The sequence below is a fragment of the Ambystoma mexicanum genome, chromosome 1p, assembly GCF_040938575.1.
Source record: "Ambystoma mexicanum isolate Mex_15411 chromosome 1p, UKY_AmexF1_1, whole genome shotgun sequence".
Classification (NCBI taxonomy): Eukaryota; Metazoa; Chordata; class Amphibia; order Caudata; family Ambystomatidae; genus Ambystoma; species Ambystoma mexicanum.
The window spans coordinates 1,178,373,646-1,178,662,003 of record NC_090921.1 but is presented as its reverse complement, the minus strand read 5'-3'; the positions used below and the strand labels follow the sequence as shown (position 1 = coordinate 1,178,662,003).

The 288,358-nt window shown below is 45.5% G+C and overlaps 1 protein-coding gene across 1 annotated transcript; it reads right to left on the bottom strand.

The window, feature by feature from the left end:
* Positions 1-60,951: 60,951 nt before the first annotated feature.
* Positions 60,952-250,995, bottom strand: LOC138451173 (uncharacterized). The gene is made up of 23 exons (XM_069604890.1): positions 250,939-250,995; positions 227,905-227,943; positions 222,147-223,370; positions 221,209-221,244; positions 206,912-208,138; positions 203,514-203,552; positions 201,139-202,362; positions 198,043-199,269; positions 194,087-194,137; positions 192,064-193,284; positions 183,371-184,591; positions 180,891-180,929; positions 162,454-163,677; positions 153,348-154,571; positions 146,339-147,562; positions 139,331-140,554; positions 132,324-133,547; positions 125,365-126,588; positions 111,071-112,297; positions 99,252-100,478; positions 85,036-86,262; positions 73,378-74,604; positions 60,952-63,122 (listed from the first exon to the last, which is right to left on the bottom strand). Exons 1-23 carry the CDS (start codon positions 250,988-250,990, stop codon positions 61,921-61,923), a joined length of 21,054 nt encoding a protein of 7,017 aa, XP_069460991.1. The 5' UTR covers positions 250,991-250,995; the 3' UTR covers positions 60,952-61,920.
* Between the last annotated feature and the right edge of the window lie 37,363 nt (positions 250,996-288,358).

Genomic DNA, 288,358 nt, shown 5'->3' with positions numbered 1-288,358 from the left:
TGTATACCACTAACAGACTGCTTCTGTGTTACCCAATCAGGTCACTTATTGTACATTGTTTGTTTCTGTAGGTTATCTACACCAGGATGTGTTGCATGATTTTTTGCTTGCATTACTTGTTCATCTCATTCGGCACTGTGAGGCACAGTGTGTGTGCACATTGTGGGCCCATGCATGTGTTACATTGTCCACTCCCCACAGCTTGTCTTCATCTGTTCTCCCTGTGTGACTTGCGAGTGCACCCTGGTGTCCATGCATACTTACTGGGATGCGTGGCCTGTTGGGGGGTGAGTGAACAGCTGCATGTTGTCTTGAGGTGTTAGGAAGAATTATCTGTTTAGGCTGAATTTCTTAACCTAGTGAGTCCCCCAGCAGCTTTGCTGGATTTCTGGAGGTTGTTTTTTCCATCGTGCCAAGAGTGAGACTCTTTTTCTCCCACTCTTGGACATGAATGTGGTTAATTCCTTTGAATGTCAATGTGTTCTATGGGCTATGGGGTCTTTTACTCCATAGGGTCTCATATGTTTTGCTATGTGTGTTACACCGCACCCTCCATGCCGTAACACTGGGGCGTCCTAGAGGAACCCCACCATAGACTCCATACCCAGGGACTGACTACTGTCTCCCCGGGCATGTAAAGTCACCATTGGCTTTACTAGACCCAAATTTACTAACAGAGCTGGTACAAACCATCCTATTGTGGACGTACTAGTAGGGGTAATTCGATTACTCCTGGGTCTGTTATTCGAGGGGGCACTGTCCCGTCCCCCCTCGTTGAGTTTTGGCTGGTAGCAGTGGAAACTACTTGTTATATTCGACCCCGAATATAACCCTATGGGATTCTTCCCATTGTTGGAGGTTAATACTTTTTTTCTCGTTAGTCTCTAACATACCACCGGTTTATTTGTCTTAAACAAATCTATCGGTTGGTATTTTCTGCCAGAACTCAGTTTTTAAAATGGCGTCTGTGTTCGTCTCTGTGACTCCTAAACCAAAGGTTGAGCCCTTTGTTCCACTTTTGGCGGGCTTCTACACAGAAGTCCTCCAAAGTGGTGCCATTCTGTCTGGGTACCACAGGAGGTGTGGGAGGGGTTTTAGACACTCTGGACTGAGTTGCCTTGCCAACTCAAGTCGCACTCTGGTGTGATTGGCCCAAGTGGTGAGCCACCCCGCTCACCACTTAGCGTGTTTTGATTGACAGCTAGGCTGAATGAATGGGGGTTTTCTGCATAAAAGCAGGGCTTTTGGGACTGGATCTTCAGAAGTCGCCACAGGACCTAAGAATCCGACGAGGGTAAAGCTGAGCCGACCTGCAACAACAACACCTCTGGTGGAGCCCTGCTGAACCGACTCACCACTTCCCGACGACAGAGGAGATCTCCCCACCGGAGAGTCTCTTCCCCTGACTGGTGGGAACAACCATTCCCCTTTGCTTTTTCTTTGTTCCAGGACGCAGTGGTCGAATTCCCGTGCAGAGCACCCCGGCAACCGGATAGCCACTACCCCTGTACCACGACCAAAAGGTGGTGCTTTGTAACGGAGCACTCCGCGGCTGGTCTCTTCCCTGGTGGTGCAACAATCTTCAACTTTCCTTCGACGACGAGATCATCTCTTCTCTTGGCAAAGCCCCAACGTGCATCCACCACCAGGAACAACTGCCCCCGCCAGAGCTGTCTCTCCACAAACAAGGTACCGTGTCCACCTGGCTTCCCTTGTGTCGGTTAGTGTCAGGTGTCTGAAGCCTCGCCTCGCCATTGGGTCGTCTCCAAGCCTTCTTAACTTTCTGTTCTGAACTGTTCCAATCTTTTATAACAATTTGCGACAAAGACTTGAAGTGCATTTCCACTGTGATACTTTTTGGGACACATCGCCTTGCCTCTCTCCGAGTGGGCCTGGCCTCTGAACTTTGCGATCTACAGTAGACCCTGCCTTACTTGCCTTGCATTTGTTTGTAAAAGTGTTGGTACCAAGTTGATTTCATACCCTGCTTTTTCTCTCCAGTCCTAACGAATACTAGAGTGCCATCTAGGTTAAAGCATTCACCTCTGTCTGCAAATAAGTGGTGCTGTTGAACCTAGACTTGTCGAACTATTGTTAGGGGGATTGATTTACTTATAGTAATTGTGATTGAAGTTGTTTGCCGTATTAGTGCTAGAGTGTTTTCCATAGATGTGTTTTTATAAATAAATAACTATATATCTTTACACCAAAGCCTTGTTCCGTGTTTGCTTGTTCTACTGTGTAAATTGCCCTATTTTGTATACTCCACATACTGCCTAACTCTTCTTGAGGGAAGTCTGACTGCTCAGCCACAGCTACCAAGTGAATCTGTGTGGTACAGACTGCTACCAAGTGGGTTTACTGCCAAACACCTGTAGTCCTAAATCTTTTGCAGTGGTCCCAGAGGGAACTGCACAGGTTTCCGCCTAACAGAGGTTCATTGGTTGGTGTAGGGCATGGGTATGTGATTGTAGGCACTTCTTTGCAGTGATGTAGTGTACATGGGTCTTTTTCTGCTTTGCATGCCATGGTGGGTGCTGACTGTAGTTTGATGGAGAGCTACTGATTGGCCTTTCACAGGTGCCAATTCTTTGCCACTCTGCCCTTCTCAGTCACCCACTTTTGACCTTCATTGCCCACTGCATGTAGTACTTTTCCATCTATGTTCCTTCCATGCTCTCTGATCAAGCTGCTTCTTGCAAAAGTGTTCATGTCTCTGTCTACCTCTTTTGGACAACTTCTCTCTGCCCTCGCCCACTGTAATGTCAGGCATATCCATCCTCATCTCCCCTCCAGCTAGTCGCATCCTTGCAAAACTTTTCACCTATCCCTCTATCTCTCTCCACTTCACTGCTAGGCAATCTTCACTCTGTGTCCTGTCTCTCTCTTGCACTCTGTCATCCTTCGACACTGGGTGGTCCATGCCTATTTCCGTGTTTCATACAGGCTTTGTCATGGATGTCCAGTATCTTTATGTTGATGCAATGCATGTCTTTGCGATTTCAAAATGTTTTTTCAGGTGGGATGTAGTGGATGCAAGCCAGGTAGATACCCACTGCAGGTAAGTGAAGGGCACTCAAGGTGGCACTTGTGTTGTGGTTGGTGGCAGGGAGTCTGGCACTGTGTGTGGTTGTTTTTCTTTTACTTGTATTGAGGTGAGCGCGTCCACCTTCATGGGTGGCTGGTGTGTCTATCCATACTGTTTTCTCAAGACAATCAGGATGGCACTCGCTGCGGGCTAATAGTTGTGAGGGAGGTTGTCACTGTAGGGCCTTTGTTGGTGAGTTGTCATGAGTGTGGTAGGCTTGGCTGTTTGTGTGGTGTGACACATGGTGATGGTAGTGATGGGGAGTGTTTTCTGGCACTTTTCAAATGTATCTTACCTGCCACGTGGCATCCCATTGAATTATATTTTAATAGTCATGTCTACCCACGCAGGTAGTCCAATCCTGGTCCTTCTTCCCTGTCTGGGGTGCTGTCTCAAAACAATTCCACACACAGAACAGCATTGCTGGCCATTTGTGAGATTCCATGTTCACCACATACACCAGGCACACACCATTGAGCAGGGGATGTTGTTTGCCATTGTGAACATGTACCGTACACTGGCAGATTAATTGGGGTCTGTTGACAGCTGCTGAGTGAATCTCGGTGCTCCCTTCAGTTCAAAGCACATTGGACCCAATTCAATCCAGTCCCGGTGAAGTCTGTCTTCCCTTCCTTTTTCCTGTTGCCTGCTCCTTTTTGTGTGGCAGTGTCCTTGGCCTCTCTCATTCCTTTCTCATGTCTGCTAGTCTCTTTCATGCCAGTTGCCTCGGTGCCCTGCCTTCCAGTATGACAGCTGCCTCTGTAAAGAGCTGCTTCTACGAGATCCTGTCTTCTGAGCAATTGGTGATATTATTCCATCACATCATCTTGGACTTTACATGACTGGCTCCCCTGCTATTGTTTACTGCTCCCCTGCCATTGTTTACTGTACTGTCCCACTGCCATGTTAATCAGGGGATGCCATGTCATGGCATTGGGAGTACTTCCAAGGCAATCCTGTGTTTCTAACCTCTCAGTGGTCTCTTTTTGGGAGTCCTCTCTGTGTAATACTATCAATCGCCAGATCACAGTGTTCACAATGTCCCATCACCATGATTATAGGTAAGTGTTATATGGTCCCGCACTGCATGGCACTTGGGGGAGGAGGACAGTGTAGGTGTTGTGGGTGGGTAAGTTGTCACTTTGTGGGGTGTTCATATTGCATTGGGGTGAGGTGGGTGGATATGGGTGAATGGGTGCAGTGACACATGGTGATGGGTGGCTGGTGGGTTCTTTTTTGCATATGTTGCATGTGACTCAGGGGTGCACATGTTGCAGTGTAATTGGGTGCATGGATGTGTTGCCTGCTCTCACATTGTGTTGTATTTCTCTACAGGCCCATTCTGCAGGGGAAGTTGGCTGCTGTGTTTGAAGAGGAAGTTGCTGCTGTATGCGTGTACTGGACAAAGCATCAGGGTTTGGTGGTTTCCAGGCCTACAAAGGGGGACATCCATGGATTCCAGGGTCTAGCTGGTGTAGGCTCACAAGGGATAAGGTGTGAGGTGAGATGTGCATATTTCTTGCAGTGCACTTACATTTTTCGGAATCTGCTTGACTGCTTTGATGTGACTGTGTATTGTGAGCATAGATGGTGTCAGGGAATGGGTTGGCCACTCGACTTGTTTATTGTGGTGGAACACGCATTCCGGATTGGTGTCATCATGAATGTTGACAGTGGGTAGGTACTGTCCCCTGTAAATGTGTACATGTTTGTCATTGTCATTTATTGTCAGGGTCTGTTTTTCAGTGTGTCACATGCATGCATGTGCATGACCATTCATACTCCCCTATGAGCCATGCATTGCCATGTTTTCCAGATGCCAGAACCTGGATCCGTGGTGACTGGCAGAAGATTTAGCTATCATGTCTGCTGGCCTGAAAATTGGCATACACTTCCATGATGATTCCATTGGCATCACACACTACCTGCCCTGCACATTAACAGACTGCCAGTGCTTTCGAATCCGGTAGATGTGCTACACCAGTTGGGGGTGCCGTAGCGCAACATGTGTGCAGTTAATTGCACCTACTACACAGGGATTGTGTGCTACTGCATTGAATTCCTGGATAACTGTCTGTCTTTAGGCCAGTTTTCAGGGCTTATATGTGTGCCTGCTGTAAGGAACCCATGGTGGCAACAGTAAAGACAGACACAAGTGATCACAGTTCAAGGGTGTTTATTAAACTGTATAAATGGGTGAGAAAAACGCCTAATCTAAACCTGAATCTACGATGGGAGCAAGCTACGACCATCTAATAATAATAAGGCATTCCTAATGGCATCTTGTCAAATAAAAAGGGCCTATACTAAAAAACCTATTGCCAATCCTTACCACTAAGTTACAAAATAGTGTGGGATAATGTTCACCAGAAAAGAAATAATTGTTCACAAAATGATAAGTCAGGATGGTATAACTGGGGTCTCCCTTCCCCACGTTTTTAGCATGGGACAAAGCAGGACTCTCAAGCACAGAACAAGCTTAAAATGTGTTTCCAAATGATCAGGGCCTTCTATGGCCAAGTCTCTTTTACACCAGGCCTCTGGTCTCAGAGGGCCTGATGCACTATAAACAACAAGCAAAATGTTCCTTTCAGTTATCTTCCCGTCGGGTGATTTCCCATCACCCGTGGATCCCCCTCAACCGAGCTCTGATCCTTTTGCAACGTTGTCTTCCCTTACTCGGGTTCACATTTCCCAGTTTCACACAGTTCACTTTTTCTTAACACCCTGCGGAATTCACTTCCCTTAGCTTTTTCTAACCTCCAGTCAGGTTTTCTCTCAAGCCTCCAGTCAGGTTTTCCACATGTATCATTCATACAACGTTTTCACTCAGCGGGGGGGCGGGGGGGAGACCTGTTTCACAATGTCACAACTTTGGTATTAGGCTAAGGACTTTCGTTTCTTGCCTCTGGAGTCAAGGACAGTACCACGGTAGCAAGTGCCGCCTTTCCGCCTCGGTTATCAGTGCGGGAGGGTCCTCTGCACCATTGACATCAGTTGCACCATAAGTCAGCGGTAGTTCCCGGTCTTATGATTCCTTTCATGCAGGCTTTGCAGGCTTGGGTCGAAAAGAGCAATGGCCCTTCCCTCCTTGTTGTCCTTTCCGGTCTCGCCACTTTTCTTCTCTATTTGAACTGCCATCCTGGAATAGCTGCCTCCTTGTGCGTTTGTCCTTGCTCAAAGTGTGCTCTTGTGCTCCGCCTTTTATTGTGTGGGGAAGGGAAAGGGCCATCAGGTGTGTGTAGTTATTGTCAATTGCCTGACTCTGCCTGACCCTTGTGTTGGTACAAGTCAGGTAAACGGCTCTTGTGTTAGACCGTTGTGTTTCACAGTGTAAGAAAGTGTTCATGTTGCAAAGGGGGGAGTGTAGAGCTTCTAAGTATCCTACGTGCTAGGATGGGGAAAGGTATTATGAGGAAGGGGTACCGCGTCTCACCTTTCGGTGTCCCATTTCCACTCCCGAAGACCCCCCATCCAGGTGATCCTTCCCCACTGGTCCACCCCCAAGAACCGGATCCAATGGCCATGACCATGTCCTGGCCACCTAGATGACAGATCTCAGGGGACTAGCGGGTGAGACACTTGTTTCTCACATACCCTTCCTCCATGCGATGTAGCCACAGCTGTTTCACAGAGGAACCGGGAAAAGAAGGCTACATTCCCCCGGTCTTTTCCTTTTCGGTGTTCCACAGTGAAGCAGTAAGGTTGCAGGTCTAGAAACCATTGCATTACCCGAGGGTTGGAATCTTTGCGTTGGCTAATCCAAACTAGGGGCGAGTGGTCTGTAACGAGTGTGAACTTTCTTCCTAATAGGTCGTATAAAAGATGGATAATGGCCCACTTGATGGCCAGGGCCTCTAGTTCCAACACAGAATATTTTTTTTTCATGTGAAAAAAGCTTGCGACTGACAAATAAGATGGGGTGTTCTAATATGTCACAAACTTTGGACAATACTGCTCCTAACCCTGTAAGAGAAGCATCCGTCTATATTATAAACTCTTTAGAGACATCTACTACCTTTAGGACTTGGCTCTGGCACATAGTTTGTTTTAGGGTGTTATAACATATATCATCCTCGTCATTCCAATGAGGGTTCTGGGGTTCGGCATGCTTGAGTGTGTCTGTCCACCTAGCTGTTTTGTCAAAAAAGTTAAGGATAAACCTACGGTAATAGCCTATTAACCCGAAAGGCTCTAAGATCTATTTTGGTCTTGGGCGTTGGTGTATCTAGGACTGCTTTCACCTTCTCATGTTGAGGGTGTACATTCCCTACAAAGAAGCTGTGGCATTTTACGTCTGACTCGGCCAGTCTGCATTTAGCTGGATTAGCAGTTAGGCTGGCCTCTCTGAGGACTTTCATGATGGTATAAAGATGAAAGAGATGGTTCTCCCAGATCTTACTATAAATGATAATATTGTTAATATAAGCCCCTCTCAAGCCCCCAGTTAGGCTTCCATCCCTCAACCAGGCGCACACGCCTGTTTCACAATGTCACAACTTTGGTATTGGTTAAGGACTTTCGATTGTACAAGGGATTTTGGTTCTACCCTTGTATGACCACCTTAACTCTGTATGCCCGCCTTTCCCACGGCTTCTTGTTACTATATTATTCACAAGAAAAGGGGGCCAGCCAGAGTCTCTCAAATGGATGCCCACGTGGCGCCAGACAACTCTGCAGCTGGTCTTTCCTTGGGTTTTAAAAGTTCACTAGCACACAAGTTCTTTGTTCATAATAAGTTGCCATTTGCAACCTTCGCTTAACACTGTCCGGTTTTACTATTGGTTCTCCCTCCGATTCACCGGCTGTGCTGACGTCCTCGTTGTTTCTTGTCTCTGGAGTCAAGGACGGTACCATGGTATCAAGCGTGCCTCCCCGCCTCGGTTATCAGTGCGGGAGAGTCCTGTGCACCATTGACTGTTACACCACAAGTCAGCTGTAGCTCCCTGTTTTATGATTCCTTTCACTAAGGCTTTGCAGGCTTGGGTCGAAAAGGGCCAAGGACAAAGGCACATCCCTCCTTTTTTCTCCATTTGAACTGCTGTCCTGGAATAGCTGCCTCCTCGTGCGTTTGTCCTTGCTCAAAGTGTGCTCTCACGCTCTGTGTTTTATCCCTGTGTGGAAGGGAAAGGGCCGTCAGGAGTGTGTAGTTATTATCAATTGCCTGACTCTGCCAGACCCTTGTGTTGAAACAAGTCAGGTAAACAGCTCGGTGTTAGTCTGTTGTCTTTCACGATGTAACAAAGTGTTCATGCCGAAAAAGGGGGATAGACCTTCAAAGTATCCTACTGTGCAGGATGTGGAAAATGTAGTAGGAGGAAGGGGGTACCGTGTCTTCCAACGTTGGTGCCCCACTTCCACTTCCCTAAGACCCCACATCCAGGTGATCCTCCTCCATTGGTCCACCCCCAGGAACTGGATCCAATGTCGATGGCTGTGTCTTGGCCACCTGGATGACAGATCTCCAGGTTGTGGGGTGCATTTAAAGGCTCCACACAGAAATCCCTTTCACCTGAAAAGTCGCATTTGAACAATGCGAGCAAAAACGACCCTGCTTTGCTTTTATTTCACATAAGTGCCAATTTTTGAACACTGCAATAAAAAACGGCCCTGCTTTGCTTTTATTCACATGAGTGGCAAGCATTGGAACACTATAAGCAAAACGGCCCTGCTTTGCTTTTATTTCACCTGAATGACAAAAAGGTATATACTGCATCCAAAAACGGCCTTGATTTACTTATCATTCACATGAGGGGCAAGAATTTCTATACTACAATCAGAAACGGCTTTTGCTTTCCCTTTCAATTGAACAGCAGCCCTTTAAACACGGCAAACATAAAAACAGCTGTGCTTATTTTTTTGTTCACGTCAAATTAAAGAACCATGTGGAAGGAGCCCTCCCCCATATTATCAATGGACCAACAGCAAATTCAAACTTGCTCAAAAAGCAGAAATCAACGAATCCTGTGACCTGCAAGACAGGATTTTAAACATTAGACTCAAAAAACGCATGCACACGTGTGAAAAGAAATCCCGACTTTAAAAAGCCACAGTGAAAAGATAGCACTGCTCACACAGAAAATGTCAGGGAAATATGCTGTGAGGGGTTGGCCAATGCAATGTACATTATGTTTCCACCCAAACTACTCCAGTCACCTTTGTAGAGACACTTACTACAGGAAAAAAACAGTTTGGGCAAAGGCAGGAAACTTCACAATGAAAGGCCCTTCTTCCCGCTGAAAGTCTTACCTACCAGTGAACCATCCCGCAATAAAATGTGATGCTGCTGAGGGAGTCATAATTCCCTGCTCTGCCAGACATGAAGACAGGAGCTCAGAGATTTCAAAGAAAGCAAAGTGTGGCTGGACCATGACTGGGGGCGGGGGGTGGGGGGTGAGCCCTTCCGGCACCCACTCCAAACAGCAAACTGCCAACTTCAAAGGGAGTCATAAAAATCTCTGGTCACCGGCTGACCCAGGGGGACAGAATGAGAATTCATTTTGTTTTATGCTATTTTTTCATCTAATTTCCAGGCAGTTTTAATGGTATTAATTGCATTTTCCTAGGACTTTGGGGACTGAAAGGGCCAGTTAGAGTAGTTTTCTGGCTGATCTAAAAAATAGGACAAATGTGACAATTGGTGAAAAGATGGAAGATGAAATTAGGAATATGCGTGATCATTTGCAGAGTCATAACTATTGTACATTTTATGAAAATGTCAAAAAGGGGCATGCTACCTCATACAGAGTTGGTGATCGGTTTACCTAATTCCCTATGTCCAACTAAAATGGCATACCTAGTTCATATGGCAGGGGCTAGTAGAATTATGAAGTTAGGAGACATAACTTGTTTTTGCCAAAAAGTGGTAATGAGAACAAAGTATTGTAATACCTGCAAACAGACAGATGGTGCTCACTTCCCTTGAACCAATCATGCCAGGGGGCAGAATGGTAACCTGTCCTATCCGAGCAGTAAGGATAATTACAGGGTACTCCCCCTTGATTGCCATATAAGGGGGACTGTACTAAGTCAGAGACACAAATATCAGTGGAGACAGGAGAAGGAGGACAGAGAGAAGGCGGCTGAACCTTACCATCTTGGAGAGTGCAGTGACCAGACGCCTTGCCTTAGCTGTCCAAAGTGTACTGAGATCCAGCTGGCTTTCCAGAAATCCAAAACCAAGGCTTACTTTGTAAGTAGCAAATAACCCTAGCCCTAAATTGCATAAGCCCTTCCTTTTTTTTAGCATTGCATCCAATATTTCCCCCATTGAAAATTCCATTGAAACCCCAGTTGAAACCCCCATATTGTCAGTCTAATTCAGTCACGTTCCCATAGAAGCATCTGTTATTAGTCTGTGTTTGTTAGCATATCTCCCTTTGGTAAACCTCTCAGTTGTCTGTATAAATCCTTAGTATTTTTTTTTTAACTAAATCAATTAATTCCCCTTTTTGAAATTCACGGTTCAAGATTGTTGAAATTCAAAATCAACCCTCTTGTTCCTGGTGTTTTTATTTAATCGTCGTAGTCATTAAAGTGTTGCCTCAAATGAATTAGTCTCATTGTAACTGAAAACTGAATTTTTCCATGTTTTGTGTGCATTACTAAACAAATTCCCATTTTCATCTGTCCTGGTAAACCCCGAACCATTGTTTGATTATGAGCAATCCCTTTTGCCTAGAAGTCGACCTGTTATGTGTCTCTGTCCTTGTCATTGAAAACTGATTTTCCTATTGTAAGCTAAACCCCTTTGCTGAGCTGGCTGTCATAGTAAACCCAGTGTAAACAAATTTTGAATGGATTGTGTCCTCCCACGTACTCCTCATCTTATATATATCCGTATCATCAGCATTGCTGCTTAGGAAAAAATTATTCCACACTAGAGGGCGCTATGTTCCATGGTCATCGCATCGATATCCCTCGAGGGTTGCCGTAGAGTCTCAACGTCATTCGTAGTAGAAGTAGCTTGAGCCGCGCCTATTGGCTTCAGTTCTGTTTTTCCAAAAGCTTTCGCTTCGTGTGTACGAAAACGGTGCTTCAGTCTTTCGAGATGTCTCCTTCATCTAACCCTTCTTACCCTAAAACTGGCTTAAGAAAATGCCAGAATTGTGGGTATAAAATATCCATAACTGCCCCCCATCGAGTCTGCCTCTGGTCCCTGGGTCCCGACCATCGAGTTGACGACTGCAGTTCCTGTCAAGCTGTGACGGGTAAAGCTCTCAAGGAACGACAAGGTAAATTGGCTGTGGGGGAGGAATCTTCGAAGACCTTGTCGAAGAAAAATAAAGGCTCTGCAGAGTCTAGGGAAAAATCCTGACGTAAGTTGAAGAAATCCAGATCGAGGAGTCAGTCAAGAAAATCTTTGTCTAAGCCGAAGAAGAGACATCATCGATCTCCTTCTTCTTGTTATTGTTCTTGTTCTTGTTCTTGTTCTTCTTGTTCTTGTTCTTCTTCTTCTTCTCCTTCTTCTTCTTCTTCTTCTTCTTCTTCTTAATCTGATACAATACAGGGGTTATCACTTGTCCATCTAAGCATGATTCCCCTAGAAAATGAGAGGCTTTTAGAGCCTCCATGATGCGAATCTTCGAGAATGCAGCCTGACCCCTCGAAGAAATCATGTGAAGACCATGCCCCAGCTCATTCTAAGTATGACAGGGGAAGGTCAGAAACTTGACAATCTAGATCCGGCTAGAAATCGTCAAGGGTGTCGTTTTGAGAAACTTCTCTGATCCCTCATAAAAAGAGCACGACAGGCCTATCGGTGCATAAACTGAAGGTGACACCAGACAAAATAGCATCAGGTTCCAAACCGTCTTCGATACCTGTGTCGAAGGTCTCCTCGACGCCTCTGTCGAAGACTTTCTCGACACCAGCGTCGAGGGCTCCGTCGACACCCTCCTCAACGGCGCCACTATCGAAGACTCCTTTGCCCGTATCGAAGCTGGCATTGACATCATCGACGCCATCAACGTCTTTGTCGAGGAAAACATTTATTCCGGCACCTGTGTCGATGCCATTTGCAAAACACAGGTTAATGTCTTCACAAGGCAAGGGTAATATTTATACCCATATTCCAAAGAAAGACTTTTTCAAGTCTATGACCTCTATTTATGTGGAAGAACAATCCTCAGAGGAGGAGAATTCCCCTTTTGGGGTTAGATATGGTAAAAAAATGTTCCTGAAGAATTAATTGTCCCTCAGTCAAAAATGTCTGACCTACATGACTGTCTCCAAACAGCAAGTGGTATAGACACTTCACCTGAATTGGAATTAATCAAACCTGACCCAGCTGATCATGCTGACTCAGCTTGCAGAAATATTATGAATAGAGTGGTGGAGTTCATGGGGTGGAACAGGAGTTCACCCAGTTACGAACAGGACGACATGACGGACATTCTCAATCAAGGTCCTAAAAAGTATCCTGTTCTTCCATTTCATGTAGCACTTTGGAGGAAGGTTATGGCTGCATGGGAAACCACAGAATCTGGACCGGCGGTCAACAAAAATTTTGCAAGGAAATATAGACCCTCATCCTCTGATCCTGATTATTTTACTAAGCATCCTTCACCTGAAAGCTTAGTGGTCCAGGCAGCTACATCCACCAGACAATCTGCATATCCCTCTATTTCCCCAGATAGGGACGGTAAGAAAATTGATGCCTGGGCTTGCAAGATTTTTTTCTATGAACAGTATGGCTTTTAATTCTACAAATGTGTCTTGCACCCTTGCAAGAGTTACATACACCCCGTGGGATTGTATTACTGGGGCGGCTGAACAAATTCCTGAAGGAGAGGAACAAGACGGCTTCCTGGCGATTGTTAAAGATGGAATGGAGGCTATGGGGGAATACCTCCAGTCAGGACTGGACAATGCTGACATCAACAGCAGGTCCATGGCTTCTAGCATAGTGCTACACAGGGTTGCATGGCTGAGAAAGTCGGGTTTTGCACCAGATGTGCAGGCCAGACTTGTCAATATGCCATTTGACGGTTTGAGGTTGTTCAGCAGCAAGGCGGAAGAAAGTTCGGAGAAGCTGCAGACCTCTAAGGCGGCAGCTAAATCTCTTAGCGCCTCCATATGTCAACCTCAGAAACACTCCTACTCCGGGTCATCTTCCTGGGGGGGTCGTCCATTTTGCTTTTATTCCTCAATTGGAGGAGGAAGAGGAAGAGGACAGGCTAGTCAAAGAGGATAAAAAAAACTTCCTTGGGGTTGTGGGATGTTCTTACCCACTAGGCTCTGCCCTGCAACATCACTGTGTGCTGCTTTCATCAAAAATAACAGAATGGCCGCCGAAAAGCCTTATGTGTGCTAAAAATCTCTGAGAAGTGTGCAGGAAAACCTGAAAAATAGACCGCCAATACATTTTGCCTATGTCAGTGGTAACACAGAAGACCACACTGCCAAACTTGTCATTGGGCTGTCCACAGAGTGAAATGGAACTATTTGACAAGGCAGTGTTGCATTGCCAGAAAAACCCAGAAGTGCTTTAAAATCTGTTTTTCCTTGGCTGTTGAAAGTGCAAAATCATGGTTCCCAAACATCAGAAAAGATCCAACATCCTTGTTGGGTGTTAAACATCACTTTATTTAAAGAATCCATAAGCACAATTTCAGGAGAAGCACATTTCATCATAATAAAATCCACATTCAAAAAGATGCTTGCCTGGAAAAATCTGTCAGATATGGGCGCACTTCCACCGCTCGCCTGTGTCAAAGCTGTCATTTACTTATACTGGCAGTTTAAAACTTGTGTCTTAAAATCAAATTGTGGAAAGGAAGAGACTTGCCATCAAAAGCAATATTGGTTGCTACAATTCAATGTCTATGTTTGAAATAGACTGGAATTATGAGATCTGTGCATATATTTGTTGAAAATATAAGTTTATTTAGAAAAAGACAATTTTAAAAAAGGGGTTTTAAAAGTGAACTAATGCTAGCCACAGTACTTCAAAGGCACATTCCACAGTTTGTTCCAACAAAGGGTGCCTTCCTTTTTCTCTCTGCCCAGGAACTATCATTTAAATGCTAATGAAAGGAGGAGGGGGTGTTGCTCTGCTTCTCTGGAGGAGAGACAAAAGACTCCCTTGATTGAAAAGATATGCAGATTCAACTGTCAACAGAAAACAACTGCCAGCAGGAAGGGAGCCTGGGAGTGCTCTGCCCAAGCCAAACCTTGAGGGCGGGACCAGACAGATATGTGTATCTTGACCCACAAGAAAATAACTTTTTGAAAAAGACTCACAGAGAACTGAATAAAATTGGTAAAAATCTGTAAATATAGTGTTGTTAAAATGAAAGTTCTGCTCACAGTTTGAAACTACTCTTAAATGTGTGTGATGTTCAGAGACAGGACTACCAAAATGTTGATGTTGTAGCAATTGTGATAATGCTATAAATATGAAACTTCACGGGATTATGCCCAGATGTCATGCGCATGTATGGAGAAAAATGTGGACCTATCTGACACTGGGTACCCAACCAAAAGCATGAAAAACTGTAAAATTGGAACTAAAGCTCTCACCGAGATGGAACTCGGACGGATACGTGGAGTACTAAATCTGTGATGTGAATATGTATTATTAGCAAGTTGGTGATATTGTAAATATGATTTATGTGAAAAATAGATTTACTTTACTGAAACAAAGGGTAGGTACTCCCTGGATTGTGAAATGCAGCATCACTATGACACTAGATTTCCTTCTCAAATCAGGAGAGGGGAAATACTTTAACCAATAGGAATCCTAGAGAGATCCAAACCAGTAGAGCAGAGCTGTAACCAGATAGCTGTAACCCAGAACCAACCCGTCAGATCCAGTTCAGAGGCCGTGCAGAGACCAGAGTGCCGTGCTGAGTGCAGAAACGGGTGCCTGAATCCTGTCCGGTGGGCTAGCAGAATTCCAGTCCAAAACCTTTGACCAGATCTTTGACGGGCCCATTCCAAACCATAGTTGTGAGTATCTAGCATAGAATTGTCCATAGCCAGTATTTTATCCTTACGTAATCCAATCCAGAACCATTCTATCATATCCAGAACTGCATTGTAGAATCTCTTTTGTCTTTTCTGAATCTTTCCCTTACCCATTTAGTCCTTTGTTAATCGTAGTGATAAGTTCATCTGTGCGCTAATATATTTGCTGAAGAAAGACAAGTGTCTTGGCGGGCAAAAGTCAGAGCAGAGTCGCCCTGATCTGGTGGCTGTCCCATTCGGTATCTTGCATCTTCATAGCCTCCCTTAGTGTAATGAAAATCCTTGTTTATAATTCAAAAGCGCATCTTTTCATTTGAAAATCTTTACTCTTTCTGAAAAAAATCGACCTCTACTAAAACCTTCATAACTTCTGAACCATACATGCTGGAAATGGAATTCAAGTGTCAAATTTAAGCTAACATCATCAGCTTTCAAACAAATCTATAACTGCATTACATTCTTATAGTTCTGCCGCAATCGCGTTTCTCGCACGCTGAAAAGTTTGCCGCGAATCTGCATTTGGCGCAATTTCATCACGTGTAAAACAGCTATTCTTTGCATCTGACTTTAGAATTTCCTATCTGCTAGTTGTTCAATCATTATTGCTAGTGTTCACCTGAAACTATATAAAGCGCCTCCCACTAGTTTTACAATTAAGTGAATTAAATCCATTTTCAGTGTTTTTCCCATTCATTCAAAACCACATTCAAAAGCATTTGACCTGTTTTGAAATCATTCCTGTTTCTCTCTGCTTGCTGGGGGGAATTGGGATTGAAACTGTATTGGTTGAGATTGTATATTCCTGAAACCTGTTTTCTCTCCTTCCATCTCTATATTGCATATTAGGAGGGATTGAGTAGTATCAGGGGTAAAGAGTGACGTTGCATTGTTTTCCTCTCCATATCAAGTATTATTCTGTGCGGCATTGTTTTTCTATCCATATCAGGTATTATTCTATGTTGCATTATTTTCCTAGCCATACTCCTACTGATTAAAGAGATTGTTGATTGTTGTGACATCACCCAATGGTGATCAGTGTATAATTATTAATAGTTTGATATCTAGATATTGTTCAGAATTCTTAAAGTGTGATATATATATATTGTTCAAATTCATAAAATAAATCTTTTAACTTTGCAAAACAGCCTGCTTCCTGGTTCATTGAGACCGGGGGGGATTCAAAGAGAGGGGCGTGATATAAGGGCACATCATTCAGAAATAAAAGAACTCATAGACAAAAATATATAATTAAGGGTTCCAACTGTGCATAACACGCTGGGTATTGACTTAGGTGGAGGCCGGGTTGAAATCACTTACAAGATGTGGGGCTCATAGCAGGAGTTCTGAATTAGATATACCAATTGTGACAGTCTAATACAGTGTGCTAACTGACAGGGTACATAAATCATGTTGGGCTGCCACGCTGTGTTACACTATGAAAAGCACCACTCAAAAGGGAACGCTCTAAGGAATTGGTCTGTTTTGCAAAAATAAAAGAAAACGTCTGTAAGTCAGGAAGGAAATTAATATTTCCAGAATGGCGACTTTGGTAGAGATGAATATGGCTAAAGAGCACCTATTGCATAAATTATTTGTAAGGGGTGAATGGACAGAGCAGGATCAGAATGTGTGGTTGCAGGCAATCACAGAACAGATCACTGCAACAGGGTTAGATAAATGGCAAGACCAGGGTCCATTACATATGGCCCTGAGTGAACTATATATATGGCCCCTAAGGCAAAGGAAGAGCAAAACAAAATTTCCAAAATAGCGGCATATCTATACCTATATATTGGAGCCATACAGGATAAATATGCCGAGGGCCAAGATCTGGCAAACTGGCAACTACAGGCATTAGAAAAGGCCCAAACTGATCTGGACTCTTCTGAAGAGAGGCTGCAGAGGAGCCAGGAGTCAGAAAATGAAAGTAGACAGTACCTAACCAAAATAAAAGAGGACATGGGTATCCTGCAGCAGGAAAAGGCAGACCAGGATACCAGAATTCTGGCCCTGCAGAAGGAGTACCAAGAAAGTTTGGACTCTCTGTTGTTCCAGCTTTTTCTGGTTCTGCAGCAAATACATTTCAACAGGGCATGCGCAGAGCACGTAGTCACCCTGCAAAGCCACTTAGACAGAGAGAAAGAATAGAGCAATAAATTAATCCTGAAAGACCTGGAAACCCAGGCAGAATTTGATGAAGAGCGCCAGAAAGCTGGTGCATGTAAAAGACAGAGGGACGACCTGGCAGCACAGAGGCAGGCTCTTGCTCAGGAAAGGGACACCTTAGGCCAGGAAGTCTGCTATTTAAAAGAGAAGCTGGAAGAAAATCACCTGGCCCTTCAGGGACTGGGTGACCTCCAAAAAGACCAAACATTGTTAGAGCACACCAGGAGGGTGGAAGGTGCTCTAGCAAGGAAGGACCAGGCCAGTATGGACAGGACTCAGGAGGTAACCCTCCTGCAGCAAAGACTGACCCAGTACTCTAAAACAACACAGGAAGCACAGAGAGAATATGAGGCTCTCTGTGAGAACAATGACAGGATCCACAGGCAGGTAGCCATGCAAGAAAGATTGATAGAAACTAGCAAGGCCTTGATTGAGGAACAGAGATTGAGGGGCGGACAGAGATGAGGTTCGCTCTGAAAGGGAAACCCCTGAGCTGAGGAACCCTAGTACCAGAGGCCTTCATCTCTTCCAATCCCTGGACTCTGCCATCCCCATGTCCACTGGCGCACATGAGCCAAGGGCCACGGGATGGCAGATTTTAATCCAATCAGAAATATGGGGCTCATAGACCAGCACCTCCCAGGAATGGATGGGCGAGCATCTGGGTATGGATACGCAAGTACTGTGAACAGTAGTGGGGAACTCCATGAGAATAGGCCCACTAAGGGCATCCTGAAAACCTCTGCCCAGCTAGGACAGTGTGGGGGGTACTCACCAAAACCTGGGAGCGAGGAGGAATCAGAAGACTCCTCTGAGCGCCCCAGGACACAGGCGACTAGGTCCCCACATTCTGCCAGCCATTCCCAGGCTTGCAGAATCCGGGAGAGCTTAGAAGACCAGACCGGCACCTCTGGGAGCAGTGCCTCTGAGTCAGAGGAGGAGTGGACCAGGGTTACCCGAAACAAGAAGGCCAATAAGGCAAAAAGGGCCTTGCTTAAGGACCCCTTAAAGCAAATCAAAGCGATAAGGAGCGTTATCACGCCCTATCATAAGAACGCGAAGTATTCTGTTTGGGAGCACTTAGAGCTCGTTGAGCAGATGATGGAAACTTTTCATTTGAAGGACAGCCAAAGCTGTATTCAGTATGTGAAATGGACTGTCTCATCAGAATACTCCAGCTTCTTTGCGGGGCTGGAGGACCAAAATCGTTCTAGATGGTCCACCTATAGGGCGGCCATCTTGAAGCATTTTTCTGTGCATAGAAATCCTCAGGAGGCTCGCAAGGCAGCCTACAACTTGCAATGTGGGGAGGATCAGGCCCCACAAGAATTTGTGCAGGAATTAAAGCGTGCCTTTGCGCAGACCACCAGAACGGTGCGCACGGACAGCAAAGGATTTGTGAATACCTTTTTCCACGCTCTCCCCAAGTAAATCATGACCCAGCTAGTGAGAGATTTTTATGAGAAAATATCACTAGACTTGGTCATTGAACAGGCCACCCGAATTTATGAGGTGCAAAAGCCCATAGAAAACAAGAATAATCCTAAAAGTCCCAGCCAACCAATACCCCTGCTGCTACTAAGGTGGCAGAGGTGAAAGTTGCCCCCATTTTAGATTTGGAGATGGGGGGGGCCTAAAAACCTACCTGCACAAAATCAGAATAATCTCAAACCCAGAAGGCCCTCGGGCCAGTCACGGGCAGGGAGCCAAGGAGGTAGTCCCACAAATGGGATCCCTAACTCCCCTGACTACGTAAGTCCCTGCTACAAGGGGAACAGACCCATCCTGGGTTATGTGTGGACTCCTCAGCCCAAGGGGGAGGATCCAACCAAACAGCAGCTAACCCAGGGAATCTCTCTCCTCACTTCCCCCAGGAGGGTAGAAATTCCCCAAATCCTGGACAGAACTTTTTCCCCAGGTACCCCCAAAACATTCAACCCCAGAACAATCCATCCTTCTTTCCCCACTTTCCTAAGCCCAGACAACCCAATCCGGGAGAGGGGAGGCCAAGGGTGGAGAGGTACTCAAATTTTCCAAACCCGGGGTATTTTCAGAGAAGGGATAGCTACCCTTCCCGGGATCAGCCCATGGGAGAAAACAGGACCCCATATCAGCCTGAACGGGTGTCACAGCTAGAGCCCCAGGTCCAACACATGGCACAGGATCTGGGTCGCATTCTGAGGGCTCAACAGATTCCTCAGATGAGCATGCCAGCACAGAATGCCTCAAACTCCGGACCTGGTGCTCCAGAACAATGATGGGGGAAGAACCCCGACAACCCACCGGTTCCCAGGGAGGAGGCACAAGGGGAAGAGGGGTGTAAAGCCTTGGAGGAAGCTTCTTTCCCCACTTGTAAAAAAAAGCCCCTGGAAACCCAGGAACTGGAACCAAAACCTCCTGCACTTGAAAGTCTGCCACCCAATGAGCAGAGGGGGGGTAGGAGAAACAAAGTACCCAAACAGACCCATTTTGAGGAGGAGGTACAAATCTTCCAATTTGAAGGAGAGAGGTCCTCAGAGGATCCTGGGAAAAGGATCTTCTCCTTCAGAGATGGGGAATCTCCTCCCAAAGAAAAATGGGTCCCAAAGGATCCAAATCCAGACTGGGTAGATGTGGGGACTGAGCTAGCGCCGCCCATCATCCAATCCCAGAACCAACAACATGAAAATCCCCTGGTTCAAACCCATCCTGGTGACTGCCTCCAAAAAGGGGGGGGCATCCCAGAACCGGAACCAGGGGAACCCAAAATGTCTCCCATATCTAGTTGCCACCTTTTCTTTTCAGATTCCCTAGACACCACACAAAATTCTGCCCAAATCACCTCCCTATCAGTGTCCAAAACTAGAAAACTAACCCACCAGTTGTCCAAAAATGTACATTATCTGTGCCCCCTTGAGGAGAAGGAGGGAAGATTCTCTGCCCCGGTCCAAATACAGGGGCAGGATACAATTTTGGCACTGGTGGACATTGGATCCCAAGCTACCCTCCTGTCAAAAAGGGCCTTTGATAAACTGAATTCAGGAAGGGGGGAGAATTACCAAATTCCTCACACCCTTCTTCCTGGACAACTTCAGAACTTTGACGGGAAGGAAATTCCTGTCGAGGGGACTGCGGATTTGGACATTAAAGTTGGGTGACACAAGGTGAAGCACCCGGTCATAGTTGTAACGCCAGAGGGCACCCCTTGTTTACTAGGGAATGACCTCCTGCGAAGGTTGTCACCCCTAATAGATTGCGTTAACAAGGTCCTCTGGACCCAGACTAGCCAACAATAAAATTAAATCAGTGCATCAACCATGTTAGTTTAAACAGCACCTGCCACATGTTTGAACAAAAATCTGACCAAGTAGAATTTCACTTCCAGAACAACCAAATCCCATACGTGACAGTAATATCAGTAGGACAACAAACTGGTGATGGGGGGGGTCCTCTCTATTTCTGAAAATCAACCTTCCTTCCAGTTTAAGGTGGCATTCCACACTGGAAGGAAACACTCTGACATTCTTTACCAATTCACAATCAGACATTCAAACCCCTATAGTCCAGAAAGATGAGAAATCAGCTCAGAGCCTGGTTGATATTCAGCAAATTGGAGAGCAGTTCATCCCAATTCAGTTAAATGAAGGGAAGGACTCTGTTCTCGTCCAAGTGTGTGTGAACAACGGTAATAGCTTCATCATTGAAGCCATGTTGCACCAACTCCCAAAAGATCCAGCCATTCCCACATTTAAACTGATATATAAATGGGAAATGGATCTGGAAACAACCAATTCCAAACATCTCCTTCCAAGCAGGTGTATGCTCAAAATCTCAATAGGCAACAAGAGCATAGTCCATAATTGTTGGGTTGTGCGAGACGTCACTGCCGCCTTTTACTTAGGCAGTGACATTCTCAATCGCTTTGCCATTAGTTTGGACCTAATAAACTTCAAAGCTTGGTCCCGATTAGCGGATAATCCCATGGGCTTTGATGACCCAGAGAAAGCATTTAGGTCAGCTCAATTGCTGCCTTATGAAGTTGAAATTCAGATTGGAGAGGAAGTCACCATCCCAGAAAGGACCCGACAATTCTCACTGGAAGTGAAAGTTAAAAGAGGACAGAAACTGAAAAACACTGACGCCTATGTTCATCTAAATGCTTCTCTCCAACAGCAAGGGTTGGGGGTAAAACCAACACCACTAGTCAATATAGAACATGACACCATTCCAATATAGGTGGATAACAGCGACTTAAAGAGTATTACTCTAGCCGCAGGCACCATTATTGGAATGGCGGTTGATGACCGACATTTTTCCATAGATTTATGCAATGAACTGTTAGGACCAATCCCCAAGGACCGTTTTGACAGTGATAGTGATCACAACACAACACCAGACAGGATCTTTACCCGGCATGGGGGGAACTTCTTGGTGTACACTTCCTGCCCTTATGGTAAGGAAGATGTGACCTGTGACTTCTGGTGGGATGAGGTGATTTTCCAGGTCCATGAGGGTTGCCTTTCCCACCTGAAGACACCAGCCCAAATCAGCACTTTGACCAGGGACTTCTCCACCCAGCTGGAGGAAGCCACTTAGAGAGAGTCAACCTAGCTGATGCCTGTGAGACTCTGTAGCAAAAGCAAAAGTTGAAACAAGTTTTCTTGGATTTTCAAGATCTCTGTCAAGACTAACAACTTCCCCTTTCTTTGTGCCCAACTCCTCCTCACCTGAGTCTCCAGTGGATCCCGTAGAAGTCGACCAATCCTGTCTTCTTCGATACCTTTTCGATTCCGTCTTCTCCTTGGTCTTCTTTTGACGTAAATAAGGACGTGGCTTCTCGGAGGCCACCCTGACGGGAACCAAGTCCGGTGATCCCCCAGGAGCCAGTCCCAAAACTTCAGGGAAAAAGCCATTTGGCAAAAAACCCTGTGTAGCAGGTCTTCTCTCCTGTCAGAAGGAGTATCCAATCTTATTATTTGTGAATTCCGCTGTGGCAAAAAAGGTCTTTAAAGGTGGATATATTCTGAAGACTTTGAGGCAATCATAGGACAAGACCAGATATGTAGTATGGAGAAACTACAAGTTCCAGCAGGCACCACAGGAGACAGGCAACCTTTTGAAGAGTACTGATACCCAGAAGACGCCGTAGAAGGCAGACGTTGTCTGGGAAAACCGCAAAATCCTAATGGCACCGCAGAAGGTAGAAGATGCGTAGGACCAGCAGCTCCGTGGAGGCTGCGGTAACCGGGGCTTCGGCACAGAACTATAATTATAACGGTGAAAGAGAGCAGCGGAAAAAAAAAGGAACTGGAAGCAGACAGAGTATCGGACAGGCGAGAAGGGAGCAGAAAATGAGAAGGTAGGAACAGACAACCGAAGAAAAATAGAAAAGAAACTCCTGTGAACTTACCAGAGTAAACCGCTGTTGAGTATACACCTGAGAGGGGTAACACCACGAGTGAAAGCAGAAGGGTAGAAAAAGGCTAAGGCAAGGATATGGAGGTAAGATCCTTCTGTAAAACAGAGTAGTACGAGCAAGGGGCAATGAACAAAGTTTAGAATACAACGATGATACAACGCACCGTTGTTACTGTGCGTGATACGTATATACGCTCCGGCCGCCATCTTGGTGGAAGGCTAGACCGTTAAGTAGACATAGAAGGCAACCATGCTAGGTGTATCTCCACCTATACCATAACTTCCATGGCTGGTGCATAACAATCTCTTTGCGGTGGACTCATGTGGACAGTCACATAACAAAAATTCCCACGGACCCTGGCATGACTCTAGTTTTTGTGAAGCAATATCGCTTGCCTCTCGCATCAATGGAGTCCTTTACTGAAATAATTAAGAACCTTGAGTCCCGTGGGATAATCCGTCCATTCCACAGCACCTTCAATAATCCGGTGCGGGGGATTTTGAAGCCAAACGGCCACTGGAGACTCTGTGCCGACCCTAGGGAGCTCAAAAAATGGGTCCATACTTCCCGATGGCCTCTTCCCTACATTGACCAAGGGCTGGCCCAGATCCAGGGGTCACAGATATTCACTGCAATAGACCTGACCAATGGGTACTGGACTGTACCTGTCAGTAGGGAGGACCAATACAAGCTGGCCTTTAACTTCGGGGGGCAGCAGTACTGATGGACCCGGACTCCCTTCGGATACATCAACTCCGGCAATGAATTCAACATTTTTCTACATAAGGCCATGCTCGACCTGGGTGAAAGGGGTAACCAGGCCTATGTAGATGATATTCTCATCAAAAGCTCGACTGTGGAGGGACACATAGCGGAGATCCGTTATGTTCTGACACAGATGAGGGCTGCCGGAGCAAAACTCTCCTTCCAAAAGGCACAGTGGTGTAGAACCCGTGTCAATTTCTTGGGGCATGAGATTACTCCTCAGGGTCTCTGTCCCCAGGAAAAGAAAGTGGAAGCACTCCAGAAATTGAAAGACCCCACAACTCTGCGGGAACTAAGGAGCCTCCTTGGACAAACTAATTACAGCAGAAAGTTCATTGAGGACTACGCAGAGATCACAAGACCCCTGATCCATCTTTTGAAGGGGGGTCAAGTGGGAGTGGGGTCCAGAACAAGCCGAGGCAGTAAAACAACTCAAAAGAAGCCTCTCACAAGTGCCTTGTCTAGGTACCCTGTCAAAAACAAGGAGTTGTTCTTGGAGACAGAGTTCTCAAATACATGCTTGACTGCAGTATTATACGAACAGCATGACAAGGTATATAAAGTAATCTCCTATGCGAGTAAAACTTTATCCTCTGGAGGAAAAATTCAATGATTGTGAGAAGGCACTCCTGGCAACGGTGTGGGCATTGAAGAATTACCACCCATTTATCCAGGGGGAACACATCATAGTGGAGACTCCACACCAGCCTCTGCAATATTGCAATAACTCCAAAGTGACAGAATCCGGGCCGGAAATGTGAGTAATTCCCGAATTACTTCCTAGATTCTGTCAATGCAAGGCTTTCCTGTTGAGGTCAGATATGGCCAAAACAAGAAGAGTCCCCTCGCGCAAGGACTGGTTGACTTGCATGATTGTGCCGGAGAAAACTGTCTCGAGGACGCAGGTCTTAAAACCAAGGACAACATGGAAGCATACTTCAATTCCCCACACAAAGTCTTTGAAGGAGACAAGTGTGAGGGAATGCCCACTGTCTACGTGGATGGATGCTCCTACCATGTTGACAACAACGGGGAAAAAGAACTTGTGGCCAGCGTAAGGAACGCATGGGTGAATGAGACCCCAGAACCCTCCGCTGGGTACAAGATTGGTCCCCGAAGTAGTCAAGTGGCAGAGTTGATGGCTATGCATCAAGCCATCCTCACTGCTGTCCAACATCAACTCCACAAACTGGTCATAATCACAGATTCGGATTATGTACGGAACGGTTTTGTTGAGCACCTGGTTAACTGGAAAACCAGAGGCATTCTATGTGCTAATAATAAACCCTTGAAACATGGGAAATTAATTAAAAACATTGATGATCTGGTCACCTCGAATGGGATGACCATCTACTGGAAGAAGATCAAGGGTCATTCTAAAGTAGAGGGACCAGACAAAACTGGAAATGACCTAGCTGATAAGCTGGCCAAAACCGGAGCCATCCAAGGGGATCTACTAGAGATCAAGACTCTGTCGGGGGAAATCCAGGTCACGGCTATCACTAGGTCCCAGACAAATGCTCACAATAAACTCTCAACTGCACAATGGAGTAAGGAGACCCCAGATGCTAATTTGATTATGGCTCAAAAAGGGGATCCAATAATTGGTAAGTTTTATGAACACATTGAGGATCTGAGAACTTTCCCCTGACAGGCATCGATTACATAGGGAAAGAGGACCTCAGAGTGTTGATGAAATGTCCAAAAATGTTCCGAATCCAAGATGGTTTGTTGGTAAGGAGATCCCTAGCTGACCATGATCAGTGGGTTGTCCCTACCTCATTCCAAAGACTGATGCTAAGTCACGCCCATGATGCAGCCATAGCTGGTCATCGGGGGTTTCATACAACACATGAAATCTTACGAGAGGTTGCATACTGGCCACACATGGGGCAGGACCTCGACCAATACCTGAAGGGGTGTCTTGTGTGTGCACAATTTCAGCCAACATCCCTCACACACTGTGCGCCTGTCCAGAAGAGAGGGATGACACTGCCATGTTCAGATTTGCAAGTCGATTTTATCGGGCCCGTGATTCGCTCCTCTAGGGGAAACAAGAACATGTAGACCGTGACATGCTTGTTTACTAAGTGGGTGGAATGTCTTCCGGGCCAAAAATGGAGGGCAGAAACAGCAGCTGCCCTGATGATCAACCACATCTTCTCGTGTTTTGGACTACCCCAAAGGATCGAGTCAGACCGAGGTAGCCACTTTACTAGTGAACTAATGACAAAGATGTGGGAGATACTTGGGGTCAAAAGGAAATTACACATTGCCTACCGACGAGCCACCAGTGGTGCAGTAGAGAGATACAACAAGACAATTGTGAGCATATTAAAAAAGTTTGTGGCAGATTCGGGGCCAAGTTGGGCTATTTGATTGCCTCTTGTCCTAATGGCCATCAGATCTAACCCTTTATCTGCAATTAAAATGTCACCGTTGGAGCTGATGACTGGACGGAGGATGGTGCTTCCCCACCATCTGCGCTACAGAACCCAAGAGCAGACGTTGATCAATGCCTCCACAACTCATGAGTATGTTGAAATTCTGAGAAAACACCTTCAACATGCTTTTGCCTATGCTCAGCGAAATCTAGAAAGATCTGCAAACAGCATGAAGACCCACTATGACTTAAAGACTACCAGAAAAAAATACAATGTAGGAGACCGGGTCTACTTATACAATTTCCAAAGGAACCAGGCCAAACAGCGCAAATTTTTGCCTAGCTGGAGGGGACCTTTTGAAATTGTAGACAAAATCTCACCAGTCGCCTAATAAATCCGCATCTTCAAAGGCAGTTTGGCAGAGGGGGAATATAAGTGGGTCCATATTAACTAACTGAAGTGTTGCCACCCTAGGCACACTCTGCTGCAACTGGAGGAGTCTCCTGGAACCCCAGAGGGAGGCACTTCAGCTCCCTAGAATCCCCACCATAAAATATTCCATATATAGTCAATAAATTACAAATAGAAAAATGTGTCCTGATTTGTCAAAATGTATGTGTCCGCCCCCCTACATCAATAGTGGTGGGGAAATGTCTACAAATATGTTTTTTCTTTGTCATCCTAGAATAGGAAACAATGGAGATTAAAACCAAGGAGGACCACCCGGGGACCGGAAGGAAAGATCCAAGGGGCCCGGGGTATCGCTTCATACCCACATCAGGACTGGGCGAGGAACTGTTCGATCCACCCCTGATGGAAGAAAAGATGATGAACTTTGCCATTTTTGGAACCAAAAGAAAAGAGACTGATCATCCCAGTGTTGCGACTTCCCATTGATGGTAGATCAACACCAAATCGCAAGGGGGGGCTTGTGGGATGTTCTGACCCACTAGTCTCTGCTCTGCAACATCACTGTGTGCTGCTTTCATCAAAAACAACAGAATGTCCGCCTAAAAGCTTTATGTGCGCTAAAAATCTCTGAGAAGTGCGCAGGAAAACCTGAAAAATAGGCCACCAATCCATTTTGCCTATGTCAGTGGTAACACAGGAGACCACACTGCCAAACCTGTCATTGGGCTGTCCACAGAGTGAAATGGAACTATTTGAAAAGGCAGTGTTGCATTGCCAGAAAAACCCGAAAGTGCTTTAAAATCCATTTTTCCTTGGCTGTTGAAAGTGCAAAATCATGGTTCACAAACATCAGAAAAGATCCAACATCCTTGTTGGGTGTTAAACATCACTTCTAAGCACAATGTCAGGAGAAGCACATTTCATCATAAGAAAATCCACATTCAAAAAGATGCTTGCCTGGAAAAATCTGTCAGATATGGGCGCAGTACCGCCGCTCGCCTGTGTCAAAGCTGTCATTTACTTATACTGCCAGTTTAAAACTTGTGTCTTAAAATCAAATTGTGGAAAGGAAGAGACTTGCCATCAAAAGCAATATTGGTTGCTACAATTCAATCTCTATGTTTGAAAAAGGCTTGAATTATGAGATCTGTGCATATATTTGTTGAATATGTAAGTTTATTTAGAAAAGACAATTTTAAAAAAGGGGTTTTAAAAGTGAACTAATGTTAGCCACAGTACTTCAAAGGCACATTCCACAGTTTGTTCCAAAAAGGGTGCCTTCCTTTTGCTCTCTGCCCAGGAACTATCATTTAAATGCTAATGAAAGGAGGAGGGGGTGTTGCTCTGCTTCTCTGGAGGAGAGACAAAAGACTCCCTTGATTGAAAAGATATGCAGATTCAACTGTCAACAGAAAACAACTGCCAGCAGGAAGGGAGCGTAAGAGTGTTCTGGACCAGCCAAACCTTGGGGGCGGGACCAGACAGATATGTGTATCTTGACCCACAAGAAAATATCTTTTTGAAAAAGACTCACAGAGAACTGAACAAAATTGGTAAAAATCTGTAAATATAGTGTTGTTAAAATGAAATTTCTGCTCACAGTTTGAAACTACTCTGAAATCTGTGCGATGTTCAGAGACAGGACTACCAAAATGTTGATGTTGTAGCAATTGTGATAATGCTAGAAATATGAAACTTCACAGGATTATGCCCAGATGTCATGCGCATGTATGGAGAAAAATGTGGACAGATCTGACACTGGTTACCCAACTAAAAGCGCAAAAAACTGTAAAATTGTAACTAAAGCTCTCACCGAGATGGACGGATACATGCTGTACTAAATCTGTGATGTGAATATGTATTATTAGCAAGTTGGTTATATTGTAAATATGATTTATGTGAAAAATATATTTACTTTACTGAAACAAAGGGGAGGTACTCCTTGGATTGTGAAATGCAGCATCACTATGACACTAGATTTCCTTCTCAAATCAGGAGAGGGGAAATACGTTAACCAATAAGAATCCTAGAGGGTGTGCTTAGATGATTCAGCCTACCCACTCCTTTGGGAAATACATAAATAGGGACAGTTTAGGACCTAGAAACACACACATTCACCCATCAACTGATTGTCGGCGAAGCACTCTACAGTAGAACCCAGATCCAAGACTCCAGGACTCTGAAAGCAGAAGGCCCAATTCCAAAGCTGCACCCTTCTCAGCTTGCCCTTTAAAATCTTGAATCACTTCCAAGGGGCACACCAAAAATTGAAAAGCCTGGCTGTGCTGTTTATGCTCTTGCCAAGAACTCTTGCCAGAACCCAGAGATCCAAACCAGTAGAGCAGAGCTGTAACCAGATAGCAGTAACCCAGAACCAACCCGTCAGATCCAGTTCAGAGGCCGTGCAGAGACCAGAGTGCCGTGCTGAGTGCAGAACCGGGTGCGTGAATCCTGTCCGGTGGGCTAGCATAATTCCAGTTCAAAACTTTTGACCAGATTTTTGACGGGCCTATTCCAAACCATAGTTGTGAGTATCTAGCATAGAATTGTCCATAGCCAGTATTTTATCCTTAGGTAATCCAATCCAGAACCATTCTATCATATATAGAACTGCATTGTAGAATCTCTTTTGTCTTTTCTGAATCTTTCCCTTACCCGTATAGTCCTTTGTTAATCGTAGTGATAAATTCATCTGTACGCTAATATATTTACTGAAGAAAGACAAGTTTCTTGGTGGGCAAAAGTCAGAGCAGAGGCGCCCTGATCTGGTGGCTGCCCCGTTGGGTATCTCGCACGCTGAAAAGTTTGCTGCAAATCTGCATTTGGCTCAATTTCATCACGTGTAAAACAGCTATTCTTTGCATCTGACTTTAGAATTCCGTTTCCTATCTGCTAGTTGTTCAATCATTATTGCTAGTATTAACCTGAAACTATATAAAGTGGCTCCCACTAGTTTTGAATACAATTAAGTGAATTAAATCCATTTTCACTGTTTTTCCCATTCATTCAAAACCACATTCAAAAGCATTTGACCTGTTTTGAAATCATTCCTGTTTCTCTCTGCTTGCTGGGGAATTGGGATTGAAACTGTATTGGTTGAGATTGTATATTCCTGAAACCTGTTTTCTCTCCTTCCATCTCTATATTGCATATTAGGGGGGATTGAGTAGTATCAGGGGGAAAGAGTGACGTTGCATTGTTTTCCTCTCCATACCAACTATTATTCTGTGCGGCATTGTTTTTCTATCCATATCAAGTATTATTCTATGCTGCATTATTTTCCTATCCATACTCCTACTGATTAAAGAGATTGTTGATTCTTGTGACATCACCCAATGGTGATCATTGTATAATTATTAATAGTTTGATATCTAGATATTGTTCAGAATTCATAAAGTGTGATATATATATTGTTCAAATTCATAAAATAAATCTTTTAACTTTGCAAAACAGCCTGCTTCCTGGTTCAGTGAGACCGGGGGGGATTCAAAGAGAGGGGCATGATATAAGAGTACATCATTCAGAAATAAAAGAACTCATAGACAAAAATATATAATTAAGGGTTCCAACTGTGCGTCACACGCTAGGCATTGACTTAGGTGGAGGCCGGGTTGAAATCACTTACAGGGTGGACAAGGAAAAAGTGCTAAATCAGCCTAAGCAGCGGCAACTGTCCCCTTAGCCACTGCTGCAGCCTCCTCTAAGCCACTCTGAGGCCTTGACCCACAAGACCCCGGTGGGAGGCAGGATTTCTCATCATCTGAAAGAATGGCGGGGCATTTCTTCAAATACTTGGGCACTGGAAACAGTGGCTCAAGGTTACTGCCTCCGTTTTCTAAAAAGGCCTCAAGATCATTCACCGGCAACCAACTCTGCCAAATTCCAGATCTGTTCCTGTTGCAGGTGATTTTAACCATGCTAGAGAAAGGCGCAATAGAACATGTACTTGTATCAGAGAGGAACAAGGGTTGGTATTCCCCATACTTTCTAATTCCAAGGAAGGACGGATGATTGAGATCCATCTTTGACTTAAGAGACTTGAACAAGTTCCTCAGGAAGGACAAGTTCAAGATGGTAACCCTTTCTCAGATCCTTCAGGCTCTCCAACTCCAAGACTGGTTGGTATCATTGGACCTTCAGGATTCTTACTTTCATGTGCCAATCCATCTCAAGTACAGGAAGTACCTGAGGTTCGCGGTTGGAAGTTCTCACTACCAGTTTTGAATTCTGTCATTCGGGCTGACCTCTGCCTCGAGGGTCTTCACCAAGCTGATGGCGGTAGTGGCAGCGAGTCTCAGGAGAGGGAGGATTCACGTCTACCCCTACCTGGACGATTGGTTAATCAGGGCATGTTCACCCCAACAGGCCCAGAAACAACTGAGCATGACCTTCCACTTATTACACAGACTCGGTTTCTCCCTCAATTACCAGAAGTCACATACAATACCTTTCCAAAGAATCCAATTCATCGGAGCAGTCCTGGATACTGCCTCAGGGAAAGCCTTGTCTCCCGAGGTGAGAGCTATCCACATTCTGCAGATGGTAACACAATTCCAGAATGCCCAGTATCTGCCAGCCTTCGATTTTCTGAGGTTGCTTGGCCTCATGACATACATTTTTCTGGTGCCAGAGGCCATACTGAGAATGAGATCCCTTCAATGGGCCCTCAGGACTCAATGGTCCCAATCTTTGGGGGATAAGTCAGATCTTTTGCAAGTCCTTGCCAGAATGGCTCAAGATCTTCTATGGTGGTCTTGCAAGGACAATATTCTCAGAGGAGAATCTTTTTGGCAACCATGGCTGGAGATAACAGTAGGGATGGATGCCTCACTCACTATGTGAGGAGCTCAAACCAATGATCTGACAATCAGCGGTCGATGGTCTCCATCGGAGTCCAAACCACATATCAACCTTTTGGATCTGAGGGCAATCAGACTAGCGCTGTAGGCCTTCCTGTCCTCTGTACAGGGAAAGAATGTCATGATAATGACGGACAACACAGTGGCTACGTACAAGGAATATCTTTATCGGCAGTGTACCTAGCCGGAGAGCAGAACATGGCGGCAGACGCTCTGAGCAGGCAGAGCACAGTCTCCCAGGGAATGGGAGCTCGCTTAGTCCTTCTAGAGTGGATCTGTGTGCGACCATTGTCAACAGGAAGTGTGAACCGTATTCCTCCAAGTGGAGCTCTAGGAGACACGTTCGTAGTGGACTGGGAATTTCCACTCCTATATGCATTTCCTTCAGTCCCAGTGATTCCTCACATAATCAGGAGGTTGAGAAAGTGCAGGAAAACCATGATCCTAATTATCCCGGATTGGGCCAGGAGAACGTGGTACCCGGACCTTCTGGACATGTCCATCTGCCCTCCAACACGTCTTTCACTAAAAGAGGAACTTCCCTCGCAACGGGAAGGTCGAGTTCTCCATCCAGAGGTCAAGACACTCAGTCTTCAAGCATGGTTTCTGAGAGGCTGAGATATAAGGATTGGGACCTCCTGGATGACGTAATGGAGATTTTGTTTTCTGCCAGAAGGCCAGCAACAAAATCCTTGTGCCGGTGTCGTTGGAACAAGTTCAGTAACTGGTGCAAGTATAAGAATGTGGACCCATTCCTATGTGGTACACCTACAGTACTTTCTTTCCTATGACATCTGGCCAATATGGGGCTCCAGATTGGTACAATAAAAGGATAACTAGCTGAGCTTTCTATTTTTAAGCGCTCCTCCGAAGAGGTGTCTTACTTCAAAATTCTATTGATTGTACAGTTTTTGAAGGGTCTCACTAATGTGTACCCTCCAGTCCCATTTCAAGTCCCCGTTTGGGATCTAAATCTATTGTTAAATTCCTTACATGCATTCCTTTCGAGCCTTTGCATTCTTGTCTGCTAAGGCTTCTCGCTTTCAAAGACAATCCTTCTAGTGGCTATTACATCAGCCCGCAGGGTGAGTGAGTTACAGGCTCTCTTGTAAACCTCCTCACACCATCTTCCATAAACAAAAAGTTATACTTAAAGTCAAACCTTCATTTATACCAAAAATAGTCTCAGACTTTCACTTGTCTCAGAAGATCACATTGCCATCTTTTTATCCTCCCCCTGATGCAAGTAAGGGGGAAGAAAGGCTACACAGGCTGGACACTAAAAGGGCTCTCAGCTTTTATATTTCTAGACTGGCTACATTTCAACAAAGTGACCAGCTTTTCATTGGATACACCGGCCACAAATTGGGCCTACCAGTAACAAAACAGACCTTATCCAGATGGATAATATTAGCAATTGGTGAATGTTACAGGCTGGCAGGTAAAGAACATCCTGGTGGGCTAAGAGCTCATTCAACTAGGGGCATGGTGACTTCCACGGCTCTACAGAGGGGTGTCCCGGTGCAGGATATTTGTGCAGGGGCCACCTGGTCGTCAATGCACACTTTTATAAAACACTATTGTTTAGATTCGACCTCATCCCAAGGAGGTCTTTTTGCTAAAGCTGTTCTACATACGGTCCATAAGTAAAAAGTAATCGATAGACTCCCAAAGCAGTGAAAATTTGGAGGAGGGAGTACCAAAGATGAGGAATATGTGGGAGGACACAATCAATTCGAAGTACAAGTTAATTACCAACGGTAAAGTTCTTTCGATTGGATGTTCCTCCCACGTATTCCTCATTGACCCTCCCAACCTACCCTGCAGGACAGTTTACATGTTTCACACTCAATGTTCCTTGAGAGCAAACAGTCTGAGGGTACGCCTTATCAACTCCTCAGTTTGAGGATATCGAAAAAAACAGAACTTAAACCAACAGGCTCGGCTTGAGCAACTTATACTACAAATGATATCAAGGCTCTACGGCAACCCTCGAGGGACATCGACGCCACAACCATTGAGCACAGCGCCCTCAAGTGTGGAATTATTTTTTCTCAAGCAGCAAAGCTGATGATACAAATATATCTAAGATGAGGAATACGTGGGAGGAACATCCAATTAAAAGAACATTAACATGTTCTTCCATTTACCACTGTATTTTTCCCTTTGCATTTGCTTTCTTCCAAAACCGATTTTCCTGCTTAATGTCTATTTTTGCCCTGGTGGGCTGATTAGTATTCTATAAAGTTTCCCAATCTCGAAAGTGTAAGCAACTTTAATTTACTTTCACTCTGTCCCCTAGCAGTTTTCACTTTCTTTGCTAGCTTCCCATTTTGTGGTGGTGTGCTTTACCCCAAATCCAATGCTCTCTCTTTATTCCTACTCCTTACCACTGCTTTCCATTCAAAGGAATCAAGTTTAGCTCATGTTTGGGGGAGTGCTAAACCATTGGTGCTATCAATTGGTAAAACATTTTCTTTTTGTCTGTTTTGCCATTAAAGAACTGAGTGAATTGTAATAGGATATCTTAACCTAATTGTTCTGTATAGATCATTGCATTAGTGTTGCCACAACATTGGTGTCTGTGAAATTGTTTAATTTTCCTTTTTCATTAAATAATACATTAATAAATATCTTATTGATACACACCGGCCTGGTTCCTAGTCCATTGTGACACAGGGTATTTGTGGAGGTTGGGTGCGAGGCAGGTTGGAGGCCTACTCAAAAAGAATCTGTAGTATATTAAAACAAAAAGCGTTTTATTGTATGCCACATTCATTGTTGGGGAACGAGCTCCTGGCTGGAGTGTGCCGTGTTATAAACTGTGACAGGGGACTAGTGGGTGAGACACCTTCAGGTTTCTCACTCTGTGCACACATGTATGTGCTGTTATGCATGACAATACGTGGTGTAAACAGCAGGATTGGGTGGCCAGCGATATCCCACCAACTATTGCAGTGGTTCGCTGGAAGGACCCAATTGCTATGAAATGGAGTCTAGTCAGCACTTTTTCTAGGTGGGTAAGGGCCTGGGAGCAGATTGTGGGTGATGTTAAGCCATCTTCCCACTCCCTGACAAGGTCTAGGATTACATGGGTGGCATTTACCTAGTATATACCTTGTCTTCTGGCATCCCAAACAACATGGTGCGTGTTGTGAAGATTCGGGCCCTGGGCATTCTCCTCCTCCTCCTGCAGTGTCCTTGCACGATAGCAATTACTATTGCTAGGTTCACTGTGGTTGTAGACATTAGTTTGGTGTTTATTGAATGCTTCATACGCATTGGTTCCTATTTGCGTTGAAGTTTACGCCTGCTATCATATGGTGGATGGGTCAAGGGTTTGCGCATACCTTTTCCCAACATGAGGTTGCGCATTGAGATCCATTAATTTGTTTGGGTTTGAATAGGAATGTGCGTACTCTTGCTTAGTTGTGGACTGTCCCTGAACACGCCCACATTTTGCTATGTTCTTCCTCATTCTGTATGTCCCCCTCCTTTTTCAGCCTCTGTGTAGGCAGGGCCCACACTCTGCGAGGAGCCTCGCGCATGGTGATGGTCCGCAGAGACGTGCCGGGCATGTGCGAGTTCCACGCAAGTCCCTAGAAAGTCCAGCACAGTCGAGTCCATGAATCGACGAAAGGGGTTTTGTGCGCTCTTTGGCATGCAAAGCCCCTATTTGTCACGCAATAAATTCCATGAATCAGGGCCTTGGTGTCCCTTTATTTTATTGTGCTCCCCGTTTATGCTTAGTAAAGTTTAAATTGTAAAAAAAGAAATGGGAGCCTCTAGGTTCTTCAGTGTAATGTTTTTTAAGTTGTTCCTCTCATTTTTAGAGATTAAATTGGATTGAATTGGAAGGGAGGACTATTTGATTACCATTTCTGTAGGTAAGAGAGAATTCAGGACCTGATTCATGGAAAAGTGCACATAGATCCCGCAGAGCCTGTATGTCGAGAACGACCCTGTGCAAGCCTGCACACAAAAGATTTTCTGCGCGCATCCATGGAATTGCTCCTGCAAAGTATGTCTATATGCAAGTCATGCCCGGAACACGATTCATCGAATTTACTGCATGCTAAATAGGGACTATGCAGCCGCCTGCAGCCTCCGGTGAGTAATCCCCCCTGTTCTATCTAAATTAGAAAGAATTTGTGCCCCGACCCCTCTTCCTAGCCCCTGAATCCCCCGGCAGCTCCGGCCCGCTCTCCCCCAGTCGCTTCCTGGTTTCCTTATTTCCCGCCCACCAACCCGCCCTCCGCGCCCCCATTGGCCCTGAGGTCTGTGATCCCAACCCATTATCGCTCCTTCTAGGGCAGCCCTGCGACGAAGGGCCCAACACAAAGGGCGGCTCCCCAGAGGTGGGTCCAGGTCGTAGCTGTAGGTATCCACAGGAGAAGCAAGAAGCCAACATTAAGTAAGTGTGGCAAGGGTGGGGACTGAAGCAATTACTTCACGCCATACTACCCCACCACTCAACCCTAGAAGCAAAACTGTTTTAAACTATTCCTTCTGTGGTCTAATTGCATTTAGAAAGTCTGCCTAATAGCATATCTGTGGTCTAGTTGCATTTAGAAAGTGTGCCTAATAGCATATCTGTGGTCTGGTTGCATTTAGAAAGTCTGCCTAATAGCATATCTGTGGTCTAGTTGCATTTAGAAAGTCTGCCTAATACCGTGTCTGTCGTCTGCCTAATAGGATATCTGTGGTCTGGTTGCATTTAGAAAGTGTGCCTAATAACATCTGTGGTCTAGTTGCATTTAGAAAGTGTGCCTTATAGCATATCTGTGGTCTAATTGCAATTAGAAAGTCTGCCTAATACCGTATGTGTGGTCTAATTGCATTTAGAAAGTCTGCCTAATAACATATCTGTGGTCTAATTGCATTTAGAAAGTTTGCCTTATGCCATATCGGTGGTCTAGTTGCAATTAGAAAGTCTGCTTAATTCCGTATGTGTGGTCTAATTGCATTTAGAAAGTCCGCCTAATAGCATATATGTGGTCTAGTTGTATTTAGAAAGTCTGCCTAATAGCATATTTGTGGTCTAATTGCATTTAGAAAATCTGCCTAATAGCATATCTGTGGTCTAATTGCATTTGGAAAGTGTGCCTAATAGCATATCTGTGGTCTAGTTGAATGTAGAAAGTCCGCCTAATAGCATTTCGGTGATCTAGTTGCATTTAGAATATCCGCCTAATACCGTATCTGTGGTCTAATTGCATTTAGAAAGTCCGCCTAATAGCATATCTGTGGTCTAGTCGCATTAAGAAATTCTGCATAATAGCATATCTGTGGTCTAGTTGCATTTAGAAAGTGTGCCCAATAGCATATCTGTGGTGTAGTTGCATTTAGAAAGTCCGCCTAATAGCATATCTGTGGTCTAGTTGCATTTAGAAAGTCCGCCTAATACCAGATATGTGGTCTAGTTGCATGTAGAAAGTCTACCTAATAGCATTTCTGTAGTGTAGTTGCATTTAGAAAGTGTGCCTAATAGCATATCTGTGGTCTAGTTGCATTTAGAAAGTGTGCCTAATAGCATATCTCTGGTCTAATTGCATTTAGAAAGTCTGCCTAATAGCATATCTGTGGCCTAGTTGTATTTAGAAAGTCCGTCTAATACCATATCTGTGGTCTAGCTGCATGTAGAAAGTCTACCTAATAGCATATCTGTGGTCTAGTTGCCTTTAAAAACTGTGCCTAATAGCATAGCTGTGGTCTAGTCACATTTAGAAAGTCTGCCTAATAGCATATCTGTGGTGTAGATGCATTTAGAAAGTCCGCCTAATACCATATCTGTGGTGCAGATGCACTTAGAAAGTCTACCTAATACATAACTGTCGCCGAGTAGCACTCAGAAAGTCCACCTTAGTGGTTTAGTTGCATTAAGAAAGTGTGCCTAATAACATATCTGTGGTCTAGTTGCATTTAGAAAGTCTGCCTAATAGCATATCTGTGGTCTGGTTGCATTTAGAAAGTGTGCCTAATACCATATCTGTGGTCTAGTTGCATTTAGAAAGTGTGCCTAATAGCATATCTCTGGTCTAATTGAATTTAGAAAGTCTGCCTAATAGCATATCTGTGGTCTAATTGCATTTAGAAAGTGTGCCTAATAACATATCTGTGGTCCAGTTGCATTTAGACAGTCTGCCTAATAGCATATTTGTGGTCTAATTGCATTTAGAAAGTCCGGTTGATAGCATATTTGTGGTCTAGTTGCATTTAGAAAGTCTGCCTAATAGCATATCTGTGGTCGAGTTGCATTTAGAAAGTCTGTCTAATAGCATGTCTGTGGTCTAGTTGCATTTAGAAAGTGTGCCTAATAGCATATCTGTGGTCTAGTTGCATTTAGAAAGTGTGCCTAATAACATATCTGTGATCTAGTTGCATTTAGAAAGTGTGCCTTATAGCATACCTGTGGTCTAATTGTGTTTAGAAAGTCTGTCTAATAACATATCTGTGGTCTAATTGCATTTACAAAGTCAGCCTAATAGCATATCTGTGGTCTAGTTGCATTTAGAAAGTCTGCCTAATAACATATCTGTGGTCTAGTTGCATTTAGAAAGTCCGCCTAATAGCATATCTGTGGTCTAGTTGCATTTAGAAAGTCCGTCTAATAGCATATCTGTGGTCTAGTTGCATTTAGAAAGTCCGTCTAATAGCATATCTGTGGCCTAGTTGCATTTAGAAAGTCTGTCTTATACCATATCTGTTATCTAGCTGCATGTAGAAAGTCTACCTAATAGCATATCTGTGGTGTAGTTGCATTTAAAAACTGTGCCTAATAGCATATCTGTGGTCTAGTCGCATTTAGAAAGTCTGCCTAATAGCATATCTGTGGTGTAGATGCATTTAGAAAGTCCGCCTAATACCATATATGTGGTGCAGATGCACTTAGAAATTCTGCCTAATACATAACTGTCGCCTAGTAGCACTCAGAAAGTCCACCTAATAGCATATCAGTGGGTTAGTTGCATTTAGAAAGTATGCCTAATAACATATCTGTGGTCTAGTTGCATTTAGAAAGTCTGCCTAATAACATATATTTGGTCTAGTTTAATTTAGAAAGTCTGCCTAAATAGCATATCTGCGGACTAGTTGCATCTAGAAAGTCTAAATAGAAACTGTGATATAGTTGAATTTAGAAACTGTGAATAATCTGACCCTGTGGTATAGTTGAACTTGAAAACTGAATAATCTAACCCTTTGATATAGTCTGAATTTAGAAACTGTGAATAATCTCACCCTACGGTATCGTTGAATTTAGAAACTGTGAATAATCTAACCCTGTGATATAGTTTGAATTTAGAAACTGTGAATAATCTCACCCTGTGGTATAGTTGAATTTAGAAACTGTGATTAATCTCACCCTGTGGTATAGTTGAATTTAGAAACTGTGAATAATCTCACCCTGTGGTATAGTTGAATTCAGAAACGGTGACTAATCTCACACTGTGGTATAGTTGAATTTAGAAACTTTGATTAATCTCACCATGTGGTATAGTGGAATTTAGAAAGTGTGAATAATCTCACCCGGTGGTATAGTTGAACTTAGAAAGTGTGAATCACATCACCCTGTGGTTTAGTTGAATTTAGAAACTGTGAATGATCTCACCTGGTGGTATAGTTCAATTTAGAAAGTGTGAATGATCTCACCCTGTGGTATAGTTGAATTTAGAAAGTGTAAACAATATCAACTTGTGGTGTAATTCAATTTAGAAAGTGTGAGCAATTGCTGTGGTACAGCTGTAGTACAGGTAATCATAGAAAGTGTGAACAATTAACATCCGGTGGTATAGTTGAATTGGGAAGGTGTGAACGAAATCATCCAACGCCAATTACAACACAGCTCAATCCTATCCAAACCATGAGTCCACCCATCCCACCAAAGTCCACCGAAAATGACCCCCGCCAACCTTACCACCTGCCCTACCTCCCATCACCCTCTTCCCCAAACCATCCCGCCCTCCACCACATCCTCTACCCATCCCCTTTCCAAACAGCAAGCCAGAGGGGCACAATGGTGAGCCAACCATCCTAAGACCACTTCTCCTCCCATCCCCTCCACCCACCCACCTACTATCATCATACCCGCCCCCTCGCTCCCTCGACTAACGCCCCGCCTAGCCTCCCAAGCACACCCAACCCCGCAACCATCCACCCCCCATTCCCCTCACCAACTCCCACCATCATCCCCCTCTGACCCCACTCCTTCCCCTCCCTAAAAATTGCATGCCTTGCCCTGGCAAGAACAGCAGCAACTTCCCTTTCCCCCTCCGACCCTTCTACCCTCTCTCACACACCAACCGCAACAAAAACACTGAAGAGAAAAAGTACCTGGTCCCCCTCAATCTCTCAGTACTCATCGCTACTCCTGCCTCGAACCACCACCTCATTCTCCCAATCCCGATCATCACCACCCTCCTCCCTGCCTCTCCATGTCTGAAATCCCTCTCCCTCGAATTCTCACCGACCACAACTGAAACTCCTATCCCCCCTCACCCCACCTTCAAAACCCCCCGACCCAAATCCAAACAACCCGTCACACCAGTCCAACCCCTTCCCCCAAACTGACCAACTCTACTGCCCGCCTACTCTTCCCATCGACCACCAACCTCCCCACTCTCTCTCTCCCCAGATTCCACTCCCTCCCCTCCCACCCCCACCTCCGCCACTCCCTCTTCATCCTCCTGTACTGAAATAAATTGCATCCTTTTTAATGCCCGCTCTGTAGCAAAAAACAGACACAGCATCCTTGACTGCCTCGCCTCTGACAAACCGGACCTGGTCTTTATCACGGAAACCTGGTTCTCTGACGACTTTTCCCCTATCGCCAATGAAGCCTTCCCCCCAGACTATTCCCTCATCCCACTGAACCGTTCCTCTAGAGGAGGAGGAATAGCAATCGCCTTCAAGCCACACTTCTCCGCCTCAATCATCGACATCCAGCCAACCATTCCTTCCTGCGAATCACTCCTCATAAAACTATCCCTCCCCCCTTCGTTCTGCCACAGTTTCCTACTAATCTACAGACCCCCAGGCTACAATAGACAATTTTAAAACAACCTCTGTGACTCTATTGCCAACCTCCTACTAAACCATACCACCCTCACCCTTCTAGGAGATTTCAACACATGGCTTGACATCCCCACCAACCCTATGACCCACTCTCTGATTGACTGCCTAGACGCGATTAACCTCCATACCCACATAAACAGGCCGACTCACTATAAAGGACACACCCTTGATGCTGTCTTCAGCTCCCATAACCTGATACATCTAAACCCCCCCCACCCCTATCATCTGGTCCGATCACTTCATTGTTTCTTTTACCATTCGGTCACCCAACCCGCTCCCCTTACCTGAACCAGAACCTCCAAATCTACGCAAATGCTGGAAGAAACTAAAAATCCTTCCCGACCTAGCCGATGCACTCCTTCAGTCTCCTCCCCCTACCCGCCCACCCAATGAACACCTAAACTCCAAAGCCTTTGACTCATAGCTCAACACCTCATTAATCCCGCTCAACCCCTCCTGCAAACCATCGGATCGCCACAGTCTTTTTCCTAGATGGTTCACACCAGAACTGAAGACCACTAAACAACTATATAAATCCCTAGAACGCAAATGGCGGAACGACAAAACCGCCCTGACCAGATCCACCTTGGCCCGGCACCATCGCCACTACAAGGCCGAAACCCAGAAAGCTAAAAAAGCCCATTACAACTCCCGAATCCTAAACTGCAAAAACCCCAGCAAAGAACTCCACAAAATCATCGCCAAATTCACCAAACCATCATGTAATCCCCCAGCATCTGTATGTCCCCCTTTTTTCGGCCTCTGTGTAGGCACGGCCCACACTCTGCGAGGAGCCTCGCGCATGGTGATGGTCCGCAGAGACGTTACGGGCCTGTGTGAATTCCACACAAGTCCCTAGAAAGTCCAGCACAGTCGAGTCGAAGAATCGACGAAAGGGGTTTTGTGCGCTGTTTGGCACGCAAAGCCCCTATTTGTCACGCAATAAATTCCATGAATCAGGTCCTTGGTGTCCCTTTATTTTATTGTGCTCCCCGTTTATGCTTAGCAAAGTTTAAATTGTAAAAAAAGAAATGGGAGCCTCTAGGTTTTTCAGTGTAATGTTTTTTAAGTTGTTCCTCTCATTTATAGAGATTGAATTGGATTGAATTGGATGGGAGGACTATTTGGTGAACATTTCTGTAGATAAGAGACAATTAAGGGCCTGATTCTTGGAAAAGTGCACATAGATGCCACAGAGCATGTATGCCGAGAACAACCCTGTGCAAGCCTGCACACAAAAGATTTTCTGCGTGCATCCATGGAATTGCTCCTGCAAAGTAAGCCTATATGCAAGTCGTGCCCGGAACACGATTCATGGAATTTACTGCGTGGTAAATAGGGACTATGCAGCCTCCTGCAGCCTCCAGTGAGTAATCCCCCCTGTTCTACCTAAATTAGAAAGAATTTGTGCCCCGACCCCACTTCCTAGCCCCTGAATCCCCCGGCAGCTCCGGCCTGCTCTCCCCCAGCCGCTTCCTGGTTTCCTCATTTCCCACCCACCAACCCGCCATCAGTGCCCGATTGGCCAATCCTCCATACTGCTGTAGGTCTAGCGACCGACACGACCACTGAGGCCCCCATTTGTGCTCCTGCAGCCTCCGCTAAGTAATCCCCCTGTTCTACTTAAATTAGAAAGAATGTGTGCTCGACCCCTCTTCCTAGCCCCTGAATACCCCGGCAGCTCCGGCCTGCTCTCCTCCAGCCGCTTCCTGGTTTCCTCATTTCCCGCCCACCAACCCGCCCTCCACGCCCCCATTGGGCAATCATCCATACTCCTGTAGGTCTAGCAACCCATGCAAACACTGAGGCCCCCATTTGTGCTCCTGCAGCCTCCAGTGAGTAATCCCCCTGTTCTACCTAAATTAGAAAGAATGTGTGCCCTGACCACTCTTCCTAGCCCCTGAATCCACCGGCAGCTCTGGCCTGCTCTCCCCCAGCCGCTTCCTGGTTTCCTCATTTCCCGCCCACCAACCTGCCCTCCGTGCCCCCATTGGCCAATCCTCCACACTGCTGTAGGTCTAGCGACCCACGCGGCCACTGAGGCCCCCATTTATGCTCCTGCAGCCTCCGGTGAGTAATCCCCCCTGTTCAACCTAAATTAGAATGAATTTGTGCCCTGACCCCTCTTCCTAGCCCCTGAATCCCCCAGCAGCTCCGGACCACTCTCCCCCAGCTGCTTCCTGGTTTCCTAATTTCTCTACCACCAACCCACCCTCCGCGCCCCCATTGGCCAATCCTCCATACTTCTGTAGGTCTAGCAACCTACGTGACCACTGAGGCCCCCATTTGTGCTCCTGCAGCCTCCGGTGAGTAATCCCCCCTGTTCTACCTAAATTAAGAAGAATTTGTGCCCCGACCCCTCTTCATAGCCCCTGAATCCCCCGGCAGCTCCAGCCTGCTCTCCCCCAGTCACTTCCTGGTTTCCTAATTTGCCGCCCACCAACCCGCCCTCCGCGCCCACATTGGCCCTGAGGTCTGTGATCCTAACCCATTATCGCTCCTTCCAGGGCAGCCCTGCGACGAAGGGCCCAACACAAAGGGCGGCTCCCCAGAGGTGGCTCCAGATCGTAGCTGCAGGTATCCGCAGGAGAAGCAAGAAGCCAACATTAAGTAATTGTGGCAAGGGCGGGGACTGAAGCAATTACTTCACGAGATACTACCCGACCACTCAACCCTAGAAGCAAAATTGTTTTAAAATCTTCCTTCTGTGGTCTAATTGCATTTAGAAAGTCTGCCTAATAGCATATCTGTGGTCTAGTTGCATTTAGAAAGTGTGCCTAATAGCATATCTGTGGTCTGGTTGCATTTAGAAAGTCAGCCTAATAGCATATCTGTGGTCTAGTGAGCCTTTATGCAAGTCGCTCCCAGAACACGATTCATGGAATTTACTGCACGGTAAATAGGGACTACGCAGCCTCCTGCAGCCTCCGGTGAGTAATCCCCCCTGTTCTACCTAAATTAGAAAGAATTTGTGCCCCAACCCCTCTTCCTAGCCCCTGAATCCTCCGGCAGCTCCGGCCCGCTCCCCCCCAGCCGCTTCCCGGTTTCCTCATTTCCCGCTCACCAACCGACCCTCCGGGCCCTCATTGGCCCTGAGGTCTGTGATCCCAACCCATTATTGCTCCTTCGAGGGCAGCCCTGTGACGAAGGGCCCAACACAAAGGGCGGCTCTCCAGAGGTGGCTCCAGATCGTATCTGCAGGTTTCCGCAGGAGAAGCAAGAAGTCAACATTAAGTAAGAGTGGTAAGGGCACAGACTGAAGCAATTACTTCACGCCAAACTACCCGACCACTCAACCCTAGAAGCAAAACTGTTTAAAACTCTTCCTTCTGTGGTCTAATTGCATTTAGAAAGTCCGGCTAATAGCATATCTGTGGTCTAGTTGCATTTAGAAAGTGTGCTTAATAGCATATCTGTGGTGTTTTTGGTTTTAGTAAGTGTGCCTAATAGCATATCTGTGGTCTAATTGCATTTAGAAAGTCCACCTAACAGCATATCTGTGGTCTAGTTGCATTTAGAAAGTCTGCCTAGTAGCACATCTGTGCTCTAATTGCATTTAGAAAGTCCGCCTGATAGCATATATTCGGTCTAGTTTCATTTAGAAAGTCCGCCTAATAGCATATCTGTGGTCTAGTTGCATTTAGAAAGTCCGCCTAATAGCATATCTGTGGTCTAGGTGCATTTAGAAAGTGTGCCTAATAGCATATCTGTAGTCTAGGTGCATTTAGAAAGTGTGCCTAATAGCATATCTGTGGTCTAGTTGCATTTAAAAAGTGTGCCTAATAGCATATCTGTGGTCTAGGTACATTTAGTAAGTGTGCCTTATAGCATATCTGTGGCCTAATTGCGTTTAGAAAGTCTGCCTAATAACATATCTGTGGTCTAATTGCATTTTGAAAGTGTACCTAATAGCATATCTGTGGTCTAGTTGCATTTAGAAAGTCTGTCTTATAGCATATCTGTCGTCTGGTTGCGTTTAGAACATGTGCCTAATAACATATCTGTGGTCTAGTTGCATTTAGAAAGTGTGCCTAATAGCATATCTGTGGTCTAGTTGCATTTAGAAAGTCTGCCTAGTAGCACATCTGTGCTCTAATTGCATTTAGAAAGTCCGCCTGATAGCATACATGTGGGCTAGTTTCATTTAAAAAGTCTGCCTAATAGCATATCTGTGGTCTAGTTGCATTTAGAAAGTCCACCTAATACCGTATCTGTGGTCTAATTCCATTTAGAAAGTCCGCCTAATAGCATATCTGTGGTGTAATCGCATTAAGAAAGTCCGCCTAGTAGCATATCTGTGGTCTAGTTGCATTTAGAAAGTGTGCCTTATAGCATATCTGTGGTCTAATTGCATTTAGAAAGTCTGCCTAATAGTATATCTGTGGTCTAATTGCATTTAGAAAGTCTGCCTAATAGAATATCTGTGGTCTAGTTGCATTTAGAAAGTGTGCCTAATACCATATCTGTGGTCTAGTAGCATTTAGAAAGTGTGCCTAATAGCATATCTGTGGTCTAATTGCATTTAGAAAGTGCCTAATATTATATCTGTGGTCTAATTGCATTTAGAAAGTCCGCCTAATAGAATATCTGTTGTCTAGTTGCATTTAGAAAGTGTGCCTAATAGAATATCTGTGGTCTAGTTGCATTTAGAAAGCCCACCTAATAGCATATCTGTGGTCTAGTTGCATTTAGAAAGTGTGCCTAATAGCATATCTGTGGTCTAGTTGCATTTAGAAAGTCCGCCTAATAGCATATCTGTCACCTAGTTGCATTTACAAAGTCCGCCTAATACCATATCTTTGGTCTAGCTGCATGTAGAAAGTCTACCTAATAGCATATATGTGGTCTAGTTGCATTTAAAAACTGTGCCTAATAGCATATCTGTGGTGTAGATGCATTTAAAAAGTCCACCTAATACCATATCTGTGGTGCAGATGCACTTAGAAATTCTGCCTAATACATAACTGTCACCTTGTAGCACTCAGAAAGTCCACCTAATAGCATATCAGTGGGTTAATTGCATTTAGAAAGTGTGCCTAATAGCATATCTGTGGTCTAGTTGCATTTAGAAAGTGTGCCTAATAACATATCTGTGGTCTAGTTGTATTTGTATTTGTTTATTTACCATCAGCCCAGAGGCATCAGGGCGCAAATTAAGCAAGGTTACATACAAAGCATAAAGACATACATGAAGATTTACGAATTTGTGCAGGGTTGCATACAGAGCATATATACATATAACAGAATAGTACATAGGATTATAAACAAGCAATTCAATGTACATAAATAACAATGCGGGTAAGACATGAGACAAGTGTCTATGTATGTAAAGTGGAGTGTGGAGGCAGGTGTGCAGGATGTGTCTTAGTGCTGATTGAAGAGCCAAGATTTGGTTTTGGCCTTGAAAGTGTTGAAGGAGTCTTCAGATCTGATTGTAACAGGGAGGGCGTTCCAAAGCTTGGAAGCTAAGACAGGAAAGCTTGAGCCCCCCGCTCTTTGGACTTTGAACCTCGGGATCGAAAGACAGTGGGTCTGGGCGGTTCTTAGAGGTTGGGATGTCGAGTGGCGGGACAGCCGACTTCAGAGGTAGGGGGGGCCTTATTAGCCAAGCATTTGTGTGTGAGGGCAAGTGTTTTCAGTGAGATTCTCTGTTTCATAGGTAACCACATTAGATTGGTTCTGGATTCAGAGATGTGATGGTTGCGAGGGATGTTTAGGGCGCCTCTAATAGCGTTGTTTTGGGTTGTTTGAAGTTTATTCAGGTTCTCTTGGCTGGTTCCTAAGTAGAGGGCGCTGCAATAGTCCATTTTTGCCATGATGAGTGTTCTAGCTAGTGTGACAGTGTTAGGAGTGGTAAGAAACAGTCTGCAGGCTGCAATGAGTTTACATGTGTATGCGGAGGCTGATATGACTGCATTTATTTGTTAAGATAAGGATAGGGTGGCGTCAAGGTAGAAACCTAAAGTTTTGGTGTCCTTCGAGACTTGGATGTTGTTGCCGTCAATGGCAAAGGACTTGTAGGCAGGCTCTAGTTTGCTGAGGCGTTGCGACGTGACCAGGATGAGGAGCTCAGTCTTGTCGTCATTTAGGCATAGCTGGTGTTGGGCCATCCAGACTTGGATGACCAAGTAGACGTCATTAAGGGCCTTGAAGTCAGCTAGATAGTCACCTGTGATGGGAATGAGTATCTGGGTGTCGTCTGCATAGTTTGTGTTCGAGACACCCAGATAGTCAAGCACATCGAAGAGTGGTTTCGTGAAAATGTCATAGAGTGTAGGTGACACGCAAGATCTCTGAGGAACGCCGCAGTGAAAAGGAGATGGATCTGCGGATGGGGACGGAGCAAAGACCCTCATGGATCTGTTACTCAGAAAGGATTTGATCCAGGCCGTGGCTGAGGTGGAGATGTGGGCAGCAGAGTGGAGGTGACTGCATAGGATCTGGTGGTTGACCAAATCGAATGCCGCAGAGAGGTCGAGAAGAAGTAGCAATGCTAGTTTATCCTTGTACTTCAGTACCTCAATATGGGTTTTTAATCTATCAAAGCCGTTTCGGTCCCATGTCTGGGCCGAAATCCAGATTGCCGTAGACCTAGTAGGTTGTTAGATTCCAGGTAGTCTTGGATCTGAAGGTATGCTGCGCGGTCTAGGATCTTGAGCAAGAATGGGACAGTAGTAATGGGTCGGAAATTGGTGGGTATGTTGGAGTCTAGGGATGTTTTTTTAAGCAATGGGATCACCCATGCGTCCTTAAGGTTGTCAGGGACAATACCTGATGTAAAGGAAGAGTTTATGAAGGCCGTTATGAATGGGGCTAGGTCGTGTGCAGAGTCCTTAATGATAGGGGCTGGGTAAGGGTCACCTTGGCAGTTAGATGGTTTCATTCTCAGGATGATGTTTTCTACCTCAGTAGTAGTTAAGGGTTATTAAGGGACTCTTTTTTTCGCAGTGATAATGGCTTCTTGTAGGTGAGTGAGGCAAGGAAGAATCCATCTTTATGCTCATCAGAGGGGTGGCTTTTCCAGCGATTTTCAGCCACACGTTTAGCTTTGCAGAGCACTCTTAACTGTGGGGTGAACCGTGAGAGACTTCCTGAGTTTGATTGGTGCGATGGAATCTATAGCTGTAAGCATAGTACGGTTGTAGGTGTCTGCTAAGGAGGTGGGATCGGAGCAGGTGTCAGTGGCAGCGTTGAGAGATGGGAGTAGCAAAGGGAGGAGTTTCTCCTTGGTTATGTCCTATTTTCTTCTGGTAGGGATAGCTGGGGCTATCAGGGTCGGGGCCTGCGGGTTGCTTCAATATTAAAAGTTATGATATGATGGTCAGACCATAAGCAGGGGGTATTGGCGAGGACCTTGATATTGCAGTTAACAGCGGCTAACCAGTCAAGGGTCCTACCTTTGTTATGAGTAGGTTCATGAATGTACATGGAAAAGCCGAGGCCAGTTAGAACATTCTCCAAGTCTAGTGCGGCGGGATCTTTCGGGTCAGCAAGACCTAGATTGAGGTCGCCTAGTATGATAGTTTGGGAATTAGTTTTAGTTTTGTCAAGGAGGAGGGTCGATATTTCACCGACAAAGGATGGTGCTGTGCCTGGAGGCCTGTAAATAAGGTGAATGGTGGCCGTTTGATTGGGCGTTAGTGATAGTTTGACAGATAACGATTCAGCTGATTCTAGTTTGGAATCAGAAGCCACTCCTAGGCAAAGGGAGTTTTTGTGGATGAAGGCCACACCACCGCCTCTGGATTGGGCAGTGGTACGGTCACATCATGTGATACCGTAGTCCGGTGGTAAGGCCAAGGATAGTGAAGGGCCAGAGGCGGCGTGTAGCCAAGTTTCAGAAATAGCAATGAAATCAAGGTCAGAGGAGGTGATGAGGTGAACAATGTCTAGTGCGTGTGCTGGGAGGGATCTGGCGTTGATAAGAGCGCCCTTGATTAGAGGTGGATTATCCCTTGTGATAGTAGGCCTGCAGGTAGTTGTGGGCGAGGGTGCGAAGGGTGAGGTGTGAGGAGTTTGCTTGGTGGAGTTGCTGCGGGTGTGTCGAAGGCGGAATCTAGTACCTAATCTCTTGTTTCTGAGAGAAAGTGAGCAGGGTTGGTTGGGTGTAGGTTTCTTGGCAAAGTGCTCTAACCACAATGCAGGGTCATTGAGGTAATGGTTGATGTATTCGCTGGAGTAGTGTAAACCTGTAGAGGAGGCTGCAGGGCTCATTGTGGGAATTGCACTGGATAGTACCTGGTGGTGTGCGTACGGACAAACCAGACTTTCGAATGACTGGATGGGTTTAGCTCCTAGGGGGAGAGTTGTTGCAGTAGGTAGCTGGGTGATTGAGGCAACCTGTAAGGTCAAGGTGTAATACGGTATATGAAATGCACTAGCGGGCATGATGATATCACTGGGTGCCTAGGTGGGAAGTACCTGCGAAATAGGTCGTCCGACCAAGTACAGGGGTGGCACCTAGGTATAGAGCAGCACAATTGGCTGAGATGCACTGGGGTAACACCTAGATTTGACACAGCACAGTTAGGCTAAAATGCACAGAGCAGGGCAACATCTGGATTTGGAACAGTGCAATAGGCTAAAGTGCACAGGGCAGGGCAGCACCTAGATTTGACACAACACAGTTAGGCTAAAATGCACAGAGCAGGGCAACATCTAGATTGCAATATCACAGTAGGCTAAAATGCACAAGGCACGGCAGCATCTAGATTTGGAACAGTGCAGTAGGCTAAAGTGCACAAGGCAGGCCAGCACCTAGATTTGACACAGCACAGTTGGAATAAAATGCAGAGCAGGGCAACATCTAGATTGCAATATCACAGTAGGCTAAAGTGCACAAGGCAGGGCAGCACCTAGATTTGGAACAGTGCAGTAGGCTAAAGTGCACAAGGCAGGGCAGCACCTAGATTTGACACAGCACAGTTGGGCTAAAATGCACAGAGCAGGGCAACATCTAGATTGCAATATCACAGTAGACTAAAATGCACATGGCAGGGCAGCACCTAGATTTGAGGCAACACAGTTAGGCTAAAATGCACAGAGCAGGGCAACATCTAAATTGCAATATCACAGTAGGCTAACATGCACAAGGAAGGGCAGCACCTAGATTTGGAACAGTGCAGTTGGCTAAAGTGCACAAGGCAGGGCAGCACCTAGATTTGACAAAGCACAGTTGGGCTAAAATGCACAGAGCAGGGCAACATCTAGATTGCAATATCACAGTGGGCTAAAATGCACAAGGCAGGGCAGCACCTAGATTTGGAACAGTGCAGTAGGCTAAAGTGCACAAGGCAGGGCAGCACCTAGATTTGACACAGCACAGTTGGGCTAAAATGCACAGAGCAGGGCAAGATCTAGATTGCAATGTCACCTATGCAAGTATATCTAAAGATTAAATGCTCTGGGTTGCAAATTATGCAGGGCCTGGAATCAGCTAACAAAGTATGACTGAGGTATGGCACGACTAGGATCAGGGTATTTCAAGGATGCGAGGTATTGACATTTGTAATTATGAGGAAAAATGCACGAGGCAGTCAGGGTTAGGCAGGTTGAGGATATGCTGGGCAGAAGGCATATGCAGCAGAGTTCAGGTATGGGTATGGGGGATGCTCATAGGTTGTGGGCTCTGCTGCACATTGTTACTGAAGGCGCAAAAGTTAGCTTGGTGGGCGTGTTTTGGAGGACCAGGGTGTCTGGCACACGGCAGAGTCGGCAGTAAACAGGCTGGTAACAGGCATCGGCCTTATTATCGAGGGCCTTGATGGAGGAGGGCCGGCTGTGCCTGCCAGCTGCCAATCCGGCTGATGTAGGGCAGGGAAGCCAATGGGCGGTGGGTAAGAGCTGTTGTGGGCCTGGCTAGGCTCTGGAGGCTTCCTGATTCGAGCGGGCGGCCATCTTTAAGTAGATAGGTACCTCGTGTACCTTGATGGAGCCCACACTGAACCGGGAATAAAATTCAAATGTGAAGGGCATCGGCGTGGGTGATCATCCGCAGCATCAGGGATGAAATATAGCGGCTGTGCGGCGCTTCAGGGCTCAGATTCAGGGGGGGGGCAACGCTTACCGCGCTTCACAAAGATTCAGCAGGGTCAGCTGGGCTTCGTGGCTGGGCTTCGTGCCGGCCACCAACTGCTCCTGCAACACATTTAGAAAGTGTCCCTAATAGCATATCTGTGGTCTAGTTGCATTTAGAAAGTGTGCCTAATAACAGATCTTTGGTCTAGTTTAATTTAGAAAGTATGCCTAAATAGCATATCTGTGGAGTAGTTGCATATAGATAGTCTAAATAGAAACTGTGATGTAGTTGAACTTAGAAACTGTGAATAATCTCCTCCTGTGGTATAGTTGAACTTGAAAACTGTGAATAATCTAACCCTCTGAAATAGTCTGAATTTAGAAACTGTGAATAATCTCACCCTGTGGTATAGTTGAATTTAGAAACTGTGATTAATCTCACCGTGTGGTATAGTGGAATTTAGAAAATGTGAATAATCTCACCCGGTTGTATAGTTGAATTTAGAAAGTGTGAATCACATCACCCTGTGGTTTAGTTGAATTTAGAAACTGTGAATGATCTCACCCGGTGGTATAGTTGAATTTAGAAAGTGTGAATGATCCAACCCTGTGGTATAGTTGAATTTAGAAAGTGTAAACAATATCATCCTGTGGTGTAATTCAATTTAGAAAGTGTGAGCAATTGCTGTGGAACAGCTGTTGTACAGGTAATCATAGAAAGTGTGAACAATTAACATCCAGTGGTATACTTGAAGTGGGAAGGTGTGAACGAAATCATCCAACGCCAACTACAACACAGCTCAATCCTATCCAAACCATGAGTCCACCCATCCCGCCAAAGTCCGCCGTAAATGACCCCTACCACCCTTACCGCCCGCCCTACCTCCCATCACCCCCTTCTCCAAACCATCCCGCCCTCCACCACATCCTCTGCCCATCCCCTTTTCAAACACCAAGCCAGAGGTGCACGATGGTGAGCCAACCATCCTAAAACCACTGCTCCTCCCATCCCCTCCACCCACCCGCCTACCATCATCATACCCGCCCCCTCGCTCCCCCGACTAACGCCCCGCCTAGCCTCCCAAGCACACCCAACCCCGCAACCATCCACCCCCATTCTCCTCACCAACTCCCACCATCATCCCCCTCCGACCCCACTCCTTCCCGTCCCTAAAAATTGCACGCCTCGCCCTGGCAAGAACAGTAGCCACTTCTCTTTCCCCCTCCGACCCACCTACCCTCTCTCACACACCAACCGCAACAAAAACACTGAAGAGAAAAAGTACCTGGTCCCCCTCAATCTGTCAGTACTCATTGCTACTCCTGTCTCGACCCACCACCTCATTCTCCCAATCCCGATCATCACCACCCTCCTCTCTGCCTCACCCTGCCTGAAACCCCTCTCCCTCGAATTCTCACTGACCACAACTGAAACTCCTAACCCCCTCACCTCACCTTCAAATCCCCCGACCCAAATCCAACCAACCCGTCACACCAGTCCAATCCCTCCCCCCAAACCGACCAACTCTACTGCCCGCCTACTCTTCCCATCGACCACCAACCTCCCCCCTCTCTCTCTCCCCAGTTTCCACTCCCTCCCCTCCCAACCCCCACCTCTGCTACTCCCTCTTCATCCTCCTGTACTGAAATAAATTGCATCCTTTTTAATGCCCGCTCGATAGCAAAAAACAGACACAGCATCCTTGACCTCCTCGCCTCTGACAAACCGGACCTGGTCTTTATCACGGAAACCTGGTTCTCTGACGACTTTGCCCCTATCGCTAATGAAGCCTTCCCCCCAGACTATTCCCTCATCCCACTGAACCGTCCCTCTAGAGGATGAGGAATTGCAATCGCCTCAAGTCACACTTCTCCGCCTCAATCATTGACATCCAGCCAACCATTCCTTCCTGCGAATCACTCCTCATAAAACTATCCCTCCCCCCTTCGTTCTCCCACAGTTTCCTACTCATCTGCAGACCCCCAGGCTACAATAGACAATTCTCAAACAACCTCTGTGACTCTATTGCCACCCTCCAACTAAACCCTCCCACCCTCACCCTTCTAGGAGATTTCAACATATGGCTTGACATCCCCACCAACCCTATGACCCATTCTCTGATTGACTGCCTAGATGCGTTTAACCTCCATACCCACATAAACAGGCCGACTCACTATAAAGGACACACCCTTGATGCTGTCTTCAGCTCCCATGACCTGATACATCTAAACCCCCCCCCTATCATCTGGTCCGATCACTTCATTGTTTCTTTTACCATTCTCTCACCCAACCCGCTCCCCTTACCCGAACCAGACCCTCCAAATCTATGCAAATGCTGGAAGAAACTAAAAATCCTTCCCGACCTAGCCGATGCATTCCTTCAGTCTCCTCCCCTTACCCGCCCACCCAATGAACACCTAACCTCCGAAGCCTTTGACTCATGGCTCAACACCTCATTAATCCCGCTCACCCCCTCTTGCAAACCATTGGATCGCCACAGTCATTTTCCTAGATGGTTCACACCAGAACTGAAGACCACTAAACAACTATATAAATCCCTAGAACGCAAATGGCAGAAAGACAAAACCGCCCTGACCAGATCCACCTTGGCCCGGCACCATCGCCACTACAAGGCCGAAACCCGGAAAGCTAAAAAAGCCCATTACAACTCCCGAATTCTAAACTGTAAAAACCCCAGCAAAGAACTCCACAAAATCTTCTCCGAATTCACCAAACCATCATGTACCACCACCCTTCCCACCCCCTCACAATCACTCTGTGACTCACTCTCTCTCCACTTTTACACCACAACTCTCGAAAGAACAAACTCGCTAACCAACAAACTAGCTCTCTTACACCCACCTCGCAATCCACCCACCCTACCTTCCATCCCACCGCCTGCGACCACTACCCAACCGACTTTCGACTCCTTCATTCCAATATCAACTGACCAATTTCTCAAACTTCTCTCTCCCCGCAAACCATCTGGCTCCCCACTGGACACCTGCCCAGCGACAACCCTTAAAGACATTTTTGCATCTACCTGCGCAGAAGAACACGCAAGAGCCATCATAAACAACTCCCTCTCCTCCGGGATTTTTCCCGACGCGTTCAAATCTGCTCATGTCAAGCATCTTCTAAAGAAACCTTCTCTCGAATCTCTCTCGAGCCCAAAAAATACAGCCCCATCTCAAACACCAGGTTCCTTGCCAAACTCTTTGACCGAACTGCCTACTCCCAACTAAATGCCTTTGTTGAAACCAACAATCTCCTAGACCCCGCTCAATCAGGTTTCAGAGCCCGACACATAACTGAAACCACACTGACCTCAATCTGGGATGACCTTAAAAACACTGCAGATTCTGCCGGATGCGCTGCACTAATCCTTCTTGACCTATCCGCTGCCTTCGACACAATCAACCACTCAATCCTCCTCGACCGCCTCCACTCCCTGGGAATCTGTGGAAACGCTCTCAAATGGATAGCATCCTTCCTTAACAATAGGAACCAAATAAACCTACTCTCTGCCTATACTTCCCAGGCACGACCAGTCAACACCGGAGTTCCACAAAGAGCATGCCTATCAGCCCTCCTGTTTAACCTCTATATGTCCACCCTCCCACGAATACTCCGCTCGCACAATATCCTGTGCTACAACTATGCCTATGACACATCCTAAAACTCCTGAATTCAAAACCCAACTCCCAACCTGACCTTGCTTCCTGTCTCCCCAACATAGATCACTGGATGACCACAAACCACCTCTTGCTAAACCCCTCCATAACTGAAACCATGGTATGTGGCAACACCGAACTCCTTTCGCACCCACTACCCTGGCTATCTTCCATGGGCAATGCCCCGACACCATCAAATTCAGTAAAAAGCCTTGGATGCACCCTAGATTCAGACCTAACTCTCTCGCTCCAAGTCAACAAGGTTTCTAAGTCCTGCCACTACCACCTTAAAACTCTTAGGCGCATTTTTCCATACCTCTCCTTTCCCAACAGACTCTCCGCGGTCGAATCAATTGTTATGTCAAGACTGGACTATGCTAACCCCCTCTACCTCGGAGTCCACGCGTACCACCTCACTAAACTACAAAGAGCACAAAACACTGAAGCCAAACTACTACTATTGCTTGGCCCAAGAGATCACATCGCCACAGCCCTCAAAACTCTGCACTGGCTTCCAGTTGCCCAAAGGGTGACTTTCAAAACCTTATGCATCTCTCACCGAGCAATGCATAAAACCGGTCCCCAATATCTTCAATACAAACTAAAACCCTACCATCCTCCACGCACTCTAAGATCAAGCTCTACCGGCCTCCTGGTCATACCAAACACCAACTCAGTCAGGTTAGGTGGATCATCATTCTCAGCTCTGGCCCCCACTCTGTAGATCGCTCTTCCACCCCACATCCGACTCACCGAGGACCTCTTGTCTTTCCACAAATTACTGAAAACATGGCTGTTCCCCTAAAATCGACTCTTAACTCAAACTGGATAACAGCAATCAATGCCCTTAGCCCAAGGCTGCTATATCATAAATAACAATCCAGCATCGTGATCCGAGCGAGAAATCGAAAACTAAAAACCGCTAATGTAAATTACAACGGACAAACTGAATGGAACGAGTGAAGTGGATAAAAGGAGTGAAGTGGACGAAAGGAGTGAAGTGGATGAAAGGAAATAATTGGACGAATGCAGTGAAGTGGATGAAATTAAGGAAATGGATGAAATAAATAAGATGGACGAGAGGAACGAAGTGGGCGAGAGGAAGTGGATGCGAGGATGGAAAGGATGGAGACATGTTACGGATGGAGTGCATGGAATAGATAGAGTGCATGGAACGGATAGATGCCATGGAATGATAGAGTGCAGGGAATGAACGGAAAGAATGGAGTTGATAAATCAAGTGCACGGGATGGATGGAGTGCACAGGACCGATGGAGTGCACAGGACGGATGGAGTGCGTGCGACGGATGACGTGGGTAGAACGGATGAAGTGAGTGGAATGGATGAAGTGGGTGGAACGGATGAAGTATGTGGAGCGGATGAAGTGTGTGGAGCGGATGAAGTGTGTGGAGCGGATGAAGTGTGTGGAAAGAATGAAGTATGTGAAACGGATGAAGCGGGTGGAAGGATGAAGCCGGTGGAACAGATGAAGTGGGCAGAACGGTTGAAGTGGGCGGAACCGTTGAAGTGAGTGGAATGGATGAAGTGAGTGGAACGGATGAAGTAGGTAGAATGGATGAGGTAGGTGGAACAGATGAAATAGGTGGATCGGATGAAGAGGGTGGAACGGATGATATGGATGGAACGGATGATGTGGATGGAACGGATGAAGTGGGTAGAACGGATGATGTGGATGGAATGGATGAAGTGGATGGAACGGATGAAATGGATGGAATGGATGAAATGGGTGGAGCGGATGAAGTGGGTGGAACAGACGAAGTAGGTGGAACGGATGGAATACATGGATCGGACGAGGTACATCGATCCCAAGGAATGCATGGAACTGATTGAACGGATGGAGTGCATAGAACTGAGGGAGTACATGCAACGGATGGAATGCATGGAACAGATAGATGGCATGGAATGGATATTGTGCAAGAATGGTTAGAGTGCATGGCACGGTTTGAGTGGTTGGAATGGTTGGAGGGCATGGAATGGTTGGAGTGCTTGGAATGGTTCGAGTAGTTGGAATGGTTCGAGTAGTTGGAATGGTTGGAGTGCATGGACTGGCTGGAAGTGGGTGGAACGGATGAAGTGGGTGGAATGGATGAAGTGGGTGGAACTGACGAAGAAGCTGCAATGGATGGAATGCTTGGATCGGACGAAGTGTATGGATCAGAAGGAATGCATGGAACTGATTGAACGGGTGGAGTGCTTGGAACGGTTTGAGTAGTTGGAATGGCTGGAGTGTGCGGAATGGCTGGAGTGCGTGGAATAGTTGGAGTGCATGGAATGGTTGGAGTGCATGGAATGGTTGGAGTGCATAGAATGCATGGAGTAGACACAAAGGATGGCTGGGACTCAACGGATGGACTAGACGCAACGGATTGAGTGGCGAAACAAATCGAGTGATGGAACGGATAGAGGAATCGAACGGACTGAGTAGTGGGAATGAATGGAATTGACGGACCGATTACAACGGATGGAAAAGTTGAAGCGGATGGAACAGATGGAATGTATGGAACAGATGGAGTGTATGGAACAGATGGAGCATCTGGAACAGAAGGAGTGCATGAAACAGATGGAGTGCTTGAATCAGATGGAGTTCATGAAGCAGATGGAATACATGAAACAAATTGAGTGCATGGAAGAGATGAGTCCACAGAACGGATGGAGTCCATAGAACAGACCGAGTGCATGAAAGAGATTGAGTGCATGGACCAGATGGAATGCATGGAACTGATAAAATGCATGGTACCAATAAAGTGCATGGAACGGATAGCGTGCATGGAACGGATAGAGGGCATGGAACGAATAGAGTGCATGGAACGAATAGAGTGCATGGAACGAATAGAGTGCATGGAATAACATGAAGAAATGGAGAGGATAGAACAGATGGAGCAGATAGAACGGATGGAGTAGATGTTAAGGATAGAACTGATGGAGTAGATAAAATGGAGGGAGATCATGAATGGATGGAATGCATGAAACGGATAAAGTGCATGGAAATGACGAGTACATAGAACTGACGGAGTGCGTGGGACGGATGGAATGCGTGTGACGAACGGAGTGCATAGAACCGATGGATTATATGGAACGGATGGAGTTGACGGAACTGATGGAGTAGATGGAACGGATGGAGTGGATGGACGGATGGAGTGGATGGAGTGGATGGAATCGATGGAACAGATGGAGTGGACGGAACGGATGGAATGGAATGATCGAATCGAGATGGCGGAACGGATGGAGTGGATAGAACACATGGAGTGGGCAGAACGGATAGAGTGGGCCGAACCGGATGGAGATGGCTGAACAGTTTATTTAGATGAACGAACAAATGATAGAATGAATGGAATGACTAGTAAACCAAATCAATAACCAGGCGAAATGTGCGAACGGACGAAGCCGATTGAACAGACAGAGTGAATGAAACGGATAGAATAAATGGTTCAGATGTGCGCTCGATCTCAAGCACCTACTGAAAACCACCATATCACATCACCACGCTTACTCTCTCCTACACACCACCACTCAACGAGAACACAGCGATACTATGACACATTCGGTGTAGCTGTTCTCATACCAACACCTACCACATACTCCCCATCATCTTAACTAAACAATGCTGGCTTCACACCCGCCAGCCTAGGCGTCTTCTCAGGCCTAACGCAGCCAGAAATCAGTCTGGCTATCACCCTGCCAGAATGAACACATACTCCTGATCTCCCAACCACCACACCTACTGCTAACAAGCAGCTATCATACGAGTGCCACACCGGCTGCACACATATCTGGTGCTCCCACGCACCTTATGACTGCCTCTCTCTCTCTACTGACTTGAACGACGGTTCCCGAGGGCGTTCAACCTACCAGCGCCTTGAGATCATACCAATGGTACATAAGGCGCTATATAAATGCAAAGTAACATAACATAACATAACTTTGCGTGCTACACCACTACTGCAATTCAGCTTGCACTCCATGAGCGGGGCAACCTCTCTGCACTTAACCCAGTGCCCTGCTGCACTGGACTCGTTTGTTCCCCCCTTCCTCACACCTCCATCTGTACACATGATGTATCAGGGCTAGTTAGTTCATCTGTCCTGTCCCGCCCTTTTGTTTTTTATCCCCCAGCCCTAGCTTGTTAGCAACTGTAACACATCATGCATTTGCACTAGGAGAAATGCCGTCACGCCTACTATGCTAGTTTTTCTATCACAACATTCGGAAACTTCAAGACCTAAGAATGATTACTGTATTTGCTTGTTCCCTTCCCGCCTTGAAGCGTTTTGAAGCACTCCACCTGTGTATAAGCTCTGTATAAATAAGTCATTACAATTACAATTACATGTTACGCATGTTGATGGGGTGCTGGGAATAGTTATAAGGGACCCTACACAGTGTCACCGAGGTGCTGGCTTGGTTGCGGGGACTGCACGCAGGATTACAAGGATGCATGAGTTTGTGCCGAGGACTGCGCATAGGTGGGCCTTAGTGGTTCTTTGTGCTTTGCTGGGGGGCGTGTCAGTGGCGTTCTGGCCACGACTTGCATATGGGCTTACTTTGCGGGAACAATCCATGAATACACGATGCGTGCAGAATGAAGTATGCGCGCAGACTCGCGCAGAGTCGTTCTCGCCACGCAGGCTTTTCAGGATCTATGTGCACTTTTCCATGAATCAGGCTCTTGGTTTTTATCACTTATCAAATCGATGTTGCATGGAAGAGGAGCATCAAATAGTTCAACTTAAAACAAGTCTTAAACCAAGCCTACTGATGCCATAATGTAACACCTTTGGAAATGGGGACACCAGCTAATAAAAAACATTGTGCAAGAGGGAATCACATAGATCACTTGTACTAAACACATAATGAAACCAATTAACTACTCTGCGCAGATATGCACCTCAACCAAATTGTGCTGAGGTAAGTGTTCTACTCAGGAAATACCAGACTTCTTTTAGAAAACCTTCTGTCTGACAAAGATCCTCCACACTCAGAGATGTTTTGTTCCACGTTTGTATTGATGGTTCTTCTTTCTTAGTTTTTGCAGAAACATTGGCAGCCCATTGTTTAGGGTTGTCTAGGTGAGCACAGCCCTGAATGTATACACGAGTCTGGCCCCTTACATTATGACTGGCAATAGTGGTTTCTGGCGGCAAATAGCTGATTGTGGTCACCGGCCCATGGCAGACACGTGGGCTCCATATTGAAAACTCCTTTGCTTGATGAAAAGGTCCAAAGGCCTTTTATTGAAGCCAGATAAAAGATGGGACTCATATCACGGCCTATCAGTGCTGGTTAGGTGTGCTCCAATGGTGTAAGAGCCAATGCCTGGGTCTGCAGAGCAAACATATATCCTGCAGAACGCCTGCCAACTGTGAGCCCTGCCCCAGCTCAAGCTTCATGTAGCCCAGTGCTCCAAAGCCCAAAAGAAGGACAAAGCAAAAAGCCTTCTCTACTTGTTGGGCATTTGATCATCCCATGTAGTCACGTGAACCATGGACGGGCAAATGATAGGTGAATTGACCAGCCATGCTAGCTTCTTGGGAAATTCTTAGTTCTGCAGATCAAGTGGATGTCTTGTGTCTAGCCCGCAGAAGGGGAAGCTGGATCCTTCTACAGATGAAAGGAGCCCAGTAATCGAATGTGCAACAACAAAAACGTGCATAATGGAACCTGGCATCAATGAGCTAACTGGACCTATGAAACGTGACCTATGTGCTACCATGACACAGTGCAAACTGTCCTTGTTGTGCTTAGTAGGCATACTGTAATCTAGCCTTACTGTGGTAACTGTGTGCATTTGAATATGGGCTTACTGTGCAAGATGGCATCCGAAATCTGCTTATGCAGCCTTTACTGGCCATAGTGTAATTTTGTTCAAATCTGCTAACTGGGCATACTTCAATGTGGCCGTACTGTGCTTACTGGGCGTAATCAAATGCGGCCTTAGTGTTGTAAGTGGGCAGACTACATCTGACCTTATTCTACTAACAGGACACACTGGTGGCTGGCTGTGCTAATTGTACATAATGGACCCCAGCATGGCTGTGCTAAATGGATATTGTGGAGCTACCTCGACATATCAGAGGCTCGGTAACTGGGGATAATGGTAGTGGAATCCAGCACTGCTCTGTTAACTGGGTGAACTGGAATCGTTCACTAACTGGAATGCTGTGCTAACCTAACAAACATTGCATCTGAACCCACTGTGATTAAAGGGCATAACATTATGTGGTAGGTCCTTGCAAACTGGCCATACAGAACCTGTTACTTAGTTGCATTTGTGGCAATATGCACTTTGACACTCCTGTCCTACTTAAGCATATTGAAACCTGCAATGTTATGCTTGCTTGCCATGATGAAATCTGGTACTGCTGTGCTAGGTCAGCATAATGAAATTGAACTATGCTCTGCAAATTGGTGCATAGCGGAATGTAACACTGCCGTGCTAACATAATTTGTTCTTGTCTGTGTTAACTGGTTTTAATGTAACTCAAAACTGCTCTAATTACTGGGAATGACGTAATCAGGCACTGTTGTGCTAACAAAGTATAGCAATACCTGTCACGTCTTTGCTAAATGGGCATAATGGAATTTAGCATTGCTTGTTACCTGTGCCTACTGGAATCTTACATGATGTGCTAACAGGGCATTATTCAACCTGGCATTGTTATACGAATTGTGCGGACAATGGTTCAAGTACCTGTGCTTTTGGTGCCATTATCTGGTATACTGTAGCCACAGTTGCTATGCCATGTGTGTATCCGAGCATCTCATGGCAATATCTAACAAATGACCAACCTGTTAGGAATATGATGGCAATAGCTATCAAATGCGTTGAGTAGATGGACATATAATACAAATGATTCACAAACGTCCATACAATGCATTAGCAATGACAATTAGATTGCCCTTAGCACTGCTCATTTGTTTTTATTTTGTTCAACAGTTGTTCCATCCTTCCCAAGCTGGTGCTTTATCCGTGGGTTGCAGGTACATTTGCAGATGTGTCTGTGTGGGTGTTTTGCGGACCAGCTCGCTTTCACCCATTTGTGGCCCCCATGGACCTTACTAGGAAATACACAGAAAAGCTAAACATTCAGGGCACAGAACTTTGAAATAAAGATTAGCACAAATGTGTCTTCTGGATGTATTTATTTTTCAAACGGCAACACATCCAAGTCTCTGAATGACAGCCAAGAGGACACACTTGTTAGCAAAGCAAGCTGCAGTTTTTAATTAATTCAAAACGTTGATTTGCCCTTCCAACAAAAGTTTGCATTTAATTACATTTTTTCACGTGTATGTTTTCATTATTTACCATTTACACATTCTTCTAAAAGGTTAAGAGCAACTTCTGTCGATCACTTCCAAAACAGAACCACCCCTTAATTTCAGCAGAAATTCCACATTTGTGACATGCACAGTTTAGGTTTCTTGCATTCTCGGTGTGACTCCTTTATTTTTGTGAATATCCTTGCATCCAACTGTTTACTACTTCCTTCTATCCCAAATGAAATCGTTACATGTTTACTGGATTTCCCACAATTCTTTAAATTAGAGACACCATTCTCCCTTACCCCCTCCCAAGGATAGCAGAACGCGAGGTTTTTCTCTATTTTTTTCTTTCAAATACATTATTTTGGTTTGTAAAGAGTGCATCCGGTAGAGGGTGCATTGCGTTGGTTAACCACAAACTATGCAGAGCAACAAGGCAAGAAGAACAAAAACAAACAAATGCAGTCACAATCCTGAAAGCCAAAGCCGAGATAATGTCAAGTAGGACAAATGAATGTTAACGAAAGAGCTAGGGCGAGCAATCACACTCTACACTCAACAGAAAACTAGCCACATTATTTTTGAACTTCCTATTGTAAATCATGGGCACTCGATGTGTATTCAAATTTTTTTCGAAAATGTACTTTTAATATTTTATTTTGGGCGTTTGCAGAGATGTTATCATTGAAGATCAGCAGGTCACTGTACATAGCGAGTAAGTGTTTAGCATTTCAGGATTGTGTGCTTCAATTCTTATCGCATAGCAGCTATCGACAGATATAAAGTGGGCAGTGGTTACAAGAAAATAAAGATGGCCCTTCTAGGAGGAAGCTAGCCAGTGGCAGTTGTTTTACTGTAGCCAATGACCACAAGCCCAAAGGAACTGTTGTCTAGCTGCACAGTGTGGCTGGTAGATGCAGTTCCAAAATCGTATTTTGCCCATGAGTAATCAGTCCCATCGATAACATTCCACTCAAGATTTAAAAGAGACTTCCCATCAAAGGTTATTTGAGACACATCAGAAGTCTTGACTGTGAGGACTGCAATATTCTTCTCCAAACTGGGATTTCCAATAACTTTAAAACTGTTGCCATATTGTGAGGTGCTAGGGATGTTGAGTAGGTAGGGCTTAAATGATCGGCCCACCATTTCACCTCCTGTGCTGTAGTACAAAGCCATTACGGCAGCGCTGGCCTTGATAGAGACGGATGCTGACTGCGGGAGTGCGATCTGGAGAACCTGGCCAGCCTTCAAGGTTTGGCTTTGTTTGCTGGTTCCCACCTGATATTGTACTACAGTGTCCTGGGAAGCGACAACTATCACAATGTCTGAATGTCCTGGGAATGCCATTGAAGGGACAAGATAATCTGTGCCCCAGCGAGAAGTCGGAATGAGCTGCATGGTGATTGGGTCACATGGGGTATCCTTGCAGCTGTATCCACTGGATACCGCAACAGGTTGTGTTGAATTAACTCTAGTGCCAGACAAGTTGTCATTGCTTTGTAACTGGATCGACTGGAAATCTTTGAGGGTAGTAGTGATGGTGCTTCCTGCTGCATACATCTTACCTTGGAATTCCACATTTCCAGTAACTAAGATGGTCACAGGATTCTCCCCTTCGTAATTAGAAATGGAAATGACCTTGCTTGCACTTACTGGACTTCCTGGTGGTGACACCACATAGTATATGGATCCCAGTTGTTGCAGAGGAATTATTTCAGATGATTCTGCCCGGTTGCCGCTGACAGTCCCAGTTACTAATGATATTGATTTATCTGCCTTCACGATAAAAGGGGAGCGGGTCTTGTCCATCTGTATCAACTGTGCAGGGATGGTGATTGTTATGGCAGCTGTTTGGCCTTTGTTCAGTTTGAGTTCTCTCCGGAATGATGCGGGGTTATAAAGCAGGATGACTGTGGTATCATCTTCATAAGCCGTAGCGCGGAATTCCAGCTTTACTGAGCTTTCGCTGCTTTGTATTTCTGGCCTGGGCATGACAAATTCCTTTCCCACAGGAGCTGCGGGCTGTTCCTCTAAAATGTTCAGACAGAGAAAAGTAATGTTATTGTAGGGCTTGGTTATGTTTCATAATGTACAATACAACTGTCAATATTGATTTATGTAGAACCCACATGCGACCAGAATTGCTCCTTGAGAACTCTGATCCCCTTCTATTTACTGCAAAGTGATTTCCCTTACAGTTTAGATCTTTAATATTTGAGAGACAGAATGAACAGTCAGGATAGGGTATTGTTTTTCAGGGGTGTAGTCATCCATGCTGGGTTAAGACATATCAAAGCCAGCCCCTGGAATCCCATGACAATCAACATTGCTGATTTCCATTATTTCCCAATGGGGATGGCAACATGTTTACTGGTTTATTGCGAAGTTTTCTTAATCCTTGTATCCTCCAAAGTCGCTCACTTCACCCCCCCACCTCCATCCACCTCTCACACTACATTTCTATCCCCGCCGAAGGCACATCCAATACTGCAAGTGCCACCTGCCCCTCGTCTGCAGCGATGCTTCTAGGATGCTATTGAATGCTCAAAATAACCTGTATCTATGAACACCCCACCACATGCTTCCTACAAAGCTCCCTGCATTATCCATCTACAAGGTTAGAGTCAGATCACTCTTTTCTGCACAAACTCCTTTCACAACTACCCAGACACACCGTTGGAAGCATCAAGAATGCAGTACCACAAGCAGGACATTTATAGGACAAACTCCAGCCACACACAACGACGCAGACGGTTTCTGTCCTCCAATGCTTCTGGGCAAGCACAGAGGGCTACAAAGCCATGCCAGTGACAGATATGCAGTAGGCAAATGCCAAATAGCACAGCAATTAAATCTGCACATGCCACTGTATTGCGCTCAGGGAGAAAAAAGAATATACACTTTACAAAGCACAGAACGTACCAAAAGGGCATGGGCAGCTGTGTTCCAGTGACACACGCCTCCCCACCTCACTGCAATGTACAATGACCCCGACATTATCTGTGTGGGGTAGACAGCTGCTGTCCCTGGCAGTGAAATCTGGGTTACCAGGCAGCCTTTCACGCTCCCCACAGACTCTGAAGTTCCAACACACGTCTGACTAGGAAAGCAAAACTGGTGCGTTCCACCCTTAAAACAATACTATCATTTCCTGGCTTAACCCCGCCCCGCTGTTTGTTGGTATACACTTGGTGGGATTACGTCATGTTGGTGCATCCTACGCTGCTTTTGCATCCTTGGGAGCTAGCAGTGTTCATCAATATGCTGCAAAAAATCTTTCAGCACTGTACAAAAATTTGCTTTTTTCATGAGATGTAGAAGGAGTTGGTTGTGTGCATGTGGAAGACTTGTCTATTGTGCTGCATTTGCTTAAATGCATGTTGCATTTTACACCTTGGCTTTGAAATGCCCCTATCCCGAATCTCTGAACATTTTGGATCAGCAGATGGCTATCAATGCTACAACTCGACTTGAGACCACCTGTCCTGAGGAGCAAAAACGGCATTGAAGCGAAACATGTCCCTGCAGAGCTATCTATAGCATTACCTTAAACCAGGGCTACTAGACTTTTCCGCCAGCAGCAATGCGGCCTGACCCCTTCCCCGCCATCACATTTCCATACTGACATGATCGTTTGCAAGCAGACCCAAGGCAACGACAATAATTGCATGGACACTCTTTTTTCTAAGCCAGCAGGGATTAAAATGCCACATAAAGAACGGAAACTGTGGTTGCTACCAACCTGCGCCAGTGCTTCGGAATGTGTGTCATTATTTATCTGTGTTTCTGTGCGACAGGCATTAGACACAAATTATTGTTCCGATACCTTTCACTGAAATTGTGCTCGGAATGATTTTAAATGAAACTACCGTGTTTGAAAAGTTACACAAACTCTCGTCTGAACCCCGCCTCTTACTACGCTCTTATTCCCCAGCAATGTATCCCTTTCGTTGGCCACACCCTGGCATCTGTGGGCAAGCACTGAGGCCTTCCATTTTAGTGTAAAAAGAAGGAAGGAGTACGTGATTTTCAAGGAGGAACAGTGTGATCAGTGATCGGATCTATTTCAGGCTCCACCTGCAGAGGAACATCCAGAAGGTGATGATCAGAACCAAGACGAAGAGGGTGGCGAAAGCAAATTATATGTAGGTTACATTTTTAAGAGGTGGATAATTTAAGAAAAAAGGTCTAGGCTGTCTAAAAGAACTTTGCAGGTAACATAAACAGAGTCTAATCTTAATTATGCATAATAGCAATTGCACTACATGTGAACAGACTTCAAGGTAACAGAAAACGTACGGGCCTGATGCACAAAAGCGTTTTAAAATGTGCAATGAATGCCAAAGGAAAACGTTCTGTGAATCAGGCCCTTAGCCTTGTGCATAAGAATTACAAAAAAATAACAATTATCTAAAAAAAAAACGACATCAAAGGTAAATAAGGTTGACAAATCAAGTGCAGAGAAGGATGGGCCTTTCGTAAAGGAAAAAATCAGTCAGTGTAAAAATATTTCTGGAAATAGACAAGAGAAAGAGTTTTCAGCAACATTTAGTTTAAATGCTGATATTCAGAGCAGAGACTAATTCATGGAAGTGTTTTAGAATGGCGCAATCCCATAGGAAAACGTTCCATGAACCAGGCCAACGTGTGAGTCACCACCTTTCGCTTCTAGCTTACTCACACGCCCTAATGTTACTAACATCGTCCTCCTATGAGTATAGTCAGCCTCTGAGCTTTCCAGTTTCAAAACACATTCAGTAAGGATGGGGGCCTGTGAAACAGACACTCCTATGATTGTTGAGGAAAATTGACACGCCATCTGCTTGTTATCATGTTTTGAGGGGTCGTCCTTTCTTGAACTCTACTACGGGCCCTGACGTGCTAGTGAAAAGCAACATCATTATTAGTAACTGCGCACTATGACAACAGCTGCCCCATGTTCACAAAGTTGGCGCTGGCACCAGCAAAACCAGTGCTTCCATGGCCACAACCACTGCAACCAAGATTCCATAATCATTGGCAGTCAAATGGCACATGGAAGCATTAGTGATTGTGTTGTCAGGTTATTGGAATTCGTGACAGAGATGGATATTAGGGATTTCACGAGCTGCATATTCTCCTTCTAGTGCATTGGTCACTCATGGGCATCATGATTAGGGAAGATAGCAGCACTGTGCAATACTCCCCATGCTATCCTTCATGCCACTCTTCCGGTTTGCAAGTAGAAGGGATTAGGCAGAGGCAGGAACATGTAGAACTTCTGTTTCCCATGGCAAACTTTCAGCCTCCTGTTTAGGCGAAAAGAGGCATCAGACTGCTCTGACCCAAATCAGCAGGCAGACAACAGTGCTGAGAGGTAAGGACCATGCTGTGTCTTTTGAGCCGACCCTCGTCATTTGCTACCATGAGATGAGGGAACATGATGAAATAAGCAGTCTGGGGGGGGGACTAGATTATTCTTAGATGTAGTGTGCCCCCATCCCCCACTTCTAATTGCAGCATTCTTTATTTTAATTATACATTTTGTTTTGGTTTCATTATAACCTCACATCCAACCAAACTGTAGTAATATAAATCTTAGAATTGCAAATACAAATACTACATTCATAATCTAAACTCTTTCCCTCCAACTATCCCCTTAGAGATCAACAGGCTACACAATAGAGCTTGAAACATCCATAACATTGCCAAATCCTGACAATCATATCCTAGTCCATTTTAGAAATAGTCTAAATCGTTGAAAAGTGAGTTTGTGCCTCCGTTATATGAGAATCATCTGTCCCAGGTCTTCTGGTGATTTTCTGGACATCCTCTTGTTGCATGTACCCTTGCTTCCATTGAAGAACGCCAGACCAGACCATCTTTCCAGATCAAACCTTTAGGGGTTTCCCCTCGCACCCATCTAATATGCACTGATCTCTCTTAGACACCGCTAAAGAGTAGTAGATCTACATTTCTTTTCATATATTGTTATGTTATTTTATACCCAAATAGCCATTTTGGGGTGTTTATGAAGCTGGACACCTTGTATCGCAAATAATGTTACAAACTCTCTTCCCCAAAAGGATTGAATTTTTGAACATCTCCTCACCCTGTTCATCTGCGCATCGGAGACGTTTCAAATTCTGGGCCCATCCCATATTATATAAACAGATCCTGAAATAGTAGGACCTGTGTAACGTTGCACATTGTACTAGCCATAGTTAGCTGTGCATTGCCACCCCTCTTGCCAAATTCAGGGCATCTGCCCAGTCCTCCTATTTTAGTGCCCTCAGGTCAAATACCTATCTTTCTCTCAGTGTCGTTAATGGTAATAAGGTAATGCAAGAAATACTTTGGTACACTATGGCTATGGACGTTTCCACAGTGCTTCCGAGGACAACTTTATTTTGAGGGCTGGATGCATAGGAATGTGGTCATTTGGCAGACCATGGAAAGTCAGTGGTATGGTCCAGTTTCTTTGGTTTTCCTTTGTAATTTCTCCAGGGGGTCTTGTGCTTCGTATATAGGACTTTTGATCGAACTACATGTGGGTGGATTCTTTTTAGCGCCCTGTTTCATGCTAAGTCCCATTCTGACAGCGTTTTTATGGTTTTCCTGTGGTTTTTGGTATTAAACGTGTTAGAGTAACTCAGTCCTGCCATTATTAGTGATCTGATAAATTCAACTTGGCGATTAGTTTGTGGGAACGATTATGGTGCAAGTTGGCAGTCGTAAGACTTGACAATTGCATTTTAGGGTAGCTCAAGCATGGCCGAAATCTTGGTTGCCTTTACAGGGTTGGTTCCAGAATTGTGCCAACAAAGGACTTGTACCAACTTTTGCATAAGCCACAAAGTTTGCCAGTATGCTTAAGGAACTTTGGAGCCACAGTGAATGTGCCGTAGCAATAAGTTATTGAATTAGTTTCTTGAAACTAGGATCAACCTAAGCTGGAGAACCAACATCACCATTGAATCTTCAAGGATATGACAACATGTCAAAAATGTATGCTAATATTGTTATATTTGTTATGTGAACTGGGCAAGAACCCACATTTGTAACTTATTAGTTTGGAGAAGGCCTGGGCTATGACCAGGACTGTGTATAAATACTGCATGCTTTGTGATCACCAGTACTCACTCCCCTCACAGTGTCTGCTGGTACACACTGTGAGGTGCTTGGGCACCAGATAGCTATCTGCTTTGATATTTGAATCTGTACAGAATAAAGTTATGACTTTGTGACTGGCGGATTCAATTTTTGGTGGTACTAAGCCTCGATATTCCTTGCTGATCTATCAGTCTGTAGCTTGATTTTCTCACTTGAGACTTGCAGTAGCTGCTTTTCCTAGAGTTTGTTTGTTTGTTTTTTTGTTTATTTTATTCCTCTAGCACACCTGACCCTGAGGTATCTGGGTGCGTTAGAATAAGTAGCAAGGTAACAGGCATAGGCAGGTGATCAAAATTGCAGTAGTAGAAATGGAACATAATGGCGATTTATTTTTTTACAGATATGATGATGATACATTTTTTACATGATGTTGATACATTTGTTACAGACAATGGCATTGACGAAGGATGCGGGTTGAGTAGGTCTATTGTTATTTGCTGAGTAGCCAAGAGATGGGGTTTCTCCTAAAATTGGTGAAGTGCTGAGTTGTCTTAATAGTTGGTGGGAGAGTATTCCATAGTTGAGCTGCTAGTACAGGGAAGCTGCTCCCTCCTGTTCTTTTCAGCTTGTATCTCGGGACTACAAGACAGGACGTGTTGGCTGACCTGGTGACTTGTGTGGTGGATCTGATAGTGAATTTTTCTGTTAGGTAGGGGGAGCCGTGTGGTGTAATGATTTGAATGTGAGACATAGGGCCTCATAACGAGTATGCAGGTAGCCATGCCTCTTTTAGGTGCATGGCTACCCCCATACTGGGTACTGGGTCCTAGTTCCTGGAATGGGGAAATTCCGGGCCATTCCGACCTTGGAGGGCCATGTAATTCCCATTCCCGGGACCCGGACCCGGTACATCCCCATTACCATCTGAGTCCCCACAGGGCTCAATGGGAATGGGGAGGATACTAACAACGGCCCGTTAATGATGGGCCTGGTGTTAGCATCCTGGTCTACTAGCGGGTCCCGCTAAGGATGCCTGGTTTTACCAGACGTCCTTAGCAGGTCCCGAGAGCAGACCTCATAATGAGGAGGTAGAGGGTTAACGGCGCCGGCAGCTCTACCAGCGCCATTAACCCTCTACAGCCTGGCTCGTAATGAGGCCCATAGTGTTTTCAACTCAATCTTTTCTTTGACAGAGAGCCATTTGTGTTGTTATTTTATTGCAGAGATATGCTCATTCCTATGGATGTTTGTGTTGTTATTTTATTGCAGAGATATGCTCATTCCTATGGATGTTTAAGGCAATTCTAAGTTGATTTCAGCTCTACCTTTCACAAGCCTAACAGCTTGTGGCCCAGCAGTGATTTTCTACAACAAACTCTCTAACTTTGTGGAAGTCTTTTTGCTATCTAAGAAGTGCCTCAGCTTCATAGACTTTGCTCCAATTGACTTTGGCTGTCCTGGCTCCCTGCAGAATCATCTAGTCCATTGACTTTGATTCCTACTGTCCCTTATAGGTGATACATTGGTTCTTAGCTAATATTGCTGGGAAAGGTTTTTATCTAGACTTCATTGGGAGATTGAAAAGTGCTCACATGCTTTGAGAAACCTGTTTAACCTTTTCCTGTCCTTTAACCTTTCCTTTCCACAACCTCAGATTTTTGCAAAGTACAAAAGTTATATATGAATGCCAATACTGTCCTAGTAATTGAAGTCTCCTCAGAGTGTAGGAAGTGTGTATGAAGCATCTCCAAAGAGTATCTACGTGCTTTACCTCGATTCTGAGAACGTGTTTTTGTAGTATATTGTTATTGTTGCACATTGCCCTTTTTAAAGAAGGCTTATTTAAAACAGATGTTAAATAAATAAATAATTATTTTACTAGTGAACCCTGAGTGTGTTAATTGGATACTTGTAAATGTGGATTTCGATGCTACAGGTCTGCAGCTCACATTTACCCCTCGTGAGATAAGTCTGGATGCTCAGTCACACTACCAACTTGTAAGGACAAGACTTTGGCAAGAATTGATTCAGTAACCCTGTGGGAGACTGCCAAACACTCCACATGCGACCATGCGTAAGCTGACTGGAGGCAGCCTCTCTGATAGGGATATGGTTTGCCCATAGTGGTGCTGCCAGCTCTTACGGAGGGAGATTCAAAGGTTGGAATGTTGCTTTACAGCCACAGGCACTGTGCTATTTGTCCTGCCTCTCTTTCCAAGGCACTGTCATATTACCATCTCCTTACCTGACCACTGCATATGCCCCCAGGTGAGCCATGTCCCCTCACATTCTTTGTGAATGACCCCCAACTTTCCTGTAATACTAATGTTTTAATATTTCTCTTCATGACATTGGTTGGAATACAATGTTATTCAGACAATCAGTGCAGCTTGTTATTTGTTTTAAATAACCACAAGAAATATAACACTACATCTGCTAGAGATGATACCTCACCAGGTCAACTCAAATGTTCTTGTGTTGAAAGCTAGCAGAGTAGCAGACACAAATATTAGTAAATCTAATGTCTAAGTGCAACCTCTGCCTATTCTTTTCTGCTTTTGGCTATAGAAGATGCACATATCATTATTGTAAAAATAAATCATCCTATCTTATAAATAACATCTCTTTTGCTCAAGCCACACCAGAAATGACCATATGACACAGAATTATAAACAATGAACATCTGGCACAGGCGGCCATCCACACCGCACATTTGGTACAGTATGGACAGCAGCACTGAAAGGTGCCCCCTTAGAGCATAGCTAGCAAAGAATGTTCAGGGTTATCTCAGGCCCAGACAGATACTGCACAGAACCAGCACTGCAGCAAAACCAAAAGTTGATGGCCACATCCAACTCGGGGTGACTAAAGAAAAATCAAAAAGGTGATGACTGGTAGGTTTTGAATAAATCATATCCACGGGCATAGCTCTGGGCAACCCTCCACACCATCGTTGTGCAGCCTGCCAACATGGACAACAGCAGTGTTAGTTTTATTCTCACTCTGCCGGAATAGCTTGGGCAGCAGCTTTGCAAGCTTCCCCCATACAGAAAATGAACAGCATTGGCAGTAGCACTGTAAAATGCACACGAGGACCACAGGGAGGAATCCCAGACTAACGCAGGACATTTGGGGGATTACCACCTAGAAGCATTTAAAATAATAGGTTAAATTGATGTACTGCACTATACAGATTTGAGAATAAAATGCTAAAATTACATAGAATTTAGTCAATTCTGTACAATAAATAATTCTTTAAAGTGGATGCAATTTGCCGACAGAACACAAAAGCTTTTTGTAACACATGTGCTTGCTATATGCTCCCTTAGAAAACCATGAGACACTGCTGCGATAAAACAGCATTGGCTGTGTAAAACATTCTTAGTCTGTGCTATTATGTGTCACTTGCGACACGTATAAGCGTAAACTATTGCATTAGAGTACAGATAGGGAGAAATGGCATGTGAGGATTGACACACAGATTGTAGGTGTTTGGCCCACCGATTGGCTGCCAATGGCCATGCTAGTACCTATAGCCATTCCCATCCTGCCCAAAACCCCTCCAGATGGAAACTCTTTGAGCTCGCTTTAATCAAGCCTTGCCATCAAACTGCACTTAAAGTGCCTGCTAGTGTTTTTTCAAAGCAGTGTTCTGAGAGTGAATTACTTGATTGGAGCTGTAAACTATCTATTGGCGTAATAAAAATGTCTTAACGAGGTTGCCTTCTGCCATTCGATTTATAAGCAGTCTGCACGTCCTTCACTGAATTCCTGTTAATTACAAGCATTGGCAAAGCCAACAGTTTAGGCTTCTGTATAAGTTTTAGACATTGACAAGCACTTCTATTAAATGCCCTTGTGGTTGCACTAATTGCACCTGCTTCCATCAAAGGCCAGTTAATAACGCTAAGGCTGGGCCAGTCAAGTTCCCTTCTCATGCCTATATAAAAGCCCAAACTGTTGGCATTGCCAATGCTTGTTTCTTATTCCTTGTGCCTAAAAAAATACATTTCCTGGCACTAGGCCCATGTCATGCTACTAATTAATGAAGAATATCAAAAGGACTGTAACAACAATATATGCCTGTGCTCGTCCACCAGTCATGCTTCTAGGACCCAAGGAATGTCATGACGTCCGTCGCAACACTATATGTCAGTGCCGGTCTCCTTTTTTCATGCTGGCTGTGCCTAAAGTATGTCATGAGGCCTATCACAATAACATATGATATGATTGATACGATTGGTTATTTATAACGAGCTTAATACCCAGAGGTTTGCAATCACATACTTGGGGATGGGGCCTATGCTGCTCATGTCATCTTGCTTCCAAGGCGTGCACGTTGCCCCTGAGCTATCCTTCCAGGACGATATGCAAGCCATGCTTACTCCTGTCATGCAGCTAGTGCCGGAAGGATATCATGAAGTCTGTTGAAGCAAAATGAAGCTTGCCAGAATTCTCCCCTTTCCTGCTCATTTCACGCAAACACTATCATGAGGTTTATGTTTAGCTAGGTCAGAAATGGTACAGTAACACATATTTTCATGAGGCTTTTTTGCTCCAGCTCCGCCCCATTTAACATAACATTTTGGGCCCAGGTTTTCCCCATGTCGCTCTCATCACAGCGTTCCCTTCAAAATGCTGGATTAGCCCACGAAACATCTGCACTACCCGGTGACTGCCTTTTTTGTGTACAGGCGCGTTATAAATGACTTATCATATCATACGTTCAATCACCCCACTCCCAATGCAAACATATTTGGGCTCAGTGAGTTGGGCTGTGGTATCGCGACCACAATATCTTCACCCTTTCCTAATTCATCATATTACATTTCCTTTCTCTGAACAAACATGTGGTCCTTGTATGACCCTGAGCTGCCACTGCTCTTGAAGTAGCAGTGAGACTATCTATGTATCAGTTTAGAGGCAAAAAAAGACTGTGGTAAAAATAGAAGGAAAAAAGAGTGCATTTGAACAGTTACGAAGAGTGGACAATTCCTCCTTATTCTTAATGTTATTAAATCAGAATAATATATTATTACATGAAAGCTTTTAAGAATATTAATTCAGATTTCGGGCCTAAGTGACAGTCTGAAATGCTAATCGGTAGGTGCAGGTGTCAACACCAAGTGGTGGCTACTGGAAAGTGTAAGCCAGCTGACAAAAACAAGACATTGCATACACAAAGTAACTTACCGGCAGTGGGTGCTTGTGGATTCTCAATGGTGCTCTGTTTGGCGTAGCCGACGAGCATTAATCCAAATGGACTGCCGACTAGTTTGAAACTGTGGCTCCCTGGTTTAGTGCCCATATCATATTGGGCATAAGAATATTCAGTTCCAGGTATAGGTTTCCAATCAATATCTGAAATATGTTGTCCATCCAGGGTAATTTGAGTCACCGCTGTGGTCTTTGCTGTGAGAATTGCAAGATTCTTATAGTAGTTGGGATTAGCAATCACTTTATAGTTTGTGGCAAATTGTGAGATGTCGGGGACATAGGTCATGAAAGGCTGACATGGCTGGTCAGCTATCTTTCCCCCTGTGCTGTAGTACATCACTAGGACAGGAACATTAGTTTTGATGCTGACCGCAGTGGATGCAGGGAGTCCAATTTGCACGACTTGACCGGGTTTTAGGGTTTGGCTTTGCTTCCGGTCTCCCACTTGGTAATCAACTTGAGTGCTTTGGGAAGGAACAATATACACAAGGTCGGTATTTCCTGGTGTGGCTAAAGATGAAACAAAATAATGTGTTCCCCAGCGAGAGCTTGGAGGAAGCTGTGTAGAGATATGGTAGTAGGATGTGCTTTTCCCAGAACTGCTGTATCCACTTGATACTCCAAGAGGCGTTGTTGATGCAACTGTGGTACCAGACAAGTCTTCCTTGCTCTGCAAAGTGACACACTGATAAGGATCAAGGTTGATGGTCATTGTGCTGCCTGCTGGGTAGTCCTGCCCCTGGAATTTCACAGGAGCCTTCAGATTAATGATAGCTTTGTTTGTATGTTGGTAATTAGTAAGGGATATTTCTTTGAGATCATCATCTGATTTGCCAGGTGGTGTAACCACGCTATATTCCAGTCCCAGTGATTCGAAGGGTGAAGCTGTGGACGTTTCTGCAACATCCCCGAAGAAGATTCCACTTGTAACTGTGATTGGTTTATCAGCGCTAATAATGACAGCAGAGGATTTTGTACTCTCCTTTAACATCTCTGCTGGAATAGTGAGTGTAATGGTCGCTGTCTGCCACTTACTCATCGGCACTTTTCTGTTAAAATGGGTTAGCCCATTCACTATAGTGACCTGGGTGAAGTCTTCACTTGCAGTAATTTGCAATTCCCACCTCATTGACCCCTTCTTGTTTTGGAATATTGGGCTTGGGATAAAAAACTCCTTTCCTGTGGGGGCTGATGGCTTTTCACCTAAAAACATAAGAACAAAGAAATGGGTCATTTATCTAGTTTCAACAGATACCCAGAGCAGCTTCATGAGGACTGTATCAGTGGCAGAGGAAGAGGCAATACCAGGTGGGGGTACACGCCCACCATTGCACCTACTCCATGCACGTGTGCCCCACCTACCTCCCGCTGGGCTTGTATGGGTTGAGGACAGACATGAAAAATAAAATTGTGCATGACTGAGTGGTAACTAGCTGGGATTCTGACTGCGCACCACATGCGTCCCTTATAGAGCGCTGCTTGTTCTCACATGGACAGTAGAAGAAGAAGCAGCAGCGTGAAATCATAAGTTTAACAAAAAGCAAAACAACGTGTTTGGCTGCATGTGTGGGCTTAAAAGTTTGAATGAGTGCAAACCCACCCATGTCTATATGTATGTGTATTTACGCTTGTGTGAATGTGAGTGGGACTGTTTGTATGTGTGCGTGGAAGTGTGATGCAAATGCATGAATATTTGCATGAGTTGATGTCCTGAAATATGAATGTTATTTACATTGGTGATACCACCAATTATAAGAAGTGTGATATCAAATAACTACCAGTGGAAAGGCTGGCATACATTGTGGGCACAGCATCATGAAAGAGATATTCTATGGCATTGCTGGCAGATATTTAGGGCACGTCTTCATGAATTTTACTTAGACTTTCAATTCTGGAAAACATTAGGGGAACAACCACAACATGATTTACAGAATAAATTCTGGTATTTATTGTGGAAGCAGTATTAGGAAAGTGCTTTACAGTGGTATTGCTGGCATATAATTTGGGCACCGCTTAATGAAATGGATTTAGACTGAAAATGTTGGCATATATTGTGTGTGCAATATCATCAACGTGACTAATAGTGGGAATTATTGCATATAATGGGTGTACAGCATCAAAAAGGGAAGCACACATTGCAATGCTGGCCTATATCTTGGGTGCAACATCCAAGTGATGATTTAAAGCATAGCTGCTGGCATATATTGTGGGAGCAGCATCATGAACATGACGTACAGTGACAGGGCTGGCATATATTGTGGATACAGCTTCATGAAAATAATTAACATTGGCAAACCTGGCATAAATATTGGGCCATCATCAAAGTGATTTACACATTGTATTATGACAAACATTGTGGGCACAGCTTCATGAAAGTGGTTTACAATCACAATGCTGCCATGTATTGTGGAAACTTGCATCAGGAAGTGTTGTAAAATGCTCCTGTGTGCTTTTGGTGACCCGGTATCTGTTGGATTTTCTGTATGTGGTACTTTAGAAACAGGAACAAATTGCAAATATTTATGGCGTTTTCTTCCATTTATCTCCAACATTGTGCTGGAAAATGCATCATTTCAACCCATTTTTTCAGATTTCATTTAGGTGATTCTCTCCAACCCCCATACTTTATAAAGGGCTCCCTTGCTACACTCAATTCAGATTGATTAATACTCCCCTCCACAAAGAATATTCAGTAGCTGTCAATGAGCTTGAATTTTTTTTACATTATCAGGGCTCTTCGGTAGCCACCAAGTCGCCTGGCACTAATAATTGTCTCTGCAATTGGAAGGAGTACTAAGGACGTTTTACGACTATTTCTTCACTTACATTTGATTTTATATTTTCAAAACAGAATGAGTTTCAAATAAACAGTCCTTGCTGCTCCTCAGTGGTGTATGCATATTTTCATGTCACATGTATAGTACAGGAAGCTATTTGCAGTGGATAGCAGTTTACTGCTGGTTTCATTTTCCCAGGGAAGGCAAATTATACACCTTCTCTATGATCCACTTAAATCCACTCTTTTTCCAATTCTGGTCATTTAGAACTGCTGCTTCCTATTTGCGGGGGGCTGAATTCCCATTGTATCTGGCATAGGGTAAGCCTTGGATCGGGGCTTCATTTATAGCTTATTTCATACATTTGTTTGTTCGCTTTTTGGGGTGATTAGGGCCATTTGCTATTGTGAAGTTGCTTAACTGCACATTTGTTTTTAAGCATCTTAGTTTCTAAGAGAAACATTCAGTTGTGCAACTATAGAATAGCCCACACAATGAAATGCACGTGTATATATATATATATGCGTGGCTTCTCCAGAAGCATCTCGTTTTAAAGGTAGGTTCTATTGTCACCAAAAGAGTTAAAGGCCCATTTGTGACCTGGTTAGAGCAAGCAGACTTAGAATCAGACTGCTGACTTTGCTTCCCAGGCAAGGCTAGACAGCTTCATGTGCTTGACTGAATGTTTCCATTGTTCTCAAATGCTTCTCCTGCACCTGAACTTTCTGCAAAGAAGCAGGTGGCTGGTGTCAACATTCATGTATTTTACGCGTATTTGAATTTCAGGGACACTGGGTGGAAATGTTTTTATTTGATTCAACATTCAATCTTGTGTTGCACACTATGCTGAGAGGAGTCTGATTGTCCGGAGGTCTTTCAAGCACAACATATCTTTGTGTGTCTTTGCTGAATGGCGCGCACATGGCACCATGCATCGCCATCTGACTGGAGGCAGCCTCTCTGACAGGGGTATGGCTTGCTCAACCTGCCAGTGCTGCTGCCAGCTCTTGCAGAGGCAGGCCCTAAGGTCGGAATGTTGCTTGATAGCCAGAGTTGCAGTGCTATTTTCCTGCCCCACCTTTCCGGGCACAGTCATGTTACCAGCACGTATCTGTGCACGCGACACAGCAAGTCAGCCATTCCCACCACAAGCATGCAGTAGCCCTCACATGCTGCCTCAATGACCTCCACCGTTCTCGTTACCGCTAATGCTTTAAACTCTCGTGTTATGACATTTCTTGTTTTTTTTTTAAATAAACAGAAAACACTAGCCATAGCAAAGCTGATACGTTCATTAGGCTACCTCACCTTTCCTTCTACTAGCTTTGATCTAGCAAGCTATCAGACATGAACATGAGTCAGTTACTCTAGCAAATGCACAACCTCTCCAAAATCCTGTTTTTTGATGTTTACAAAAACAAACCAACAAGCTGCACTTTCCATAACTATAAAGTTAAATCCCACTCTCTTATATCTTGTTAAGTACCCATTCCAGGGATTATACCACAGGTAACGGCCGGAGTCCCAAATTAAAGGCACTGTGGTGTTACCCCCCCTTGTGTAGCCAATAGAGCGGGTTCTTAACAGTATTAGCCCCCATTCCACTGGTTGGTACGGGGCTAATTTGAAGTATTTTCTTTCCGTGGACAGGGCGCATTGTGGCGTACCGTTCATGGAAAGAAAATACTGTTACAAGATGGCCACACTGAATTGGGAAGGCGGGGCTCCGTACAAAGCCCCTCTTCCATTTCCATGGCGCCTGCACAGAGCAGAGCGGAAGCAACAGCTGTAGTGGTGGCATTCAACGGTACCGCAGCAATGAGGTAAGTGGGAAGAGGATTTTGTTAAAGATTGGGAAGACAGTGGGGGGGAGATTGGGAGCGGGGTAACCAGCCAACCGATGGCTTAAAATGCAGGCTAGATTGGCAGTTTAGCCTGCATTCCTAGCCTCGTGCTCGGTTCGCCCACCCACACGGTGCTAATGTAAGACCAAAAAGGACACACAGATTGTAGGTGTTTGGCTATTTGCCAACCGATTGGCTGCAAAGCAATTTTCTGAGAGTGAATTACTTAATTGGAGCTGTAAAATATCTATTGGTGTAATATAAATGTCTTAACCAGGTTGCCTTCTGCCATTCGATTTATAAGCTCTCTGCACATCCTTCACTGAATTCCTGTTAAGTACAAGTATTGGCAAAGCCAACAGTTTAGGCCTCTGTGTAAGTATTAGACATTGACCAAGCACTGCTATTAAATGCCCTTGTGCTTGCACTAATTGCACCTGCTTCCATTAAAGGCCAGTTAATAACGCGAAGGCTGGGTCTGTCAAGTGCTGTTCCCATGCCTACATAAAAGCCCAAACTGTTGGCATTGCCAATGCTTGTTTCTTATTCCTTGTGCCTAAAAAAATACATTTCCTGGCACTAGGCCCATGTCACGCTACTAATTCATGAAGAATATCAAAAGGACTGTAACAACAAAATATGCCTGTGCTCGTCCACTAGTCATGCTTCTAGGACCCAAAGAATATTGCGAGGCCTGTCTCAACAATATATGCCAGCACTCGTCCATCAGTCATGCTTCTAGGACCAAAAGAATATTGCAGGGCCTGTCTCAACAATATATGTCAGCGCTCGTCCACCAGTCATGATTCTAGGACCCAAAGAATATCATGACGTCTGTCGCAACACTATAGGGCCTCATTACAACCCGGGCGCAAAGCAAAAAACGATGGCGGTAAAGGATTACCGCCATCGTTTTCCGCTAGGTCCGATTAAGACCCGTGACCGTTAACTACGATGCCATTAGCGGCATCGTAGTTAACGCTGCCGCTAACTGCACCAAGGACGCGCGCACGCGACTCCCCACACCGTAATTACCGGCATGGCGTTAAGGTACGCGAATGCCGACCCAAGCGGACATGCACCTAACGCCATCACCCAGCCCGTTAAGTACCTTACCGCCATGCCGGTAATTACGCCATCGCGAACCAACCGTAAAGGGCCTTGTACAGTGAATCCAGCTGCCACAGGTGCACAGAATCAGCACAGGCGGAGGCAATACAGACTCAGGAAGTACAAAAAGAGCACACCCAACCCCTTCCCAGACCCAGTCACACTCCACAATGATACCAATAGGACTAGCAATGTTGGGGCTGGAGGACCTGATAGCAATGCAAGTGCTACAACAACAACAACAACAACAACAACAACAGGCTGCACAGAGAAGACGCAGGAGGAGAAGGAGGGCAAGGCAGGCCCAACAAGGCCAACCAGCACAGCCAGTACCACCACGCAGGCAGCCCACAATCCCATGCATCAGAGCCAGTCCATTCAACCTCACTGCTGAGCAGATCCACACCCTGTACCGTTTGGACCGGGACACCATCACTGCCATCGTGGACATGACGCACAACGACATTGTCAGCAAGATAGAAACACCAACTGCCATCCCACCCCTACTGAACGTAGGGGTGGGATGGCAGTTGGTGTCTGTACTCCACTTCCTGGCCACAGGCACCCACCAGCACACAGTGGGCCACTTGCATGGTATTTCACAACCATTATTCTCACGTACACTGATCCAAGTGCTCGATGCCCTCCTCAAGCACACAGATGACCACATCTCATTACCACGGTCTGCCCAGGAGATTGCAAACACCAAAGTGGGTTTCCATGCACTAGCCGGCATACCTGGTTGCATTGGTGCCATCAACTGCACCCATGTGGAATTGGTGGTCCCATATGCCATGGAGGTACCGTACCGCAACTGTAAACAATTTCAATCAATCAACGTGCAGATAGTCTGTGACTCCAACAGGATCCTCAAACATTGTTGTGCCCGATTACCCAGATCAACCCATGATTCAATGGTCCTGAGGAACTCCACAACACCACGCTACATGGAACGACATGCAGGCCCAAGATCCTGGCTACTCGGTGAGTCTCACGTCATGACCTTGGTATGGCAGAAAGGGGGGAGGGGGGGAATGATGCATATTCCACCTGGCAGAAAGGGGGGGGATGTTGCATACTCCACCTGGCAGAAAGGGGGGGAATGATGCATACTCCACCTGGCAGAGAGGGGGGGGGATGATGCATACTCCACCTGGCAGAAAGGGGGGGGGGAATGATGCATACTCCACCTGGCAGAAAGGGGGGGGGGAATGATGCATACTCCACCTGGCAGAGAGGGGAATGATGATGCATACTCCACCTGGCAGAAAGGGGGGGGGATGATGCATACTCCACCTGGCAGAAAGGGGGGATGATGCATACTCCACCTGGCAGAGAGGGGGGGGGGATGATGCATCCTCCACCTGGCAGAAAGGGGGGGGGTGATGCATACTCCACCTGGCAGAAAGGGGAGGGGGGATGATGCATACTCCACCTGGCTGTGACTAGCAGAGACGATCATACCCTAAAGCAGCACTAACGTAATCTCACACCTGTAGACATTATGCCTGACCGAAGCAGCCCCACCATGTCAAAGAAGGTGTGTTCCAACCATGACACAACCATCTGCAAGTGCATTGTACCAATTTGGACCATTGACTCCAACAAAATGCACCTACATGCACGTCACTATACACCATCTACTGAAAGGCATGTCCCACATGACAGCGCACAAAGGAGGCACATGACGGACAGAAACACCACAACGCCACAGCACAGACAGCAAGGCCCACTAAATGTCCCTATCAACATCCGGATAGTTCACTGGGGTCATAATGATGCAGACAGCAATGTAGCAATCATGTGAGCATTGACATCACAGGACACGTGCCAGGTCACCTGAACATATGGCATGGACAGACACAGTGGATGGGCACTCACAAATCACTCGACCACCCTGCATACATGGTTTGTTGGCATGCAAAACTGTCCATGAGAGCCATGGACATATACCGTTTGCATAGCGTGAATCCATCAGCGCAACTGAACATGGTCCAAAGTAACAGTTCAATGTGCATGTTGGCAGGTCATGTTGGGAATTAGATGTAATGACTGACACATACATTGTTTCCTACATACAGGTGATGCTGGCTATCCCCTGAAGAGGTGGCTCCTTACACCAGTCTGGAACCCACAGAACCACCATGAGGCGGACTTCAACCGTGCCCATGCACGTACCCGTGTGGTGATTGAGCAGGCATTTGGCCTACTGAAGGCACGGTTTCGCTGCCTCAGCAGGTCTGGCGGGGCACTCCTGTACTGCCATGAGAAGGTTGCAAAGATTGTCATGGCATGTGTGATGCTACACAATATGTGTGTCAGACGGAATGTTCCACTGCCCCCTGACGCAGAACTGCAACCACCTGACGATGAGGATGATGAGGGTGGGGATGGGGCAGCACCTCAAGGAGGCAGCGATGCACAGGAGGGCCGTGAAATGCATCAGAATATCATTGACCAATGCTTCTAGCACACACGGCTGGTGTGTGTAACATGGAGACGGCACTTGGGGCACTGTGTGTGTCTGGGACATGCACCCTGTGGACTGTACACCAATAAAGCACACATACGCAATGAGCAATGTCCACACATTTGATTTGTGCAAATCAAAAAAGTGTATTATCAATGTGCATAGGTCAGAAACACCCTATCCCCCTTTCCCCTCCCCCCTGAACTCCCCAACACACCCTATCCCTCCTCCCACTCCCCCTGAACTCCCCAATACACCCTATCCTCCCTCCCCCTCCCCCCTGAAGTACCCAACACACCCAATCCCCATTCTGCCTCCCCCCTGAATTCCCTGCAAAGGTGTGACGGTGACCGTGGTGAAGGGCTGGGTAATGTTCCATTGGTGCACTGGACGGCCACTATTGGCAGCCCCCTCTCCCGGCACCTGGGGCCCCCCTGCCTGTGCTCCTCAGGTTCCTGGATGACCTGCAGACTGGGCTGGCTGGGGCAGAACTTGCTGCGGAGGAGGTACTGGCCTGCTCGCTATGCCGTGTGTCCATGATTGTCTATATGTGTTCACTTATCATGTTCCGCACCACGGCTAGTTCTGCACAAATGTCCTTGCTTGCTGATTGGATGGCTGCCTTGATGTTCTCAGCACATCTCTCCATGCCTGCACTTGCGCCTCCACAATCAGCAACATGCTGTTTCAGCAGTGAGGACAATTGTTGTTGCCTCGTTGATATTTCGTCCAGCGATTGCTGGAAATCAGGGGCAATGGAGGTTGCAATTGGCGGCCCAATTGGACTACTCCCCTCCTCCCCGACTCCCACTGTGCTGGGATTGGCTGGCCATGTCTCTCCAAGGGCTAGCCCCTGTGTGTCGTCTCCGTGCAGGCTACATGGGGACAGGTGTGGGGAGTGAAGGTGGGCGTTGGGGGAACCTTCAGTGTCATCCTCCATATTCCCCACGTCGCTTTCGGAGCATGCAGCGACGGCAGCAGTCTCCCCAATGGTACTGCTCCCCGCAGACACATTCCCCTCAGTGGGCAACAGTTGTTGTGTGTCTCCCGTGGGTGCTATCATGGCACTTTCGTCAGGGGTCATTGCTGCCCTGGGCTGTCTTTCGACAGGGATTTTGGCCTGGTGTGGTTTGGGCATGGGTCCAGCAGAGGTGGTGGGTTGTTGTGCTCTTCCCTCTGTCCTGGGCTTCTTGGCTGGGGTGGTGCCACTCTCGTCCCTGCCGGTGTCCGATTGTGAGCCTGTGGTGGAGCAGAGGAGGGAATGTGTTATTGATGGGTCAGCGAACATTGAGCAGGCATGAAGATTGCCATGGTTTTGAAGGATAGATGGTGGACTTTGTAGGCTGTGACATACAGGTTGTCTCCCTTTTGGGTGGGTTGAGCATGCAGAAATGTGTGTGTCTGCTGTGGAGTGTGCATGCTGCATGTGTGCAGGGTGTGGGTCTCCTGCTGATGTGTTGTGTTTCCCATATGGGGCGACATTGTGATTCCCATGTAAGTGTAATTCAGGGTGTTTTGCATGGCTGAATTGGAGGCACCTACCTGTGTCTCCTCATGTCGGGGCTCCTCTCTCCATTCCACCAACGCCCTCAATGCACTCTATGCCAATCGTCGAGGCACAAATCTCCTCCCATGGCTGCATCTTGATTGGGGAGTCTGCTCCCCCGCCAGTTGCCAGGGCCAGGTTTCAATTGGCTGACAGTATGCTCCTTTCTCGGAGCCGGAGGTCATCCCACCTTTTGCGGCACTGTTTGGAGGTGCGTGGGGTGGTACCTACGGCACTGACCCATTATGCCATAAGTTCCCATATTTCCTTTTTGCGGGCTATGGCTGCTCTTGTCATTTCTGGTGAGAAGACGATGTCTGCCTTTTCCTGCAGCGTTTCTGCCAACATTGTTAGTTCTTCCTGACTGAAGCGGTCCTGCCGCTGCCGATCGCAGGCTTTCTTCAGAACTTTGGGCATGTTTAGGTGGGGAAATGGGTGCGTGATGGGTTTTACAAGGTCTGTGGGTCAAATGTGGTGTGGTTGGGTAGGATGGCAATGGATTGTGTTTTCAAAGATGGCCGCCGTGCTCTTTCCCGTTCCGCCGCGATGACGCTACTTTCGGTTCCGCTTATTTACGTTGACCGCTAATTACGGTGACCGCTAATTACGGTCACCGCAATGATGGGTGGCGGTAGTGCACCTTGCGCGGCGTACGATGCCGGTAAGGGCCGTTTTGGGGTCATTTACGCCATGGCGTAGTTTACATTACCGGCATGTCGTAATGCTCGTGCACGATGGGTCGTAATGTGCCGCACTTTTCGGCATCGGACCAAGGCATTAACGCTAATTACACCATGCCAGTAATGTTGGATACTTACCGCCTGGGTTGTAATGAGGGCCTATATGTCAGTGCCGGTCTCCTTTTTTCATGCTGGCTGTGCCTAAAGTATGTCATGAGGCCTATCACAATAACATATGATATGATTGATACGATTGGTTATTTATAACGAGCTTAATACCCAGAGGTTTGCAATCACATACTTGGGGATGGGGCCTATGCTGCTCATGTCATCTTGCTTCCAAGGCGTGCACGTTGCCCCTGAGCTATCCTTCCAGGACGATATGCAAGCCATGCTTACTCCTGTCATGCAGCTAGTGCCGGAAGGATATCATGAAGTCTGTTGAAGCAAAATGAAGCTTGCCAGAATTCTCCCCTTTCCTGCTCATTTCACGCAAACACTATCATGAGGTTTATGTTTAGCTAGGTCAGAAATGGTACAGTAACACATATTTTCATGAGGCTTTTTTGCTCCAGCTCCGCCCCATTTAACATAACATTTTGGGCCCAGGTTTTCCCCATGTCGCTCTCATCACAGCGTTCCCTTCAAAATGCTGGATTAGCCCACGAAACATCTGCACTACCCGGTGACTGCCTTTTTTGTGTACAGGCGCGTTATAAATGACTTATCATATCATACGTTCAATCACCCCACTCCCAATGCAAACATATTTGGGCTCAGTGAGTTGGGCTGTGGTATCGCGACCACAATATCTTCACCCTTTCCTAATTCATCATATTACATTTCCTTTCTCTGAACAAACATGTGGTCCTTGTATGACCCTGAGCTGCCACTGCTCTTGAAGTAGCAGTGAGACTATCTATGTATCAGTTTAGAGGCAAAAAAAGACTGTGGTAAAAATAGAAGGAAAAAAGAGTGCATTTGAACAGTTACGAAGAGTGGACAATTCCTCCTTATTCTTAATGTTATTAAATCAGAATAATATATTATTACATGAAAGCTTTTAAGAATATTAATTCAGATTTCGGGCCTAAGTGACAGTCTGAAATGCTAATCGGTAGGTGCAGGTGTCAACACCAAGTGGTGGCTACTGGAAAGTGTAAGCCAGCTGACAAAAACAAGACATTGCATACACAAAGTAACTTACCGGCAGTGGGTGCTTGTGGATTCTCAATGGTGCTCTGTTTGGCGTAGCCGACGAGCATTAATCCAAATGGACTGCCGACTAGTTTGAAACTGTGGCTCCCTGGTTTAGTGCCCATATCATATTGGGCATAAGAATATTCAGTTCCAGGTATAGGTTTCCAATCAATATCTGAAATATGTTGTCCATCCAGGGTAATTTGAGTCACCGCTGTGGTCTTTGCTGTGAGAATTGCAAGATTCTTATAGTAGTTGGGATTAGCAATAACTTTATAGTTTGTGGCAAATTGTGAGATGTCGGGGACATAGGTCATGAAAGGCTGACATGGCTGGTCAGCTATCTTTCCCCCTGTGCTGTAGTACATCACTAGGACAGGAACATTAGTTTTGATGCTGACCGCAGTGGATGCAGGGAGTCCAATTTGCACGACTTGTCCGGGTTTTAGGGTTTGGCTTTGCTTCCGGTCTCCCACTTGATAATCAACTTGAGTGCTTTGGGAAGGAACAATATACACAAGGTCGGTATTTCCTGGTGTGGCTAAAGATGAAACAAAATAATGTGTTCCCCAGCGAGAGCTGGGAGGAAGCTGTGTAGAGATATGGTAGTAGGATGTGCTTTTCCCAGAACTGCTGTATCCACTTGATACTCCAAGAGGCGTTGTTGATGCAACTGTGGTACCAGACAAGTCTTCCTTGCTCTGCAAAGTGACACACTGATAAGGATCAAGGTTGATGGTCATTGTGCTGCCTGCTGGGTAGTCCTGCCCCTGGAATTTCACAGGAGCCTTCAGATTAATGATAGCTTTGTTTGGATGTTGGTAATTAGTAAGGGATATTTCTTTGAGATCATCATCTGATTTGCCAGGTGGTGTAACCACGCTATATTCCAGTCCCAGTGATTCGAAGGGTGAAGCTGTGGACGTTTCTGCAACATCCCCGAAGAAGATTCCACTTGTAACTGTGATTGGTTTATCAGCGCTAATAATGACAGCAGAGGATTTTGTACTCTCCTTTAACATCTCTGCTGGAATAGTGAGTGTAATGGTCGCTGTCTGCCACTTACTCATCGGCACTTTTCTGTTAAAATGGGTTAGCCCATTCACTATAGTGACCTGGGTGAAGTCTTCACTTGCAGTGATTTGCAATTCCCACCTCACTGACCCCTTCTTGTTTTGGAATATTGGGCTTGGGATAAAAAACTCCTTTCCTGTGGGGGCTGATGGCTTTTCACCTAAAAACATAAGAACAAAGAAATGGGTCATTTATCTAGTTTCAACAGATACCCAGAGCAGCTTCATGAGGACTGTATCAGTGGCAGAGGAAGAGGCAATACCACGTGGGTATTACACGCCCACCTTTGCACCTACTCCATGCACAGTGTGCCCCACCTACCTCCCGCTGGGCTTGTATGGGTTGAGGACAGACATGAAAAATAAAATTGTGCATGACTGAGTGGCAACTAACTGGGATTCTGACTGCGCACCACATGCGTCCCTCATAGAGCGCTGCTTGTTCTCACATGGACAGTAGAAGAAGAAGCAGCAGCGTGAAATCATAAGTTTAACAAAAAGTAAAACAACGTGTTTGGCTGCATGTGTGGGCTTAAAAGTTTGAATGAGTGCAAACCCACCCATGTCTATATGTATGTGTATTTACGCTTGTGTGAATGTGAATGGGACTGTTTGTATGTGTGCGTGGAAGTGTGATGCAAATGCATGAATATTTGCATGAGTTGGTGTCCTGAAATATGAATGTTATTTACATTGGTGACACCACCAATTATAAGAAGTGTGATATCAAATAACTACCAGTGGAAAGGCTGGCATACATTGTGGGCACAGCATCATGAAAGAGATATTCTATGGCATTGCTGGCAGATATTTAGGGCACGTCTTCATGAATTTTACTTAGACTGGCAATTCTGGAAAACATTAGGGGAACAACCACAACATGATTTACAGAATAAATTCTGGTATTTATTGTGGAAGCAGTATTAGGAAAGTGCTTTACAGTGGTATTGCTGGCATATAATTTGGGCACCGCTTAATGAAATGGATTTAGACTGAAAATGTTGGCATATATTGTGTGTGCAATATCATCAACGTGACTAATAGTGGGAATTATTGCATATAATGGGTGTACAGCATCAAAAAGGGAAGCACACATTGCAATGCTGGCCTATATCTTGGGTGCAACATCCAAGTGATTTAAAGCATAGCTGCTGATATATATTGTGGGAGCAGCATCATGAACATGACGTACAGTGACAGTGCTGGCATATATTGTGGATACAGCTTCATGAAAATAATTAACATTGGCAAACCTGGCATAAATATTGGGCCATCATCAAAGTGATTTACACATTGCATTATGACAAACATTGTGGCCACAGCTTCATGAAAGTGGTTTACAATCACAATGCTGCCATGTATTGTGGAAACTTGCATCAGGAAGTGTTGTAAAATGCTCCTGTGTGCTTTTGGTAACCCGGTATCTGTTGGATTTTCTGTATGTGGTACTTTAGAACACAGGAACAAATTGCAAATATACATGGCGTTTTCTTCCATTTATCTCCAACATTGTGCTGGAAAATGCATCATGTCAACCCATTATTTTAGATTTCATTTAGGTGATTCTCTCCAACCCCCATACTTTATAAAGGGCTCCCTTGCTACACTCAATTCAGATTGATTAATACTCCCCTCCACAAAGAATATTCAGTAGCTGTCAATGACCTTGCATTTTTTTTTTACATTATCAGGGCTCTTCGGTAGCCACCAAGTCGCCTGGCACTAATAATTGTCTCTGCAATTGGAAGGAGTACTAAGGACGTTTTACGACTATTTTTTCACTTACATTTGATTTTATATTTTCAAAACAGAATGAGTTTCAAATAAACAGTCCTTGCTGCTCCTCAGTGGTGTATGCATATTTTCATGTCACATGTATAGTACAGGAAGCTATTTGCAATGGATAGCAGTTCACTGCTGGTTTCATTTTCCCAGGGAAGGCAAATTATACACCTTCTCTATGATCCACTTAAATCCACTCTTTTTCCAATTCTGGTAATTTAGAACTGCTGCTTCCTATTTGCGTGGGGCTGAATTCCCATTGTATCTGGCATAGGGTATGCCTTGGATCAGGGCTTCATTTATAGCTTATTTCATACATTTGTTTGTTTGCTTTTTGGGGTGATTAGGGCCATTTGCTATTGTGAAATTGCTTAACTGCACATTTGTTTTTAAGCATCTTAGTTTCTAAGAGAAACATTCAGTTGTGCAACTATAGAATAGCCCACACAATGAAATGCACGTGTATATATATATATATATATATATATGCGTGGCTTCTCCAGAAGCATCTCGTTTTAAAGGTAGGTTCTATTGTCACCAAAAGAGTTAAAGGCCCATTTGTGACCTGGTTAGAGCAAGCAGACTTAGAATCAGACTGCTGACTTTGCTTCCCGGGTAAGGCTAGACAGCTTCATGTGCTTGACTGAATGTTTCCATTGTTCTCAAATGCTTCTCCTGCACCTGAACTTTCTCCAAGGAAGCAGGTGGCGGGTGTCGACATTCATGTATTTTACGCGTATTTGAATTTCAGGGACACTGGGTGGAAATGTTTTTATTTAATTCAACATTCAATCTTGTGTTGCACATTATGCTGAGAGGGGTCTGTTTGTCCGGAGGCTCTTTCAAGCACAAAATATCTTTGTGTGTCTTTGCTGAATGGCGCGCACATAGCACCATGCATCGCCATCTGACTGGAGGCAGCCTCTCTGACAGGGGTATGGCTTGCTCAACCTGCCAGTGCTGCTGCCAGCTCTTGCAGAGGCAGGCCCTAAGGTCGGAATGTTGCTTGATAGCCAGAGTTGCAGTGCTATTTTCCTGCCCCACCTTTCCGGGCACAGTCATGTTACCAACACGTATCTGTGCATGCGACACAGCAAGTCAGCCATTCCTACCACAAGCATGCAGTAGCCCTCACATGCTGCCTCAATGACCTCCATCGTTCTCGTTACCGCTAATGCTTTAAACTCTCGTGTTATGACATTTCTTGTTTTTTTTTTTTAAATAAACAGAAAACACTAGCCATAGCAAAGCTGATACGTTCATTAGGCTACCTCACCTTTCCTTCTACTAGCTTTGATCTAGCAAGCTATCAGACATGAACATGAGTCAGTTACTCTAGCAAAAGCACAACCTCTCCAAAATCCTGTTTTTGATGTTTTCAAAAACAAACCAACAAGGTGCACTTTCCATAACTATAAAGTTAAATCCCACTCTCTTATATCGTGTTAAGTACCCGTTCCAGGGATTAAACCACAGGTAACGGCCGGAGTCCCAAATTAAAGGCACTGTGGTGTTACCCCCCCACCTGTGTAGCCAATAGAACGGGTACTTAACAGTATTAGCCCCCATTCCACTGGTTGGTACGGGGCTAATTTGAAGTATTTTCTTTCCGTGGACAGGGTGCATTGTGGCGTACCGTTCATGGAAAGAAAATACTGTTACAAGATGGCCACACTGAATTGGGAAGGCGGGGCTCCGTACAAAGCCCCTCTTCCATTTCCATGGCGCCCGCACAGAGCAGAGCGGAAGCAACAGCTGTAGTGGTGGCATTCAACGGTACCGCAGCAATGAGGTAAGTGGGAAGAGGATTTTGTTAAAGGTTGGGAAGACAGTGGGGGGAAGATGGGGAGCGGGGTAACCGGCCAACCGATGGCTTAAAATGCAGGCTAGATTGGCAGTTTAGCCTGCATTCCTAGCCTCATGCTGGGTTCGCCCACCCACAGGGTGCTAATGTAAGACCAAAAAGGACACACAGATTGTAGGTGTTTGGCTATTTGCCCACCGATTGGCTGCCAATGGCCATGCTAGTCCCTATGGCCATTCCCACCCTGTCCAAAACCCCTCCGCATGGAAACTCTTTTAGCTCGCTTTAATCAAGCCTTGCCATCAAACTTTGCACTCAAAGTGCCTGCCAGTGTTTTTTTCAAAGCAGTTTTCTGAGAGTGAATTACTTAATTGGAGCTGTAAACCATCTATTGGTGTAATAAAAATGTCTTAACCAGGTTGCCTTCTGCCATTTGATTTATAAGCTCTCTGCACATCCTTCACTGAATTCCTCTTAAGTATAAGCATTGGCAAAGCCAACAGTTTAGGCTTCTGTGTAAGTATTAGACATTGACCAAGCACTGCTATTAAATGCCCTTGTGCTTGCACTAATTGCACCTGCTTCCATCAAAGGCCAGTTAATAACGCGAAGGCTGGGTCTGTCAAGTGCTGTTCCCATGCCTACATAAAAGCCCAAACTGTTGGCATTGCCAATGCTTGTTTCTTATTCCTTATGCCTAAAAAATACATTTCCTGGCACTAGGCCCATGTCATGCTACTAATTCATGAAGAATATCAAAAGGACTGTAACAACAATATATGCCTGTGCTCGTCTACCAGTCATGCTTCTAGGACCCAAAGAATATTGCGATGCCTGTCTCAACAATGTATGCCAGCGCTCGTCCATCAGTCATGCTTTCATGACCCAAAGAACATTGCAAGGCCTATCTCAACAATATATGCCAGCACTCGTCCATCAGTCATGCTTCTAGGACCAAAAGAATATTGCAGGGCCTGTCTCAACAATATATGTCAGCGCTCGTCCACCAGTCATGCTTCTAGGACCCAAAGAATATCATGACATCCGTCGCAACACTATAGGGCCTCATTACAACCCAGGCGCAAAGCGAAAAACGATGGCGGTAAAGGATTACCGCCACCGTTTTCCGCTAGGTCCGATTAAGACCCGTGACCGTTAACTACGATGCCATTAGCGGCATCGTAGTTAACGCTGCCGCTAACTGCACCAAGGACGCGCGCACGCGACCCCCCACACCGTAATTACCGGCATGGCGGAAAGGTACGCGAATGCCGACCCAAGCGGACATGCACCTAACCCCATCACCCAGCCCGTTAAGTACCTTACCGCCATGCCGGTAATTACGCCATCGCGAACCAACCGTAAAGGGCCTTGTGCAGTGAATCCAGCTGCCACAGATGCACAGATTCAGCACAGGTGGAGGCAATACAGACCCAGGAAGTACAAAAATAGCACACCCAACCTCTTCGCAGACCCAGTCACACTCCACAATGATACCAATAGGACTAGCAATGTTGGGGCTGGAGGACCTGATAGCAATGCAAGTGCTACAACAACAACAACAACAACAGGCTGCACAGAGAAAACGCAGGAGGAGAAGGAGGGCAAGGCAGGCCCAGCAAGGCCAACCAGCACAGCCAGTACCACCACGCAGGCAGCCCACAATCCCACGCATCAGAGCCAGTCCATTCAACCTCACTGCTGAGCAGATCCACACCCTGTACCGTTTGGACCGGGACACCATCTCCGCCATCGTGGACATGACGCACAACGACATTGTCAGCAAGATAGAAACACCAACTGCCATCCCACCCCTACTGAAGGTAGTGTCTGTACTCCATTTCCTGGCCTGGCCCCAGGCACCTACCAGCACACAGTGGGGCACTTGCATGGTATTTCACAACCATTATTCTCACGTACACTGATCCAAGTGCTCGATGCCCTCCTCAAGCACACAGACGACCACATCTCATTACCACGGTCTGCCCAGGAGATTGCAAACACCAAAGTGGGTTTCCATGCACTAGCTGGCATACCTGGTTTCATTGGTGCCATCGACTGCACCCATGTGGAATTGGTGGTCCCACATGCCATGGAGGTACCGTACCGCAACCGTAAACAATTTCACTCAATCAACGTGCAGATGGTCTGTGACTCCAACAGGATCCTCACACATTGTTGTGCCCGATTCCCCGGATCAACCCATGATTGAATGGTCCTGAGGAACTCCACAACACCACGCTACACGGAGTGACATGCAGGCCCAAGATCCTGGCTACTCGGTGAGTCTCACGTCATGACCTTGGTATGGCAGAAAGGGGGGGGGATGATGCATACTCCACCTGGCAGAAAGGGGGGGGATGATGCATACTCCACCTGGCAGAGAGGGGGGGGGGAATGATGCATACTCCACCTGGCAGAAAGGGGGGAATGATGCATACTCCACCTGGCAGAAAGGGGGTGGGGGGAATGATACATACTCCACCTGGCAGAGAGGGGGGGGTGATGCATACTCCACCTGGCAGAAAGGGGGGGGAATGATGCATACTCCACCTGGCAGAAAGGGGGGGAATGATGCATACTCCACCTGGCAGAGAGGGGGGGATGATGATTACTCCACCTGGCAGAAAGGGGGGGGGTGATGCATACTCCACCTGGCAGAAAGGGGAGGGGGGATGATGCATACTCCACCTGGCTGTGACTAGCAGAGACGATCATACCCTAAAGCAGCACTAACGTAATCTCACACCTGTAGACATTATGCCTGACCGAAGCAGCCCCACCATGTCAAAGAAGGTGTGTTCCAACCATGGCACAACCATCTGCAAGTGCATTGTACCAATTTGGACCATTGACTCCAACGAAATGCACCTACATGCACGTCACTATACACCATCTACTGAAAGGCGTGTCCCACATGACAGCGCACAAAGGAGGAACATGATGGACAGAAACACCACAACGCCACAGCACAGACAGCAAGGCCCACTAAATGTCCCTATCAATATCCGGATAGTTCACTGGGGTCATAATGATGCAGACAGCAATGTAGCAATCATGTGAGCATTGACATCACAGGACACGTGCCAGGTCACCTGAACATACGGCATGGACGGACACAGTGGATGGGCACTCACAAGTCACTCGACCACCCTGCATACATGGTTTGTTGGCATGCAAAACTGTCCATGAGAGCCATGGACATATACCGTTTGCATAGCGTGAATCCATCAGCGCAACTGAAAGTGGTCCAAAGTAACAGTTCAATGTGCATGTTGGCACGTCATGTTGGGAATTAGATGTAATGACTGACACATACATTGTTTCCTACATACAGGTGATGCTGGCTATCCTCTAAAGAGGTGGCTCCTTACACCAGTCCGGAACCCACAGAACCAGCATGAGGCGGACTTCAACCGTGCCCATGCACGTACCCGTGTGGTGATTGAGCAGGCATTTGGCCTACTGAAGGCACGGTTTCGCTGCCTCAGCAGGTCTGGCGGGGCACTCCTGTACTGCCATGAGAAAGTTGCAAAGATTGTCATGTCATGTGTGATGCTACACAGTATGTGTGTCAGACGGAATGTTCCACTGCCCCCTGATGCAGAACTGCAACCACCTGACGATGAGGATGATGAGGGTGGGGATGGGGCAGCACCTCAAGGAGGCAGCGATGCACAGGAGGGCTGTGAAATGTGTCAGAATATCATTGACCAATGCTTCTAGCACACACGGCTGGTGTGTGTAACATGGAGACGGCACTTGGGGCACTGTGTGTGTCTGGGACATGCACACTGTGGACTGTACACCACATAAGCCCGGGAAACCCCCGGAGGAATGTGCCTCCTATCGCCCGATATCCTTGATCAACGGCGAAGCCAAGGTCCTCGCAAAAATACTAGCCAACAGACTGCTGCAAGTTATAGAGACCCTGGTCCACCCCGACCAATGCGGATTCATGCCCAACAAATCCACCCGCATGAACCTGCGCAGAGTCCAGCTGGCGCTGAGCAGAGCTAAGGAAATACCAGCCCCATTGGCCCTCCTGGCAGTGGACTTCGAAAAAGCATTTGACTCTGTAGAATGGGAGGCCTTGTGGGCAATCATGGCTCGGATGAACTTGGGGCAGACGTTTATAGCGTGGGTTAAACTCCTGTATGCACAACCGGAGACCACGGTAAGGGTGAACGGCAGATATTCCCGATCATTTCCCCTGGGTCGTGGTACGAGACAGGGGTGCCCCCTCTCCCCGCTGCTTTTTCTCTTGGCCATAGAACCCCTCGCAATTGAGCTTAGGAATAACACTAATTGGTCAGGGTTTGCCTGGCCGGGAGGGGGGGAGGACCGACTTTCCCTATACGCGGACGACCTCCTCATATACCTCAGCAACCCACGCACATCCTGCCCGATTGTCTCCCGCATCCTTAGTGAATACCAGCGCTTTGCAGGCCTTAAGGTTAACGAAACCAAAACCATTTACTTCCCGGTCAAGGGAAACGAGTCTGCGATCCCTGAATCCTGCCCATATCACGTCTCCATTAGAGAACTCAAATACCTGGGCATAAGACTCGACCCGACACTGGGTGGGTTCCTGCAACTCAACTTACAACCAATAATTGACCGGTTCAATAGGGACACCTCCCACTGGCAATCACTCCCACTATCACTAATGGGCAGAGCGGCGCTATTCAAAATGTTGACCCTCCCCAGACTGCTGTATGTACTTCAAAACGCCCCCCTTCCCATCCCCCGAGACACCTTCGCACTCATAGACAGACGCCTTCGCACCCTGCTGTGGGGAGGGAAACAACCCAGGATCGCCCTTGAAACGCTACAGCGATCAGTGTGGGAGGGAGGCATCGGTCTGCCATGCATACGCACGTATTACCTTGCAGCCCAGATTGGGGTGGTAAACGACTGGATACACGCAGAGCCCACACTCCCCCACATCCGTCTTGAAATAGAAAGCACATACCCCACTAACCCCACTACAGATTCTGTACGCCACCCACGACCAACCTCCGTTGTTACCCAAAATGACACGCCACATTAGCCGGGCCTGGCGGGAAGCGCATAAATTAATAGGCTGGAAAGGTAAACCGACACTATCCCAACCCCTATGGCACAACGCACTCCTCCCGGAAATTGTTAAGATGGGCCCCTTCGGCCACTGGTGCGTGAAAGGGATACATACACTAGCGCATGTGATACAGGACGGCCACCTCCTTGACTTTGAGACCATGCAAGAGCGATTCGACCTTGCTCCCATGGACCGGTTTCGACATGCGCAACTGGCCCACGCCATCCGCACACAATTCCCGGATACGACCACTATACCCCCCTATACTCCCATTGAGACCAACATCCTTTCGCAACACATTGTCACCAAGGTCACTTCCACGCTCTATCAAGCTCTCAACTCCTTTGGGGCGACGCAGCTAGATGGGCTCAAAGAAAAGTGGGAAAAGGACATAGGTCTAATGGAACCAGAAGACTGGGTAGAGGCATTGATGTCCCCTAGAGAAATAGGCATAGACTCCAAGCTCAGGCTTATACAACTGAGGATCCTCCACCGCACATACTATTCACGCACTGACATGGCCAAATGGGGGGGACTGGAAGACGGGACATGCCTCAGGTGCAAAACAGAACCCGCCACATTTTACCATATGTTATGGGACTGCCGAGTCTTACAGATCTTCTGGGAGAGCTGTATCAACAAGATCGCAGACACCCTGGCGACAACAATCCCCAGGGACCCCAAAATGATACTGCTGGGAACCCGAGGTGAAGTGGACCTATCGAAATATGAGAAAATATTTCTGACACTGGCATTGGGGGCAAGCAAAAGATTGATCGCGGCTAGCTGGGGCTCTGCCGACCCTCTATCCGTGAACCGCTGGAGCAATGAGCTGGACAGATGCGCGGCCGTGGAGCGCCGGATTTATAATGCACAGGGTTGCCCCCGTAAATTCGGGAAAATATGGGGTAATTGGTTGGACGCTAACTGAAATCTGTCGCTGAAAACAGACATGTACAGTTGTTAACATTGGTTACCTGACCTATCCCACACATGCCTGATGGTTCCTGACCCGACTGGGTTTCTTTTGCCTTTTGAAAACTGCCTTGCTACCATGATCTGATGTATACCTTTGATTCATGTTTGTCTTGTTGTTTATGTTCCTAAAACGTAATAAACAGAATTATTAAAAAAAAAATAAAGCACACATACGCAATGAGCAATGTCCACACATTTGATTTGTGCAAATCAAAAAAGTGTATTATCAATGTGCATAGGTCAGAAACACCCTATCCCCCTTCCCCCTCCCCCCTGAACTCCCCAACACACCCTATCCCCACTCCCCCTCCCCCCTGAATTCCCCAACACACCCTATCCTCCCTCCCCCTCCTCCCTGAACTCCCCAACACACCCAATTCCCCCTCCCCCTCCCCCCTGAACTCCCTGCAAAGGTGTGACGTTGACCGTGTTGAAGGGCTGGGTAATGTTCCATTGGTGCACTGGAGGGCCACTATTGGCAGCCCCCTCTCCCGGCACCTGGGGCCCCCCTGCCTGTGCTCCTCAGGTTCCTGGATGACCTGTGGACTGGGCTGGCTGGTGCAGAACTTGCTGCGGAGGAGGTACAGGCCTGCTCGCTACGCCGTGTGTCCATGATTGTCTGTATGAGTTCACTTATCATGTTCCGCACCGCGGCTAGTTCTGCACAAATGTCCTTGCTTGCTGATTGGATGGCTGCCTTGATGTTCTCAGTACATCTCTCCATGCCTGCACTTGCGCCTCCACAATCAGCAACATGCTGTGTCAGTAGTGAGGACAATTGGTGTTGCCTCGTTGATATTTTGTCCAGCGATTGCTGGAAATCAGGGGCAATGGAGGTTGCAATTGGCGGCCCAATTGGACTACTCCTCTCCTCCCCGACTCCCACTGTGCTGGGATTGGCTGGCCATGTCTCTCCAAGGGCTAGCCCCTGTGTGTCGTCTCCGTGCGGGCTACATGGGGACAGGTGTGGGGAGTGAAGGTGGGCGTTGGGGAACCTTCAGTGTCATCCTCCATATTCCCCACGTCGCTGTCGGAGCATGCAACGACGGCAGCAGTCTCCCCAATGGTACTGCTCCCCGCAGACACATTGCCCTCAGTGGGCAGCAGTTGTTGTGTGTCTCCCGTGGGTGCTATCATGGCACTTTCGTCAGGGGTCATTGCTGCCCTGGGCTGTCTTTCGACAGGGATTGTGGCCTGCTATGGTTTGGGCATGGGTCCAGCAGAGGTGGTGGGTTGTTGTGCTCTTCCCTCTGTCCTGGGCTTCTTGGCTGGGGCGATGCCACTCTCGTCCCTGCCGGTGTCCGATTGTGAGCCTGTGGTGGAGCAGAGGAGGGAATGTTTATTGATGGGTCAGCGAACATTGAGCAGGCATGAAGATTGCCATGGTTTTGAAGGATAGATGGCGGACTTTGTAGGCTGTGACATACAGGTTGTCTCCCTTTTGGGTGGGTTGAGCATGCAGAAATGTGTGTGTCTGCTGTGGAGTGTGCGTGCTGCATGTGTGCAGGGTGTGGGTCTCCTGCTGATGTGTTGTGTTTCCCATATGGGGCGACATTGTGATTCCCATGTAAGTGTAATTCAGGGTGTTTTGCATGGCTGAATTGGAGGCACCTACCTGTGTCTCCTGATGTCAGGGCTCCTCTCTCCATTCCACCAACGCCCTCAATGCACTCTACGCCAATCGGCGAGGCACAAATCTCCTCCCATGGCTGCATCTTGATTGGGGAATCTGCTCCCCCGCCAGTTGCCAGGGCCATGTTTCAATTGGCTGACAGTATGCTCCTTACTCGGAGCCGGAGGTCATCCCACCTTTTGCGGCACTGTTTGGAGGTGCGTGGGGAGGTACCTACGGCACTGACCCGTTATGCCACAAGTTCCCATATTTCCTTTTTGCGGGCTATGGCTGCTCTTGTCATTTCTGGGGAGAAGACGATGTCTGCCTTTTCCTGCAGCGTTTCTGCCAACATCGTTAGTTCTTCCTGACTGAAGCGGTCCTGCCGCTGCCGATCGCAGGCTTTCTTCAGAACTTTGGGCATGTTTAGGTGGGGAAATGGGTGCGTGATGGGTTTTACAAGGTCTGTGGGTCAAATGTGGTGTGGTTGGGTAGGATGGCAATGGATTGTGTTTTCAAAGATGGCCGCCGTGCTCTTTCCCGTTCCGCCGCGATGACGCTACTTTCGGTTCCGCTTATTTACGTTGACCGCTAATTACGGTGACCGCTAATTACGGTCACCGCAATGATGGGTGGCGGTAGTGCACCTTGCGCGGCGTACGATGCCGGTAAGGGCCGTTTTGGGGTCATTTACGCCATGGCGTAGTTTACATTACCGGCATGTCGTAATGCTCGTGCACGATGGGTCGTAATGTGCCGCACTTTTCGGCATCGGACCAAGGCATTAACGCTAATTACACCATGCCAGTAATGTTGGATACTTACCGCCTGGGTTGTAATGAGGGCCTATATGTCAGTGCCGGTCTCCTTTTTTCATGCTGGCTGTGCCTAAAGTATGTCATGAGGCCTATCACAATAACATATGATATGATTGATACGATTGGTTATTTATAACGAGCTTAATACCCAGAGGTTTGCAATCACATACTTGGGGATGGGGCCTATGCTGCTCATGTCATCTTGCTTCCAAGGCGTGCACGTTGCCCCTGAGCTATCCTTCCAGGACGATATGCAAGCCATGCTTACTCCTGTCATGCAGCTAGTGCCGGAAGGATATCATGAAGTCTGTTGAAGCAAAATGAAGCTTGCCAGAATTCTCCCCTTTCCTGCTCATTTCACGCAAACACTATCATGAGGTTTATGTTTAGCTAGGTCAGAAATGGTACAGTAACACATATTTTCATGAGGCTTTTTTGCTCCAGCTCCGCCCCATTTAACATAACATTTTGGGCCCAGGTTTTCCCCATGTCGCTCTCATCACAGCGTTCCCTTCAAAATGCTGGATTAGCCCACGAAACATCTGCACTACCCGGTGACTGCCTTTTTTGTGTACAGGCGCGTTATAAATGACTTATCATATCATACATTCAATCACCCCACTCCCAATGCAAACATATTTGGGCTCAGTGAGTTGGGCTGTGGTATCGCGACCACAATATCTTCACCCTTTCCTAATTCATCATATTACATTTCCTTTCTCTGAACAAACATGTGGGCCTTGTATGACCCTGAGCTGCCACTGCTCTTGAAGTAGCAGTGAGACTATCTATGTATCAGTTTAGAGGCAAAAAAAGACTGTGGTAAAAATAGAAGGAAAAAAGAGTGCATTTGAACAGTTACGAAGAGTGGACAATTCCTCCTTATTCTTAATGTTATTAAATCAGAATAATATATTATTACATGAAAGCTTTTAAGAATATTAATTCAGATTTCGGGCCTAAGTGACAGTCTGAAATGCTAATCGGTAGGTGCAGGTGTCAACACCAAGTGGTGGCTACTGGAAAGTGTAAGCCAGCTGACAAAAACAAGACATTGCATACACAAAGTAACTTACCGGCAGTGGGTGCTTGTGGATTCTCAATGGTGCTCTGTTTGGCGTAGCCGACGAGCATTAATCCAAATGGACTGCCGACTAGTTTGAAACTGTGGCTCCCTGGTTTAGTGCCCATATCATATTGGGCATAAGAATATTCAGTTCCAGGTATAGGTTTCCAATCAATATCTGAAATATGTTGTCCATCCAGGGTAATTTGAGTCACCGCTGTGGTCTTTGCTGTGAGAATTGCAAGATTCTTATAGTAGTTGGGATTAGCAATAACTTTATAGTTTGTGGCAAATTGTGAGATGTCGGGGACATAGGTCATGAAAGGCTGACATGGCTGGTCAGCTATCTTTCCCCCTGTGCTGTAGTACATCACTAGGACAGGAACATTAGTTTTGATGCTGACCGCAGTGGATGCAGGGAGTCCAATTTGCACGACTTGTCCGGGTTTTAGGGTTTGGCTTTGCTTCCGGTCTCCCACTTGATAATCAACTTGAGTGCTTTGGGAAGGAACAATATACACAAGGTCGGTATTTCCTGGTGTGGCTAAAGATGAAACAAAATAATGTGTTCCCCAGCGAGAGCTGGGAGGAAGCTGTGTAGAGATATGGTAGTAGGATGTGCTTTTCCCAGAACTGCTGTATCCACTTGATACTCCAAGAGGCGTTGTTGATGCAACTGTGGTACCAGACAAGTCTTCCTTGCTCTGCAAAGTGACACACTGATAAGGATCAAGGTTGATGGTCATTGTGCTGCCTGCTGGGTAGTCCTGCCCCTGGAATTTCACAGGAGCCTTCAGATTAATGATAGCTTTGTTTGGATGTTGGTAATTAGTAAGGGATATTTCTTTGAGATCATCATCTGATTTGCCAGGTGGTGTAACCACGCTATATTCCAGTCCCAGTGATTCGAAGGGTGAAGCTGTGGACGTTTCTGCAACATCCCCGAAGAAGATTCCACTTGTAACTGTGATTGGTTTATCAGCGCTAATAATGACAGCAGAGGATTTTGTACTCTCCTTTAACATCTCTGCTGGAATAGTGAGTGTAATGGTCGCTGTCTGCCACTTACTCATCGGCACTTTTCTGTTAAAATGGGTTAGCCCATTCACTATAGTGACCTGGGTGAAGTCTTCACTTGCAGTAATTTGCAATTCCCACCTCACTGACCCCTTCTTGTTTTGGAATATTGGGCTTGGGATAAAAAACTCCTTTCCTGTGGGGGCTGATGGCTTTTCACCTAAAAACATAAGAACAAAGAAATGGGTCATTTATCTAGTTTCAACAGATACCCAGAGCAGCTTCATGAGGACTGTATCAATGGCAGAGGAAGAGGCAATACCACGTGTGTATTACACGCCCACCTTTGCACCTACTCCATGCACAGTGTGCCCCACCTACCTCCCGCTGGGCTTGTATGGGTTGAGGACAGACATGAAAAATAAAATTGTGCATGACTGAGTGGCAACTAACTGGGATTCTGACTGCGCACCACATGCGTCCCTCATAGAGCGCTGCTTGTTCTCACATGGACAGTAGAAGAAGAAGCAGCAGCGTGAAATCATAAGTTTAACAAAAAGTAAAACAACGTGTTTGGCTGCATGTGTGGGCTTAAAAGTTTGAATGAGTGCAAACCCACCCATGTCTATATGTATGTGTATTTACGCTTGTGTGAATGTGAATGGGACTGTTTGTATGTGTGCGTGGAAGTGTGATGCAAATGCATGAATATTTGCATGAGTTGGTGTCCTGAAATATGAATGTTATTTACATTGGTGACACCACCAATTATAAGAAGTGTGATATCAAATAACTACCAGTGGAAAGGCTGGCATACATTGTGGGCACAGCATCATGAAAGAGATATTCTATGGCATTGCTGGCAGATATTTAGGGCACGTCTTCATGAATTTTACTTAGACTGGCAATTCTGGAAAACATTAGGGGAACAACCACAACATGATTTACAGAATAAATTCTGGTATTTATTGTGGAAGCAGTATTAGGAAAGTGCTTTACAGTGGTATTGCTGGCATATAATTTGGGCACCGCTTAATGAAATGGATTTAGACTGAAAATGTTGGCATATATTGTGTGTGCAATATCATCAACGTGACTAATAGTGGGAATTATTGCATATAATGGGTGTACAGCATCAAAAAGGGAAGCACACATTGCAATGCTGGCCTATATCTTGGGTGCAACATCCAAGTGATTTAAAGCATAGCTGCTGATATATATTGTGGGAGCAGCATCATGAACATGACGTACAGTGACAGTGCTGGCATATATTGTGGATACAGCTTCATGAAAATAATTAACATTGGCAAACCTGGCATAAATATTGGGCCATCATCAAAGTGATTTACACATTGCATTATGACAAACATTGTGGCCACAGCTTCATGAAAGTGGTTTACAATCACAATGCTGCCATGTATTGTGGAAACTTGCATCAGGAAGTGTTGTAAAATGCTCCTGTGTGCTTTTGGTAACCCGGTATCTGTTGGATTTTCTGTATGTGGTACTTTAGAACACAGGAACAAATTGCAAATATACATGGCGTTTTCTTCCATTTATCTCCAACATTGTGCTGGAAAATGCATCATGTCAACCCATTATTTTAGATTTCATTTAGGTGATTCTCTCCAACCCCCATACTTTATAAAGGGCTCCCTTGCTACACTCAATTCAGATTGATTAATACTCCCCTCCACAAAGAATATTCAGTAGCTGTCAATGACCTTGCATTTTTTTTTTACATTATCAGGGCTCTTCGGTAGCCACCAAGTCGCCTGGCACTAATAATTGTCTCTGCAATTGGAAGGAGTACTAAGGACGTTTTACGACTATTTTTTCACTTACATTTGATTTTATATTTTCAAAACAGAATGAGTTTCAAATAAACAGTCCTTGCTGCTCCTCAGTGGTGTATGCATATTTTCATGTCACATGTATAGTACAGGAAGCTATTTGCAATGGATAGCAGTTTACTGCTGGTTTCATTTTCCCAGGGAAGGCAAATTATACACCTTCTCTATGATCCACTTAAATCCACTCTTTTTCCAATTCTGGTAATTTAGAACTGCTGCTTCCTATTTGCGTGGGGCTGAATTCCCATTGTATCTGGCATAGGGTATGCCTTGGATCAGGGCTTCATTTATAGCTTATTTCATACATTTGTTTGTTTGCTTTTTGGGGTGATTAGGGCCATTTGCTATTGTGAAATTGCTTAACTGCACATTTGTTTTTAAGCATCTTAGTTTCTAAGAGAAACATTCAGTTGTGCAACTATAGAATAGCCCACACAATGAAATGCACGTGTATATATATATATATATATATATATATGCGTGGCTTCTCCAGAAGCATCTCGTTTTAAAGGTAGGTTCTATTGTCACCAAAAGAGTTAAAGGCCCATTTGTGACCTGGTTAGAGCAAGCAGACTTAGAATCAGACTGCTGACTTTGCTTCCCGGGTAAGGCTAGACAGCTTCATGTGCTTGACTGAATGTTTCCATTGTTCTCAAATGCTTCTCCTGCACCTGAACTTTCTCCAAGGAAGCAGGTGGCGGGTGTCGACATTCATGTATTTTACGCGTATTTGAATTTCAGGGACACTGGGTGGAAATGTTTTTATTTAATTCAACATTCAATCTTGTGTTGCACATTATGCTGAGAGGGGTCTGTTTGTCCGGAGGCTCTTTCAAGCACAAAATATCTTTGTGTGTCTTTGCTGAATGGAGCGCACATAGCACCATGCATCGCCATCTGACTGGAGGCAGCCTCTCTGACAGGGGTATGGCTTGCTCAACCTGCCAGTGCTGCTGCCAGCTCTTGCAGAGGCAGGCCCTAAGGTCGGAATGTTGCTTGATAGCCAGAGTTGCAGTGCTATTTTCCTGCCCCACCTTTCCGGGCACAGTCATGTTACCAACACGTATCTGTGCATGCGACACAGCAAGTCAGCCATTCCTACCACAAGCATGCAGTAGCCCTCACATGCTGCCTCAATGACCTCCATCGTTCTCGTTACCGCTAATGCTTTAAACTCTCGTGTTATGACATTTCTTGTTTTTTTTTTTAAATAAACAGAAAACACTAGCCATAGCAAAGCTGATACGTTCATTAGGCTACCTCACCTTTCCTTCTACTAGCTTTGATCTAGCAAGCTATCAGACATGAACATGAGTCAGTTACTCTAGCAAAAGCACAACCTCTCCAAAATCCTGTTTTTGATGTTTTCAAAAACAAACCAACAAGCTGCACTTTCCATAACTATAAAGTTAAATCCCACTCTCTTATATCGTGTTAAGTACCCGTTCCAGGGATTAAACCACAGGTAACGGCCGGAGTCCCAAATTAAAGGCACTGTGGTGTTACCCCCCCACCTGTGTAGCCAATAGAACGGGTACTTAACAGTATTAGCCCCCATTCCACTGGTTGGTACGGGGCTAATTTGAAGTATTTTCTTTCCGTGGACAGGGTGCATTGTGGCGTACCGTTCATGGAAAGAAAATACTGTTACAAGATGGCCACACTGAATTGGGAAGGCGGGGCTCCGTACAAAGCCCCTCTTCCATTTCCATGGCGCCCGCACAGAGCAGAGCGGAAGCAACAGCTGTAGTGGTGGCATTCACCGGTACCGCAGCAATGAGGTAAGTGGGAAGAGGATTTTGTTAAAGGTTGGGAAGACAGTGGGGGGAAGATGGGGAGCGGGGTAACCGGCCAACCGATGGCTTAAAATGCAGGCTAGATTGGCAGTTTAGCCTGCATTCCTAGCCTCATGCTGGGTTCGCCCACCCACAGGGTGCTAATGTAAGACCAAAAAGGACACACAGATTGTAGGTGTTTGGCTATTTGCCCACCGATTGGCTGCCAATGGCCATGCTAGTCCCTATGGCCATTCCCACCCTGTCCAAAACCCCTCCGCATGGAAACTCTTTTAGCTCGCTTTAATCAAGCCTTGCCATCAAACTTTGCACTCAAAGTGCCTGCCAGTGTTTTTTTCAAAGCAGTTTTCTGAGAGTGAATTACTTAATTGGAGCTGTAAACCATCTATTGGTGTAATAAAAATGTCTTAACCAGGTTGCCTTCTGCCATTCGATTTATAAGCTCTCTGCACATCCTTCACTGAATTCCTCTTAAGTATAAGCATTGGCAAAGCCAACAGTTTAGGCTTCTGTGTAAGTATTAGACATTGACCAAGCACTGCTATTAAATGCCCTTGTGCTTGCACTAATTGCACCTGCTTCCATCAAAGGCCAGTTAATAACGCGAAGGCTGGGTCTGTCAAGTGCTGTTCCCATGCCTACATAAAAGCCCAAACTGTTGGCATTGCCAATGCTTGTTTCTTATTCCTTATGCCTAAAAAATACATTTCCTGGCACTAGGCCCATGTCATGCTACTAATTCATGAAGAATATCAAAAGGACTGTAACAACAATATATGCCTGTGCTCGTCTACCAGTCATGCTTCTAGGACCCAAAGAATATTGCGATGCCTGTCTCAACAATGTATGCCAGCGCTCGTCCATCAGTCATGCTTTCATGACCCAAAGAACATTGCAAGGCCTATCTCAACAATATATGCCAGCACTCGTCCATCAGTCATGCTTCTAGGACCAAAAGAATATTGCAGGGCCTGTCTCAACAATATATGTCAGCGCTCGTCCACCAGTCATGCTTCTAGGACCCAAAGAATATCATGACATCCGTCGCAACACTATAGGGCCTCATTACAACCCAGGCGCAAAGCGAAAAACGATGGCGGTAAAGGTTTACGCCATCGTTTTCCGCTAGGTCCGATTAAGACCCGTGACCGTTAACTACGATGCCATTAGCGGCATCGTAGTTAACGCTGCCGCTAACTGCACCAAGGACGCGCGCACGCGACCCCCCACACCGTAATTACCGGCATGGCGGAAAGGTACGCGAATGCCGACCCAAGCGGACATGCACCTAACCCCATCACCCAGCCCGTTAAGTACCTTACCGCCATGCCGGTAATTACGCCATCGCGAACCAACCGTAAAGGGCCTTGTGCAGTGAATCCAGCTGCCACAGATGCACAGATTCAGCACAGGTGGAGGCAATACAGACCCAGGAAGTACAAAAATAGCACACCCAACCTCTTCGCAGACCCAGTCACACTCCACAATGATACCAATAGGACTAGCAATGTTGGGGCTGGAGGACCTGATAGCAATGCAAGTGCTACAACAACAACAACAACAACAACAACAACAGGCTGCACAGAGAAAACGCAGGAGGAGAAGGAGGGCAAGGCAGGCCCAGCAAGGCCAACCAGCACAGCCAGTACCACCACGCAGGCAGCCCACAATCCCACGCATCAGAGCCAGTCCATTCAACCTCACTGCTGAGCAGATCCACACCCTGTACCGTTTGGACCGGGACACCATCTCCGCCATCGTGGACATGACGCACAACGACATTGTCAGCAAGATAGAAACACCAACTGCCATCCCACCCCTACTGAAGGTAGTGTCTGTACTCCATTTCCTGGCCTGGCCCCAGGCACCTACCAGCACACAGTGGGGCACTTGCATGGTATTTCACAACCATTATTCTCACGTACACTGATCCAAGTGCTCGATGCCCTCCTCAAGCACACAGACGACCACATCTCATTACCACGGTCTGCCCAGGAGATTGCAAACACCAAAGTGGGTTTCCATGCACTAGCTGGCATACCTGGTTTCATTGGTGCCATCGACTGCACCCATGTGGAATTGGTGGTCCCACATGCCATGGAGGTACCGTACCGCAACCGTAAACAATTTCACTCAATCAACGTGCAGATGGTCTGTGACTCCAACAGGATCCTCACACATTGTTGTGCCCGATTCCCCGGATCAACCCATGATTCAATGGTCCTGAGGAACTCCACAACACCACGCTACATGGAGTGACATGCAGGCCCAAGATCCTGGCTACTCGGTGAGTCTCACGTCATGACCTTGGTATGGCAGAAGGGGGGGGGGGTGATGCATACTCCACCTGGCAGAAAGGGGGGGATGATGCATACTCCACCTGGCAGAGAGGGGGGGGGAATGATGCATACTCCACCTGGCAGAAAGGGGGGAATGATGCATACTCCACCTGGCAGAAAGGGGGTGGGGGGAATGATACATACTCCACCTGGCAGAGAGGGGGGGGGGGTGATGCATACTCCACCTGGCAGAAAGGGGGGGAATGATGCATACTCCACCTGGCAGAAAGGGGGGGAATGATGCATACTCCACCTGGCAGAGAGGGGGGGATGATGATTACTCCACCTGGCAGAAAGGGGGGGGTGATTCATACTCCACCTGGCAGAAAGGGGGGGGGGGATGATGCATACTCCACCTGGCTGTGACTAGCAGAGACGATCATACCCTAAAGCAGCACTAACGTAATCTCACACCTGTAGACATTATGCCTGACCGAAGCAGCCCCACCATGTCAAAGAAGGTGTGTTCCAACCATGACACAACCATCTGCAAGTGCATTGTACCAATTTGGACCATTGACTCCAACGAAATGCACCTACATGCATGTCACTATACACCATCTACTGAAAGGCGTGTCCCACATGACAGCGCACAAAGGAGGAACATGACGGACAGAAACACCACAACGCCACAGCACAGACAGCAAGGCCCACTAAATGTCCCTATCAATATCCGGATAGTTCACTGGGGTCATAATGATGCAGACAGCAATGTAGCAATCATGTGAGCATTGACATCACAGGACACGTGCCAGGTCACCTGAACATACGGCATGGACGGACACAGTGGATGGGCACTCACAAGTCACTCGACCACCCTGCATACATGGTTTGTTGGCATGCAAAACTGTCCATGAGAGCCATGGACATATACCGTTTGCATAGCGTGAATCCATCAGCGCAACTGAAAGTGGTCCAAAGTAACAGTTCAATGTGCATGTTGGCACGTCATGTTGGGAATTAGATGTAATGACTGACACATACATTGTTTCCTACATACAGGTGATGCTGGCTATCCCCTGAAGAGGTGGCTCCTTACACCAGTCCGGAACCCACAGAACCAGCATGAGGCGGACTTCAACCGTGCCCATGCACGTACCCGTGTGGTGATTGAGCAGGCATTTGGCCTACTGAAGGCACGGTTTCGCTGCCTCAGCAGGTCTGGCGGGGCACTCCTGTACTGCCATGAGAAGGTTGCAAAGATTGTCATGGCATGTGTGATGCTACACAGTATGTGTGTCAGACGGAATGTTCCACTGCCCCCTGATGCAGAACTGTAACCACCTGACGATGAGGATGATGAGGGTGGGGATGGGGCAGCACCTCAAGGAGGCAGCGATGCACAGGAGGGCTGTGAAATGTGTCAGAATATCATTGACCAATGCTTCTAGCACACACGGCTGGTGTGTGTAACATGGAGACGGCACTTGGGGCACTGTGTGTGTCTGGGACATGCACACTGTGGACTGTACACCAATAAAGCACACATACGCAATGAGCAATGTCCACACATTTGATTTGTGCAAATCAAAAAAGTTTATTATCAATGTGCATAGGTCAGAAACACCCTATCCCCCTTCCCCCTCCCCCCTGAACTCCCCAACACACCCTATCCCCACTCCCCCTCCCCCCTGAATTCCCCAACACACCCTATCCTCCCTCCCCCTCCTCCCTGAACTCCCCAACACACCCAATTCCCCCTCCCCCTCCCCCCTGAACTCCCTGCAAAGGTGTGACGGTGACCGTGGTGAAGGGCTGGGTAATGTTCCATTGGTGCACTGGAGGGCCACTATTGGCAGCCCCCTCTCCCGGCACCTGGGGCCCCCCTGCCTGTGCTCCTCAGGTTCCTGGATGACCTGTGGACTGGGCTGGCTGGTGCAGAACTTGCTGCGGAGGAGGTACAGGCCTGCTCGCTACGCCGTGTGTCCATGATTGTCTGTATGAGTTCACTTATCATGTTCCGCACCGCGGCTAGTTCTGCACAAATGTCCTTGCTTGCTGATTGGATGGCTGCCTTGATGTTCTCAGTACATCTCTCCATGCCTGCACTTGCGCCTCCACAATCAGCAACATGCTGTGTCAGTAGTGAGGACAATTGTTGTTGCCTCGTTGATATTTTGTCCAGCGATTGCTGGAAATCAGGGGCAATGGAGGTTGCAATTGGCGGCCCAATTGGACTACTCCCCCTCCTCCCCGACTCCCACTGTGCTGGGATTGGCTGGCCATGTCTCTCCAAGGGCTAGCCCCTGTGTGTCGTCTCCGTGCGGGCTACATGGGGACAGGTTGGGGAGTGAAGGTGGGCGTTGGGGGAACCTTCAGTGTCATCCTCCATATTCCCCACGTCGCTGTCGGAGCATGCAACGACGGCAGCAGTCTCCCCAATGGTACTGCTCCCCGCAGACACATTGCCCTCAGTGGGCAGCAGTTGTTGTGTGTCTCCCGTGGGTGCTATCATGGCACTTTCGTCAGGGGTCATTGCTGCCCTGGGCTGTCTTTCGACAGGGATTGTGGCCTTCTATGGTTTGGGCATGGGTCCAGCAGAGGTGGTGGGTTGTTGTGCTCTTCCCTCTGTCCTGGGCTTCTTGGCTGGGGTGATGCCACTCTCGTCCCTGCCGGTGTCCGATTGTGAGCCTGTGGTGGAGCAGAGGAGGGAATGTTTATTGATGGGTCAGCGAACATTGAGCAGGCATGAAGATTGCCATGGTTTTGAAGGATAGATGGCGGACTTTGTAGGCTGTGACATACAGGTTGTCTCCCTTTTGGGTGGGTTGAGCATGCAGAAATGTGTGTGTCTGCTGTGGAGTGTGCGTGCTGCATGTGTGCAGGGTGTGGGTCTCCTGCTGATGTGTTGTGTTTCCCATATGGGGCGACATTGTGATTCCCATGTAAGTGTAATTCAGGGTGTTTTGCATGGCTGAATTGGAGGCACCTACCTGTGTCTCCTGATGTCAGGGCTCCTCTCTCCATTCCACCAACGCCCTAAATGCACTCTACGCCAATCGGCGAGGCACAAATCTCCTCCCATGGCTGCATCTTGATTGGGGAATCTGCTCCCCCGCCAGTTGCCAGGGCCATGTTTCAATTGGCTGACAGTATGCTCCTTACTCGGAGCCGGAGGTCATCCCACCTTTTGCGGCACTGTTTGGAGGTGCGTGGGGAGGTACCTACGGCACTGACCCGTTATGCCACAAGTTCCCATATTTCCTTTTTGCGGGCTATGGCTGCTCTTGTCATTTCTGGGGAGAAGACGATGTCTGCCTTTTCCTGCAGCGTTTCTGCCAACATCGTTAGTTCTTCCTGACTGAAGCGGTCCTGCCGCTGCCGATCGCAGGCTTTCTTCAGAACTTTGGGCATGTTTAGGTGGGGAAATGGGTGGGTGATGGGTTTTACAAGGTCTGTGGGTCAAATGTGGTGTGGTTGGGTAGGATGGCAATGGATTGTGTTTTCAAAGATGGCCGCCGTGCTCTTTCCCGTTCCGCCGCGATGACGCTACTTTCGGTTCCGCTTATTTACGTTGACCGCTAATTACGGTGACCGCTAATTACGGTCACCGCAATGATGGGTGGCGGTAGTGCACCTTGCGCGGCGTACGATGCCGGTAAGGGCCGTTTTGGGGTCATTTACGCCATGGCGTAGTTTACATTACCGGCATGGCGTAATGCTCGTGCACGATGGGTCGTAATGTGCCGCACTTTTCGGCATCGGACCAAGGCATTAACGCTAATTACACCATGCCAGTAATGTTGGATACTTACCGCCTGGGTTGTAATGAGGGCCTATATGTCAGTGCCGGTCTCCTTTTTTCATGCTGGCTGTGCCTAAAGTATGTCATGAGGCCTATCACAATAACATATGATATGATTGATACGATTGGTTATTTATAACGAGCTTAATACCCAGAGGTTTGCAATCACATACTTGGGGATGGGGCCTATGCTGCTCATGTCATCTTGCTTCCAAGGCGTGCACCTTGCCCCTGAGCTATCCTTCCAGGACGATATACAAGCCATGCTTACTCCTGTCAAGCAGCTAGTGCCGGAAGGATATCATGAAGACTGTTGAAGCAAAATGGAGCTTGCCAGAATTCTCCCCTTTCCTGCTCATTTCACGCAAACACTATCATGAGGTTTATGTTTAGCTAGGTCAGAAATGGTACAGTAACACATATTTTCATGAGGCTTTTTTGCTCCAGCTCCGCCCCATTTAACATAACATTTTGGGCCCAGGTTTTCCCCATGTCGCTCTCATCACAGCGTTCCCTTCAAAATGCTGGATTAGCCCACGAAACATCTGCACTACCCGGTGACTGCCTTTTTTGTGGACAGGCGCGTTATAAATGACTTATCATATCATACGTTCAATCACCCCACTCCCAATGCAAACATATTTGGGCTCAGTGAGTTGGGCTGTGGTATCGCGACCACAATATCTTCACCCTTTCCTAATTCATCATATTACATTTCCTTTCTCTGAACAAACATGTGGGCCTTGTATGACCCTGAGCTGCCACTGCTCTTGAAGTAGCAGTGAGACTATCTATGTATCAGTTTAGAGGCAAAAAAAGACTGTGGTAAAAATAGAAGGAAAAAAGAGTGCATTTGAACAGTTACGAAGAGTGGACAATTCCTCCTTATTCTTAATGTTATTAAATCAGAATAATATATTATTACATGAAAGCTTTTAAGAATATTAATTCAGATTTCGGGCCTAAGTGACAGTCTGAAATGCTAATCGGTAGGTGCAGGTGTCAACACCAAGTGGTGGCTACTGGAAAGTGTAAGCCAGCTGACAAAAACAAGACATTGCATACACAAAGTAACTTACCGGCAGTGGGTGCTTGTGGATTCTCAGTGGTGCTCTGTTTGGCGTAGCCGACGAGCATTAATCCAAATGGACTGCCGACTAGTTTGAAACTGTGGCTCCCTGGTTTAGTGCCCATATCATATTGGGCATAAGAATATTCAGTTCCAGGTATAGGTTTCCAATCAATATCTGAAATATGTTGTCCATCCAGGGTAATTTGAGTCACCGCTGTGGTCTTTGCTGTGAGAATTGCAAGATTCTTATAGTAGTTGGGATTAGCAATAACTTTATAGTTTGTGGCAAATTGTGAGATGTCGGGGACATAGGTCATGAAAGGCTGACATGGCTGGTCAGCTATCTTTCCCCCTGTGCTGTAGTACATCACTAGGACAGGAACATTAGTTTTGATGCTGACCGCAGTGGATGCAGGGAGTCCAATTTGCACGACTTGTCCGGGTTTTAGGGTTTGGCTTTGCTTCCGGTCTCCCACTTGATAATCAACTTGAGTGCTTTGGGAAGGAACAATATACACAAGGTCGGTATTTCCTGGTGTGGCTAAAGATGAAACAAAATAATGTGTTCCCCAGCGAGAGCTGGGAGGAAGCTGTGTAGAGATATGGTAGTAGGATGTGCTTTTCCCAGAACTGCTGTATCCACTTGATACTCCAAGAGGCGTTGTTGATGCAACTGTGGTACCAGACAAGTCTTCCTTGCTCTGCAAAGTGACACACTGATAAGGATCAAGGTTGATGGTCATTGTGCTGCCTGCTGGGTAGTCCTGCCCCTGGAATTTCACAGGAGCCTTCAGATTAATGATAGCTTTGTTTGGATGTTGGTAATTAGTAAGGGATATTTCTTTGAGATCATCATCTGATTTGCCAGGTGGTGTAACCACGCTATATTCCAGTCCCAGTGATTCGAAGGGTGAAGCTGTGGACGTTTCTGCAACATCCCCGAAGAAGATTCCACTTGTAACTGTGATTGGTTTATCAGCGCTAATAATGACAGCAGAGGATTTTGTACTCTCCTTTAACATCTCTGCTGGAATAGTGAGTGTAATGGTCGCTGTCTGCCACTTACTCATCGGCACTTTTCTGTTAAAATGGGTTAGCCCATTCACTATAGTGACCTGGGTGAAGTCTTCACTTGCAGTAATTTGCAATTCCCACCTCACTGACCCCTTCTTGTTTTGGAATATTGGGCTTGGGATAAAAAACTCCTTTCCTGTGGGGGCTGATGGCTTTTCACCTAAAAACATAAGAACAAAGAAAGTTGATATTGTTATTGAACGTTTTTATGTTATAAAAGGCTAATGATGGGTCATTTATCTAGTTTCAACAGATACCCAGAGCAGCTTCATGAGGACTGTATCAGTGGCAGAGGAAGAGGCAATACCAGGTGGGGGTACACCCCCACCTTTGCACCTACTCCATGCACGTGTGCCCCACCTACCTCCCGCTGGGCTTTTGTGGGTTGAGGACAGACATAAAAATTAAATTGTGCATGACTGAGTGGCAACTAGCTGGGATTCTGACTGCGCACCACATGCGTCCCTTATAGAGCGCTGCTTATTCTCACATGGACAGTAGAAGAAGAAGCAGCAGCGTGAAATCATAAGTTTAACAAAAAGCAAAACAACGTGTTTGGCTGCATGTGTGGGCTTAAAAGTTTGAATGAGTGCAAACCCACCCATGTCTATATGTATGTGTATTTACGCTTGTGTGAATGTGAGTGGGACTGTTTGTATTTGTGCGTGGAAGTGTGATGCAAATGCATGAATATTTGCATGAGTTGATGTCCTGAAATATGAATGTTATTTACATTGGTGACACCACCAATTATAAGAAGTGTGATATCAAATAACTACCAGTGGAAAGGCTGGCATACATTGTGGGCACAGCATCATGAAAGAGATATTCTATGGCATTGCTGGCAGATATTTAGGGCACGTCTTCATGAATTTTACTTAGACTGGCAATTTTGGAAAACATTAGGGGAACAACCACAACATGATTTACAGAATAAATTTTGGTATTTATTGTGGAAGCAATATTAGGAAAGTGCTTTACAGTGGTATTGCTGGCATTTAATTTGGGCACCGCTTCATGAAATGGATTTAGACTGAAAATGTTGGCATATATTGTGTGTGCAATATCATCAACGTGACTAATAGTGGGAATTATTGCATATAATGGGTGTACAGCATCAAAATGTGAAACACACATTGCAATGCTGACCTATATCTTGGGTGCAACATCCAAGTGATTTAAAGAATAGCTGCTGGCACATATTGTGGGAGCAGCATCATGAACATGACGTACAGTGACAGGGCTGGCATATATTGTGGATACAGCTTCATGAAAATAATTAACATTGGCAAACCTGGCATAAATATTGGGCCATCATCAAAGTGATTTACTCATTGCATTATGACAAACATTTTGGGCACAGCTTCATGAAAGTGGTTTACAATCACAATGCTGCCATGTATTGTGGACACTTGCATCAGGAAGTGTTGTAAAATGCTCCTGTGTGCTTTTGGTGACCTGGTATCTGTTGGATTTTCTGTATTTGTTACTTTAGAAACAGGAACAAATTGCAAATATATATGGCGTTTTCTTCCATTTATCTCCAACATTGTGCTGGAAAATGCATCATTTCAACCAATTATTTCAGGTTTCATTTAGGTGATTCTCTCCAACCCCCATACTTTATAAAGGGCTCCCTTGCTACACTCAATTCAGATTGATTAATACTCCCCTCCACAAAGAATATTCAGTAGCTGTCAATGACCTTGCATTTTTTTTACATTATCAGGGCTCTTCGGTAGCCACCAAGTAGCCTGGCACTAATAATTGTCTCTGCAATTGGAAGGAGTACTAAGGACGTTTTACGACTATTTCTTCACTTACATTTGATTTTATATTTTCAAAACAGAATGAGTTTCAAATAAACAGTCCTTGCTGCTCCTCAGTGGTGTATGCATATTTTCATGTCACATGTATAGTACAGGAAGCTATTTGCAATGGATAGCAGTTTACTGCTGGTTTCATTTTCCCAGGGAAGGCAAATTATACACCTTCTCTATGATCCACTTAAATCCACTCTTTTTCCAATTCTGGTCATTTAGAACTGCTGCTTCCTATTTGCGTGGGGCTGAATTCCCATTGTATCTGGCATAGGGTATGCCTTGGATCAGGGCTTCATTTATAGCTTATTTCATACATTTGTTTGTTTGCTTTTTGGGGTGATTAGGGCCATTTGCTATTGTGAAGTTGCTTAACTGCACATTTGTTTTTAAGCATCTTAGTTTCTAAGAGAAACATTCAGTTGTGCAACTATAGAATAGCCCACACAATGAAATGCACGTGTATATATATATATGCGTGGCTTCTCCAGAAGCATCTCGTTTTAAAGGTAGGTTCTATTGTCACCAAAAGAGTTAAAGGCCCATTTGTGACCCGGTTAGAGCAAGCAGACTTTGATTATCTCTACTTAGAATCAGACTGCTGACTTTGCTTCCCAGGCAAGGCTAGACAGCTTCATGTGCTTGACTGAATGTTTCCAGTGTTCTCAAATGCTTCTCCTGCACCTGAACTTTCTGCAAGGAAGCAGGTGGCGGGTGTCGACATTCATGTATTTTACGCGTATTTGAATTTCAGGGACACTGGGTGGAAATGTTTTTATTTGACTCAACATTCAATCTTGTGTTGCACACTATGCTGAGAGGGGTCTGTTTGTCCGGAGGTCTTTCAAGCACAAAATATCTTTGTGTGTCTTTGCTGAATGGCGCGCACATGGCACCATGCATCGCCATCTGACTGGAGGCAGCCTCTCTGACAGGGGTATGGCTTGCTCAACCTGCCACAGTGCTGCTGCCAGCTCTTGCAGAGGCAGGCCCTAAGGTCGGAATGTTGCTTGATAGCCAGAGTTGCAGTGCTATTTTCCTGCCCCACCTTTCCGGGCACAGTCATGTTACCAACACTTATCTGTGCACGCGACACAGCAAGTCAGCCATTCCTACCACAAACATGCAGTAGCCCTCACATGCTGCCTCAATGACCTCCACCGTTCTCGTTACCGCTAATGCTTTAAACTCTCGTGTTATGACATTTCTTGTTTTTTTTTTTTAAATAAACAGAAAACACTAGCCATAGCAAAGCTGATACGTTCATTAGGCTACCTCACCTTTCCTTCTACTAGCTTTGATCTAGCAAGCTATCAGACATGAACATGAGTCAGTTACTCTAGCAAAAGCACAACCTCTCCAAAATCCTGCTTTTTGATGTTTACAAAAACAAACCAACAAGCTGCACTTTCCATAACTATAAAGTTAAATCCCACTCTCTTATATCTTGTTAAGTACCCGTTCCAGGGATTATACCACAGGTAACGGCCGGAGTCCCAAATTAAAGGCACTGTGGTGTTACCCCCCCCCCTGTGTAGCCAATAGAACGGGTACTTAACAGTATTAGCACCCATTACAGTGGTTGGTAAGGGGCTAATTTGAAGTATTTGCTTTCCGTGAACAGGTCGTATTGTGGCGTACCGTTCATGGAAAGAAAATACTGTTGCAAGATGGCTACACTGGATTGGGAAGGCGGGGCTTCGTACAAAGCCCCTCTTCCATTTCCATGGCACCCGCACAGAGCAGAGCGGAAGCAGCCGCTGTAGTGGCGGCATTCAACGAGCAGCAATGAGGTAAGTGGGAAGGGGATTTTTTTAATAAGTGGGAAGACAGTGGGGGAAAGATGGGGAGCCGGGGAACCGGCCAACAGGTGGCTTAAAACACGGGCTAGATTGGCAGTTTTAGCCTGCATTCCTAGCCTCGTGCTGGGTTTGCCCCACCCACAGGGTGGTAATTCAAGACGAAAAATGACCATATGAAACAGAATTAGAAACAATGAATATGTCGCACAGACGACCCTCCACACCCCACTCACACATATGGCCTACAGTATGGGCAGCAGCACTGAAAAGTTCCCCTTAAAGACAGAATAGGCATAGAATGGCCAGCAATTTTGTAAAGTTCCCCCGGGCCCAGACAGATGCAGCACAGAAGCAGCACTGTGACAGGAGCAACATGGGCCACAACAATGCTAGTTGCATTCTCATTCAGCTGGAATAGCTTGTGAAGCAGCTTTACAAGCTTCCCTCACAGAGAACAGGACCAGCATTGGCAGTAGAACTGCATACTTCTCTCATACACAGACACACGCACACCCACACACGCACGCACTCTACAGCAGTGGTAACTGGTGAATTTTTAAATGGGTGCAGCGCAAAGGGTTTTCCCAAATTAGCACAAGCGGCCGCCTCGAGCAAGCCCAAACTATCTCAGGGCATTGGCGATTTCCTCCTAGAAAGGATTACAATAATGGATTCGAATGTTGTATTTTACTGTGCAAACTTCTGAAACTTTGGCAGAAATGCTGTAGAATTTACAGTCAATTCTGTACAGTGGCATGCTAAATACATTTTCAGTCCGACCCAAGTTGCCTAAAGAACGCAGAAGCTTTTTGTAACATATGTGTATGCGATATACACCCAAAGAGACCCATAAGGCACTGACACGCTATGTAACAGCACTGGCTGTGCAAAATGTATTTTCATATTCTTTGTGCCCAGAAACCTTAGGCATGACTCAACAATATTTGCCAGCACTGGCCCTGGCCCAATGTCTTGGTATTAATAGCTAAAGAATATTAAAAGGACTGTCAGTCACAATAATATATGCCAGCGCTCGTCCATCAGTCATGCTTCCAGGACCCAAAGAATATCATGAGGTCCGTCACAACACTATATGCCAGTGCTGGTTTCCTTTCATACAAGTGTGATAATGTTGACTTGTGTCCTTTTTGCTTGGCATCTTTGCCCTCATTTTTTGGTGAATGTCTTTCGTTGTAGAAAGCAAAGCTTTGACCCCTACTAACATAACCCCAATTCTGGCAGGTGTGGCTACCATGTCAGGTCGGGAGGTAAGCACTGCCAAACGAGTAAACAGACGTTGACGCAGTGTTGATGTAGATGTAGGAGGGGTTAATTCCTGTCTTACCGATACTGCTCAGGTATCCAATAACATGTGGCACAGCACAAGCACATGACTAAAGTAGGTAAACAGACCACTGGAGAGAGCTGCTATGTCTACTCTCTCATTCCCTATGCCATCTGTGCCTCCAGAACATTTGTGGCAACTAAAATACCAGCAACAAGAGCACATTGCCTTATGTACCTATCAATGTGTACCACCCGAGGAAGATTCCAAGGGAAAACTGCAACCTTGAGATGGATGTCCAGGAAATCTTTTCCCTATGGGGATAGCTATATAAAAACACTAGACATGATGAACAGTTATTGGAAAAAGAACCAAGCTATACAATATATCACTGACAGCCTGCAGAAAGGAGAGACAAAATCAATAACATTTAATGAAGTACCTTCCTCCAAGAAAGGACCAGTAGAAATAGGAGGAGAACCAGGATGCTGGAAAAGACAAGAAATGCTTGTATATGGCCAAGTATGAACAACCAAAGGATGGAAAGAAGGAGTGGTAGGGAGCAGAAAACATACACTCTTAACAGTTCCAGTTTGTAGAGTGCAAGAAGAGAATGACAAATGCCTAAAAGAATGGGAAACAAGTGCAAAGCTACTAACTTGGGTAGGCAATGAGGCTCGGCCCATGCCCATAGTACCAATGAAAGGAGCGGCATTGTGTTTCCAGAATGGCGGAGCAGTAAAAGTTGGAGAAAACAAGGAATGCAAGCAAATAGTGAAGCCTCCAGGCATGAAAGTTGGAACAGCAGTACTAACGGATCCCTATTGGGCTTGCGGATCCAAGACATACAAGAAACTACCACCCAACTTGGGAGGAGTATGCTCACTGGTACACATTAACACACCAGCATTAGTAGTACCACAGAAGGACATCAAGATAGACAAATTCCCTAGCATAGACTCTACCAGAAGAAAGGGGAGGTCTGTTGAAAGGAAACTACATATTGTCAGCAATGGAAGACTCTCTAGAAGACATACCACCCGAGCATCGATTGTTCTGCAGGACAGAAATGTTCTTTGCATCCATTGTTCCAGCAGTTCAGACATACACAAATGCAAAATGCCTCCAGAGAGATGGGAGCTGATGCAAACCAGAAACTCGACCTTCAACAGCTTCAACGCCATAAAAGAAGAGCTCTGAGCAGTACAGTTAATGGCCTCCAGAATAGATATGTTCTGGATCTCCACACAGCAATGGAAGTAGGAGTGTGCACCGAGATCGGATCTTCTTGCTGCACGTTCAGCTCAGAAAATGACGAATCCAATGGAACACTCACTGGGGCAGTTACCAAGTTATCACACCAAAATGGAGAAAGTAGCGAAAGGTGCAGAGAAAGATGATGGTTGGCTATCATACATCTTCTAATGGCGACCTACACGGATGGCCAATGGACTGAAGGTGTTGCTGGCAGCATAGGTATAGTGCTTCTGACACTATGTGTGATCAGAATATACAATACACAATGCCGAAAGATGACAGAGAAAACTGTAGGAAAGAAATACTAGTAGAAACAACTTCTGGGGAGGACAAAATAATACCAGCTTGAGATACCTTAAGGACACAAATAATGGGGTGTCCATTGTACCGGTCCTGAGTAGTGTTCGAGGACAACAACCAAAAAGAATATGGGGGAAAATGGGTGTGATGTATCCCTGAAAGAGATTGCTCTTACGTAACATGGAGTTTGGATGACCATGCAAAATTGGATGGACACTTAGTAGGAGTAACAAAGATTTGGCTGGCAAGGTAAAGGTGAATAGGTTTAGAGGAGTGGTCTACATGTTGAAAAGAGGGGGGAATTAAGAGAGAGTGCCCGGAATGGCCCTCACATTCCCTATGCGCATGTCAGCCCAAAGGATGAGAAACGAGAGAGGCCATGTATGGGAACAGATATTCTTTTAGGCAACCATTCAAACCCTAACCAGCTGATGCCTTTGCAGAGACAAGTGCCTCATCACTGGATCAGGTCAACAGATAATAACAACCAGCCATGTTGACATCACTAGCGACCACACGACATAGCAACATTAGTCCCAAAGTGAATTTGCATGCCTGCACAAAGTTACTCAGAAACACACACACACAGGAAGAACATGCTTACAACGTTCTGTAGATAGAGGACAGACACATATGCATACTGTCAAAATCTTTTCCTTTTCACTAGCCAAATGCAGAAATGCAAGACAGTAAAGCATACATGGAGTGAGCTTGCAGTCGCTTCATCGCAACTAACCATAAGGGGCTAGAGGGACACATAAGAAACCTATAAGGGCTTTATCAATACTAATCTCTAAAAAGGAATTACTAGAATATATAGGGAAACCACGGAATGTAGTGAATTTGTATGAAGCCATAATCATCAAAATATGGAAGAAGAGATGCAGACTCTGCAGCGTGAAGCACAGAGCCAGTGTTTGCATCCAAGGACAAGGGCAGGTGGAAAAATCCTAATATCCAAGACAGTGAGCCACCAGCAAAATACAGAACAAAATCCTCAATAATTGCAGACGGAAAGGATCAGTCTCGTGGTCCTTGCCCACGTGACCCAGCCGAGTCGATCAATGGCCTTATACTCATAGTGGGAGGAGGAGCTTGTCCCAGTGTAGCAGACACGACTGATACATGCGTTGTCCACAGAATTTTGCAACCTACAGGTACTCTCCCAGGCCAAGTGGGGATATCAGTGGTAACAATGGGGACACACAGTCTTTCCCATTACCTGGAAAAGGTACATGAGCATTGTGAACAGAACAGGGTCCCAGGCCTGGGGAGACCCGCTCAAGCCAATCCAGATGCTCCAACCCGGGGGTGGTGTGTGAAGTTGCAGGGGCCAATGGTCATGCTGCGACCCTGAAATAAAGTAATACATAGTTTTTTGGGGAAGTCTCAGGCAAACCCACCTGACATGGGAAGACCACTGGAATAACTCATATAGGAAATTTTCATAGGTGGGATCACTTGAGTTACCCAATGGACATGGCCCTTATGTTTTTGGGATTGATTGGAGGCTGTTATGTCACTAAGAAATAAAACCAGGTGATACAGGTTCAGGTTCTTTGCTTGCCAGAGATTTTGTTGTTTCCTGTATGACCCCTTTCTTTTGGGGGATAAATATGGTTTATTTGCCAAATGGCTGAGTTCTCCATTATTGCCGGGGGGAAGGGTTTGGATGGGCCTCAGATACTCTGCTGACCTGTGGTATGATTGATATGAACCACCCCCCTTTTAATGGTATACTGTTACAACACTGTCTGATAATGTAGGTTTAATAACTGATTAAAATCATGTGAAAAACTGTCAATACCAAACGATCAATGTTATTTACTGGAAAGACCCTGCATACAATAATATAAAGGTTGCATAAAAAAAATAATCTTCCTACCAGTGGGTAGTTCCAGAATCTCCATTTTCTTCTGTTTGTGATACCCCAAAATGATGAGTTCAACTAAACTGCTAGATGATTCTAATGTATGGTTGTCAGGCATGCTGCTAATATATATTGCTGTCGAGAAGTCAGTTTCAGGGATTTCATTCCATTTAAGATTTGATAGAGATTGTCGATCAAATATGACTTTGGAAATACCTGCGGTTTTTCCTGTGAGAATGAGAAGCCTTTTCTCAAAGTTGGGATTGGCATTTATTGTATAAATGGGGCTACATTGTCTTGTGCCGGGAATGTTGATAGGAATGGTTCACGTGGCTGGTCACCAGTTTTCCCTCCTGTGCAGTAGTACACCAGCCCGACTGTTTTTTTGGCTTTGATGAAGATGTTGGTGGGTGACGGGAGTCCAATCTGGGCAACCTGCCCAGTTTTCAAGGTTTACCTTTGCTCGTGTTCAACCACTTGGTAATCTAGTTCAATGGGTTGTGAAGTGACGACAAGCATGTTGGTTTTCCCTGGCGATGCCAATGAAGGGATCATGAACTTTCTATCCCAATGAGAGGCAGGCACGAGCTGAGTGGACACATGGTATAGTGGAGAGACTGTTTCAGGACGTCTATGTCCGCTGTAAACAGACATTGGATACATTGACTCAATCCTTGTGACAGATAAATTATCCTTGCTTGTAAGTAAGATCACCCCAAATGGTTTAAGAGTGAGAGTTATTGTGCTGCCTGCTGGATAGGGTTTATCCTGGCAATGAACAGATGCACTTGGGGAGATAACAACCTTGTTTGGCGTTCCAAGGTTAACGAGGTAACATTCTTTGTTGTCACTGTCTGATCTCCCTGGGGGTGTCACAATGTAATACTGACCGCCAGGTTTTCTAAAGGAGCAACGTCAGGGGTCTCTACACGGCTGCCTGTCATGAAGGCAGCTTGAACTATTATAGGGTTATTTGATTTGACTCTGATGGGTGAGATTGGTTTGCCTGTTGTCAGCATCTCTTCAGGTACAGTAAATGAAATGGTTTGGAATTCGCCCTTCTTCATTGCAATTTCTTTTTTGATATTGGCTGTATCAAAAGTGAGAATGCAGATTGTTTTGTCAAAGTAACTATTCATGGTGATATCAGATCTTAATGGCTGCTTCTCTTTCATGTACTTTGTCCAGGGGATGACAAAGTCCTTTCTCACAGGACTGGCTGGATGTTCAAAAACCCTTCCTTAATTTCTGAGTATAACAGGCATGTAAATACGACATTTTCGCAACATTAACAACACAGCCACTGCTTTCCGAAACATTTCCATCCATCCGTTGCCTCCTCTCATTCATCCCTAATTCGAGAATTGAGTCCTAGGACACTATATTGCAGCCACCATCTAAGCCTAGGCCTAACCGGTCTGGGGGCGGAGTGGCCCTGATCTTTCCTGAATGGGTCACTGCCACTATCATACCCACTCAGACCTTCAAATGCCTCATCTGCAGGCTTGGTGTCTCTCCAATCCTCCCGCGGACTCTTGCCACCATCTACAGGACCCCTGATCCGGTCTCCCTCTACCTTTCGGAGTGGTCTGACCTCACCTCTTCTCTCCTGGCCACCACCTCCAAGCTTCTCTTCCTCAGAGACTTCAATATTCACCTTGACTCTCCTGATGCGTCCTCTGGAGTCTTCTGCAGCCTCTGTGAGTCTCTTTCCCTCAACCTTCTTTGCTCCAGTCTGACTCACTCAGCCAGACACATCTTGGATGCTCTCATCTCAGCAGACATACCCATTTCCAAACCTCTCAGTACTCCTTTCTCCTGGTCTGACCATGCTCTCCTGTCCTCACGCCTGAATTTCTTGGGTCCCCCAGTGAAGCGTCTGGCCGCACTGCCAGTCTCCTTCTCCGACATTCAACAGATGAACCGAGTGTCATTTGCGGCCTTTGCCGCCACTTTCATTCCCTCTCCCACTCGGACCTCTGCCTCTCACTCCGACACAGCCCTTGTTAACCTTCACCTCTCCATCTCCAACACCCTTGACATCCTTGCCCCTGTCATGGTGATCCACAGGAAGCCGACCACCAAGCGTAACATCTGGTATGACCCCAACCTAGCCTCTTTAAAACGCAAGTGCAGAGCTGCTTATCGGAAGTGCCAGACTTCGAGCTTTGCCTCTGACAGACTGGCCTGCCACCTGCTGCAATGGCACTACCGCCTCTTCATCCGCTCGAAGAAGAAGTCCTAAATCCAAGCTTGATTCTCTAGGTCCACTAACAACCTGGCTGAACTGTTCAAAATCTGCAAGGAATATGCCAGTCCATCTGCAGTCTCTACTTCTCCTCTGCCATCACTGACCCTCTGCACTTCATTTGCCTCTCACTTCACAACCAAAACTCAGGACATCCTGTCCTCACTCTCCTCTACACCCCTCCCTTCTCCCTTACCTACTCTCAGCCGCCCCTGGCCCTCTTCTCTCCTGGCCTCCTTCTTACCTCTTTATCACCCATAGCACCCGATGAGGACTCTAGACAAGTGCTCTCTATGAAAGTATCCTCCAAATAGGTGCTCACCTGTTCCTCCAGAAATATCAGCAATCACATTGCACCCCTTGCTCCAGCCTTGGCTGATTTCTGCAATCACTCCTTCGCCACTGGTTCCTTCTGCTACCCTTCAAGCACTCCCTTGTGCACCCTCTCCTCAAAAAGCCTTCTGACGACACCTCCGGCCCGGCTAACCACAGCCCTATTCCCATTACCCTCTTCCCGGGGAAACTCCTGGAAAAACTGGTCATCTCTCAGCTGATCCACTACACTGAATCTGTTGGATGTCTCCACAACCACCAGTCTGGCCTGAAAGCAACCAGAGGCACAGAAACGGTACTCCTGAACACCCATACAGACTTGCTCTCAAATCTCGATTCCAACACTCCTTCCATTCTCATCCTTCATGATCTTTCCTCTGCCTTTGATACATCAAATCATGCCACCGGTATAAATTGGCTCTGTGATATGCTTGGCATCACGGACCTGGCGCTGAACTGGTTTACCTCCTTCCTCTATGACCGACACTCCCATGTTCAACTGGGTCCTTTCCTCTCCCCTATCACACTCTCCACCTGCAGCGTCCCTCATGGCTCTATCCTCTCACCATAGCTCTTCTACATCTACCTTGCCCCTCTGGCTCATTTGATCTCTGCATTCTCTCCTCACTTCCAGTGTTATGCAAATGACATGCAGCTCTCCTTCAAGCTTCCCTCCAGTGCCTCCTCTTCTTCCTCTCCCATTCCTGACTGTATCGCTGCTATTCAGGCTGGGCGGGCTACTAATGATCTCTACCTTAATACCATTAAAATGGAGATCCTTCTCATTGGGACCCCATCTCCCTAATTCCCTCCTTCTCTCTGCCCGCCCTCCATGGGTCCCCTCCCCTCACCCTCTTGTGATGCAAAAAACCTTGGAGTCATTGTCAACTGTTTTCTCTCCTCACATCGCAGACCTTGCCAAGAAGGCCCACTTTCAGCTGCACCTCCTCAGAGGCATTCTCCTTTTCCTCACCTTACCCCAGAAACTCACTGTCCCCAGAGCTCTGGTCCTCTCTAGGCTGGACTACAGCAACAGCATCTTCCTCAATCTGCCTAAATCCTCCCTACACCCCCTTCAACTCAGAATAGGACTGCAAGACTAATCCTTTGCCTCAATCCCAGGGACTGCATCTCTCCAGCCCTGAAATCTCTCCACTGGCTGCCGGTTTTTGCTAGGATCAAGTTCAAGTCCCTTCGCTTCATCCACAATGCTTTCTTGGGCCTGGGTCCCCACTACATCCAACTCACTTGCCCCAAATACCCTGCTGCTAGAGCCCTTCGGTCATCTAGCGAAACTCCCAGCAGATCAGATGCTTTTCCACACAGAGCGTGGGGGTGGAGTAGATCTCTCTATTCCGCAGAAGCATCCTCCTGGAATGGTCTCCCAGTCCCTCTCAGACTTCAGCCGGACCTCAGGTTCCAGAAGCTTCTCAAGACTCTCCTTTTCTCTTTTTCCTTACACATCCCCCTCCTCTGCTATGTTACCCCTCTGCCTCATTTTGATTTTGACTGGCCATCTGGTTCCCTGTGAGTCACACTGGGCACCATGCCCTCCTCGCCCAGTCTACCCCTCTCCTCTGTCTGCTCTGACCACCCTATTCCTCCGCTTGCCCTACCAGGCTCCATACCCCTGTACAAGCCTAGAGGGGCTGCACCCCTACTGATCCCGGTCCGCTCCCCTGCCCTTCTTTTTACTGCACTTGCACGATCCAAATGAAACAAGGCCTAGTAGGACCGTTTTTGTTATTCTTCTCCCCTGTTCCCCCACCCCCTTTTTGTCTTGAGGCGCCTTGAGGCACCATTTTCTATATAGGCGCATTATAAATACCCAATAAATAAATAAATGTGAACATGTGAACAGAGCTGCATATACCTTTTGTTTGAGCAGAGACTTGCCTACTAGCAGGAGAACACAGAGCAAGTGTTCCTTCTATTTCTACCATGAACAGGGCCCCACATTAGAAATAGATAGAAACTGGACAGTATGGGTTAATGGCATCTTTCCATCCCCCAAGAGGCCCTTGTATGCTTTCTACCTGCCAGCGTTTTAAGCTGCATTGTTCAAAGATTTTGAAAGTTGGATGGCCCTCAATCTAAGCGAATTCAGGTGGTTAGAGCGTCCACCTGACATATTTGGGCCACACTAAGTAAAACATCCCTAAATCAGACACACACACGCTGTCATTTTGTAATCATTTGGACTAATTTAAAATTCTATTCACAGATGTGAATACCAAATGATCAAGATTATATACTAGACAGATTGCATGTAAAAAAATGTCGAGGTTGCATAGAAAACCAAATCTTCCTACCAGGGGGTAGTTCCGGAATCTCAGTTTTCTTCTGTTTGGGAAAACCCACTATGAGGAGTCCAAGGGGAGTGCTGGGTGATTCTAATGTGTGGCTGCCAGGCATGTTGCTAATGTCATATATCGCCGTCGAGAAGCCACTTCCATGGATTTCATTCCATCTAACATTTTTTAGAGGATGTTGATCTAATGTGATTTTGGGAATCCCTTCGGTTTTTCCTGTGAGAATGAGAAGCCTTTTCTCAAAGTTGGGATTGGCATTTATTGTATAAATGCGGCTATATTGTCTCATGTCAGGAATGTTGATTAGGAACGGTTCACGTGGCTGGTCACCAGTTTTCCCTCCTGTGCAGTAGTACACCAGCCCGACCGGTTCACTGGCTGTGATCAAGACATTGGTGGATGATGGGAGTCCAATCTGGGCAACCTGCCCAGTTTTCAAGGTTTGCCTTTGCTTGTGGTCACCCACTTGGTACTCTATTTCAGTGGGTTTCGAAGCGACAACAAACAACAAGTCGGTTTTCCCTGGTGATGCGAACGAAGGCGTCATGAAACGTTGTCCCCAACGAGAGGAAGGCACGAGTTGAGTGGACACATGGTATGGTGGAGAGACTGTTTTAGGACTGGTATATCCGCTGTAAACAGAGATTGGATTAATTGACTCAATCATGGTTCCAGATAAGTTCTCCTTGCTTGTAAGTAACATCTCCTCAAATGGTTTAAGGATGAGAGTTATTGTGCTACCTGCTGGATACGATTTTCCCTGGCAATCCAGAGGTGCACTTGCGGAGATAACAACCTTGTTTGGCGTTCCAAGGTTAACGAGGTAACATTCTTTGTTGTCACTGTCTGATCTCCCTGGGGGTGTCACAATGTAATATTTGCGGCCAAGTTGTCCTAAAGGAGCAACGTCAGGGGTCTCTACACGGCTGCCTGTAATGAAGACAACTTGAAGTAATACAGGGTGATTTGTCTTGACTCTGATGGGTGAGATTGGTTCTCCTGTTGTCAGCATCTCTTCGGGTACAGTAAATGAAATGGTCTGCGATTCGCCCTTCTTCATTGTGATATCTTTTCGGAATTTGGCTGTATCAAAGGTGAGACTGCAGCTTGTTTGGTCAATGAAACTACACACTGTGATCTGAAATGTTACTGGCTGCTTCTCTTTCATGTACATTGTGCAGGGGATGACAAAGTCCGTTCCCACAGGACTGGCTGGATGTTCACCTGTAAACATGAAAACAAGAAACCACATCAAATTAGAGCACGTTTCAGACATGCGATTCCAACAGTTATTTGTCCAGATCTGTCTTGCTAAGTCAAACACTCTCTCTTCATTTCTGAGTATAAGAGGCATGTAAATACGACATTTCGCAACGTTAACAACACAGCCACTGCTTTCCGAAGCATTTCCCTCCATCCATTGCCTCCTCTCATTCATCCCTAATTCGAGAATTGAGTCCTAGGACACTATATTGCAGCCACCATTAAGTACACATTAATTGTTAAGTACAAATGTGCACAGAAGACACTTAAAAGGTCTTTAGAAAAATGAAAGCTTTTGTCACCGAAACAACCTGCAATTCCACCACGAGAAGTCTTGCTCAGTGGGAAGTCTATGCTTTTACATATAAGGGGCCTGATTCACAGAAGCATTTTATAATGGGGCAATCCCATAGGAAAACGCTCTGTGAATCAGGTCCAAAGTGCATCATAACATGTCAAGCGTTGCTCCGAATCCAGCGTTTAGGAGCGGGAGATGCTAATTGCAAATGAAAGGCATGGGCGGCAGTGGGGCAGGGTGCAAGAACTGACACGCGTCTTTATAGTTTCAGCTAAAATAACAAAGCTGAGCAAACCTTAACCAACAAGCACAGAGAACTACACAAAACAGCATCTTTATACAGTGGGCAGCCTTTACTTTTATAACCAGATTTGGTTGTATCTAGTGCTTCATTCAAGACTCATCCTTCTTCTAAGCACTTTTTAAATAGGTTCTATTGCCATTGTTATACAGCATTGAATATATATTTTTTAAACCAATGTGTTAGAAAGGAAAATAAAACACACAGGGCACTCGCACATTAGATTCCCAAGTACATTCGGAGTTTCGTTTTGAATGGATCTTTTTGAGATTCACACAAACGAAACGCACCACATTCATACAATGTGGATCCAAAAGGAACCCTTGAGTGTCTGTCTCTCAAACGGTTCCATGTGTTTGCATAGACTACTGTCTAAAAGTCTGCATTTTTTCTCTGCATTTTTGGTCGTTATGAATGCAACCATTGCTTTGAATGGGGTGCCCCCCCACGATCCCCCCCAAACCAACACCTCCACCCTCTAGCGTCCCACACTCCACCCCCTCCTCCCTAGCCCCACAAGCACATGTACATTAATATATATGAATTTGGTCGATTTCGAATAAAAGTGCACGAAAAATATGCAATCTTTTATATAGCAGTCTATGAAAACCACTTTCACGCTCTCAAACACACGATTTTCACACTAGTCATAGAAACGTGTTTACACTGAGGTCAGTACTCATGATACATGTGCAGCAATTCTTATGTTTCTACACAGATAGGTCATGCGGTCCATGCTTAAATAAATGAGCCTGCAACGATGGACATCACTGCCTGCACGAGAGCAAACCCACAGCACTACTTTTGCTATTGTTTAATGTTCTTTTAAAATTAATATATCCACCACATTTGGATTTCCATTGTCATCAATGTAAATAAATCCATAAAAATTGGAAATTGCGGCCCAGAAATATGAATGGGGGTTCTCCAATGAGCCACACGTGATCTGTGAATTTTTGAGATCACCCCTTTAAATATCTGGTGACCCATGAGTGATTTCTTTGGTGGTTAAAACCCCATTAAACTTCCCATATGTTCCCCCTCTCCTTGTGGTCCCTTGTGGTGGTTACAGTGCTGCTCACTGCCACTTTTCGCGCAATCTTTGCTGGAGTGTGTCCATGATAGAAATAAAACAAACCCTTTTTTTCCAATTGCAGGCAGTCCCTTGTGGAAACAGAAACACTTTTTTTCCTATTTCCATTGCTGGCTTTCATGTGCCAATGTTGGCTTGCATGGTCTTTCTACACTGCAATGTTGTACCAATGTCTAGGGGCACCATTCAAATCGACCAGAATGGCACTGTCATGGCGCAGGGCTCTCATACCAACCTCCTACTTCTTGATAGGAGTTTTCCATCCCTCATCAACCCTGTCCCTTCTCTTACCAATCCCTCCTGCTACTACCCCTCAGGCCCCTTCACCACCACCGAGGGGCGTTGCACATTCCTGTACCCCTCCTCGGAAGACCATTAAACACTCTTCTGACATCTGTCACCTCCTTGACGACTTTGACCTTGACGTCCTCACTCTCACCGAGAAATGGTTCACTGCCAGCTCTGTCAGGGTTTCTGACACACTCTTCCCGGAGGGCTACAAGATCCTCTTTAAGCCTAGGCCTAACCGGTCTGGGGGCGGAGTGGCCCTGATCTTTCCTGAATGGGTCACTGCCACTATCATACCCACTCAGACCTTCAAATGCCTCATCTGCAGGCTTGGTGTCTCTCCAATCCTCCCACAGACTCTTGCCACCATCTACAGGACCCCTGATCCGGTCTCCCTCTTCCTTTCGGAGTGGTCTGACCTCACCTCTTCTCTCCTGGCCACCACCTCCAAGCTTCTCTTCCTCAGAGACTTCAATATTCACCTTGACTCTCCTGATGCGTCCTCTGGAGTCTTCTGCAGCCCCTGTGAGTCTCTTTCCCTCAACCTTCTTTGCTCCAGTCTGACTCACTCAGCCAGACACATCTTGGATGCTCTCATCTCAGCAGACATACCCATTTGCAAACCTCTCAGTACTCCTCTTTCCTGGTCTGACCATGCTCTCCTGTCCTCACGCCTGAATTTCTTGGGTCCCCCGGTGAAGCGTCTGGCCGCACTGCCAGTCTCCTTCTCCGAGATTCAACAGATGAACCGAGTGTCATTTGCTGCCTTTGCCGCCACTTTCATTCCCTCTCGCACTCGGACCTCTGCCTCTCACTCCGACACAGCCGTTGTTAACCTTCACCTCTCCATCTCCAACACCCTTGACATCCTTGCCCCTGTCATGGTGATCCACATGAAGCCTACCTCCAAGCGTAACATCTGGTATGACCCCAACCTAGCCTCTTTAAAACGCAAGTGCAGAGCTACTTATCGGAAGTGCCAGACTTCGAGCTTTGCCTCTGACAGACTGGCCTGCCACCTGCTGCAATGGCACTACCGCCTCTTCATCCGCTCGAAGAAGAAGTCCTAAATCCAAGCTTGATTCTCTAGGTCCACTAACAACCTGGCTGAACTGTTCAAAATCTGCAAAGAATATGCCAGTCCATCTGCAGTCTCTACTTCTCCTCTGCCATCACTGACCCTCTGCACTTCATTTGCCTCTCACTTCACAACCAAAACTCAGGACATCCTGTCCTCACTCGCCTCTACACCCCTCCCTTCTCGCTTACCTACTCTCAGCCGCCCCTGGCCCTCTTCTCTCCTGGCCTCCTTCTTACCTCTTTATCACCCATAGCACCCGATGAGGACTCTAGACAAGTGCTCTCTATGAAAGAATCCTCCACATAGGTGCTCACCTGTTCCTCCAGAAATATCAGCAATCACATTGCCCCCCTTGCTCCAGCCATGGCGGATTTCTGCAATCACTCCTTCGCCACTGGCTCCTTCTGCTACCCCTCATGCACTCCCTTGTGCACCCTCTCCTCAAAAAGCCTTCTGACGACACCTCGGGCCCGGCTAACCACAGCCCTATTCCCATTCCCCTCTTCCCGGGGAAACTCCTGGAAAAACTGGTCATCTCTCAGCTGATCCACTACACTGAATCTGTTGGATGTCTCCACAACCACCAGTCTGGCCTGAAAGCAACCAGAGGCACAGAAACGGTACTCCTGAACACCCATACAGACTTGCTCTCAAATCTCGATTCCAACACTCCTTCCATTCTCATCCTTCTTGATCTTTCCTCTGCCTTTGATACATCAAATCATGCCACCGGTATAAATTGGCTCTGTGATATGCTTAGCATCACGGACCTGGCGCTGAACTGGTTTACCTCCTTCCTCTATGACCGACACTCCCATGTTCAACTGGGTCCTTTCCTCTCCCCTATCACACTCTCCACCTGCAGCGTCCCTCAGGGCTCTATCCTCTCACCATAGCTCTTCAACATCTACCTTGCCCCTCTGGCTCATTTGATCTCTGCCTTCTCTCCTCACTTCCAGTGTTATGCAAATGACATGCAGCTCTCCTTCAAGCTTCCCTCCAGTGCCTCCTCTTCTTCCTCTCCCATTCCTGACTGTATGACTGCTATTCAGGCTGGGCGTGCTGCTAATGATCTCTACCTTAATACCATTAAAATGGAGATCCTTCTCATTGGGACCCCATCTCCCTAATTCCCTCCTTATCTCTGCCCATCCTCCATGGGTCCCCTCCCCTCACCCTCTTGTGATGCAAAAAACTTTGGAGTCATCGTCAACTGTTTTCTCTCCTCACATCGCAGACCTTGCCAAGAAGGCCCACTTTCAGCTGCACCTCCTCAGAGGCATTCTCCTTTTCCTCACCTTCCCCCAGAAACTCACTGTCCCCAGAGCTCTGGTCCTCTCTAGGCTGGACTACTGCAACAGCATCTTCCTCAATCTGCCTAAATCCTCCCTACACCGCCTTCAACTCAGAATAGGACTGCAAGACTTATCCTTTGCCTCAATCCCAGGGACTGCATCTCTCCAGCCCCGAAATCTCTCCACTGGCTGCCGGTTTTTGCTAGGATCAAGTTCAAGTCCCTTCGCTTCATCCACAATGCTTTCTTGGGCCTGGGTCCCCACTACATCCAACTCACTTGCCCCAAATACCCTGCTGCTAGAGCCCTTCGGTCATCTAGCGCAACTCCCAGCAGATCAGATGCTTTTCCACACAGAGCGTGGGGGTGGGGTAGATCTCTCTATTCCGCAGAAGCCTCCTCCTGGAATGGTCTCCCAGCCCCTCTCAGACTTCAGCCGGACCTCAGGTTACAAGCTTCTCAAGACTCTCCTTTTCTCTTTTTCCTTACACATCCCCCTCCTCTGCTATGTTACCCCTCTGCCTCATTTTGATTTTGACTGGCCATCTGGTTCCCTGTGAGTCACACTGGGCACCATGCCCTCCTCGCCCAGTCTACCCCTCTCCTCTGTCTGCCCTGACCACCCTATTCCTCCGCTTGCCCTACCAGGCTCCACACCCCTGTACAAGCCTAGAGGGGCTGCACCCCTACTGATCCCGGTCCGCTCCCCTGCCCTTCTTTTTACTGCACTTGCACTATCCAAATGAAACAAGGCCTAGTAGGACCGTTTTTGTTATTCTTCTCCCCTGTTCCCCCACCCCCTTTTTGTCTTGAGGCGCCTTGAGGCACCATTTTCTATATAGGCGCATTATAAATACCCAATAAATAAATAAATGTGAACATGTGAACAGAGCTGCATATACCTTTTGTTTGAGCAGAGACTTGCCTACTAGCAGGAGAACACAGAGCAAGTGTTCCTTCTATTTCTACCATGAACAGGGCCCCACATTAGAAATAGATAGAAACAGGACAGTATGGGTTAATGGCATCTTTCCATCCCCCAAGAGGCCCTTGTATGCTTTCTACCTGCCAGCGTTTTAAGCTGCATTGGTCAAAGATTTTGAAAGTTGGATGGCCCTCAATCTAAGCGAATTCAGGTGGTTAGAGCGTCCACCTGACATATTTGGGCCACACTAAGTAAAACATCCCTAAATCAGACACACACACGCTGTCATTTTGTAATCATGTGGACTAATTTAAAATTCTATTCACAGATGTGAATACCAAATGATCAAGATTATATACTAGACAGATTGCATGTAAAAAAATGTCGAGGTTGCATAGAAAACCAAATCTTCCTACCAGGGGGTAGTTCCGGAATCTCAGTTTTCTTCTGTTTGGGAAAACCCACTATGAGGAGTCCAAGGGGAGTGCTGGGTGATTCTAATGTGTGGCTGCCAGGCATGTTGCTAATGTCATATATCGCCGTCGAGAAGCCACTTCCATGGATTTCATTCCATCTAACATTTTTTAGAGGATGTTGATCTAATGTGATTTTGGGAATCCCTTCGGTTTTTCCTGTGAGAATGAGAAGCCTTTTCTCAACGTTGGGATTGGCATTTATTGTATAAATGCGGCTATATTGTCTCATGTCAGGAATGTTGATTAGGAACGGTTCACGTGGCTGGTCACCAGTTTTCCCTCCTGTGCAGTAGTACACCAGCCCGACCGGTTCACTGGCTGTGATCAAGACATTGGTGGATGATGGGAGTCCAATCTGGGCAACCTGCCCAGTTTTCAAGGTTTGCCTTTGCTTGTGGTCACCCACTTGGTACTCTATTTCAGTGGGTTTCGAAGCGACGACAAACAACAAGTCGGTTTTCCCTGGTGATGCGAACGAAGGCGTCATGAAACGTTGTCCCCAACGAGAGGAAGGCACGAGCTGAGTGGACACATGGTATGGTGGAGAGACTGTTTTAGGACTGGTATATCCGCTGTAAACAGAGATTGGATTAATTGACTCAATCATGGTTCCAGATAAGTTCTCCTTGCTTGTAAGTAACATCTCCTCAAATGGTTTAAGGATGAGAGTTATTGTGCTACCTGCTGGATAGGATTTTCCCTGGCAATCCAGAGGTGCACTTGCGGAGATAACAACCTTGTTTGGCGTTCCAAGGTTAACGAGGTAACATTCTTTGTTGTCACTGTCTGATCTCCCTGGGGGTGTCACAATGTAATATTTACGGCCAAGTTGTCCTAAAGGAGCAACGTCAGGGGTCTCTACACGGCTGCCTGTAATGAAGACAACTTGAAGTAATACAGGGTGATTTGTCTTGACTCTGATGGGTGAGATTGGTTCTCCTGTTGTCAGCATCTCTTCGGGTACAGTAAATGAAATGGTCTGCGATTCGCCCTTCTTCATTGTGATATCTTTTCGGAATTTGGCTGTATCAAAGGTGAGACTGCAGCTTGTTTGGTCAATGAAACTACACACTGTGATCTGAAATGTTACTGGCTGCTTCTCTTTCATGTACATTGTGCAGGGGATGACAAAGTCCGTTCCCACAGGACTGGCTGGATGTTCACCTGTAAACATGAAAACAAGAAACCACATCAAATTAGAGCACGTTTCAGACATGCGATTCCAACAGTTATTTGTCCAGATCTGTCTTGCTAAGTCAAACACTCTCTCTTCATTTCTGAGTATAAGAGGCATGTAAATACGACATTTCGCAACGTTAACAACACAGCCACTGCTTTCCGAAGCATTTCCCTCCATCCATTGCCTCCTCTCATTCATCCCTAATTCGAGAATTGAGTCCTAGGACACTATATTGCAGCCACCATTAAGTACACATTAATTGTTAAGTACAAATGTGCACAGAAGACACTTAAAAGGTCTTTAGAAAAATGAAAGCTTTTGTCACCGAAACAACCTGCAAATCCACCACGAGATGTCTTGCTCAGTGGGAAGTCTATGCTTTTACATATAAGGGGCCTGATTCACAGAAGCATTTTATAATGGGGCAATCCCATAGGAAAACGCGCTGTGAATCAGGTCCAAAGTGCATCATAACATGTCAAGCGTTGCTCCGAATCCAGCGTTTAGGAGCGGGAGATGCTAATTGCAAATGAAAGGCATGGGCGGCAGTGGGGCAGGGTGCAAGAACTGACACGCGTCTTTATAGTTTCAGCTAAAATAACAAAGCTGAGCAAACCTTAACCAACAAGCACAGAGAACTACACAAAACAGCATCTTTATACAGTGGGCAGCCTTTACTTTTATAACCAGATTTGGTTGTATCTAGTGCTTCATTCAAGACTCATCTTTCTTCTAAGCACTTTTTAAATAGGTTCTATTGCCATTGTTATACAGCATTGAATATATATTTTTTAAACCAATGTGTTAGAAAGGAAAATAAAACACACAGGGCACTCGCACATTAGATTCCCAAGTACATTCGGAGTTTCGTTTTGAATGGATCTTTTTGAGATTCACACAAACGAAACGCACCACATTCATACAATGTGGATCCAAAAGGAACCCTTGAGTGTCTGTCTCTCAAACGGTTCCATGTGTTTGCATAGACTACTGTCTAAAAGTCTGCATTTTTTCTCTGCATTTTTGGTCGTTATGAATGCAACCATTGCTTTGAATGGGGTGCCCCCCCACGATCCCCCCCAAACCAACACCTCCACCCTCTAGCGTCCCACACTCCACCCCCTCCTCCCTAGCCCCACAAGCACATGTACATTAATATATATGAATTTGGTCGATTTCGAATAAAAGTGCACGAAAAATATGCAATCTTTTATATAGCAGTCTATGAAAACCACTTTCACGCTCTCAAACACACGATTTTCACACTAGTCATAGAAACGTGTTTACACTGAGGTCAGTACTCATGATACATGTGCAGCAATTCTTATGTTTCTACACAGATAGGTCATGCGGTCCATGCTTAAATAAATGAGCCTGCAACGATGGACATCACTGCCTGCACGAGAGCAAACCCACAGCACTACTTTTGCTATTGTTTAATGTTCTTTTAAAATTAATATATCCACCACATTTGGATTTCCATTGTCATCAATGTAAATAAATCCATAAAAATTGCAAATTGCGGCCCAGAAATATGAATGGGGGTTCTCCAATGAGCCACACGTGATCTGTGAATTTTTGAGATCACCCCTTTAAATATCTGGTGACCCATGAGTGATTTCTTTGGTGGTTAAAACCCCATTAAACTTCCCATATGTTCCCCCTCTCCTTGTGGTCCCTTGTGGTGGTTACAGTGCTGCTCACTGCCACTTTTCGCGCAATCTTTGCTGGAGTGTGTCCATGATAGAAATAAAACAAACCCTTTTTTTCCAATTGCAGGCAGTCCCTTGTGGAAACAGAAACACTTTTTTTCCTATTTCCATTGCTGGCTTTCATGTGCCAATGTTGGCTTGCATGGTCTTTCTACACTGCAATGTTGTACCAATGTCTAGGGGCACCATTCAAATCGACCAGAATGGCACTGTCATGGCCCAGGGCTCTCATACCAACCTCCTACTTCTTGATAGGAGTTTTCCATCCCTCATCAACCCTGTCCCTTCTCTTACCAATCCCTCCTGCTACTACCCCTCAGGCCCCTTCGCCACCACCGAGGGGCGTTGCGCATTCCTGTACCCCTCCTCGGAAGACCTTCAAAGTGGCAACGAGCGTCACTTAGCTACCCTCAACTCTCGCTCTGCCATTAAACACTCTTCTGACATCTGTCACCTCCTTGACGACTTTGACCTTGACGTCCTCACTCTCACCGAGACATGGTTCACTGCCAGCTCTGTCAGGGTTTCTGACACACTCTTCCCGGAGGGCTACAAGATCCTCTTTAAGCCTAGGCCTAACCGGTCTGGGGGCGGAGTGGCCCTGATCTTTCCTGAATGGGTCACTGCCACTATCATACCCACTCAGACCTTCAAATGCCTCATCTGCAGGCTTGGTGTCTCTCCAATCCTCCCACGGACTCTTGCCACCATCTACAGGACCCCTGATCCGGTCTCCCTCTTCCTTTCGGAGTGGTCTGACCTCACCTCTTCTCTCCTGGCCACCACCTCCAAGCTTCTCTTCCTCAGAGACTTCAATATTCACCTTGACTCTCCTGATGCGTCCTCTGGAGTCTTCTGCAGCCTCTGTGAGTCTCTTTCCCTCAACCTTCTTTGCTCCAGTCTGACTCACTCAGCCAGACACATCTTGGATGCTCTCATCTCAGCAGACATACCCATTTGCAAACCTCTCAGTACTCCTCTTTCCTGGTCTGACCATGCTCTCCTGTCCTCACGCCTGAATTTCTTGGGTCCCCCGGTGAAGCGTCTGGCCGCACTGCCAGTCTCCTTCTCCGAGATTCAACAGATGAACCGAGTGTCATTTGCTGCCTTTGCCGCCACTTTCATTCCCTCTCGCACTCGGACCTCTGCCTCTCACTCCGACACAGCCCTTGTTAACCTTCACCTCTCCATCTCCAACACCCTTGACATCCTTGCCCCTGTCATGGTGATCCACATGAAGCCTACCTCCAAGCGTAACATCTGGTATGACCCCAACCTAGCCTCTTTAAAACGCAAGTGCAGAGCTACTTATCGGAAGTGCCAGACTTCGAGCTTTGCCTCTGACAGACTGGCCTGCCACCTGCTGCAATGGCACTACCGCCTCTTCATCCGCTCGAAGAAGAAGTCCTAAATCCAAGCTTGATTCTCTAGGTCCACTAACAACCTGGCTGAACTGTTCAAAATCTGCAAAGAATTTGCCAGTCCATCTGCAGTCTCTACTTCTCCTCTGCCATCACTGACCCTCTGCACTTCATTTGCCTCTCACTTCACAACCAAAACTCAGGACATCCTGTCCTCACTCGCCTCTACACCCCTCCCTTCTCCCTTACCTACTCTCAGCCGCCCCTGGCCCTCTTCTCTCCTGGCCTCCTTCTTACCTCTTTATCACCCATAGCACCCGATGAGGACTCTAGACAAGTGCTCTCTATGAAAGTATCCTCCAAATAGGTGCTCACCTGTTCCTCCAGAAATATCAGCAATCACATTGCCCCCCTTGCTCCAGCCATGGCTGATTTCTGCAATCACTCCTTCGCCACTGGCTCCTTCTGCTACCCCTCATGCACTCCCTTGTGCACCCTCTCCTCAAAAAGCCTTCTGACGACACCTCGGGCCCGGCTAACCACAGCCCTATTCCCATTCCCCTCTTCCCGGGGAAACTCCTCGAAAAACTGGTCATCTCTCAGCTGATCCACTACACTGAATCTGTTGGATGTCTCCACAACCACCAGTCTGGCCTGAAAGCAACCAGAGGCACAGAAACGGTACTCCTGAACACCCATACAGACTTGCTCTCAAATCTCGATTCCAACACTCCTTCCATTCTCATCCTTCTTGATCTTTCCTCTGCCTTTGATACATCAAATCATGCCACCGGTATAAATTGGCTCTGTGATATGCTTAGCATCACGGACCTGGCGCTGAACTGGTTTACCTCCTTCCTCTATGACCGACACTCCCATGTTCAACTGGGTCCTTTCCTCTCCCCTATCACACTCTCCACCTGCAGCGTCCCTCAGGGCTCTATCCTCTCACCATAGCTCTTCAACATCTACCTTGCCCCTCTGGCTCATTTGATCTCTGCCTTCTCTCCTCACTTCCAGTGTTATGCAAATGACATGCAGCTCTCCTTCAAGCTTCCCTCCAGTGCCTCCTCTTCTTCCTCTCCCATTCCTGACTGTATGACTGCTATTCAGGCTAGGCGCGCTGCTAATGATCTCTACCCTAATACCATTAAAATGGAGATCCTTCTCATTGGGACCCCATCTCCCTAATTCCCTCCTTATCTCTGCCCATCCTCCATGGGTCCCCTCCCCTCACCCTCTTGTGATGCAAAAAACTTTGGAGTCATCGTCAACTGTTTTCTCTCCTCACATCGCAGACCTTGCCAAGAAGGCCCACTTTCAGCTGCACCTCCTCAGAGGCATTCTCCTTTTCCTCACCTTACCCCAGAAACTCACTGTCCCCAGAGCTCTGGTCCTCTCTAGGCTGGACTACTGCAACAGCATCTTCCTCAATCTGCCTAAATCCTCCCTACACCGCCTTCAACTCAGAATAGGACTGCAAGACTTATCCTTTGCCTCAATCCCAGGGACTGCATCTCTCCAGCCCCGAAATCTCTCCACTGGCTGCCGGTTTTTGCTAGGATCAAGTTCAAGTCCCTTCGCTTCATCCACAATGCTTTCTTGGGCCTGGGTCCCCACTACATCCAACTCACTTGCCCCAAATACCCTGCTGCTAGAGCCCTTCGGTCATCTAGCGCAACTCCCAGCAGATCAGATGCTTTTCCACACAGAGCGTGGGGGTGGGGTAGATCTCTCTATTCCGCAGAAGCCTCCTCCTGGAATGGTCTCCCAGCCCCTCTCAGACTTCAGCCGGACCTCAGGTTACAAGCTTCTCAAGACTCTCCTTTTCTCTTTTTCCTTACACATCCCCCTCCTCTGCTATGTTACCGCTCTGCCTCATTTTGATTTTGACTGGCCATCTGGTTCCCTGTGAGTCACACTGGGCACCATGCCCTCCTCGCCCAGTCTACCCCTCTCCTCTGTCTGCCCTGACCACCCTATTCCTCTGCTTGCCCTACCAGGCTCCACACCCCTGTACAAGCCTAGAGGGGCTGCACCCCTACTGATCCCGGTCCACTCCCCTGCCCTTCTTTTTACTGCACTTGCACTATCCAAATGAAACAAGGCCTAGTAGGACCGTTTTTGTTATTCTTCTCCCCTGTTCCCCCACCCCCTTTTTGTCTTGAGGCGCCTTGAGGCACCATTTTCTATATAGGCGCATTATAAATACCCAATAAATAAATAAATGTGAACATGTGAACAGAGCTGCATATACCTTTTGTTTGAGCAGAGACTTGCCTACTAGCAGGAGAACACAGAGCAAGTGTTCCTTCTATTTCTACCATGAACAGGGCCCCACATTAGAAATAGATAGAAACAGGACAGTATGGGTTAATGGCATCTTTCCATCCCCCAAGAGGCCCTTGTATGCTTTCTACCTGCCAGCGTTTTAAGCTGCATTGTTCAAAGATTTTGAAAGTTGGATGGCCCTCAATCTAAGCGAATTCAGGTGGTTAGAGCGTCCACCTGACATATTTGGGCCACACTAAGTAAAACATCCCTAAATCAGACACACACGCTGTCATTTTGTAATCATGTGGACTAATTTAAAATTCTATTCACAGATGTGAATACCAAATGATCAAGATTATATACTAGACAGATTGCATGTAAAAAAATGTCGAGGTTGCATAGAAAACCAAATCTTCCTACCAGGGGGTAGTTCCGGAATCTCAGTTTTCTTCTGTTTGGGAAAACCCACTATGAGGAGTCCAAGGGGAGTGCTGGGTGATTCTAATGTGTGGCTGCCAGGCATGTTGCTAATGTCATATATCGCCGTCGAGAAGCCAGTTCCATGGATTTCATTCCATCTAACATTTTTTAGAGGATGTTGATCTAATGTGATTTTGGGAATCCCTTCGGTTTTTCCTGTGAGAATGAGAAGCCTTTTCTCAAAGTTGGGATTGGCATTTATTGTATAAATGCGGCTATATTGTCTCATGTCAGGAATGTTGATTAGGAACGGTTCACGTGGCTGGTCACCAGTTTTCCCTCCTGTGCAGTAGTACACCAGCCCGACCGGTTCACTGGCTGTGATCAAGACATTGGTGGATGATGGGAGTCCAATCTGGGCAACCTGCCCAATTTTCAAGGTTTGCTTTTGCTTGTGGTCACCCACTTGGTACTCTATTTCAGTGGGTTTCGAAGCGACGACAAACAACAAGTCGGTTTTCCCTGGTGATGCGAACGAAGGCGTCATGAAACGTTGTCCCCAACGAGAGGAAGGCACGAGCTGAGTGGACACATGGTATGGTGGAGAGACTGTTTTAGGACTGGTATATCCGCTGTAAACAGAGATTGGATTAATTGACTCAATCATGGTTCCAGATAAGTTCTCCTTGCTTGTAAGTAACATCTCCTCAAATGGTTTAAGGATGAGAGTTATTGTGCTACCTGCTGGATAGGATTTTCCCTGGCAATCCAGAGGTGCACTTGGGGAGATAACAACCTTGTTTGGCGTTCCAAGGTTAACGAGGTAACATTCTTTGTTGTCACTGTCTGATCTCCCTGGGGGTGTCACAATGAAACATTTACGGCCAAGTTGTCCTAAAGGAGCAACGTCAGGGGTCTCTACACGGCTGCCTGTAATGAAGACAACTTGAAGTAATACAGGGTGATTTGTCTTGACTCTGATGGGTGAGATTGGTTCTCCTGTTGTCAGCATCTCTTCGGGTACAGTAAATGAAATGGTCTGCGATTCGCCCTTCTTCATTGTGATATCTTTTCGGAATTTGGCTGTATCAAAGGTGAGACTGCAGCTTGTTTGGTCAATGAAACTACACACTGTGATCTGAAATGTTACTGGCTGCTTCTCTTTCATGTACATTGTGCAGGGGATGACAAAGTCCGTTCCCACAGGACTGGCTGGATGTTCACCTGTAAACATGAAAACAAGAAACCACATCAAATTAGAGCACGGTTCAGTCATGCGATGCCAACAGTTATTTGTCCAGATCTGTCTTGCTAAGTCAAACACTCTCTCTTCATTTCTGAGTATAACAGGCATGTAAATACGACATTTCGCAACGTTAACAACACAGCCACTGCTTTCCGAAGCATTTCCCTCCATCCATTGCCTCCTCTCATTCATCCCTAATTCGAGAATTGAGTCCTAGGACACTATATTGCAGCCACCATTAAGTACACATTAATTGTTAAGTACAAATGTGCGCAGAAGACACTTAAAAGGTCTTTAGAAAAATGAAAGCTTTTGTCACCGAAACAACCTGCAATTCCACCACGAGAAGTCTTGCTCAGTGGGAAGTCTATGCTTTTACATATAAGGGGCCTGATTCACAGAAGCATTTTATAATGGGGCAATCCCATAGGAAAACGCGCTGTGAATCAGGTCCAAAGTGCATCATAACATGTCAAGCGTTGCTCCGAATCCAGCGTTTAGGAGCGGGAGATGCTAATTGCAAATGAAAGGCATGGGCGGCAGTGGGGCAGGGTGCAAGAACTGACACGCGTCTTTATAGTTTCAGCTAAAATAACAAAGCTGAGCAAACCTTAACCAACAAGCACAGAGAACTACACAAAACAGCATCTTTATACAGTGGGCAGCCTTTACTTTTATAACCAGATTTGGTTGTATCTAGTGCTTCATTCAAGACTCATCCTTCTTCTAAGCACTTTTTAAATAGGTTCTATTGCCATTGTTATACAGCATTGAATATATATTTTTTAAACCAATGTGTTAGAAAGGAAAATAAAACACACAGGGCACTCGCACATTAGATTCCCAAGTACATTCGGAGTTTCGTTTTGAATGGATCTTTTTGAGATTCACACAAACGAAACGCACCACATTCATACAATGTGGATCCAAAAGGAACCCTTGAGTGTCTGTCTCTCAAACGGTTCCATGTGTTTGCATAGACTACTGTCTAAAAGTCTGCATTTTTTCTCTGCATTTTTGGTCGTTATGAATGCAACCATTGCTTTGAATGGGGTGCCCCCCCACGATCCCCCCCAAACCAACACCTCCACCCTCTAGCGTCCCACACTCCACCCCCTCCTCCCTAGCCCCACAAGCACATGTACATTAATATATATGAATTTGGTCGATTTCGAATAAAAGTGCACGAAAAATATGCAATCTTTTATATAGCAGTCTATGAAAACCACTTTCACGCTCTCAAACACACGATTTTCACACTAGTCATAGAAACGTGTTTACACTGAGGTCAGTACTCATGATACATGTGCAGCAATTCTTATGTTTCTACACAGATAGGTCATGCGGTCCATGCTTAAATAAATGAGCCTGCAACGATGGACATCACTGCCTGCACGAGAGCAAACCCACAGCACTACTTTTGCTATTGTTTAATGTTCTTTTAAAATTAATATATCCACCACATTTGGATTTCCATTGTCATCAATGTAAATAAATCCATAAAAATTGCAAATTGCGGCCCAGAAATATGAATGGGGGTTCTCCAATGAGCCACACGTGATCTGTGAATTTTTGAGATCACCCCTTTAAATATCTGGTGACCCATGAGTGATTTCTTTGGTGGTTAAAACCCCATTAAACTTCCCATATGTTCCCCCTCTCCTTGTGGTCCCTTGTGGTGGTTACAGTGCTGCTCACTGCCACTTTTCGCGCAATCTTTGCTGGAGTGTGTCCATGATAGAAATAAAACAAACCCTTTTTTTCCAATTGCAGGCAGTCCCTTGTGGAAACAGAAACACTTTTTTTCCTATTTCCATTGCTGGCTTTCATGTGCCAATGTTGGCTTGCATGGTCTTTCTACACTGCAATGTTGTACCAATGTCTAGGGGCACCATTCAAATCGACCAGAATGGCACTGTCATGGCGCAGGGCTCTCATACCAACCTCCTACTTCTTGATAGGAGTTTTCCATCCCTCATCAACCCTGTCCCTTCTCTTACCAATCCCTCCTGCTACTACCCCTCAGGCCCCTTCGCCACCACCGAGGGGCGTTGCGCATTCCTGTACCCCTCCTCGGAAGACCTTCAAAGTGGCAACGAGCGTCACTTAGCTACCCTCAACTCTCGCTCTGCCATTAAACACTCTTCTGACATCTGTCACCTCCTTGACGACTTTGACCTTGACGTCCTCACTCTCACCGAGACATGGTTCACTGCCAGCTCTGTCAGGGTTTCTGACACACTCTTCCCGGAGGGCTACAAGATCCTCTTTAAGCCTAGGCCTAACCGGTCTGGGGGCGGAGTGGCCCTGATCTTTCCTGAATGGGTCACTGCCACTATCATACCCACTCAGACCTTCAAATGCCTCATCTGCAGGCTTGGTGTCTCTCCAATCCTCCCACGGACTCTTGCCACCATCTACAGGACCCCTGATCCGGTCTCCCTCTTCCTTTCGGAGTGGTCTGACCTCACCTCTTCTCTCCTGGCCACCACCTCCAAGCTTCTCTTCCTCAGAGACTTCAATATTCACCTTGACTCTCCTGATGCGTCCTCTGGAGTCTTCTGCAGCCTCTGTGAGTCTCTTTCCCTCAACCTTCTTTGCTCCAGTCTGACTCACTCAGCCAGACACATCTTGGATGCTCTCATCTCAGCAGACATACCCATTTGCAAACCTCTCAGTACTCCTCTTTCCTGGTCTGACCATGCTCTCCTGTCCTCACGCCTGAATTTCTTGGGCCCCCGGTGAAGCGTCTGGCCGCACTGCCAGTCTCCTTCTCCGAGATTCAACAGATGAACCGAGTGTCATTTGCTGCCTTTGCCGCCACTTTCATTCCCTCTCGCACTCGGACCTCTGCCTCTCACTCCGACACAGCCCTTGTTAACCTTCACCTCTCCATCTCCAACACCCTTGACATCCTTGCCCCTGTCATGGTGATCCACATGAAGCCTACCTCCAAGCGTAACATCTGGTATGACCCCAACCTAGCCTCTTTAAAACGCAAGTGCAGAGCTACTTATCGGAAGTGCCAGACTTCGAGCTTTGCCTCTGACAGACTGGCCTGCCACCTGCTGCAATGGCACTACCGCCTCTTCATCCGCTCGAAGAAGAAGTCCTAAATCCAAGCTTGATTCTCTAGGTCCACTAACAACCTGGCTGAACTGTTCAAAATCTGCAAAGAATATGCCAGTCCATCTGCAGTCTCTACTTCTCCTCTGCCATCACTGACCCTCTGCACTTCATTTGCCTCTCACTTCACAACCAAAACTCAGGACATCCTGTCCTCACTCGCCTCTACACCCCTCCCTTCTCCCTTACCTACTCTCAGCCGCCCCTGGCCCTCTTCTCTCCTGGCCTCCTTCTTACCTCTTTATCACCCATAGCACCCGATGAGGACTCTAGACAAGTGCTCTCTATGAAAGTATCCTCCAAATAGGTGCTCACCTGTTCCTCCAGAAATATCAGCAATCACATTGCCCCCCTTGCTCCAGCCATGGCTGATTTCTGCAATCACTCCTTCGCCACTGGCTCCTTCTGCTACCCCTCATGCACTCCCTTGTGCACCCTCTCCTCAAAAAGCCTTCTGACGACACCTCGGGCCCGGCTAACCACAGCCCTATTCCCATTCCCCTCTTCCCGGGGAAACTCCTCGAAAAACTGGTCATCTCTCAGCTGATCCACTACACTGAATCTGTTGGATGTCTCCACAACCACCAGTCTGGCCTGAAAGCAACCAGAGGCACAGAAACGGTACTCCTGAACACCCATACAGACTTGCTCTCAAATCTTGATTCCAACACTCCTTCCATTCTCATCCTTCTTGATCTTTCCTCTGCCTTTGATACATCAAATCATGCCACCGGTATAAATTGGCTCTGTGATATGCTTAGCATCACGGACCTGGCGCTGAACTGGTTTACCTCCTTCCTCTATGACCGACACTCCCATGTTCAACTGGGTCCTTTCCTCTCCCCTATCACACTCTCCACCTGCAGCGTCCCTCAGGGCTCTATCCTCTCACCATAGCTCTTCAACATCTACCTTGCCCCTCTGGCTCATTTGATCTCTGCCTTCTCTCCTCACTTCCAGTGTTATGCAAATGACATGCAGCTCTCCTTCAAGCTTCCCTCCAGTGCCTCCTCTTCTTCCTCTCCCATTCCTGACTGTATGACTGCTATTCAGGCTGGGCGCGCTGCTAATGATCTCTACCCTAATACCATTAAAATGGAGATCCTTCTCATTGGGACCCCATCTCCCTAATTCCCTCCTTATCTCTGCCCATCCTCCATGGGTCCCCTCCCCTCACCCTCTTGTGATGCAAAAAACTTTGGAGTCATCGTCAACTGTTTTCTCTCCTCACATCGCAGACCTTGCCAAGAAGGCCCACTTTCAGCTGCACCTCCTCAGAGGCATTCTCCTTTTCCTCACCTTACCCCAGAAACTCACTGTCCCCAGAGCTCTGGTCCTCTCTAGGCTGGACTACTGCAACAGCATCTTCCTCAATCTGCCTAAATCCTCCCTACACCGCCTTCAACTCAGAATAGGACTGCAAGACTTATCCTTTGCCTCAATCCCAGGGACTGCATCTCTCCAGCCCCGAAATCTCTCCACTGGCTGCCGGTTTTTGCTAGGATCAAGTTCAAGTCCCTTCGCTTCATCCACAATGCTTTCTTGGGCCTGGGTCCCCACTACATCCAACTCACTTGCCCCAAATACCCTGCTGCTAGAGCCCTTCGGTCATCTAGCGCAACTCCCAGCAGATCAGATGCTTTTCCACACAGAGCGTGGGGGTGGGGTAGATCTCTCTATTCCGCAGAAGCCTCCTCCTGGAATGGTCTCCCAGCCCCTCTCAGACTTCAGCCGGACCTCAGGTTACAAGCTTCTCAAGACTCTCCTTTTCTCTTTTTCCTTACACATCCCCCTCCTCTGCTATGTTACCCCTCTGCCTCATTTTGATTTTGACTGGCCATCTGGTTCCCTGTGAGTCACACTGGGCACCATGCCCTCCTCGCCCAGTCTACCCCTCTCCTCTGTCTGCCCTGTCCACCCTATTCCTCCGCTTGCCCTACCAGGCTCCACACCCCTGTACAAGCCTAGAGGGGCTGCACCCCTACTGATCCCGGTCCACTCCCCTGCCCTTCTTTTTACTGCACTTGCACTATCCAAATGAAACAAGGCCTAGTAGGACCGTTTTTGTTATTCTTCTCCCCTGTTCCCCCACCCCCTTTTTGTCTTGAGGCGCCTTGAGGCACCATTTTCTATATAGGCGCATTATAAATACCCAATAAATAAATAAATGTGAACATGTGAACAGAGCTGCATATACCTTTTGTTTGAGCAGAGACTTGCCTACTAGCAGGAGAACACAGAGCAAGTGTTCCTTCTATTTCTACCATGAACAGGGCCCCACATTAGAAATAGATAGAAACAGGACAGTATGGGTTAATGGCATCTTTCCATCCCCCAAGAGGCCCTTGTATGCTTTCTACCTGCCAGCGTTTTAAGCTGCATTGTTCAAAGATTTTGAAAGTTGGATGGCCCTCAATCTAAGCGAATTCAGGTGGTTAGAGCGTCCACCTGACATATTTGGGCCACACTAAGTAAAACATCCCTAAATCAGACACACACACGCTGTCATTTTGTAATCATGTGGACTAATTTAAAATTCTATTCACAGATGTGAATACCAAATGATCAAGATTATATACTAGACAGATTGCATGTAAAAAAATGTCGAGGTTGCATAGAAAACCAAATCTTCCTACCAGGGGGTAGTTCCGGAATCTCAGTTTTCTTCTGTTTGGGAAAACCCACTATGAGGAGTCCAAGGGGAGTGCTGGGTGATTCTAATGTGTGGCTGCCAGGCATGTTGCTAATGTCATATATCGCCGTCGAGAAGCCAGTTCCATGGATTTCATTCCATCTAACATTTTTTAGAGGATGTTGATCTAATGTGATTTTGGGAATCCCTTCGGTTTTTCCTGTGAGAATGAGAAGCCTTTTCTCAAAGTTGGGATTGGCATTTATTGTATAAATGCGGCTATATTGTCTCATGTCAGGAATGTTGATTAGAAACGGTTCACGTGGCTGGTCACCAGTTTTCCCTCCTGTGCAGTAGTACACCAGCCCGACCGGTTCACTGGCTGTGATCAAGACATTGGTGGATGATGGGAGTCCAATCTGGGCAACCTGCCCAATTTTCAAGGTTTGCTTTTGCTTGTGGTCACCCACTTGGTACTCTATTTCAGTGGGTTTCGAAGCGACGACAAACAACAAGTCGGTTTTCCCTGGTGATGCGAACGAAGGCGTCATGAAACGTTGTCCCCAACGAGAGGAAGGCACGAGCTGAGTGGACACATGGTATGGTGGAGAGACTGTTTTAGGACTGGTATATCCGCTGTAAACAGAGATTGGATTAATTGACTCAATCATGGTTCCAGATAAGTTCTCCTTGCTTGTAAGTAACATCTCCTCAAATGGTTTAAGGATGAGAGTTATTGTGCTACCTGCTGGATAGGATTTTCCCTGGCAATCCAGAGGTGCACTTGGGGAGATAACAACCTTGTTTGGCGTTCCAAGGTTAACGAGGTAACATTCTTTGTTGTCACTGTCTGATCTCCCTGGGGGTGTCACAATGAAATATTTACGGCCAAGTTGTCCTAAAGGAGCAACGTCAGGGGTCTCTACACGGCTGCCTGTAATGAAGACAACTTGAAGTAATACAGGGTGATTTGTCTTGACTCTGATGGGTGAGATTGGTTCTCCTGTTGTCAGCATCTCTTCGGGTACAGTAAATGAAATGGTCTGCGATTCGCCCTTCTTCATTGTGATATCTTTTCGGAATTTGGCTGTATCAAAGGTGAGACTGCAGCTTGTTTGGTCAATGAAACTACACACTGTGATCTGAAATGTTACTGGCTGCTTCTCTTTCATGTACATTGTGCAGGGGATGACAAAGTCCGTTCCCACAGGACTGGCTGGATGTTCACCTGTAAACATGAAAACAAGAAACCACATCAAATTAGAGCACGGTTCAGTCATGCGATGCCAACAGTTATTTGTCCAGATCTGTCTTGCTAAGTCAAACACTCTCTCTTCATTTCTGAGTATAACAGGCATGTAAATACGACATTTCGCAACGTTAACAACACAGCCACTGCTTTCCGAAGCATTTCCCTCCATCCATTGCCTCCTCTCATTCATCCCTAATTCGAGAATTGAGTCCTAGGACACTATATTGCAGCCACCATTAAGTACACATTAATTGTTAAGTACAAATGTGCGCAGAAGACACTTAAAAGGTCTTTAGAAAAATGAAAGCTTTTGTCACCGAAACAACCTGCAATTCCACCACGAGAAGTCTTGCTCAGTGGGAAGTCTATGCTTTTACATATAAGGGGCCTGATTCACAGAAGCATTTTGTAATGGGGCAATCCCATAGGAAAACGCGCTGTGAATCAGGTCCAAAGTGCATCATAACATGTCAAGCGTTGCTCCGAATCCAGCGTTTAGGAGCGGGAGATGCTAATTGCAAATGAAAGGCATGGGCGGCAGTGGGGCAGGGTGCAAGAACTGACACGCGTCTTTATAGTTTCAGCTAAAATAACAAAGCTGAGCAAACCTTAACCAACAAGCACAGAGAACTACACAAAACAGCATCTTTATACAGTGGGCAGCCTTTACTTTTATAACCAGATTTGGTTGTATCTAGTGCTTCATTCAAGACTCATCCTTCTTCTAAGCACTTTTTAAATAGGTTCTATTGCCATTGTTATACAGCATTGAATATATATTTTTTAAACCAATGTGTTAGAAAGGAAAATAAAACACACAGGGCACTCGCACATTAGATTCCCAAGTACATTCGGAGTTTCGTTTTGAATGGATCTTTTTGAGATTCACACAAACGAAACGCACCACATTCATACAATGTGGATCCAAAAGGAACCCTTGAGTGTCTGTCTCTCAAACGGTTCCATGTGTTTGCATAGACTACTGTCTAAAAGTCTGCATTTTTTCTCTGCATTTTTGGTCGTTATGAATGCAACCATTGCTTTGAATGGGGTGCCCCCCCACGATCCCCCCCAAACCAACACCTCCACCCTCTAGCGTCCCACACTCCACCCCCTCCTCCCTAGCCCCACAAGCACATGTACATTAATATATATGAATTTGGTCGATTTCGAATAAAAGTGCACGAAAAATATGCAATCTTTTATATAGCAGTCTATGAAAACCACTTTCACGCTCTCAAACACACGATTTTCACACTAGTCATAGAAACGTGTCTACACTGAGGTCAGTACTCATGATACATGTGCAGCAATTCTTATGTTTCTACACAGATAGGTCATGCGGTCCATGCTTAAATAAATGAGCCTGCAACGATGGACATCACTGCCTGCACGAGAGCAAACCCACAGCACTACTTTTGCTATTGTTTAATGTTCTTTTAAAATTAATATATCCACCACATTTGGATTTCCATTGTCATCAATGTAAATAAATCCATAAAAATTGGAAATTGCGGCCCAGAAATATGAATGGGGGTTCTCCAATGAGCCACACGTGATCTGTGAATTTTTGAGATCACCCCTTTAAATATCTGGTGACCCATGAGTGATTTCTTTGGTGGTTAAAACCCCATTAAACTTCCCATATGTTCCCCCTCTCCTTGTGGTCCCTTGTGGTGGTTACAGTGCTGCTCACTGCCACTTTTCGCGCAATCTTTGCTGGAGTGTGTCCATGATAGAAATAAAACAAACCCTTTTTTTCCAATTGCAGGCAGTCCCTTGTGGAAACAGAAACACTTTTTTTCCTATTTCCATTGCTGGCTTTCATGTGCCAATGTTGGCTTGCATGGTCTTTCTACACTGCAATGTTGTACCAATGTCTAGGGGCACCATTCAAATCGACCAGAATGGCACTGTCATGGCGCAGGGCTCTCATACCAACCTCCTACTTCTTGATAGGAGTTTTCCATCCCTCATCAACCCTGTCCCTTCTCTTACCAATCCCTCCTGCTACTACCCCTCAGGCCCCTTCGCCACCACCGAGGGGCGTTGCGCATTCCTTTACCCCTCCTCGGAAGACCTTCAAAGTGGCAACGAGCGTCACTTAGCTACCCTCAACTCTCGCTCTGCCATTAAACACTCTTCTGACATCTGTCACCTCCTTGACGACTTTGACCTTGACGTCCTCACTCTCACCGAGACATGGTTCACTGCCAGCTCTGTCAGGGTTTCTGACACACTCTTCCCGGAGGGCTACAAGATCCTCTTTAAGCCTAGGCCTAACCGGTCTGGGGGCGGAGTGGCCCTGATCTTTCCTGAATGGGTCACTGCCACTATCATACCCACTCAGACCTTCAAATGCCTCATCTGCAGGCTTGGTGTCTCTCCAATCCTCCCACGGACTCTTGCCACCATCTACAGGACCCCTGATCCGGTCTCCCTCTTCCTTTCGGAGTGGTCTGACCTCACCTCTTCTCTCCTGGCCACCACCTCCAAGCTTCTCTTCCTCAGAGACTTCAATATTCACCTTGACTCTCCTGATGCGTCCTCTGGAGTCTTCTGCAGCCTCTGTGAGTCTCTTTCCCTCAACCTTCTTTGCTCCAGTCTGACTCACTCAGCCAGACACATCTTGGATGCTCTCATCTCAGCAGACATACCCATTTGCAAACCTCTCAGTACTCCTCTTTCCTGGTCTGACCATGCTCTCCTGTCCTCACGCCTGAATTTCTTGGGTCCCCCGGTGAAGCGTCTGGCCGCACTGCCAGTCTCCTTCTCCGAGATTCAACAGATGAACCGAGTGTCATTTGCTGCCTTTGCCGCCACTTTCATTCCCTCTCGCACTCGGACCTCTGCCTCTCACTCCGACACAGCCCTTGTTAACCTTCACCTCTCCATCTCCAACACCCTTGACATCCTTGCCCCTGTCATGGTGATCCACATGAAGCCTACCTCCAAGCGTAACATCTGGTATGACCCCAACCTAGCCTCTTTAAAACGCAAGTGCAGAGCTACTTATCGGAAGTGCCAGACTTCGAGCTTTGCCTCTGACAGACTGGCCTGCCACCTGCTGCAATGGCACTACCGCCTCTTCATCCGCTCGAAGAAGAAGTCCTAAATCCAAGCTTGATTCTCTAGGTCCACTAACAACCTGGCTGAACTGTTCAAAATCTGCAAAGAATATGCCAGTCCATCTGCAGTCTCTACTTCTCCTCTGCCATCACTGACCCTCTGCACTTCATTTGCCTCTCACTTCACAACCAAAACTCAGGACATCCTGTCCTCACTCGCCTCTACACCCCTCCCTTCTCCCTTACCTACTCTCAGCCGCCCCTGGCCCTCTTCTCTCCTGGCCTCCTTCTTACCTCTTTATCACCCATAGCACCCGATGAGGACTCTAGACAAGTGCTCTCTATGAAAGTATCCTCCAAATAGGTGCTCACCTGTTCCTCCAGAAATATCAGCAATCACATTGCCCCCCTTGCTCCAGCCATGGCTGATTTCTGCAATCACTCCTTCGCCACTGGCTCCTTCTGCTACCCCTCATGCACTCCCTTGTGCACCCTCTCCTCAAAAAGCCTTCTGACGACACCTCGGGCCCGGCTAACCACAGCCCTATTCCCATTCCCCTCTTCCCGGGGAAACTCCTGGAAAAACTGGTCATCTCTCAGCTGATCCACTACACTGAATCTGTTGGATGTCTCCACAACCACCAGTCTGGCCTGAAAGCAACCAGAGGCACAGAAACGGTACTCCTGAACACCCATACAGACTTGCTCTCAAATCTCGATTCCAACACTCCTTCCATTCTCATCCTTCTTGATCTTTCCTCTGCCTTTGATACATCAAATCATGCCACCGGTATAAATTGGCTCTGTGATATGCTTAGCATCACGGACCTGGCGCTGAACTGGTTTACCTCCTTCCTCTATGACCGACACTCCCATGTTCAACTGGGTCCTTTCCTCTCCCCTATCACACTCTCCACCTGCAGCGTCCCTCAGGGCTCTATCCTCTCACCATAGCTCTTCAACATCTACCTTGCCCCTCTGGCTCATTTGATCTCTGCCTTCTCTCCTCACTTCCAGTGTTATGCAAATGACATGCAGCTCTCCTTCAAGCTTCCCTCCAGTGCCTCCTCTTCTTCCTCTCCCATTCCTGACTGTATGACTGCTATTCAGGCTGGGCGGGCTGCTAATGATCTCTACCCTAATACCATTAAAATGGAGATCCTTCTCATTGGGACCCCATCTCCCTAATTCCCTCCTTATCTCTGCCCATCCTCCATGGGTCCCCTCCCCTCACCCTCTTGTGATGCAAAAAACTTTGGAGTCATCGTCAACTGTTTTCTCTCCTCACATCGCAGACCTTGCCAAGAAGGCCCACTTTCAGCTGCACCTCCTCAGAGGCATTCTCCTTTTCCTCACCTTACCCCAGAAACTCACTGTCCCCAGAGCTCTGGTCCTCTCTAGGCTGGACTACTGCAACAGCATCTTCCTCAATCTGCCTAAATCCTCCCTACACCGTCTTCAACTCAGAATAGGACTGCAAGACTTATCCTTTGCCTCAATCCCAGGGACTGCATCTCTCCAGCCCCGAAATCTCTCCACTGGCTGCCGGTTTTTGCTAGGATCAAGTTCAAGTCCCTTCGCTTCATCCACAATGCTTTCTTGGGCCTGGGTCCCCACTACATCCAACTCACTTGCCCCAAATACCCTGCTGCTAGAGCCCTTCGGTCATCTAGCGCAACTCCCAGCAGATCAGATGCTTTTCCACACAGAGCGTGGGGGTGGGGTAGATCTCTCTATTCCGCAGAAGCCTCCTCCTGGAATGGTCTCCCAGCCCCTCTCAGACTTCAGCCGGACCTCAGGTTACAAGCTTCTCAAGACTCTCCTTTTCTCTTTTTCCTTACACATCCCCCTCCTCTGCTATGTTACCCCTCTGCCTCATTTTGATTTTGACTGGCCATCTGGTTCCCTGTGAGTCACACTGGGCACCATGCCCTCCTCGCCCAGTCCACCCCTCTCCTCTGTCTGCCCTGACCACCCTATTCCTCCGCTTGCCCTACCAGGCTCCACACCCCTGTACAAGCCTAGAGGGGCTGCACCCCTACTGATCCCGGTCCGCTCCCCTGCCCTTCTTTTTACTGCACTTGCACTATCCAAATGAAACAAGGCCTAGTAGGACCGTTTTTGTTATTCTTCTCCCCTGTTCCCCCACCCCCTTTTTGTCTTGAGGCGCCTTGAGGCACCATTTTCTATATAGGCGCATTATAAATACCCAATAAATAAATAAATGTGAACATGTGAACAGAGCTGCATATACCTTTTGTTTGAGCAGAGACTTGCCTACTAGCAGGAGAACACAGAGCAAGTGTTCCTTCTATTTCTACCATGAACAGGGCCCCACATTAGAAATAGATAGAAACAGGACAGTATGGGTTAATGGCATCTTTCCATCCCCCAAGAGGCCCTTGTATGCTTTCTACCTGCCAGCGTTTTAAGCTGCATTGTTCAAAGATTTTGAAAGTTGGATGGCCCTCAATCTAAGCGAATTCAGGTGGTTAGAGCGTCCACCTGACATATTTGGGCCACACTAAGTAAAACATCCCTAAATCAGACACACACACGCTGTCATTTTGTAATCATGTGGACTAATTTAAAATTCTATTCACAGATGTGAATACCAAATGATCAAGATTATATACTAGACAGATTGCATGTAAAAAAATGTCGAGGTTGCATAGAAAACCAAATCTTCCTACCAGGGGGTAGTTCCGGAATCTCAGTTTTCTTCTGTTTGGGAAAACCCACTATGAGGAGTCCAAGGGGAGTGCTGGGTGATTCTAATGTGTGGCTGCCAGGCATGTTGCTAATGTCATATATCGCCGTCGAGAAGCCAGTTCCATGGATTTCATTCCATCTAACATTTTTTAGAGGATGTTGATCTAATGTGATTTTGGGAATCCCTTCGGTTTTTCCTGTGAGAATGAGAAGCCTTTTCTCAAAGTTGGGATTGGCATTTATTGTATAAATGCGGCTATATTGTCTCATGTCAGGAATGTTGATTAGGAACGGTTCACGTGGCTGGTCACCAGTTTTCCCTCCTGTGCAGTAGTACACCAGCCCGACCGGTTCACTGGCTGTGATCAAGACATTGGTGGATGATGGGAGTCCAATCTGGGCAACCTGCCCAGTTTTCAAGGTTTGCCTTTGCTTGTGGTCACCCACTTGGTACTCTATTTCAGTGGGTTTCGAAGCGACGACAAACAACAAGTCGGTTTTCCCTGGTGATGCGAACGAAGGCGTCATGAAACGTTGTCCCCAACGAGAGGAAGGCACGAGCTGAGTGGACACATGGTATGGTGGAGAGACTGTTTTAGGACTGGTATATCCGCTGTAAACAGAGATTGGATTAATTGACTCAATCATGGTTCCAGATAAGTTCTCCTTGCTTGTAAGTAACATCTCCTCAAATGGTTTAAGGATGAGAGTTATTGTGCTACCTGCTGGATAGGATTTTCCCTGGCAATCCAGAGGTGCACTTGGGGAGATAACAACCTTGTTTGGCGTTCCAAGGTTAACGAGGTAACATTCTTTGTTGTCACTGTCTGATCTCCCTGGGGGTGTCACAATGAAATATTTACGGCCAAGTTGTCCTAAAGGAGCAACGTCAGGGGTCTCTACACGGCTGCCTGTAATGAAGACAACTTGAAGTAATACAGGGTGATTTGTCTTGACTCTGATGGGTGAGATTGGTTCTCCTGTTGTCAGCATCTCTTCGGGTACAGTAAATGAAATGGTCTGCGATTCGCCCTTCTTCATTGTGATATCTTTTCGGAATTTGGCTGTATCAAAGGTGAGACTGCAGCTTGTTTGGTCAATGAAACTACACACTGTGATCTGAAATGTTACTGGCTGCTTCTCTTTCATGTACATTGTGCAGGGGATGACAAAGTCCGTTCCCACAGGACTGGCTGGATGTTCACCTGTAAACATGAAAACAAGAAACCACATCAAATTAGAGCACGGTTCAGTCATGCGATGCCAACAGTTATTTGTCCAGATCTGTCTTGCTAAGTCAAACACTCTCTCTTCATTTCTGAGTATAACAGGCATGTAAATACGACATTTCGCAACGTTAACAACACAGCCACTGCTTTCCGAAGCATTTCCCTCCATCCATTGCCTCCTCTCATTCATCCCTAATTCGAGAATTGAGTCCTAGGACACTATATTGCAGCCACCATTAAGTACACATTAATTGTTAAGTACAAATGTGCACAGAAGACACTTAAAAGGTCTTTAGAAAAATGAAAGCTTTTGTCACCGAAACAACCTGCAAATCCACCACGAGAAGTCTTGCTCAGTGGGAAGTCTATGCTTTTACATATAAGGGGCCTGATTCACAGAAGCATTTTATAATGGGGCAATCCCATAGGAAAACGCGCTGTGAATCAGGTCCAAAGTGCATCATAACATGTCAAGCGTTGCTCCGAATCCAGCGTTTAGGAGCGGGAGATGCTAATTGCAAATGAAAGGCATGGGCGGCAGTGGGGCAGGGTGCAAGAACTGACACGCGTCTTTATAGTTTCAGCTAAAATAACAAAGCTGAGCAAACCTTAACCAACAAGCACAGAGAACTACACAAAACAGCATCTTTATACAGTGGGCAGCCTTTACTTTTATAACCAGATTTGGTTGTATCTAGTGCTTCATTCAAGACTCATCCTTCTTCTAAGCACTTTTTAAATAGGTTCTATTGCCATTGTTATACAGCATTGAATATATATTTTTTAAACCAATGTGTTAGAAAGGAAAATAAAACACACAGGGCACTCGCACATTAGATTCCCAAGTACATTCGGAGTTTCGTTTTGAATGGATCTTTTTGAGATTCACACAAACGAAACGCACCACATTCATACAATGTGGATCCAAAAGGAACCCTTGAGTGTCTGTCTCTCAAACGGTTCCATGTGTTTGCATAGACTACTGTCTAAAAGTCTGCATTTTTTCTCTGCATTTTTGGTCGTTATGAATGTAACCATTGCTTTGAATGGGGTGTCCCCCCACCCCCCTCAAACCAACACCTCCACCCTCTAGCGTCCCACACTCCACCCCCTCCTCCCTAGCCCCACAAGCACATGTACATTAATATATATGAATTTGGTCGATTTCGAATAAAGGTGCACGAAAAATATGCAATCTTTTATATAGCAGTCTATGAAAACCACTTTCACGCTCTCAAACACACGATTTTCACACTAGTCATAGAAACGTGTCTACACTGAGGTCAGTACTCATGATACATGGGCAGCAATTCTTATGTTTCTACACAGATAGGTCATGCGGTCCATGCTTAAATAAATGAGCCTGCAACGATGGACATCACTGCCTGCACGAGAGCAAACCCACAGCACTACTTTTGCTATTGTTTAATGTTCTTTTAAAATTAATATATCCACCACATTTGGATTTCCATTGTCATCAATGTAAATAAATCCATAAAAATTGCAAATTGCGGCCCAGAAATATGAATGGGGGTTCTCCAATGAGCCACACGTGATCTGTGAATTTTTGAGATCACCCCTTTAAATATCTTGTTGTTAGGAAAGATTTCGTAATTGTAGGTAATTTTCCTTCCATGTGGCAACCCCTAAACTTTTTGCTGTTGTTTTTCACCTTGTTCTTGACTTTGCCAGAGAAGTGCAGCCTTCTGCCGCACTCCTCTGGGCTTTCGCTCCTTTCTTACGGGGATACTGACATGCCCTTAAGACAGTCAGTACCGGGGAACGCTGTTTCCCGTAGTTTCTTTTAACATGTTGCGGCTTTAGTGCAACATGACAAAAGACTGCACTGTAAGCTAAGTTACAGCTCTCTTGGGTCTCTAGCCTTCTACGGGCCCTAGATACTCGTTTAGGATTGTATTTGATCGGTGCAAGTAATTCAGGGACGGGAATGGTGGCAACGATCGTTTCTTTGTATTTTGAGCTCCTTTTGGCGTTCTAAGCGCGTTTCTCGCGCTTAACCCAAAATGGTGGCCTGGCTCCCAAAATGGCCAGACCACGAGGCTTCTTTGTCCTGTCCGCTGACCGTCTTGCTCCCTTCACCTTCCCCAGGTCGAGCCGACCCGGGGCCTTCCTTATTTGGGCATGTACTTTCCCGCGAAACACAGATGCTTTCGCGGGCTTCTACATGTCTTGTGTATGCCTCCAGGGTGTGGGCTGGGATGTCTGGTCCCAATACACATCCTGGGTGCCAGAGAGTCTAGGGTGGTGTGAATGCCTGGGACCACCGTGGTCCGTGATTGGTCCACGAATGGTGTGAGTGTTGATGAGCGGATCTCCCATTGGGTCCCCTCTGTTTTGGCGCGAAGGGAACCGTGCATAAGAGGGGGCTGGAAACACCACTACCATGTCGATCTCCTGAGTTCTCACGAACGAAGGAATACAGGAGCCAAGTATCCTGCAACCAAGAGGCTGGTCCGAGGAATCGCTGGTGACCCGCTGAAGGACTCCTCCTCTGCACTGCTGTCGCCTTGTGAAACCCTTTTCACCTTTGATCGAACCAGAAGGCGTGTACTGGTACTTCGACCCTTGGAATATCGGGGACAGCTATTCTCGGCATCTTCACCATCTCCTGCCAGTAAGCCTTCGGAAGCGTCTCTGGGCCATCCAGTTGACTGACCAGCTTACACGGGAGTCTTGCTCTGTAACCGCCGCCAGGTTGTGTAGTATTTCGAGTCCTTGTCACTCTCTCACGCTTCGTACACTTGGCGTTCCCAGGTCGGAAGTGAGTAGTGTACATTTGGCTCAGATACACACGGCCGCTCCGTTGCCCTGCTGTGGTGACAAAACTGTGCAGGTTTCTTCGATTGGGACGTCTTTTTACTCAACACGACGACGAGGCGTTCCCTGCTCTTCTGAACCTGCCAGCTGCTGAAACTGACGCGGAGAAGCCTGGGTCTGCTTGCATCGGGGACCGGTGAGTAGTATAGCTAGGATCTGGTCGCCCTCCTGTAGGAGCCCATTACTTTTCCCCGCTGCGTAAAACAGCACCCTTTTGCCGTACTCGCGCTCTGCTTCTGCCCACTGTGGAGGCTGCGCTTGAGTCGCGGAACTTGTTCTTCTTCTGTATGCACTGAACTGCCTGACTTCCTTCGAAGAGCTTCTCCTTTTGCCCGTTGGCACCAGCGCGTGCAGGTACTTTGAGCACAAGGCTCCACTCTTCGCAGGGCTCGGACTTCCATCTAGTTAGGTGCCTCTGAAGGCGAACTGAGTCTAAAGCATTGTATCGCACTGCCTGTTTTCCTTCCCTTTCAGGTGGACTACACATTTGGTGCATATAACGCTTACGACTGTCGTATTTGTATATATATTGTGTTGATAAGGTATGTGTTGGTTTAATATTGTGATATTGTGATTTTCTCGCTACGGTCATTGTTTTAAAGGCCTTAAAATAAACATGTATATATTTTTTATATAACACCTGTTTGGAGTAGTTTGTAAGTGATCTTTCTTTGTGTGCTCATTGCGGGCTTTCAGTCACCCTCACCCCTCTTGAGACCTAGTCTTGACCGCCACGATCGCTACCTTGATTGGTCTGGCTCGTCCAGAGGTTACCCTGTTCCAAGTACTTAGGTTGGCCTTCTGAACTTCTGCGCCGCCAGGACAGAGTTCAGAAATCCGTCTTAACACTGGTGACCCATGAGTGATTTCTTTGGTGATTAAAACCCCATTAAACTTCCCATATGTTCCCCCTCTCCTTGTGGTCCCTTGTGGTGGTTACAGTGCTGCTCACTGCCACTTTTCGCGTGATCTTTGCTGGAGTGTGTCCATGATAGAAATAAAACAAACCCTTTTTTTCCAATTGCAGGCAGTCCCTTGTGGAAACAGAAACACTTTTTTTTTCCTATTTCCATTGCTGGCATTCATGTGCCAGTGTTGGCTTGCATGGTCTTTCTACACTGCAATGTTGTACCAATGTCTAGGGGCACCATTCAAATCAACCAGAATGGCACTGTCATGGCCCAGGGATCTCATACCAACCTCCTACTTCTTGATAGGAGTTTTCCATCCCTCATCAACCCTGTCCCTTCTCTTACCAATCCCTCCTGCTACTACCCCTCAGGCCCCTTCGCCACCACCGAGGGGCGTTGCACATTCCTGTACCCCTCCTCGGAAGACCTTCAAAGTGGCAATGAACGTCACTTAGCTACCCTCAACTCTCGCTCTGCCATTAAACACTCTTCTGACATCTGTCACCTCCTTGACGACTTTGACCTTGACGTCCTCACTCTCACCGAGACATGGTTCACTGCCAGCTCTGTCAGGGTTTCTGACACACTCCTCCCGGAGGGCTACAAGATCCTCTCTAAGCCTAGGCCTAACCGGTCTGGGGGCGGAGTGGCCCTGATCTTTCCTGAATGCGTCACTGCCACTATCATACCCACTCAGACCTTCAAATGCCTCATCTGCAGGCTTGGTGTCTCTCCAATCCTCCCGCAGACTCTTGCCACCATCTACAGGACCCCTGATCCGGTCTCCCTCTTCCTTTCGGAGTGGTCTGACCTCACCTCTTCTCTCCTGGCCACCACCTCCAAGCTTCTCTTCCTCAGAGACTTCAATATTCACCTTGACTCTCCTGATGCGTCCTCTGGAGTCTTCTGCAGCCTCTGTGAGTCTCTTTCCCTCAACCTTCTTTGCTCCAGTCTGACTCACTCAGCCAGACACATCTTGGATGCTCTCATCTCAGCAGACATACCCATTTCCAAACCTCTCAGTACTCCTCTCTCCTGGTCTGACCATGCTCTCCTGTCCTCACGCCTGAATTTCTTGGGTCCCCCAGTGAAGCGTCTGGCCGCACTGCCAGTCTCCTTCTCCGACATTCAACAGATGAACCGAGTGTCATTTGCGGCCTTTGCCACCACTTTCATTCCCTCTCCCACTTGGACCTCTGCCTCTCACTCCGACACAGCCGTTGTTAACCTTCACCTCTCCATCTCCAACACCCTTGACATCCTTGCCCCTGTCATGGTGATCCACATGAAGCCTACCTCCAAGCGTAACATCTGGTATGACCCCAACCTAGCCTCTTTAAAACGCAAGTGCAGAGCTGCTTATCGGAAGTGCCAGACTTCGAGCTTTGCCTCTGACAGACTGGCCTGCCACCTGCTGCAATGGCACTACCGCCTCTTCATCCGCTCGAAGAAGAAGTCCTAAATCCAAGCTTGATTCTCTAGGTCCACTAACAACCTGGCTGAACTGTTCAAAATCTGCAAGGAATTTGCCAGTCCATCTGCAGTCTCTACTTCTCCTCTGCCATCACTGACCCTCTGCACTTCATTTGCCTCTCACTTCACAACCCAAACTCAGGACATCCTGTCCTCACTCTCCTCTACACCCCTCCCTTCTCCCTTACCCACTCTCAGCCGCCCCTGGCCCTCTTCTCTCCTGGCCTCCTTCTTACCTCTTTATCGCCCATAGCACCCGATGAGGACTCTAGACAAGTGCTCTATATGAAAGTATCCTCCAAATAGGTGCTCACCAGTTCCTCCAGAAATATCAGAAATCACATTGCCCCCCTTGCTCCAGCCTTGGCTGATTTCTGCAATCACTCCTTCGCCACTGGTTCCTTCTGCTACCCCTCAAGCACTCCCTTGTGCACCCTCTCCTCAAAAAGCCTTCTGACGACACCTCCGGCCCGGCTAACCACAGCCCTATTCCCATTACCCTCTTCCCGGGGAAACTCCTGGAAAAACTGGTCATCTCTCAGCTTATCCACTACACTGAATCTGTTGGATGTCTCCACAACCACCAGTCTGGCCTGAAAGCAACCAGAGGCACAGAAACGGTACTCCTGAACACCCATACAGACTTGCTCTCAAATCTCGATTCCAACACTCCTTCCGTTCTCATCCTTCTTGATCTTTCCTCTGCCTTTGATACATCAAATCATGCCACCGGTATAAATTGGCTCTGTGATATGCTTGGCATCACGGACCTGGCGCTGAACTGGTTTACCTCCTTCCTCTATGACCGACACTCCCATGTTCAACTGGGTCCTTTCCTCTCCCCTATCACACTCTCCACCTGCAGCGTCCCTCATGGCTCTATCCTCTCACCATAGCTCTTCAACATCTACCTTGCCCCTCTGGCTCATTTGATCTCTGCCTTCTCTCCTCACTTCCAGTTTTATGCAAATGACATGCAGCTCTCATTCAAGCTTCCCTCCAGTGCCTCCTCTTCTTCCTCTCCCATTCCTGACTGTATGACTGCTATTCAGGCTGGGCACGCTGCTAATGATCTCTACCTTAATACCATTAAAATGGAGATCCTTCTCATTGGGACCCCATCTCCCTAATTCCCTCCTTATCTCTGCCCATCCTCCATGGGTCCCCTCCCCTCACCCTCTTGTGATGCAAAAAACTTTGGAGTCATCGTCAACTGTTTTCTCTCCTCACATCGCAGACCTTGCCAAGAAGGCCCACTTTCAGCTGCACCTCCTCAGAGGCATTCTCCTTTTCCTCACCTTCCCCCAGAAACTCACTGTCCCCAGAGCTCTGGTCCTCTCTAGGCTGGACTACTGCAACAGCATCTTCCTCAATCTGCCTAAATCCTCCCTACACCGCCTTCAACTCAGAATAGGACTGCAAGACTTATCCTTTGCCTCAATCCCAGGGACTGCATCTCTCCAGCCCCGAAATCTCTCCACTGGCTGCCGGTTTTTGCTAGGATCAAGTTCAAGTCCCTTCGCTTCATCCACAATGCTTTCTTGGGCCTGGGTCCCCACTACATCCAACTCACTTGTCCCAAATACCCTGCTGCTAGAGCCCTTCGGTCATCTAGCGCAACTCCCAGCAGATCAGATGCTTTTCCAACAGAGCGTGGGGGTGGGGTAGATCTCTCTATTCCGCAGAAGCCTCCTCCTGGAATGGTCTCCCAGTCCCTCTCAGACTTCAGCCGGACCTCAGGTTCCAGAAGCTTCTCAAGACTCTCCTTTTCTCTTTTTCCTTACACATCCCCCTCCTCTGCTATGTTACCCCTCTGCCTCATTTTGATTTTGACTGGCCGTCTGGTTCCCTGTGAGTCACACTGGGCACCATGCCCTCCTCTCCCAGTCTACCCCTCTCCTCTGTCTGCCCTGACCACCCTATTCCTCCGCTTGCCCTACCAGGCTCCACACCCCTGTACAAGCCTAGAGGGGCTGCACCCCTACTGATCGCGGTCCGCTCCCCTGCCCTTCTTTTTACTGCACTTGCACTATCCAAATGAAACAAGGCCTAGTAGGACCGTTTTTGTTATTCTTCTCCCCTGTTCCCCCACCCCCTTTTTGTCTTGAGGCGCCTTGAGGCACCATTTTCTATATAGGCGCATTATAAATACCCAATAAATAAATAAATGTGAACATGTGAACAGAGCTGCATATACCTTTTGTTTGAGCAGAGACTTGCCTACTAGCAGGAGAACACAGAGCAAGTGTTCCTTCTATTTCTACCATGAACAGGGCCCCACATTAGAAATAGATAGAAACAGGACAGTATGGGTTAATGGCATCTTTCCATCCCCCAAGAGGCCCTTGTATGCTTTCTACCTGCCAGCGTTTTAAGCTGCATTGTTCAAAGATTTTGAAAGTTGGATGGCCCTCAATCTAAGCGAATTCAGGTGGTTAGAGCGTCCACCTGACATATTTGGGCCACACTAAGTAAAACATCCCTAAATCAGACACACACACGCTGTCATTTTGTAATCATGTGGACTAATTTAAAATTGTATTCACAGATGTGAATACCAAATGATCAAGATTATATACTAGACAGATTGCATGTAAAAAAATGTCGAGGTTGCATAGAAAACCAAATCTTCCTACCAGGGGGTAGTTCCGGAATCTCAGTTTTCTTCTGTTTGGGAAAACCCACTATGAGGAGTCCAAGGGGAGTGCTGGGTGATTCTAATGTGTGGCTGCCAGGCATGTTGCTAATGTCATATATCGCCGCCGAGAAGCCACTTCCATGGATTTCATTCCATCTAACATTTTTTAGAGGATGTTGATCTAATGTGATTTTGGGAATCCCTTCGGTTTTTCCTGTGAGAATGAGAAGCCTTTTCTCAAAGTTGGGATTGGCATTTATTGTATAAATGCGGCTATATTGTCTCATGTCAGGAATGTTGATTAGGAACGGTTCACGTGGCTGGTCACCAGTTTTCCCTCCTGTGCAGTAGTACACCAGCCCGACCGGTTCACTGGCTGTGATCAAGACATTGGTGGATGATGGGAGTCCAATCTGGGCAACCTGCCCAGTTTTCAAGGTTTGCCTTTGCTTGTGGTCACCCACTTGGTACTCTATTTCAGTGGGTTTCGAAGCGACAACAAACAACAAGTCGGTTTTCCCTGGTGATGCGAACGAAGGCGTCATGAAACGTTTTCCCCAACGAGAGGAAGGCACGAGCTGAGTGGACACATGGTATGGTGGAGAGACTGTTTTAGGACTGGTATATCCGCTGTAAACAGAGATTGGATTAATTGACTCAATCATGGTTCCAGATAAGTTCTCCTTGCTTGTAAGTAACATCTCCTCAAATGGTTTAAGGATGAGAGTTATTGTGCTACCTGCTGGATAGGATTTTCCCTGGCAATCCAGAGGTGCACTTGCGGAGATAACAACCTTGTTTGGCGTTCCAAGGTTAACGAGGTAACATTCTTTGTTGTCACTGTCTGATCTCCCTGGGGGTGTCACAATGAAATATTTACGGCCAAGTTGTCCTAAAGGAGCAACGTCAGGGGTCTCTACACGGCTGCCTGTAATGAAGACAACTTGAAGTAATACAGGGTGATTTGTCTTGACTCTGATGGGTGAGATTGGTTCTCCTGTTGTCAGCATCTCTTCGGGTACAGTAAATGAAATGGTCTGCGATTCGCCCTTCTTCATTGTGATATCTTTTCGGAATTTGGCTGTATCAAAGGTGAGACTGCAGCTTGTTTGGTCAATGAAACTACACACTGTGATCTGAAATGTTACTGGCTGCTTCTCTTTCATGTACATTGTGCAGGGGATGACAAAGTCCATTCCCACAGGACTGGCTGGATGTTCACCTGTAAACATGAAAACAAGAAACCACATCAAATTAGAGCACGGTTCAGTCATGCGATGCCAACAGTTATTTGTCCAGATCTGTCTTGCTAAGTCAAACACTCTCTCTTCATTTCTGAGTATAACAGGCATGTAAATACGACATTTCGCAACGTTAACAACACAGCCACTGCTTTCCGAAGCATTTCCATCCATCCATTGCCTCCTCTCATTCATCCCTAATTCGAGAATTGAGTCCTAGGACACTATATTGCAGCCACCATTAAGTACACATTAATTGTTAAGTACAAATGTGCACAGAAGACACTTAAAAGGTCTTTAGAAAAATGAAAGCTTTTGTCACCGAAACAACCTGCAATTCCACCACGAGAAGTCTTGCTCAGTGGGAAGTCTATGCTTTTACATATAAGGGGCCTGATTCACAGAAGCATTTTATAATGGGGCAATCCCATAGGAAAACGCGCTGTGAATCAGGTCCAAAGTGCATCATAACATGTCAAGCGTTGCTCCGAATCCAGCGTTTAGGAGCGGGAGATGCTAATTGCAAATGAAAGGCATGGGCGGCAGTGGGGCAGGGTGCAAGAACTGACACGCGTCTTTATAGTTTCAGCTAAAATAACAAAGCTGAGCAAACCTTAACCAACAAGCACAGAGAACTACACAAAACAGCATCTTTATACAGTGGGCAGCCTTTACTTTTATAACCAGATTTGGTTGTATCTAGTGCTTCATTCAAGACTCATCCTTCTTCTAAGCACTTTTTAAATAGGTTCTATTGCCATTGTTATACAGCATTGAATATATATTTTTTAAACCAATGTGTTAGAAAGGAAAATAAAACACACAGGGCACTCGCACATTAGATTCCCAAGTACATTCGGAGTTTCGTTTTGAATGGATCTTTTTGAGATTCACACAAACGAAACGCACCACATTCATACAATGTGGATCCAAAAGGAACCCTTGAGTGTCTGTCTCTCAAACGGTTCCATGTGTTTGCATAGACTACTGTCTAAAAGTCTGCATTTTTTCTCTGCATTTTTGGTCGTTATGAATGCAACCATTGCTTTGAATGGGGTGCCCCCCCACGATCCCCCCCAAACCAACACCTCCACCCTCTAGCGTCCCACACTCCACCCCCTCCTCCCTAGCCCCACAAGCACATGTACATTAATATATATGAATTTGGTCGATTTCGAATAAAAGTGCACGAAAAATATGCAATCTTTTATATAGCAGTCTATGAAAACCACTTTCACGCTCTCAAACACACGATTTTCACACTAGTCATAGAAACGTGTTTACACTGAGGTCAGTACTCATGATACATGTGCAGCAATTCTTATGTTTCTACACAGATAGGTCATGCGGTCCATGCTTAAATAAATGAGCCTGCAACGATGGACATCACTGCCTGCACGAGAGCAAACCCACAGCACTACTTTTGCTATTGTTTAATGTTCTTTTAAAATTAATATATCCACCACATTTGGATTTCCATTGTCATCAATGTAAATAAATCCATAAAAATTGGAAATTGCGGCCCAGAAATATGAATGGGGGTTCTCCAATGAGCCACACGTGATCTGTGAATTTTTGAGATCACCCCTTTAAATATCTGGTGACCCATGAGTGATTTCTTTGGTGGTTAAAACCCCATTAAACTTCCCATATGTTCCCCCTCTCCTTGTGGTCCCTTGTGGTGGTTACAGTGCTGCTCACTGCCACTTTTCGCGCAATCTTTGCTGGAGTGTGTCCATGATAGAAATAAAACAAACCCTTTTTTTCCAATTGCAGGCAGTCCCTTGTGGAAACAGAAACACTTTTTTTTCCTATTTCCATTGCTGGCTTTCATGTGCCAATGTTGGCTTGCATGGTCTTTCTACACTGCAATGTTGTACCAATGTCTAGGGGCACCATTCAAATCGACCAGAATGGCACTGTCATGGCGCAGGGCTCTCATACCAACCTCCTACTTCTTGATAGGAGTTTTCCATCCCTCATCAACCCTGTCCCTTCTCTTACCAATCCCTCCTGCTACTACCCCTCAGGCCCCTTCGCCACCACCGAGGGGCGTTGCACATTCCTGTACCCCTCCTCGGAAGACCATTAAACACTCTTCTGACATTTGTCACCTCCTTGATGACTTTGACCTTGACGTCCTCACTCTCACCGGGACGTGGTTCGCTGCCAGCTCTGTCAGGGTTTCTGACACACTCCTCCCGGAGGGCTACAAGATCCTCTCTAAGCCTAGGCCTAACCCGTCTGGGGGCGGAGTGGCCCTGATCTTTCCTGAATGAGTCACTGCCACTATCATACCCACTCAGACCTTCAAATGCCTCATTTGCAGGCTTGGTGTCTCTCCAATCCTCCCGCTGACTCTTGCCACCATCTACAGGACACCTGATCCGGTCTCCCTCTTCCTTTCGGAGTGGTCTGACCTCACCTCTTCTCTCCTGGCCACCACCTCCAAGCTTCTCTTCCTCAGAGACGTCCATATTCACCTTGACTCTCCTGATGCGTCCTCTGGAGTCTTCTGCAGCCTCTGTGAGTCTCTTTCCCTCAACCTTCTTTGCTCCAGTCTGACTCACTCAGCCGGACACATCTTGGATGCTCTCATCTCAGCAGACATACCCATTTCCAAACCTCTCAGTACTCCTCTCTCCTGGTCTGACCATGCTCTCCTGTCCTCACGCCTGAATTTCTTGGGACCCCCGGTGAAGCGTCTGGCCGCACTGCCAGTCTCCTTCTCCGACATTCAACAGATGAACTGAGTGTCATTTGCTGCCTTTGCCGCCACTTTCATTCCCTCTCGCACTCGGACCTCTGCCTCTCACTTTGACACAGCCCTTGTTAACCTTCACCTCTCCATCTCCAACACCCTTGACATCCTTGCCCCTGTCATGGTGATCCACATGAAGCCTACCTCCAAGCGTAACACCTGGTATGACCCCAACCTAGCCTCTTTAAAACTCAAGTGCAGAGCTGCTTATCGGAAGTGCCAGACTTCGAGCTTTGCCTCTGACAGACTGGCCTGCCACCTGCTGCAATGGCAATACCGCCTCTTCATCCACTCGAAGAAGTCCTAAATCCAAGCTTGATTGTCTAGGTCCACTAACAACCTGGCTGAACTGTTCAAAATCTGCAAGGAATTTGCCAGTCCATCTACAGTCTCTACTTCTCCTCTGTCATCACTGACCCTCTGCACTTCATTTGCCTCTCACTTCACAACCAAAACTCAGGACATCCTGTCCTCACTCTCCTCTACACCCCTCCCTTCCCCCTCACCCACTCTCAGCCGCCCTGGCCCTCTTCTCTCCTGGCCTCCTTCTTACCTCTTTATCACCCATAGCACCCGATGAGGACTCTAGACAAGTGCTCTCTATGAAAGTATCCTCCAAATAGGTGTTCACCTGTTCCTCCAGAAATATCAGCGATCACATTGCCCCACTTGCTCCAGCCTTGGCTGATTTCTGCAATCACTCCTTCGCCACTGGCTCCTTCTGCTACCCCTCAAGCACTCCCTTGTGCACCCTCTCCTCAAAAAGCCTTCTGACGACACCCTCGGCCCGGCTAACCACAGCCCTATTCCCATTACCCTCTTCCCGGGGAAACTCCTGGAAAAGCGAGCCATCTCTCAGCTGATCCACTACACTGAATCTGTTGGATGTCTCCACAACCACCAGTCTGGCCTGAAAGCAACCAGAGGCACAGAAACGGTACTCCTGAACACCCATACAGACTTGCTCTCAAATCTCGATTCCAACACTCCTTCCATTCTCATCCTTCTTGATCTTTCCTCTGCCTTTGATACATCAAATCATGCCACCGGTATAAATTGGCTCTGTGATATGCTTGGCATCACGGACCTGGCGCTGAACTGGTTTACCTCCTTCCTCTATGACCGACACTTCCATGTTCAACTGGGTCCTTTCCTCTCCCCTATCACACACTCCACCTGCAGCGTCCCTCATGGCTCTATCCTCTCACCATAGCTCTTCTACATCTACCTTGCCCCTCTGGCTCATTTGATCTCTGCCTTCTCTCCTCACTTCCAGTGTTATGCAAATGACATGCAGCTCTCCTTCAAGCTTCCCTCCAGTGCCTCCTCTTCTTCCTCTCCCATTCCTGACTGTATCGCTGCTATTCAGGCTGGGCGGGCTACTAATGATCTCTACCTTAATACCATTAAAATGGAGATCCTTCTCATTGGGACCCCATCTCCCTAATTCCCTCCTTCTCTCTGCCCGCCCTCCATGGGTCCCCTCCCCTCACCCTCTTGTGATGCAAAAAACCTTGGAGTCATTGTCAACTGTTTTCTCTCCTCACATCGCAGACCTTGCCAAGAAGGCCCACTTTCAGCTGCACCTCCTCAGAGGCATTCTCCTTTTCCTCACCTTCCCCCAGAAACTCACTGTCCCCAGAGCTCTGGTCCTCTCTAGGCTGGACTACAGCAACAGCATCTTCCTCAATCTGCCTAAATCCTCCCTACACCCCCTTCAACTCAGAATAGGACTGCAAGACTTATCCTTTGCCTCAATCCCAGGGACTGCATCTCTCCAGCCCCAAAATCTCTCCACTGGCTGCTGGTTTTTGCTAGGATCAAGTTCAAGTCCCTTTGCTTCATCCACAATGCTTTCTTGGGCCTGGGTCCCCACTACATCCAACTCTCTTGCCCCAAATACCCTGCTGCTAGAGCCCTTCGGACATCTAGCTGTAACTCCCTGCAGATCAGATGCTTTTCCACAAAGAGAGTGGGGGTGGTGTAGATCTCTCTATTCCGCAGAAACCTCCTCCTGGAATTGTCTCCCAGCCCCTCTCAGACTTCAGCCGGATCTCAGGTTCCAGAAGCTTCTCAAGACTCTCCTTTTCTCTTTTTCCTTACCCCTCCCCCTCCTCTGCTATGTTACCCCTCTGCCTCATTTTGATTTTGACTGGCCGTCTGGTTCCCTGAGAGTCACACAGGGCACCATGCCCTCCTCGCCCAGTCTACCCCTCTCCTCTGTCTGCCCTGACCACCCTATTCCTGCACTTGCCCTACCAGGCTCCATACCCCTCCACAAGCCTAGAGGGGCTGCACACCTACTGATCCCCGTCCAGCCCCTCCCTCTTACTTAGCGATGGACCCCACTCCCCTGCCCTTCTTTTTACTGCACTTGCACGATCCAAACGACACAAGGCCTAGTAGGACCGTTTTTGTTATTCTTCTCCCCTGTTCCCCCACCCGCTTTTTGTCTTGTGGCGCCTTGAAGCACCATTTTCTATATAGGCGCATTATAAATACCCAATAAATAAATAAATGTGAACAGAGCTGCATAAACATTTTGTTTGAGCACAGACTTGCCTACTAGCAGGAGAACACAGAGCAAGTGTTCCTTCTATTTCTACCATGAACAGGGCCCCACATTAGAAATAGATAGAAACAGGACAGTATGGGTTAATGGCATCTTTCCATCCCCCAAGAGGCCCTTGTATGCTTTCTACCTGCCAGCGTTTTAAGCTGCATTGTTCAAAGATTTTGAAAGTTGGATGGCCCTCAATCTACGCAAATTCAGGTGGTTGCAGCGTCCACCTGACATATTTGGGCCACACTAAGTAAAACATTGCTAAATCAGACACACATGCTGTCATTTTGTAATCATTTTGGCTGATTTAAACTTCTATTCACATATGTGAATACCAAAAAATCAAGATTATATACTAGACAGATTGCATGTAAAAAAATGTGAGGTTGCATAGAAAACCAAATCTTCCTACCAGGGGGTAGTTCTGGAATCTCAGTTTTCTTCTGTTTGGGAAAACCCTCTATGAGGAGTCCAAGGGGAGTGCTGGGTGATTCTAATGTGCGGCTGCCAGGCATGTTGCTAATATCATATGTCGCCGTCGAGAAGCCAGTTCCAGGGATTACATTCCATCTGACATTTGTTAGAGGTTTTTGATCAAATGTGATTTGGGGAATCCCTGCGATTTTTCCTGTGAGAATGAGAAGCCTTTTCTCAAGGTTGAGATGGCATTTATTGTATAAATGCGGCTATATTGTCTTGCGTCAGGAATGTTGATTAGGAACGGTTCACATTGCTAGTCACCAGTTTTCCCTCCTGTGCAGTAGTACACCAGCTGGACCGGTTTATTGACTGTGATGAAGACATTGGTGAAAATCCAATCTGGGCAACCTGCCTTTGCCTTTGCCTTTACTTGTGTTCACCCACTTGGTACTCTAGTTCAGTGGGCTGCGAAGTGGTGACAAACAGCATGTCGGTATTCTTCTTCTCTTCTCTCCTGACTACCTTTGTTACTCTGCTTCCGCTCATAACCTTGGTGTCATCTTTGACCCCTCACACAGCATCTTGCTCTTCATCCCCAAATGTGTCACTGCAACCAGACTCAACCCCCTATATATCAGAATAATCTGTCATCTTCTTCCTTTCAATACTACTAAGCAGCTGATGTCCTCCTTAGTCCTTTCTAGATCTCACCACCATGCCATTGTCCCCTACGGCCTTCCCAACTATGCTTTTCTTCGCTGGACAAAGTCCTCAACTTTGCAGTCCACTCACTTTTCAACCATTCTTGCTTTACCTCTACCTTATCTGCCTGTCACCAGATTGGCTGGCTATCTATGAAACAAAGGGTTAAGTATAAACAACTTCTCATGATCTTCAAAACTATCCAAGTACTCGCCCCACCATGCTTATCTGCTCATCTCACTTCCTGCTCTCGTCCTGGTTTATTAAGATTATCCTCACCTCACCTCCTTGCTGCCTCTCAAGCCCTGTGTGTTCCCTCTCATTTCCACTCTCTCACCTTACTCCGCTACTCTGGAATGCTCTCCCTCTAAGTACTACCTGAACTCTTACCACTATTTAAATCCAACCTCAAAGCTCTCCTTCTTTCTGAAGAACCTATTTCGTAGCACTCTATGCTACTGCATCACCTTATTTTTCTCTCTCCCTACCCTTCATGGACAACCCTGTAGCACTTTTACGTCACCCCTTCACCCTAAATTCAGCACTTTCTCCGCCATCCTATTCCTATGGCATTTTGTCCTGTCTTTGTCCATGGTGTGTGTTTCCATCTTTCCCAGCAACATCTGGTCTTTAAGTAAAAATCTCTCACCCCATTGTAAAGGCCCCATGTCCTGCGTTTTGTGCCAAAAATGCATTGCTTCCCTTGTGTTTTTTTTAAATAAATGAATGAATAAATAAATAAATAAATCTGAACTAGCCTGCAAGCTTGTAGAACAGGAATTGGCTCTATGCAAAAACGTATATTCTCTTTATAACCCGTGCAGCATGATAGACCTTAATATACTCCCTAAATGCTACTCAACGCAAAGGCATTGCTAAATCAGGAGTCCACAAGGTTGTACATTCAAGAGAAACGAATTGTATAAAGGAATATAGTCAGCTGATAGGAGTAGAAAGGCAAGAGGGATATGTGGGGATAAGCAGAGGTTGGGATTTTAAAGGCTAGCAAGATATGAGCTTAAAGAAAAAAGACAAGAAATTAGAAGACTTGTGGAGTTAATATTAAGTACCAAGGAGCAAGGAACAAGAGATTGGCAAGAAATGTTAATATCCCACCCCACCTACACCATAGTGCCAGTTCTCAGTTGTGATCATGAGCAGTTCTACCCAATTCTACCCAAGTTCTGAAGAATACCCCCATGGATGCAATATTCCAACCTGCATCAGGCTTGCACTTTTGGGCATCTTGTTTGAACTAAGGCACATGATTCCTTAAGACGAATGTCTTTGAATTTAGTAAACTTTGCAAAAAATATGGTAATTAGGGAATGGTGTGATTTCATAAGAAAATACCAAATCATCTGAATGCAAGGAACATGGGCTTCGAGCAATATCGCGTTTATATGTTGACAACACAGCAACTGTGGGATGGAATTTAACTGCAAATAGCACTGAATCTATTCATTTAGTGTCAAGGAGTTTTCGGGGGCTGGTAGAGCCGTGTCAAGGGTCCGCGGCCACCCAGCTCACGGAGGGCCCTGACTCCCTCCCGGGAACCAAGAAGCAGAGGTCCACACAAGGAGCAAAGTCTACTGTGGTTTATTCAGGAAAAACACACAGGGTTCAGATGCCAGCAAGGTCCGGGCACATCACAACAATCTCTGGCTCGCAGGCCAGTTTTGATAGTTCATGACGTCACACTCTGAGCCGCCCCTGGCTCCTTCCCTCCAGGTCGAACTCCACTCAGGATAGGCCACTGAGTGGTGGGGTCCCCCATAGGGACATAAAGAAAGCTTGGTTAGTGGCTGTTGTAGGTCAGGTGACATGCTTGGGACAGCCCCGAAAATTGCTACTCAAGAATGGTTACATTGGATGAGCCCTGTGGTTGGCTAGTGTCCCCCCACCGTCTACCCTCGGGTGCAACTCCCTGATTGGCTAAGCCGTGGGCCCCCAAGCCTGGGACAAACTCTGTTCCCAGCCCGCAAGGCACCTGTATCCCTACTATGTTTCAGTAGGAGAGGTGTGTGAGACAAGGATGTGCTCTTGCCCCATCCCTATTCTGTATTTATATAAACAGACTTATCAATACATTAATATCGATATAGTCAGATGCCTGTAGTTTGGGATCGGATAAGCTCTCCACTCTTCCTTTTCGCAGATTATTTGGTTTCAAGTTCACAAACCCTTGTAGGATTGGAAAAGCAGGTTATATTATTTAACGAAGACTGCGAGAATAATGGTCTTGTGAATAATTGAGACAAAATAAAATCATTGGTTTTCCATCCTTCATACAAAAAAACTCCCAGGCTCCAGAAAGTGTTAGATGAACACATTATCGAATTGCTATGTAGATATGATTACCTGGGAACACAATTCACACGCAATTCCCAATTTGAATGAGTGAAGGCACATTTTATAATAGAGTTGCTGGTCTTTTCCAGTGTCAGAGTAGATTTTTCAATTATATCTGACCATTTCCGACTGCCCTGATTTAAGTATTTTCATTCTTTGAATGGACACACGCAGCGTCCCGTTCAATGAATGCATTTTTTTTTTTAGCACCCCGACTTATCGCTTTGGTAACCCGGGGTGCTAATGGCCTTAACCCCCGTTTCAAAGGCTGGAATGTATGGGTAATGCCACATTAATGTATTTCTTCATTACAGAATTTGTGAAGTGCTTCACAATGCCTTTCATTTAACTCAGAGCATTAGGAAAGACATGCAATAAGAGGAGCAGGGAACATAAAATAAGGTGGGCTATCATCAAACAGCCTTGCATTTTCTTTACATGTCATCAGACAATTGCTAGTTAAGAACCTGTTCTAGACGTCAGTCTATCTGACAAAAATTATTTAGATTATTATAATCACCAAGACCACTTCTGAAAGGGGATTGGTAGACCAGTGTTAGCCGTCTAAGATTGGCAAACTGGTGAAGATAGTTTCAAGAGAGCAATGAGTCTTAAGCAAGCAGGATTTGAAGGGGGTCCCATTGAGATCAGGTCTCGGCAGACACAGTGGAAGAGATGGGTCTTTAAGGATTTGTATAATTTCAGGAAGTCAATCTCACAGCAAAGGTGCAGTGGTAGGGAAGGGGTTTAGTACTCTCCTCTCTGAAGAGTATTACCTGGTCTGGCCCCACATTACCAAATCAGAGGACAAGAGATACAATCCACTTTCGATTTGCTTTATCATTATGGCTGAGAAACCACTGAGCCGCGTCGTACAAGCTTGGGCACAGGGAAGAAGTTTCTGATTTGTAAATGCAGCATTTTTTCACCATATGCGCTGAATGAGGTGGGCCTAAAGTGAAGTAGGTATATCTGAGGCATTGGATGGCTTTTAGACTTAAATGTTTCGAGAGAGATTGGCTAAAGTGTGCACATGGAGATATTTGTGGGCCAGGGAAAAGTCAGCGCATAGTCATTTTTGCAGTACAAAATGACGTTGCCCGGACTTTGCACAGCAAAAATACACTTTGCACGGTTCCATGAATCGTGGTTTGTGTAGGTGTTGCAAAGTCACTTTTCAGTACTGCAAATTCACATTGAACCGGGCAAATATTCCATGAATCAGGCCCTATAAACGCAATTACTATCGGTTACTTAAAGTTCATAGTGCTTACTTTGCTCCTCCCTAAATTAAGTTCAAACTTTTGATCTTTCAACATTTTCTCTTCAACGTCATGGTGATCCCACATGTTTTCCCTGCATTTTTATGAGCTGTCAAGGCAGTATACTGTATGTATAAAGAGGGTGTGCAAGCTCTTAGGAACCACATGTGTGTTTTCTTCTACAGAAATATGTAGGTAATTAGAATGATTTGACTCGTGGTCTGCCTGGCATATTAGCTTGCACCTTTATATATACACACCCAGGGTGGCACAGTGACATGCAGTCTAATCATGGCGACTGTGCTCCATCTTATTCGGCACTATTTGGACACTAGTGTGCATGATGGATAAGGGATACCGCCTGCAGGCTGCTGGTGGGCAGGGCCATTACAGGGGTGGGGGAGTGGAGTGGAGTGGGGATACTGCCCAAACCTCTGTTTCAGGAGGGGCTTTGCTCCATCTCTACTTTCCCGGAGGAAAGTGAGATATAGCAGGGAAATGTCTGTGCGCACAAAGGCAATGGTTGTTCATAGAACAAAGGAAGGGGTAAGTCCTTTGGGGCAGGAACGTTGAGTTTTAAATTGAAAAGGCTCTGCCTTCATAAGGACCCATTCTAGTTCATGCCAGCAGCACCCACCCACAACAGTTAGGACTTAAACGAGGCATCGTATGAGTTGGAATATCACAGAGAACTGAAAAGTTACCAGGCTATTTATATGCCACCCTCTTCGACTAGCAGTGATGCATTGGCAAAAGTGGGTTTCAGGTGGCAAGCACTGGGGCAGATACCAACACCATCTACATGAAGTGAACTCACATTTGTATTTAATAGCGCGTATGCCTGGCGCGGAGTAAACTCTCATTTGTAGCTTCTGGGTAGGCTATGAGGGACAAGTTTCCCCCAGGGACGGTTCGGACGTGGAAAGCGGTCAGCAAATTGCCTCTTAGTGCCATCAGAATGCCCTCTGGATCATTTAATGGATAATGACAAAGGTTTAGGAACAGTCGATGGGTGAACCCATGGTCTGGGCTTCATGCACGTTGAATGAAGCGAACGGCCATCATGCCTAGCTGTAGGCTGTGTAGGCTGTGGGCCCAGTCTGCGGCACCCACGGGGTGCATACATTACAATGGCAACACAGATAAGGTTAATATCTGCCGATTATCATGTGACTGCCAGCCAACAGGGAGCTTAAACACCAAGGCCCGACTCACGGAATTATTTGCATGTAAAACAGGGATTTGCGTGCCTTTCTGCACTCAAATCCCTGTTTGACGGAGGGGGTTTGCGGGCAGAATGGCACGCAAACCCCCGTTTTACATGCAAATAATTCCATGGATCAGGGCATAAATGGCCTTCTCTCTCAGCAAGTGGCTGATGTGGAGGAACCAGTGTTAGAAGGCAATGAGGTGATAACACTTCTGTATAGAGAAAACACAGCTTGTTATGTGAGCGCTGCAAAGTGCACATTTTAAGCACCAGAAAAAAAATATGGAAAGGAGTATGTTGCCGTTTTACAAGATTGCTGACTGACATTTTAAAAAAGCTGAAAGGCCCTAATGACGTCCTTGATAGCCACTACCCGCCCCTCAGGAGGGCTGTGACCCACTCGAAACATTGTTTTAAAAAACACACATGCCCTGCTTGCAAGAGAAGGGTTGACATCTCCTTTCTCAAGGTTAGGCCACGGTAGACGCTTGAGGGTTGCTTATTCTGCAAGCTCTCCCTCCTGCTGACAGAGCTGCTCTGAAAGCTCTCCTTTTGAAAACGGAGTTAGCAAAACTGAGCGGAAAGAAATGCTTGGAATTGCAAAGCGAATTAATTACACAGAAGAGAAGGCAGTCAGTCCCTCTTTTAAGAAGGGCCCACGAACTATGTGGGCATTTAGTGGTATTCCACTGCACTAATTCACTCCATTGTTTTGTTTTAATCTGCGCGTGTTTCTTGTTGTGCATGTTTGCGTACACCTCGTTAATTGCGCCATGGAATATTTAGCAAGATAGTGGGGACTCCAGAGCGGCATAGGGAAACTGCTATTCCAGTCAGGGAGCAAGCCACGAATAAGCACTGCGAGAAAATAATACAGAGGATCCCTTTCATCTGTTCATTACTACAGCCGCGGCTTGGGCTAGCAACCAGTGTGAGGCTACCCATAATATTCACTTGAATGAGTAATACTCCATCAAAACAAAGGAAAAGGCTAGTATAACTCTGTGCACCCCAGTACTGTCCTAGAAACTGTTACAGTGCAGTGCAGAATATTAAAGTGACAAAAATTACTGATGCGGTCACGGGTGGCCCAAGGCGACGGTCGTGTTGCTTCCGACGGTGACTGGCAAGTGAGTCGACTGGCGAGAGAATGTGTACATGGGCACTGGTGGTGGCAGCAGTCAGCTAAAAGCAGGCTAGGAAGGGGTGAGGGAGGCACTATATCCTGCTGCAGGGGACTGTCGGTGGCAGTGGCAGGGACCAGCTCAGGTCAGAATAGCAGAGGGCTGCCACCTAGCAGAGGGCTGCCACCTAGCAGAGGGCCTCCACCTAGCAGAGGGCCTCCACCTAGCAGAGGGCCGCCACCTAGCAGAGGGCCGCCACCTAGCAGAGGGCCGCCACCTAGCAGAGGGCCTCCACCTAGCAGAGGGCCGCCACCTAGCAGAGGGCCTCCACCTAGCAGAGGGCCGCCACCTAGCAGAGGGCCGCCACCTAGCAGAGGGCCTCCACCTAGCAGAGGGCCGCCACCTAACAGAGGGCCGCCACCTAGCAGAGGGCCGCCACCTAGCAGAGGGCCTCCACCTAGCAGAGGGCTGCCACCTAGCAGAGGGCCGCCACCTAGCAGAGGGCCGCCAGATGTCTTCTTACTCCATCTTCTTGGCTGAGCAAGCGGATGCTGGGCTGAGCCTCAGGCCTCAGCCCCAGCATTGCAGGTCGCTTTTTATGCAGTTGAATGCAGCGCAGTAGGGCACGTGCGTTTTCCTATGATTCCCCCCCGCCTCCCCCACAACGCTCTGGCGCGAGCCCCAAAGCAATGGGCAGAATGCAATGTGAACTAAACCCACCCAGGCTGGATCTGGGTGTCAGACTAATGTATGTTCCCCATCCCCAGTCATTCATAAATATAATGAAGCATCAGGCAAACATGGTTTGATAGTGAACAGGCAGCTGCTGTGGCCAATACATTGTTTGTAGCCTTCCCCCAAGAAAAGAGGCCATAGGTGCTGGAGGCCGTGCGTCCATGGGGCGGAGTGCGTGCCAGTGCCTGATTTCTGCCATAGCAATGATTATCCTTCACGACCGCTGACTGCTATAGCACACATGACTGTTATAGCACACATCATATTATATAAACGCACGGAGCGAAGTGACAGGTGCGGTGCCACCTATCACTTACCTCAGTGTACATATGATATGATGCACACAGAAGAGGGTGGTGGCTAAAGGCCGCTTAACACCGACATCAAGTCGGTATTACGCGCGTACGTACGTGTGCTCGACGCGGAGCCCCCCAAAGCGGTAATCTGCGGGCTTGGCGAGCTGAATGCCCAGGGTGCTGCCTGCTGGCTAAAGTCAGAGCTGCTGAGAGAGAGAGAGAGAGAGAGAGAGAGAGAGAGAGAGAGAGAGAGAGAGAGAGAGAGAGAGAGATGTCCCATGAGCAGGTGACGTCTGGTGCCACTACCCGAGTAGAACACACTGCAGGCTAAGCATATTCGAGCTCCTCCACAGATAAACTCACAAAGAGAGTTCTCGCACCTCTTGTTTGTGGGGCCGCGGGCCCAGTTCAAAAATTATTGGTCACCTCCAATGTTTTTCCGCCAGGTGTCACCACACCGTGTGACAGCACTGGTTGACCACTGGGCTGGGGAGGATCGCTTTGTGAATGTGTGGATGCTGAAGTGTGATAGCAGTAGTGGGCTGAAGGCATACAGATCTGTACTTTCAGCTCGTCTGTCAGTCATTGCAGGCCAAAATATGTGAAGAAAAAGAAAGTTGGTGGGAGGCACTACTGGTAATAATCAGGGGTAATCCAAGGTAAATAGACCCCAAGGGGTCTTATGTTAAGTGTGTAAAACAAGTATGTGCTATTTCAGGTGCAGCAGGGTGAAGCTCGAGGCCACTCGAGATTCAAAATACTGAGGAACAAAACATGCACAGACTGCTGCCAGTCGGTAACCCTGTGCTGCACTCCTAATGGGGATAAAATCCCAACTGGTGATTCAGCCTGGCTGAGACTAGAAGACTCCCTTGTGGGAATACTAGTTCAGTAGGACACATTTTCAAAACGTTCAAAGAAAAGGGGTCAGCTTGATCAAGTATTAAAGTTTTAGAATGGTGCTCCAGGTATACCCAGACCTCTCACGCTGTAGGTCCACAGTGAACACAGATTTCGGCTGGGTTCAGAAGTAACAGGCTGGCCTAGGTGCCATTACGTTGTGTCATTCACATTGAAAATAAATTCAACTTCCCACACTTCAATGTGTAAAAGGCGTGAGACTCAATTAATTCAATTCACAGGATACTAAGTAAAGGTAAGTTTATAGTACACAAACAAAGGATTGCATTTCAGTTGATCTGGACAGACTGCTCTGTAACATAACATATACACAGTAGGTAACAAAAGTAAGATACACTTTTTAGCAGTATAGTCTGACTGAGACATTCATATACAAAACTGAACAGACAATAGTTGTCCAATTTCAAATTCCCTTCAAATTAGGCCAAAATACGTCACATTGCTGATGCCAAGAGTGGACATTCAGTTTCTCTGCACAGATCTTATGAAATACTGATATGCATGCATTGTGTATTTAATATTGGTTTTGAATAGTGCCAAACATGCCGCAGACATGTTCCAGACTGCTGGAACACTGATCCTCTGCCATTCCACCAATGGCTAGCTTATCATCCTTGCTGTCAACATCCACTTCTATCGTTGTATGTTTACTTGGTGTACTTTGGGGGTTATTCTAAGCAACGGGCACACCGCAACACATCACACAACTAATTCAGATTCTTTCCTAGAAACGCCCACTCAGCTTCTTATATTGAGTGCTGATATTCTTGGAGGTACCCAGAATAGATGTGCTATTGTATTTGGTAACGAGACTACTTTTTGGTATTGATCGTAAATACCCTTGTCATTGGATCTTTTGAGCCAATTCCATTTTAAGTGCAGTGTACTTCTTTTCATTAGATAGAAACAAAATACCAATTCACTTCAATTAATTTTTTGGTTCCTGTTTTGAAACGTTATGTGTGATAGCCAAGACGATGGATTCTTCTTCCGAATTTGACCTGTATGCAAGCCATCTGTGTTTGGGGGCATTAGCTACAAAATACAAACTCACGCTACCATTCTAAATCAGATTCACGCCTAACGTGTTTTCAGATTTCCATACTAAACAGACATTTTGACTGCTTGCATTATTCCAGAATCCATCAACGAAACCAGAAACAGATGTGCATCCAGTAGAAAGGGTAAAAGGATATGAGATGTAATAACCAGATATTTCTGACTTAGAATAACGTCAGAGAAAATGAAGAACTGTCCCAGCAAGGTTTAGGGAGCTGCTTTACATAACTGTTCCCTGCAACGAAAGGCAGGTCAGCTAAGAAGCGTCATAGCAAATTCCATGAAACGAAAAGTAGCCCCTGTGGCTTTACTGAAGGATTAGACCCTTAACCAGAGAACTCTATCGTGTGCTAGGTTTCCAATGCCCAATTTAGTAGTTCTGAGCTAAAGAGGGTCCTCTAATGGATCAAGTAGCACACAATAGAGCATGCTGGCAATGCATGCTGGCAAGGGTTCTAACTCTGTTAGAACTTGTGCAGGTAGAAATAACGGCATACTCACCTGGGAATTGCTGTGGTACGGCTAGTTCATCAGTCCTTGACCAGGACCTGGTGTGTACACATCACAAAGAGAATATTGGGATGCAGCCTTCACTGACAGTTAGAGCCCCAAGGCAAGGCTTTTAGTGACATGGTTTATAAGATGTGCCCTGCTGGCAAACAAGTAAACCTTTGGATATTAAAAAAGTTGGAGTGTGGTCAAAACCTGAACTTTGTTTTAGTTGTGATTTTGAAATCCATTAGATACATCTGAGGAGTAATAACTGATACTGTGGACTAGACCATATCTTGATCAAGAAAGCAGGTCACAGGTCAGCTAGGCCAATAGCTGAATTTTGACTGCTCAGTACTTTTTTCAACAAAGCCTGTGCATATATGAAAATCCAGTACAGAAGAGCAAAGAATAGATCATCTGTAAAGGGGGTTTCCTGGCCTAGACATACTTCCTAGTTAAACATGTGATGGTCGAGCTCTGTCAAGCTTGTGCTGATAATAAGGAAGGTAATGTTTTTCTGGTTCTTCATATATAGGATTTAATTGGTGATTTAAGTAGGTCAGCCGACACCTGTTTTGACCCATCATAGTCTTTCTCAAGGCTGAATCAATACAGATGTGAAGTTATACGTGTGGCTCACACTGCGTCCCACTGATTCCGGAAGTCCTTAGTGCACATTAGCATGTTCATGGAATCTAAGATGGCTAGCGGAGGAAGAACTTAGATGCCCCTCATACTTGGAAAAGCCTGAAATGCTGGATAGGATACAAAACGACTGCGTTATTGGAAACTGCAAAGGATTCCTTTCCTGATGTTGGGGACTAGTCAAGAAACCCTGTGAATCCATTAACACTACCAATTCCAGGCCACCTAAGTCATAGGTAAGTAGCACATTCTAATTTGAGGCCTCGGATTTAAATTCTTTAGATATTGTTCCACGTCCTGCAATTTGTTACCTCCCATTTTCAGTACTTATTTGTATTACGATATTTGTATTTCAATGTACTGGATTAGACATGAGAAGGGAATACTCAACCCATTCCGTTCAACACAAGCCATGTGTTTTTGGGACGTAAATGGAGCTGTCTTTAAAAACAGCCTAAGGGGACTTTATTCTGACCTTGAAGTCAGACCTTTGTGCATTGACTTTAAAATTCAGCTTGAGAACAGGGTCCTTGGTACAGAGGGCACCCCTGACAGTGATGAATGAATAAGGCATGATATGCATTCTTATTAATGTTTTCTATATAGATGTATGTTACTTTTGAAATTGTAGCTGTAGTTAAATACTCACCGACGGGCAACTCTTCTGGAGCCGGTTCAAACGTTAGAGCTAAAACAAGACAAAAGTAATCAATATGATGTTCATTCACATTCATAAAACATATGAAATCATAAGCATTGCAGGAGAGTCTGATCTCTAGTTTTAACAATTTTACAATGCCACTTTTTAAAAATGAAACAGACTAAAAAAAGCGAATAGAGGTATTAAAAACCTTAAATGCTGGGTTTGATGGGAATGAGGGCTAGGACCGTAAAGCAAAAAACATCCTTAAAATGTTTACTTTTGTAGCATTAAAATGACTGCAGTCAGGCTTGGCATCCAGATAATGGCATTACACCCTGGAGAGTTATCTTCACTCCTTTTACTTCTATGTCGAATGCCATTTCTGTGTACACCCCGCCCCAAAGGATTAGCGAGAAGTGACCATGAGAGCAGAGACTTAGTTATAAAATGGGCAGAGTTTTCCGGGTTATGGTTGCAAAAAGATACGAGTGTAGTGAACAAAATAATGTTCACAACTTAAAATCATCTTAGACATAGGAGTTGATTGAAAGGGTCTCCCCTCAGACCCAGGTTATTACAGAAAGTGTCAAGCATGCTGCAAGGGAGAAAGAGGAGATGTTGACCAAATCTGGAATAGATAAATAGATCTGTTTGACTGGATTTGTCTCATCTGTTTTTAGGAGTGGGTGTTTGGCACTTTAGATTGATTTGTAGCTGGAGGCCATGATTGTGTTCATATTGGAAAAGGACACACAAGCGGGAAATCCCAAAAGTGGTCACAGGGAGGCAAATCTGTCCCGTGTGTTCGCCTGCTCCGTGCCGACGCCCCCTGGTCTCTCCCGTAAACATCATTTTGATGTGGGCAGAGAGTTAGGGATCCGTGCTGATTCAGCCTGCTCTTTTGTGGTTGGAAAGAGCAGGCGCAGTTCATAGGGATCGCTATATTGGCAGCCGCCATGTATTTACATGACTGCTACCATTAGCGATCTCAAAGTGCATGCATGTGTGGCATTGACCTGGCCGCAAGATCTGCATGGAAATATTCGGACACAGAACCCCGGGGTCTGCCTGGATTCCCTGATGTGGATATTCAGGACAATCCAGCTTGAGGGTCCCCGGGCCGCATGGGCGCATACGATTGTTATCCTTTGGACGTATTGCCTGTGTCCATGAAAATGAGGCCCATTGTTGTAGTAGTGATAGCTTATAAAGATACAAGATATACTACCCCCTTTACTTCGCTCGACATGTTTACTCTGTGTATTAAACTTGTGTTGTTTCACACATGTAAGGGGCTTTTCAGATCCTAATAAATATTTATGATTTATTTTCTTTAAGTTGGAAATTATTTCCCAAAATAATTCAAATAACTTTTTCTACGTAGGCCTTCTGTTGTCATCGTTGTTTCTTGATATTTACAGTTTCGAAGTGTACATTTAGGTGTTGTCAATATTCAGCCCACTGACACTTTGCATGTGAAAGTGTATTTAACTTAGACTCTTGATCTGCTAAGAGGTGAGAACTGATTCTCATTCAAGTCATTGTTTCTGTAGGACCAAATGTCACTAAAGTGTCAAGCCTCAAATCCACTAAATGAATCAGGCATCCTGAAAACTACCCTGCACCAGTCCTCAAGTCGAGGGACCACGTGGGTGGATGGTGTCGCCCACTTATTTTGAGAGGTTGTACGCTGACCCCTGTGTGTTTAAGTAAAACAAAAACAAAATGTTTAAATAGTAACGTGCTTCGGTGGAGAATCGAACCTTGGAAAGGAATCGAACTCTGGCCTCGCGCCTCAGAAAGGAGACACTTAAACCCAAGTCTACTTTTGACATCTTACTATAGAGGACATGTTTTGTTACAGTTTCTAGATTTAAAAGGTGTATTATTAAGTAGCAAGCAGCAAGGTCACATGAAAATATGTTCTTTTAGCAAATGCTATTCTGTCGTGTGAGAAGCCTGAATTAATTGTGCATATTTCACTTTGACGTAGCGTGATGTCACTGCCCCAATGCTCGACCCCACGCGTTTTAGCCCTGTCGAGCACATCAAACTGATTCTGATGCAGAATACCACGCATTTAGAAGAGAACATCTATAGCTGGCACACATACCACCAGGTTTTCTAGATAACCACTATGTAAATAACTCACATTTAGATCCAATCTATTTAAATGTATTTTGTGTGACCGTCCTGAAAACATTAAAGGGATTTAATTTGGATCCTCCTGATTTATAGTAATTCCAGGTGTTTACAGGTATTGCCTTTTGCTTAAGGCAAGCATACATTAACCACAATGTGTCTGTTGAGCATGTGGCAGCAGTATGCACCCAATGCCTGAGAACGTGTTGCCTGTAAACTATCGGCACACTTGCATTCCATGATTGACCCAGAGCTGCATGCATTATTGCCAGTGTCATGTACTCGCCGGAACTCACAATCTAGATAGTGAACATGAGAAGGTGTTACACCAAATCTCGACTTACCACTGGTTGGTACTGCAAAATAGGCAGAAGCGCTCTGGTCACTGTAGCCGACATTTAAGACACCAAACGGCCTATGGGGGAGCTCCACAATGTGTCTGCCAGGCTTGCTGCTATAATCGTACTGGCTCCACGCGTACTCGGTTCCTTTAATGGGTCGCCACACTGCATTTGCATATGGCTCTGAATCAAAGGTGATATCATGCACCGAATTTGTCTTTGCTATGAAAACTGCGAAATTCTTGTCAGTGCCAGGCTGGCTAGTTATTTCGTAGGTGGTTCCATATTTACTGACATCGGGAATGGTGGTGAGGTAGGGCTGGAATTGCCTGTCTGCCATCTGCCCCCCTGAGCTGTGATACAGCGCCATCACTGGATTATTGGCTGCAATGACAAGAGTGTTGTGATCTTTTATTTCAATGTTGTGACATTGCCCAGCCACCAGGGTCACCCTCTTCCTCCTTTCGCCCAATTGATATTTTACATCAGTGTCTTCTGCAGCAATAACATACACAGTATCCAACTTTCCTGGGAATGGCATGGCTGGAACAATGTATGCTTTTCCCCATTGGGACACAGGAAGGAGCTGGGTGGGGAGTTCTTGACATACAGTGTCGGTCTCAGAACAGCTGTATTCAGCCACTATAGCAACACGGTATGTGGATACAACCCTGCATCCAGACAAGGGGTCTTTGCTCTGTAGGGTGACTGATTGGGAAGGCTCCATTGTTAGGGTCAATTTGCTTCCTGGTGGATAACTCTTTTCTTCGAAAGTGAATGTTACATTTGCGTAGATCTCAACCGGGTTCGGACTGTCGTAGTTTGTGATAGTAACCTCTTCGTAACCACCCTTTGATGTCCTAGATGGGGTGATCACGTAATATTCCACTCCCAATTCATTCATAGGAAGGATTCTGCTGGTTATCACACGTTTGCCCTTGTAGGTTACTGTCACGGCAGATACTGGATTATCTGCTTGCAGTATGATAGCTGAGGAGACCAGTCCAAGCAGCTCCTTGGGAATGTCGATTGCTATGCTCGCTGTCTTTCCCTTCTCTATGGTGAGTGGTTTCCAGATGTTAGCCTTATCAAGCAAGACATAGACCGTTGTAGGGGCATCATAAGCAGTAATGAAGATTACTATCCTAGTTGGCTCATTCTGGTTTAAGTTGCGCGGACAAGGAATGATAAAGTCCTTTCCAAAGGGAACTGAGAGTTCGAGATCTGAAAGAGTGAAGGAAAAATAAAACAGATGTAGTCACAAAGTCACACAGTGTCACATTTGCAAATGTACCGTGGCATTTACCAAATCAAGCAATTAATCTCACTGTACCAGATGATAACAATACATTCAGATTGACCTGGTGGGTTAACATTAATTTGGGTAGCTCTTCAAGCAGTGCTTACAGATGCAACTGCCTGCCTAGGTGACTACATTATGCCTATGACCACAATATACAATCCTCTGTCTCCAATCTCTCCTGTATACATCCAGTTGTTCACGTGTTGGGAATGCAAATACAGTGCTCCAGCTGAATTATTGAATTATGTGAAATAGTAAAGAGACACACAAAGTTCTGACATTTGTGGAATCAGTGCTCTGACGATACAAATGTCACAGCATGTACAACAAGCTAGACTATAGACCTAATTAGCACAATAGTTCTGATACCTTTAGCCCAGTTAGGACAGCAAAGCCATTTTGCATTGTTTGAACATCTATGCATGATGTCAATATGCCCAGTTAGCATAGTAAGGCCTAATTCCAAGGTCCACTTGGTACAACAGGGTCTGGTTTCATTTTTGCCATGTAGTACAGTAAGACCAGACTCCTTTCCGCTTACGTACGATAACAAGACCTGATTGCACAGCCCTTGTTGGAACAGCAATGCAAGATTCCATCATCCATAGTTAACACAGCACAGACATAGTCCTTTACGTCTTACCTTATTATATCTAGAGAGGTCTGATTCCTTTATGCCATGTTGGCATAGCTAAGCTTCAACCAATGATGATTAGGTGAAATAGCATGGGCAAAGGTTTCATTTTGTCCAGCTAGCATAGATAAACCGGGTTCCATTATCTGAGGCTAGCACAGGCGTGGCCAATTCCATTATGCAAATTTATTCTAGTTAGGGCTGATTTCATTATGCCCCATTACCATATCAAGACTAGTATCAGTACCCCCCAGCGGGCACAAAAATGCATAATTCGATGATGCCCAATGAACATGAAAAGGAATGATTCCATTGTGCATGGGCAGCATAGCAAGAGCTGATACCAGTATCCCCAGTTCGGAAACATTGATCAATTAACATAGCACAGAAGATCCATTAATGCCAGTTAGGATCGCAAGACTCGACTTCATTATGCTTAACAAGACCAGATGTAATCATGCCCCAATTACAAAGGTAAAGCCAGACTACATCAAGGCCACTAAGGCCAGATAACATAGTGATTCTATTATGCAGAATTAGCAGAGCAAGTCCATCGGTCGTTTTAACAAACAATTGCCCGTCTTGTCTTTTAGTTTCTATTCCCTCAGCATCACTAACCTTCTTTCTCTGGGAAAGGGGATTCCTCCATTACTTCCAGTACATGCAGCCAGGAACCTCGTTTCCCAAGGAACAATGGGTTGGGAGCCGGGGTTATCCACCACCCGCCACAGAATGATACCACCAACAGCATGCACTCACAGAGCCCGACTCAACAGCAGAACTCTCTGGCAGCGGCACTCTAAAGCAAGGTGGTGGTTGGGATGGTAGGCGCTGCCGCATAATATTTCCTTCAGCTCTGTCACATACGAATAGAATGGCTGAGACAAGTCTTTCACTGATGTGGCCAGAACCCACAGGGGTTGCGGGTATGATGGGAAAAATTACAAGTGATGGCGATTTAATCTTTCTTAGATGTATCCGATACTTTGCCCCTTCTGTCTCATGGGTGGTTAGAGAATGAACAAAAGCATGGGCGTTTCCACCTGTGGCCCCCTTTACTCTCAGCAACCTCCAATTTGCTGTTGTGTGGCAAAGGGGAAGGCCAAAGGGTGGGAACAATGAAAATGGAACATGCTTTAAGATAGCCTTTAGTGTGCTCTGCCCATGACAATGGGCCTCATTACGACCCAGGCGGTAAGTTACTGCCTGGGCCTTGACTTTACCACCATGGCGTAAACTATGTTTACGCCATGGTGGTTGGCGGACTTACCGCCCCATTCCGACCTTGGCGGGGCGGTAAGTCCCAATCCCCATTTACCCTTCCCCATTCCCATTTTTGCCCCATAGGGCACAATAGGAGTGGGGAAGGCGTTAATTACGCCACCGTAAATTACGGTGGCGTAATTAACTCCATGGTCCCTTAGCGCCATGGATTTTAACACCTGCTAAAAGCAGGTGTTAAGTCCGCCATGGCGCTAAGGGACCTCGTACTCAGGCGGTAAGGGTCGGCGCTGTTTACGCCGCCGTAAAACCCTTACCGCCTGAGTCGTAATGAGGCCCAATGACATGGCAAAACTGCCCTGATACTACTGCTGGACTTGTCAGCAGCCTTTGACCTGGTGGACCACACAGTCTTATGTAGCTACCTAAGACTCACTGCCAACTTTACAGGAGAAGCCATTGCGTGGGTTCAATCCTTCTTAGCCAACCGGACTATGAGAGTTTTCTCTACATCATCTTGTGCCGATCCCATCCAAATAACATGTGGAGTCCCACAGGGATCCTGCGTTTTACCCACTATGTATAACATCATCACCACGCCACTATTTGACAAGTTGGATAGACTGGGTGTCACCTACACTAATTATGCAGATGGCACCCAGATCCTCATACCCCTTTCAGGCAACTATGAGGAGGACCTGGCTCTGGTGAACAAAATATACATCCTCATTCAGGCATGGATGGCAACCCACGGCCTCTGCCTGAACGATGATAAAACCGAGATCTTACGCCTCGGATCTGAATCTAACCTAAAAAAACGAACCCCTAAGTACACATCTTTTATCATTGATAATAACATCATTAAGGTTATGCCGGAGGTAAAAACGTTAGGATTTTACCTGGACTTCTCTCTTAACCTAAAAAAACAAGTTAACTCTCTCTCCTCCACCACTGCCTACACTTGTAAATTAATCAGAGCTGTCAGACCATTCCTGTCTAATGCCAGTTGCATTACCCTGGCCAATGCTCTTATCATGTACAAATTAGACTACTGCAACGCCCTGTACTCAGGAGCCAACAAGTATGTTACAGACAAACTCCAAAGATTGCAAAACAACGCTCTAAGAGCAGCTTTGAACATCCCTCACAGAGAGCATATCTCTAAATTCAGGAAGGAAGCCCATTGGTTAAAAATAAAGGACAGAATCCTCCTCAAAACTGTATCCCTCACCTCCAAATGTCTCAACACTCCAGCACCTCCCTACCTATCGGAAAAAATTACCAGGAAATTCACCTCCGGACCCCTGAGATCTGCCAATACCTTTCTGCTTGACATTCCCAGATTCAAACTTACCACGGCTGGAGGAACCAGCTTCCCAGTTAAAGCTGCTCAAGCATGGAACACACTCCCTCTTGACCTCAGACGCCCCTTACCGTACGTTAGATTTAGAATCAATGCTATCAAATGGCATCGCGCGAACGATCCATAACCTCTTCACTGTCTAAGAACTTTTGTCAAAGTACCTGTGACTTACGTATCTTCTTACTCATTGTTGCAACCATAGGCTCTCACTAACTTACGTCGTGCTAGACTGACTTCCATCCGGCACACCCCCTAATGCTCCGTGAACAGTAAATGACTACCCTACCTCACTGTATCCACATTACATTATAACAATCAACTGTACTGTATTTTGTATTGTAATCTACTTTGTAATCACATGTATGTACTAAATTTTGACAGGCACTGTAACTAATTTTCGAGCATTCTTTTACTGCTGCGCCCAGCTGCCCAAGGGCTCGGTGCGCATTATCAAATAAACAAACAAACAATGCCAGTAAAGGCTCTGATCAACAGTAGCAGAAAACCCTTCCCCCCACCGTGATGATTAAGAAATGGTGTCCACCCTAATTGTTCTGTGATTAGTATATGGCACAGTTAATGGTCTATGGAGTTTCAGAAAAGAAAAAAAAACATCTCTTAATTGCTTTTAAACCCTTCCATGAAACATTCTGAAAACAATTCACATTGTACATATAGGAGGCATCCATTTTTCGAGGGTGGCTTCATATTTTAAAAAATAATAATTTTTGAATGCCTTTTGAACCCCTTTAAGTTTGGCATTATCCAACAAGGAATTATGCTTAGGGCCAAAAATCTTAACATTGGCACCTTCCATTTTAGAAATGTTTGGTATGCACCTACACCTTAACATTTGAAAATCAAACCAGCCCATTTTGAGATGTTCAAGTTTTAAGATGTATCTATAAATGATTCATGCACAGAATGAGTATGCATCTTTCATACAAACTGCACACCTATGTGTAGAAGTGGTACATTTCGTACATTTACACTGCTATATGTTTGAAAACTCACATCAAAGTGAGCGCATACTGTGATGTGAGTTTTCATATGTGTATGAGATCTATAGGACATGTAAATTGCATACCTGCAAAACATGTAAAATGCGTACATGCCTCTTAGATGTATAAATCTCACATCAACTTATACCGAACTTTAATATGAGTTTTCATATGTAAAGGAGGCGCATAGAACATGTGCATTTCTTATGACTTTACACTATGCCATACATTTGAAAGTGTATGACATATAAGTATTATGTTGGATAATGTGGGTTTAAATAATATTCATATGCCTTCCATATAGATATACTCATATGCCTTACACCATCCACACTTATGACACACACACTTAGAAACATGCACTCTTCTTCCACTTGCTCCCATGCCTCCTGATCTTACGACACAATCTCTTATGTCACACAATTACAACACAGACATTTATGACACATACATTTAAGACTCATGCTCTTTCGCCCTATGCCCTTACAGCAAATGCTATTACTCCATAGACTCTTATGCCACGTGTTCCTATGCCACACATGTTTACACACATGGTACATATTCACATGGTTTCATGACACATGCTCTTATGACACATGCTATTATGGTGCACACTTATGACAGGCATGACACAAGCTTGCAACAAACACTTATGACACACACTTGCAGCACATGCTCTTATGCCACTTGCTCTTACGCAACATATTATTATGCAACTTATCGCACACACTCTTACAGCACATGCTCTCATTCAAAGCACTCTCATACCACACACACTCATGACATGTGCTCATACACTGATACGATCTTATATCAAGTGCTCTTCGGCTATAATCTCTTATGTTGAGCATTCATACACCATACGCTCTTACTGTACAAGTGCATGCAGAATATGCACATTTCATACATGTACACTACTATATGTATGAAAATGCACACTAGAATGTCATGTGACGTTTCATGTGTTTATGAGATGATGTATTCAATAGTAGGCAGGTTACAACATTAACATAGTTCAAGTGAGTGCTAAAGTTGGATTTGTAGTGGTATGGAGTGGGTGCATATACTTTGAGTTTCATAGTTAAATTTGTGGTGATATAAAGTGAGTGTTTGTTCCTTAACATTGTCTTTTATACCGTTTGTAGACTTACTTTTTGTAAACTTAACTCATTTTTTAAAGTATTTTTTTTTAATTTTATGAACCATGTCACCATGTGGATTGTGCTCAAGCTTTAGCAGTATCTAGTATTTGCTGCAGTCCTGGCTGCGTTTTGAATATCAGCACATTTAGTATATGGCATGCCTAGATGGTACTATTACATGCATGGATCAGCTAAATACATAATTCATGTCAATAGCCCCATGGACGTTATGAGGTTGATGCAAAAGAGATTAGGCGTCTCGGACGCTGGCCGCTTTCCCTAATGCAAGCGTGATGATTTGACATTTCTTCAGAAAAGGTTCAGAATGGTGATGCAGTGGCAGCAGCATTGTGTCGTTGTGCAGATGAGGCTTAACAGGCCTGAGTAAACAAATGGAAGAATGGGTTAGTGAGGTTTTAGGACAGCTGGTCCTTGGGCGGGCTCTGGTTTATTTTTACACTTGCACATGAAATTGGGTAGAGTGTATTTTTAATATTACCATTATTTTGATTGTGTTGTTTGATTGATATTTTCTTTGTTTTGTTCCATATATAGAGAGAGATATGTATGTATAGAGATACATATATATCTATACATATATACATCTCTATATATATTTAAATGTGCTCTACAAATAGTTGTGAAAACATTGAAAAACTGAACTAAATGTCAAAATGTCAACCTGATTGCCGAACAACGCTGTGTAGTCACACTGCTGTGCTGTGATCAGTCTATTTATTACACACGGTGCTTGCTTGAAAAGGATACACTGAATGTGAGAAGCAGGGAGCAAGGAGTTTATTCGTTGTAGCTTTTTGAAGGCTTTCCACTCAACTACGTAGTTAGCTTGCTCATGGCCATGGAGACCTCAATGCTTGGGAATGTCTGGATGAGAGCCACGCTGCCGCTTGCTAGCATACCGATGAGCGCGGTCACAAAGGTTTCCCCCTCGGACTAGGGCTCCTATCATGACTCATCATTGACCATGTTGGCTAGAGCGCATGGTAATTGTAGTCCACAACATGTGGAGAGCAAAAGGTTGCTGAACCCTGTACTATTACCTCCCTTGGCTCATTATTCCATATGCAATGCTTTAGGAAGAGGTGTGTGTGTGTCTGAGTCATCAAGCGGCAGCTGAGCGCTGCACAGAGGTGATGATCCCAGGGGTTACAGGTAGTGTGCCAGGCTAGAAGGTGTCGGGGCATGGGCAGGGGGAGCAGGCAAAGTAGGGCTGAGTGGAGCAATCAGCTTTAAAGCAAATTTCCATGGAGGGCTTCATTGGAGTAGCCTTTTTCAAGGTCACGTGCGTTTGATGTTTGAGTTGTCTTTTGTTTGAATACTTGCTTAGCATATTGATTGGTTCAATGAAGCAGAATGCAGATCATTACTCATGTAGTCATCTGCGATTATATGGGATTTAAAAAGTATGATTTTTTTAAATACCCTTTCATTAATGTATGGGAAGAGCACTGAAGCAGCCAATGACAGCTGTCTGAGGTTAACCGCAACATGAACATGTTTTGCATGGTACGTGTTTTGCTAGATGCAATTTGGGGATATTAATATTGCCTTTTGATTTTGTTGACCACACCTTCCTCAAGCCACTCTAATCTCCTATACAAAGGTAAATGTTGAGTCACACCGGTGACAGGGCACAGACGGTGATATGTGATAGTTGTGGGGTGCGAGTGGCACTTTTGACCCCCTCCGTGGTAACCACAGACATTTGAAGAAATAACTGCTGAGCTAGCAGAAATACTGGAATCAGAGTCAGAGCCTATCACAGCCCAATATGAAATATTCCCGTCAGGAAACATCAAATGCAAAAACCAATGGCAGAAATGATGACTGACTTTGAGCTTCGGCGAGACGAGAGAAGAAACTGAAAGACTTTGTTGTTGGACCCACAACTGCCCTTTTGTCACTATGGAGGATTGTGAATAGGGTTGGTTATACACAAAGGTCACAGAAGAAGTAGTACACCAATCCTCACTTAACGTGTAAGACACACACATTCAAAGCAAAGACTTACCGCTGATAGCTGGAGCGGGAGATACGCTTGTAGTGTCATCACTAAACCGAACAACCAGCAGTCCAAAGGGGTTTTGGGGCAGTTTTACAGTGTGGCTGTCGGGTGCGCTCCCAAAGTCATATGTTGCCCATGAGTACCTCGATCCTGGGATAGGTTTCCAAGCAAGGTCTGGCAGTGGTTTTCCATCCCAAGTGATTTTAGGCACGGCAGATGTCTTTACTGTCAGGATTGCTAGATTCTTGCTGAATTTGTCAGTAGCCGTGATTTTGTAAGTGGTGTCATATCTTGAAACGTCGTAGATGTTTACTATGTAGGGCTTTGCAGGCTTGCCTTCTGCTTGGCCACCCGTGCTGTAGAGCATCACCTGGACTCCATGATTGGCTGTGATATACAGAGGGGCCTGGCGCTTTACTGTTAGCTGTACAACCTCTCCTGGATCCAAGGTCTGCCGTTTCCTAATTGCACCCAGTTGGTACTGCACATGAGTGCGTTGCGACGCAACAATGTAGACAATGCCAACATTATCGGGGGAAGACAATGCAGGAACAACATATGTTTTCCCCCAAAGAAGGACTGGAAGGAGCTGGGTAGACACACGGCTGCATGAAGGGTTTGGACCCGAACATCTATATCCACTCACAACAGAAACTGGATTTTTTGCTTCTATTTTGGTGCCGGACAGGTCCTTGCTGCTTTGTAAGAGAACATTCTGGTACGGTTCGAGGTTTATGGTGAACTGGCTTCCTGCTGGGTAGTCCTTCCCTTGGAACTTCACAGTCGCAGTTGGATAAACAGCTACCTTGTTACGCAATTTGTAATTAGAAAGTGTGCACTCTTTGTCACTTTCTTTCCCACCAGGAGGGGTCACAAGGAAATACTTAGTCCCAAGTAGGTGCAATGGTAGGACATCCGTGGTGTCCACTCGGCTTCCTTGGCGTGTCACAGTGACAAGTGAAATGACATTATTTGATTGAATTACACTAGCGTATCCTAAAGTGCCAGGCTCTGCCAGGTCTTGAGGAGCTGGCACTGTAATGGTGATCGTCTGTCCCTTCCAGAGGGAGAACTCTTTTTTGGTGTTTTCCTTGCCGAAAATGCATGTGACCCGTGTTCCGTCTAAGTAAGCAGTAAAGATCAAAGTCCATACTACTGGCTCCTTGTCCTTGCTGATTGGTCTGGAAATAATGAAATGTTTTCCCATGGAATTCAACGGCTCGGTCCCTAAAACCATAATAAAAAACAAAGTCAAAGAGAAAAGTCATCCTTGAACTGAGCCCTCACAAAAAACATAAGATATTAGCACAATAGCCAAATGAAAACGTTTTTTATTTTCCCGAAATATTATTCTGGGACAGGAGGATTACATTTATCGAAAAGACAGGTTGGTCACTCCTAAAGGTCACTTCTTGCTCTGAAGGTCACAGAAATACATTTGCAAACTTGTCATAACCCCAGGCTGTCACAGACCCCACAGCATCTACATATGTGGGTCAGATCTGAAAATACACCCCCCTGCCCCCCACGGGTCGGTGCTAATGCATGAAAGGCCTCGAGCGCGAAAGTGGTCCCTGGCAGAATGTTTCGGGGTACGTCACTGTGAACTGTAAAGAAACACGAAAACGCATCGGGGGATCGACGTGCAAATGGAACGGCAGCATCTCACAGCACTGCCCGCTGCTGCACTCCATAATGGCCCGCTGCTGCATTCCATAACGGCCCGCTCGTGCATTACATAATGGCCCCCTGATGCATTGCAGAATGGCCCGCTCGTGCATTACACGCTTTAAAGCCCACCAGGTATGTGAATTTGAAGTATGACATTATATGCCCAGAAATGGCCAGGTATTTGCACACATGCTTAAAGATGTGTGTGAAAGAAGGGCATGTGAACGTGAAGGAGACCTGCTAATGCATCTGAACACGTGCTTCAAAAAGAAGATGCTGAGAACCAGGCCACACACACCTCTTCTGTTTGACTGCACAAGGGTTTTGCTTGTTAAAAGTCGGCATGAGATGTACTCACCGCTGAACTCTGTGAAGTCATTCTCCTCAGGGCTCTCCGCAACCGACAGCGCTAGAAGGAAAGGAGCAGCATTAGAAATAACGTGAGTGACCACAACTATAATGACCATGTTGAGGGAATTCCTGGCCTGAGGTGAGAGTCTATCATGGAGCACGGAATTTCCCCATGGCATGCTTAGGTGTCATTCTCTGTTGAGCTTCTCCTTCTGATGGGCAATCGCACCATGGCGTACAGATAGAATACATCACAATCACTTCAAAAGGAACTATGACAAATGGCAGATCTAAAGACAGGAAAATGGAGGCAGGAAACACAAAACATACTCAGACACGCATCCATCTTGCTCACAGTACCGCTGCCCAAGTAGGTAGCTCATTTGGTAAGACCGCGGTGACACACATGCATACACGCATGGCGGAGACAGCAATAATGGACTCATGCTTGATCTCACACATATCCACCAGTCTGGGCCACCAGGACTGCCATAGATGGGTGGAACATGGCCTGTTCCTTGTCTCCAAATTGAAGTCGAATATCTATTTCAAAGGGGCTGTTTTTAGCACTTTTCTTGGAATGTGGGTACTTAGCTTGGACCCGCCTATGGGTGCTGGACCTTCCAGGAGAACGGGCAACCTTATCCACTCCATTGGGATTTTGTGCCATGCATCCTATGTGATTGTTCGGATCTGAGTAATCCGGTGTGGTTGTGAAAAGTGTCAGGGGTTTAGGATGCTGGTGCCCCTTCCCCAGAAAGCCCCGCTAAGCACCACTCTAGAGATTTCCCAGGCGGTGTAAAGCATAGGCGTCTGTTCAAGGAGTGCCTCATACTGGAAGCCTGGTTTTGTACCTGTAACAGTTTAATTACATACATGTTTGGCAACTGGAGTAGGGTATTTTACAGTAGTGCGAATAGGCCGTGGTCAAGCAAGCATTAGATTGGAGGAATAAAAAATGCTTCCTGAAGATGTTCGATTTGTTTTGTATAAGAGTATAAATGTTTAGACTATATATACATTATTCATCCGGACCCTATTGTTAAAATATAACGGCACTTTAGCAGTTGCTATATAAAAAAAAGCATGACATTACAATGAGGCACTTTTGTTTCCACCAGAACCTTCTGGATGGGGGTCATAAATAGGATCCTTGTCATCCTGACAACCTTAAGTACCTTGAGGTGAGGCGTCTCCATGCTTCAGCACCGGCAGGTGATGGCACTTTGGACCCCAACCTACATCCATTCCACAGCTCTAATGTCTTTCTTACTTCGGTGCTACGCCGGCCGGCACATCTAGCCACGTGGGGCTCTTATTGGCCACTGTAGAATAACAGTTTGGCAACTATTCCTGTATGTAGTGGATCCCCCTCAAGTAAGTGCTTCTTTGCTTGGTGGATGTTTTCTCCAGATAACATCCACCTTAAAGATTTCGAAAATCGAAGTAATTGACTATACAGATGTGAAGAATCCTGGGGAGAAACACACAACAAATATGAGAGTTCCTTTCTAAAGCCTTTCAAAAAGGGGGGGCTCTTTGGGGGGAGTTGCACTCTAGAGTCTTCTGAGTGATTGGTCTAGAAAAAGCCAGAGAGGAGGAGGAGGAGGCGGTGCTTAATGATTTGCCACATATAGGATCTTCTAATGTGAGGATTGGCAACTAAAAAGAGGGGAACATGTGGGTGTCTGCCTTTAAGGTCTCTGTGGGCTTAACTTCCTCACTCACTGCAGGAAATGTCACGAGAGGGACTCAACCGTGAAGTTAGGAAGGTCAGACTGTGTGAAACTCACAGGGTTATAGATTCAACACGATCATGGCTGTGGATTCATCAACAAATTAACCGATAGAGAGACTACCTTAACCTGCCTAAACAGTTCCTCCAGAGTGTAACCCATGTGCGCCTTCTTTACAAGTCCTTCCAAACATAGCCTCTATATTCTGCGCTTCCAAAGGGTTTCACATTATTCTAGAATTGTAGAGTATCCCATTGTTGTTCAACGCTTCATTGCTAGGTTTGCGCCACACAGAACCAAGCAAATACATGCATTCCAATAGTGCAAACTGGACAAGAGCGGTGCCTGAAGTGACATACGGGAATCAGGGTCATACAACGCTGACGTATCCATCACGACAGACGGGAGCCACATAGTACTACCGTAACTTGGCTATTGATTCCTTCAGAATACTTGGTGGAATTTCCAACCGGGTGAAAGCCACAACCAATTTTCTCAGATGTCTGGGTGGAATATAAGATGGCCTTCTCCAATCTTGTGCACACTGTGAGTAGAGGAATTCATATCATCTGATATCATAGAACTAACAGCCGGTGATATAAAATTCCATGCCACAGTATCTCTGCCTACATAATGGGTAGGATCACTGATATAAATCAATCCCTGAGTTGCTCCACCATATTAAAGATTGGCTCTGGAACTGACTGGCAGTATGTGGCAACTGGAAAAAAGAAGGCACCCACTTCTAAATATTCTATAGCCCCATTATTAATAGTACTGAACGCAAGTTGGACGTAGCAGCATTATTATTCAGGAGGAAGCATTTCCTTGAAGATCTGCTGTTCCAATACTGTCAGTCGGTGGAAAACAAATTGATGGCTACCAACAAAGAGGTATCAATCAGTGTGTTCGAATAATGTCAGAGCAACACGTGTTTCTTTGGCAATCCCCAATAGGAAGCTATTGGCTGCCTGCTTCAGTCTATCAATCTGGCTCAGCCACAGATTGCAAAGTGACAAGAGATAAGGCGAATCAGCTCCGTGGACCTTGGGAGATCAGATCACAGGGATGTGTGTTTGCGAATGGTAATTCAACAGAGCACCTGCCTTTCTGGATGCAGATATCTAGAAAGTCAGTGGCCCATGTGTTTGCACTATTGCATACTTCAGAACCTGGAAAAGTTATTTCAGAATGTGGCTCTTGTGGGTTGCCCAGTGAGATGCTGCATTTGCTTTAATACATTAAGGAAGAAGCAAGCCGGGGGGAGCTTTTTCAGGGTCCTCGTTCTCTTTTTCCCGTTGTATGTCTACCTCATGTTTTTTTTTCCTGCGTTTAACAAATCTTATATTTTTCAGGGTGTTAATAACTGGCCACATAGGCACAGCATTGAAAATAAATGACAGAGAAAAGGGAACCAATTAATGGCTTTCACGTAGAGAGAAGGAGCTGAATGTACTAGGACCCCGCGTCTGATCCAGGCCAGGGACCTACTTGGACCAATAGGAATAAGGGGTAGAGGAAGGCGGTGGGATATAATCTGGCAAGGATCATGAGGCCCTGAGTTTTAGCCACTGAGGGGCCAAACTTCAAGGCCTTATGAGCCTTGCCAGATGATATCAGATGCTGTAAAGGGGCTGACATTTTTCTTCACCAAACATTATGCAATCATCTGGCTATGTTTGCCCTCAACCCAATCGGGCACACGCACTGCATGCACATCTGCACATTCTACAGTGTGTCCTCCCCAAACTCTCACCCGTACAAGGGCAAGGTACACTGGCAATGATCTAAGGCTCTGGCACAGAAGGCCAGAAATAATCTTTGAACCAACATCTGTCCTGCTTTACTGTGAGTGCTACTTGAAGCCATGAACAACCTCTATTCTAAATCTGAACATCGCATGCATGCAAGCAAGCACAGACACACCACCAAACAGCAGAATATACAGTACCGCCCTTCTCAATTGTCCTCTCTTTGCTGACTTGTACAATTCATTCGAGCAAAATTCAAGCCAGACAACATTTAACAACAAGGTATCACTCAGAGTGTGTTTAAGTTCCCCATTTATATCAGCCTTCCACACGTAGCATGTGTTTCTGGAATTCATTAAGAGGTCTGGGTTCCTAGATGGAACCACGAAATGCAAATAAACGTGTCAATGAGAATGAGCCAGTAGGCAGCACCCAACTGCTAGTGAACAAAAGAAGGCATTGAAGAGAAACCTTACCAGCTTTGCTAGTTGCAGGAAGTGCAAACACATTGTCTTGACTGTATCCGACCAGCATAACTCCAAATGGATATTGGTGAAGAAGAGCAGTATGACTGTCAGGCCCAGGACTATATTCGTATTTTGCCCACGAGTAGCCAGTTTCAGGAATAGATTTCCATTCAGTATTTGACATTGGTTTTCCATCAAAGGTCAAATGAGAGACCATTGAGGTTTTTACAGTGAAAATCGCATAGTTCTTTTCAGAATTCGCATTCCCAGTTATTTGATAGATGTTGCTATATTCCCTAAGATCTGGATAGCTGACTAAGAATGGCTTTAATGGCCTTCCGCCTGATTGCGCCCCTGTGTTGTAGTACACAACCTGCACGGGTTTGCTGGTTTTCATGATGAGAAAGCTGGATTCTGGCATTTCAATTCTTGTCACCTGCCCAGGCTGCACTTTCTGGCTTTCCCTCCTTTCACCTATCTGATAATCCAAGTCGGTTCCTTGGTAAGAAATGACAAATACAATGTCCGACTGTCCTGGCGATGCCATGGATGGGATCAAGAATGAGATCCCCCAGCGAGACACTGGTTTTAGTTGTGTGCAGACATGGCGTCCAGGCGTCTTTCCCCCCAAAGAGCTATATCCACTAAATACAACAGCAGGACTTCCTAATAAAATTCTGGTGCCAGACAGATCGTCTCGGCTTTTGATATAGACACCCTGACGTGGTTCAAGGGTGAGAGTGATTTTGCTCCCAGCTGGATAATCCTGTCCTTTGAAATTTACAGACCCTGTCAGCTGGATATCAAGTTGGTTGGACTCTTGATCATTTGCTATAGAGATCTCATTGATATCTCCTTCGGCCCCCGCTGAGGGTGTCAACACATAGTACTCGTTTCCCAGGTCATGTGCAGGGACAGCCTCAGTTGTTTCTATACGGTTGCCTTTGTACGTTACACACACAACGGATATTACTTTTCCTGATGTAATGCGAATAGACCATATAAAGGTGACCACTCCGAGTAGCTCCTTGGGAATGGGAATTGTAACAGTGGCAGTGTCTCCCATTCCAAGGTTAAGTTCTTTCCAGAAGTTGATTTTTCCGCAGGATATAATGATTGGAGTCAAATCATAGTAAGACGTCACAATGAACTCAATCCTTGTTGGCTCATCCTGGTTTAAGTTTGTTGGGATAGGGACGACAAACTCCGTGCCCAGAGGGCCTGATAGGTCAAGACCTAAAGAAGAGAGAGAGAGAGAGGACATGTTACCCCAACACTTTTTGAGCATCCTCAGAGACACCCAACATTTCACTTGCAAAAAAGCTGTCTCTTTGGAACCTGATCCTATGTATCCCTTCCATAAATGTGTTGCATTAACTGCCCTCTGTCTATGTAAGCTAAAACGAGACATACACACAAACATGTACATCCTATCTCTGTGTTCGACTATGTATATTCCTCAGAAATGTCCCTAACTGTGGGCGTATCATGTTTGGGGGACTGCACTGCACCGAGAATAGAATAAATGCTATACATAGCACAAGTGGGCCTGTGCTAGACAAAGTATGTTTTCCATTTCTAAAGCTAGGTCCTCATGCGATGGAAGTAAAACGTCAATATTACAAGCAGAGATGATTTATGACACTAGACATTTTTGTTTCCAGATTGGACTCACATCAACATTGAAACTACCAGGCACTATTTCGAGCAATTGGTTGATTTCAGCATTAGGCATAGTGTTGCAAGAAAACAAGCCTCTCTCCTGTGGGTGACTGACTGTCAAGGCCCCTGCAGGGGAAAGGAGTATGTTTTAATGTCCAGCCTGGAACCCCAGCCTCTGCTTTCAAGCCTGGGCCTCATGCTTTATCTTGACCCGGGTGAATCACTGCAAGACCTCAGTAATTAAGCGTTCTTTATCACCCACAACCTGGGCTCCAATTTGCCCGGAGAGCAACAAAAGAAAATGTATGTTCCCTTCATGCTCCTTCTGTAGACGCACACACAATCACAAGCACACACCCAAACACACAGACAGACACACACATACACACACACACACAAACACACACAGTTAAACCCTCACAATTCACCAAAGCATTATGCAGAGGGTCCCCCTGGCAACTCCCGAAGGACTGCACGCTCTGCAAAAGGCCACCCAAAACTACATATACCGACCCACACAGAATGTCCTTGTCATTCCCTATACCCAGAATCACTGAATCTGGGTGAAGTGTGTAGGAATGTCAAGGCTGGTCAGTGCAGACGTCACCAGGCCAGCTCCCTCCATCAAGTAGGCCCTCTTACACATGTTCATGATGACAGAGTGAGACCAGGCACTAGGAGGACCCAACCGCCGGAGTATGATCAGTCTTGGCAGCCACAGTCCGAACATTGTATCCGGTATTCACCTTGTGTGATTAACCTTGAGAGTAAGAATTCTATGCTTGATATCCACCATCTATGTTGTGCCAGGACTTAGACTTCAAAGAGGGTAGGCACATTGTGGGTCAAACAGATATACATACATACCTTAGTCAGTGACGCAGTTATGCTAATTGCAATTTGCCTCAGTTTCGGCAATGCTGAACAACCTACTTCCCAGATGCGTGCTGATACCACACATATGTGACCCCAATCCCTTGCACTGAAATGGAGTCTATTCTTTTTATATCTTGGTGAACCCAAATGCTCCAATTACGCCCCACCCCCAGTGGGCCTTCATTGCATGCATTTTGAGAGTTCTTCTTTCCCCAGAGCCTACCACCTCTCTCACAACATGGGTTTTCTTGGTCAATACAACCAGGTTTACCAGCAAAACACTAAAAAGACAGTCAAATAATACATCTATATAAATCAACAAAAAGTAATAATAGCTTATATGAGGTCGAATTGTTCAGCAACTAAGAGTGAAATGGTGAACATGATTCCCCGCACGGCCCTTGTTACTCTGCAAAGTAAGGCTGCCTGTCATAAATAATACCAAGATGCCCTGCTAGCCTGAATACTGTTTGACCAATGATTACGTGTGCACAGCAATCACTGAAACACAGGGCACCCAAGTTACTGATAATTAAAAGTAGGCAATATTCCAAAGAGAAAACTTACCACTGGAGGGGATAGCTGGGGCCCCAAAGGCTTTGTCTGCGCTGTATCCGATAGTGAGAAGTCCAAATGGAAAATAAGGCAGATTCACAACATGGCTGCCAGGCTTGGTGCCCAAATCATACTTTGCCCAAGAGTAGTCGGTTCCTGGCATGGCCACCCACTTAACATTATCCAGTAATGTTCCATCAACAGTAACTGTAGTCACTTCTGAAGTCTTCACTATTATGTATGCAAAGTTCACGCTGAGCCCAGCATTGCTGACGATCATATAAGATGTGTCATATGTGGTGATGTCCAGGATGTTGACAAAGTAGGGCCTGAATGCCTCTTTTCCTACTTTACCCCCTGTGCTGTAGTACGAAACCTGGACTCCGACATCAGCTAAAATGCTCAAGAAACTGGAGCTTGCCACTTCAAATGTTAACACCTGGCCTTCCTCCAAGGTTTGACTTTTCATGTCACTTCCCACTGTGTACTGTAGATTTGTGGTCTGAGAAGCAACAACGACGACAATGCCAGAGGTGCCCTCTGCTGAAATGCCTGGAAACAGGAAGGTCTGCCCCCAGCGATTAAGAGGAAGGAGCTGTGTCGAGACCGGGCTGCTTGCAGGGTCTTGTCCAGAACATCCATGCCCACTGACCACAATAGCTGGATGACTGCCGATGATTTTGGTGCCAGACAGGCTCTCTTTACTCTGTAACTCTAAGGACTGGTAAGGTTCAAGTATGCAGGTGAGTGTGCTTCCGGCTGGGTATTTCTTTCCTTGGAACTCTACACTTCCCTTCAGGAGGATGTCGAACTTGTTAGGGTGTTCATGGTTCGCAATTGAGAAGACACTATAACCCCGCTCTGCTTCCCAGGAGGGCGTCACAACGTAGTAAACACGGCCGAGCTCCGACACCGGGAGAACAGCCACAGTATCTGCTCTGTTACCTTTGTAGGTCACAGATACGACAGTGATGATGTTCTCTGATCTGATGACGATCGACGAACCATATGTGTTCAACCCAAGCAACTCGCTGGGAATGGCAATTGGAATGGTGGCTGTCTGTCCCTTCGACAGGGTGCGCTCCACGTAAAAGTAGGCCTTCTCATAGTAGACGTAGAAGGTCGTCAAGTTGTAGACAGCAGTAACTAGCAACACCAACCGTGTTTCTTCCTTTTCCTTATTTTTTGGGCTGGCAATGATGAATTCCTTTCCCAGCCAATGTAAAGGTCGGCTTCCTAATGCAAGATAGAAGAGGAGTGAATGAGCATCACATATTAAAACAGAGCTCTTAGTCCAACAAGGGCATGTGCAAACAGTATTCTTTCTTGCAATGGAAAGCTCTCTGCCAGGTGCTCCGGGATAACTTGTCACTTTATACCTCATCATCAGGCATCTACAATGCACCTTTATAAAGCACCTCCCTCTGTCATTTACATTACCCTATGAAGCTAATGTGCTGGACTTTGGTCAGGAGGTTAACGTGATAGACTGGGGTGTTGGTGAGGAAAGGGGTTTTGGCAGGGTATCGGGCACCTTTAACCCCACCTCACGTCCGTCCTGTCCAGGTTTGGTGAAGTAATGAAGGAAAATCTGTGTGATTACGGTCAGAACCCACGGCCCCTCAGAGTCTCAACCATGTTCTTGAAGTGCGCATGAGCATGAGTGCGATTTCTGGTTGGTGCTTTCAGCTGAGAATTCTGCCATGCTGGCCTGACAAAGCTGTGCCATGTTGTAAGGTTGTGGGGTCCGCTGCAGAGGAGTACACAGGGTAGTGCCTGAGTGAGCAAGGCCCAACCAAAATCTGTAAATGCCCACTCAGCAGCTCTGTGTGGGCATTTACAGATGTTAATGTCACTGAGGTAGGACCAACTACATTAGCTTCAGGCTCCACTAGTTAGAAAATCCTGGCTACGCCTCTGGGGCGCTGTACAGTCCTGGAAGTGGCTCTGAGGCCTATTGGACACTCCATGTGCCAGTGGACCTGAGGTTTGCGTAGGTGACGTATGAGGAGTGTCTGCGGGATTCTTGTCCAGCGCTCTGGATTGGTTTGTGATGCACTACTCACTAGGAAATCCTGGAATGCTCTCGGTTTCTGTGGTAGGTGGGCTGTGCAATCAGAGCAGGGGCGGGAGGGGTTGTGGGGAATAGAGCACCTACTCCCCTTCCTAAGTGCTTGCCTGTCCATGGGTTGTGGATGTCTTGCCTGCCTACACATGCAGTAGGAGGCACAGATATACGCAGGTACACATACGCAATAAAGTTCTGAAAGGCCGTTTGGAAATAGCGAAACATTTCCCCCATATTTCTGAAATGTCGGGAGACGTCATATTTCTTTCCTTTATTTTGCCACTTTCCATAGAAAGCAGAATTGTGATCAGTTACTCACCGCTGACGTCCAGTGGCTTTGTCTTCGGGGGTTCAGGAGCTAAAAGAATACAAAGCACATTTGAATTTTAAAAAGAGGAGTTGGCAATTGAGGGTAAAATGCGTGTGTCTGTGCTCAAATTGTCTGGCTAGCATAGAACCTATGAGAGTGGTGATGGAAGTATAAGTTCAGTGTGCAGATCCCCAAAATTCTTGTTAAAAGTCCATAAGACAAATGGATTTGGCTTCAAATCCGAATGTATTGGTCATTAGACAGCCGACACGTGTTTCGACCTCTCAGGTCGTTTTCAAGGCGTGATTCCAAATTAGTGATGAACAGATTAATATGTGAAGCAATCAGATTGTTACCCTCCAATGGGTGTACATATTTAGGATTAGATGGGTTGTCTGTAGCTGAATAGCTGATGTTTGTTCAGGGGTCAAAACCCCATAAGTGTTTGGCAGCAAATGAATTCACACTTTTAACAAGAATTTTGAGGATCTGCGCACTGAACTTATACTTCCATCACTACTCTCATACTTACATGTACTGGTGTTTACTAGGGGACGCCAGTGGAAGTGTATCATTGCAGCAGGCCATATCACCTTCCTATATCTGTGGTATCAACTAGCGCACAGACTAAACTACGACCCCCAGTCTCTCTACTTTAGCATAGAACCTAAGCAATCATGATAGCAAGACAAACATATTCTTCGACATCACCGGGTATTTCTAGCAAAGCATGTTTCCTTTCTCTTCCATGTCAATGTTTTAAAAGGCAGCAGACTCCTCACCCTCATTTTTAGGTCACATATATTCCTGCCTTGAGTTGTTTTCCACGTTTATTGGTTTCTGGTGTTAAACATTTATTTTTCTCCACACAACAAACCAATTTCCAAAAGCACGCCTTTATAACTTGCTGGTGTCAGCGGGAGATGGGCATACTTGATCACCTACGGTTTGCCTACTAGCTACTAACGGGGTCAAATTGGGTCGAGCTTCCCTTTAAGGACTTGCCAGGAAAGCTAGAGTAAACAGGCCACCCCATGGGACCAAGGGACACTAAAAAGCAGTATGCACACTGATGCCTGTATCTCTCAAAATAGCATTGGGCCTCATTACGACCCTGGCGGAGTGGGTTTACGCCAGCGTTATTCGCGGCGGACCCGTCCGCCCTACTACGAGTTCCCGTAGCGCCATGGAGCGTTTTCCGCCTGGTTTTTCCGGGCGGAGAAATCCATGGCGCTACGGGACCTTGTTGTTAATTACGCCACCGTATTTTACGGTGGCGTAATTAACGCCTTCCCCACTCCCATTATACCCTATGGGGCAAAAATGGGAATGGGGAAGGGTAAAATGGGGAATGGGGATTTACCGCCCCGCCAAGGTCGGAATGGGGCGGAAAATCCGCCAACCCCCATGGCGCTATCGGCAGCTTTCCGCCGTGCTCCATGGTGCATTTTGCACCGCGATTTCCGCCAGGGTCGTAATGAGGCCCATTGTGTGCAGGTTTGTGGGGGATGACTATGGGTAGGCCAATATGGGTGCCGCATAGATTCATTTCCTGAAGTCTTCATTTGACTGCGGTTAGGCAAACAGCTAGTTGCAGTGCCAAATGTGAGTACTAAATGAACACCGGAAGCAAGCCTGTCTGTTGTCCTAACACACTCTCACCCATCTCAAGACTGAAATGAAGGTGCAAAGAGCCTTTGTTATGATCTCCATCATAAAGGATTTGTGTAAGGCCTGCAACAAAATCAAATGGGCAACTTTTTGCAAGGAACTGCCTCTGAATACAAGCCTCGCACTTTGATGTTGAGGGTTCCTGCGGTCCAAATAGGGCTCTAAGAGCTGAGGAGTTTACTGCATGCTTCGAAACGTTGGGAGTGAAATCATTTTTTAGCAGTTAAAACAAGAAAAAACATGTTGTCAATAAGCAGCCATTGACTACAGCTTCAACTCACTGGAAATATAACAGGTTTCCATTGTGTGTGTTCAGTCTTCTGCAACGACCTAGATGTTTCACAACATATTAGCTTCAAAAGCTAAAATATGTGGGTCACCGTTGTCAAAACAACTTAAGCAACATCTACAGGTACGTGGGGGTTTTATGAAAACAGTATAACAGTGACCCAGGTTCTAGCTCAGCGTACCCGAGGACAACAAGTGAAAAGGCACGTTACTGAGAATTTAGATATTATTGGGAAGGTGACATACAGGAACACAAGCACCGCCAAGATGCACAGAGATAGTCACGAGTATGGTCCTTGTTGTTCAGATATTTTGAGATGAAAATTCCTATGTTATGATGAGAATGTACTGATGGCCATATAACATCGTAGAGCGAATTACCTGCCTAAGGTAAGGGGTTACATTTGGGCTTTGAAAGCATAATGATATTTCAGATGCCGCCCGTGATGCACACACTCCATTTTGCTCCTGAAGACTGCGGCAGCCATCTTAAACATGCAGGGATTACCAATAGGCTCTCCATAAAAATTGTCCTGCGATAGCTGAGCAATCCAGGCTGGGAGGCTGGAAGGGTCTGAATTCAGAACACTCCAAAGGCAGTATCACGCTTCTGTGCCATGATGTATCGTGAAATCCATACCCAGATGTGGAGTAAAAGGACATTCAACAATGCCAGTAACGTAATGTTCACTCCTTCAAGTTGACATTTTAACCTCTCTAGTTCAGCACATGTACACAGGGACTTGAAATGATATTCTGACCACGTCTGAATTCTGTGTGTGGAAACCGCCAAAGTCGCACAGTGTACTGTACCTTCAGCGATCATGTACTACTCAATAAGGATAGTCTAGCTGCTCTGCATAGGATTCTCTTAAGAACCTTGGCCATTCGCTTTACTTATCTTTTTCAATGTCGAGTGTTGTATACTGTATAATTGCCACGATGAATCCGATCAGTCCCAGCCAAACCCTACCCAGCCAAGAAACTCTCCTTTCTCTCCAACTCGTCTATAAACAAGTTCAGTAACCATGGAGCCACTGACACTGCCCAAGCCCACTTTCTATTGCTCCCACATGTTCTCTACACAGCTCTGTTACACACACTCTGCACAGATCTTCTTTTAAGACTATCAAAATCAAATAAATCCTAACATAAACTCAATTTGATAATAATGTTAGAGAACACTGCATCAGAAACATAACTGCGCATGGGTATACTAGCTTATGAGTGCAAGAAGGGACGACAGACTTAAATGTTAAATTGCGGTTTTGATGAGCTATCAAATTGAAAGAAACTGATTTTAAAAACGTTTGTGACTGTTCATCTCTAATGCTTTGGCCCACTTGAAGGTTTGTGGAATCGTAAACCCACTACTGGCATACACAATAGTAGGCCTCAGACCACCTATCAAGCAACACAAAGCAAAGCATTTGCAAAAGACAACTCACCAGCGATTCGGATGGCAGGAGATCCGTAGGCTCTCTCGTCTCCATATCCAAAGGTCAGGACCCCAAATGGAATATCTGGGAGTTTTATGGTGTGGCAGCTGAACCCACCGCCATAATCGAATTTTGCCCAAGAGTATTCAGTGCCTGGTATAGGTTTCCATGGGATTTTAGGAAGGGGCCTTGAATCGAAGGTGATTGCAGGTACTGATGGTGTCTTGGCTATGAGGACAACATAGTTTACTTCAGAGTGGGGCTGTCCAAGAATTTTATAGGATGTGCCATAGTAAGAAGTGTGAGGGATGTTCATTAGGAAGGGATGGATTGTCTTTTGTTCTGCTGTACCACCGGCACCGTAGCAGAGAACCTGGATAGGGGAACTGGCTGAGATGGAGAGGCTTACGTCCCCTTTGAGTTCAATTGGCATTACCTGTCCAGCTTTCAAGTTTTCTCTCATCTTGCTTCCATCTAGCTGGTATTCCAGACGTGTATTTTTGGAAGCCGTCACAAATACTGTGCTTGATAGACCATATGAGTTCATGGATGGGACAAGGAATGTTGTCCCCCAGCGAGAAACGGGCAGGAGCGCCTCCGATACATGGCTGCATTTTTTATCTTCTCCAGAACAGCTGTGCCCACTGACCACAATGACAGGGTTGGAAGAGATTATTCTAGAACCCGACATGTCGCTTTTGCTTTGTAGCTGAATTGCTTCGAAGGGTGCAAGTTCGATGTTAAGTTGGCTGCCTGCTTTGTAATTCTTTTGTTTATATTGTACATCCCCTGTCACATAGACTATGACTTTGGTAGTGCCTTGGTAATTTGTGATGGAGAACTCCTTCCATTCTGATGCTGGCCCCCAGGGTGGCGTCACCACATAATATTCATTTCCACACTCACTGACAGGCGGCTGTATTGTGATGTCACCACTGCCTCCTTTATAGTTCAATGACATAACTGATATAACTTTGTCCGCTTTTACGATAACTGATGAGGTAGAAGTACTGCTTCCTAGTAACTCAACGGGTTTCGAGATTGGGATGGAAAGTGTCTGTCCCTGTTCCAAAACAAATTCCTTTTTGAAGTTGGACTTGTTTATGGTGATGGAAACAGTAGTTGCAGGAAAGTAAGCAGTTACCAGGAGATCAAACCTTAGAGCTTCCTTTTGGTTACGGTTTTGTAGGCAGGTAATGATGAATTCCAGGCCCAGTGGCCCCGATGGCTGGGTACCTGAAACAATGAGAAGAGAAACAGAGAGTGAACTCTAAATCTAGGCGTGTGGTCTGATCCCCCCCCTCTTCCACTTTCTAAAGCATTCTTTTGGAGAAGAACCTAAGGATAAGGAGTGGGAGCACTGCTCGACAAGTTACCGGAGGGATCTTGATCTTGAGATCATCATCTCCTAATGATGGTGGTGCTCCTAAATGTATTATGGGAACCTGCGATTTAGACAGCTGAACTCATCATTCATTACAACAATGGAAGGTAGGTTGCCCAATGGAAACAATTGGTCAAAGGAGGGACCTAAATACTGCAACCAGGATGATGCTACTCCCCTCCCAATAATCCACATGAATTGACAGTTCAGTCCTTACTCACCATTCTACCTTGAGAATGCTCGCTCACAAGTTGCAACATATCCAACAGTCTTTCCTCCACTGATGCTTGACAACCTCCTTGACATATATTCCTAAGCCTGGTAAATACAGGTTTGTGAAGTCAGATGATGTTATATCGCAAGGTGGTGAGCTGCCATCATCTCTTAGCCTTGTTTTGCACTCTCGGCTTCGCTGCTATAGGCTCATGGCTCTGGTGCAAGCTGCTCACAACATTTACAGTCCCATGAGCTCGGGTTGCAGTGTCGCATTAGAAGCGTGGATCTAATTGGCTGCCTCTACGTTTGGCATTTCACTTCTCCAAGAGCACAGTGATGCATATTATCTACCAAATATATGGGTACATGAGCAAGATTTTGGCCATTGTATCTGTGTAAAGAGACCAACTGTGCAAATCATGCACTCATCAAGGGTGTGCTACTGCGTATGAGGGGAAAAGAGGAACACCTGTAGGTTTCCCTGGGCAGGTTTGACTGAGCAGACCATATTTTCCATTTGGACTAGAGAGGCATATTTTAGGGCATACATTAAGTAGAAGGAGAGGAGAGCACCATTCTAAAATGTGTCGGAAGGACATTCCATGTGGGTGAACCAGTAGCCACACTCGATCTACCTCCTGATGTTACCTTCAGTAGCAGATGATACAGCTTGAAAGCAATAGAAGTGTTTTACGGAAGTCATCTGAGAAACTGTACTAGCATCCATCTGTGTTGTACATAGCTGCCCAGAAGATGCAGTAAAATGGTGGTCATAAGTGAGTGCCACGCATCTGGTTGCACCTCTCCACCTCATAATAATAATTCTTGGAGGGCATGTTTGCAGCTGTTAGAATACCCTTATAGAATACCATTGAAATATCCTTTCTATACCTTATATACCCTTTATTTATCGTGTATATGTTCCCCTAGCTTATCCGGCTTTGACAGCTTGGGGAATATTTGTTTAGTCGTATGCTGTCTCGATACTCTTGCATGTATACAAAATGTCGCACCCTTCATTTTCTGTTATAGGAGGGTCTGTGATGTGACAGGGCAATGATGTATTAAACATAACTCACAGACTACCCCCTCCTTCTGTTCTTTGAAACTAAGGGAAACAGGAAGGTAGTACTTAGTTCCTCTCTTTTTGTTTTCTGTCCTCTCTCATTACAGATGCTCGTGAATAATAAGAACAGCGGTGAAACATCTTTCTTTGTTTGTTAAGATTCCTTGCTATACTAACCCTTGATTGATGAAATAATAGTATGCATTTCATTATGTACTGTTTGTTGATGTGATATGTTTTTTATATAAAACTCTCCCCACAAAGGAGTTGTCAATGTGAATAAATCAGTTGATTTTTAGTATAAAAAAAAAAGACACCAGGGTCTGGGATTTTTTATTGTGCGTGAATGTATACATCAGCACATATGAGCTAATTTTGCCCTTAAGCCACAAAGAACAGGAGGAGGGGGTAGTCTGTGATTCATGTTCAGTACATCATCGATACTCTTGCATACAGGCTATTGTTTGTGCCCAAGTGTGGATGTGCTTTTTATTGGAGCCAAGTCGAGCCTGTGAAGCAGAGGCCCTCTGTGTACCTGGCTGGAGAATCCCAACCAAGAGTGTACTAATGTGGCTGTAATCCCTTGCATCAGGGTGTTATTCTGCACGCACCAGACATTCAAGGCGAGTATGGAGTTTGGGGAAGTAAAGGGTGGAGGGCACAGGTGCCAATACACACACTAGAAATATGATGCAGGTGAGCTCACTGGGGATTGACAGTGGAGGGTCAGTTTTGGGTGCTGGGGAGGGCACACTGGGGCAAGGTGGAGACAGAAAAGGAACCCCAGCTACATCTCCTGCACTGTTACATGCTTTAAATGAAGAATATTCGGGAGACCAATTTAGTGATCATAAAAGGATGTACTTAAGAAACCCCCATTCAATAGCAATGATTGGGACCAGCTCAGATGCTACTAGATTATGGAAAAATAAAGTTAAATATAGAGTTCTTTGGACTGCTGCAAGGCCAACCCTGTGCCAAAATCGGAGGCAGAGAAAACCCTGCAGGATTGCAGTGACAAAAATAAGATTGGAACAAGGTAACCACGTTCATATCCGTGGGGAGCGGTGGGCGGTTGGCTCCTAGTGATATCAGTCTTCTCCTACACGGCCTATGTAAAGGAGAAAGCAGAAGCAGTCTGCAATCCTCTTCAAGTCGTCTCCACATGCTCAAAATAGTGCTTGCAATAGAGGATAGCGTGCTAGACCAAGTTTAGAACAAGATAAGCATGTTTTTAACTTTCGGGAAGCGGGGGGCAGCTGGCTCTGATTTCTACCACACAACAGATCAAAAGGTGGTGGTGGCATTAAGACGCTGACCAGCCTGCCTGCCATGCTGGAACAAGTGACAGACGATAGCACTCCTCAAGAGTCATCCTACAGAAGGGGATACCTTGCCCGTTATGAGTTAATGGTATCTATACCTCATACCTTATGGACCTTTAGTAATTGTCACTAAGACCTTTATGAGTACTACGACACTACTGGTGAAAGCAGGTAATATTTGAAAATGACGTCTGTTTTTACCAAACATCCGAAAAAAAATTGTATCCCATATGCACTAGCCACTGAATGCAAATAGAAAAATAGAAGAAAAACAATGCTTGTAGTAAGAACCACGTGCAGATTTTCTCAAATCCCCTGAACACAAAATGAGAGGCCATCTATTGAATAAACATGAAGCAACACAATAGAGGCTTTGTCAAAAGTAACTTTTAATGGGTATGAAAACAAGAAGACGAATTTCCAGTAGAAAGGGAGGTTGGAATAAACTCAGAATAAGTACTAAAGGGTTGCTAGCAGAAGTCAGAACACGCCCAGTCAATTGTAACTGATGTTCTACCATGATGCCGGAAACAACAGAACAACAAATTGTCTCTGCCATTGATCAGGCCAAGGTTTAAGACTCAAGTGGACACTGAGTGTGAGAATGCTTCTATACTGGGTTCAGTAAAAGTAAGCATGGCGCAAGAGGCTGAAAAGACAAGACAAGGCTACCTATGAAAATCCTCAATCCAAAAGGTCAACAACTTTATACAAATGAAAACAGATCAAGCTCACCCATCACCAACGAAAACCTGTGAAAGCTGAAGGCAAACCAGAGTTTCCAGGTAGTGGGAATTTCTACAACTAGAATGTATAACTTTGGGATTTTCGAACGAAAGGAGCAGAATATTTCTTAACAGCTCTCTGCGGACAAAGAGGGCTCGTGGAGGGGAAAGCAGCTTCTAAATCCGACTATTTTCAAAGGTCTCCCCTAAACTGGGTGGATCATACTGAATTGAATCAAGATAGTAGGAATTGGGGTCACACCAGAGTGAGATGTATGCAAAGTCAATTTTTTGCACAAGGGTAACTCTGGAGTAGATTTAGGGGTTTCTGGTAGAGCCTCAAATTCTACCAACACATCTCTTTCAGGCTACTCAGCTCCCCATCCTTACCATTAGGAGGACAACCTGAAAGGACAAGTAAAACAAGAGGATACACCAAGTCGTGATTCTTGTCTCAGACACTTGGGTATTGGTTGTTGATGCAAAAACGGTGTTGAGCCATACTTCTATTGCCAGTCGTAATAGATTTGGAGTTGTGGGCCAATATGATAAGGACAGAAATAAACCCTGAGACATCAGACCACCAGAAGACCTTACTCTTAGCTGATGAAATACAGGATGTTGCTGATATCGAACTAGGTTCAGGGAGAATGGAATCAGTGAAAGCAGATGCCAGGAATAATCACCTACCTGATATGACATACACATATTGTAACGGTTTCGAAACTGGGAAAACTGGGAAACATCATGATTTGTCCCAAGCCTGTGCCTTTTCTCACTTATAAAGTGCAATTCTAACATTTTCACTAAATAAACAGTAGTCCAAATTGAGTTAAAGGGAAAAGGACACAGGAGGATTAAGAAGGCTTCATAATTAACCAGGGCGTAACTACACTTATACACTCTTTTGATCATGTCACAGCCGCAAATTGTTTTTTTGCAATTCTAGTCTTTGGAGTGGAGAAGGAGTATGACATGGTATACACGACATATAAAATATTGTAGGGTCCCACAGTCATGTGCTGGGTTTGGATGAAATATAAGACGACTTAATGGACACATCTATCCAAATTCTAAAGCAGCAACACCTGGATTTGCAATGCTTGGATACTCTTCCATTCCCAAATAACACAATATGCACGGCTGCGCTACTCCTTTCCGCAATCCCTTTTCACTTGGCAATAAAGCCTTTGACCAACTCATGATAATAGATCAAGTGACTATGGGGTTTCTACATTAAACAGGAATCCTTAAAGATTAGACTATATGCAGATGACATCCTGATATATTCAGCTGTCGGGATGAGCTGGTTGGATTAATTCATTCTCTTTTACCAGATTACCATAAAGTCGTCAGTGTAAATCTAGTGACGGAAAGTCAGAGCAAATGGCATGAAATATCACAAGCTGCAATGCAGTGTTAAGAAGCTGTCTACCTATTTAGTAGAACAGATCAGCCAGGATTGGCATATGCTATGTAAAGTGAACATTTTGTAACAGAAGTTAAAATGCATCTCTTCTGCTGGGATAATCTCCCCAAAACTATTGTAGTGAATATTAAAGTCACCAAAAAGTCTTTTCCTGCCAGGTTTATGTCCCTTTTTTGTCAACACCAAGGAAGTTAAATAGGTTCTCCGCAGAAAAAAACGAGAATGTGTGTGATATGGGGAAGAACGTGCAAATGTGCTGTTTTAGGTGGCAATGTTTGAGAGAAATTCTGACTTGTCTTTTTTCGAGGGGGTATGGGATATAATAGTAGTATGGTGGGTATTGCAGGGGGTCTCCCTCGCATATATATGTGGTATAAAGGGGTTAAAAAAAGAAAGAAAAAGTCTGCAGTTTCGCCCATCGGAATTCTGGGGGTCGCAGTAATCACATCGATCCGTGCTGATTGATTGATTGATTGTTAAGCTATTGATAATGCCTACACACAAGTGTTTCAAGGCACAATCAGGTAAATGAGGGGAACAAAGGAGAGACAAGACAAACAATCTTAGTAGGCCTAGTATCATTTAGATCTTGCAAGTGCGCAGACAAGAAGTGCAGGGGAGGGGAAGGGAAGAAGTGCACCCAGAGCAGGATGACCCTGAGATAAGTGCAAGGAGGGCAGGGGCTTCACTAAGGAATCACACCCAGGTACTGCATGGACGGCCAGGAGGTAGTGGAGGAAGATTATAAAAATATTAGTGTTCAATGTTTTTTCATTTAATGTATTTACTGGATTCTGAAAGAATTACTTTATATTGTAATTAAGGAGGGTTATATTTATATTTTTATATGTGAGGACATTACTTTTTGAGACACACATTGTTAATGTAGTAATGGAATTTGTTTGATTAAATATTATTTGATAAATGAATAAATGTTGATCATTTTTGGAAGGGTTTAATACCCATATGGAGTGTGCTGTGTTTTCCATACTTTGGTCTAGAAATACTACATTTTGTTTGTGCCCCCTATTTTGAAAAAAAAACAGTTTTTATGAAATACCATATGCAGTCTTTACATTTGATTGCATAGGAGACCAACAGGGGGCACAGGTAATATGGCTGCCTGAGTGCTCATCTGTGTCCAACATTTCTCATTATAAGATTATTTCCCTTCATTAGAGGGGAAATTGTGGTTGAGGCCGGTGTTCGAGGGCCTTGAAGATGAGGCAGAGCCAGTGAGAGGGACTCAGTCACCAACAACATAACTGCGCGGTTGAGGAGTCAGCACCAGGTGAAGTCCACCAGATAGTGCTGAAGCCAGAAAGTGGAGCATTGAGTATGATCACTGGAAATAGTCTGATGCTCAGGAACAGCCAAACATATTAACTGTGTCATTTCAGGCCCTGTTTGGCAGCATTGGGAATGAGGCAGCCAACCCATTGGAATAGTGTGGTCAGTTCTGGTGAGGTCCTAAGTACCTGTGGCAGTGAATTGAGTTGGAACGGCCCAGTGGAGGATGACTGTCCCTCGGATAGGTGGAGAAAGGCATAGGGGAGATTATACAGATTACTGACAACTCTTATTAGAGATCATTTATTTGGGCTCTACTGTACACAGAATGGTGATCTTCACTGTTGACTACCCAACGTGTCTGGCGAACTCAGGTGGGAAACAATACACAACATGCTTGTTGCCAGGGAGTTTGAAAGGAGATGAGAACGTTTGAAGGTGAGCCTACTGAGTTCACCAGTGGTAAGGGAAAGGCTCACTTGTAGGACTGCTGGAGTAGCAATAGCAGAGTGTAAATGGAAGCTGCCCAAGCTTGTGTGCAAATTACCTCTTGGTCCAATAAAGGTTATGTCGAATGTGCAAGCCCAAGAAGGAGGCTCAGGGAAAAATGGGGATAAAGATTGGTTGACAGGACATTATGGACATACTGTTGGAAATTAGGGTGATGAGAGCATACATCCAATTATCAATTTTGGAACTAAGGGGGGAAATTGAGAAGGTGGATGACAGGGTGGAGTCTCTGGAGAATAACCAGTTATCCGCTGATCTATTGGAGCTGAAATGTGCAAAGAGAATAGATGAAGTGGACAGACAGAAAGGGGCTGTTGAGGAGGAAATGAAAAGATTAGCAAACAGCTCTGTGATACAACAATGAGTGATTGGTAGATATAGACAGAGCATGTGAGGCTGGGGCTGAGAAGCAGGGAAAAGGAAAGTTTGATGGGTAACGTGGGCAGAGAAACTGTGGATATGGTGACTCATGCAGAATGGGAAGGATCCTCAAGGGGTGCAATGTGTCCTCTCTAAATGTTAAGGGTTTGAACATATCATGAAAGCAGTCATTTTTTGAAGAGCAAATTCAAGAAATTCTCGCTGCATATATTTATAATCCAAGAGATGCATTTCAAAGATGCAAGGAGAAAGAATTGAAAATAAAAGCAATAGGCAAATCCTTTTGTGCTTTGCAGTATACTAGAAGGCAGGCGTTGGGATTATGTTGGAAAGGGAATTAAGCTGGAAAGAATTAAGGTCCTCAGAGCATGAGAGAACAGGCTGTTTATTTAAGTTTGGTATGTTGTGCTTAAATGTACTAGGAACATGTTTTGCTCACAAGCAGTACCAAAGTGAATGTGTTCAGAGGATAATGGAAAAATGTGATACTTTGGTCAAAGGGTTTGCGATCCTAGGTGGGGATTTCAATGAAGTAATACATGGAAGTCTGGATAGGATGATGGCTGGGTTCAGCCTCTCGTTGCAAAGGTATGATGGGTTGACATGTGGGGCGTTACCATGCAATCAGAGAAGGTATATAGAAGGAGCCACAAAACATTAAAAGACAACCCTGAAAATGTAAAGAAAAATACTTTACAACCAAGATTGGATTGAAATCATGGAGGCAGCTACCAATTATAAATTGTATGGGAAGTACTGCAGGGAATTCAGAAGCCGAGGAATAATCCCTCTATACTGAAATTCACATCAGATAAAGCATGCACTCAATTTCTCAGGTTACGACTAAATCTTTTACCAACAAGTGAAGTGCTGAAGGCCAGAAAACCTAAGGCACACAGGGACTAACATTGTAGACTCTACACTCACTCGTTGGAATCCCTGCACCATCTGACCATGAACTGCCGGGGAGTTGGGGACGTAAGTTCCAACTTGTTGGGAACATTCTTCTTGGACTATCACACTCTAACAAAAAAAAAACATTTGGACCCAGTTGATGTTAGGGACTAGGATCTCAGTAACATTTGCCTTACTGGAATGTGTTGCGATCATCTTTGACAAAATCGACAAAATCGATGTAGCCTCTAAATGAACGTCAGGTCTGGTTGAAATGTCTTAATAAGCAACTGTTGTGGCTACATGGGGAGGGCTGCTGTACTTTTTTTCTTTTTTTGCCTCGTTCAATTGTGTTTGTGTTTTCTTTTTTTTTCTTCTCTTTTTTCCTCCTTGATTTTCTCTATTCAAAATGTTTACATTTTGAGTAAAAAAGCTGAAAGGTTTAAGGTAAAAAAAAAAAATTAAAAAAAAATATACCTTATTTTACCAAGTGCATCTGAGCTACTCCCATGTAGATGATTTTCTGGTCGAGGATTATCAGGAGTGAAACATGGATTGAATAGAGGTTGGGATGATAACATGGTCGGTGTATGAAACAGTTCAGGTGCAGGTGAATCATTCCCAGGAAGAAAGAGGGCAAAGAGGTGGCAGTGTATTGAAGAGACACAATATTTAAAACAGTTTTTGAGCGGAAAATGGAGGGATATTTTGAAATAAATGCTACAAAAGGAAGATGGTATGAGATGCGGCCAAATTGGATTTTAGAGGGCTTATCATCAAGGACGGGGCTAAAGGAGAAAGGAGGTGGGCAGAAAAGGAGAAATTAAGTTGAGGAAAGAGGTTTGGGAGGCCAAATCGGAAGTAAGATCCCAGAAGAGGCCTGACCTGATGTTAGAGGGAAGGATTAAGGGCCTATGGGGGAATTGGGAGATATATTGGTCGAGAAACATACTGAAAGTTAACCTTTCTGAAATGGAAATATTACAAAAAAGGAGAAAAATTGGATACACGGCTTGCTCTGAAGTTGACGAAATGGGGAACGGGATGGAAGGTAGCTAAACTGAGGGATGAAGATGCAGTGAGGAAAGAGGGATTCAGAGAGGTAGGTGAACATTTTGCTAGTGTTTCTGAAAAATTATGTTCAACAGACATCTGATCCCAAAAGGGTCAACCAGGCAAATACCTAAACCCCTCAGGCTCTGTAAGATCACAAGTGAGAGATTGCAACGATTGGAAGTCTGCATAACAGAGTTCAAAGTTAAAATGTTGGTAAAAGGGATAAAAACAGGGAAGACTCCCGGTAATGATGGGCATTCAATTCAGTTCTACGATATCTTGTAAGATTATTTGCCCTGAATGTTGCTGATGGTTTTTAACATGGTGCTGGATAGTGATAAGTGTTGACCTTCATTTCTAGAATCCATTATCTTGGTTAATCCCAAAGAAGGTTGGTGCTCTAAGAGATGTCCATTCTAAGGACCACTATGGCTCCTAAATGTTGATTTGAAAATATTTACACAGGTGTTGTCAATGAGATTGATTATGGTGCTTTCTAATCTGGTACATTCTGATCAGGTTGGTTTTGTTCCAAGGTGGCAGGCGGCCGATGATAACAGGAAGACAGTGGGCCTCATTACATGGTAGGCGGTAAGGGTTTACCGGTACTGGTATTTTACCGGTACCGGTAAATCCTTACCGCCTTACCACGAGGTCCCTTTGCGGGTTGGGGAATTTAACGCCTGCTTTTTGCAGGCGTTAAAAACCAACCCGCAAAGGGACCCAGGGAGCTAATTACGGTACAGCAATTTGTGGTGCTGTAATTATCGCCTTCCCCATTCCCATTATGCTCTAAGGTGCAAAAATGGGAATCGGGAAGGGCAATGGTGGAAGGGGGAATTACCGCCCCGCCAACCTTGGAATGGGGCGGTAATTCCCCTTTCCACCAAGGCGGTGCCAGTATTTTACCGGCATGAACCATGGCGCTAATAGCGCCATGGTTCTCCGCCTACCATGTAATGAGGCCTAGTGAATTTAATGGACCATGCCAAAGAGCTAAAAACAATGTGGTGGCCCTTTCCATTGATGCAAAAAGGCTTTTGGTGTTGTAGAATTGCAATTCTTGTAGGTGATCATAGAAGCATATGATTTTGGGCAGATTTGGATAAAAGATGGAAAGAGGACATTCTGATCTGAGAGCTGTGGTTAGGGGCAATGGGGTCTCCTCCCAGTAAAACAGATTATGGCGGGGGACGAGGCAGGGGCAATCTCTCTTCCCACTACTGTTTGTCTTAGTGATTGAGCTGTTAGGTGAAGCAATTTGTAGGGCTGAAGGAATGACAGTATACCACTTAAAGGATAGGAGTACAATGCTGGTTTGTTTGCAGGTGATGTGCTGCTATTCATCTACAGAACAGCATTCTCTTTGAAGGAGTTATTAAGGGTGATTGACATGAACGGGGTCCGACAGTTTGCAAAATAAATGTCAAAAAGTTATGGCTCCTCCCATAGTGTCTGAACAAACTGAGTATGGTGGATGACGTGAAAGGCTTCCCCGTCAAGATATGAATGGACAACATTAAATATATGGCTCTCTATTTGGAAAACAATTTAAGCAGACTGTTCAAGTGGACTGAAGTAAGACCTGCAGAGGAGGAGCACTTTGGGATTGGGGCATATGGGTAGAGAGTATACTGTCAAGATGAACGTGTTAATCATATTGCACTTCCTCTTCCCTGTACTACGAATATTGGTACTAGCACAATTTTGGGGGGACATTAAGACCATGTTACTCAGATTCCTGTTGGAAGAGAGACAGAATCCCCTTCACTGTTCTCTTTCTACCAGCGGAACAAAGGAGAGTGGATTGTCCTCCTTTTTAAGCCTATTGTTTTGCATCCGACTTGAGAATACCATATCATCACCTCAGACCAGCAGAAGACAAGCAAGTCGTCAAGTTGTAAAATACACAGATGCATCCAGTCACGGTTGGGGAGTGGATCTGGATATGGAAGGCATGCCTTCCAAAGTGAGTGAGAAAACATCCAACATTAAAGCTGCTTTGGGAAATATGGAAGAGGGGTAGAACCAGCTGTAAGCTCTCATCATGGCCAAACTTGTAGAGATCATTGTGGGATCTGCCATTCTTGAGGGACATTTCAAAACCAGGGAAGTTTCAGGGCTTTATTGAGGATACAAGCGGGTGGGTCAGATTTGGGGGATGGTATGTTCCTGGAGATAATGACTTAGGAAAGAGAGCTTGGTATAGGGAGGCTTTAGGTCTTCTCATACCTGCAATTGAAGGGAGTCCTTTCACAGGTGAGGTTTGAAACAGAGTGTCTCTAGACCCCTGACACAGTTTGAGAAGATTCAGGAAGTGTTCCCAAGCTACAAGGGTTTGGTTTCGTCCATTTATAGGTGCAAAGGGGAAGTATCGAATCACGCTCTGACTGATCTGAGAGGGAGGTAGGAGGCAAACCTAAGGGTTCCAATAACAGAGGATCTGTGGCCCCATACATGTTAGAAATCAAATAAGGTGTTGAATTTCATTCAATTTAAAATTCATGGAATAAAACTGCTCTATAGATGGAAAATTCCTCCAGTGAAACTATCTAGGGTGTATCATGGTTCATAGTACAAGTGTTGGAGTGGCTGTGATGAGAGAGGAACTTCTTTCATGCTGCGTGGACATGTAAAGTCATTCAGGGATACTGGGCCGAAGTCCCCTGATGGATCAAGGAGCTGGAGGGATGGTTGAGGGTACTGAGCACTTTATTGGTCTTGTTCGGAATCCCCTCTGGGGAGGGAGACCTCACAGGATAATGATTTTCTCCGGGCAGCTAGCGCCTATTTGACTCAAGGATGGAAAAGGCCTATGTAGCTAGGTGAAATGGAGTGAGTGCGAAAAGATAAAGAACTTTACCAGATGGAGAGGTTGACTGCCTGGCTGAATTAGGTGAATGAGCGTGTGAGGGCTAAATGGTTACCATTTTGCACCAAATATGGAGATGGCAATGAAGGATGTGCTAAAAAGGTTAATTGAACCCCAAAGAGAACACACAATGAGAACACCTCATCCCAGAGATATGTTGTTTTTCTTGGCTCTTGCTCCATGAGGACGATGATGAGGGGTGTAGATTGCGCAATATGTTTGCTCGGGAGGGGGTGAGAGGAGGTGATCGGAAGGGCCGATTGTGGGAAACTTTATGTATGGCGGTGTTCATAAGTCAGGGGGTGTACAGAGAAGTGAAGGTCTGGTTGTGGTAAACGATCCCTGCGGTTTTTGTTGCTTGAAAAAGATACAGGGCCTCATTACGACCCAGGCGGTAAGTTACCGCCTGGGTCGTACCTTTACCACCATGGCGTAAACTACGTTTACGCCATGGTGGTTGGCGGACTTACCGCCCCATTCCGAGTTTGGCGGGGCGGTAAGTCCCCAATCCCCATTTACCCTTCCCCATTCCCATTTTTGCCCCATAGGGCATAATGGGAGTGGGGAAGGCGTTAATTACGCCACCGTAAATTACGGTGGCGTAATTAACGACAAGGTCCCTTAGCGCCATGGATCTTAATGGCTGCAAAAAGCAGCTGTTAAGATCTCCATGGCGCTAAGGGACCTCGGAATCCGGCGTTAAGGGTCGGCGCCGTTTACGGCGCCGTAAAGCCCTTAACGCCGGGGTTGTAATGAGGCCCACAGAGTTCATTTGGAACACAAACGATGTGCAAGTTTCCCATAAGTTAACCACTACCAGTTCAGGGATCTTAGGGTTTCTGCATACGTCACAGTAATTTCCAAGTGAAGAAATCAAATTGCAAAAGATTTCAAAATCATGAAGGGGGCCTTATTTTCAGACTCTGCCTGTCCCTAGGTTTGACCTCCACCCCATTCTACGTTGTGGCGCTGAAGGCTGACTCTTCCCTCGAGCCTAGGTGCTCCAACCAACGCATGCAGACAGGGCAATCCTACTCCCCTTGCTCTCTAGAAACAAAGTGAGCATTGCTGGTGAGCTCATTTGCATTCAATTTAGCAGTTCGGGTCCGTGGTAATCCTCTTCATACAAAGATCACAGCGACACAACCAAGCACTTACTTTTTGAGAGGGGAAGCTCTGGTTCCACTCGGGGAGCTAGGGAAAAAAGAAGGAAAACACGAGTGATTAGACAAATGCAGCAGCGCAAGGGCTTCCTGCCACCCCTCCTCCTCAAGTCGATGTGTTGTCAAATATTGATAAGCAAAGTTATGGGTGCCTAAAGAGAGATGCTGACCTTGTCATCTATCTGGCCTGATCACTTTTAAAAGTGAATTTTAGTCATCAACATAGGGCCTAAAGCATTGAAGGATTGGGCTTGGACTCGCATGATGGGATTAATCATTAGATGCATTGGCACTGGACAGTATGATCAAGTGCTATGGATCGTGTCAAGTAAGTAACATGTCTAGTCTCCCGAAACACAGCTTCCTGGTTACACGTTATCAGTGGATAAAGCACTGTAACAGTTAGAAAGGCGGCATGACTATGCTCGGTGACTGGCAATATTGCCAGTCCCGCTTGGACACGTGCCTTTTCGTCAACAGGAATGAGTGCCGTGTAGCATGGCTACAGCGCTGTGATGGCCCCAGAGGAATATTGTTTCCACGTGGAGAACGGTACAGAAAAAGGAGAATTTGGGCATTTTAAAAGTCTTTGGGCCTAAGCAATTCCAACGGATTGCTGCATACCAGCTGGTTTTGGCAATTTTCTTGCCAGTCCTATGGAACCCTGGGAAACCACCAAAATACATGAATCCCATGGACATATATGCATTCGGCCCCCTAATCTGAAGTCTCTGACGTGTGAGTGCTTCCAGCACGCCACCAGACCAGTAAGGTTTTGCAAACACACTAGTAAAGCCACTTGAGGCCATAAAATAGATACAGCTGTTTTACTGAGTGCTAGCCAACCTCAACTACTGCCCCTTAGGACACCATGCACACTGTTTCCCACCCCAATCCTAGTAGGCACAACCACATTTCTAAAATGACACTCACCACTAATGCGAATTCCAGGAGATGCGTAGGCTTTGCCCGGACTACTACCCAGGCTCAGGACACCAAATGGAAACTGGGGAAGGTCCAAAGTGTGGCAACTGAAACCATTGCCAAAGTCCAATCTTGCCCAAGAGTACTCGCATCCTGGAATAGGTTTCCACTGAACATTAGTCAGCGCTTTGTCATCAACAGTGATTTGGGAGGCAGACAAAGTTTTGGCTATGAGAAACGCGTTGTTACTCTCGAATTTGGGCAGTCCAAGCATTTTGTAAGATGTGCCATAATTGTCAACATCAGTGATGCCAAGTAGGTAGGCTGCGAAGGGTGTGTCACCTGCTTGGCCCCCTGCGCTGAAGTAGAAGACTTCGATCGGAGCACTGCTTATCAAGTACATTGCGCTTTCACCCGACACCTCAATCTGGGCTACCTGCCCAGCAACCAAATTCAGGCTTTTTTTGTCTGATCCCAGCTGATAGTCCACATTAGTATTTTGAGATGCACCCACATATACAATGCCAGTTTGGCCTTGTGCGTTTAAGGCTGGGATAATGAAGTTGGTCCCCCAGTGAGAGACCGGATTAAGTTGTTCAGATACGTGGTTGCATAGCTTTCCTTTTCCAGCACAGGAGCGGCCGCTGGCTACAGCAATGAGCGCAGTGGACATTATTCTTGAACCAGAGAAGTCTTTGTGGCTTAGGATCTGAATGACTTGGTTGGGACCAAGTTTGACTGTGAGTTTGCTTCCTGCCTTGTATTCCTGTCCTTTGAAGGTCACATCTCCTTTGAGGTCAACGTCAACTGTGCAGGCATACTTGGATGCAACAAACAATTCGTTCCATTCTTCCTCCGGCCCAATGGATGGGATAACAGCATAATACTCTCTCCCCAGCTGATTCATAGGAAGTACCACCATTGTATCCGAGCTGTCTTCTTCAGAGTTGAGCGCCAGCACCGATATGACTTTGTCTGCTTGAATGAGGACAGTGGAATCAAAGACGTCGGCGTTTGTCATCTCCAAGTGCTTAGAGATTGGAATGTCGAGCGTCTGTCCCTTCTTCACCTGGAATTCTTTCCGGAAGTTGGACTTGCTGACGCTGATGGACACTGAGGTGGAGTCATGGTAGGCTGTTACGAAGAGGTTAAACCTTGCGGTGCTACCTTTGTTCTGATTTTTGAGACAGGCTGTGATGAATTCTTTGCCCAGGGGGCCGGAGGGTTGGGTACCTAATATAATGAAAAAACAAAACAGAAGTTACCAGGTAGCCAACGACTGTTCATTATTCTTATTTTAAATATGTATCTGTTTGCATGTCCCAAGATACTTTAAATACCAACAAACATTGCTTGATTGACTGAGTTATACTGAAATATTGTATTAAGCATGGGTGACGCTGTACTCAGGTGCACATGTGCGTGTGCGGTGTGCAATCACAGACAGAACAGAAGACTGGGATCAAACGGACCCAACGTGGCCCCTGTTTGATACACACAGGTATTAAAGAGCAGCAATTGCTAAAACACTCCTAATGAGGGATTGGGTATTACACTGCCAGTGGCCTTCCACCACTATAAGCCTTTCCTCCCCACCTTTCTTGTTTCTGACCTACAGCCTTCAATGACCATTCATGGAATGTTACTTTGCTGTCCCTGTTCAACGCTGGTGTGCCGCCCATGTGCATGTATGCCGTGCCTGGAGATCCATGTACTGTTTACTGTTCAAAGTGTCGAATGTGTCAGCTGGGATTGTGTAGTTTAGCTGAGTGCTTACACAAGCTGCAGACTGGGAAAGCCTTATGTGGGCAGTGCCACTGACTAGTGCAAAAGCGATGCCACTCAATTAAGCGCACTGCTCACCAGCACAGATTCATTAAAAAAATAATTATTTATATATACGTTTTATTTTTTTTAATGTTCAGCAGTACAACCGTTGAGAACAAGCATTGGAATAGCCAAGATGTTTTCGCTGTTTTACGGCACACTTGCCTCTGAGGCCCCACAATATACTTCATGCCAACACTATAAAATAGCCCAAAAGTTCAAAGTATTGCAAAGTGATAACACAATAATTGATCTTCTTCAGACAAGACAGGCACACACATCAAACAAGAATAATAGAACAAAACAAATACTGTTTTGTCAAGCCTCTGGCGTCTGGGGCTCTTTCCATATAGCCAAGTCAACTAATTACAACTAACACATATAGATACTGGTCTCCTTCTATCAAACCATAATGCCACAAACATACAAATGTTTGTGATAATAACATCACGAATGTGGACGTGTACTTATCCCCATTTGTCATCATATCCATTTGCCATGTACCACTAACTGTACCAATCTTTTTTTCCTACACTAAGTTTTGCTTATGAAACACCTTTGAGTCAAAAGCTAAATAGTGCGACAAATCGATGGTATTATGTCATATAAAAAAACATGTTCACTTGCCACCAACCCATGACACCAACACCCAAGGCCATAGACAAGTAGTTTAACACCAGATCGAAGCATAAACAGGAGCTGAAGGCCCCCCTACTATCTTATGAGGGGCAATCATGTTTAGGCCTGATGGGCAGAAGCCCGTCTCAGAATAATTTCACAATATAAAGGTGGTGGCCCTTCCGATCCAAAGAGAGATCTGTCCCAAAGCCATCTAACAATCACAGACGCGTTTCTCTTCGTTTGGAACCCGTCAGTGTGATTGGCATATGTTAATAACGTGCATTACCAGTATTTTTGCCTACTCATTTTAACCCTTTCAATGCTAGGTAGAATAAGTGAAAAAAAAAGATTAATTCACTCTTTTTTTTTAACAACAATGTAGCTCACAAGCAACAGTGCATCAATGAAAAATAACCCTCCAGTTCCAGAACGTATCGCCACATATCACCCTCTTCCTTTTGCAAGAAAGGTGCAACCATTGACACCACGGGAATTATGGGAGTGACGCCCACATCATCCTTAACGCTTTAGGGCAGTTCTATCGGATATCTCTTCTGAAATACACTGGGTGCATTACAGAGTGCACGACACGGAAGGTGCCGGGATGAAGCACTCATTGCAAAACCTATGCCATCTTTCCTTCAATGCCGGATTTCTCTGCACTTACTGAAATGGCGCGAGAGAGGAATATGCATTGTTTAGAGTGGGGAAACCTATGGTTGTTTACAGTCCCCTCTTGGATAATGTATGGCTTACGGAGGAGCTGCGTAAATGAACGACTAAAAGTAGCAGAAGGAAAAGCTATTTAAAAATAAACATGGGAATAGTTTAATTTCTTGCTCTTGGCATGAGACAACCACAGAGTTCGATGACGTATCCCAGTCATCAGACAAAAAAAGGTTAGAATGATGCACTACTCAGAAATGTTTTTTTGTTTCCAAGTGCCCTTCATTTGAAAATGGCACACAACTCTGCAGCATGCAAAACATGGCACGGTACTCTGCAGCGTACAAAACATGGCACAGTATTCTGCAGCGTGCAAAACATGGCACAATACTCTGCAGCATACAAAACATGGCACCATGTTCTGCAGCGTGTAAAACATGGCACGCTACTCTGCAGCTCGTCTGCAGGGATGCCAAGGCTTCATTTTGGTGGAGGTTGCGCATCCCTCTTATGTTATGTTACCATCATTTTTATAGCGCACTGTCGCCCGAAGGCCTCATGGCGCTGGAGATGGAGAACTGATCAGCCAGGAGAGGCCACAGAGTAAAGAGCTAGAACAGGGTGGTCTTAAGCGCTCTTCTAAAAGCAAGGTGGTTGGGAATTTTCCTCATGACAGGAGGGAGACCATTCCACAGTTTGGCCGCGGCTATGGAAAATGCCCTACCAGTACAGTGATATCTTGGAACAACAAGAAGATCTGCAGTGGAGGAACATAGGTCCCGCTCTGGAAGATAACGAATTTGGCCTGCATAAACTCAGCCCCATGACCGTGGATAGCCCGATGAACTATGCATAAGGCCTTGAAACAGACGCACTGGCTAACCAGCAGCCAGTGGAGTGAGCGCAGCACCGGAGTGATGTGAGCTCCATACGGGGTAGCCAGCTTAGCCGCCAGATTCTGTATACGCTGTAGCCGTTGAATCAGACTAATAGGCTGCGACAGATACAGCGAGTTGCAGTAATCCAAGCGGGAGAGAACTAGTGCTGCGACTACCGGAGGGCGCAGCGGTTCGGGTATCATTGGTAAAACCTTCTTCAGAACCCTGAGATGGTAGTGGCTTGCTTGACACACAGCTGTGACTTGATCCCTCTCAAAGTGAACCCAACAACCCCACTTTTTCTGATCACAAGGACACCTTCAGTCTGCATCCCTGTTTTGTCTGCCAGTTTCTACCCTCTAGAACTCGCAGGCCAATAGTTTTGCCAAATTGATGATGCTATAGTGCCATCCATTAGCAAAAACCTACAAGAACATCTTTTCAGCCAATCTACCTCTGCACAGTAGGGCTTGTAGGGTTGGTAGATAATGTGCACTGGCCTAAAATTCAAAACAAAAATGAAACGAAAATGAAAGATGATATGTAGCAGTTAAAAAATATGATACTTGAGAAGTCACATTAAATCGTGTTGACTGTTTTTCCATTGTTTATTTGGGGGGCAAGTGCAACACCCACTGTACACATCAATTGATATCCTCCCAACCAGGGATGAAGTCCTAATCAATAAAATGGGGCTTTGGGGGGATCATTAACATACAAAATGGGATGCAATGTCACCAGAAATTAGCATATCAAGGTACAATATGCACATTTCATGGAATAGGACACACAAAAAACTAAGAGAGGATATTTTTTTCCAATACTGTTTTGAAAACAATGCAAGATATGCATGTTTTATACTCCAAGAATCAATGCCAATGTTTTCCCTGGAACATGCAGGGACCACAGTTCGAGTACCGATGTCGGCATTAATTCCAAAAAGATACCCAATGTTTTTCTATTTACACATAGCCTCTAAAAGAAATGGGGGACGGCGTCTGCCCTCTAAAAAAGTTTGCGGACGCCGTCCACCCACGTGTATCCTCAACTTGAGCCCTGCGCCCAGCTGTCTTGGTGAGTCATATTACAGTGACCAATGTAAACTATGTGTAAATTATTCTTCAAATAACAATGTTTTCAGAATGTGATATATTTGTATGTTCTTGTCAAAACTAAACTATGTTACAAATGTCACTTTATGTGGGACCTGTAAATGCCCAAAAGTGGGTCCTGAGCTCGCTGTACCTACAGTCACATGTTACACGTCACTTATGGTGCTCATTGAGGCCGAAACATGTCCATGGTAGCTTATGATCTTATACAGAAGGACTGTGACTAAGAAGCTCTGTCCTACTACTTCTTTTTGGGTAGAAACAAGTCTGATTTGCACATGCTTTTTCTTCTACTGTAATGGCACGGGGGCTGGAATACAGTTGTTTGAAAGGCTCCTTGGAGCATTTCTAATGGTTATGATTGGTTTAAAACCACCCGTCCATTAGTCTTCGCTGCAGTGTTTCCTTGATGAAACCAGAAGCCAAAACCACACTCACACAGCAAATCCCACTCACTGCACAAAGTGATAGGACCTTTATGACATTCTTAAGGACAGCCAACAAGAGTACAACGCATTTACATGTTCTTCTTAGAAGTATGTGTGTTCCCTTTTTTATCCCAAAGCATGACTAAGATGTTTTCAGCACAGGTGGGGGGTCCCAACTTATTCTCCCACATGATAAATGCACATACATAGCCACTAACATGAAAAAGGCACTTACCAACTAGTCCTGCTTTCGTAGTCTCAAGAGTTCCCAGTGCTGGTGGAAAACAAGGAATAATGTTTAGAATAAACTCCTGTTCCAAGACCTGATATACAGTGAGTGCTAACAAAGATGCGTGTCCCGTCAATGCGTCTCTTTAAGTGCATCGCATCGTGGTGGTCTGTCTTATCCTCATTCCTAGAGCACACACAATGCTGTTGGACGGTTTGATGTCAGCCATCTAGTGGCGAGGCCTTCTAATAACGGCATGGTGTCTCATTAGGGAAAAACTACTCGACATATATAACTGAAATGCTAATGGTTAGACCCTCTCCTAAAAAGGAAAAGAGCTAGACTGTTCCTCAGGGGTCTGCAACCTTTCGTTCTCCAAAGGTAGGTAACATGATTTTGAACCTACATTTGGCAAGGGAATTGTAATTATATATTCCTTAGACAATTCTTCCCTCCAAAGAATTCTGCATTATGATACCAGTTATACACCTTTGCTTTCTTTTTCATTTATCTAATTAACACATATTCTGGCAATATTGACTCTTGAGAATTGTTTTGTTAAATATAAACAAAAACATCCTGATTACTTACTAGTAATCACATTACACCGAGTCCATCTCTTACCTTTTGTGGCCTCCGTCCGGCCTCAGGGGCAGCAAAAACCCCATATAATTGGTAAAATACAAATCCTCTGGTGGCCAACTAGACCTTTATATTCCAGGGAGAGATATATTGCTGGCCGACCCCCAGCACACCATGTTATTCGATGCATAAACCTCCCAATATCCACCCCGGGTAGGGCAGGTGAGTTGTAGGGCTGTGATGAGGAAGAGAAGGAATCAGTGGTGTGGTACCTCTTAGTCCCTCTTCCTCATCCTAGTCCTTAGGAGAGCTCAAGAGCAGTTTGCTGAATATTGGGACAAAGGAAACCAACACACCAGTATATGCTAAATGCAGTGCCAATTTATTCAAGGTGCAGCTTAATGATTTACGCAAGACAGGACAGAAGACACAAAGGAAGGATGGGAGAGCCGAAATATAACTTTCACTGCAAATTGAAAGTGTCAGGCAGTCACCAAGTGGCTCCCCTGCAGACGTCATCGATCGGTATCCCCTTAACAGCGGCCCAGGAAGTATCCATAGCTCTCGTGAAAGGACCTAACAACCTGGTAGAGGTGGAGTCCTCAACCCCGATAGGCCAGACCAATAGAGCACCTGATCCACCTACCCCAGGAAGCAGTGGAGCGCTTCTTACCCGCATGACCTTAGCCGCAAGACACCTGCACTCAGACGTTTTGTCCAGGTACACCGTGACCACCCTACCAACATCTAGCAGATGGGGAGCACGGACTATCAGGTGAGGCACGGCCCAAGGTTGGAAGGATAAGGTCCTCATGGAGGTGGAAATCAGGTAGGACCTTCCGGCGGGAAAAGTAGAGAGGGCTGCTAAATCAGACCCTCAGGAACAAACCTAATGAAGGGGGGGTGCAGATGAGTGCCCTCAATTTACCTGGGTGCCTTGCTGAGGAGACTGTGACCAAAAAGAGGCATGTAGGACAAAATGGCAATCAGGATATTTTTTAGAGATTGGAAGGGAGCAGCAAGAGAGTGCCTTAAGTACTAATGGGAGGTCCGGATGGGAAAGGGGAACCTAACCCAGGCTGGGAGATCTTATACCCTCTCAACCGGCAAGCTGCCAGGTCCTCAACATCAGATAATGGGGCACAAGACCTGCGCAGCATCCGGATGGCTGCAAACTGGGCTCTCAAGAAGGAGATGTCCATGTCCAATCCCAACCTGGAATCCATCCAAAGCAACACATGTACCCGGCCAAGGTGACAGACCAGGGAATCAATGTGGGACCGGAGGCACCAGCTAAAGAAGGTTTTCCAATTAGGCAGCCTGTGTGGAGGACCGGTTGGATCTTCGGGCAGGTTGTGGTAGCTCAGGGAACAAACATCCTTTTTCCAGCCCTAACCATTCGAGGTCCAGACGTCAGATGGAGCCGCTTGAACATTGGAAGGGGAGGGAGGGCCTCTGCAGAGTTTGGGTCTGAGACGGAGGGGGCGACTGGCCACAGTCAGTTGTAGGAGGAGGGGAAACCACCCCTTCCTCCAGGAGTAGGGCACAATAAGAATGATCCAATTATTATCTTTTTCTGACGAGCAGAAGCTTTTGGAGAAAGGGGAAGGGAGGAAAAGCATAGAGGTGGGCCCTCAACCAACATGCTGACATGGCATCTGCACACAGAGCCATTAGGTTCCATGTCAGGGAGAAGAACAGCGGGAGCAAAGTGTCAGTGCAGGAGGCAAAAAGGTAAACTCAGGGGAAACCCAGGCGGGTGCAGACCAACTGGAAAGTGTGGACTGCTAGGAAGGACTTCACTGAGCAGTGGAACTGGCAGCTGAGAGCATCCCCTCTGATGTTCAGGAAGCCCAGAAGGTAGGTTGCTAACAAGGATACAATGTTATGTCCCACCAATCCATGAGCCAGCATGCACCCTCCTGTAGCAACTGAGACTGTATCCCAACTTCTCTTTTGATGTATGATATTGTCACCTGGTTGGCACGAGTTTGGACCTCCCCTCTAGATGGTCAGCACTTCTGAAACTACAGAGAGCTCCCTCAAATTGGGGAACCTGGTGCTGTCATTCACTGACCACCTGCCCTGAGATCACCTACGCTGCTCACATGTGGCCCTCAGCCAGTCTGGCTGACATCCATGGTGAGCCAGAGCAGGAGCAGCGGAGAAGTCAGGGGAATGCACGCCAGGATGTTTTACAGACACCATTTAATTTGATCAGCCAGCACTGCAGGCATTTGGACCCAAGAACCTACAGTTGAATGTGGAGGGTCCATATCAAAGGGACCGAACCAGTCAATCTAAAGGGACAGTTGAGAGAGCGCGGGAGCAGCGGACGTCAAGACAGAGGTGATCAGCCGAGAGCATTTGCAGGCTGACGAAAGGTGAGGACTAAGGGGATTGACAGTTTGGATGGAGCAATGGAATTATGGATAAAGGGTTCAGTTTAGAGTGAGGTTGGGCCAGGGGAGGTAAGGGTTTGAGACAGGGCCAGCATTGGTGTACGGTGACATGGGCAACGGAGATAAGGGAATGAGAATGGAACCATTGGGTTTCACTGGCGTAAGAAGGAGGGAAATGATGCAGCGAGGGGCTGTTGTAAATGTGGATGTGGTTGGGGAAGGAGAGGCAAAGGTGAACATGAGGAGACTGTGGTGAAAAGTGGATTGAAGAAAATGTTATGTTTCGTGGGATTATATAATCCATCAGATGACCTTTCAACTCGCACAGACTTCTCGTGAAAACACTCAATTCCTCTGCTGTAGAGGCCAATTATGCGTGTGTGTAAGGGTTGGTAGGATGACAGCCCTGACAGTGGGCCAGAATTCGAGTGGTGAACTCCAACACCTTCCAATCGAGGTTTTCGAAGGGGAGGTTGTTGAAAAGAGCGAAAAACCTAACAACCCTCCTCCACCTTCCCTTTCGCTATTTCCGATTTGATTTGTATATGTGTGTGTGTGCCAGAGTGAAATCCTGCCTGGTGGTGTCAGAGAAGGGACTGGGTTACATGTAGTGGTACCAGGAGCATCAAATTATTGTAGGGGTGTGTGTCAGTGGGGTTGGAGCAAGTTGTTGATTAGGGGTATGGGGGAAAATAAGGGTGAAAAGGCGTGCTCATTTGTTGGACAATATGCGGTATTCAGTAAGAGTGCAGAATGGTAGGCGCTTAGTGCATATATACCATTGACAAATGGGCATTAACATAACATTTAATATAGCATAATGAATTGGCAGAAAAAATGTATCTGTACCATTCCGAAATAGTGGGGCCTGTAACACCATAATGCTGCAGTTGTGATGTGGTTTGGAGTTGGTACATAATTTGCCTGTGTCAGAGCACACGCTCACGTTCAAGTGAGCTGTATTGGTAGATTATGTAAGTCTGAGTGGTAGTGCGGTTGTAATATCTGTGAGGTGTAAGTGGTCGGTTGGAATGGAGGCCCCAGTTAACTGGGAGTTCATGACCTGGCATATCTAAGTTACGTTTTTCCCTTACATAGGAATTACTAAATCTCTGGGGGCTTACCTAATGTTGGGCAAGGGAGAAAGGGTATGGAAGGCAGAATTTGATGAGATCTTCAAGTTGTTGTGCAGGCATGTTTTCTGTAAAGGGTGGTACATGGATGCGGAAAATGAACTGGCTAAGGCACCTGTGATGATTTAGACCTGGTCACCTGAATTTTTAAGGAATATAAGTCTATATTGTACATTTGCAGATCAACCCAGTGCCCAAAGCAATGTGGGTAGAACATTTTCGGAATGTATATGCTGACTGTATAGATAGTAAAGAAAAATCTTAGAACTAAAGAGGTCCTATTTGGTCACTCAAGTTTGATCGTGATGATGTACTTAAGGCCTTTATGAAAGAGTGTACCACGAATGGCATTATGAACGTAGTACGTAGTACTAAAAAACGCACCTGAGGTATGGGCAGCTGTCCTGTACAATTTATTTATCAACACCATTGCAACCAGAGAAACCCATAAGTCCTGGAAATACTCTTATGTGGTTCCGATTTTTTAAGGGCAGTCGGGAAGATCCAAGAGACTACAGACCAATGGCCTTGTTGGATGTAGATAGTAAAATTGTTGGTTCCCTTATTCTGCATGAGCTGGAGAAATGGGCTATTGAAACAGGACACCTGAATACATTCCAATCAGGTTTTAGGAAATCGGTAGGAACTACTTTGAATGGAATGATTTTACACCTTCTCCAATTCAAAGTGAGTATGGTGGACTCACCTGGCATATTCTTATGCTTTGTGGATTTCAGGTCAGTTTTTGATTTAATTAACAGAGAGAGGTTGTGGTTTAAGCTTGCAAATTGGGGCCTCCCTCCAAGACTACTTTATATCCTGGGATGTTTGCATTTACACACCTTAATAAACGTAAGGTTAGACCAGAAAGGGTCTCTATTTAAGCTTATCAATACACCAAGGGGCCTGCATCAGGGCTGCATCCTGGCCACATGCCCATTTAACATCTTTAAATTACATTGACATTGGTGACAGTCTTGAGACCTGTGGACTCACATCACCTAAAAATGTCTCCCATCATGTAGCTGCCTAGGCTGAGGATGCCTTAGTTATGGATCACCTCCAAATCGTCCTTCAGCAACTGATTGGGGAATCAAAGATTATGCGGCTGTTAATGATTTGATCATTAGTTCTTCAGATAAGTTTGCTATTAAATTTGTGTGGAACCTTCAGTCAACAATTCTAAAAGTGTTAGACTGTTTCATCTGGACTTTCAAATTTTTTGATTTCTGAATAAAGCAGCATTAAGAGCAAATCTGCATTCCAGAGCTGAAATAATGATGCCCAAAATGCATAAAATACTAGTTAAATGTGGAAATTCTATACTGCAAAAGTCATACCGAAAATCAGCCATGGCTTGGAAATGATATTCTGGATAGATTGGTCAAACGTGGAGGGAATAGAGGTTGGTCTGTGGGGAAGTGTTCTTTGTTTACCAAATTATGTGCCGGCGGCTACAATTAGATATGAGTTGGGATCTCATTGAAAGCAAAACTCACTTGGAGTGCATTGACACTCCTTGGTAAATTTCAAGCCCCCATAAGAGTTCTTTGTATTATGATCTACTGGAAGACTGAACGACATAAAGTAACATACTAATGATGCAGTGGGATGCAAAATGCGATGAAATGCTGGGGACCTTAGAGAGTACACAGGGAATGTTGTTATTGAACCCTGTTGAAGTGAAAATGAAGCTTTAGGCTTGGGACCGGACCTCCACGCAAGAGGTGGTGGGGAAGTTTCAACTATATTAACACCAAGTTCAGGAACATAGGCAGTGGGGTTGTTACACCACGTATTCAAAAAGGTTCCCAAACATGAATTGGAGATGCCAGTTCCTTCGCCTGAGGATGAATTTAATCTTCAGATGGGAAATCTCACAAATAAGGAACTTAGCAGAATGCCCTGATGCTACCTGTTGATTTTGCAAAAGTCCTGCGTTAGTCAAATTATTGAAACATATTTATGCTGTTGTCCAGAACTAGGGGGAAAACTACAATTATTTTTTGAAAGGGCATTGAAAGATTTTAGAATGTTTGATGCAGAAGCTCTCTGAGCTAGGATTTTACTGGGCGCGTCCACACCAATTATAATAGGAGCATTGAAAGTGTTAAAGGACTGTAGTCTAATTAATCTATAGCACTTGCTAGGATAATGTGGAGAGATATCATAGTGATAGGGCAACTATGAGGAAATATTCATGCATCCTATAATAATTCGAATTATATTGAGGCGTGTACCCCCACCTTTCATTTTGATGAATTGTTGAATCAATTTACTAATGAAATACGTTTATTGTAATTGGTTTTAGATTTGAGAATGACCATAGTTAATATGTTGGTTAATGCATTAGAAATTGATACGGCTTGCCTAAATGTTGTGAAAGGTCATTGCTTTAACTAAATCACAATACATAAGAAAATAAAAATATTGTGAAAGCTTTCCTGACATCAGTGGTACTTTTCAGTAAGTCACAGGTGAAGGGCGGGTGTCTGGGGTGTGTGAGGCATGATGAGGAATTTTGGGCTAGGAGGTGGGAGGAAAAGATGGTGGTCTAGGATGAGTTGGCTGTAGATCTGTGACTGGAGTAGATGCCCCCACTGGACATGCATCATCGGTACCTACAACCATCATTCGGCTGCCTTACCCGCCGTTTCAGGGGTATCACCACTAAGCAGGTAGGTTAGGGACAAATCGAACAGCAAATCGGATTCTGAGCGAGATGTGGCAAATAGATGTGCAGCAACCCATAAAGGAAGTTCACACATTAATGTAACACGTGTGTAAAGGGCACCAAGTCACCAAGGTGTTCAGTGCCTAGGGTGGCCCGATGATATGCTTCAGTGAGAAAGACTGGGTTGCTCAAAGAAAAATTGGGGAAGGGCCTCCTGTGCCAATTAAGGTGATGGCGCTGTTCAGAGAGATGCAATACTCTGTTGAAAGGGTGGGGTTTGCATCCTGTGAGAGGTTACGTTTGGGATACAAGGGGGCAACTATTGTAATGGGTCAAAGGTTTAAAAAGGCCTGCGGACAGAGTGGGCCGTGGACAATAATGCTCATACCACCATCTTTGTCCCCCTCCCACCGATCTCACGAGAGACATTATCACCTTAACATACCTAGCGATTGCTCATTTGTTATTGCCGTCATGCTCAATGTAATGCTCATCTGTAAAATCCAATACAATGTTGTTATGAAAAAAAAAGGCCAGGGGTTGTAAAGGCGAGGTTGGAGAAGAAGTGTGAGGAGGACGCGTAGTTGGGTTATTCACAACATGTCTGCTGGAATACATGGTAGTGTCCTTGCTGGAGGTGGTCCTGAAGAAGAAACTGGTGAGCTTTGTGTGCAACATTACTTACCTTCACCCGAGGAGCAGTCAGTGAATTAATGGATAGTACAGGAGGACTGTATGGTGGCTTATGCAAGTAACGATCAAAATGGGACCATAGTGCGCCGCTGTGAGCAGGTTGCTGAAGTTGAGAATTGTATTGTGGAGCCAGCCTTTTGGTTGCTGCTGGTTCATCTGGATGATTTGTCGAAGCTGGCATTGTTTCGGGACACTTCTTAGCTACACCGGGCCATGCCAATGGGTTGATCTTTATCATGCTCATTGCCATAGCATTTCAATGCATTTATGAAGCAGTGCATGCAGTACAGGACTGAGAATGATACACTGATGCAAAACTTGGATGTTTTCTGGATTGTGGGGAGAAGTGGGCCAGTAGGTGAATGACAGCCTTTGTTGGATGACTTTATACTGATATACACAATACAGGGAATTTGTTTATCTTCTGGTCAGAGAGTGTACATACCTGTATACTAAACCAAGGAATTAGGGGAGACCGCATTGGCATCTCCAATCCACAGTGATTGTTTGTTCAAATTTTCACCACCGGATCCAGCAAATCCATGATCCCCTACCACCATATACCATACCCCCAGCAGACATTCTCCCTCACTCGACCTTGCACGGGAATGCAAAGATTTGCCAACCTATGCATCCAAACCCAAGATCCACCGGCTCTGACCACTTATGACTTTCACCACAAACCCATCACTGGCAACACCAGACACACCAGACTTGGCTCTCGCACCTCCCCTCCCTATTCCCCCCTCACTCTACAGTCTGTCAACATACAACCACCTCAACATCCCCTGATAAACAAAAGCAACCGCATTACAACCCTCTTGAGCTCACTGACCAACGTGCAATGCACCCAGGCTACCAACATCAATGATGCTATCATCTAACACCAACTTGACTTCATTGCGATCATTGAATCCTGGCTGTATGATGCTGTAGGCCCCCATCTGTCCTTTGCCATCCACCCCATCTATACTATCTTCACAGCCGGTCACTTCGACAAACCACGCGAAGGCACTCGCTATCATTGGCAAAGCCTCCCTGCCCATCAGAGAAATCACCACCACCCTCTTAGTGGGCTACAAATTCCTACTCATCAAGCTCACAGTCAACCCCCACACCACTATAAATACCCTACTTCGCTATATGCAACCCAACTCACAGAGCTCCCACACGTGTACCTCCCAAAACTACTCACACCCCTTATCAAGCTCAACACCAAATTCATCATACTTTGGGATTCTAAGCTTGGTCTCACAGACCCTACCAACACTAAATTCACTGCGACCTCTAGTACGCTTTTCAAAATGAATCTCTCCCACCAAGTCATGGCCCCCACCCACATTAAGGGGCGTACTCTAGACTGGATACTCACACTCAACACCACTCCGACTATCGCGGACATCAGCCCCACACCCTTGTCTGCCCACTCTTTGATTATGTTCATTATCTCCACTCCCCCCACCCACACTCATCACCCAACTAACCCCATCCTCGCTTGCAACACTTGCAAACTCACTGAGGCTCTGTTAGCCCCTACACCCTCTCAACGGCTAGCCACCTATGCCATCACCAACATCAACCCCCACTCCCTAGCCTCCCACGTCAAGCAGGTATTACAACTCACCTTGGATGTTCATGCTCCGCTCAAATCTAAGATTCCGAGACGCGGCAATCACACCAATCCTTGGTTCAAAGATGAGCTGATTACTCTGCACAGGCACAAACGAGCCGCAAAACACAACTCAGAACACAATTGAATAAAACACCCCACCCTCTCTAACCACCAAACCTTCACCACACTATCTACATCCTACAGAAACATGATCCTCGAAACCAAAGCAAGCATCTACAATACGAGAATCCCAGAAGCTTCCTCCAACCCCAGAGAACTCTTCGCCATTCTCAAATAAGTCAAAAATCCAGTTCCCACCTCTTCACAATTCCCCATGGACAAAGCATGGTTCTCCACTACCCAAACCGTGCTTGCCTCCAAAATACACAAACTAACAGACAAGATTGCTGCTAAAAAATAAACAACTAGCTGCCATAAAATTACCATCGCTCAAGCCAACACCCCCTCCCCAATGCCCAGTGCCTAGCACCCAACCCTTCCACTTCTCCCTGTCATTATTCCAGAAGTTACCAAGACCATCCAAGCACTAAAACCATCCAACTGCAAAGAAGACTCATACCCTGCTCATATTGTCAAGATTTGTGAATCCACTCTCATCCCCTCAACCACTGAGTTCATCAACTCCATCCTGACCTGCCTCAAAACAGCTTGGGTCACCCCTCCTCAAAAAACCCTCGCTTGACCAAACACCTCCCACCATCTATTACCGCATCACCACAGTTCCCTTCCTGCTCAACATTCTAGACTGGGTAGCCTACGCCCAGGTCCAAGCTCACCTCGAGCAACGCCACCTACTAGGAACTTGACAATCCGAGTTCCACCCCAGAACATAGCACAGAAACAGCACTACTGGATCTAAAAATCCAACCAAATACTATCAGAGACTCCAGTAACCTTGCCATCCTTCTCTTCCTTGACATGTCTCCCAACTTCAACCTGGTCCACATTAACATCCTCTGAAAACACCTTTCCTTTAACTTCTACCACTATGCCATCACCTGGGTCAAATCCTTCCTCAAGACCACACTCCGCAAGTCTTTTCAGGTGATGTACCCGCCAAATCCATCCAAGTGCCCCTCAGCATCCCACAAGACTTCTGCACTACAACCACTCTCTATAACACTTACACCAAACCCCTATTCAACCACCTGGACACACTCAGCATCACCTACGCCAACTTTACAGACCACATCCAGATCCTGCTACCTATCTCGGGCAACTACTTCCAAGATACATCCTTCATAAACCAAACATACAGCATTATCCAGAACTGGATGGCCAACCACAATCTGTACCTTAACAACAAAAAGACTGATCTATTCATTGTAAGCTCCCCCTTAGGACTCAAGATCCTTGACCCAGTGTTGCCTCCTTTAACATCGATGGATCCAACATCCCAATTTCCAAGCATGTTAAAACCCTCAATGTCAACTTAGATGCCAAACTGAACCTGACCAAACATGTCAACGCCCTAGCCTGATCCACTGCCTACACCTCAAAGTTCATCACCCTAAGCAAACAATTCCTCTTCCCAGCCAACTGCCTTACTTGATCAGAGCCATCATGGGCAGCAAAATGGACTACTACAATGCTCTCTTCTCCGGAACCACCTCAAAAAACCTTACCAAACTCCAACTACTTGAAAACAAGTCTTTCAAAGCAGCCAGGGGCCTCAAATTCTCCGTCCACGTCTCAACCAGACACGCTGCCCACTGGTTTCCCATCAGAGCGCAAATTCAAGATCCTGACCATCGCTCATCGCTGCATCTACAATGAGGCGCCCTCACCCTGCATCACTACCAGAACTAACGTACACCCCTGCGTTTCTCCTCCAACCTCACACTGCTAATTCTGAGATACAGAAGCAAACAAGCAGGTGACTCCAGTTTCTGCGTCACAGCTCCCTTACTTTGGAACACCCTCCCTCCATATATCCGCAATTAACCATCCCTCACTGCCTTCAGAAAACTTGTGAGGACCTGGCTGTTTGACAAATATATTGCAACCCACCAGGCTTAGCCTCACCCCAATGCAACTGCATGGTAACTTCATGGCAATTACAGCTATAATTACATGACTTCCTCCTCCACCACGTGGAACTCATGATCTGTTTACCTCTCTACTGTATCAAAAGTGTGTTACCTTCAGGTATGGCCATTACATAAATGTATGCAATATATATATATATGTTAATGTTAACTTTTTTATACCAGTTATCTACAAAAAGAAGTTACCAAAAAGTGCCAACCACACATGGGTATCCTGTCTAATAGTCAGAAATTACTATGATCCTCAAAAAAATACAATTTGTATTATTTGAACCAAAGTTCATTAAAAAACATCATTAAAAATGATCATATCGCATCACATAAAATAATCTGGTCTGAAACCCACACAAGTGAAGACAGCTTAAATCAAGTTTAAGATTCAATTCAGTGTCTAGTCAAACCCATCTGGTTTAGTCACATTAAGTTTCCTTGACTCATGATGTCATTCTGATTATTGCACATTTTGATTTATCAGATTCTAGACACTGAATTGAATCTTAAACTTGATTTAAGCTGTCTTCACTTGTGTGGGTTTCAGACCAGATTATTTTATGTGATGCGATATGATCATTTTTAATGATGTTTTTTAATGAACTTTGGTTCAACTAATAAAAATTGTATTTTTTTGAGGATCATAGTAATTTCTGACTATTAGACAGGATACCCATGTGTGGTTGGCACTTTTTGGTAACTTCTTTTTGTAGATAACAGATATTGCTCCACGGAGTAAGAAGTTTGCATATCCCCACCTGTGGCTTAGAGCCGTGTTGAGAATAATGTAACTTTTTTATACCACCCACTGATACCACTTGTGTGGTTTCCATGGCGCTCACGCAGTTCTGTAATGCAAGGATGGAGGATGCATGATTTGTAGGGTTGAAATTCAAGCCAAGTGCATAACTTCTGCCACCCCTGAAATTCACCCAACTGCGCCACAAGTACCACCCCTGAAACCCATCCAAGTGCTTCTCACCTCCCACTACAGGAATCAATCTGAGTGTGTCATCCATCTAAGTGAATCATATATCCTAACCCTGTGATCTGTCTAAGTGCGTCACTTTTCTTACCCATGTGCATCACCTGTGGGAGTCGTGATCTTTGTCTCCCTCCTAGTGGCCCTTTCTGGGTTTTACCTTAATTGTCACCTCAACGGTCATAATTCCTAAGCTTCTCTGGAATTGGTTAAACTGTCTGATTTCTTAGCAAAAGCCCTATTTCTTGCTAGGTGATGTGTTCACTGGCCTAAGGGGATTCCGCAGGGAACGGTTAGCCATCTTCCTCGATACCCTAAGGGTGTTGTCTATTATCTATTGGGGAGGGTCTGGTGCATTACTCCTGTTCACGTGTTGGTCCTACGGGGGGTAGGGGAGGTACACCTAGGCTGAGAGAGTCTTCCTTCCTTGATTTTTCCACCCCTGGTCTCCCTTGAGGCTCCTTCCCTGGCCTAATCGTATTGGGCCTACGAGCTTCCCCTGGTTCTTACTAGTCCCTCTTTAGGGAGCGTCTCTGTTTAAGCTCTCTCTTCCCAGTCCTATCCCTCATTCCTCTATTGTTTTCGGGATACTTTTCCTTTTTCAGTACATGGCTGTTTACAAGGTGTGTGGGCACCGTTCAATCGGTTTCGTTGTGTTGGAAGCTGAATAGCCAGGTTTTAACAAGTTTTCAGTATTTTGTATGGTCTTGCATCATTCGTATTTTCCTGGGAAGGGAGTTCCATAGCTTCACGGCTGAGCAGGAGAATGGATATCCACCAGTTTTTTTCTTTGTGTATTGTTTTGGTTCTAGGCGGATGTCGTTGCAGGATATCAGGGTTCTGCCCGGTTTGTAGATGAAAGTTTCTTTAGAATAATATATATGTACTTGAACAAGTAGTGGGTGCACTACCAAAGACGTTGTATCATGTTTCTCTCCTTTTTTTAATGACTGCATGTCTTAATAAAACTGGACATTTTTAATGGAAACCTTTTCTGATGTCAACTTTATTTGGAGGTTATTGTTCTTGGTGTTTTTTTTTCGGGCGTTCTATCCCCCCTGTACTGTGATACCACTGAATTAAAAAACGGCTCCTGCAAACATGTTCGGTCCATGTAATTCTACATGTAATTCTACATTTGAAATCTTTGCAGCTCAGCCTGTGGATAGTATGAGGATACATGAGCCGCCTTGCTTTTAATTTAGACTTACACCACCCATGACCGCCAGGTGTCACCACAGCACCAAGTGTAAACCCGCTACAATCAAAGTGCCTCTGTGAACATCCCAATGCATGGTCCAGTCAGGCGAGCCCAAGATATATTGCTGTGGGGATGGAGGGAGCTCAGAGGATGAAGGCAGTCAGTCATTCAAGTGGAGGGACGGGTGTGCAGGGCTATGAGCTGTACATTCAAAGGGATGCTTTATTCAAATGAGGCAACGTTACTTTGTGCCATCTGATTTGTCACATTGCAGCTAGCCTTACCTCTTAAACGAGACCTGTGGTTAGTGCTGTCTTGCCCAGAATGATCCAGAGGAGAGGTAGGCAGCTGCGCCTCTTCCCTGCCTGGGTGGTTTGTTCAAATGTTAGGGTTGAGGCATTAGCATTGGGGTGGGCGAGAAGCTTAGGGGTATTAGTTAAGTAGGGAAAGTTCTAGATGCAGGTACAATTTTGCCCTAAGGCTTTCCAGCCTAACCTCTAATTAATGTTTGCAGATGAGCAGAGTTCCGCCTGACAATTTGGAGCATTTAGAAGGTGGGAGTCTTACTGATATGTTATTTGCTGCTAGTGTTAAGGGTCAGGCAGGGATTTCTCCTGAATGGGTTGCCGATTTTGCAGGTTAATTTAGGTATTCAACGCTAGAGATGGTTTGGGCAGTTTTGCAATTGCTTTGGATGAACAGTTATGTGTGGCCGAGATACAGTCAGGCTAGCACTGACAACAGTTGGGCATGGAACTAGCAGGTATGGGTTTGGCGGTGTGAGATGCATTTGCTTGAAAAAGTATATTGTTGAGGGTATTCCAAGAGTAAGGATGATGATGGACATGGACGCAGTGGCGTCTTGCCACACTTGGTGGTATAATGCCACCTCGCCTGAGTGACAGGCAGCACAGTCTCCAATGCACTTTATTTGCAGGGTTTACTATGCTGCCTGCCTCTCAGTAAGGGTGCCCTCCCTCCCCCCACTGTGCTTTTTTTTTGTTTCCTTGTTGCAGAGGCCTTTGGGTTCTGCAACAAACGTAGCAGCAAAAAATAGGAGCTGGCGCAGCATCGAAAAACTGGCCCACCAGCTCTCATTATAACGCCAATAGCACAGACATGCTGCCTGATAGGAGAGGAGTTTTCTCCTATCAGTCAGCATGTTGACATTGTAGAGACCTGCAATGTGAAAACACGCTGGCCTGCTCCTGTTAATCAGAGTGTCTGCTTCCCAGAGAAGAGGGTATGGCCCTCCGATCCTCCCCGTGGCTGTGCAGGCATGTGTGTGGATGCATGCAGGCAAGAATTTTTTTTAAATTTAATTTGTATGGATGTATGCATTTATGGATTGAATTAATGTATGTTTGTTGGTGTGAATAGTGTGTGAATGTGCAAGTGAAAGCGTTTGTGTGTATTGAGTGGCTGATTTGGGCACAAGATTATTTTGTGCTTTACCCTTGATGCACACAGTACCATGCATCAAGGGTAAAGCAAAAATGGTAAGTGTTGCCACTGGCCTACATTCAACGTAGGCCAGTCTAGCCAGGTAATATTAAGACATATCATGTTACAATTACTGTTCATCAATGAGCAAAGCAAACATGATAAGTGTTATTACTTGGTGCACTAGCCTATCTTCGTATAGACCGTCTGAATAGGCTTTCTTTCTGTGGCATGGAATTCTTTCCTAGCTGGGAGTCCTTGTGTGGTTAACACTGACATATATTGGTGTAGCATGCATGGACATGTATGGGCACAGCCATCATGAACATGTTTTATATACTAGCATATGTTGTGTGCAAAGGCATAATACAAATGCATTGGAAAATGGTCCTGTGCACTGTTGGTAACTTGCATCTACAGGGTATGTCCATATGCTACCATTAAACATTGATTGCAAACTGTGTGACTTTAACCACTTTTTCAGAGAAAGTGATTATGAAAAGCATAATTTGAAAAGAAAATCGAGGTAGAGGGGAATCCCACTTGATTTGTGTGTGCTCCCTCATTGTGCTTGGTTGTTCCTGTATATTAGGCACATACATCCATGCCCCTCCAGTTCAAAAAGTCACCAGTCCCGCTGGATGGACGGTACTTTAGCAGAGGAAGAGGGCTGGGGTATATGTGTGTTCTATGTATTAGTATGGTCATACGGGTGGGTTATCTAATTGAAGTCGACAAGCGGGGCTAGTGTCTTTTTGTGAGTTTGACCTGCTACATTAATGAAACCTTCAATACTTAAATCATGTTATTTGTTTGTGCTATCTTGACCAGCAAGGATGTTGCCTCCCGCACATGATCGTATTAGCACACAAGTACATGCAGCAGCATAGCATGCTGCCCTGGACACATGCCGAGTAAGCAGTCCACATGATTAGGCTGTCAGGTTGTGTAAAATGGGAGGCAGCTCTGAAATCAGTTCAACAAGCTGGTCAGATGCTGATGGGCCAGCACCACCTGGCAGCTAGTCAAGAGCTCTTTCAATGAAAGAGATGGGGTGGTTGGTAGAGAGATGGGCGAGCGAAAAAGAAACAGAGAGGGAGAGAGAGAGAGCACAAGTAGGTGATGTGGAAGAAGGTCTCAGGGTACTGTGGGAGGAGCTAGGGAAGCGTCGACTTCGAGGGAAGTTTGGGGAGCGATGATGGGCGTCAGCCAGGAGCAGATGAGGTTGTGATCAAAGTGATTGGGTGGAGGATTGGTAGAAAGGAGTTCAACGAGAGGTGAAGATTGGCTCTAGCTGGTATAGGCTAATAGTGGGTCAGGGTCTCTGATAAAATGCTTATCAGAGACAGATAAGCTAGAGTGCGGTCTATGGGGAAAAGGGCTTACGGCACAGACAGGGTTCAACCGTAAGTGGGAAATATGCTATGGAAAAGGGTCTCTGGCGCAGTCAGGTGTTCTGAGAAAAAGGCAGAGAGGTGCACATGGGTGGAGAGGGGGCAAGAGAGTGAGATTGGCCCTCGTGGATTGGGAGGCATGTGCTGAGAGGTGGGAACTAGGCGGGATAAAGTGCAAAATGATCAAAGGGAGCAGCTGAGGGAGTCTTTCTGGAGAGAAAGCGGGGGATCACTGATAGACGGGCTCTGAGAGGTAAAATGGAGAACAGGGCTCTATAAATTAGAGAGAAGGGGCTCTGTGAGTGAGTGAAGGGGTCATAGCGAGAAGGGTCTTACATGGAAATGTTCAGATTGGGGTTTGGGTGAGAAGGGCCCCGGGAAAGAGTGACTCTTAGAGGGGGTCATAGGAAAGGGCTCTGAGAGAAGGTCTTTTCATGCAGAGAAAGCGTGGTGGTGAGGGCCAGTCAAAACAAAAAGCTCTCAAGGGTGGGAGGATGACTTTTGGGAAACAGATCACAGAACGGAGGAAAAACCCTATGTAGGAGAATTCCTCTGGGAGAGAAAGTCTAGGAGTAATAGTGACTTTGAGAGTGAGAGTGAGTGGGGTTGGGATGGAGGATCTCACTGAGTGTTTCTTGGCTGAGGCACACCAAGACCATGTGAAGAGGACTTAGGGCAAAGAGGTTCTGGGTAAGTGCTGGAGAACACAGCCGATATAAGAGCGGGATTTAGGGGCAGGAGCTCAGGCAGGGGAATTTCAGGCCTCTTGCTGTAGCAGAGCTAAAATGAAAGGGTTTTGACAGAAAACGAGCAATAGAGGTTCTCTGGGGGATAGAAGCATGTGTTGTTTAATTTGTGGGAGTGCTTCCCAGGTCTCCGCCCTGGCACTTATTTTTCTGCCCGAGCCCTTATTTTCCCAGACACAGTTTAACAATGATGTGCTGTTTTAACAACTGTATTACATTAACTGCCAATCAGTAGCAGTCACAAAATAAGCAAAAACAGTGTGCCCTGATCACATGTCTCTGCATCCTGAGCTGGTAACTCATGAACATGATGACCCGCACTGGAGCGGCAGTGCTAGTCATTCATATTCATAAATACCAATGAGGTGGATAGTGACATGCTGCGCATGTCTGGGCACCGCTCCACTCAGACTGCATAACATTAATGCAGCTCCACTACTGTAATAATCGGCAGCAGTGTCACAGCAGGAGGGGTTGACAACAGCAGGAGAGCCGCAGTAGCAACTTCAGGGCAATACCAGGTAAAAGGCCAGTACCGAGGAGGAGTGCCTGTCCTGAGTGCCAAACTACACAAGATGATCTTGCTGCAGTGTTTGACAGAAGAGTTCATTTTCAGTTTTTACTGCATTAGTTCATCAATTAACCACAGGAGGAAAGCGTGTTTACTGTTTTCTGTGGCTAGGCAGTCAATACGTCCCCTTTTCCACCCAACAAATCAGTGCAAGATGTTACCCATGATACTGGGCCTCATTACGAGTCCGGCGGTAACCGAGGCGGCAAAACCACCTTGGTAACCGCCGGACTCGTATTACCATTCCGCCTCTGTCTCTCCCGGAAATACCAGGGCATTACGACCCTGGTGTCCCGGGAATTCCGGAGGCGGAATTCGGTAAATCCCCATGGACTCAATGGGAATGGGGAAGTGGAAACACCGGCACCATCTCGTGATGGTGCCGGTGTTTCCACGTCAGCCTGCAGGCGGGCGGTGTTAAATCCGCCAGGTCAGACCTGGCGGGAACATCACCTCCCGCCTGCAGGAGTCGGGATCGGGCGGTCCGGAATTAACAGTGGTGGCGGGTTTACCGCCACTGTTATTTCCCGACTGCCCGACCTGTAATGAGGCCCAGTGTGTTAAAAGAAGCATGTAATCATGTGTCTCATTTCAAGACATAACTAGCATGCAATATATTTAGCTGATTTTCATTTGTAAATTGCAAATCTGCCATAATCAGTGCATCAACAATGTGTCAGTGTGACTTGCAACTTTAACTCCAAATATGATGATTCTGTGGGGGAGCTTCTGTGGGCGATGGCAACAATGGTGAAGAGCAGCCTGCCCCAATGTGTCACAGGCATGTTAGGAAATATTTGGGCCCTGGCTCTTTTTTTTGTGCAAATGAAGCACTGGATGGGAGGCCTCAGATGAAGAAGGGTTCCAGATTTGATATTCTTTGAGGGGGCCCAGAAAGAGTGGGTTCTGTTGGGAAAATGTTAGTGAACGCCAGAGTTGTGCAAAGGGCTGCAAGATAGGGGTTTGCGAAAAGGGATCCAAGAGAGAAGGGCTCTGATTACATGGGTCTTTGAGTGGAGACGGGCTCGCTCATTCCAGGCATTTGTTTGAGCGTGCATCTGAGGCTGTACGCAGGCATGTGACTCTGCTCCTGGCCTATCAGGCTGTACATGGCGATGTGAAGAGGTTTCTCTGCATGCGGAACAGTAACAACTGGCAATGCAATTTTGAAGGTAACATTTGAGGATACAATGGATGTATTAACTAAAAATGAAAAGCTGACATTTAACGAACTAAAGGAACTAATTTTGAGAAAGAGTATATTTACTCAAATAAATGGTTGGAATTCTGTGGCAAGAACACATTATTTTCATTAACTGGTGAGCTGATTTTGGGCGGAAAAGTGAGTTGATTTATTAAAAGTGAAAAGTTGTGAAACTCTGGAGCAGACATTGTCAGATGTGAGCAGTGTGTGCCCAGAGCAACAGGCTGATGTGTGGCTGCCCACATTCCTGCTGTGATGCATCATTCTCTTGGTGCCAACAGTGACCTCTTTGTTGAGTGGTTATTTCTTTGTGCTCTATATTTAACTGCGGCCCAGATTGGAGCCATAACATTCTGGGTGACCTAATGGAAATGCATGCTGTCTGAGCCTGTAAGATTGCTACCCCCTGAGGGATAGCTGTGCTGTCTGGGACTTATGGAAACAATAGATAGATTAGATGACTTGAGGGGCTTGAAGGCCTACCAAGCATCGCCCCCAATTGCTGTGTATATATATTCCAAGAGCTTGGGTGTCATAAAGTGAGTAGCATTGACAAGAAAACAAGAAGAATTGTTCTAATTTGTTACAAAATCACACCTGGACTAAAACGTGTCTGCAAGGGTTGGCCAAGGCAACTCCCTAATTGCACCCCAGGACAAGTGGGGACAGCACTCCCTTTGCCGTGCCGTGGAGCCCTGGGGAATACATGCCTTTCTGGCAGCTGTGTCAGTCCTGGAAGATAAGTAGCCACCTGGATCGACCAGGCAGGATTTCTGTGTTAGACCCACATATGGCCCCTAGGAGTGTAGTGCTGTGGCTGAGAGTGCTGTGCCTGGCTGGCTACAGGAGGAATGGATGAGACACTTAAGAATTGTGACACGCTCCACGTAGCGCCAATAGCCTGTGGAATCCAGGGCCATGCAAGCCGGGCTTTCCTGTGAGGAATTCTACAGGAGATGCACATGTAGTCCTCATTATGTTTAGATTCGAGGAGCCGTTGGTTTATCATGGGGAGAAGTTCCTGGCACAACAGCTGAAAAAAGTCCTGAAGGACATCCGTGTTAGGAAACAGCGGGTGACCTACTGACTCCTCTTGAGCCGTTCCACGTAGGAGGTGGAGATGCAGCAGGACCGGAGGTTCTGAGGGCCTCTTTCACACATACTACACTTATCAGACCATTTTGATGATTTATCTCACATTTTGATTTTGATTTTTAGAAAAATAGCTGTGAAATCTTAACATACTATTTGTGATACCCCTGATGTGTATCAAAATGGCCTAAACCAATGTTTGATTCTATTTACTATTCCTCTAATTTAATAACTGTTTCCATTTTTAACGAGGCCTTTGTTTGGACTTTGCATTCTCTTACCCTTACCTGCATTCTTTTTTTTCATTTATGGTAGGTGCCATCTCCGGCACCTGTGGTGGAGTTGAGCCTTTTGGGCCAGCCCGCACTGCCACCAGTGAGCCTTCTTTATTTTATGAACCACAGGGAAAATCATTGTGAGGGATCACCTAATGTGCATCAAGCCTCTAGCCAATGTCCCATTCATGAACTCCCACACAGGTTTATTTCACTGTGTGTAGTCTACATTCTCAATATTATGTGGAAACAATATTGAAAGTCGAGGACATTTAAATTGTTATTCTATTTTAACCAAAAGACTGGCATCTTGTACAAGCCACGTCTGCCAGACCTTTTATCTAATGCAAGATGGAGCATTGTGTACATAGGCTGCAGGATGATTTAACGCTAGTGTGTGTTTAGAATTGTTTTTTTTTTTAACTAGCAGAAACTCAAATCCCAGATGGCATCAGAGCTTCTTGCATCATGTGGGTGGGATTTTTGGAGCCATCCACAAGGCTCCTACCTTCTCAGCATAGCAGAGAGGGGACCTTGATAAGTCTGCATATATGACTGCTATGAATGTACACTTTACACTGAAAATCAGTGTGACCCACTAGTTGCTGCATGGTCCGGCCCTGGCCCCAATGCTTTTTACCATGTGCTAAAGTGTTTCTGTGTGTTCCCCACTGAGAGGAGAACTGCGGTGGTTGGAGTACTTGGAGAAGCGGATTTACTCTATAGGGGCACAATCTCGTCACACAAACCCTTATGTCTAGTCAATGATACGAAACAGGAGAGAGACCTCCTTTGCGATGGGAATAACTGTGATTTGGTTCGTCTGTGTGGTTAAGGACCATTGACTATTTATTTATTTATTTTTATTTTTGCAGGTATTAAGCGCTCAAAACCCCGAGGCATCAAGGCGATGATGCCTTTATGCCTCTGTGGGTTTTGTGCGCCCAATAAATGATATATGATGTACATGTGATATGCAATTTCCCCAACACACCTGGACGTTCCATCTGGTCTCCTCCCACTTTGGAAATATATAGACCTCCTTGCACTAATGTTATCTTTGTTTAATCATGGAAATAATTATAATACTCATTTACCAATAACTGAATAAGAGATTAATCTTGGGGTTGTCCAATTGTATACCCTCTAAGTGGGTGAGCACTGTGACACAGTCTGACGCTGCGCAGTTAGACTTTTAAGGTGTTGTCACAAGAGTAGCATGACGCAAAAGAGAGGGTATGCAACCACTGTGCGCACTGAGGGTGAAGCCGCGTATGTAGTGTTGTGTCCAAACCTGAACTCCACATCCCTACATGGATAAAAGTAGGTTTAGAGCGTCCAGAGAGGGACAATCAAAATGGAGTATGACCTAACATTCAAGTCCTATCAAAAGAGGCTGGAGGGGGACATTTCAAATCAAAGATAAATCGCATTCAGGTGGCCGCCAACGTTAGTGCGGACATTCACTGGGGTCTCCCTGCATGCACTGTTCATCGCTCAGAAAGTGGAGTGTAATCGTGAAGAGTAAATCAACGCAAAACAACCTTTACTCATCATTTCTAGTTTCTGCACCGTCATAATTAAAACGCTGCCTTCATTCCTGTTTCTGGCGGCATTTTATAACGGATTCCAAAGGAGTCTGCCTGCTATTTGCCGGGTGTAAATTCTAGGCGTGTTCCAAAGGAATCCTTTGGTTCGACACCTGTATGATAATCTCATGCAGGCGTAAAACTGGGCGCTCTTCGGAAGGGAGGAAGGAAGAGCTGAAACTCCACTTTGCTCCCGGCCTAAACCCTGGAGAAGCCGGAAAACGAGATGAAACGCACAATGAAGGAGTGAAAGTGTGGAGTCTTGCGCTTACACATTCACTTTGCTCTCCACTTAGTGCAAAATGGCTGCCTCGGAATGTAAACATGTTTGCAACTGTGGAAGAGGGGATGGATGGTGGCAAAAAGGTAGCAAAAAAAACCCACAGGAGTCAAGAATTAGAAACCTGCCCAGAAGAGAAATGGTCAAGAGATAAAACTATACAGTTGAAGATGTTTTCTCTGAAGGGATATGGAATGCATGAAGCAGTTTGGATTGCTTTTGAAGGATTCTAATTCTCCAAAACTCTATGGGGCTGTGAAGAAAGTCCATTCAATATATTAAATTGTATCTAGGTGAATGGTATTTTAGGGAATTGAGACCGCCAAATAATCTTAGCCTTGTAGGGTTTTACTTGTCCGTTTATGTGGGCAGTCATTTAATGCACATCATATGAAATGTATGTAGAGCAGTCTTTGCGACCACTGTGTTGCACAAATGTATATATAAGAATATCTTGACAGAGCACAATACACTCGTTCCTGCAACCTATGGAACTCACTACCCACCACACTCAGAATGGACCAAACCTTCACTAAATTCAGACAACATTTTATTATATGGCTCTTAGAAAATGCCGACAAATCAACTTGTAGAACTCGACTTCATGTGTAAATGCCTGTACATTTCTTCTGAATATTGACTGTCTATTTCGTCCCACCACTGCCTATTGCATGTACTATACACTAATAATTACTAGATATATGTTTTTGTCATTGCTTTGTAACCAATGTAGCCTGTGAACTAAGCTGTATGACTTCTTATTGCCTGCGCCCTGATACCTTCGGGTCTGGCGCACATCATAAATATCAAACAAAACAAAACAACCTAGGCGCGGCTGTAGAAGCTCAGACCGCACATACAACAGAACTAGCACAGTGATGATGCCACATGGGAAGCCGGTATCCAAGGCAGTAGAGGATGTTGATGTTAGGACACATGGTTCAGCATGTGGGCTCCCCGAGTACGAGTCTCAGTTCCCCTCTGATGCACACTGTGGTCTTGGTCTTCTATTTGAAGCACTAGGGCACGTTATGTCCTCATGCAGAAGAGGTTGCTTTGAGTCATCAGTGCCCTCTCATTAATGATACAAATAAATACAAAACTCACCAATCAGCAGGGCTATCATGGCCAACAACCGGACTCTCGCCGGCGTCCCCATCCTTGAAACTGCAGATGAGAAAACAAGCTGGTCAGTATAAGCTACGCAACTCAGGCCATGCATCAGACTGAGCAGTTCAAGTTCAGTTCTTAACACTTTACAGAGCATTTCTCTGCCATCTTCAGATTTGATTTTCCGAGTTTACCACCATCAAGCTCTATGCTCACTAGCAACAATCTACAGAATAAGTTCTGTAACCTGGCACCGATTGGGGAACCAGTGGTGTCCGATAACCAAAAACACCACATGGATAAGCAAATGCCAGTATTCAAGGTTGCAGACAGCTGGAACATAGAGGAAAAAGCTGGCGTTCCAACTTTCTGTCATTTTATTAACCCAGAATAGTACTATATTATTAACAGTGCTTAATATCTTGGAGGGTCGCCTGACTAGCTCCGGAGTGCAAAGGTAAGGCATAAAAGCAAGGCGTTGGCCATTTACTCCTTACCTTTACGCTCTAGGGCATTTTGCATCCATTTGAAGTCAGAGAAGAAGGGCAAGGCGGAATTAACATTTCCACCACCCATTCCACCTCTGACTTCAAAGAGCACCTGCTTTTATACCTGCATGACATATTCATGCAGGTGTGAAAGGAATACATTGCTGAGGAATCCGCCTGTTTTTAGCACCTGATAAAAGCAGGTCGGATTCCATAGCAATCCATTCTAATGGAGTCGGTAATGTGTGATTTGCATAAAACAGTTACATATTTGACAAAATAGACAGTAAATTTAGAGTGAAGCAATTTAGCCTCTTTTCCCTATTTTGTTTTGGACACCCATGTGCAAAAGTTGAAAAATGAATGCAGGAGACCCAACAGCACACACGTGATAATCACTGAAGCAGGATGTGACTATCTGCTGCTTGAGTTTATCTACAATTCTGTTGTTTATTTTTGGTTTCTTTAGGTGGCTACTTAGTGGCAGCCATTTTGTCGGAGTGGGTGGAACTGTTTAAGTTGGGAAGAGGGTTGGTGAATGTTGCTTTAAAAAGCGTATTATATTTCCATGCTGGTCTGGGTGTTTTCCCCTTTTGTGCTGCCTCACATTCAAGGTCATTTTATACAAAATGTAGATTGGATGCAGGAAAACGCCAACATGCTCATTTTAAATGTGACAGATCAGTAATATAGTGAGTATTGTGCCGCATTGTGATGCAGTCCCAGGGCAGAGAGGGGTGGGGGGGCAAGGGGATCCCTACTGTGCAATTCTCAACCATCCTGTTGCTGCGTTCTTTTACACGCCTGCATGACATTTCCACCTAGGCATGACATTAATGGAATCTGCCTTGGTTTAGCACAAGAACAGGGTGATTCCACGGGAATCCGTCAATAAATGCCGCCTGCAAAGCGTCATTTGCAGGTGCCATTTATCTTTCCACAAAGCGGAGTGGAAAACAAAAGAGTAAATGGGAACACACCAGATTTCGCTCTTCACTATTCAACTTCATCTTGTGAACCTTTAAAATGGTATGCAGGAGGGTCAGAAGCACGTAAGTGCTAACCTTGTGCGCCCATGCCGGATTGGGAGCCTCGTGTATTTAGAAAACCTTTATGATGTTTCACAATCTCACATGATCTCCATTAAAAACATGCACTGGCAAAGGCATTCAGTTTGCAGGAGGTGAAGGTTTGTTTTGTAAAACCCCCTCAAAAGGAAAAATGTTTCTCGCTTTGCAGTTGCAAGGTCAGAGCGGGTGGCTTAGCCAATGCTTGTACTCTGATCGCTCACTGTAGCATGCACTGTGTATATGTATGCTTGTGTCACCAGACCTCATGCTCCTGCATTGCTGTAGACTAGAGACTGCGTTTCTGTTGGATGCATCGGCTCTCTTCTGTAGATGACGGATTCTTCACATTTGGAATTAGGGGAGGGGCTTTTGCTTATGCATGGGCATGCGTGGATGTCTGTTGAGTTTCCTCCCCAGATTAACCATCTGTTTGATGCAGACTCCGTAGGTTTCTGTTTTAGACACCGGTGCAGAGCTCTTGCGGGCACAATTACCATCATGTTCCCCTAACTCGGTTCCAACACTTCCTGGGTTTGAGTCCGCTTGGGCTGGTTGAGATTGGGGTCTGTACTATAAAGAACTACAGTAGCTGGGTATCACAGTGCCAGTGCTTACACTGCCAGGATTCTCAATTTCTCAGATTACTTGGGATGTGGGGTTTTGTTTCAGACCCTAATGCTCTGCTATATTTAGGCAGCATCGGTGTCCCAACTTCTTCGTTGGGGGTTTTGACCTCACCTTAAGTTCCATCTGCCCTGGATATTTCGGGAAGGGGACAGCCAAGGTGGCTATGTGATACTTATAACTAACACGTCTACCAGGTATTGCAGTCAATATGCATGTTCCCGTGACCTCCCTTCCAAATGATATGGGTGCAGTATTTGTTAATTCTGCATTGGATACCAGTCCCCTTCTAGTGTAGGCAAAGTGTCCTTCAAAGGCTTTCAGCGATTCCAATGCCGTAGTTGTTTTTGGATGCCTTTTCAATTCTGTTGAAGACACCATGACCTCATTCTGAGTCAAGGGTTTGCTAGAAAAGTTGTGTTCATTTTGTCACTGCCACTTTTTTCATGGCAATGCAATTACCACCACTTTTATTGCATTGGAAGTAAAGTGGAGGATTCGTCCAACAGAAAAATGCTGGAGGTGAATCTTGCACTTTACCTAAAAGAATTGGTGGAATCACCCACAAGGCATCACCGCTCACGGTAAATCCGCCAAACATCGCAATGGCATCCTATGGACTCCAAAAATGGGGATTTACACTGTCACCTTGTCAAACAATCCTGCGTTCAGAGGGGGTTGGTAGGGACTGGTTTTGTATTTGAACGCTTTCCATTTGTAAGGGCAAGCTAGACAAGTGACTCGTGCTCATGCAGTTAGAAGGTTCATGGATATCAGTGGATTCAATGTACTAAAGGTTGTCTGGAAGTTATGCATCCTTCCCAGCTGCTCTGCAATCAGGTATACCAGGTGGGCAATGTTATGACACAGTTTCAATCAGCTACTAAGAAAAGGGGACGTTTTTAAAGGTGACATCCACATTACGTAAGCAATGGCCTGAATAGCAATGGTATGTTACCCATACAAAGCACCCCAGGTACCCACACGGGTATGGCATTTGCTGTAGTGACGCACCGGGTGAACATTTTTTCAGTGGAGGCAGGATTTTGAGCACGGTTCTGTAAAGTCGCCTTTCAGCAGTGCAAAGTCACTTCGAACCGTGCAAATAGATTCCATGAAGCTGGGCCAAAAGCCTTCTGCAGCTCCTGTTGGGAACAGGCTCTGGTGCATGCTCAGCTCATGCGAGGGCGTTGCTGGCCATTTCATACATGTATTAAAGTGGGACTGCGGCAATATCTAGCATTGCGGTCCAACGTGCATCTTTATTTCACAGAGAAAAACAATTCCACCATTCACAAGGACAGCAGCAATAGGGGCCAATCACTGTGAAGTGCGCGCCTAATACCCGTGGCTAGCGCAAGCCAATCAAACGTTGATATTGGGATTGCGTCCCCACCTCTAATGTATGCAAGCGGCCTGGTCAGTGTGTTATTTACGCTGGCACACAGCCCCTCAGAAATGCGCTGGCTGCCCCCGTGAATGTGCTGGCGTGGGCATTTCAAAAGCTGGGCACCTAAAAACAGGGCTTTCTCTTTGAGATGGCTGGCTCTTTCTCAAAATAAAGTTTGGTACTTATAAGGAATTCCCTGAACACCCCTGCGGTCCCTGCCATTTCTAGTTAGTATTTCAAAATAGAACGTGGGTAAAATTAAATCATATATATGATATATATATATATATATATATATATATATATATTTTTTTTTTTTAATGAACGCAGATACTTCATCATAGCCCATTCTGGTCGCTTGGATCTGTTGTCTCTTGCTGCTTCCTACACAGAAAAGGCCCAATTCATGGAATTTTTTGCACGGTTCAAAGTGACTTTGCACGGCTGAAAAGGGACTTTGCACTGCGGACACAAACCCGGATTCATGGAACTGTGCAAAGTGTATTTTTCCCGTGCAAAATCCATGCAAAGTCCGTGCATAGTCATGTTTGCAGTTCAAAAGACTTTTGCACGGGCTTTGCGCTGCAAAAAAAACACTTTGCATAGTTACAGGAATCAGGGTTTGTGTCGGCAATGCAAAGTCACTTTTCAGAAGTGCAAATTCCATGCATCGGTCCCTAAGACGCCATTCAAAGCGAGCACCAGAATAGAGAGGCCCCGCAGACGTCCTCACACCTGGTCCCTGTTAATGCCACTCCTACGAATGGCAACCCATCAGCTTGCATGAATCTAATGCCTGGTGATAGCTCATATTGCATTTCGGCCGCCAGTACTGCAGTATTGGGTGCACCGCTATGTTTGTTAGTAAGAACCATGAATTGCAAAGCAACTCGGTACTTAAACATGCAGCACTCTGCTGGTCTGAGGTGAGTAAAGTACCCTCCCACTCAACCACACCAAAGGTGTGAAAACAGGGTGCACGCAGATGCAAAACTCTGGCTTCCCTTTTTGTATTTAAAACATATTTTGATTTTCATTCAAAGTACAGGCGCCATATAGCCAAGCAGACAGCCTCAGGTGCCCATGTTGTTCACCGTTTGGCTGATGAAAGTAGGGCCACAGGGTCTGCCTGGATAGGCCCCTGTATCGGTATCTATCTAGAAATGCCAGGCTTTTCGATACCACGACACCCTCGCAGAGAACATGCATTTGGTTCCTTGATAAAGCAAAGAAGATGTGCTTACCTGTCCCCCTGCTCCTGCACACAAACACACTTCGGGACTCAACCTTTATGGACTCAGTGTCTTGCTCTCTGGCCAATGGACAGGCTGAGGGGCGGGAGCAGGCTCCACCCACAGGAGGACCTGAGCATCATGAAATCCTGTCACTGGCACAGGTGGGAGCTGTGTCAGGCGCACACCTCATGACGCCCAGCACACAAAGCTAACTGAAGAAAGCAAACATATGGCCACGCATAATGGGCTGCACTGGCTGCGGGGCAAGTGATGACTCTGCAAGCTTTCTCAAAATGCAGCTGTGTGCTTTGGTGCTGAAGTGTGTGGGGTTATGCGAGTGATGCTGGCTTGAGGCCCGCTTCGCTTCGCAGGTGTCCCAGGCCTTCGTACTAACGTTCACCAATTATGGCACATTCGGGGTCACATTGGAGGGTGCCATGGGGTCTTTAAGTCTGAGAGAAGACCCGTCCGATGTGGAAAAAGAGGGGTCCCGATGCCATGGTGAGGGGAAGGAGAATGAACGTGGCAACCGCAAAGTAGGAATTAAGCCCGAGGACCCGAAAGGGCTAGGAATGAAACGCAGGAGCGAAATATCTATAAAAGCAAAATCCCACAAAGGGATAAATGAGAGTATGGGGTAGGCAGGCGCTACCTGTTGGCGCTAAGATTCTCGTCAGTTGCAGCAGCCTCGCAAGCTAGGCATGGCCGCGGGCATTGGCCTCTGCAGCCCCCTCCCATGCACTCAGCTGCACGAAGCGGCCCATCAAGTTCTCCACACCGGTCTCCATTAGCCCAGCTGCAAGCTTCCACTTATTGATGCTTTTCATCAAGCTATGATTTCTCTATGAGCCAGGCCGAAGGTATCTTATTGCTGTGCACATGTACACGTAAACGGCAGCTATTCAATAACAGAAAGAACATTAAAACAAGTATTAACCAGAAAAGAAAGAAAATGAAAATGCAGTCTCAGACATGAACTTCACAACAGAAGAAAAAGGTAGGAACACTATTGGAAAGAAGCAGAACCTCTAAAAAGACAGGGAGCAACGCCACTGTTAGGATTCATGGCGCCTCAAGAAAAGGACCATTTTGCGACCCTTCCCCACTAAAAATGTGTCTAGATTTTCAGGGCCTTTAGGACACCCCAAGTAGTTTAATAATGTTGCGGGCACCTTAAGAAGCCAATTGACTTGTCATGCTGTAGCCTAGTCACAACAGGCCGATTGTTTTCTGTTAAGAAACCCTGTCAGTCTTTGGCTGTACAGCGGCATGCCTTGCCTTAACAGAGTTTTCGTGCCACTGGAGCTACAGCATATCATTTTTTTAAATGAAAGGCTTAAATCAATGTTAACATGTTTCATTCTGTATGTAGGCCTGGCTTTCACGGGCAATTTCAGTGACATGGCAACCAGGTGACATGAAGTTTGAGAGGGTTTAGGTGACATACCAGCATTTGTATGTGTACTTTTGCATGGGTTTGGTGGCATACTGCATCTTCCATGTGTGCCTTTTGGGCACATCAGATTGTTTTAGTTGTAAGGGCTGCACACAATGTAGCACTTCCAAGGACAGATTCTCAGGGTGGTAAGGATGGACAGATGATTGTCCCTTTGTCATCATCAATTGTCACCTGGAATGTGCCAGGCCTTTGTGCACTCCACAGGGGTTGGATTTTAGGTGAAAAAGTGTGCCATAAACTGGGTACGGGCAGCCTCGCCGCATGCCCTTTCCCCTCCAATGCGCAGCGGCCGTGCATGTGGTTGGAGATGTGGGTGCAACACCATGTCCACCGGTACACCACGCCGTGGTGTAGCATTGTGCAGGACACATGCTGCCACAATGATTCTGCACAGATCTGGTGGTGCATATAGTAGCTCGCCACCAGAGTGGCCAAGAATGTGGAAGCGTGACTTTAGCACTCCGAATGTACCCTCCACTATGCCCCTAGTTGCAATATGTGCTGCATTGTATCTTACCTGGGGTGGTGTGGTTCCGTATTGGCATCATCATGTAGGTGCTCCGTGGGTAGACACTCTCCCCTGTGGAGGTGAGATAGTTTGTCAGTGGTGTGGATTAGTCTGTGTGAAGCATGCATGCATTTGCAGGGCCATTTGTACTCACCAATGACCCATGTGTCGCCATGCCTCCCAGCTTCCAGGTCCCGGTCTAGCGGTGACATTCTGAAATTAAAACTATCATCGGTTGACCCTGGATAGTTAGCATATACAGATGTAATTATTCCATTGGCATCACATACAACTTGCACATTGATGGAAGGCCAGTGCTTGCGATTCCGATAGATGTGCTCAATGGCCCTAGGTGGACGTAGGGCCACATGTGTGCAATCAATGTCACCAAGCACTTTAGAGAAGTGCGCCACCCCATACATGTCCTGGACCACGGCCTGCCTTTCTGCGGGTGTTCTGGGCATGTATATGTGCCTGCGGACTGAGAGGCGTGCAGTCATGATTGCCAACACTAGTTGTAGGCAGCGTGACTGCGTGTCTTGTGAAATGCCCCCGACAATGGCAGTTGTCCGCTGAAATGACCCAGTGGCCAAAACATGCAGTATATTGAGCACCTTTTACAAGGGGCTCAGTGCTTGGGAGCACAGGGTGGGTGATGTTAGGTCATCTTCCCACTCCCTGACCTGGTCTAGGGTGATATGAGGTGGGAACCTATACCTGCCATAGACCTGGTTATCAGGCATCCCAAAAAAGGCTGACTGTGGGTTAAAAAAATGCAGGCCCTGGCTATCCTCCTCCTCTGTGGTGTCCCACAATCACTGCTGCAAAAAATGGCACATTCATCGTAGCTGTATACGTGCATTTGTGTTTTGTGCGGTCTATTTATGCATTGTATTTGTACGCAGTGACCCTTACGCCAGCTTTCACTTGGCGGACCTGTTTCCAGATTATCGTGTCTTTTCCTGTGCGCCGGTGAGCCCTGTTTGATTCTGTGAATACATGTTGTAAGCGTGCGTGTGGGCATTCCAAGTATTTTACTGTAGTACTTTCCACGTAACGGCCACATTTACGCTTGTTGTTCCCCATTCCACATGTTCTGCCCCCTTTTTAGGTGACTGCGCAAGACGTTACGCCCCTTTGCTGGGTGTCTCGTGTAAGGTGTTCATAGTGTCGCATTGATGTGTTGGACCAGCACGGATTCCTCACAAGTCTCTGGTAAGCCACACTCATTGTGTTCCATGAACCGGCAAACTAGACAGCCCTGGCAGGGGCAGGAAAATGAATTCATTAGCAAGAAAAAAAGATGGCAGAAATGACATTAGCAGTAGGGGATGTGAAGAGTTTATTTGTGTCGCTATTGGGAGAACAAACAGATGATGTATGAAAAAAGGCAGGCTATCCCGCTGTGACAGTGCAAAATAATGCATATGATGGTTTGCCATCTAACAATTGTAGAGCAGATGTTTGGATGGCATGGAGGGCGTAATAGCCACCCACATCAGACATGAGCACGATCATTACACACAAAATGAAGATAGACAAGGATCCAGTGGCATATATACAAGAAACACAAGAGAAGTGGTGTTTAGCAACAAGAGAAGGCTGGGACAAAAATATACATATATTTTAATTACATTTTATGCCATGCTCTCCCTGACGAAGTGCAGAAACAGTTGAAGAAGATTGTAGGGAATGAGATGAAGCAATGGCCTGAGATAAAGTTGGATATTGTCCAGTATTGTCAAATGAGACACGAAAAGGAAAGAAACAAGGTAGAAGACAAACTACGAGATGAAGCAAAGATGGTGCAGAAGAAATCATCAAAGGTAACGGTAGAAGGGTCATGATCACGAACATTGGAGGAAACCATTATGAACAGGAATATCAACAGCAGGGGGAAAGTGGATATATGGGAGGAAGAGGAGGAGGTAACAGTTACTCCAGGGGCTAGGGGTATGCACCAAGGGGAAGAAGATATGAATTTGGAGGAGGTTGTGGTGGGATTGGACCATGATTGGGAGGTTTTGGAGCACAGTGTTGGACGTGTGGTAAGATAGGGCATTATGCATGGGTGTTTAGGAGCGGAGGGGAAATGAATAGAGGATGGCAGCAACCCGGTCCAAGAGGTATGCCTCTATTTCCCCAGCAATATTCTGCACAGACACAGTAAGAGCAGGGCACATTGCAAAACACACAGCACCAATCATTCCCACAAAAGACGCAACCACAGACACAGCTGTAAATGCAACTGGAGAAGCACGAGACACCACCGCTGCACATTCCACAAATACAGAATTTACAATAGCAGCAGCAGCACACACTGCATCAATTACAAATGCAAATGCAGCAGTCCGTACAGTGGGACAGAGAAATATTGCTATACACTATGGTACCCAAAACAGGGGGTGTGATAGTGGTGGGAGGGAGTCCCTTTGCAGGAACAGAGAAGAGTATATATCCACAATAGGACAGCCCACAGAAAAGCTTGATGTGTCCAGTGTGATTCTGGAAATGCATCGGAGGGACAGGGCCTCTGTATCCTTGTCCTTTACTGCTTTTTATTGTGTGTTCTGTCGTGTTTTCCGCACAGGAGTTCATGTGGGACTCCTGGCGGTGCAGCTCTCTCTCTTTTGGTTTGGTGAACGGACCCGTGGGATACCCTTATGGCACCCCTGGGTGGGGGTATAACCCTGTGCCCCTAGTGTATGTTTTTGGGCACCTGTGGGTGGCCCGCAGAGCAGGGTATGGGCTGGTGGCAGCTCCATGCTGAAATTGACAGGTGCGCGGAGTATCCTCCATTTTGGGATACCCCAGCCCTGCCATTGGGATCCGTTGATTCCTGATGGAAAGCAAGATGGCCCCTGTGGCCTCTTGCTTTCTATTACCCATTACCTTGTTTTCCCAAAGTCCTGGGAAGCCCTGACTCTGTCCCTTCCCCCTGACTGGCTGTTGTATGGAAGTGCCATATGTGGTGTTGTTGTGAAGGCCCGGCCAGACTAGCTGGAGCCTTCCCGGAGATGTATGTTGTGGGTACCTCCTGTGGGTGGGACCTGGGTGAATAGAGTGTGTGATGAATATGTATTCTGTGTTGTGGGTGTCTAGTATCTGGCGGTTGACACAATGACTGAGACAACCCTGCCCGAAACCGGTATGAATGCAGCTTGGAGTGTTGAATGGCTCGGTACTTGTCCCAATACACATAACTTGTTGTGAGTTTCTGGAGAGAAGTGAATGGCCTGAATACCTTGTGTGCCTGATTGGCTGCCTGCCTGCATGAATGCCCGTAGTCGTGATTGGATGCTTGAGTGTGACCCAGCGGAATGAATGAGAGATCAACAGTATATCTGGGGACCTCTCACTGCTAGGAATCGGGTTCAGTAGCTGAAGTCCACTATGACGAGTAACTGGAGTAACTGACGCTTGACCTTGAAGCCCTGCTGGATGAGAAGAATTGCTGTGGCTCTCCTTCAAAATCTGAAAGCTGCTGTGTTTTCAAGGACTGACCCAGAGAGGACCTGGTAAGGCGACCTCTTCCCGAGCTACGAGGGACCATCGTGCACAGCTGATCTTTGCCAACGCTCCCTGGTAGACAGACCTTCGACAGGCTGCCGACCCTATATGGGGACTGCTGCGGAACTCCAAGGAGAAGCACTCAGACTGTTGTCTGCCACTGTCGACGACCGCCGTCGCCGACCGGAGCGCTCCCGTTTGCCTAAGAACTTCAATTGATCATCGGACGCTCTCGCCTGCATTGTCATCCGCTTGTCTCCCGCTGGAGAAAGCCCGACTGTCGACGCGCCGAGGAGCATCCACCAGTGGGATTCCCGCCACCTAAAGACCACAGAGACGCTGACGACTCAACGCCCTTGCTGGGCCACAGTTCTTCATCATCTCTTTGCGGTCCAGAACTATCGTCACCAAGGTGCCCTGCACGCTTCTTCCTTGCAGGACGCCAACGCTCTGTCTTCGACGAGCACCGCTAGGAACGAAGCTGCCACTTCCCTGCCGTAGTTCACCCTGTTCACTGTCGGATGTTCGTCAACCCGTGACTCCTGCCTTAAAGGGAGGGCACTCAAGAAGGGCAGTCGATTCCCTGACACCGAACGCCAAGTTCCCCGACACCTCTCGACGATCTGTGGCTCCCGCCTGAAAGGGAGGCACTCAAGAAGGGTCGGTCGACGCATCGTCGGAGAACTCTACTCCACTAGGTACATTGGAGTGGTAAAACCTTAATAGGAGGAAGTGAGACTATTGAACATATGGACTGGGCTTGTGCTATATATCTTTTATTTACAGGTTGCCCAGGTGGGGGGATCTCCACACAGAACTGTGCCTAGGGGTAGGGGTCAGCATTCTGCCTATTGTTTTAACCATTTTACGTCCTGCCTATCTCTATTGCTGGTTTCCTCGTTATTAATCTGTGTGACATTTTAACCGTACAGTTGATGCACTTTAATGAGATTCGATAACATTAGTGGTACCACTTTAGAATTGTATATATTTATCAATATTGACTTCTGAGTATAAAGTGCGTTATTGTGATCGTGTACATATCTTTGAATATTAATTATATAAAGACTGTGTTTTCAGTAATAGATTGTGTGGACATTCCTTTGTGGGGGTTCGGGGACTACACTGTACTTAAGAACTAGCCCGCATCACCACATGAGAAGCTAGGCCTTGATTGCTCGACCACGTACCAATAATAGAGAATCTTGGCTGGGGTCCTCTGTGCCTCTCTTCTACCATATAGAGAGCGGAAATACAGACACCCCCTACCAGTCTTTACATCCCGTGCTTTCAGTAACTGCTGACCCAAAAGAGGAACCCTGGGTGGAGGTGAGAATAGGGGTTAGGTTGTTTTCCTTTTTGGTTGACAGCCAGGCAACAAGATCTTGTGTCAGGGAAGGAGGGTTTCCACTGTCAAAAATAACGATGGATACAGAATGGTTCTCTGGGGCTAAGACAAAGATTCCATTCACAGAAGAGCTACCTATACCATTGAGAGAGGATATGATGGCTGCTCCATTGTTGTATTCTTGGAAAACACTGGTTAACATATTGAGAAGATACCTTTAGCCCAAACTAAACATGACAATTTCCTTTGCTGAGGAAGGGATAATATGTTCAACACCAGGTTTGTATTATGCAAATGCAGGGGAGTTCCTATAAGTGTTCAACGGATGGAAAGCTTTACGAGGGATGCCCCTAAACTCAGAACTATTCCATTAGGGATTGCAAGTGGTGCTAGGATGGCACCCGCGAACACGGGACAACTTTTTACGATTACCCACAGAATATTTGTTTAGAGCAGAAGTACCACAGATGTTTCAGAAGGGGAAGTGATAACGATACATCTAGAGGCAACAGTGGTGTGAGAGGACAGAGTAGTATTGCATGGGACAGATGAGGAAGGTGTTAGCTGGAACACTGCCATAGCACTGGACTCAACACAGCAGTGACATGACAGATGACACACCATTCGAAAGATGATGATACAGATGTCAAAGTCATTTTTAAACTTTTCATTTAAAAAAAATGTATTTATAAAGCGGCGAAAGCCCGCAGACATTGGGTGCTGAGACACATACACAATGACTTTCCATCAAAGACAGGATGAAAATAGTACATGGGAGAAATGGGCGGAAGGTGCACTGGACTTACTAAGTAGATAGGTTTTCAAAGATTTCTTAAAGGTTTTCAAAAGATCATCCCCTGTAAGAGTAATGAGCATGTGGTTCCAGAGTTTAGCTGCTTCAACAGCAAAAGATTTTCCTAACCCCTTTTCATGCTTATATCTTGAGCTTATGATATGTTTTTTTTCTGCTGAACGCAGTACTCTGGTGCGATGATATTGTGGTATCAGAGATTTTAAGTAAGTTGGGTCTGTTCCATAAACACATTTATGAACAATAGATCCTGCTTTAAAGTGGATTCTTTCTTGGACGGATAACCAATGTAGATTCCTCCTATGATGCGTGATGTGTTCTCGTTTTGTGAGTTTGTTCACAATGCGGGCAGCATTGTGTTGTATCCCCTGGCACCTCCCCACATTGTGACTTGAGGCACGAATTAACAGAAAGTTGCAGTAGCCCAATTTGGACAACACTGTGGCACAGGCAATGGTCGCTGCATTGTCCTTAGAAATATAAGGACAAATGTTTTTCAAAAGATGCAGGGAGTACGTGCAGCTTTTAGTCATTTAGATAAACTATGCATCGGAGGTAATTGATGCCTCCAGTTGGATACCTAATGTCTTCACCTTGCCATTGACTGGTATGCAGTTGGTACCTATTTGAAAATGTGTATATTTAGTGTCCAATTTGGTATGTGCGGCTGCTGTGCCAACGATCATTAGCTCGGTTTTTCCCTGTTGATCATAGCCAATTTGTTGACATCCAGTCCTCTACAAGGTGGTATATGGTTGATAGAGTTATGGCATCTTTGTCATAGTGTGCTGTGATTTCAATGACTAGCTGAGTGTCATCCGCGTAATTTGTGAAAAACACACCCAGTTTGTCCAGGAGTAAACAGAGGGGTCTAACATAAAGGTCGAAAAGTAATGGTGACAGACTTGCCGCCTGTGGGACACCACACCAGATGTGAGATTTGGGAGATCGTGCTTTGCCCCATTGAATTCTTGCTACCCTTTCAGACAGAAATGAGAGAAACCATTGTACCTCCTTGTCCGAGCATTGACCCAGGTGGCCACAGCATTTGTTTAAGAATGCCGTGGTCCACTAGGTCAAATGCAGAGGACAAATCCAGTAGTGCCTGCTTTGCCCTCCTCTATGATTTGCAGCATATGTGCCTGGAGGTCTCTGAGGGGGTTTCTGTACTGTAGTTTAACCTGAAGCTCGACTGATTGAAATGTAAGATGTTTTCTCCTTCAATAAAAGATTGGTCTTGTTTGTAAGCTACTTTGTCCAATACCTTGAGAAGGACATTGAAGTCGGTTTTGGGTCTAAGATGGGGATCCAAATTGGGTTTTGTTTGGATACAGGTGATTTCTACTGTCTTAATGACCCTGGGGACATTTCCTTCCCTGAATTAGGCGTTGACAAACCTACTAAGAAAGGGTGAGAACATTTCCTGATGGTTCAATATGATTTTGGAAGGTATAATGTTCTCTGAGCATGCTGTGGGTCTCATTGATTTGAATATGTTTTCCATATCACATATCCCAATTTTGGTAAATGAGAAAAAGGGATGTGACTGGCTTGGGGTTTTGTGGTCTTTAAGATAGGCAGGATTGCCTAGGGTAGCTTTGGACTGTAAATTGTCTTTGATTTTCTTCTGTGCCTGAATGATTTTTCCTTCAAGTGGGGCCTGGACTATTTTGGTGTCTTCAGTAGTAGGTACAAAAGGTATTTGGAGGGCACTGGGTTTTTCTAGTGATTTTACTATTTCAAACAGTTTTCTGGAGCTGTTTGTAGCTTGTTCAATTTCTAAATTGTAGAACGTTCTCTTGTGCTCTGTCACCTTGTTTTTATATGTTTTGTTGGCTTGTTTCGAGGGATCCTTGTTTATTTTGGATGGGTCTTTAATCCAAATTGATTCTAATCTACATTTCTCTTTTTTTCAGAGCAACTAGATCATAATTGAACCACTTTTGGTGATCAGGGTTTTCTCTGACCAGTTTGTTTTTTAGAGTTTAGAGGTGCTTTCCTGTCAACCAATATGGTGAGTCTTTCTTGATATTCTTTATAGAGGTGTTCAGCTGAGTCGTCCTCTGACGTTTCCTGCATGATGGTACTGAGGCAGGATAAGAGCTCGGATGATTCTATATTTTTATAATTCCTGCCATAGTCAGATTTGGCTGTATTGGGGTGTTTTATATGTTTGTTGAGTAGTTGGAGATGCCATTCTATAGGATGGTGAACTGGCCAAATACATGGTAGGATTTGGTCAATCTGGGCAGTTAGCTTTCTAGTACATACCCAGTCCAAGATGTGATTTTTGTCATTGGTGGGTGCGTTGTTAATGGCTTTATATTGAGCACTGTTTAAGTCTCTTTCCAGTTGTATAGCCTCCTTATCGGTTTCATCGCCTTTCCATCGATTAAAGTCACCAAGGAGAAGTGTGGCACTATTTGTGCGTTCTAGGAGGCTCAGGATCTGAATTACATCCTCATTGAATTTGGGCATTGTGTTGGGTGGCCTATACATTAGGACAATGTTAATACAACTGTTTGGATTAGGAGTAATTATCAATTATAGTATCTCACAGTCTTGGCAAGCAATGGGAGAGCTAAAACAAACCAAGCTCAGTTTTTGCTATTATATTGGAATATACTAGGGGGACTGCTAAATTAATAGCAGGCCCACTTGTGTTATGTCTCTATGTTTCGGTGAGACATAAAAAATCCACTTTTATCTAACATTCATGTCATGCATATTGGTCACATGGCTGTTCAATGACCTGGTATTTAGAAGGGCCATTTTAGGGGTGTTCCTGTCATGTTTTTAGGTTCGGTGGAGACTGTGTCGCTCTACATTTTTGGTTTGTATTTTTTTGTTGATGTCACAACTTCTTCTTTTAAAAGTGCTTTTTGCTGTTGAATAAATAGTTTGGGTATAGGATTAATTTGTTTTCCTGTATTAGATGGCATTGTTTTGTTGGAAAGCAAATGAGGGGTTGTGGGAGTCAAATTGGTTGCTGAGCAATTGTATTAGCTCGTATTGCAGCCATTGTCAGTGATTCTCCCTTGCAAAAACCCATTTCTGGAGTGGGAGCGTGATTGTAATAAGTCGCTAATAAACTGAGTCAAAGATGTGAATACCTGGGGATGAAAAAGACCGGGACTCCGAGACCCGATGTCAGCGAGGACTGGCGAAGACCAGCTTGCCCCAGAAGCGCTGGCGCTGAAGTGCCTGACATTTCCTGAAGTATCGGGCTTGGGTACCTGGGTAATGTAGTTCCCTTAAGCAGAGCAAGCTCAGCTAGTGATATAACAGGTATTTAAAAAAGGTTAATTCCATACCAATTGCAAATACAGTATAGGGAAGTACCTCAGATAACATTGTTGGCTAGAAAGGTACCATTGTTTTTGCAACATGATTTGGCAAAAGTACCAAGCATATTAAGGACTAACGGCCCTTATGATGTAGGTCGGCTGAAAGAAATTGGAGCAATACGAATAAAATTAAAGGAGGGTGCAATCTGACACTGGGTTACACAATAACCCACCTCAAGAGAGGCAGACAAAGGCATTCATAAAACAATTGCAACCTTAATGCGACTGGGTCTCATTGTGGCATTTGAATCTCCATGCAACACAGCTGTGTACTCAGTGAAAAAAGCAAAACGATAATCTTGGAGATTTGTACAAGATTTACGCCCCTTAAACAATATTGTGAAAGCAGAGTTGACAGTTGTACCCAACCTACCCACACTCTTGTGTAACATACCCCTCACCACCACACACTTTACAGTGATTGACTTAAACAAATGCTTTATTTTCCATTCCATAGCACATAGATTATCAGTATCTCACAGTGTTTACCTACAGCTGGATTCAACTCTAACACACAAGACTCCCACAGTCGTACTGTGATTCCCCCAGTGTCTTCAATGAAGTTCTACAAATGGACTTACGGATCATAAAGGCACCCAGTGAGATTATTCAGTATGTTGATGATTTGTTAGTGTGTAGCAACACAGAGGAAGAGTGCAGAACAGACTCAGTGATGTTGTTAACAGTGTTAGATGAGAAAGGATACAAGGTGGACAAGGAAAAGCAGCAATATTGCCGGAAGGAAGTATTATATTTGGTCCAGCTAATATCAAAAAAAGGGAAGCGGGTGACGCCTGACAGAGCAGAAGCAATTGCAAACACACCCTGACCAGTTACAGTGAAAGACTTACGGCAATTGCTGGGCTTGTGTATTTATTGTCACATGTGAGTATTTGACTACAGCACATACGTTCAACCTCTTCTAGAAAGATTGAAGGAAGCACAAAAGGACAAAAGTACCATAATATGAGCAGACAAGATGATCAATGTATTTGAGGCCCTGAAAGAAGCAGTAAGCATAGGCCCAGTGCTAGGGATTCCAGATTACAAGGAATAATTGTATTTATTCTCACAATAAAATGGGTATGTGAGATGGCTGTCCACACAAATAAATCTTACATGGGATACAAAGCCTTGGCATGTTACAGTGGGATTTTAGATCCAGTGATGAGAGGGCAATGTCCATGTGAACAAGCACTGGCTGCTGGCACTGAGAAATCCCCCGCGATGACAATGGGCTGTGCTGTAACATCATATGAGAATGCCCTTTTTGTGGTACTTGAAAAACCAAAGTCCACATTGACCACACATTGAGCATCTGGGCATGAGATTATTATATCCAATCCATCAATGAACATTTTTAGATGGCGCATGGTGAACCCAGCAAGTTTAATTGCCGAACCAGTAGAGAAAGGAGACATGATGATGTACCCCAGTAAAAGAAAGTAAGTTAGAGGGGGAAGAGGTGGTCCTTGATGATGGTTCATAGATGATGGATTAGAGCACGCGATTGAGGCATTCAGGAGCTGCAGTGATAAGGAGTAGGGGTGATAATTCTGAGATTGTGGCAAGTATCAAGTTCCCAGTACATTTTTCTGTGCAGGCAGCAGAGTTAGTAGTGATGATATTAGCATTCGAGGAGGACGAGGACCAGGTGGTGATGATATGTTCTGACTCTGCCTATGTGACGTCTAAAGTACAATCAGGACTGTCAGGGTGGAGAAGCTTTCGGCATGCAGATGGCACACCAATACAGCATTCCCCACTACTGGGAAGGTAATTAGATGCACTGGCATATTCCATGGTGGTCGTCGTAGTGAAGTGTACAGCCAATACAAAGGGCACAGATTTGGTTCCCCGCAGTAATGATGCAACAGATGCAGGTGCAAAAAGAGCTGCATAATTTCCACAAATAGCAGCTATAACAATTGGTCCACAGAAAATGATGCTTAACAACGAGGGCTGCAACGCATTTTCATTGACAGAAATAGTGTAGTTATAGGGACACACACCACAGGAAGAGGAGGATATTTAGATAAAGCGGGGTTGCTCATTATCCCCCTCAGACCTAGTGTGTTGGCAGGATAGCATTGGGAAGCCTGTGATACCACTACAGTTACTAACAGTAGCATTACAGCAATTGCACTATCCAGCTCACAGAGCAAGGAAGAATGTTGCAGCGGAAATTTCAGAGCACTGGTTCATCCCAAACCTGCATGAAAATATTGTGCATCTTTTTATCAATTGTGCCATGTGCCAGCAATATACTGCTGGACATACCTTGAGAATGGTGAGAGGAGCAACACTGCGCCCAACAGGCCCATTATGGAATTTGCACATTGACTATGTTTATATCCTCCAACGCTGTAATGGATATTAATATATGATAGTGGTGGTGTGTCCCTTTTCATGCTGGATTGAAGCAGGACCATGTACCCATGCAGACACCAAATTGCCTGCCAAATTCCTCATACATGATGTATTTCCCTCATGGGGAATATGTGAAGTGTTGCATTCAGACAATGGGCCCCACTTTACAAATGAACTGTTATTTGAAATAACATCCATGCTTGGCATAAAGCACATGCTTTGTTCTGCTTACCACCCACAGGCCAACAGCTTTGTGGAATGGCTCAGTGGCCTCCTAAAGGAATGCATTGCAAAATGGAAAGATACTCTAAAGAAAAATTGGTTGCATTGCCTTTCCCTGGCTCTTTTTGCCTTATGCAATCAGCCAGGCTCGGACCACCACCTCACGCAGCCTTGAAACTGTGATGGGAAGAAGGATGAATTATCCCTTTACTTCTCCCAAGTGCGTTCCGTTGGATGAAGAGAGTTCTGCTAGACTGCTAGGTGATGAGGTGTATGATATTTTAACTGCCATGACTAAATGTGTGGAATGTATTTCCAGTTAGATCAAGCTGTGGCAGAGTGGCCAAGAAGCAACCAATGACCACAGAGAGGGAATAGTGGATGTGAATGCTGTAATACCTCTATGTCATTGTACCCAGGAGATTTGATGTATGTAAACAACTTTGTCCAAATGTGGCACAAGCCATGATTTGAGGGCCCATTTACCATCAAGTATGCAACCCCCGCCACAGTAAAGGTGTGTGGCAAAAAAACGTGGGTGCATGTAGGTGATGTTAAAGGTTTTTAGGCATGGGGCCCGCTGTCGGAAGAAGAGGAGCCACAAGAAGAGGAGGAGACCAGACCCCAGACGCAGATGAGAGTGAGGGTTGACCAGCAATGTGTGATGTTACGCTGCACCATCAAGAATGTTTTTCTCAAGACCTAAGGACTCTGTCACCTTGATATCCCAAAACATAAAGAGGAAGAGATATCTGGAGAAGGCAGACTCAATCACCATTATGATTGGCGCTTTATGCTTTTACTTTTGTTGTTTTTATTTTGCCTATACAATAGCAATTTTGCAATATACAATAGTTGCTCCTAACTCAACTTTTGAGATCGTCTTTTGCACGCTCATCCAGCGGCTGTTTCCCATTGGAATAAAGCTGGGTTTCCTTGTGCACTTGGAGTTACTACGATTTTGACTATTTTGTCATTATTGGTATACTTGGCCCTATCTTAACAGTAGTGATGTAACCTGCCTAATATTTATATTGAGCATGAAGGTTGGATTTGTAGTGGTATGGAGTGTGTTTCTATGGTTTGAGTTTCATAGTTGTATTGTAATGGTAAGAGTGAGTGTTTATATGTTAGCATGGTTATTTCAACTCTTATAGTCTAACTTTTGTTAGAGTAATTTTAAAACAGTTTTCAAGTAATTTTGTTTCAATTTCATTTCAGTGTTTTCTGTGAGGAGTATGGATTATAGCATACAAGTGTAAGTGATTGTTGTATAAGTGTATGGTGTATGAGGATATGTCCTATATGTATTTATCACGTATGGTGTATAGGGTGTATGGGTGTATGGCATACATTGTGTGAGTGCATTGCCAATGTGTTTGTGTCAAATGTGTTTATGTGTGTGTATGGTTTATGAGTGTATGATGCATGAGTGTTTTGTATATGATTGTAAGGTGTATAGTGACAGGCACATGAATTTATGAAGCTTGAGTGGCACATGAGTGTTTGTTGTACAGGCGCCTGGCATATGAGTATGTGGCGCATAAGTCTTGGTTTTACAGTATATTGTCACATGGCATATGAGTGTATGGTTTATGAGCATGTGTCTTGTGAGTGTATGGCATATAAGAAGAATGTGAGTGTTCGGTGTATGAAATGCACATCCCGTATGCCCTTCTATATGTACGAAAACTCACATTAAAGTGAGGTTTGACTTTATAAGGTGTTATATAAGGTGTTATATGTTATGGAAGAGATTTACATTTCTTACATATATGCAATTTACATCTCATGCTTGTTTCTTTATTTATAGTGCGCTCCAAACCCGAAGTTATCTGGGCGCATTACAAGGATATGCATTATCATAGTTACATGGTCTGGAAATAAGGGTGCTGGTAAGCTCACTGGCACCCTTGTTTCCGGACCGCTAAACTATGGGTTTGCCTGCCGAGGCGGCTGTGCATGACAGTTCTGACCCTGCTGGGCACAGCGGTTATGGTAGGCAAAGCTGTCACGGAAGCACCGGCACCGTTAACAACGGTGCCGGTGCTTCCATGTCCCCTCTCCCATAGAGTCCAATGGGACTATATGGGAATGGGGATTAACAAAAGGACCAGCACCTGACTTCCCACCCCGGAAAATTCTGGATTTTGAAGGGCACATAAAATTGGACAAAATAATTTGGTCTTTTTTGTGTTCAGCCTTCAAAATGCCATAGTATCACACAGATCAGAAAGTTCCCATTAAAGTGAGGTCTTACTTTGAGTTTTGTAATACATTTAGGAGGCGTATAAGAGTTTTACATTTCATACAATACATGTACACAATTTACCTCTCCTAAACGGCTGTTATACATATAAAAAAATCATATCCCTGAATTTGATGTGAGTTTTCATATGTGTAGTAGTGTACATGTAGCACAATTTACATCTTGTCTAGACATTCGCTACATAGGAAAATTAAATTCAAAGTTAGTTCTCACTTTGATATCAGTTTGTATGCATGTATAAGTGTACATGTACATAATTTGCATTTCACACACGTGTGTGTACATGCAGAGTTTATGTAGAACATGTCCATTAATTTACTGCATGTCTTTAATAAACTTTCTATACATAGGCAACTGGATGGAATGAGTGTGTGTCTTAAGTGCATGTGTCAAAAGAGTGTGTGTCCTAAGAGTGACTAGTGAAAGGCACATGATTGTTTTGTGTAAGAGTGTGTGGTGCATTCAAGTTTTACAGTTTGTTCATGTACACAATTTCCATCTCCAATACGTTTCATTTACATATGAGGAAAAAGTGTGTTGTAAGACAGTTTGTCATAAGTGCATTTGTTTTAGGTGCATGTGTCATAAGAGTGTGTGCCATAAGAGTGTGTGCCATACGTGTGTGTGTCATAAGTGTTTATGTTGCAAGTGTGTGTGTGTGTCATAAGAGCACATTTCATAAAGGCTGTGTCCTAACAGTGTGTATCGTAAGAGCATGCCTAGTAAGTTTGTGTGTCTCACTGAGTGTAATGCATTTCCTCACCCTAACAAGTGTGACACTGCTCCGACCCTCAAAAATCCATCTAAGAGTAACACATTTCCTACCCCTAACAATCCATCTAAGTGCAACACAGTTCCTACCCCAACAATCCATACTAGTGTTACACGTTTCCCCACCCCCAATGATCCATCGAAGTGCAACCCATTTCCTAACCCCTAGAATCCCTCTAAGTGTATCACATTTACTACCCCCAGCAATCCATCGAAGTGCAACACATTTCATATTCCCAACAATCCATCTAAGTGCCACCACATTGCATACCACCAACAATCCCATTAAGTGTGTCACATTTCCTACCCCCAATGATCCATCTAAGTGTGACACATTTCCTACCTCCAACACTCCAAATGACACACACGAAGGACACAGACATGTATGACACACACACTTGAGAAACACACACTCTTACCACACCTGCCCCTTCGGCACACACTTTTGTAACACACACACACAGACCTATGACACACACTCTTATGACACACACTTAGGACACACTCTTTTGAAACACACTTATGACACACTCTTTTGACATATGCTCTAATGGCACACCGATTTATGTGACTGACATGCACACTTATGAAACATACCCTTAAGGCAAACACGCATATGGTACACACACTTCTGACACAGACACTTATGATGGATTGTTGGGGATAGGAAATGTGATAAATTTAGATTGATTGTTGGGGGCAGGAAATGTGTCATACTTAGAAGGATTTCTGGGATGGGGAAATGTGTTGCACTTGGATGGATTATTGGAGAAGGAATGTGATACACTTAGATGAACTTTTGGGGGTAGGAAATATGTGGTACTTAGATGGATTGTTGGGGTAGGAATTGTGATACACTTAGATGGATTGCTGTGGAAGGAACAGTTGCATCTAGATGCAAATGAGGATTTTGGGGGTAGGAAATGTGCTACAATTAGATGGATTTTGGGAGTGGGAAATGTGCCGCCTTTGAATGGAACTTGGGGGTTGGGAAATAGGTTACACCTAGATGGTTTTTGGGGGTAAGAAATGTGTTACACTTAGCTGTATTTGGGGATAAGGAAATGTGTTAAACTTAGATGGAAGCAATTGGTTCGACCAGAAGAATAAATAAATAAATAGTTGCGTTTGATTAATATGGAGTTTTTCGATCCGTCATACACTACTGCATATGAGGGTGGACTTTGTCACTGCCCCTAGACACTTAAGGTAGGAACTTTACTTCACTAGAAGGACCCGGAGATGAACTGTGTATCACACCAAGATTCAAAAAGAGGGTGAGCATTTATTGCACTTAGATCGTATGTGAGATTAAGTACTGCTCTGGGCACCTAGTTGGAATCCAGTGGGAAAACAATGCTTAATGTATAGCTAACCAATGTATTACTCTTGCACTCCGCACCTTTCCCATACTTTGGACGTTGGTCCCTCTGAGGGTGTTCAACCAACAGCGTGTTGGGACCATAATTATGGTGAAAGACGCTATACAAATGACAAAAATGAAAAGTATGCCTGTGTGTCATGAGTGTGTGTCATAATTGCATGTGTTATAAGTGAATGTGTCATAAGTGTGCACCGTAAGAGCATGTGTCATAATTTATGAGTGTGTTTTGTAAGTGTGAGCTTTGTAAATGTGTCTTCAGAGTGTGTGTCTAAAGACCATGTGTTTTAGGTGCATGTGTTTTACGAGTGTGTGTCATAGGAGCATGTTTCATAAGTGTGAGTGTTGTAACTGTGTCATAGTTGCATGAGTCGCTGGAGCATGTGTAGTTGGTGCATGTGTTGTAGGAGTATGCGTTGTAAGTGTGAGTGTTGAAAGTATGTCATAGTTGCATGTGTGTAAGGAGCATGTGTCACAAGAGCATGTGTTGTAGGAGTGTCATAAATGTGTTGTAACAGAGTGTGTCTGTGCCTTGGGAGCATGTGTCATATGTGTGAGAGTTCTGTGTGTGTATGTCATAGAAGTGTGTTCATAGGAGTATGTGTCGTGAGTGTCATAAGTTTGTTGTAAGAGTAGGTCACAGCTCGTCGTATGAGCGTGTGTCGTACATGTGAGTGTCATAAGAGTGTGCCTTATAAATGTGTGTCGTAGGTGTGTCTGTGTCCCAGGAGCGTTTTTTGTAGGATGTGTGTGCCCCAAGTATGAGTGTCATAGGTATGACTGTCATAGGTGTTAGTGTTGTAAGTGTTTTGTAGGATTGTGTGTCATAAGAGTGTGTATTGTAAGAGTGTATTTTATAGGAGTGTCTCTTGTAGGAGGGTGTGTGTTAGGAGCGTGTGTCATAGGAGCATGTGTCATACGATACAAGTGTGTCTCATAGGAGCATGTGTGAGTTTTGTGAATGTGTCTAAAGTGTGTGTCTTATAAGAGTGTGTCATAGAAGCACATTCGTGGGTGTGTGTGTGTCATAGCAGCATGTGTCATAAGATTGTGTGGTGTAAGGGCTATGACCATTATGTGTGTAAGTGTCTGTAACGTGGATGTATGGCATATAAGTAACATTTGAGTGTTTGGCATAAAGATATGAAATGCACCTCTCCTATATGTCTCTTTTACATATGAACAATTTTATTGAAGTGGGATTTCACTGTAACACAATTTTTCAATATATACAAGAGGCAAATATAAGATTTACAGTTTGTTTATTACACAAATTACATATCCTGAAAACTCAGATCAACGTCAGTGAAAGTCAGTCTGCATGTACGTGCACATTTTGTATAGCAGCTGTACATTCATTCTGAGTGTGTGTCATAATAGCATGTGTTGGGAGAACGTATAACATACTTATGTGTGTGACTTAAGAGCATGCTGCATGACAGCATATCGCATAAGTGTATGTGTTGTAAGTGTGCTGTAAGAGTCTGTTAAGAGTGGGTGTATGCATATGTCATAGGAGCATGTGTCATAAGAGCATGTGTCATAAGAGTATATGTCGTCAGAGCCTGTGTCATGGGAAAGTGTGTTGTAGGAGCATGTGTTGTAGCAGTGTGTGTCCTTGAAGCATTCTGCAGGAGCATGTGTTGAAAATGTGAAGTGTTGTAAGAGTGTGTGTCATAGGATTAATGGTTGTATGCACATGTACTAAACAGAAAGGATGGGTGTCCCCTTCGTCGTGTACATCGGGGAATAGGACATATAGAAAACCACAATAGGTGATGTCTCACGGAACTGAACTTACATTCATTGTTGCATGTTCAGGGCTCGGAAAGTAAAGAAGAGTGTGATGGCTCAGTATTCATATATAAAAATGCATTCGTTATTATAATGAATGCATTTAAAAAGGTTTCCACATACTATCATTCAATATAAACTAGTGATAATACTAAAAACATACATGTTTCTCACATATACCTGAAAGCATAGTCTAATGATACGTGCAAAAAAACACCAAGTATATTACATACAACAGTGACCATACAGAGATGAAAGATCCCTTCACCTTAATTTAAAACAGATCTTTATGTGATGTAATCTCACTGTTGTGATTGATTTAAAGTTTTGATCAACTGGAGGTATTCTTTTTTTTTTTTTTCAACTCTTTATTTCTCATTTTCAACAATATTTAACAAGCAGTATCATCATCATAAGTCATTGAACTGCAAAATATACAATAGCAGGAAGCAATACAGCAGAATTTCATACCATAACCCCATATCCCACCATATCAAAATGTAAAATTAACTTAAAACCAAACCAGATATATCAAACAAATAACAGACAAACAAGACTACACAAAACAACCACATAAACAACACAATCCCCCCCCCCCCTATATGTAAAGTACCTGAAAGTAAACCATTTCACTCCACTCTATAATTCAACCTAGCATTATCCATAAAGGTCATTAAAACTCTCCCACATTTCATCATAAAGTTCTGCCTTGTTTTGTTTACTAAACATAGTTTTTTCAAATCTTGATAAAGCTCTAACATCCAAAATCCACTCCTCCACTGTCGGCTTTTTTCGTGTCTTCCAGACCTTCAACACTTGTTTAACCGCCACCAACAAAACTTTACGCACCCCGCACAATATCACCCAACTTACATTACGCCCACCACCATACGACAGGAATATAACTGCTAAGGGATTGCGTGGGTAAACAATGTGCCAGACCTGATCAATCCTGTCATATATAACTGGAGGTATTCTTGAGAAGTATAAGAATAACCAATACTAATCTAATTGTTAATTGCTCTATATCCCTCTTTACTTAGTTTCAATGACAATATCATCTAGTTCTATCCAAGAACTGATGTTCGTCTTCTTCAGGACTTGAAAATGACCAAACACTTTTAATTTTTAGACATGATCTAGTATGTATTCTTTTGTTGCTTTTACACAATCCTGAGATTAATGTATTAAGTGGGTTCTAAAAGAGACAAACATTTAAAACAAACAATTTAAAACTGTCCATTCGCTGCTCTTCCTACGATCACATGTGTTTCTATAATTTAGTTTGGGAAGAACATTTACCCTAGTCGCTTCTTCCTGATAGGGACACAGGAACTTTCTCCGTCCACCACCCAAAGAATATTGCATGATAAATCTCAATTATCTGCAGAGACATAAAATAAGAATTGGGGATTTGGCCCTAATTCCAATCAGTGGTGTCACATCAGCACAAACATCAAATGGGGCACAACACCAGTGACTAACCTCTATCTTTGAGTTAGGATCAGAGCTGACCTCATTTCCTATCAGGCTTTTCAACCAGTGTATTTCAACAGAAATCACCCGTCCAAATCTTCTTACATGTGTCCTCTACCAGCAACTGTGTAAACAAAGTACAGATATATGTAACTCAAATGCCAATCAGACCAGCGTTCATACAAAATTCTGGACTATATATCTCAACAAGTGTGGAAGTCTCCTTAATGTATGGCAACATATTTGACCAAGCATTGAACTCATGTCACATAGAGCTTTACATATTTTATATATATTACACTCTCGGAATTTGGAGCCAGACCCATTTATAAAAATAATTTTAATAATAATTTAGCATTTACTCACATATATAATAAACCGGAAGATCCTTCCATGTATCACCGCCGCATGTTTAGACAGAGTTTGTTATTAAATGAAATTGACAGCAATTGCCGAATGGGCAAGTACCATCATTTCTGACCACGTGTATGCCAGCGTTCATCAAGCAATGCGGCTGACATAAATTCACCAAGGCGCTGCCTTAATTCAAAAAGTATAGGACCATGAAACACGAGAGAGACTTTCTACCTAGCGTACTCTATGGTAAACAGGGGGTATAATAGCCACAGAAAAAGGACTATTAAGACATGTGTACATGTCAATGGAAAGAAGCCTGTTTGTTCTAGTTTAGCAAACGACCCCAGAAAAACCGAAGTTCTTCACAAGAGAAAACAAAACACAGAATTCCAGCATTTGTTTTTTTTATATATACATGCAAAGTCTATATAGACCAAATAGTCACATTTAGACAGTATTAGACTGTAAAAGGGGGAATGTAACGTTCCTTGAACAATGCATCATACTCATGCCTTTTCATTTGCCAGAACTATTCTTATAGTAGTTATGCACAAAAAGGAGAACCAACATAGGGTTGACCCAAGACTGATCTGTGCCAAATGGAAAACCATGGATAACACACTCACATTCTCACATGGTCATATTACACACAATGTAGCCATTCTTCCTGTTGGTTCAAGCCGTCTCGGTAACTTTGAGTGTGGTACATCCACCGCTGTTCGCTTTGAGACAATCTGGTCGATGTACCAAATGCATCACTTCCCCAAATATGGTCAATTTCCAACCACTTTAGTTCATCACAAGTATGATTGTATTCCAAAATATGGGCTACCATCGGTGATGTAATGTTCCTAGTACAAATCTTGGACTTGTGTTCGGTTATTCTTTGTTTGACCTCCGTAGATGTTTTTCCTATGTATGTTTTCTTACAAGGACATGTAAACGCATATATAAAATTTTTGCTATTACAAGTAGTGTAATGTCTCAAAGTCCATGATTTTTCATTAATCAGAACCGAACTACAAGCTGAAGTTGATTAACATTAACAACTGGTACCCCATGGGAAATGGCCAATCACTGGTTCTAAACCCCGAAGGGATGTAATCGTAGGCAGTTTTCTTCTTATTGGTCCTGTACCTGCACTTGAAAACCAATTTTTCAAATGTCTTCCATTTTTGAAAACATATATAGGACGTTCCAGCCGTGAATCGTTTAGTTTTAACAAATGCCAGTGTTTAGATATTGCATTTTTTATCTCATTGTGATGAGTATTGAATGTCATTGAACATGCTAGTCGGGAATTGTTGATGTTATCTTAACTTTTTTAAGACAATATATTTTCTCTATATTAGTTTCTGGCTCTTTTTTTAGATTGTCTGAGTAAATTATGTGGAAATCCTCCATCGGACACAATAGGCCTCCCTGGTGGATTAAGAGCATCCTTGTTCATTTTTGGTAATACATAGAAAAGATGCATAGAAATATGACAATGAAGTTATGAGACAATTGAACAACACAGACTTCTATTTGTAATTGAGGGGAGATCCAACAGAGAGTATTCACCAATAAATCACTCTGATTTCTAAAAGAGCACAAGATGAAGGATTGTTGAGTAAAAAAGAAATTCAACTTTTTGACTTCAGACAAAATGAAGACCCCTCATTTCTATATATTACCAGGGAGGCCTATTGTGTCATTATGTGGTTCTATTTTGGAACCTACATTTTTAGATTTCGTTTTGAAACCTTTGGCAGCTGGATCTGAAACATACCTGGCAGATACCACAGATGTGATTAATCAAATAGAAGGTTTACCCTTCAATACTAACATTGATATGTTAATCACATTAGATATTAAATCCTTATATTCTAACATTCCCCAAATGGAGTCACTAAACATCATGAAAGACTTCCTAGAACAGAAAGATGGACCACAGAAAATCCCTAATGAATTTTTTATTGAACTATTGGAAGTGGCTTTGACCAAAAACATCTTCGGTTTCAAGTTAATTTATTATATGCAAATTAAAGGAACCACTATGGGGGGTGGCGTTTGCCCCCAATTATGCAACCCTCTATATGTGGAAGTTTCGAACAGCTGAACATCTTGAATGAAACAAACCCATACATATCTGCTTTGAAGTTTTATAAACATTATATTGACAACATCATTATAGTTTGGGATAATGATAAAGGCAAGTACAATCCATTCCTAGAATGGATAAAGTCTTCGAATTCCAATTTAAGATTTACTATGCAAGCAGATAACAAACAAATAGCCATCTTAGACTTGCTCATAAAAGCAGAGAATGGACATATCGTAGTCGACCTGTTTCGGAAGAAAACAGATAGAAACACCATCTTAAGATACGACAGTTTCCACTCCCAAGCCTTGAAAGACAATATACCATATGGTCAATTTTTTAGGGCAAGGTGCAAATGCACAAAAATTGAAGACTTTGTTATTCAATCAAACATAATAAATGCTAGACTATCAGATAGAGGATATCCACATAATTTGTTCAGACAATCTAAAAAAAGAGCCAGAAACCAATATAGGGAAAATGTATTGTCTACAACAAGTAAAGATAACATCAACAATTCCCGGCTAGTATGTTCCATGACATTCAATACTCATCTTTTTGAAGTATAAAGTAAAGGTAGATGGATATTGAAAAACAGTTCAAAGAGTCTGGCGAAAGTTAAACAAAATATATCAAATATTTATTAAACACATTTTCTAAAAGTTAGAGTGAATAAATCATGAAAATTCATACGTTATTACAAATAATAACTATTATGAAAATAGTCTGCGACAATCAATACCCTATTGATGGTACTCTTGTTAATGAGAGTAAGTTAATTGACAAATATAGTGCAACTCATTAGTTATTGTTCAGGTTGTTGATGTGTACAACTTATTTTCTATAGACCCTAATACAAGAATTTATACAGGGTATACCTCTCAACATGTTTCTGTTCACAGTTTTTAGTCTGGAACATTCATCAGGAGAAAAGGTAATAGTCAGATAGGCTATTCGGAAGTTCAGCTTTAATCTTCCCTTTCTTCAGTTATATCAGCGTTGAGTCTTTGAACTGTTAATAAAAACAAACAATAGTATGAGCTATTAGTGCTCAGATTGCTAATGTAGTCTATATTGATTATATGACTAATATCAAGGGAATTGTTACCTGATATAGTTTGTTGGTGCATTTAAGCAAACATATCCAAATTATTGGATATTCTTTGGAGGCACTTGTGATTAGTATACTCCTTCAGAAGCATCTACAAAGAGACACATTTTAATCTGTTTAGACTGCAAATAACTCTTTTTGGCCCCCCATTTTTCCTTTCCTTTCGTGAGCACAATCATTTTAACTCTGTCACCTACCTGCATGTGAATTCATTCTGAGGTTCCTCCTTTTTAGTCGGGGCAAAAAGAAAATCCCAGATTCTTCTGTGTCTTTAAATCGTTAGTTAATCCGTCTGCAATTCTTTTTTGGCCTCAAAGTAGTGAGTCACTTCTTCATAGTTCTAAAAGAGGATGAATGAGTATCCATCGATTAGTTTAATTTAATTTGATAGCCTTTTGATGGCTGACTATCATGTGTTTAAGTGTTGCTTCAATTTACTAAAACGACAAATATTTCTCTTTTCAGTTTTAATGGACAGTTTGTGCCTAATATTGGATGAATAAATACACATTTAGTAAGGGGTATTGCCTTTAGCTCCTTATCCCACTTTTTGAATAGATTCCAGATCATCAAGGCTCTTTTCAGGTCAGCAGTGACTCTTGCCATTTGATATTTCAGGGCAGAAATGTCATCCTCCTTTGACCCAATGTGTGTTTCTGCCTACGTCATCCGAGTGCAAACATTCTCCATTTTAGCATTCAAAGTGTTTATATTGGTTGTAATGCCTCCCAATTTATCAGTCATGGATGGTTGCATGCCTTCCCATCACATTTGTAATGCTTAGTGTCTCCTCAGGTGACTAACAGGTGGTCATTTCAGTTTGTTTAACGGCAGTCTTATCTGAGCGAGGTGGATTGGTTTGTCTGTCAAAAGCATCCACCGTATTCTGCTTTTGCTGGTTGGCTCCCCTTCTGGGCATGGACAGTTATGTCTCTGCTATGCGAGGCCATGCTTCTGTCGGTGGGTGTCAGCAATATAAGAAAGTGACGATCACTGCGCCAAAGACAATGGTGTGTGCTGTTTTATATACCAGGTATGAGTAACTTAGCACAATTGGCAGACCAACAGCACTGGATTGACAATAGAGCAATATACAGGATACAGAACCACCCTCTATCATCCACAGAATCATCCGCTGACCCACCGCTGGGTTCTATGGTAGAAGCATGAACGGGGGATCGACACGTAAATGGTCACCAGTAGAGGGGACATAAACTAAAATGAAGTTATTTACGTTATCTCTCAGCGGGTCTAAGCAAGATCCTCTTGTGCCTTGAGCAGAATTGTCCTGTCTGGCAGGATTCAACACTTCATTGTTCCACACTTCGTTGTTGTTGCTGCTGTTGTTGTTGTTGTTGGGGGAGTGTCCCTGGGTCATAGAACAGGAGAAAGAGGGGTCGTGGCTGACTCACTCTACCAGCCACATAGTGTCATGCCGTCTCTTCCAGCTCTTGACAGCCACTTCTTATGTACGGATATCAATATATGCGCACATGCATGCGCGGTCCGTGTTCAAGGTTCAGCCTGTCCAGCAGCATGGCCAGCCACCAATGTGGATTGCTCAGAGCCAGTGGTTTTTCACCTGTCCTCCACGTTACCGCATGCCCTAGGATTATTTCAGAACAAGGAAGCGAACGGTAACTCTCCAGAGCCCCAGGCCACACTGTGGTGCCTTGTGGCGTTCAAGTAAATGTGCCTTTCAAATACTGCAATCCCAGGGTACGACCACAGTACTCGCTGGAGTCCTCACAGTACACAGGTTGTCTGGTCCCAAGTCCCGCCGCTTTGGTGGCAGAGCAGGTGTCCATTCATATGATTCCTGATTCACATCACAAATAGATAATAGGCGCTGCAGCGATCGAGTCGCGCCGCCTGTTGTGCAGGTTTCCCTGCCGATGCTGCTTCTACGAGAGCACCCATTCCCTCCAAGCACTGTCTGCGCAGGCCGCCAAAGTTGCGTTGATCAAAACTCCAGATTCCCAAGGCGCGGGACTCAGGCAGATTGTGACAGGGTACCTCTGACACCAATATATGGGTTCACATCATGGCAATGTTTCCAGAAAGCAGGTTTAAATATTAATTTGCTGGCAGGTCACACAGAGGTTCAGAGAGTTACGACCTTTTTGTGGCTGTTCAACAGCGTCGCCCCCCTCACCCCCAATACATTTTTTGGTTATTGTCAAACACTAAACAGACACTTTTAGTATCTCATTTAATGACAAATTAAAACCATCTGTTATTTTTTTATTTATTTTTTATTTGTTTAACCAAAAAAGGTTTTTACAAAAGAAGTTCAGGCTTCCATTACAAATACTAGTTCGATACTTGGGACACCACTTTCGGTTGAAAAGGGGCCGTTTGGCTAAGGACCGACTCCTACAGGCATGGAGTTCATGGTGGTATCTGAGAAGTTGGCTCTCTTAGTCGCCTGCCATTAGTCGAAACCAGCAAGTTTCTTCATCCAAAACAGAAGGGTCTGAAGTAAGTGGTGCCATGCATGATTGTCTTTCAACTGTCAATGCTGGGCAAGACATAAGAAGATGTCGAATAGTTTCTGCCTGGTCTGTAGCTCCACAAAGCCGACAATTTGATCTAAGTGAACGGGCTCGGATAGCCAGAATTTCCCTCGTGTGAAGCAGGTTCAGTCATGCACGCATGAAGGTTTTCCTAAATTCTTTCTCTGGGAATTTTTCACAGTACTTCAATGGAACCTTCAACTGATTATGCACCGGGGCAGATGTTTTAGAGATTTGTATTGCAAATTTTTTTCGTTGGTATTCATCCAGTCCTGGTACTCAAATTTCGCTTTATCTCGTCCTGGGTTCGTAAGTAGAGTTTCTTCCGAGCAAGCGACTTCTTCGAGCATTTCTAGAATTTTTTTTACCCATGCCGCTAAAGGTTTGCAAGTACCTTTCTTGATTTCTTGTGCCACAACCTGCAAAATTGGGAGCGAGCTTGGAGACAAGATTTTCCTGTACAGCTGGACTGCGCTTTGTGCCACCACCGAGGCTAAAGAGGAAAGGCCCAAGTCATGCCGAATTGCCGGCATAGGGGTGGATTTGGGCAAGCCCAGTACTGATTTCCACAGAAATCCCTCAAGCTTTGGCCATATCTCTGAAGGTAGGTTTAGATTGGCCGCCATACCATAGGTTATTGCTGGCACTACTTTAGTCTTGTAGAACTGAAGTGCTGGTGTCCAAGAGAACTTGCCAAATTTTTTGATCCACAGCACAGGTTTGCACCGCCAAATTTCTGATTTTTCCCCATAGTGAGTCCTGAAGGGTTTTTTCATTTAGAGAGTTATCGAGCAGAACACCGAGGTATTTGAAGTCCTTTACTACTTCAATTTTTGTTTTTTCTAGAAACCAAGATGGCATATTCTGGGTTTCTTTGATCGATTTGGCAAAAATCAGAATTTTAGTTTTCTTTTTGTTAATTTGAAGGTTGTTATTTCCACCATGGCCACGTAGATTTTACATAAAAGCTTTTTTCACCTTACAATGAATGTCAGGACAAGAAAACACTTAGGGGGTCATTTTACAATGGGTTGGAGCGTAAAATGAAAGCGTAAAAGCAATAATGCATTTACGCATTCATTTTACACTGTAACCCATTTTCCTGCCGGCACAAGGCATAGGAGGGGCACGTAGTGGAGATAACATCCCTGTCCTGCTTGCCTCCCTTGTCTTGTGTGAGCACGTTGCTTTACACCTGCATGAGATCTTCATGCAGGTGTAAACCAAATGGAATCCAGCTTGCATTTTTACCTGCTAATGATCAGGATAATTCCATAGTAATTATTAAACACATTCTACAAAGTGTAATTTGAAAGTGTCGTTAACATTTTTGCAAAACGGAGGGTGAAAGTAAAGAGTAAAGAAGTTGTTACCTTGTTTCAATCTTTAGTTTATCACTCTGCTTTGCAAAATTTGAAAATTGTAAGCAGGGGAGCCCATAACACTTAAGTGCATATGTTGGTGATCAACAGGAGCCTCTAAGAGTTTAAATTCTTCATTTACAGCACTCCACCCCCAGCCTATAGTGTATGATTAACCAAAACACAGTTATGTTAACCCATTAAGGGCCTCATTTACAAACATGTTTTCAATGGGACTTTCCCATGTTAAAACATGTTTGTAAATCGGGCCCTAAGTATTCAATTTTTTGAAAGGAATCCCTGTTTAATATTAGGTATTCTTCTTGCCTTTAATTGTAGATTGTGCTTATAGTCACAACTTATTAGGAGGGGCAGACATAGACTCAGAAAGCTTAACAATAAATATGACTGTAGTAGTACGGGACAGGGCATAATTTATTTTCGTAAGAATTCTAAAACATACAAGCTCCTGCTCGCATCTCCCAATGTGTATTAGCTTATGCCATATTGAATGTAATAGCATTGAAAAGGTATGAGGTACAGCTATTCCTATATGTTTGCATTTCTCATTTACTTCTTAAACACTATCAAGCAGACTTGGGGCCCAATTCATGGACTTTTTTGCACGGTTGAAAGTGACTTTGCACTGCTGAAAAGGGACTTTGCACTGCGGACACAAACCCTGATTCATGGAACTGTACAAAGTGTATTTTTGCAATGCAATGGGATCAAGGTGAAGAAGCTTATGCCATAAAATGGATGAAGATATCAAGTCACTTTATAAGTGTACAGATGCAAAAGAAACGTAAGCAAACCACGTATTCTTAAGGCTAGTTTTATAGTGAATAGATTGCGGCATGCACCAATATATACATGTATGCATAAAGAATAAGAAGATAGATGTTTCCACTATGTGTTATAGCAGAGTTGGACTAAAAAAAAAAGGCGTCTTCTCAGTGTGTCGCAGTAAGAAAACACATGAATTAAAAGTGAATCTTGAAAAGGCGAGGCTGGATGAGCCATGAAGCCAAGCCAAGAAGCCAAGTTCTTATCAGGATGAAGTTGACTAGCATTGGATACAAATCGTGGGAAAGAAAAATACTCCTGTACAAAAGACATGAACAAACAAGGAACACATCAGAGGTCTATTAAAAAATAGGATTTTAAAGACAGTGAAAGCTCAAAATAATGGTCTTCAGTTACTTTGAAGGATGAAGTTGGACGAGCAAGATGCTCACACCTACGCATGAGGGCAGAACGTGCCTTCACTCCCCTGATTCTCAACAGTACTGAACAAACTCAAGGCCGAGCTTCAAAGCCTAATTGACTACGCTGACCACTGAGGTGATGATAGATTGATATGCTAATTGGTGGGAAGCTGGGGTTAAGACAAGCTCACAAGCACCTGGAGGTCCGATCGGCGTGCTGCTAGACCAGTGGTCTTCAAACTTTTTATGCCAAGGCCCCCCTGAGCAAACAATAAATTGTTCGGGACCCCCCTGCCCTGCCCCTCTTTGTTGGTGTTATTTTTTCTATAGAGATAGCTGCAAAATGTTTGATGTCCATACACAAGCACACTGGATTGCTTTGTATGTGAGACTCTGACGAGCATCCCAATCAAAGAAGTTGCCTCCCATCGTAAATCCACTAGACCAATGGTCTTCAAACCTTTTAGGCCTGGCACCCCCCCCCCCCTGAGCAAAATATGGGCTGGCCGGGCCCCCCAAAAAATGCCAAATGGACAGTATGTATTGCGCACCGTCACTACACCCTACTCCCAGTATAGTCCCTGAGCTCCCCCACCTGCTCCCATCACAGTGGCTGGGCTCCCTCATCCCACTCCTACCCAGCCCCTGGGCTCACCCCACACCATCACAAACCCTGGGCTCTCCCCACCCTGCTCCCACCACTATCCCATGGTCCTCACCCATCCTGCTCCCACCAAAGTCTCTGGGCTCCCCCATCCTTTTCCCAACACAGTCTGAGAGCCAGTGTCGGCTGGTGAATTTTTTAAGTGGTGAGCATAACTATTTCCCCAAAGAATGCCATAGCGACCGAGCGCAGTGAGGGAGTCTGACCCAATGAAGGGTTTCCCCCGTGAATTGTTTTATAAGATAATGGGTTCAAATGTTGCATTGCAGAGCATTCTTTAAAGAAAAATGGGTAAATATCCAAATAGTTTGCAATTGCTGCTGCGGGGGAACAGGGGGCAGGCATGACATGTTTTACTGGCCATCTATGATAGATGTTCAGCAAAATATACCATCCTTGTCCCCTGGGCTCCACAGCACCTCAGAAGGAGAACTTATTTTGGCCGGTGGGTAGGGGAATTGTGCAACAAAGGCATTTAGGCATTTTTAAAATGCCTTTGTTGTACAACCCTCCTTCCCCCATCTATCCACCACTTGCCAAAATCAGCTCAACGGACCAAAACAAACTAACACACACATACACACATTCATACAGCAATCACTCTATCATTCACACAAGCATCGATCACCATACACTCACACATAACACAAGCATTCACGCATCCAATAAAACAATGAACATAAACATAACTTCTGCATTGGCCTGCATGTGGGTGCTGAAATGCCCTGTTCCAGGCTGCTCTGTCCAAATGTGAAAGAAGGCACAGGAGCTCCCCCTCGCACATACAGACATGCAGTGCCCCAGCCAGCATTTCCAATGAGCTATGCAATGCTGGCAAAGCAAAACGCCCCAGCCTTGCATGGCTCAGCGAGCATGTGCGGCTGGGGAACCGAACTGAACTGTCAAAGGGAAATAGGGTTTCCCTTTGACAGTCAGCCAGCCCAAGCACACTCCCTCAGCTGCAAAAAATCAGCTGAGGGAGTGCTCATTGTTTCACTGGGCTGGCTGCTTAGCCCCTCCATAATGGATGAGGGGGCCACTGGGTGGGCGCCCCCTCACCATTATGGATGAGCCGCAAGGATTGGACTGGCCTATAGGCAGGGCAATGCCTGTACCAAAAATACAAAATGCTAGTGTGGGCCAGTCAAAATGTGCCACCTTTTTGGTTAATGTGGGCCAGTGTGATGAGTTACTTCACTATGCAGTTAGTAATGTTGACCATTGTTGCTGAAAAAATATTCTATAAATATCACAATGTACTTACATTTTAACACAGAGCACCCCCTTGGGTACTATTCAAAGTCTGTGAAAGAATATCCATTTACAACTGCGGGCCACTTTTTCATTGGTGCCTGAGATAGTGTCATGCCTCAGCCCTACCATGTGTGCTGCCCCTGCCCATTGTTTCCAATCTAAAAAAAAAAATAACAAAAATGTATATATTTTTTAAACATTTCATGCTGTGCTCTCAAGGCCCCCCAGGGATGCGGCTGCAGCCCCCCGCGGGGCGTGATGCCCGATTTGAATACTGCTGTCCTAGACGTAGGTGGAAAAGTACTGACTGAGGTTAGAGTGCCAACGATTGTAGGGGACTGCGTAAGTAAGGGTCCTACCGCTTGTGTAGCCAATGGGGCGTTGTGTATTTAGTGACGTTCATAGAGACCATTTTGAAGGAAGGGCTTAGTTGTCTCACCTGATGTTAAGAAACCTATCACTTTCCCTCACTTTCCCATACTAGTATATAACATATTCTTAGATGGTCACTAAGAGCCTATTACAGTTACTATTAGGTTTTTGTAGTGTGCAACATTGGATGACGTTGGTTGTGACGTAGATCAAGGTCAATGATGACGAGTTTTGGATATACAAGTTCAGTTTTTATGTAAGTAGTTGAGTAAGAGGATCGAGTAAATTCGTTGATGTTCGTTGTGCTCCCTGTTTTAGACAATTGAAAATAAAACAGTTATCCTTTTTGCCAACTAACTGAGTCGCTTTGATTATTGATGTTTGAGTAACTTCTGCATCCCCATCCATCTCCAAGGTA

What these genes read in the sequence shown, in the direction of transcription:
- LOC138451173 (XM_069604890.1), bottom strand. Translation starts at nt 250,990, where the DNA reads ATGGGGACGCCGGCGAGAGTCCGGTTGTTGGCCATGATAGCCCTGCTG. An exon ending in TTTTGCAGTACCAACCAGTG is followed by an intron (nt 180,930 to 183,370) that starts GTAAGTCGAGAT and finishes GTCTTGTTTTAG; the next exon opens with CTCTAACGTTTGAACCGGCT. An exon ending in GATTCCGGAACTACCCCCTG is followed by an intron (nt 147,563 to 153,347) that starts GTAGGAAGATTT and finishes TCATGTTTACAG; the next exon opens with GTGAACATCCAGCCAGTCCT.